This window comes from Clarias gariepinus, chromosome 14 (assembly GCF_024256425.1).
Source record: "Clarias gariepinus isolate MV-2021 ecotype Netherlands chromosome 14, CGAR_prim_01v2, whole genome shotgun sequence".
NCBI lineage: Eukaryota > Metazoa > Chordata > Actinopteri > Siluriformes > Clariidae > Clarias > Clarias gariepinus.
The window spans coordinates 7,978,574-8,266,931 of NC_071113.1; the positions used below are offsets into that span (position 1 = coordinate 7,978,574).

At 39.5% G+C, this 288,358-nt stretch overlaps 8 protein-coding genes across 19 annotated transcripts; 2 read left to right on the plus strand and 6 right to left on the minus strand.

Annotated features, from left to right (window-relative positions):
- The first annotated feature begins 8,852 nt into the window (after positions 1 to 8,852).
- On the plus strand, positions 8,853 to 91,303 carry plce1 (phospholipase C, epsilon 1). 6 transcript variants are annotated; one of them, XM_053511201.1, is made up of 34 exons: positions 8,853 to 9,054; positions 12,062 to 13,384; positions 48,502 to 48,712; positions 59,272 to 59,588; positions 61,913 to 62,058; positions 62,176 to 62,434; positions 64,330 to 64,505; positions 65,959 to 66,598; positions 66,764 to 66,934; positions 67,021 to 67,138; positions 69,171 to 69,354; positions 70,124 to 70,246; positions 70,389 to 70,525; positions 71,945 to 72,183; positions 72,298 to 72,359; positions 72,544 to 72,709; positions 73,950 to 74,057; positions 74,155 to 74,271; positions 74,371 to 74,529; positions 74,766 to 74,895; positions 75,121 to 75,162; positions 75,859 to 75,968; positions 76,084 to 76,201; positions 77,360 to 77,491; positions 78,088 to 78,381; positions 78,843 to 79,006; positions 82,093 to 82,354; positions 82,477 to 82,595; positions 83,200 to 83,328; positions 84,981 to 85,172; positions 85,926 to 86,087; positions 87,251 to 87,463; positions 87,629 to 87,847; positions 89,584 to 91,303. In XM_053511201.1, the coding sequence occupies exons 2-33, from the start codon at positions 12,308 to 12,310 to the stop codon at positions 87,788 to 87,790; spliced, it is 6,639 nt and encodes a 2,212-aa protein (XP_053367176.1). In that variant the 5' UTR covers positions 8,853 to 9,054; positions 12,062 to 12,307; the 3' UTR covers positions 87,791 to 87,847; positions 89,584 to 91,303. The 6 variants fall into 6 exon arrangements, with proteins under 6 accessions (XP_053367176.1, XP_053367177.1, XP_053367179.1 ...); XM_053511202.1 differs by having other exon boundaries at positions 12,071 to 13,384; XM_053511206.1 differs by lacking the exon at positions 8,853 to 9,054 and adding an exon at positions 16,057 to 16,302 and having other exon boundaries at positions 13,312 to 13,384; positions 89,584 to 91,301.
- Positions 91,304 to 91,732: 429 nt separating this feature from the next.
- noc3l (NOC3-like DNA replication regulator) lies at positions 91,733 to 103,629 on the minus strand. Its single transcript, XM_053510811.1, has 21 exons — positions 103,469 to 103,629; positions 102,443 to 102,653; positions 101,727 to 101,850; positions 101,045 to 101,202; positions 100,879 to 100,944; positions 100,647 to 100,780; positions 100,104 to 100,265; positions 99,258 to 99,351; positions 98,994 to 99,169; positions 98,690 to 98,818; positions 97,130 to 97,261; positions 96,970 to 97,050; positions 96,397 to 96,497; positions 96,231 to 96,303; positions 95,112 to 95,175; positions 94,959 to 95,030; positions 94,654 to 94,835; positions 94,359 to 94,487; positions 93,107 to 93,204; positions 92,054 to 92,135; positions 91,733 to 91,955 (listed from the first exon to the last, which is right to left on the minus strand). Exons 1-21 carry the CDS (start codon positions 103,475 to 103,477, stop codon positions 91,815 to 91,817), a joined length of 2,418 nt encoding a protein of 805 aa, XP_053366786.1. The 5' UTR covers positions 103,478 to 103,629; the 3' UTR covers positions 91,733 to 91,814.
- Positions 103,630 to 105,355: 1,726 nt separating this feature from the next.
- tbc1d12b (TBC1 domain family, member 12b) lies at positions 105,356 to 121,125 on the minus strand. Of its 2 annotated transcripts, XM_053511398.1 has the most exons (15): positions 120,699 to 121,125; positions 119,864 to 120,614; positions 116,528 to 116,642; positions 114,624 to 114,680; positions 112,132 to 112,253; positions 110,893 to 110,975; positions 110,212 to 110,329; positions 109,918 to 110,024; positions 109,310 to 109,390; positions 108,232 to 108,329; positions 108,055 to 108,126; positions 107,525 to 107,653; positions 107,299 to 107,408; positions 106,616 to 106,874; positions 105,356 to 105,678 (listed from the first exon to the last, which is right to left on the minus strand). In XM_053511398.1, the coding sequence occupies exons 2-15, from the start codon at positions 120,538 to 120,540 to the stop codon at positions 105,610 to 105,612; spliced, it is 2,097 nt and encodes a 698-aa protein (XP_053367373.1). In that variant the 5' UTR covers positions 120,541 to 120,614; positions 120,699 to 121,125; the 3' UTR covers positions 105,356 to 105,609. The 2 variants fall into 2 exon arrangements, with proteins under 2 accessions (XP_053367373.1, XP_053367374.1); XM_053511399.1 differs by lacking the exon at positions 114,624 to 114,680.
- Positions 121,126 to 124,347: 3,222 nt separating this feature from the next.
- On the minus strand, positions 124,348 to 152,880 carry LOC128541156 (poly [ADP-ribose] polymerase tankyrase-2-like). 3 transcript variants are annotated; one of them, XM_053511406.1, is made up of 27 exons: positions 152,422 to 152,880; positions 149,197 to 149,421; positions 147,285 to 147,380; positions 147,070 to 147,106; positions 146,876 to 146,951; positions 145,737 to 145,831; positions 145,569 to 145,635; positions 144,954 to 145,140; positions 144,204 to 144,325; positions 143,245 to 143,336; positions 142,594 to 142,672; positions 142,316 to 142,487; positions 141,345 to 141,421; positions 140,289 to 140,434; positions 140,020 to 140,185; positions 137,654 to 137,873; positions 137,168 to 137,277; positions 136,646 to 136,834; positions 134,264 to 134,507; positions 133,458 to 133,540; positions 132,326 to 132,446; positions 130,499 to 130,596; positions 130,165 to 130,239; positions 129,961 to 130,066; positions 128,404 to 128,590; positions 128,141 to 128,297; positions 124,348 to 127,986 (listed from the first exon to the last, which is right to left on the minus strand). In XM_053511406.1, the coding sequence occupies exons 1-27, from the start codon at positions 152,606 to 152,608 to the stop codon at positions 127,927 to 127,929; spliced, it is 3,474 nt and encodes a 1,157-aa protein (XP_053367381.1). In that variant the 5' UTR covers positions 152,609 to 152,880; the 3' UTR covers positions 124,348 to 127,926. The 3 variants fall into 3 exon arrangements, with proteins under 3 accessions (XP_053367381.1, XP_053367380.1, XP_053367382.1); XM_053511405.1 differs by having other exon boundaries at positions 141,345 to 141,424; XM_053511407.1 differs by lacking the exon at positions 136,646 to 136,834 and having other exon boundaries at positions 141,345 to 141,424; positions 152,422 to 152,879.
- A 2,482-nt stretch (positions 152,881 to 155,362) lies between these two features.
- Positions 155,363 to 167,747, minus strand: LOC128540767 (uncharacterized). 2 transcript variants are annotated; one of them, XM_053510746.1, is made up of 3 exons: positions 167,293 to 167,747; positions 156,656 to 156,877; positions 155,363 to 156,491 (listed from the first exon to the last, which is right to left on the minus strand). In XM_053510746.1, the coding sequence occupies exons 1-3, from the start codon at positions 167,732 to 167,734 to the stop codon at positions 156,157 to 156,159; spliced, it is 999 nt and encodes a 332-aa protein (XP_053366721.1). In that variant the 5' UTR covers positions 167,735 to 167,747; the 3' UTR covers positions 155,363 to 156,156. The 2 variants fall into 2 exon arrangements, 1 of the variants encoding a protein (XP_053366721.1); XR_008365592.1 differs by lacking the exons at positions 155,363 to 156,491; positions 156,656 to 156,877 and adding exons at positions 158,676 to 159,840; positions 160,135 to 160,302.
- Positions 167,748 to 170,616: 2,869 nt separating this feature from the next.
- abi3b (ABI family, member 3b) lies at positions 170,617 to 178,342 on the minus strand. Its single transcript, XM_053511871.1, is given in 6 exon segments — positions 170,617 to 172,462; positions 172,575 to 172,648; positions 172,732 to 172,926; positions 174,864 to 175,031; positions 178,059 to 178,247; positions 178,249 to 178,342. Coding segments are annotated over 6 exon segments (1,521 nt in total). The 5' UTR covers position 178,342; the 3' UTR covers positions 170,617 to 171,660.
- A 17,011-nt stretch (positions 178,343 to 195,353) lies between these two features.
- ace (angiotensin I converting enzyme (peptidyl-dipeptidase A) 1) lies at positions 195,354 to 215,170 on the plus strand. 2 transcript variants are annotated; one of them, XM_053511782.1, is made up of 25 exons: positions 195,354 to 195,740; positions 198,826 to 198,996; positions 199,110 to 199,197; positions 199,359 to 199,502; positions 199,600 to 199,791; positions 199,881 to 199,978; positions 200,160 to 200,332; positions 200,468 to 200,691; positions 200,793 to 200,937; positions 201,040 to 201,138; positions 201,856 to 201,978; positions 202,423 to 202,634; positions 204,709 to 204,848; positions 204,933 to 205,091; positions 206,514 to 206,601; positions 208,544 to 208,687; positions 208,882 to 209,073; positions 209,666 to 209,763; positions 210,004 to 210,173; positions 210,279 to 210,502; positions 210,658 to 210,802; positions 210,915 to 211,013; positions 212,127 to 212,249; positions 212,420 to 212,607; positions 214,706 to 215,170. In XM_053511782.1, the coding sequence occupies exons 1-25, from the start codon at positions 195,531 to 195,533 to the stop codon at positions 214,903 to 214,905; spliced, it is 3,849 nt and encodes a 1,282-aa protein (XP_053367757.1). In that variant the 5' UTR covers positions 195,354 to 195,530; the 3' UTR covers positions 214,906 to 215,170. The 2 variants fall into 2 exon arrangements, with proteins under 2 accessions (XP_053367757.1, XP_053367758.1); XM_053511783.1 differs by having other exon boundaries at positions 195,355 to 195,740; positions 214,709 to 215,170.
- Positions 215,171 to 216,491: 1,321 nt separating this feature from the next.
- On the minus strand, positions 216,492 to 265,510 carry itga3b (integrin, alpha 3b). 2 transcript variants are annotated; one of them, XR_008365604.1, is made up of 26 exons: positions 265,254 to 265,510; positions 238,070 to 238,197; positions 234,333 to 234,415; positions 232,888 to 233,137; positions 232,706 to 232,804; positions 232,401 to 232,605; positions 231,808 to 232,001; positions 231,017 to 231,105; positions 230,797 to 230,933; positions 230,615 to 230,695; positions 230,424 to 230,491; positions 230,205 to 230,338; positions 228,392 to 228,538; positions 227,869 to 227,966; positions 227,144 to 227,312; positions 226,981 to 227,049; positions 226,741 to 226,817; positions 226,525 to 226,602; positions 224,552 to 224,654; positions 223,283 to 223,459; positions 222,474 to 222,581; positions 222,009 to 222,122; positions 221,829 to 221,927; positions 220,567 to 220,692; positions 218,146 to 218,308; positions 217,520 to 217,639 (listed from the first exon to the last, which is right to left on the minus strand). XR_008365604.1 is itself a non-coding variant. In XM_053510819.1 (25 exons), the coding sequence occupies exons 1-25, from the start codon at positions 265,427 to 265,429 to the stop codon at positions 217,469 to 217,471; spliced, it is 3,180 nt and encodes a 1,059-aa protein (XP_053366794.1). In that variant the 5' UTR covers positions 265,430 to 265,510; the 3' UTR covers positions 216,492 to 217,468. The 2 variants fall into 2 exon arrangements, 1 of the variants encoding a protein (XP_053366794.1); XM_053510819.1 differs by lacking the exon at positions 218,146 to 218,308 and having other exon boundaries at positions 216,492 to 217,639.
- Positions 265,511 to 288,358: the final 22,848 nt, after the last annotated feature.

Sequence of the window (288,358 nt, forward strand, 5' to 3'; positions counted from 1 at the left end):
GGACCCTGTTTTCCCTCACAACAATGAAACGCTGATAAAGTTTCTCCAGGAAGGGTCTAGACATTTCATTAGAGTCCAGAATTGACCTGGAGTAAACTTCTCTTGAGAGACCTGAAAACCCAGCCTGAGACAGCTTGAGAGGTTTTGCAAAGAGGAAAGGGAGAAAATCCTCAAATCAGACATGCCCAGGTCATGGCACAGTAACCAAGACTGAAAGCGGCAACCTTTGCCAAGACAGCTTTAACAAACAACTGAAAAATGGTCAGAATATTTGCACTTGTGATCTTCCAGGATTTTTTTTTTTTTAAATAAACTTTAAAAAATGAAAAACTTGCTTTAGCTTTTTCTGTTATTTCATCTTTTGTAAATTGTTGTAAATTTACCATCAAGCAACACATGAACCATACAGGAACATTAATTTAAATGAGTTACAGTACGAGAACTTTACATTAGCAAATGCACTACCAGTCAAAAGTTTGGACACACCTTCTAATTTCTGTGTCTTTCCTGATTTTTTTACATTGTATAACGATTCTGAAGGCGTCCAAATTATGCAATAATCTCTGTTGAACTGTTGATATTGAGATGTGTCTGCTACCTATGTTCCAGAAAGCCTTCATAATGGCTCTATCTGAGGTGCTGGTGATTTCTGAGGCTGGTAACTCAAAATGAATTTCTCCTCTGCGGCAGAGGTACGTTTTGATCTCATCATGTGCTTGACAATAACTGTTCGTGCACAAACGATTCCAGAACACCTGACCTTCAAGTCTTAAAATAACAACTGCTGCTCTTGTTGTTGTTACTAAATTTCCCCAAACCGTATGTGTTATATCACAGTTTTGAAAAAAATTAGTAAAAATCCAGTATGGGAGAATGTATATTTGTCCTGTGCTTGGTGAGTTTCCCACGGGTACTCTGTTTTCCTGCCACAATCCAAAGACATGCAGGTTTAGCTAGTTGGTGTTTCCAAATTGCCTGTAGTACTGTATGTGTGTGCATGCTTGTGTACTCTGCCTGGGATAGACTCCAGCAACCCTATACAGAATAAACCATCTAGTGAATGAACAAATGTTTATGTACACTATATGAATATTACAAAATCCTACACTAATATAAAGATTTTTTAAGACTGTAAAACACAATTGCTCTTTTGAGAAACGGCTATTTGGCCTTGGCACCGCAGTAATACAGGCAATGTTTCTTTACAGTTCTTCACAGGACACCACAAACGTTCATTCATACATGGTTGAGGGTTAACTCACCTTAATCACTCCACCTTCTGGCATGTTTTAAGGAGAAGGGAGGAAATCTGAGAACTTGGAAGAAAACAAGGGAAAACATGCACAGAAACTCTCAAGTCATGCTGTCAGACAGCAATGCTACCGATCGTTCTTCCGACCATTAAAATGACAAAAGTGGTTCTTAAGGCATACTTGAGGACTACATTTACCGACACGTATACACCAAAAAAAAGGATGTCATAGGTAAAAATAAAAGGCTGATTTGACTAAAAATTTAGCAGCATTTGTGTGTAGTAATTTCAATTAACAGTGTAGACCTTTTTTTATTTGAAAGTACTAAAAAAAGTAGTAGTTGGTAGTTAGTAAAATTAAGGTGTTCTATTTAGGCTTCTGTAATATTTTAAGATGAAAAAGATGAGTAAAAAAATAACTTCAGATTTTAAAATCATGACTGTGCAACACAATATGTCAGCGTGCATGTTTTTAGCCTTTATCCACATTTCACATGTACATGCTGAATCCTCAGATGTGGAAATAATCTTTGTCTGGAAAAAATTAATTAATCATGTATGCTGATGTGTAAGGCTTTCTCCAGGAGTTTCCAGGCTTTCTCCAAGTCTGTTATCCTCGTAATATCAGGTTAATATTTTCTGCATTCATAAGGTAATGTTTCCTTACCACTTACACAATGTACTTTTTTTTAAATAAAGGAAAAATCTTACAAAAGGTATACATCTACAAACAAAAATGCTTGTTTTCTGTCTTTCTGCGGCTTTTGGCGAGGAGTCGCCCCAGTGAACCATCTGCACATACAAGCTTGGCACAGGTTGTATGCCGGATGCCCTTCCTGATACAGCCCTCCCATTTTATCCAGGCTTGGGACTGGCACTGCATCCAGTGGCTGGGGTTTGGGCACTGGGTGGGAATTAAACCTGGGCGAATCACCTACCACTGAGCCACCAATGCCCTCTGCAATCTAAAAGGTTGTAGTTAATATATTTTTTCATTTCACAATTATTCATTATGTTCCTATGAATTTGTTTAAAAACAAAAACAGAAATTCCCTAAATATTAGCTTATAATATGTTGTTACATCTTTTGAATAATTATTGCAAGTTTTAATACAATTTTCAGTTGGTTGTGGGGGAAAATCCATTTTTTTCCATTATAGAAATATTTTAATTATCTGGACTTAAGCAGGACTTATGGAAAAGAAAATGAAGCCTGTATTCCAGTGCTAAACTAAGGACAGCAATCCAGACTTGAAGAATACTAGGGTTCTGTGTAATACACTGTACTGTATGCTTTATGGCCCTTTAGATAGTTTAAAGAGCTGCAACTAAACATAATACCGGACTGAATGCTAGTGCTCAGGAGTGCTACAAACACCTAAAACCAATGATATCTGGATGGAGATTTTCAGGATTCTGTGACTGAATGTGAGAAGATTCAGAAGCTTGTGGTGTCCAATACTAAGTTAGAGGACAGAGCGACAGAGCTCTGTGAGGCATGCAAGAATTGTAACCTGAAAAGCAAGGTACTTCAGAAAAGCCTAGGAGTACTTCAGAGTAAAAAATGTACTATTTTAAATAATATGAGCAGCATATGAGATAATTGATTAAGGATAGGAAATATCCACACACTGTAGTTTGATGCTCATGAATATCTGCTTGGAGCCAAAGTGGTGAGAGCAATGATGGCTGGTTATGATATTAGATGGAAGGCTGAAATCACAGTTTACTTACACTAACTTGCAATAAAACTGTTTGGAGTAATATTTATGAAGAATTATGAAAGTTAAGTGATGGCATAATAAAAATGATGTGAGACCCCTATTACACACACACACACGCACATGCACATGCACAGAGAGAGAGAGATTTCCAGTTCTTGTTAAGCTGTAACCATTTTGTTAGGGTCAAAATATCTATAAATAATAATAAAAATATATATTCGTCTTTGTTTTTTATGTACTTTTATTAGAAATATGTGCTTAGGCAGTTCCTATACTTTTAGTTTTTCTCCCAAAGGCGTTTTTGATGATTGTTTGCATAACCATACTGCAAATAAAGAGGGTAACTCAGCATCTCATGATTTTGTCAATCATCACATCTTACCAACATTCTGGTTTAAATTGAGACAGAAAAACTCAGAAATCATAGAACTTAAATAACAACAGTAATGAACACTAACCAAGGAACAGCTGAGCCAAAATAACAAAACAGGAAGTGCTGTAAGATAACTCTGCACTCCAGAATGCTGGAAAACAGTCGAATCGATATACTAAGTTGTGCCAAGTGTGTAAGAAGGGGTGAACAACCTAGCGTTAAACAATTCCCTGTAACAGAAGCATGAACAGACTGATATGAGGACATTGCATATTTATGATTCATGGTGAGTTACTTTTAACCATACTGGCAACCATACAGTACTGTATTTGGTCTTTGCTAAATCATGAATGAACTGTGATTGACCACATTTTTGGAAAGCTGGGTTAAATTCCCCTTGCCACACCCAAGCCTGGTTACTTCCAGACATGTTGAATCAAGAATTCATTTGACTAGAACCTGTCTGACAAAGTGAAGCACACTTTACATCATGCTGCAATCTAAAGAAGTTCAAGAACAGATGAGAAAGAAAGAAATTGACATGTATCAGTCTGGAATGAGATACAAAGCCATTACTAAGGAAATGTCACAGTGAAATCCATTTTCCAGAAATGAAAAAACTTGGAACAGTGGTGAACCTCCCCAGTGGTTGGCCTACCAACAATTACTCCAAGAGCACAAAGACTCATCTAGGAGCTCATAAAAGAACAACAACGTAAAAACTGCAGGCATCACTTCCCTCAGTTAAGGTCAGTGTTCATGATTCAAAAATAAGAAAGAGACTCGGTGCAAAAATGGCATCCATGAGAGAGTTCCAAGGCAAGAGCCAATGTTTACCCCCCAAAAACATCTTGATTTATAAGACTTTTGGGTAAATGATCTGTGGACTCCTGAGATGAAAGCTGAACATTTTGGAAGGTGTGTGTCCAATAACCTAAAACTTACTAATACTGTACAGCTACTGATAAAAAGAACATCAAGGACTAAATTACACGACTAAATTAGGAAAAAAATCAGGAAAAAAACAACAAAATTGCGGTTTTGGAGTTGATTAGTCCGGACGTAAATCCATTTGAGATGCTGTGGCAGGACCTTAAACATGCCATTCATGCTCAAAAACACTCCAGTGTGTTAAAAACAATTAAAACAATTCTGCGTAGGCTAATATTCCTCCAAAGTGACACAATTTATTCACAGTTTTTGCAAACACTCGATTGGAGTTGTTCTGCCAAGGGTGGCCAAACCAGTTCCTAGGCTTAGGGGCAATTACTTTTTCACATAGTGCCAGGCATGTTTGGGCAGCTTTTTTCCCCTCAATAAATGAAATCATCAAATAAAAACTGTGTTTTTGTGTACTTGGGTTATCTTTGCGTTGTATTAAAATTAGTTTTATGATCTGAATCATTTCAGTGCATTTTTTCTAATTAAAAAGAAACAATATTTTTTTTCCTAGAAAATACTTTTTTTTCACAGCACTGTATATTTAGTTTGCTTTTTTTTTTAAAAAAAAACAGAATAGGCCCATTGTAAATGTAACATTAGGCACAGAAGCTTAAATCTGTTTTCCATCATGTGTGTGTTTAAGGAATGTAAGTAAGAGCTGGAGGCTCACAAACTCCTCCAGGTGGAGAATTTTGAGATAAAGAAGACGATGATACAAATAGAGGTAAACACTTCTTAGGAATGACTGATATTGTGAACTATCTCTCCGTCTCTGTCCATGGCTGTCTCTCTCTCTCTCTCTAATCTCTCTCTGTCTTTTTGTGTTTGTGAATGTGTGCATGCTTATTTTTGTGGACATCGTCAATTTTTCCACAAAACAAAACATTTTACAGTATACTTAAACGTGATCAGTCAGTTAAAAGCTTAAACATTTGCATTTGTTCTCTTGTCAGGTTTCCAGCAGCTGGTTCCCCTTCGAAGTCTGCCCTAATAGTTCAACTGGCTTGAGTGTCAGTCTGAAGAAGAGAATTAAAGCAATGGTGGTGGTGATAGTGAAACAGAACGGCCCTTTGAAGACACAGGAAGGGCTTCAGGCAGTGATGATCATGATGAAGGTGATCCTGGTGATGATGTGAAGGAGGTGTCCTTCTTGTCCTCAAGTGAAAGATGAAATTAAATCGATTGAGAAAGACATTGGGTCAAATGATGATGATGATGAGAAAGAGGAAAAAGAGGTGAAGGAGCCAGCTGGTTTTTGTCCTCAAGAGAAAACAAAATGGATTGAGGAAGAAGTTGGGTCAGAAGCAGAAGTTTCAGGGATGGCAACACATGGCAGCTATTCTTCAACAGCAGCAATCCCTATCACCTACTCCACTTCTCCATGAGGTCATTTCTTTACAGTGTACAATCCAGATCCAGAGCCTGTCCTGGGAACATTGGATCGGAAGAAGGAATACACCCATGGATAGGACAGCACGTGCTCACTCACACACACACACACACACGCACACACAAACCTAGGGTTAATTTAGAATAGACAATCCATATACTTGCATATTTTTTGAGGGTTGGATGCACCGGGAGATGAAAAGGAGAAAAGCCAGGCAGAACATGCTCCACACAGACAGCAACTTACTGTAAGCTTAGGATCAAGGTGTTCATCTACACCACATTGTATTATTAGCTTAACATTCATGCAACAATCATAAATTACTGGCAGCATACGGGCGAATCCTGTTCAAGAGTCAAATGGTATAGACAATTGTCCAAAGAAAAATGTACTAGTTGTTAAGATTTGTAGCTACAGCAAACCTGTCCATGGAAACAGTGCAGGAGTTACAACCTACAAAATCTAAAACACACACACACATCCCTCAAGCAACACTTGTTGCGCCATAAACTGATCCAAAGTTCAGCATGTTGCACAATCATTCTTTAATTACTCATAGAATTATATGTTCCTGAGCTGTTTTAAAAACAAATATAAAGTTTGACATTATATATATTTATATAAAAAATGTCAATGATAATTCTATAAGTAGCTTGACCATATGTAACTTTGGAACAAAAAGAGAGGAATTGTTCTACTAACCATTGTAAAATAAGCAAAAGACTGGTGAGAGATGAGGGCTGTATTTTAAATGATTAGTGTGCTCTTGTAACTTTGTTAGACCTTGACTGGAAATGGCATGGGGCAGAACAAAAAGAAACCGCTAAAGAAATGTGCTGGCACAATTGATCATTGGGCAACAGAATTGATGATCATAATAAAACCCTCTGATTTGTAATGTGTGTCACTGGGTGTGTCATAATGTATGAGTTTTTGTTTTGGAAAGATTTTATTATGAACTGGTGGCATTGAGGCCTGTAAGAAAGCATTGTGCAAGTACAATGTAGTTGTAATTGCCTATACATGTTGTTTTGTGTTCATACAGTATATTTAGTAAAATGTGAACTCCATTTGACTCTATATTGTATATATCCATCGATCTTTCTTTCCGTTTACCTCAAATGTTGCATATAGGTTTTGTTTTTTTATACTTTAAAAGCTAGCTATTATTGATGGAAGATTTTTAGTTATACTATATTCACATTTAAAAAAAAGAAGGCAGTGACAGCATGGTGGTGTAGTGCATAGTGTCACATCTCCAAGATCCCTGGTTCATTCGTAGGCCTGAGTTACTGCCTATAAGGCATTTACTTGTTGTCCCAGAGGGTTTCCTCTGTGTTCCCTGGTTTCATCCCACCGCACAAAAACATGTTGGTAGTTGGCTTGGTTAGACTCTAGGTGTGGTTGGTGTCTTGTGATGTACTGGTGTCCCATTCAGGGTGTATTACACCTCATGCCAAGTACTGCCTCAACCCATAAACAGCTTATTCAAGATGCATGACTTTACATTAAATTCACTGACAAGAAAAGGTACAGCTTATTATATAAAATATATTAAATACTAAATTATAAAAAATTCAACTCAACTCAACTTATTTATTCATAATAGTCAAAAAAAAGGCTACCATAGCATAAATCAATAGATTCACACTACTATCAAAAATTGTACTACAACTGTAAGTGGACCATTTTTTTATACTTTATTATAACATACTAAAAGGTACCCACAGCTCCGCCCACATGTTACCAGTTCCTATGAATGAAGTGTGCAGTCAACTCGCTTCCGCTCCTCCCTGTTTCAGCACATATATTATTACCTCACAGTAGAATGTATGAGGTGATGATGACACTGGTAAACTCAGTGACACTGCCTACTGTTACACAGTGAGGGACGTCTACTATACCGGCTACCTGCTACAATGGCCACCCAAAACACTGGCCACCAGTGGAAGGCCACACAGAATTTCTGTTTAAATGTGTAGATATTTATTGGAATTTTAGGAGTAGCATATTCTAATAGAATATTAGATAGCTCCATTAAAAAATGCTCACGGTACATAATTAACAAAATTAATGGAACAGTGCCCAAACTTGTGGGTCTTCGCATGTACAAAAAATGTAGCAAAAAATGATAGGTAGGATAATTTGACAGAACAATGGTTAGTACACTAGTACGGAGCCCCTCTGATAAAATTGGAGGAAAAAAAATTCTGTGGCCACGACTTACTAAGGCATGGGAACAAGATGCTATGTTGTGCCCACAATTAACTAAGGCATGGAAATTACATGCTTTGTCATGGCCATGACTTACTAAGGAGTGGGAATGAGATACTGTAGTATGTTGTGGCCACGACTTACTAACGCATGGGAACGAAATAGTATGTTGTAGCCATGACTTATTAAGATGGGAAAACAAGAGATGGTATGTGTGGAAACGAGAGATGGTACATTGTGGACATGACTTAAGAAAGCGTGGTAATGTGATCATTCATGTCCCGGATGTGAGCGAATGATTGTTGTTTTGGAGTTATGATGTGTTTCAATGAGTAAATAAAGGTAAGCATCCATCTATACTAACATTAGTCTACACTAACATCCGTAGTTTACGAAAGGCTAAATGCTATGAGGTTATTAAGTTGTGGCCACAACATAGTATCTCGTGGCAATGCATTATATATATATTTTTTCCCACACCTCATTGAGCAGTGGCCACAACGTAATATCTCATTCCCACATCTTAGTAAGTCATGGCCACAACATACTACCTCATTCCCACATATTAGTAAGCCACTGTGCTGCCCGTACAGTAGCTATGACAGTTGAATTATTTGGCCGGGGGGCGGGGAATGCTGACGTCAGAAGTAGGTATTTGAACGTTCTAATTGGCGCGAGACCTAAAAAAAATTGCGCGAGACGTGGGAGGTTAATTGACTTGTTAATAAATATTTTTTCCCCCGAAATACCTCAGATCAAATAGCAGAAAAATGTTTATTATTAAAAAAAAAAAAAAGCTGTAGACAGATATATATGTGAGGATGTCGGAAAGGTTTCTCTGTAAACGAGTGAATTGCGGGGGACAAATAAATAAATAAATAAATAAAAATGGCGCAGATAAGCGCGAGCCTGGAAGGTGGGCTTGACGGTGCGCGCGCGCGCTCGTGAAAGCCGAGCTGTGTGCCTGTTTCCCTGCATTCCTATGATGTGACACCTCAAAGCCTCTCAGTCTGCTTTCAGACTTTGCTCACAGTGCGGGCAGTGTGCTCTCTCCTCACTGTGCTCTCCGGTCATTTCAGCGCGCGTGTGTGCTTGAGATCACTTCGCGCAACTCTGTAGTCAAGGAGAGTCGAGCTTTAGGAGTTGAAAAGTTTTTGAGGTGAGTGCCGCGACATGCACGTGCATGCTGAACACTGGGCTGTTATGATAAATACGTGTTTGTTTGTATCATTTATAAAAACGCTTTAGATGAAAGAGACCTTGTGTTCGTTGCACGATAGTGCTGTTTTTGTTTGTTTGCACGCTTTTCCAGTGAGACTTAGAAACATCATTTGGCTTCCACTGGGTTTGTACGTTATGTTTGTGTTCTGTGTTGTTGCATCCTATTGAGTTTTTTTTTATTTTTATTTTTTTTAAAGATTATTCGTGCATACTGTTGCTCTGTTCAGATGAACGGACCGTGCAGATGTGATGCTCCATTAGATTTACCGCTCAGGGATTCCCAAAGCTCCCCAATCCATGCGAATTATTTACCTTTAAGTACACCACCATTACTAATAAATGCTAAAACGTTATTAATGCATGCCACGTTTCAGATGACATCTTTACTTTTGCATATTTATTACAATTTAAATACAAAAACTATGTTGACATTACTGCATAGCACCACTGAATATGTTTGGATGTAACCACCAATGAACCCCAAGGGGTCAGTGAACTGTAGGGTTATTAGACCCTGGCTTCATTTAAATCATTTACAGATGTCTGCATACTGCAGGTCTTAATTTTGCTGTCTAAGCTTTAAAAATATAAAATTTCTGTATAGAATCTGATATAGAAGATTGGACAGTAGACGAATTGCATGGTGCAAGTCTGCAGTGTATGGACCACTGGGAATGCATTTTTAAGCCATTTTCCTACGTTACACTTGGTGAAATCAGAGTTTCAGTGGTGCTTCTAGAATTCGGCTGCTGATCTGCTCCGTTCTTGGTTTTGGTGGCATCATGGAAAATTTGATCAAATGGAATTGGATTGGCTTGTCTCAGGCTGTATTGTTTGAGACCTTTAATGAACCTTTTGGATATGGGTCAAGCCGTTGTCGCTCGTGTTTAAAAAAAAAAATATATATATATATTTTTTTTAATGGAAGTAAAAAAAATTTAAATGCAGCAATGAAGTTGGCTTTCTTGACATGTTCGTAAGGAGTTTTCACCAAAACACAACCATGTCCATTTTCATTTGGATTTGACTTTTATGCAGAAGTGCTGAAAAATATTTTATATCCCTGTTACTCTGATAGTTTGGAGTTCAGCAGCTAAAAGAGTGAGCATGCAAACACACCTGTTGTCACCTGTCAATTCCTATTCAATAAAACAAGTGTGTTATTTATTTATTTATTTGCGCCAAGATTACTTTGTTCTCTTCTATTATTGTCATACTTATGCGTTTGTATGTGGGAAACTTGAACACGCCTACGCTCATGTGGCAAAACTGGTAGCTCAGAGTTATCAGGCCAACACATGACACACCCACAGCCATAAAGTCAGTTAGAGGATTGTCTCAAAGAAAATATGTTACAGATAAGTGTATGGACGAGGTAATCTCTACATACACAATTATGATTCAGATTTCAATCTGAAATTCATGTGTAGAATTTGTAATATATTATGATTGTCTGTAGTTACCTGCTTTAATTAATGTATGTTTTATTATCTAGACTCATATAATCATACAAGTTTCGATTGTTTTACTGTCAGTTGTTTGTCTTCAGTTGGTAGCGCAGATTTTTTCCGCCTGCATTTGATGTAAGCCCATTTAGTCATGGATGAAACTAGCTCTATTTCTTTAGCCTGTGTGGCCTCTTGCCTCCTGGCCTGCACCCAGTTGTGTGTTTTGTGGCTGTGTGAGCTAGTGGGTGTGCGTGATTGAGGAGGATTGGGAGGAGGGGGGGAAATTCCCGTAATTCCCCAAACTTCCATGCCCGATCACGCAGCTTCACACCCTCCCTCAGCGCCAGTCTGGAAACACTTGAAACAGGTTGTCGATGATGAGTGTAGGCATTTTTTTGAGAAAAGATTTGAATCCGGATTAATTCCTCATCCATTACAATTGGCTTCAAATGTTACGCTGTGAATTTCCTTGGAGAGTTTTCTTCATAGCAAGTCTGTTAACTTTGATCAGTTAGCAGAAAAAGCAGTCGCTAATTGAATGATCTGTTCCTGTTTGAGATCTGATATGTGAGCTTTTACATGTTAACAGTTTTATTGTGCTCCTAATCTCATTCGGGAATCAACCTCAGACGTCGCAGCTTACTTTTGTCTCCATGCCAGGTTTAGTGTGTCACGTGAATTTCTGTTAATTATGAATGTATCTTGCAAGACTGAAGGTGTGTCTTTGTTCTTCTCTGCCGGTAAACTTTAAGATGCTGGACAAAGCACAACCGGTATGTTTTACTTATTGCAATAGTCGCTCTTTCCTGAAAAAAACAAAACAAAAACAAAACATGAGGGCGAAATGTGTTTTCTGTTTTGCGTATTGTTCCAGCAAAGCTTAACCATAGAGACGTTTCAGTTAGACAGATTTTGATCTGTGTGGCTTGGCTGTATAGTAATTGTGGCATTTTCCATCTTGGTGTCAATGCATTTTCCTTCTGGACCCTCTTGGCCTCCCTGTCCTACCCTCACGATCTGAATTGGATGACTTTGACTCTGAACTTTGAAAGAAGGCTCCATGCTGCTATTAGCTCAGAGATTTATAGCCATGAGCATGCGTATGTGGGTGTGTGAACTATAGTGGTGGATCTTGACTGACCGAACAAACCCAAAATCAATAGAACTAATCCCCCTCCCTTCTTTTTGTAGTCAGTTTGGGCTGCCCCCAGCAAGGCCTCACATTCCAGAGGCCCACACATTTTTAAAGTGTGATTTTATTTTTCCTGATGCTCCCTCCAGGGCTGAGAATTTTCTTTGGCCAACTGTGATTTCCTCTGAGAAGGCTATTTCTCAAGTACACTGAGAATAAGATGAGAATCTTACCTGATCCAATATAAAATATGAATAAATTTTAGTGAGCGTCCAGCTCGTTTTATTGGGGGGTGGGGGGTACATTTAATTACATTTAATTTAATGGTATACTTACTTATTTGTTTTCTCCCATATCTCTCCTAGCTTTTGCAGGTCATGAGATCTTGAAAGAAGACCTCCCTTGAAAGAAGATCTTGGAGAGAAGACTGGGTCGAGCATTGTGCAACCTGGGAGTGCCGCTCCTTATTTTGGAACTCGGTTCTTCTTCCGCTTCCAGCTGAAGTGACCCTTTGGAATCAAAACAGGTTTTTAAAAAAAAAAAAAGTTTTTTTTTTTAAATTCTACTATCTGGCTTTGACAGCCAAAATCTGTGATTGTGGGTCTTGTGATATGAGGGTTTGTGTAGAGGAACAGGTGGGAATTGGACTTCCTTGCATCTCTGTTTCTCCGGAGAAGGCTCTGGGAGTCAGAATGGAGGCAAGGAACTCGTTGACGAAATACAGAAATCCGATGTTACCTTTGGGTTATGAGACTCATGAGAGGAGAAACTCCGAGCCGCTGATCCCTTGTTCAAGCTTACATCGTCTATGTCCAGCAGAGGACCGCCGTGACACTGAATCATCTAAACGGATAGGTGAACAGAACTGTGGTTCAAAAAGATCTTTGGACACCAGATCGAAGAGCTTGGAAAGCCTGGACTATGTACACAAAGACTGCTGTTGCAGCACGGCTTCATGCCGCCGGGTGGAGAGATTGTGTTGCAGCCAGCAGTGTAGCACATGTGGGCCAGTGGAAACAGACGGGTGCTGCCAAGAGGCCACTTTTCAAACTGGAGGCTGGGAAACAGGGTTTCCGAGGAGAACAGAGGGGTTTTCTTCTGCCGCAACGCAGCTTTCTGGAGACTCGCCAAGCCTGGGTGAAGAGAGGCTCGACACCAGGAGAATCAGCTTACCGACGCCGTTCGTGTTGCGCTTTCACTGCACGTGCGCCTATGGTGCAGGGCTTGAAGCAGGAACGCAGGACCGGGTGAGTTTAAATTCGGTCCGTTGCCACAGCGGTGTCTTCTCGAGTCTAGAGAGACTCAACAAGAGGTCTAAAGTCAGGTGCTTGAGGATGCCCTGCCAGGCTTCCGCAACATCAAAGCCTTCCTTGGCTCACCAAAACAGCAATGGCCAGGCTGCAGCTTCCGAAAGTGACGTCGCTCATAGGAAGGAGCGGTCCACCGTGCTGGTCCGTAGGTACCTGAAAAACAACCAGAAGGTCTTGAAGAAGGTGTGCACCGGCACCAGAGCGATCTTGAGGACCGGTCACATATCTGACCGAGCATGGGAGGCTGCTTTTAGAAAAAGATGTCGCCTGAGAAAGGCCTGTAACTTTATAGACACGGAATACAACAGAGTGCTCCAAGCCATCCAGCTGCAGGTCTCCAGAGCTCTTCTCTCATATTCAGGGGTCAGACTGAAACAGGTAAGATTGTTTTTTTTGCTCTGCGTGGTATAGCTTTATGCACGATAAATGCTTGCTTTGGATGTTATGAGATGCATAACTAGACTTCCCACACAGTTTTTTCCTAATTCCAAGTTTGAATTCATTATAAGCATGAAATCCACTTATGTACATATAGTAATCAATAAGTGGAGTGATTTGAGGTGCCAATGCTACAGGTTAATAAGGTAGGTCTTTCTTTTTGTACAAACGCAACATTATAGATCACAGTCAGTCACCAGCAGTTAAATGTCAGAATTTCATACATGTACTGTATGTCGGCTAGAAACGGAAACCTTCTGGTTTTGAACAGAGAATGAAGTGCTTTTGAGGAATGTGGTTTTAAAATAACAATGTGTTAATGTTTTATGTGTTTCCGCTGTAGTGAATTTGGTTTGCAAGGTCTATTAAGGAACTCAACCTGTATATTGTAATGATGCACAAATTGACTAATTAGTAAGGAAGACTTCCAGAGACTTTTGGCATTATGCATTTGTCTTGTGGGCCGAGCTGTCATAAATTTTTAAGGTTTTAAAAGATACGGTGTTCTCAAATGTAAAGAAAAACCCAAGAATTTTTTTACAGTAAGTGTTCCTATTTCTGCAGCTACAGTTTAAGAGATGACGTTATAGACACTTTTTATTCAACATTCTGGAAAAAAAAACAGTCATACTTCTGCAGTGTATGGTTATGGACATGCCGATGATTCTATACTAGAAAAAGTTGTTTCTACTTGTTGTGCCTTGCCTCAAGTTTTACCTTGGGTCCTAACATCTAATGTACAGGGATTACTAACTTGATTGACTCATCAGTTTGGAGTTGAGTCATTTCATGTACATTTGCAGTGGAACAAAGTCTGTTCAACACTATGAGAACATTGTTCCCATGGTATGTGTCAAGGCTTGTGTTGCATCCTGGATGGCTGTTTTCAATTGATTTTATTCCCTCAATAACTGCATTATGAAGTGTTTTAAACCACTGACTTCTTTTTTTTTTCCAACATACTGTCTCCATGGTTGGCAGAACTGAATAATATGAGGATCAGGCAGGGATTTTGTGGATCCAGTGCCAAAGGAAAAACAGTGTCTAGGTTGCTCCTTAATATGACAAAGGATTGATATGTTTGCAATTCTCTAAAAAGTTCCAAGGCCATTAATGCATGATTTACATTTTTAGGTGCATAAAAGGTTTTGCTGGATCATGAGGATTTATAATCAGGCCAGCAAATTTAGCAGTAGGTCAGAGTCATGAGCAGGGCCCGGGCTTTGACCTTGCATAATCTGCTGCTTGTTATGCTTAAGATCATTACAGGCAGTTTTACTGGTCAGGACATTGGAGCCCCTTGTTTAAGTTCCTGCTGTGGCACCGCACTAGTTAAACACATTAGATTTTTATTGCTCCTCTGTGGTACCAGACTTTGGCATATTTTACTACTAAGCTCATTTTTTTCCCTTGTAACAAGAACAATGAATAGGTTATCTAAATTGTGTTTTAGAAATTGAATGATCGTTCCCATATGTAACAGTAAGTTGGGTTAAAATCAAACACATGCTTTGTTTGCAAAAGTCCAGAAAGGCATGGGTTCATATCTTTTCTCATACATATTCCAAGAACATAACTATTTAAATTAATTGTTGATATTTTATTTATTGATTCATTTATTTGGTGTAAATATCACTGAGCTGATTTAAGGGTTTAAGCTTCTTGTTGCAGTAAGTGTTCGTAACTGTGCAAAACGCTCAGCCGGGGGAGACATGGGAGGTGGGGAGCAGCAAAAGAAAAAGAGAGCTGCTCTGTTCCACCAGGCCAATCCGAAGCCTCCAGAGACTTTGAGGTTCAATAGTGAAGGTGCACACAAGCCAGCATTCTTTCCATGTGAGTTAGGGTGGTTGTATTGAGCACAAGCTCTGGTGTTTCCACGCCAGAATAATTCACATAATTTAATGGGCTGCCGAATTATCCGGGCCGCTTTTTCCATAATGTGGGTCTTTGTGTGTTCTTTGTTGACACAATTCAGCCTCTTGCAAAAAAAAAAAAAAAAAGCAAGTCACCTTTCAACCGGAGAATAAATCTGAGCCGCAGTGTTGCTTATGTGGCCTGTTTTATGTTATGTGCTTTTTAATTATGAGCTTGTTTGCTTTTCCTGCTTAGAAAGAAGGATAAATATTGTTTCCCCTAACCCAACCTAGTTGTGGCGTTATCTTAGCTTTTATTAGGTGATTTAATTGGTGAGAGTACGTCAGGTCGGTCTCTCTCTCGCTCTCACACACACACTCTTCAGTTAGTGAACACCTGGCCTTTAATGAAATCCTACAGACCTCCTTCCAATTAACCTGAGAAACATCCTTTCATTTGACCATAAGTGTTTGCCAAGTCCACACCACGGTTTGCTCTCAGTAATTGACTTGGCCGTCAGCAGATGTTTGCCCACCCCTAACCTCCCTCCTCTCAGTCGCTGTGTTAACGGGAAGTCCTTTGAGAAGCGTATGCTAATTGTCCCTCTCGTAAACTATACATAAGTGAGGAAGTACAGAGTTCAGGCCTAGACCTCTTCTACCCTTGGATGTCCCTGCTGCATTTTTCAGTGGAGCACAGAGCAAGACTCTTGGGGATTTTATGTAATTTTTTTTTTTCTCTCTCTCTGGTCGTCTCAGCAGGGCTACATGAACTTGAACAAGTCAAGGCAACTCGCTGGCAGACCTTACACCTCACATTCATCGACTGGATTGTAGCTACTGTCTTGCGTCATTGTCAAGTGAAAAACTGACGAATGGAGACTGTTTGAGAAAATGAGTGCAGTGCAGTAGAGTGCAACAGTACAGGAAGATAAATACAGCCTGACGAAGCAGTGGTATGTGATTGCCTGATTAGTGAAGGCGGTGACACAGTTCTCCAAACAGGTAATGACTTATGACGGGCGTGATAAGAGTTTTTATCATCGTCAGCAGACGCTGGTGGTGATGTTAGCGGGAGAATTCGACGCTAGGCATGTTTTCAGTGCAGTGATAAACTAAGTTTAATAGTGGAAGGCCATGCACATCTTGCTCAAGCTATAATCCAGGTTTTGAGCTTCTCACTAATGGGCTTTCCAACAATCTTGAATATAAAACCATAAAAAATGTGTTAATATTTAAGAACGTTATTGCTGTATAGCTGTATATATTCTTTAAGTAAATGGAAACTACCGATCGATGTTAAGACTAAGCCTCTTTAGGATATTTACAGTACATGTCAAAACAAAGTCATGAGTTTTGTTCTCAGTTAAATTTGATAACCTTTTCCGCTAGTAAAAAAGAAATAATTAGAAATGTGTAATCGTATTTTCCTAAAATACATGACCTCCAACATGCCACATCGACACGTCTGTGCAGATGTCCAGGCAACGCCTCTCGATCTCCCCATGCACTAATACAGTAGAATAGGGGGGTGGGGCAGTTGATTTTTGGCTAGCTCTCGTGTCTTGTCATGAACGTGAACTCCTGGGATACTAAACAAACAGCATGTTTGTAGGTCTTTTTTTTTTTTTTTTTTTTTTTGCTTTCTAATTGTACTGTCCAGTTTGACCCGGAACAAAGAGGATGGGTTTAGGGAGGTTTGTTTTTCCCTAGCTACAGTCACCTCTGGTTTGCTCATTAGGAATAAATTTAAACCGTGTACACACACACACACAAAACCAGTCAAAAGTTTGGACATGCGTTCTAATTCTATGGTCTTTTTTGGTTTAAAAATAAATAAATAAATAAATAAATTCTAGAAATTGAACCCAAACTTGTGTCCAAACCCTTGACTGGTACTATATGTATATATACAACTCTGTTTTATACAGTAATCGTGTGTGTATATAAATAAAAATGTGTTGAATTTGCTTTGTAGCTACAGTCGTCTGCAAAATCACAACATACCGTATGTGTGTGTGCAGTATTTTTTTGGGGTTGGTGTATTGCAAAAATGCAGCAGGGTGGTCAGGGTCACGTTTTTTCCAGTTGCAAGTTGTGTGTTTCAATGCATTTGTGTAAATTGAAATGGAAACCTAGATGATGACTCAAAAAAACAAAAGAACACTTCAAAGCGCTTTCATTTTGAATTGGCCTCCACTGAATTGCAGTAGACTTGGAATTTTCATGATCTATTCTGTTCCTGTAACTTTTGGTCTGTCTGAACAATGCTAGATCTTCTTTGTAATTAAATGACTGTATTTTTTTTGTGTGTGTGTGTATTTATGTAATCTGTGACACGATATGCCCCTTTAACGTTCCTTACCGTACAAGCAGATTTAAATCCCACATTATGGTATAGTTTGAAATTCAGACTTGCCAGACATGGGCCACATCACATCCTGTACCTCGTACAGGAAGTGACGCTTTCTGATAAGACTGAGCTCACTCTCACTAGTGCACGCAACTGTCATTGCGACCTCGTGCCAAACACAATAAGGACAGGACGGGGGCACCACGGGGACTCCAATATCGGCAAGAGTGTATGCTTTGTCTCTCTTGATCTTATCTACTCTATAACCTTGTGCTTACATGCAGAGCCTACTACTGAGACCAACAATCTCACATACTGACTCTGTACACCTCTGTAACTGCTATTTCTTCTTTACTGACCCAATCTTGGTAGGGGAGTACCTGATGTCGATCACACAGGTGTTAGTCAGCTGAGTAGTAAAATCAGGCATGTTGTGGGCATGGAAACAAAAGTAAACTATACACGATAGGGGTAATCCAAGACCAAGTTTAGAAACTTGTGATATACTGTGTAATGATGCCAGTGATATGTAATGTAATTATATCATTATCACTAAAATGCGCAGGGTCTTCAAGTCAAACTAGGACTGAAATTTCTAATGAATGAAGGCGTGAACCCTATAGACATCTGCAGAGTAAATCACAGTACACTAATAAAACTCTTAGCTGCAGTAAAAAAAAAATATCAATAAAAAATTAAGGTGCAACTGTTTTAAAGAAGTAATTTCAATGAGTCCTGATCTCACTGCCATAAGTGCATTAGTGTGGCTGGGGATTAGATAGAGAATTAATGATAGTTTTTACTCTCTTAACTGTGTTCTGTTATTCTGTGAAATCAAAAGTGACTTGACCGACCCTCATATTTAGAAATGAATAGAAACTAGAAATATAAAGCTGTTTTAACTTTTTTTTTTTTTTTTGGAAAATGTTACTGTTCTTTCTTCTGAAGTTTCTTCCTCCTTACTTCCATCCTAGGGAGTTTTTCTTGATGCAGTCACCTTTGGCCTGCATAGTGATGTACAGTATACAGTATGTAAGAAATATGATTTCAAGGTAAAATGGAAACATGTATAAATGCTAAAATGATAATTTTTTTATGTCAACGTGTATAAATGCTATTGTTTTTTTTTTCTTCTTTTTTTTAAAATGTTATCATTTAAAATAAGAAATTTAATTTTAGCATTTATAACAGTTTCCATACTTCAATGCATCAACGTTCTCAAACTGCTGATGCTAGGTTAAGTTTGTTTTTCTTTTAGCTGCTCCCATTAAGAGCCACCACACAGGTTGATTACTCACTCACTCACACACAGGCAGAGGCACACATTCACACGCTCACTTACACACTACAGGCAATTTGGGATTGCCAGTTAGCCTAATCTGCGTGTCTTTGGCCTGTGGGAGGAAACTGCAGTACCCTGAGGAGACCCACTCTTTGCACACAGACCTGAGGCGGGAACTGAACCCAGACCCTAGAGGTGCGAGGCCACAGTGCCGTCTACTGCTGATGTCGGACTTGTACAATGAAACTCAATTCTTTTGAATAGTGTCAGGTTAAACGCACTTCTGGAAAGGGAAGAAATCCTGGATTATGCCTCTGATTGAGTGATAAGTTGATAAGAGTAATATGAAATAACAAAGCATAGGGAAATGGATCAAAAAGGTAGAAGACTACTTAAAAACAGGTGTGCTCCAGCACTTTGGGAAAAGCCTTCTGGAGCCAAACAACTGGTTTTTATTTAAGCATTTGAGCTGCTGTTAAGGTTTTTTTTTTCTTGCAGGCATTAACGAGTGTTTATTTGGTAGAACACTAATGGGAAGAGCAGACTCAGATGTCTCCTTAAAAGGCTGCTTTCAATAATCGGTAAATAGGAAGGCATTGTTTGTACAGACTTTCAGATGCCTTGTGTGGCCGAGGGCGCTCTGTATAACAGAGAACATGAATATAAGGATGATGAAATAAAAAAAAAAAAAAAAAAACTAGACAAGCAAGTTTATTAACCTGTACCTGTTATTATTTATCATGCACGAGGTGAGAAGCTAGGTAATCTCGGAGAGCCTCAGAGTAGTCGTCTTGCTCCACTTGAGGTGGTTTGGGCGCCTTACAAGGATGCATCCTGGTTGGGCTACTGTCAAGAGCCGGACTTAGACCCCAGGGGAAACCAAAGATCTGATTAGATCTTACATGTGGCTTGTGATTTTCTGGGGATCCAACCAAGGTAATCAACAAACAGCATAATGGTGCATGTCTGAGCACCTCCTTGTTAAGAAAGCCCTTAATAGGATTTAACATATCAGTTTATGATAACATGATTTAACATCAATATTTATGATAAACATCAGTTTAATCTGAAGTGACTTTTTGCATGCTAGAACAGCACAAAGTTTTCATAATGAACAGAGAATGGAAAACCGGATTGCCAAGGATCATGCAGTCGTGGTCATGGGAGTGTACCATCCTGCAGGTTTGTTGCTTTAAACCTAGTCTAGTACACCTGGATTCGATATTCAGACACTTCTCCAGATGTTGATTGCCTCGATCAGGTATGTTTGAGATCTGTTTTCTGTTTCACGACCATTAGGAGCAGGCTAAAACCTCTCCTTTCGTGACATGTGAAAAGCATTTTGGCACAGTGAAGCAGTTTTTGTGTAGCCTTAAGTGGATTATCTGCATCGTAATGGCATATATCTTCATCCCTCCTGTTCCGTACAGCTACCCGAGGCCTTAATAATTAGCCGATGGAGTGAATCAAGTATGTTAGTTTAAGGGGCAGAACAGAAGTATGCAGAGCGGGGGCTTCTTGCAATAGCTGTTTAAAATCAACAGCTCTTCAGACACTGTGTTGTCTTTAATGAGCATTGTTGTGCAGGGTGGTGAACGTCGAGGAATGTGCCTAGCCGGCTGCTTTTCACAAACTCTTTTTGGAAAGAATAACTTCTCAAACAGCCAAAGCAAAAGCAGGGAGTCTTTCGAACGCTACAGAGCTGTTTCCATAAACGTGATGCTACCATGTGGGATTATGGAATGTCCTGATTTGTTTATTGGCCTTGCAGTCATCTAAATGCGCTTCAGACCCTCTTTAATAGATTCTAGCCGCAGATTGCTAATAGACTGAGGTAGAAATGCATCGCAGTGAAGGAAACTATGTTTTTCTGCCTTTGATATTTCAATGTTTGAGCGTGGCATGTGAACATGATTATGTCTTGGATCCTGGGAAAGTGGAAAAGGTTCAGGTCAACATCCCTGCTGAACTCTCCTGAGGGATGGAGCATTCCCAGAAGTAATCTGTCTGGGACGTGAATTTGTGTGCGTGTTCATGTGTCATGGAAAGCAAACAGCTTCGAGGTTACAGAAGTTTACGCTGTATAGTGTCGCCAGGCTCAGTAAAAAATGAGCAGTTTGACTAATTTGGATGAACAGGTTGACATTTAGCACACATCAATAGACATATGTTTCTTAAAGATCTTCTCTTATGTGATACTTTTAGTGTTGCTGACCACCAGATGAACACAGCTGACTGTTGGGTTGATCTGGTGGAATTTTAAAGAGGGGGAAAAAAAAAGCAAGCAACAACAAAAATGAATATTCCTAATTTCTTTCACCAATGGAACATTGTTGCGTAATGTTTGAGGGGCATTCAAGGCAAACCAGGAAATTTCTTGTAAAAAGAACAAACACCCAAAACTGGTGAGACTCTTACCCACAGTGAAACATTTGAATGGTGCAAACGTTTTAAAGAAGGCTGTATGTTCGTGAATGATGATCCCGGCCGAGGAGGCCACTTCAGTCGTTCCCATGAACATTTAGTGAGTGGAATGCCTGATCCTTGAAAATTGACAGATAACTTATCACCAACTTGCGGAAGAGGGGAATTGTACACACAATCATTTACAAACATCACTTGCGTATTACTGGGAAGCCGGCTTGACAGACGTGAAACAGACAGTCCGGCGTACTGAGAAAACTTTCTACCTAGTGAAACACTGGGATAAGTGGATTAGTAAAGCAGGAGGTTGTATAGAGAATTAAAGGTAGCTTTTATAATTTTCTTACAAGTATGTTTTGTTATCCTGCACAATTACAGATTTAGCAAAAAAAATTTTACGTTTACGTTTCCTCACAAGAAAATGAATCATTACTCCAAAACTCATGGGTGTGGGCCTCCGCGCTCACCCTATCATCCGGAGATCGCTGGTTTGAACCCCGGGTGATGCTGTTTTCCTCTCACAGCCGGAGGCACAGAGAGAGCTGATTGGCCGAGCTCTCTCAGGGGGGAGGGATGAGAGGTACTTGCGCTCCCACATTAATCATGGCTCTACAGCCAATCAGGGGCGTCTGTGAGCTCGCGCACGCGGAAGGAGCGGCTAGCGCTTTCCTCAGAGTGTGTTACTCCGCCTCTAATGGTGCGTAAGCAAGCAGTTCGAGAAGATGCAGTCGGCTGACGTCACGCGGTTCGGAGGAAACACGGGATAATCTTCGCCCTCCCGACTGAGTGGTAGTAGTAGCCTTAATGTGGGAGCCCCCTAGCGACAGGGAGGAATTGGCTACGACTAATATTGGGGAGAAAATTGGAACCCAAATTTTTTTTGGAACAAAAAAACAAAACAAAAAAAGCTTGCGGGTGAATCACGATGAACCGCACTTACGGCCTCCGCGTGAAACCATATTTGGTGTTCCCAAATTGCCAGTAGTGTATAACTGGGTGTGAGTGTACCCCATTCAGGTTTAGATAGAAATTAGTAAATGGATGTTTGAACGTTGGCCAATGGTTACTACTGTAACTCTGATATTTCTGCCCATGTGTGTTGAAGCAGTAAAAAAAAAAAAAGGAAATTTTTTTATGTAGTAAATACATAAAGCTTAAATTTAAATTTTATATAAATACATAAAGCTTAAATTTTGCAACAGGAATGAGCATTATTATATATTAAATACATTAATATCTTTTAATGTTCTCTTGATGTTTGAACCATTGTTTGTTAAAGTGCAGTGCAGCTGATATTGAGTATAATGCAAATGCACTGTCTGTCCTCAAGTTTGTGGACAACTGACCATCAAACTCGTGTCTACTTCTACCTCTAACTGTTGCAGTTCAAAGTGCACTTTATTTCATAATTGTATAAAATGGCTTTGTCTGCTGTAGCAGTAAGATTAAACTTCACTGGAATGAAAGGGCCCAAATCTTACATCATGACGGTGCCTTTATGCACAGTTTGAGGTCCAGAAAGACATCACCTTTTTAATGAATTTGAGTGCTGACTGTGCAGCAGGCCTTCTGGCTTGACATCAGTGCCTCACTTTACTAATTCCCTTGTTGCTGAATGAGAACAAATCCCCATACAAAACCTTGTGCTAAGCATTCCAGATGAGTGGAGGTCATTATAACAGAGGGTGACCATGTGACCATGGGTATGTGTGTTAATGCCCATGGTCTTGGAATGGGTGTGACACTAGGGTATTTATATGTATGTATGTGTCTATAGTACCAGTCGAAAGTTTGGACACATTTTTTCCCTATTTTCCTTATTATTTAACATTGTACATTTAATACTGAAGCCATCCAAACTATAAAATAACATGGATATGTTTAGTAGTAAACAAAATTGTTAAACAACTCGAAATAGGTTTGTAGATTATCCAAACTAGAAACATTTAGCTTTGTTGACAGCTTGGCACACTATTCGCATCCTCTCATTTACCTCTGAATTTATAGATCTGCCTTTTCAATAGTTTATTTGTGATATTTCTTGCCTTCTTAATGTGTTTCAGATCATCAGTTGTCTTTTACGTAGTCATTAGCCCTATAAGTGCTACTAAAACTACTGTACAAATCTATATTATGGCAAGAAACACTCGGCTAAAGAAAAGACAGTCCATGATTACTTGAAGGACAGTTCATTCGAAAAATCTCAAGAACTTTAAATGTTTAAAGTTAACCCAAGTGTAGTCACCAAAACCAAAAAACCAACACTATGATAAAACTGACTCTCAGAAGGACCATCCTGTCCCATGAATGAAGGACTGAGGGCTACCTCTGCTACAGAGGATAGGTTTATTAGAATGAGCAGCCTAGAAGTATAGATTTATAGCACCTCAGATTAGAGTTCACATAAAAACTTCTTGGAGTTCAAGCAGCAGACATATTTCAACATCCACTGTTCAGAGGAGATCCACTGTGTGAGTCAGGCATTCATGGCTGAATTGTGGCAAAGAAACCATTACTTGGGGGGAAAAACAACAAGCAGACAAGACTTGCTCGGGCCAAGAAACACAAGAGATGAACATTAGATCAGTGGAAAATTGTGCTTTTGGTCTGATTAGTCCAAATTTTAGATTTTTGGTTCTAACTGTTGTCTTTGTTAGATGTAGAGGACATGTTAGATGACAATGGACAATAAACCCAAACACACTTTTTTTTTTTTTTTCTTCCTAATTTAGTTGTTTCCAATTCCGCTTGCATGCGCTTACAGACGCTCCTAATTGGCTGTAGAACCGTGATGTGGGATTAAGCCCTCTAAGAGAGCTCGGCCAATCAGCTCTTTCTAGGCCTCCAGCTGGGAGAGGTTACAGGATCACCCGGGAATCAAAGTCGCGATCTCCGGATGATGGGGCGGATACATTTACCACTGCCCCGCTCGGAGGCCCAACCACACTTCTAGGTTATGTAGGAGCTATTCGTCCAAAAAGGAGAGCTATGGAAGACCACATCAGATGACCTGGTCTCCACAATCACCCGATTTAAATTCAGTTAAGATGGTTTGAAAAAAAAAAGACAACATAATTCCACATTTTCGTCATAATTTTAGTTCTCAGTATTATTATGTAATGTTGAAAACAATAAAAATAAAGAAAAAAAACTTTGAAATAAAGAGTTTAAGGTTGTTGGTCCAGCCTTCAAACTCCCCAGATCTCAGTCTGACTGACTACAATCTATTATCACACACAAGAAGTAGGGCCCTTGATCAGGGGTTGGAGAGTGATTTGGAATCCAGCCTTGTGTTAGGAACTAGTTCAGCTTTTGGCCGTAAATAAAAGCACACGGACAGTTTAGATGCGTTTCGGAATGACTTGGAAGCAATTATTAAGGAGTCAAAGTGTTGTATAAGGTGACACAATGTTATTAGATGTGTTTTCTTGCTGAAAGTGCTTCTGTGACTAGTTTTTAGTCTGTTTTTCGGACGACAGCTGCTCTCTTTTTAGTATGGTGGACTGTAGTGACCTACTATCCCCCATGCTTAGATCAACAGTGAATGTAATTCAGTTATTAGAGCATCCGGCCCACGGCGTGATGCATATGGTTAGATACCCCAGTTGTGCTACTGTCCATTATAACTGACCAAGCAATCTGATTGTGCCTCTTGTTCAATCAGATTAATTGGTCGGAACTAAGTGTTGTCTAATCATTGTAATACAACTACTTGTTTGTCCTGCATATCCTTGACCATACAAGGAAGATATATGAACAGACATTAAAAAAGCCAACACAACAAGCGCTATGTCCTACCAGAATATGACAGCATTATATGTTACTTCTGATTCAATCATACGTTAATGAATATTTTGGCGTCTTAGATTATTTTCACCTGACTTGGAGTTAACATAATGGCGAGAACTGTATATGGCTTACATAATGGCTCTGAATGCTGCTCAGTTCTGCCCTCTTGTGATCACATGGGCAAATGCATTATCCTGTCCCACTTCAAAAAGCTTCTCAGGAATGTTTGGTATTCCAAATATGTGATCTGTCTACACAGTTGGACGTTTTCCAGATTCCTTTGGCTTGAAGGAGGTCAAGGATATCCGGTGTCTAGTGTTTCACAACAATGTCTTCTTCTGGTGCATCAAGAATAATGAATGATGCATGATCTTTTTAATGTTAAGAATCTGTGTCGCAGAATGACATGTAATAGATAGCCATGTTTAAATTCCATAAAAGATGACCATATTGTAAAGTATATGGCTTGGTTACTGTGGTGTCGGCACTATTATATTAATTTTGAGCTCAAATTCATGTTCTCCCCATGTGGGGTACCTTCAGGTTCTTGGGTTTACTCCCACTGTCCAAAAAACATGCAGCTCAGCTGAGTGGACTGGCTATGTCAGATTCCACCCTTGAATTTTCTCACCTTGTTCCCAAGGATAGGCTAGGGGTCTACAGTGACCCTAAAGCTTATATTAGTATTTATAATTAATATTTTAATTCATACGGTGTCTTTGTCAAATATGGGAGAAGCAGACAGCTGTACAACACAGACGAAAAGAACTCACAGAATGACCGAATGGTGTATGAGGAATAAGAGATTAATATTATGTACTGATGCAATGCAAAAAGCTTTCTAGTGTAAACCTTTTGTGTAGGAACCAAAATTATAAGATTGCCCTCTGTGAGAGGGAGAAATGCAATTCTTTTTCTGATTTTTAAAAAAAAAGGAAAAACAACTTGCAGGAAGCTGTCATTAAGCTGCTTTAGAACGGCATGATGCTCATCCTGGAAGCCTTTTCCTGCATGTAACAGGGTTAGTTACCATACTGCTGAATAGCATGATGTTTAATGATTGGCACATGTGCAGTATAATATGTCTATAATGTGATTTTAATGACCGTAGATGTTGATACTTGATACTCTTAAAAACAATACAGCCTTTGAAGATCTTATCTGTATCTGTACATCCTTTCTTGCTGTTTTGTGCTGTAATTTGAAGCCTTGATACATTATGTACTGTATGTGCTATATTCCATATGTTCATATACAGTAAATTGCACTTAGCTGAGCATAATAAAAGAAAGGTTGGTTTAAAAGAATGTAGTTGTGTGTGTTTGTGCAGTATGTAAGGTATACATGTATGTGTATAGATTTGACAATTCCAATGCAGTGTAAGGGTGGAGTACTATCTATTATAACCACATTATGTGATAAATGCTGTCGAGTTGACATTCTCAAAATACTAATGATACTTTTTCGATGAATAAGCGGCATGTGTTTTCGTTATATATGAACACTTTCAGTGCAACTTATGTTATCACTTCATATGAATGTGCTTGTAGCTCTTCTCCCAGCATCGTTATATTTGCTGATATATTTGTTGTGAGGAGTCCGTATAAGGTAGGCATCGTTATTAGGAATAGTTTATACTGTAGTGTGTGTGGGTGTGGGTAGGGGATCTGTTCTCTTTAAAATACAGTTAGCGCTGCTGTCATGAGGTTTCTTGTCTTGTACTACTTTGGAGATTTACATAGTCTTTCCTAGAACAAAAGTTAAAATGTCATTAGGGTACACGTGGATTTTAATGCCAATGGGCTCTTTTCTATGCTTGGTAAAAAGATTGTGATCAGAGGGAACAACTCACTTTAAAGTACTCTGTATTTGGCTTTCCTCCATTCGAGGTATTGAAGGTGCAAGGGACACTGTGCTGTCCCCTCCTCTCTTTTCCCCCCAAAAACAATACTTGCAATACTTCGGTGCATTTAAGTAAGCTTCAGGTCTTTTGTTGTCCCACTAGGGGACAGTGTGGTACAATATCGGTATCGGAGGGTCGAGGATTCTAAGCACAAGTACAGAGCAGGGGGGTGGGGGGAGTGCCCTTTGTGAACCATATATTCTCAGAGATAACCATTTTACTCGTCCGTATTACAGATTTATAATATTTGATTATATGATGGATATTTTCATGGAAGATTGAGGTTTGCAGGTTCCACACTGCATCGAATGAAGATTCCTAGTACATTTCCCTGACCTCTTCAGGACTGTTTTGTTGCTTTGCATTCTATTTTTTTTTCCTTCTTTCGCTATTGTCTTACTTTTGTTTTAAGTTATAAGAAGCATAGCAAGGGCATTTTTAACGTTTGTTCATCTTTCGTATTAATCCTGAGGCAATGGAGCCAACACCCATCTTAGGAACAGGTTAATGGAGAACCTGCAGGAAACATGGTTATTGAGAGAACATGCAGAGCTTCACACATACAGTAATTTAAACTAGTATTAAAGTAGTTGTTAGACATTACTGTGCTATGACCTATCTGATCTTGTGATTTTGCTTTTTAGCAAGTATGATTTCATGTGGGTTTCATGGTGGCGTGCTGGTTAGAAGTGTGGATTTACTCCCACAGGGTTGGGGTTTAATTCACACCTTGAGTGTGTGTGTGTGTGTGGAGTTTGTATGTTCTCCATGTGCTTGGTGGGTTTTCCCCGGGTACTCTGGTTTTCTCCCATAGTTTAAAGACATGCAGATTAGGGTTAACTGGCGTTCCCAAATTTCTTGGTGTGCGTGCGATGGATCGGCAACTTAGCCACGGTGTACCCCACCTCGTGGTCTAGGGTCTCCTGAGAGGGGCTCCAGGCCCCCCACAACCCTGTACACAGGATTAAGCGGTATCAACGATGATGAAAAACATGATGAAAAATGTTTTATGTAAAGTATTAGCGCATTCTAATAGCAAACACAAATATTTATTATGCCTTTGCCACTAGGAGGTGGTAGAGACAGTATTGTGTTGTATTATCTAACAGAATCTTGTTAGTGTGATATCTCAAGAGTGAAAGGTTTGTTAAATATAGTATAGTTATATTTCCACATCCCCGCATGCACGCACTCATACAATATACCAGGCCTTGGTCACTTTATTTATTTATTTTTTTGCCACAAAGTACTGCATCAGTGTGACATGACATTGGCGATCAGACTGTGGCACTGCTGAGGTGTTATTGAAGACCAGGTTGCTTTTATAACAGCCCGCAGCTAGTCTATATTTTTGGTTTGGGTGTTCTCTTCGTACTCGTGACAATAGCCTTTAAATTCTCTGTGGGTTTTGAGGGTCTAGTCAAGCCCAGTAATATCATTGTCAGCCAACCAGTTAGTGGTAGTTGGCACTGGCATTGTGGGCAGGTGCTAATTTATGCTGATGAAGGAAATTGGCATCTCCATAAAGCTTGACAGCAAACAGAAGCATGATGAAACACAGTGGAACAACACCAGCCAATGACGTGGCACATCAAATTATCATAGACTGTGTAAACTTCATGCTGGACTTCAAACAACTTGGATTCTGACCTTCACTTTCAAATGAAATGCAAAATCTCATTTTGACCACTGAGCAAGAATCCACTTTTTTTTTTTTTTTTCTTCTTTCCTTAACCCAGGTAAGACACTTCTGATGTTGTGTCTGAATCAGCAGTTGTTTGAAACTAGGAATTCGAATAGGTGTAGCCCATTTCCTGAAAACATCTGTGCATGGTGGCTCTTGATGCACTGACTCAGGCCTCATTGTTCTATTTGTGAAGCTCTCTCAAGTTCTTGAGCTGGTTTTGCTGGATGATCTTCTTTCGACTGCAGTCTGCTTGTATACTTTTTTTTTTTTTTTTTTACCACATTTTCCCTTTTAAGCAATTTTCTGTTTTTGAATATGCTTCAATACAGCACTGTGAACAGCCAGCCCATTTAGTGAAGGCGTTCTGTGGCTTAACCTCCTTGTGGAGGGTCTTGATGATCGTCATCTTCTTTTTCACAAATTTAACTTTACTTGTAATAAATCTAATATGTTTCACTTTGTTTTAAAGTGAGTTTCACTTTGAATGAAATATATATTTTTTAAATTTCATTACATTAAAGTTTTTGTGTATGTTTTCATATACAGAGATTTTTACATGGATAAAATTTCATTTTGTAACTACATTTTCTCTTGTGTTTTTAAGTTCTTAATGTATTTTGCACTTATAAAGTAGGCTACCGTAATTTGGGCTGGAAGCTGTTGTGTGATAGGGCAAACCTATATATTCTTGATTTAATCAGGACATTATACTTTGCAAAAAAAATATAATATTTTTTAATAACCCATGATTATTAGTGTTCTTGTTGTGAGGTTCCTTATGGCTTCCATGACAACAGGTAAAGATTGACATGGCTAATGATGAGGATCAAGCTGCACTCTTTGGCTGGTATTCTCAGTTGTCTAATCCCCTAATTAAGCTATAATAAAGGACGAATTAATGTCCACATAAGGCAATTAACCATGCAGTTCGTGCACATAAGAAGGATGGTTTATTTGTCTTGGATTTAAACATAGTCAGGCTTATTACCAAAGGTCTGGCTTCTGAAACCGAACACTCATGTTCAGAGTTTTTTTTTTTTTTTTTGGGCACTTCTTTAGGTTTAAGGAAAGTTCTTGTGGCCGAAATTGTTTGGCTATGTTTGAGTAAGTTTAAAGCTAGTCGTTGATAACATTAGATGGATGTGAAAATAAAAAGGCCACAGTGGGGCCAGACTTTAAGCTGGGCAAGACTGCATCTCTCTTGTATGATTGCCTCATAGCCAAATAAGGGGAGCCTGCCCAAAAGCTAGATTAAGAGCTCCCCTAAGTCCCTCCTCTGTTTTACTCCCCTGGTCTCTGCAATTGACATATCTTCACTTCTAGAGGAGGAACACTACGAAACTACACCACTGAACTTTATACTTCAGTTTTTTGCCTGTATATCGATATATCAATGGCCAACCATAGTAAGTATAGCAATAACTAAGTATAACATTAAGTATAGCTATTATTATTATTATTATTATTATTATTATTATTGTTTTTTGTTTTGTTTTGTGAGTTTGGAACGTTGTTGAGTCTCATTTTAAATTTCAGGCCTGATTAAAACTTAAGTTTTGTCCTGTTTGTTTGCATCAATCATAGTACTATTCCGGTGTACTGTACATCTCTATCTGATCAAGCCTGTCTGATACACGTTCAGTTTTCGAGTATAAAGGGCTGGGGAGTGGAGTGTGACGTCATAAGAGAGCAGTTCCTCCATCTATCTCCTGCACTTGCCCTCACACTTTCTCCTCTAATAGGTTCCAGGTTTGCTCCATCACTCTTGGCTCAACGTTCCACCCTCGGATTCCTCCGAACTAAACTTTGTATCTGTTTTTTTCCCCCCACTCTCTTGCAGCACTGTTTTTGTTTTGTTTTCCCATGGCCTTCTTGACTTTCCCAAGTGTGAGCATCATAAGCAAGATATGTGTGCTTTCCGAGTCTTCCTTTAGTTTTACTTTCCTTAGCCAGGCGGTGGAGTGTGTACATTCACTCTGTCGCTGTAGTGGGACGGCCCCATGTGAAATTCAACAGGAGATTAGGAACCTGTGTGTGTGTGTGTGTGTGCGCGCGTGCGTGGTTGTGTGTACAGTATGTGTGCTCTCAAAGCAGTACTGCAGCTCTCTCTAAGCATCAGCTCTGAACCTTTCCTTCTCTGCTGCAGCGGCTAATCACACATGTGACTGTTTTATGCAATTAAAGCCGACGGATCCTCGCCGGTGTTTGTTGAAAAGGTTGCGAGTTGGGATTTGCAGGCGATTCTGATGACAAAAGACCAAGCCTAGTTTTGTGAGTAAAGATTATTTCATTTTTTTTAGAAACAAGGGACACAAATGTAGCATGTGGACCCGTGCTTTTTTAACTTTTTTTTTCTTATTTTGTCTAAGAAAAGTGAAAATGTTAATGTTAATTCTGCTTCTTGGGAAAGCATTTTGCTTCTATGTTGTTATAGTAAGAAATGTATGTAAAAGTTTTTATTTTTTATGAAGTGCATGTCAGTGCCCAGGCTTTTTAAATACCTTTCAATTACACGATGTGTGTTAGAACTTGAACATAAGGGTGAGCATGAGTCTTTATCATGTTTTGTCTGACTGAGAAAGAAATAGGCCACTTTTAGCAATGATTGTTACATGTGCTGTTCACCCACCAGTTTAAAGTCCCCTAGTGACTTGCTTGAATTGTGGGAACAAGCACTTGCATTGTTGCCCGTCTTGTTGTTTGACTCTGCTCACAGTCACACAGCAGGAATTTTCTAGGTTTTTGCGTCTCCAGGTTGTTGGGAAGCATTCGCACGTATTATGAACAGTCGGTTTTATTGTGTGTTTGGTCCGTCAAGGACAGTACTGTAGGTGCCAGTCCCAAACATTTATCTTGCAGGGGTTAGCTCTGGTCCTTATGTCAGGTGCACTGGACAAGAAAGTAGGGCAGAAGGCTTCTTTCAGGTGGTTTGTTGCCAAATTGCTGTAAAACAAATCTATAATTAAAAATTTCTAAGATTAGATATTAGAACGTCTGCTTATGGACTGCATTTGTCATTTTGTTTTCAATACATTCAGTTATGTATTACAATTATTTGTTTTGTGGCTATTCTTGTATTGTGCCACTGACTCAAATCTATGTAACTTTTTTTTTTTATTAAAATTTTTTTACATTTTTGCAATTGGGAAAAAAAAACACAAACAGATTTAATATTCAATCATTATATTTAAAAAAAAAAAATTTGTGCTATTGAATCTGCTCTTTGGTGTCGTGATGATATCGTATCAGGCATCCCTCTTGATTCTCTTGAACTGTTTAAAATCGATCAAAATGCATTCTTCAGTTTGTCCCTCTGGCAGAAGTCTATAAGGTTCCTTGTTAAAACCCTGCAACAGTTTTTTTTTTTTTTTTTTTTTTTTTTTTACAGAAACATTTGGAACTCTTTTAAGAAGTGATAGTGTACTATGCCATTCTGTGTTTTTGTGATTTTATTCTTTGTGTAGTGTTTTACACTTGTTTAAACATTAGAGAAGGGAATCACCAGGGAACACCCAATACGAAATTATCCTGATGGTTAAGTGGTGTTTGAGTTTGATGATTCTATAGGTATTACAGAATCCTAAATACCCTGATTTTAAGCTACATTATTTTATTTTATTATTATATTATGTAGATTTTGTTACAGTTCTAAACAAGCGCAGGCCATAATTCGCTCCAATTACATAGGATGCTGTGCTGCCTGCCAGTGTGTGAATAGTTTAGAGTGCACCAGCTGTAGGATTATAGAGAACCTGCCACATTTTTTTTTTTTTTTTTTTTTTTAAACCACCTCAAATGCAAGCTTATAAAATAAATAAATAAATAAATAATTTAATAAGATTAGATTTTGTGGTCAGTTTGGCGATCCTTTAGATTGTCACACAAAAGAATCAAGATAGTTCACTGAATTCAATTTTTTTTCCCATATCTCTAGTAAACATGCTATATAAACTTGAGATTTGTATTTTGTCAAAATGATGTCAGAATGATGACTCGCTAGGAGACTATCCTTTCTGTGGTGCAGGGTTTCATTGCTACAATTGTGTTCATGTTAGCATATTTTATAAAATCTGCTGTGCTTTTTTTTATTATTATTATTATTTTTTTTTGGAAAAATGCACTCAAGTTTTTCTGTTAGCAAGATATTCATGTATACCACACCCACAACTTTTTTTAAGAGCTTTTCCCAAAACCTTTACATTCTTCCGTGTAATAAGGCCATCTTGATCAGCGGAGATATGGGACCATCAGGATGTTTTGAACAGAACAAACAGTGTGTGGCTGAGGCCAGTGCTGGCGTGCGTGCAAAGTGTTCAGTCAGTCCTGAAAAAGCCCAGGCGTTCAAACCACGACGAGACAGTCAGAATTGACCATGTAAAGGATTTGGATTAGAATATGACTTTGGATGGCCTTTCTGTTTTGAAAGCCCTGGTGTGTGATTAGGGATGCGCCTTCTGGTTCATTTACTGGACAGATGTTGAATTAACCGTTATGAGGAGAAAAAAAAGTGTCAGTAATACGGTGTAATCAAACATCGGATTTCCACTGCAATTAAATTTTCCTTCTGTTGGTGCCTGTAATATCGAGAAAAATAAACATTAATACTGAGTGCACAGCAAAAGCTTTACAGAATGTCAGCTTGATATTTCTACTGCAGCAGTGCAATCTGACACCCAAACTTTTAGGATTGTCTTACTGGATTATCCAACTCTGTAATCACTGTGACATTGCATATAATAACTTAAAAGGTCAGTGTTAAAATTTTCTCTATATATTCACTAAACCAGTGAATTAAAAACGGCGAATTCTCCACATTCAAAGGCAAATTTCTTACCAAGGTGTCCCTTTCACTGTGTCGCTTGCTCCCTAGTGAAATATTGTTTACCCCTGTTAGGAGCCACTGAATTCAAATCACAAAGATGCTGGAGATGCCGTCCCTGGCTGGGATGCAGATACTGCCAGGACAGAGAGTAGTGCAATTCTTTTTTTTTTTTTTTCTTTTTTTTCAGATTTTTTTTAATTAAGGATTTTCTCCTTAATTTAGTCGTGCCCTATTCCTTCCTGTTACTGGGGGGCTTCTACATTAAGGCTACTACTACCACTCAGTAGAGAGGGCCGAAGATTATCCCGTGTTTCCTCCGAACTTTGAAGCCCCCCTTCTTGAATAGCCTATGTTAGGCCTATAACTGACTGCTAAAAGAAGGTAACTCTGTATGTCTACAACAACAAATGTGCATTAAATAGTGCAAAAAATGTGGATTCGCTGCTGCTGTTGCCGTAGCCGCCGCCGTGTCTTTCTCGTACTCTGCATGTTGTTCGGGCTGTCTTGATTTTAAGTGATAAATTAAACTTAAAGTGTTGTACGTTTTTGCAGATGCACCCCCTCTGGACAATTCAGCAGAACAGTGTCTGCAAACGGCCATTTTTGCCTCTTTCTCTGACACTTTAAAGTGCTTCCACACTGCTGACATGTTAGCTGCGTAAAGCGCGCGCCTCTCACTCTGCGCGGGTTACTATTTAATCGCGTCATTAAAAACGTCATTGTTCGGCAAAATTTATTCGGCCTTTTTACTTATTTAACACCGAAAGTGCTTTTTTTTGGCTATTTTCGGCCGAATAATTTCGGTTGCCGAACATTCGGTGCATCCCTATAAGCAATTGTTACTGTAGCATCAGCAGGTTCATGTATGTAGAAGATGAAAGATAACGCTGAAAGCTGGAGATCAATAAGATGTAGTGGCTGTCTTCACGTAACTCGAAGGAGGCATGCGCACAGTGAGGTGTCCCTTTTCTGTGCTCGTGGTCACTTTTGCTGTCTCTGTGATTCAAATTCATTGGCTCCCAACAGCGGCAAACAATTTCCTGGTTCTTGGTGACAACGGCAGCGGCTTATCACAGCTTCTGGTTATACAACTCAAAAGCAAATTACATCACCTGAAGTGAGTGATGTAAGTGATGAAGTGTCCCACCTGCATGCTTCATTTAAAACTGAGTTTTTATTTGCTAATTTCCACCCATCAGAGAGTCATAAGGTTAGCATGTGCTTCCCTCCCGACATGTGAAGCCAGCCACCACATGTTTTAGAGCTGCTGTTAGTAACAGCGTAACACACTCTGAGCAAAGCACTTACCAGTGTTTCCATCATATATATGAGCTCATATCTGATTTTAGTGGCACTCTGGTTGACTGGGTAGAGAGTTACTGTACATCTAGAAGTCATGGCCAGTTCCATTCTCTTTGATGTCTGGCCATTGGTGCATGTTGTATCAATTGGGTTCAAACTGGATAAAGCAATTTTAAATTAATTCTCTTCAGTAACGGTATAATACAGTGTCGAGTAGTGCTAAGTCTGTTGTAATGTGTGAGTATGCATGTCAAAATGGGCCAAACTGAAGTCCAATATTACACCAAAATAGGTAAGCATGAGCACATCCCAAGGTTTTATTGGACATTACTGGACATGATCCCTCTCTTGTTCCATGAGATTCTTATCTGGGCAACTGCTGTTCTCTGTTTGAGAGGTATAAACCTTATTCTCTATATTGAAACCTACCCCACCTGCCTTTCTTTTTCTTTTTCATAAATTCTTACTGGGTTAAAACATTTTGAATAAATGTTATGATGAATACCAGTATTCAATAACTTGGGATTTGAATGTATACTCACTCCTAGTGTGTAGAACTCTGGACATTGACAATTCTAGTTATACAAACCTAAAATCATGTGTATAGAAAGGGAATCACTTTTAGATGTATTTTTGCGAGAATTTGTGAACATTTAAGCTTAAGCCAAATACATACTGCTAAATAAATTCTGTCTGACTTCATGTTGCACTACCTGATGACCCATGACAGCAGAAACTTTATGCACGGACATGGAAGGGGTTCATGACGTGTCCGTTTTTGAGTGGAACTGGGCATGTTCTCTAATCGACCGTCTAGTTTCTATTGAACAGTCTACAGCACAATGATGTCTTAAATCGACTGTAGCGAAAATAGGCTACACTAGGCTTCTATGCATATTCAGTGTTTCTGGTTTTTCTATAAGAATTTTTAGACCTCTTGACCAAACAGCAGTGACAGTCCTGTAGTTCTGTTGACTCACAACCGGTGTGTAAAGCTGATTAGTATTGTTTCCAGTGGCTTAATATTCATCCCCAATCACAATTGTTTCTCTTTTCTTTATATCATTTATTTGTTTTTGGCTCTACATTTACATTTATGGTATTCCAGAACATCTTGCATTCATCCCTCTTATTCATATGAGCAGCTGATGGTGAAGGGCCTTGCTTTAGGGCCCAGCAGCACTGTTTTAAACTCTTATCTTGACTACTGGAAAATAATAAAAGCAAGTAAACTGTTAACCAGCATTTTCTTTGGTCCCATTTCTCAGCCAATGGGTACCATTGATTCTTTCGAATATCTTCGATATGGCTTTAAGATGTAATATTTATTTTTACATTTTCAGTAAAACTTAAAAAAATTATTGCAGTGGCTTCTAGCATCATGTGCTATATACATAGATAATGCATTACATTATTAGTAAGAAAGCGAGCTATACGGTTGCCTATATGGTAGTCTTAAAGACCGAATGCTTCTAAAAGGGCCGTGTGCACAACCGTGTTCTATTATCCAGAGTGTGGACTGGGTATAGTAAGTGACCAAGCATAATAGCTAAAAAAAAATAACTGCAGACCTTGAATACTGAAAGTCCTTGAGCAGTGATTGCACAACAGCTCGCATTGATGTCACATTCAGCAAGATCCTTCCTGACTCTAGCAGAAAAACATCCTCAAAATCTGTGCTATGTTCTGCATCTCGGTGCTGTTCATGCACATTCTGTTCATCTGTTTTAAGTCAGGATGAAATAGAGGAAAAATGGGAGTGTTTTGGTATTTTATTCTTGCACACACCAAAGTACAATGCCTGGCCAATAAAAAAAAAACATTGCCATTTCTGTAGGGTCAAATTATTGGGCTGAATCAAGCAAACCAAACAATTAAAGAGATTTGCAATTACTGGAACTGGGTTAAGAATTTAATTGTTTTCAGGTTAGTTGAGACTAATAAGAGAAAAAAGGTTGAATTTTCTAGGAAGCATAAAGATTGGATATGATGCAATCGACCCTATTCCAGAGCGATGGGCGTGTACAATGAAGAAGGGAAGCGCATGAAGCGACCCGCCATACACATAGTGCCCACTGGAGGCAGTGTTGTGATCTGGGATTGCTTAAGTTGGTCAGGTCTGGACTCAACAACGTTATATGGCAATAAAATGAACTCAGCTGACGACCTGAATGTACTGAATGGCCATGTTATCACATTTATGGAGGTTTTCTTCCCTGATGGCACAGGCACATTCCAGGACTCAAATTGTGAAAGTTGTGGGTTGTTGTGGGAGCATGGGGAATCATTTTCACACATGAACTGGCCACCACATTGTGTGCTGTAACCAAAGCTAAAGGTGACTGAATGAAAATCTTTTTTTTTTTTTTGTGAAAGCATGGAAGCACAAGTAGGATCTTCTACATTATGTTCTTGGTTCAGGTGTCAACTTTGGAACCGTATTCTGTTTTCCTGAAAGATGTTACAAAAAGACTTTATTTATGCATTTGCCGTTTTTTAAATCTTTTCCATCTTTGATCTGCCCTTTATGCGATTTAGCGAGTAATTGCACAAGACTACTCATTAATTGTACCTCCAAAATATGATATGATCTAATGGAAAAATAGGCGAGGAATACGAGAAAAAATTTTGGACATCCTGTTATTTAGTTTTCATTTAGAAATATAAAAAAAAAAAAAAAAAAGAATGAATTCAACATGCATGGACCAGATGCGTTTTTTGTAGTTGGACTTGTCACTACATCATCCATGTTTGCATTTAATTGCTTCCACAGACTTCGCTATGAGCTTACGCTGTATAAGACGTTAGAGGCAATACCACTGTATAAGAAGTTAGAGACAAACATATCAGAGCACCTTCTGCATAGCTGCAGCTGTGGAGGTTGATCTGTGGCTAAAAATTGGCTCCTGATCATCGTCCGAATGCCAGTGCTTTGACGGGAATACCTAACGTTCTTGTTTTCACAGTCACTAAGAACATGTAGCTAATATTGTACTTAATATTTGAAACTTATTGAGTTTCAGTTCCTGGCACTCACCACTGTGTGATTTTTAAACTCCAAATACAAACTGGCCTTATGCCAGTCCCATGCCAGTAATGACTACAATTTATTCCTGGTAAATACTCTTGTGGAGCTCCGGAATGTTTAAAATGAACGAGTGACCCATTTAGACCGATAACCTCGCTGATGGCAAGCCTTATATTTTTTCAGTACGTTATGCATATCTAAGATGCGTGTCACAGCGTTAACATGCATGTATGACGTATAAAGTGAAAAAATGCAATATATGTACAAAATGGAAAGCAAAAGCCGTCATATCATTCTCTTTTGATGGTTAAACTAATACTTTTGATTGTGCAGAATAACAGAACATACTTATGATAGTTAAAAACTACCTTTATTTCTCTATATACTGTAATCTTCTGCTACCCTAAGGCACTTATGTCAGTGTTTTATTAGTGCTTAGATGGTAGAAATTATTTATCTCATTTAACTCATTATGCTGGAACCATGATCACCAATGTCTAAATAACAAACTACATGAAATAAATCCCGATATTGGAACAAAAAAAAAAAAAAAAAAAAAAAACGAACAAAACCATGATCGGACAGGGTGTTTCAAATTTGAAACGCTGGCCTCCCAGGAACTCCTTTAATGGCCCAAACATGTGGAAATGGCTTGGAGTGAGGTCAGGACTGTACATTGGATGTGATGATGACTCCTGTAATGTGCTGATGAATAATTATGTACAGTCCTGTCCACATGTTTTGTGTCAGTGTCCAGCTATCAAGCGTTCCCCAGGCTGAATGTTCTTGGGGAAATGACTGCAGTGGGCTCAGAATCACCTCGGCTGGGATCGGTCATTCACAGGAGCACAGCCTTCTTTAAAACATTTGCAACATTTCATACTTTTTACTGCAGTGAAGAGCCTCATCACTGTATTGTGCGCTTGTCTGCTGTAAAATGTCAGTCGGTTTTTACGCCTTCATTCATGGGAAATGTCCTTAGAATAATGCACTCAGGTGGGCGAGGTGACTCAGCTGTACTGTAATTGTTGATTTTGAAACTGAGAGCTCACAGCATGGAAACTTCTGTCCATCAACAGAGCTCTTCTTTCAGCTTAATGAACAGCTTTCCTTGGATGGAGGAAGCTGTCGCAGCAGTGGCGAGGTTTTTCCAGGCTGACCGTAACCCAGAAGTTAAACTGCCATGTTTAATTTCAACCTCAGAGTCCAGTTTCTGTCCAATTCTGCCAGTTCTTCTCTAGCTGAATGGAGTTGGATATTGACATGAATACTGGTGGCACTAAAGAGCGTCTCTTTCACACCGGGCAAGTTGCAACATTGGGTTTAGCTTTAAAGGAAGACATGAAACTACATGAGATTTGTCATAAATCGTTTAGAACGGATGGCTGGTGACGTCTAAACCTAAAAAAAATAAAAATTAACATTGTGGCATCATATATAATTTGGGCTTAAAGTACATTTACCTACCTATATTGTTTTTTTCCATCGCCTGGCTAGTTCTTTGTTTAGTCTGTACAACCTCTACTGTATAATGACTTCTTCATAAGGATGTTCAGACAGATGGATATTTTCCAGGCCTGACCGAGGGATTAATATCAGACTCTAGCAACCGTTTCAGCTCAGGAAACAATACAGAGCAGGACAAAACAGGACAAAAACTAGACAGATTTTATTTATTTATTTATCCATTTATTCATCTTAAAGACAATGTATCAATTATTAGAAAGGTCTTAAATATTAATACACCTCGTTAACTAGTTACCTGAAAATATCTATAAACAAATGTTAAGTCAATTATATACTGTATGAGAGGAGTTCAAGTCAAACTGGTCAAATTTCTCATGAATGAATGCATAAAGCCAATTGACATGTACAGAAAACTTTTTTTTACTAGAGCTAAGAATCTCATCATCGTACTGTGAAAGGTTTTAATGAGGCTGTACATCTATGCATGACGATCCCGGCCGAGATGTCTTGCAGGTCACTGCAGTCTTTTCGTGAATGTTCGGCGAGGACGCCTGATACCTGAAAATCAATGGATAACTTGTTGCCAATTTGCGGAAGAGGAGCATTTGTCTGTTCGAACTGTACACACAATCATTCACCAACATTACAGGAACTTGGCTGGGAGTTATTGCCACATCCCCCATATAGTCCTGACCTCGCTTCGTGCCATATCCACATGTTTGGGTCATTAAAGGAGTTTCGGGTGGCCAGTGTTTCAGTGAAGCAGGCACCGGTGTACTGAGAGAACTTTCTACCTTGATGTTATCCAAGCACAAGTGAAACGTGTGAAGTGCATGCAGGGCATTTTATAGAGGGGGAAAAATGGTAGTTGTTACTCTCTTTACTGTGTTTAGTTATTCTGCGTGATCAAAAGTCCCAGTTTGACTTTGCATTATAAAGCAATAGCTCTTGGAAAGTGGAGGTGAAGCAGGAAAAACTTTTGTGATTCACAAGGGACTCTTGGTAATATCAAGTAAAGAACAAAGGGTATGCATGTAAACAATTTTTTTATTTATTTTTTTTAAGAAGAAACTATAGTTATTTGTAGTTCCATTTTACTGCATTAGTTAACGTTAACAATCAGCATTAATACAAAAATAAAAAAAATGGTTTATTCATGTTAATACAACAAATGATGCAAATTACTGTAAGTGACCTTAGTGCGAAGTATTATCGCCATACTATATTCTAATACAGTGAACTCCAGATTTAGCTTATTGTGTAATGTAATGTAATACTACACCCAGACGCGCTTATGGCACTTCCGACCTCATCCCAACCTCGTCAGCCGAGCATGTTTTTGCCAGCTGCTAGCTGTTTGCATCATATGACACAAAGTACTGGAAGGATCCACATTGTTGCGCTTTATTAGCATTGGATTAGTGCACCAAGTCACGTCTCAGGAGCGATGTCGTTTACTGTAAACCAACAAATGAGGTAAAAGCAAGTGATGGGAGCCAGGTCTGCTTTTAGATGTGCGGCTCTGATCTTTCAAACGCTCCTCCGTAGTCGGTTAGGAGGAGGTGCTGATCTCATCTCTAAGAAGGGACTTTAATTAAAGTGCAAATTTCAACAAATTGATGTGCAACCCTTGCTTTTGATGTCCAGTCGGTCTGTTTAAATAAGGACGTGGCTGCTTAAAAAAATAATAATAAAAGCTAATTGATAAATGATTTTCTGGAAAAAAAGGATCTCTCTTTCTTTTCTATTTCTTCCAAAAAAAAATTTAAGTAATGCCTAATTAAACCTAAAAAAAAAAAAACCTTTTTTTTCACATCATATATTTTCTTGGACGTAAAGTACGTTTACCTACTTTATTTATTTATTTATTTATTTATGATTATTTTTTACATTTAAATCTTTTTTTGGCTAGTTCTTTAAGTCTGTACAGGGCCTGGTGGTTGGTAGGATAATGGGCATTCTCAAATCACCCGTAGTGTTTGTCGATTTTCAGTCTGTTCAAGGTGTACCCTTTCTCATGCCCAAAGTCTCCTGGAATAGGCTTCAGGCCTCCTGTGACCCTGTACAGGATAAGCGCTATAGAAAATGAATGGACATACAGAGCCCAGCCAAAAAGCAGTCACAACATGGATTTAACCAAGCAAATATTAGAATAAAATTTTTTGGGGGGGAATTTATCTAAGCCTTAGATCTTATAACTATGTTTAATAGTGGACTTCCGAGGATTTCCACACTTGTAATGCGACGAGAACTCAGAGTTGAGGAAGCATGACGTCTCCTTGTCGCACATGGATCCAGACCTTAACCCCAGTGAGAATCTTTGGGAAGTGCTGGAGAAGGCTGTTCGCTGGGGTCTGACTCTCCCATCATCAATAAAAGGTCTTGAAGAGAAATTAGGGTGACTCTGGACAGACATAATTGTCGTGCCACTGTTGTAATCAAAGCAACAGGAAATGGTGTGCAGCTTTTTTTTTTTTTTTTTTTTTGGCTGGGCCAAAATTTAAGATAAATATAGATAAGATAAGACTGTGTTCACATTGTCACTTTGCATTTTGATCCTTTTTAAATATTTAGGCATAATTAAACTTGTAGTAAAAGTAAATAATTTTTCTTCTATTTACAGCATTTGGGAGATGAACCTATTCAGAACAAATACTTTTAAGGTCCATTATTATAATTTTATTTAACATTATTATTTTAATCATGCCTGCCATAGTGTCAGAGTTATTAAAGATGATTTGATGAATGTGGTATGCATGCATAACGTATTGTGCGGCACCACATAAGCACATTTTTTTTTTTGTCCCACATGCTTCATATGATTAAAATAAAAGCTGTTCACTTTAGCAAGATTGTGCACACACCATGTTCTCTGAAACAAATTTTGCCAGTATGAGTAGATTATGTGTATTCAATATACGGTAGGTTGTTAAGGGTGCTAGTACAGTCATCTTGTGTCTTCAGTGCAACTTGAGCTTATGGCTTGAATTGAACATGATCTAGAAGAGACTTTGATCAAGTGTGCTGAGGGAGCTGATCTGTTTTTAGGTTTTAGATTGAATGAGTTGCAGTGGTCACTTATTCAACACTGACTCACTAAACAAGTAGATATTTACGTTGTCCATGTAGTAAGTGGATTGGGTTGCAGTTTTGGTGTTCTTCATGCTAGACTCAAGATGACTAGGTATTTGCTGCAAATTATTATGCGCCATTATGAACCTAAGATAACATAACATAGGATATACATGTATTCGTCCCACAGTGGAAAAATGTATATGTTACAGGAGCAAAGAAAAAACAATTCAGTAGTTACACTTTCTTTTAAATTGCACTAGGTAATATAATATTGCACAGTTTTGTGTTGGTGCACAAAAATGTAAGATATTGTAACTATATTGTGAGATATTGTAGCTATATTTAAGATATCGTCACTATTGTTACTATATTGTAAAATTTAAGATATTGTTAAAGCAGTATGTTGTATCAGCAGTATATAACAGTGTGCGTGTTACAGTGACTAGTTGACTGGGAGCAGCTTTGATTGTACAGTCTAATATCAGCAGAGAGAAAAGACCTTCGATATCGCTCCTTCAGGGACTTAGGATGTACAGTCTGTTACTGAAGGAGCTACTCAAAGATGAGGCTGTTATACAGGGTGTGAGAGTCATTCTCCAGCAATGATAATAGCTTAGCCATCATCCTCCTGTACAGTGTCCAGGGGAATCCCCAGAACTGAGCTGGCTGCCTTTATCAGCTTGTCCGGTCTCTTCCTGTCTGCAGTAAAGATGCTGCTGCACCAGAAAACCACTCCATAGAGGATGAGTGAGGCCACCACAGAGTCAAATAAAAAAAGTTTTCTCTGCACTCTTAAAGACCTTGTTCTACTCGGCCAATAGAGTCTGCTCTGTCCTTTTCTATAAAATCTTCACTAATGGTATACATACTGTAGTTTGATTTAAGTTAAAACAATTATGCATGTACTACGAGTATGTACAGTACGTGTATGCAATTCCTTTAACCCTGATGTATATTTGATACTCGCATACAAATGAACAAAATCCAATAGTCCATCTATCTATCTATAGCATATTATATTATAGTTTATCATAATGGATCATATTATGTTTGTATTTTTAATGTAGTCTTAAGGAAAACATCTGACATAAGCCTTAACTCAGTGAGAAACAGATGCAAATGATGACAGATGTTCAGGTCGGTGATTAGTACACTGGTGATGCTGAATGCTGAGTGGTTGAAACAAATGAGAGGGGAAATGAGGTCGCTGCTGCGGTAAAATTTTTTTTAAATTGTATCTTTAAGAACTTGTCACAGTAAAAAAAAAAATGGTCACATTTATTTCAGTCTACACTATATAATTAAATTTAATATGAAGAAATAAGGGGTGGCTTAAAACCTAGGTTTTGGGGTTTAAAATGTTGTATCAGTAGAAATTGCTGGTAAAAACAATTAGCCTTATTGTCCTTATTTGGTGATGCTGGAGCTCAACTTTCCCATCAGTAACGCATAGCCTTAGATGATCGAGGCACCACTGGCACACAAATAGCTAAAATAATTTTTAAAGGTGCTTAAATTGTAATAAAATCTGAAAGAAAACGTAATATCATAAGGGGATATTTATAAAATCGTAAAACACAATCCCAATGTTAATTAGCAACTACAGTAGGTATAGTGATCTCGTACTGGGTGGTGACTGGTGACTCTCATTGCTACTATATGTACAGTATTTTGGTCTCGCTCAGAATGTTGACCCATAAGCATGAATGCTAAAGGCAAAGACATTGCCATTAAAACGCAATGTATGTGCTGGCAAAGGATTTTAAATTGTTTGTTATTTACAGTATTTTGGACTAGACCAGCTTCTTGACCGATCCAAGCCTCGAGTCTAAATGTTGCCTTGAAATGTAATAAACCACACGCGTCCCTCCAGAACGTCCAGCTCCGTGCCGTATCCGTTCCTTCCTTTCATTATGACTTGTTCTAATGGGATGGGTTTCCTGTTCAGTTTGCTGCATACAGCTTGATATCTTCTTGTCAGATTTTAAAATGGTCCCCGGAGACCCTAAACACTCCATGTGCACGTTTGGCCACTGCATTCGTCTTGACTACTTGCTTATCATATGAAAGTCTGCTGGTTGGATCTACAAACGACTGCCTACATCTCCGCTCAGCTGCTAAACGCTAGGCCTCGTAGCCAGATGAGCTTCGGCCAAAATCCTGTAGAGACAGAGTAGAGCCAGACTAATAAACAGACACTAACATCACTAAACACTGTGTACAAATGTTGAGGCCAAGCATTGGGGAGAATCATGCAGAGAGGAACACAGAACAGGTACGGTGTGCCTAACTCACAATGGCTATAAAATGGTCGCAGCATTTCAAAGACGGCAGTTCGGTTCAGGAGTAGAAAAGGTGGTAATGACACGCCGTGCGATCAACTAAAGGCTTTGCCATGGCAATTAGAAAAGTGCTAATGCCAGGAGTAATAGATTTTGGTAAGGCTAATTCCATCTGGCTCACTGCAGGTCATTTTTCATTTTCATTTTTCATTCGATTTGTTGTCTAAACCCTTCTCCAATTAACTTTAATGCCAGTTTCTGTGCAAAACCTTAAGCCAAATAAATGCAGCAACAGAGGCTCTTGGAGATCGTTTTAGCACCATGCACACTTCACCATCAATCAAAGGTGCGGGTGGTAGCCTTTCACTGAAATAAATGCCCCGAGCTGTGAAAGGGTCAATGTTGGGTCCCTTTAGCTAACAGGTGTATAAAAGCTCCTGGGTTACTGGGAAGAGCATGGACTGTTTGGTTGTGGACATATTTCTAGGAGACAGACTACATAATCCAACTGAACGAAAATTAATATTTAATACTTAATATCATTCTTATAAATAATGTTAATATATTCTTTTAATCTTTCAGGTGCACTGTGGAAAATTTGCAGGCTCAATTACTATACGATTAAAATGCAGAATCTCTCCTTTGACGCATGAGTATTAATTAATTTATTTTATGAAAAACAAAACTTTAATGTTGCTGTTTGATTTTCTTTCTTTTTTTTTGTGGATATGGGAAATGTATCTGCTCTCTTTTGTTTCTTGTCTTTCAAACATGAAACCAAATAAGTGTCACTGCAAGTAAACAGATCATCACGAGGAGGACAATTAGAATAATATCAATCAGAGCAAAAGGCAAAACAAAAAGGTGTGCCAAAATCAACTGTTTGGTTTAATGTTAACATTATTAATCACCTCGATCACACTGGTGAGCTTAACTGTGTCAAACAACTTGACAGACCTTGGAAGACCACAGGGTAGATGACTAAAAAATGCTTTCAATCATAAAGAAATGTTGAACAAAAAAGGCATCAGGGCCAAAACAAGTAAGTGCTTGAAACAGCAGTTTCACAGGGTGGCCAAACTTCACTAGGACAGATGTCTAGCACCTACACCAGGGTAAATACTAAGCTCTTGCACTAGGGCAGACACAGTCCCAGTGCCATTTTAGATCACAAGCCCCCATGCCCACACCATGGTAGATCACAAGCCCCCGTGCCCACACCATGGCAGACCCCGCCAGGCCCTGTGCTATCACCAGGGGAGACGCCCATCCCCGCCCCCCTCCCCTCGCCCTGGGTAACAATTTTACAACCTTAAGTAAGAATCTTAACCATATCTGCTCCAGGGGCGTTGATCCTGTACTCTGACCCCAGCTCCCTAACCAGGATGTGCGGTGAAAAAACCCCAAAACAGTTTACTGTGCTGTGAGATAAAAGTGACAAATAATTTAATCTTAATCTTATTTACCAGCTTTCACAATGAATTGAACGAGTGATTAAATGTAGCCCGTTCCTTAAAAAAAAAATTGGTTTTCTTACTTAAAATCTAAGCACAGCATTTAAACAATGCAACCTTAAAAAACAAGAGGTTAACATTTAACTTCAAATTAAATTCAACAAAAAGAGAAATTTTTATACTTTTTAAACGAACTTGCTGAATAAGTCGCTCCTAGCACACGGGATGCCAGTGTGTGGATTATAAGGAAATGGTGACGTTTTACCTCCTCAGTGGTGTCCAAAGTCTTGACCACGTGTTGAGCAATTGTGAGCACATGGCTGCAGGCAGTTTCTAATATAATGAGTGAGTTTGAGACTAAAGCCCGGGACTATTCGGACGGGACTAGTTTTACAGGGGGCCGTAAGAGAAATTTACTTTGTGATTTTAATCCCGTCCGAATCTGCCATGTCTGTCTTTCTCTCACACGACCTCTGTAAAAATTCCAGAGCAAATTACCTACTGTTTTTCAGCAAACTTGGAGGTCCTGAACCCCGTCCGAAAGCAAATGTCTGTGATTGGCAATTTTTTTTCCCCCAAAACGCGTTTTCTTTTGTGTTTTGGTCAACATGAACTACCATACTATCTCTAGCGCGCCGGTATTCAAGTTTGCGCACCAATAATACGTGTGGATGTGGACATGTGATCTTATGCAACGCCCACATGTAAAGCACAGACACTCCTACCTCCGCAATAAACACGGAGATGTTAGTCCCGTCTGAATGCATACATAAAATGACAGACGTCGTCTGAAAAAAACTCAAACGTCGTTTGGAAAACTCATCCCGTCCGAATGGGGCTTAATTAAAATTTGGAGAAAAAAGCAGTTTGAAGGCTTTTTAGCAAGCACAATAACATTTGATAATGTTGCACCAGCTCATGGGTCAATGTGGTGAGAAATTAATAGGCACACAAAAGAATCGTGAATTATGTGATTCATAACTGAATCCCTTTTTCTTTTTTCTTCATTTTCTATATACATCATATTTACCGACTAGATATACGATGTGTGTATATGCACTTATTTTTCAGTCATCTGACAAACTGTCTGGTTTCCTAAGGTTTTATCAAAGGCACTGTTTTAGAAATGAGAAAACCGACCACCACGCTATTGACTTGCTAAGCACTATTAAGAATATTTCATCCCAGGTTGCTGTGGCAATAAGCTCCTTAATTCCAGCCGCCCTTGCATGACACACAGACAGAAACCATGCCTGGTCTGAAAGACCCGGCCAGGCTCTCAGCTGTACTTACACCTCAAAACTCTTGATAGTTGCATCACCATATTGACATGCTCTCTAAAGAGCTTTGTTTGTTCCCTTGATGTGCAGCTTCACCCTGATTAAAGGTGTTCATAGGCCAAGATTGCTTCCTGATTTATTGAAAGAAATCGTTGTAGAACAACTCCAAGTGGTGTATTGTCTCTGCTAATGATCATGCAAGATTAAGATGTGGACCTTTTCGATTTTGTTTGTTACTTTCATTTTATTTTGCAAGGAAAATTAATACAAATAAATGCTGCCTTTAAAAAAAAAAAAAAGGTTTTGCAAATATGAATTACCAATAATGGCAAAGGTAAAGGTGAAATGATTTCTTCAGAGATCTCAGCCATAGCAGAAGACTGAGCTTAACTGGAACTCTGTCAGTAATCAGGAATAGTTGTATCTTTTATCTGTTTATTTTAGATAAGGCATTCAGCAACCCTTTTAAAAAATGACCTATCAGTGTTTCTCCACAAAAAAAAAAGGGTGATATTGTTTTTACCTGGAAAGAAACCAGGCAAGGCATCATGTCTGGGATTTTGCACACACTTTACATCATTTAGCGTTTGCATTTACAAACACAAGCATGACTTCTTGTCATCTATAAGAACCTAAACGATGGTTAATCCAAACAGTGAAGAAGTGTTAAGCATGAGACATGGAACATATGGTTGTTTGGTTAAGTCAGAGTGCTGTGACAGTTCTTGGTGCCATTTCCTAACTTTCATATAGTGCTGTTATGTCTTGGGAATGTGCATATTCTGCCAAAAACTCTCTAGCTAGGCAGCTATCTCCAAAAACATACTCAGGGTAGTGATTTTTGTATCCACAACACCAAGACTGGTCAAATACCATGGTACATAACACGACTGATTATCATTACAAGCCTGATATTCACCTTAAAATATTCATTATTGACATTATCTGAAAGCTGCGGTGTAAGAGAATTAATTGCATCATGGAAAAAACAAATTCATACAACATCACTGGTGCTTTTACTTATCTATCTTCTTTCTTCTCTGTCCCTGAATCCAGCTCCAGCATGCTTGTCCTGCTCTGAACTCTGAGGTTCACCTCCTGCATCCCTCCAGGAAGTTGCTGGCTCAGGCGGTGGCATGGCTGCCAGCCCGTGTGCAGAACACTGAATACCGCGCCTGCTCCTGTCGGACTAGCTTAGCAGTCCACCTGAGTGGATCCCTGCTGGAGGCCACGGCTGCCATCCCCACCAGCACGCCCATTGTGAAAGGTATGGGGAGCTCAAACTTGGCTTGGTTAAGAGGATTGCTATACCTCCAAAGCATTTGCCCTGTTGTACTGAGATTACAAAAATCCCGACGATGCCCCAGCCATTTATGGTCGAGAGTCCAGCAGAGCGAAATTGGCCGTGCTCTCAGAGGGGAGATGTGGCATATCCTTAATCTCCTAGCAAACATAACACTAGATGCTTTTGATTGCAGCGTTGCTGTGATTGTTAGGGGAATAAGTGAATGCCACACCTCCCTTTCTGACACCACTTCCGATTTTGCTTCCTTGGACTCCTGACAATGGATTACCCAATCATGGGGGACTGTGAGCTCATGCATGCAGTGGACGACAGCACTTTTCAGCTAACACTTGTGGTTGGTAGCTGTCGAGGGATAGAGGAAATGTAACTGAAGAGTGGAAACTGACCATGACTACATTAGGGTAGAGGAAAAAGAATCCTTACTTTGATTCTTTTTTTTTATTGGTGATTTTAAAACAAGCTTTACGATTTAAGATAGTTGAATCCTGCATACTATGGATGGGACGGTCATAGATTAAAGTGGATAATAAACTGATTTTCAGTGCATTTCATGCGATTTTGATTATGAAAAATGCTCAAACATGGTTGTGTATGGTTGGTATTTGTTTTTAATTGATAGACTTGGGGGATCCGAACTGTCAAATAAGCATTGTACTGTGCAGGTAAACAGATGATTAATTGATGATTGAGTAAGGAATGATTATAGAGTCCCATCACTACTACACGCTAATATTCCATTGTTCCAACGTTCTTAGAACAACCCACAATCCGCCTGCCGTTTTTGGAGATTATCTGACCCAGTGTCTAGTCATCACGTTTGTCAGACCCTTGCCAGAGCCACTCAGATCTCATTTTGCCCATTTTTCTTGCGTATAACACCTCACCTTCAATAAGGCCCAATTTCCCCTTGTTTGCCTAATATATCTTGTCCTCTGACAAATGCCAAATTAATGTGATAATCAATGTAACTCGCCTCACCAGTCAGTGGGATTAATGCTATGGCTGGTGGGTGTACATTGACAGCATTAAATTTGGATGACTCATTATAACTGAAAACTTGAACAAATTAGTTTTACAGTAACATTAATAAAAGTTACAGTGACTTATCCAAAACTCACATTGGAATGACTAGATCAAAATCTGGTGTTTGGGGGAGGAACGGGCATGTCATAGTCTTCCTCTCTTCCTATTCATAATCCACACATCTTAGCATTTTGCTTTGACAAGAAAAGGAGCAGAACACAAGCTCTCCTATCGATTGTCTTGCTTTAATAAGAATCCGGCATGATGTAACCTTCAGGTGTCCCCTGGTGCCGTGTGCCCCATCAGCCTGGGCCCGGAGCGCTGTAAATCGATCCTTCGGGCGGCTTAACAGCCAGTCGTCTGGCGTACGGCCAAGTGACGTGGCGTCTCCAGTTCTGAGCTCGACCGGCTGAGTCACTCGCTCTGCTATCCCTGGCCTCCAAATGTTAATTACAGGAGCATTCTTTCACTTTCGAGCTGCGGGAAATGATTTCCCTTCAGAGCCAAAAACACAGCCTCTTTAATGGACATTGGCGCAGGGTTTTTTTTTTTTCATTTTTTTCTTTCTCCCTTGGCTTTTACAAAAGAGTCAGCCGTGACGGTGTGCTGCGAATTGCGTGTCTTCAAAAACATGTCTTGTTTTCGCTTGGTCTACATTTTTTGCCTCTGTCGTTATCTGTTGGATTTATTAAGCGAGATTTTTTGATTGTGTGCTGCTCGAAAAAAGCCAACATGCAGTAGTGGAGCAGCTAATGAAATTGAATCTTGTTTAAAGTGTTCTCTTACGAGTTTCTACTTAAAATCTGTATTAAAAAACAAAGCACTTTAAATCATTATTATTACTTAAAAAGTAAACCTCAAAGTTGCACACTCAAAGATTTCATTCAGTCACCGTTAGCTTTGATTACAGCGTACAATATGGTGACCAGTTCATGTGTGAAAATGATTATTCATGCTCCCAGAACCGATTAGAGTCCTGGAATATGGTCGTGCCATATGGAAGCAAAATAGTCTCATTAATAATTCACACAAAAGACACGATGCACACATGCATATCCCAATTCACGTGTGTGAAGCCCAATTCACGTGCATCAAAATATATTCACAAAAAAACAACTCGCATGCACAAGATAAATATATATATATATTCATAATGTACGTTTCAAAAATGCAAAACACAATTCAGAGATGAACAACTGCGTACAAAATTTTTAAATACATCACTCGAATAGCTCAGCTTTATACACCTTTTGCAAATGAAGTTTTACCTCCTAAAACAAAGACAGGATGCACGTCTTAGTTATTACTTTATTTCATAATGTTTCTTTAATGAACTTCGTCAAAAGTAACACAGTTAATCACTTTATCATACATCTTTATAAACACTTTACCCTTATTACATGTTTGTCAATCAAGACAGTCACAGTATTTATTTGGAGAATAGATGTTTCTATGGGTCACAGGGTTTTCTGTTATATCTGAATGCCACCAGATTTGCTTTTATTTCAATAACACCTCAAATGTGTATAACATAATGGATTAAATCTGCACGATTTCAAATTTGCTTTGGTGCCGTCACTGAGCCAGAGAGCGGTCGTCATTTATAGGTATTAAACAGCTTCGCCAACAGTCTCTTCAGTCACCATTATTCCTTGAATAATATGATTTCCTTAAAATAATTTAAATGATCAGAGGTACTGGGATAAAAGTTTGTATTTCTGGTATAAACACTAATGTCTACAATACAAACCAAAATAGAGTTTTGGAAAATTTAAAACATTTTAAGAGTAACTTTAGCTTCAATTAAGGGTTGTATCAGTTATATCAGGAGGTGGCGACAAGTGATTGCTAAAAATGTGCTTTATTCATTCATTCATTTAAAGAGATTAGTTAAAAATGTTGATTTATTCAGTAATGCAATAAGTAAAGCCTTGAGTTTTGTGGGAGAATTATGTTTACTGTAAAGAATCGACAATTATTGCTCTCAATTTATCCATTCATGCAGCTAAGAGTAAATGATCCCTGTAGCATGTAACATAGTTGCTACATAAAGTACAACATGCTCTATGTATTTATTACTGTAACTGTACGTTCAAGTAGGTAAAACTTTATTTCCGTTATAATTAACTCAGATTGCGCAAAAGCTGTACAAAGTTAAGCTCCCTGAGTGCTGCGCTCCCGGAGGGCTGTGATTGGTCGAATGGTGAGGTCGCATTTGATTGGCTTAAAAGCATGAATAACCCACATTGCTGCCAGCAAAGTCTCAAAAATACACACCAAGCAATCCAGTCTTTTGTGTAAATTAATAATGAGACTATTTTGCTTCCATAGTGCCATCAGGGAAGAAAAACTCCACTGATGTGATCATTCAGTACATTCAGATCATCAGCTGACTTCATTTCATTACCACGTAACGTTGCTAAGTCTAGACCTGAGCAACTAAAGCAACCCCAAATCAGAACACTGCCTCCAGAGGCTTGTCGGTGGGCACAATGCATGATGGGTACATACAGTACAGTAACTTCATGCACTTCCCTTCTTACCCTGACGCACCCACCACTCTTGAATAGGGTCAGTCTGGACTTATCAGACCATGTGACCTTTTTCCATCGGTTCAAAATCCAATCTTTGTGCTGTCTAGCAAATTCAATTCTTCATTCTGATTAGTATCAAGTGGCTTTGTTATGGACACACAGCTGTTTAGTCTCAATCCTGTGAGTTCTCGCCACATTGTGTGTACAGCAATGCTCTTGCTTTTATTATTAAACATAGACTCAGATTTTACTGTTATTTATTTATTTATTTTTTAACCGTGCTACTTTTTTTTCTCATGCAATAGGTTTTTAAAGGTATACTGATGGGTTCTTTACCCAGTTCCAATAGTTTCAAACCCCATTTTGTCAATGATCATTTCCTGGCTGCTCTTATTTCTGTTTGAACAGCTTGAATGTCTGTTGAACAGCTTGCGAATATAAAAAAAATGCCTTAATACCTTTAAGCGTTAACATGGATCTAGTTCAATTTAGCAGCATTTTCTTTTTTTATTATGCAGGTAAATATGGAAACTATGGAAAAGGAGGTAGAAATCTGAGAGAAAGTAACATCGTCATCCTCATCAAGAGAGTTAATTAACGGCCCTGGTATTGTCAGGGTTTGAGCTCTCAATCGCATGACAGTAATCCTGCCTATGGGGTTATTATTTCAGTTTATACTTCCTCATGATCTTGTCTGACGGATATAAACGGATGTAACATCAAGCTGCTCATTAGGAGACACTTTTGTGATCTTTCCCCAAAATTCATGCTTGCGTTTTTCCCTTCACTTGTCTGAACTGTTTTGTTCTGCTTCTGATGTGTGCGTGAGTGACCTGACGGTGCATCATGACGAGCGGAGATGGACAAGAATAGCAAAGGTCAGGTCAAGTGACAGGAATTTTGCCTTGTCTATTACTATGTTCTGAATGTGAGGCCTCTTTGCTGTTCCAAAATGGTGCGTCAGATATCAAAGACATCTGGCTCATCCATTAGCAAAATATTTTGTCCATCTGCCTATAGATTTTTTATTTTTATTTTTTTTTGTCCTGTCCTGTTCCATTTTCTCTTTTTTTTTAATTCATAGCTATATATTGTGTCAAACGTGTTTTTCTTTTCTTTTCCTTACAATGATTACAGATCAGGATAAATGCCTAATCTGTGTTATATCAGTTTAAACCTGGCTTTGGGCCAAAAACAAAAAGGACATTTTAGAGTACCAGCACTTGCATATGGTTTGCAGAGCCTCTGAAGCGGCTCTGGTGAATGTCTATCAAAAGTCCGAGCCTTATAAACACATGTATCAGAGTCCACCTGTTGTTTGGATGTCATTGCTGTCTGTATACAGATCGCTGTGTGTCCATCAGGGGGTGCATTGGATCCCGGCTTGTCTCTCTCTCTCTCTCTCTCTCTCTCTCTCTCTCTCTCTCTCTCTCTCTCTCGTTCGTTCTTGCTTGTCTTTCAGATTAAAGCAACAAAGTGCGTGCAAATGTGTGTGCGTGTAGAGAGAGATAGAGCCTAACAGGGAGGGGGGGGGAGATGGAGTGGTCGAGCGGGTGAGTGTGTACGTGTGTGTGTAAGAGCTGTGCTGTACGTCAGTTTGCTGGCAGTAAGGCGTTGGGCAGTTGTAGTTTTAAATGTGGTTAAGTGACTCTCGCCGGTGCAGCTTCAGAAAAGGAACCGGAGCCACAGGAGCCGTCACCATGAAGCACTCGCACTCGCACACCATGGACTACAGGCTGATGAGTAAGAGCACTCGGACTTTAAACTACTACTGGGTTTGGTAGCTCCTGCTCTTTATCTCTCTCGGGTTTGCGTAAAGACTAGCATGTTATTTATTTATTTATTTTAAAGCCTAATGGATAGGGGAAAAATATATTGTTTATTGTTTATGGATGGCTCATGGCAGTGATAGTTTATTGGCTTGTACAATACATGTACACTGTATCTGTGATGTGTGATATCTACAATATCACTGTGTGTATACATGCACTGTACGTCCCTGTAGTCCTGATTTATATTTTGCAATTTGAAATTAAGTTTTCCCTAACTGACAAGATAGATAGATTGTGTGTATTTTATTACATTTTAATGTTGCAGCAGCCTGTACAACAAGATTCGAGCAAACAAGGTGTAAAAGAATATTAAAGGTTAGGTTAAAATAAAAAATCACTATGAAAAAAGGCATAAGATTTCTTTACCGCCCTTATAATAACCCTAGAATAGTCCTTGTTTACAGCAGTCAAGATGGATTGAAGCTACTATATATAGCAGGAAATGAGAGGCACTCAATTTTTGGATTAATATTTGGAATTTTAACAACTTGATGTACAGTTTTCTCCTGATGTCCACCAGATGCGTTCACATCGTACAAACTGCATTTCCACCTGCCGGATGGCAGACCGCGATGCGAAACCGATCCGTAGAGGAGGTGCTCACAGCAAGATCAGCCAGAGCAGCTCCTCTACAGCTCATGATACGATCCCCATCCATGATGGAGCAGGTGCTCTGGCTGGTCATGCTGCGGGCTTTTATTTGTTTTCAATTTAGACAACTGCTATTCGTTCACGAAAAAAATATGCAAGGTGTAAATGGAAGGAAAAACAAAAGTCCGCCACCTGTGCAAGCAAAATGCCGTCAATGATGCTAGAGGCGAAAGAGTTCGGCCGTAGTCAAAGTTAGTAGATTTTTTTTTTTTAAAGACATAAACGCATTCCTTTTTGTATAAACTGGACAGCATTAAAAAACCGTGCTCATCAAGAGCGAAATAAATGATCCGTCCGATAATTACAGCAATGCTGCATGCCACTGAATTTACAATAAAAATGTGATCAAAGAACCAACCAAATGAATGCTCGTTATATTTCCTGGAGGAAATTCTGAAGATTGGCTGATTGATTTCTGCTATCGAATCTGGCAAAACACAGGGATGGACATTATTTCTCAGTTCACATTGGCAGCTGTTGATGGGAATGATTTGGGGGAAATTAATGAAGGGGGAAAACTCATTAGCGCTCTGAAGGCTTTGTACCCCTAAAGAATAATTGTTACGCTTGAAATATTTATGAATAATGAATAATAAATCATCTGGTTACATATCATTAATCCAGAGAAGCTCGTCCAAAACACTTGTGCCTCCTCTACATTTATTACTGAATCACATTCTGCATGCTTTATTAGATGCACTTACTGACCATCTTATAAGGTGAACATACCATAAGTTGTACCACACTAGTATAAGCAATTATCGATTGTGGTCTTTGTGTTGCAATGCACATTTTATCTGCATCCATCAGTGGAAAGGAACCACTAAATGATCTCCACTGACCCGATCAGATGCAAGTTCTCAGATTCTCACTGACTCTGACATGATAGAACCGTGGAAGAACAGCAGTGGATCTGTAGTGGGGGATCAGTACCAGGGGACAATGTAAAGGGAATCTGACAAATGACATACAATACAATCAGCCACCGATTATTGGCACGCTTGGTGCAGATGGGATAAAAAAAATAGTTGAGGTAGATAATAGATCCATCCATCCATCCATCCATCCATCCATCCATCCCACACCACATATCCTGTGTATGGTCAAAAACACCAGTCAGTCTACACTGCATGTTTTTGGACTATGGGAGAAAACCAGAACACCTGCAGGAAACCTTCTAAGCTTGTGGAGAACCAGGAAGCTCCATGCTCACAGACCAGAGGTGAGATTTAACCCTGACAAGGACAAGAGATAAGATTTAACCTTGACATTTAACTGGCCCAGGCCCCTGATCTACTGTATACTGTATACCTTTAATGAAAAGCTGCATGTCGAGCTGAAGAGGAGAATCCGCAAGAGAAGCCTCAAGGAGATAAACATGACTCTGGCTCTGAGATTCCTTACTCCATGTTATCTCAACAGAGGTTATATGAGAAGACTTTGTGCTGTTATTTTAACCAAGGGCAGTCATACTATGTACTAAATATAGCTATGACTATAATCGCTGCACGATATATTGCATTTATAAAAATATTCTTTAAAACCATTTTACTTCACTTGCATGATGTTTTTCGTTTTTTTTTTGGAGCCCTTTCTTAACCTAGTTCTAAAACGGGTGCCAATAATAATACTAGTTCTAATTCTACCTATCACAAGATAAACAGTTGTTGTTGTTTACCTAAAGGTGATTTCGTGTATACTAATACAGTATGTGACTGATATAGCAAGTGATTATAGCTCGAAAGCAGGTTTACATTATGATCGAAGAGGATTATTCGATCATGCTGTGTTATAGCCAACTAGCTGTTGCCTTTACCGCGGACATAAACGCGTGGACCATTGACAAATTCGAGGTTAAGAATGGGAAGCACTCGCTGCCAAGCGCAGAGATCTTCTTACAGCTTGCTGCAGGCACATCACGGAATGATTCGTGTTCAGCCGGCACATATTGCTTTTGAATCTGGCGTCAGTGTTTCCTAGGATACCTGACTGTCGAGACAAGACCCTCACGACCCCTATTGACTAGTTTCATCATGCATTTTACCTTTAGAAGTGTTAAAGCAATCAAGGCGTGAAATTTCCCCCCGCTTTCCACCAAGGACAATTTGGCTGCGTGTTAAATTAACGCTGAGGCAGTGTGTAGTACAACCTTTCGTATTGAGGCTTTAGAACAGAAGAACATACTGAACGCTGAGTAACAGGCTGTGCTTTATATTTCAGGAAAATTGCATTCATCAGTGCTGCTCGTACTCGAGGCTTATCGTAATCCCATCCTATTTTCCCCTGCATAAACGCTCTGGTTTAATAGCATTTGCTAATGAGTGTGCATGGCTTGCTATGACACATGTGTCTTTGATTGGGGACATAAAACATATTGCACTGGTTAGATTGGTTCTTTTTTTTTTTTTTTTTTTAAATACTGCAGCAGCGCAGCCTGATTCGGCTCATGGGTATTGAGCACTTTAAATTCGTTTTTCAAAAACAAAGTATTATTTATGCAATCAGGGTAAGTGCATTCATTGCTAATTTTGTTTGTTTTTAGTAGTACTTCCACAATGGGAGATTATAAAATGTACAAATCAAAGGGTCATGAATGGCGGAAAATAATAAGGATGTGACTGTAAAGATGTCGTAGAAAATGTCTTACAGGAGATATATTACAGGATTTCTTTTTTTGTGTGTGTGTGGGGGGGGGGGGGTGAGACAGATGTTTACAGGAGGCAAGTAAATGTCAGGATATGTTAAAAATAAATCATATTTATACACTATATAAACAAAAGCTTTTATCCAAACCTTTTATTTATTAAATTTGGGTGTTTCAATCAGGCCCCTTATCCCCAGTGAAGGGCAATCCTAATGCTTCAGCATAATAAGACATTTTGGAAAATGCTCTGCTTCCAACTTTGTGTAATAGATTTTTTTTAATCTTAAATAATTTATTCTACATAATTTCATCTATTAATATCTTAAGTCACATCCCTATTATTTTGCGACATTCATGACCCTTATATATAATTCCATATATAATTCCCAGGTGTATAATGCTGAAGTAAAGAAAGCTAATGCTTGCCATGATAGAAAGGTATTAGAATATTTGGACTCCACCTTGTTCCTTGCATCACCTTAAAGGATCTTCTGTGAACTTCCCGGTGCCAAATACCCCATCACACCTTCAGAGATATTGTGTAGTCTCGAATCAAGGGGTCAGAGTTGCTTTGATGGCACAAGGGGAAAGGTTTTAACGGTAATGGTTTTAATGTTATGTGACTGATGCTTAGTTGGAAATCCTCTCAAACAGTTTTAATTATTCCAAAATCAGGATTATCCAGCTCTCTCTCCGATGCTCCCGGACAGCACATGAATAAAGATAGTGAACTCTGCTTTATATAGCTTAATGAAGCACATTCAGTTCCAGACCATTTGGCTCACATCAAAAGGTGCCATGTGGAGATGGAGTGGAGCGCAGGGCAGCTGCACGTGATTGCTAACGAGGCCTCAAGCATGTGTTTAAGCGATGCTTCGCCAGTTACACGCTGGCCTTTGAGGACGCTCACCCTTGTAACACGCGTTGTACCTCGGAGAGGTTCAGTTCTGGACTAAAACGCCAAGATGCTGATTATTATCCGGTATGTCGTGGATCAAAGCGCATCACCGATCTGCATCTCACTTATTTTCACTTATGTTTTGCTTGTTTCCTCGCATCTGTACGTCTACTACAGGATGCACTAATCACGTGTGCGTCGCTGTGCTCGCTTTTCCTCCTGTTCCTGCAGTCTCCATGGCTCTGCGTACTACAGGAAGAACCCGCAGCGTAGACTATGACAGCTGATGCTGACCAGGCGTCTCATGCTGGGTGTTTATTTTAATTTTTTTTTCTGCTCCGTTTCGTCGCCCCTGGCTGACCATACCAACAAAACAACTCTCTGATCGTAATCTCAGTCTCGAAAGCAGGAAGGAGCGAAGAGATGTAAATATGTCCCTGCCTTAATGAGGGATGATTATGTGCAGAGACGTTACGAAAGCTCCATCAGTGTCGGGGATTTGTCGGAGCACATGAGTTTATCATGTGCTCCGACAAATGATAGGGTCCTTTTTTTTTGCTTTTAGTCATACCTAATCAAAAGTTTATGAAGTTAATTCAATTACATGATATCCGTGTAGAGTCCAGGGTATTATGAAATGTCCAATCGAGGTGACTGGAGTTTATAATCCCGATTTAAAACAAGGACCTTCATGGAGTTTCAAGTTACTAGGTACCTGAGTGCGATTCATACAAACGATGCTGCAAAAAGTGATGACTCAATGCCATCAGAGATAGAGACCAATAAAACCCCTTGTATTATTTAACCTGCTGGTCCATTTGCCTCAACTTATTTCTAATGGATGTTGAATATGTAATCTCTCTCTCCCCCTCTCTCTCCATCCCTAAGTGATGTACATCATCTCTTTCTTTCTTTATTCTTCTCTCCTCTCATGTCAGAACGCCAGCTGTGTGGATCCATGGCCAGCTCCGGCTCGCTCCCGTCTGGTGTGACGGGGATCAGTAAGGAGCTGGCCGAACTGCGGCAGCTCATCCAGTTCCCGGAGGAGATCGCCAGCATCCTGACGGAGCAGGAGCAGCAGCTTTACCGCCGTGTGCTCCCACTCGACTACCTGTGCTTCCTCACACGTGACCTGGCCAGCCCCGAATGTCACAAGAGCCACCCACATCTCAAGGCCTCATTATCAGCACCCGTCATGCCTACCCAGAGTTCCCAGAACAACGTTGTAGAGGACCTTGTAGCACGGTTCAATGAGGTAAGATCTCAAACTTTGCTGATGTTGGAGACAAATCAAACGTTTTCTTTGATTTGACGGTTGAGATTGTCTATCCTAGAAGACGGAATGTGTCGTAAACCCTGGCAGCAGACTGTGCTATTGTGAAATGAACGTGTCGGTGCCGGAAATAATTGATTAATTTCTCAGCGTGTGTGTATGTGTGTGTGCCCTGCGATGAATTGGCACCCTTACCAGGGTGTACCCTGCCTCGTGCCCTAAGCCTCCTGGGATAGGCTGTCCAGGTCCTCACGACCCTGAATACAGGATAACGCGGTATAAAAGATGAGTGAGTGAGTGAGAATACCGTATAAATATTACAGCTCAGAATATGAGCTTATATCCTGTGTCCTGATCCACACAGTAGCCAAGCCTGTCATGTATAGCCTTCTGTGAACAGGGGACACTTGCATCTTAACAAGTTTTGGTTACTGTTTGGACACCCAGATCAGCAAAGTAATTATTTATTATAAGATAATAAATAATTACTTTTGCTTTTGCAGGATTTTCATCCAATGGCAACAGCTACAAAGTGGATCCTTTCCCCATTAGTGTACGACTCTGCCTAGTCGTAACAGTTATCTATATAAGGGTTTGTTAATTAACTTGGTTTCAGGCATGTTTGGATTAAGGAAAATTGATTTGACTAATAGATATTGACTGTGGATATGAGACAGAGGTGCTTGCATGTCTTGATTTTAGGCAACTGTTTCTAGTTTCTTTACACCAAATAAATCTAAACATGCATTTATTACTGTTATAAATACTGGAATGTTTTAAAGGTACTTGCCAATTTAAATTTTTTATTTTTTTTGCTTTTCAACTGAATGTGCAAGAAGTGAGAGTGACGTCATGTTTAAGTAGGTCTGCATATCAGCTGGGGTTCATTATAATAAAACAAAACCAGAGGGAGAAAAAAAGTGTTTTCGATTACATACAAATGGTGCTAGACTTGGAGCAGCAAAACTCTGCAATCATTTAAGGGGACCTATAAGGCAAACCTCAAAGTTTAGTAATCTTTTGACATTCAGATGGGTTTCTGTGTGTTCAAACTAAAATAAATGAGTTAAAAGCATCCCCTGGTTTAGGTCCTTTTTTCATTTGTGTACTGGTCAGGCCTTAAACAGTCCGATTTGATCAACCCCCCCCTACCTCCCCCTGTTGTGACCTCATATAAGAATATCCCCTCCCTGCGGCTCGCTGCTCAGCTCTGCTGTTCTCAGAAGGGCCGAGGCTCTGGGGTAGCTCATTTACATAGAAACAGAAATGGTGCATTTGGAAGAGGAGTGAAATAACCAGAGAATGACCAAATAGCTCCTGTCAGTTGTATATTCTGCAGGATTGCTGTAGAATCTTTTAAGTATTGTAACTGGTACAGTAGAAGTGCAAGACTGACTGTCAGTGAAACACGTCCCAAGTCTCCCTGTAAGGCAATGGCACTACTGCAGGATCATGTAACAGGAACACATTGTGTCCTCGTGCCCCGATGTCCTGTCCAAACAGCCAGCTACGGTCGTTCTAGGTGGAATCTGAAGTATGTCAGGGAGGTTTCACTATTCTCTGGTGTAAACGGAAGAGCTGAGAGTTCAGGGTTGAGTAAAGATCAGAGGAATGCTGTTGATGAGATGCGAGTTCGGCCAGTCCCGGTCCTCCCGTGTTAAACATCCCCCATCAAACAGCACCGATGGAACTGTTTATGTAACCAGTGAGCTTTTTTAGCTAGAGCGCACCAAGGACATGATGTATTTTGGGCACCATCTTTCTTTCTTTACCTTTTTTTTTTGTCTGTCCAACAGAAGATTTTATTAGCTTAAGGAAAACCTAGAATGTCATAATTTATTAACGTTAAGTTTTTGAGCGGCAACATGGAGTTTCATAAGTATCTTTCTGGAAAACATCTGAATCATCTCTTTTTGATGGTGTTTTGCCCCTTCAGGCTTGAGGAATGTGAAACCAGATGAATGCACAGTAGACATGAGTTATGTTTAATGCTTACCTTCGCTCGTCCCAAAGACTACTCTGTATTTTTTTCCGAAGGAAAACTGAGTGCACACATTTGCATCAGCCTTTAGACAGTTTCTCCGTTTATTTTTAATCATCGCAAAATGAATGGCTCTAATTTCCACATTTGCTTCTTTAGTGGCACTTAATGGAGGGGCAAATATTTCTGCTTCAGTTTATTGTCATTAACTAGAATTAAAGGTAAAGGGTATGTTCGCACGTCAGAGATGAGATGTCAGGAAGCATTCTACTTCCCTTTTCGTTATGGCACTTTTAAGTAATTGTTTTTGTGCATGTGTTTGTAGGTGAGTTCCTGGGTGACCTGGCTTATCCTGACTGCTGGCTCAATGGAGGAGAAGCGTGAAGTCTTTTCATACCTCGTTCATGTTGCCAAATGCTGCTGGAATATGGGCAACTACAATGCAGTGATGGAGTTCTTGGCAGGTCTCAGGTATGACTTTGGCACATGTCCTTCTCTTTAAATTTTTCCGCTTGGTCCCTTCCCTATTGAGCCCGTGTCACCTGTTGTGTCCCGAAATATGAAGGTTTGCATTTTGTCCTCCTGTAGATCTCGCAAAGTTTTGAAAATGTGGCAGTTCATGGACCAAACAGACATCGAGACCATGCGAGGTTTAAAAGATGCCATGGCCCAGCACGAGACTTCATCAGAATACAAGAAGGTGGTGAATCGTGCCCGGAACATCCCCGGCTGTAAAGTAGTGCCATTCTGTGGACTGTTCCTCAAAGAGCTTAGCGAGGCTCTCGACGGAGCGGCGAGCTTGATTGGGCTGCGTCCCGCTTTCGATTCTCAGGAGGACGCGCTCGAGGTAAGGGCTTATCCCGGTAATGACCATTAGAAGGAATTTAATCTCTCTGCATGAAATTAATGTTCGAACAGGCTTTAATTATATATTATAAAACTGTTTCATGTTCTAATGGCTGGCTGCATTTGAGAGATGATTTCTACCCACCTTTATAAGAAGAAGAAGAAAAAAAAATAAAAGCCTTTGGAAAAAACGACATTGATTTAGTAAGAATTTTTTTTAAAGGGTTTTAAAAACCCTGTTAATGGGTGTCTAATTATTCTTCATTGTGCTTTGGCTGTGATTAGTGAGGGCTCAGGCAGAGACCGATAATGATAGGGTTTTAGGGTCATGTTTATTATTTTTTTAAGTGGTTTTATAGCCTATAGTTTTAATTAAATCTAATACATTACCATAAAGAAAGACAATGTGTAAGTGCAGACCCTATGTGTGCAGTCTATGATGTACAGAATAGTTTCTATTGTGACGTATTTTTGCCAGGATAAAGTCAGTTTTCAATGCAAAGGCTTAACAAAGAAAGATAAATCTGTCCTCCATTTCCTACAGGAACTTAATTTTATGTTTCTAGTTTCATGTTTTTAAAATGTATCGGGCGTTCAAGTCAAACCGGGACTTGGGATGACATTACTTGTGAATAAAGACATAATAAACCAGTTTGAATTTACAGGAGACTTTAAACACAGTACGATGATGAGCCTCTTGGCTGAATAAGAAAATATTTGAGTGGGGCTAGGTTTTAAAGAAGAATGAATGACGGTCCTGGTCGAGGAGCCCAGTGCAGTCGTTCCTGATTATTAAAAAATCGACTGATAATTTGCGGAAGAGATGCATCTGTCTGTGGGAATCATTCACTAACACCACTTGCACATTATAGGAACTTGGCTGAAGGTTTTTGCTGCATCCCCTGCAGTGTTGGGGGATCTTACGTTTTAAAGTAACTCCTTTGTGATCCCTCATGCAAGTTGTTTTAGTCAAGACCTTTTTAATTATTTTACCATCATCACTCTGGAAGTTTGGCCCTAATACCCCTATCTCACCTATGTAGTTTCGCGCGGTGCCCGTAAGTACGGTTCATCATGATTCACCACGAGTTTTGGCGCTGTGATTAGGTTTCCATCTTTCCGCGTGTCGGTTCTCGCATAATCAAACCGCATGGGTGAGATGGGGGTAGAACAGCAGGAAAGGGGCTAGTAGGACGACTTTCTCACACACGCACACATACACACTAATGGATTGGGAATGACTCATGATTTAGAATGATTGTCTGAATAACTGATTACCTTTTTAAAAATATAACTAAATAACTGACTACTTAAATGAAAATACTTAAATGAAAAAAGTAATCCAAGTACTTTGTAACGCGTTACACTCAACACTGATCCAATGTACAGTCCTGACCTCGCTCCAAACCATTTCCACATATTTGCGCATTTAGGAGTTCCTGGGAGGCCAGCGTTTCAGACTTAAAACAGGCAGTCTGGTCATGGCTTCAGCATGTTTAGAAAACTTTCTACCTTGATGGTATCCAAGCTGTAGTGAAACACGGAGATAAGTGCATTAGTTTAGCTGGGGATTATATAGAGACATAAAAGGAGTTTTTACTCTCATAACAGCGTTCTGTTATTCTGCATGGTCAAAAGTCCTGGTTTGACCTGAACGCCCCTCATAGTGGGATGGAAATTTTGTTCTCTGGAAATTCTTGTGTGTATGTGGAAGCCTGCCAAGATTTTATGCTTGACAAATGTGCAAAATATGTGTTAGTCCAAATATTTACTACATGGTCCTCTGCAGCATGCATCACTCGTGCTTGAGATACAAAAATCCAATCGATGTCAAAACATCAAACGATTTTGGTGCTGAAAATCATTTCTGCACTTTGTTCCCATCTACATTTCCAGTTTGTGTCAGACTACAACGGGCAGCAGCATTTCCTGCAGAGAGTTGGAGCTGATGGGCTGCACAACTCCGAGAAGGAGGCCACGGTCAGCAATATCCTGCAAACCATCCGCAGCTGCAACCGCAGCCTGGAGGCTGATGAGCCAGAGGACACCTTCAGAGACAGGAGCAAGAACCAGTGAGTGTGTCTGCTTTATTGCTGTCAATTTAAAAGCCGGTGGCTGTGCACACTAGACATAGGCACCTAATGTCTTCCCAGTAAACCGTGGCACCAAAAAAGGACTTTTGTTTAGATCCAAACTGTTCATTCACGCCATGTGATTTGTGCCTGCACTTAGTTGTTCCTGGATGCTTGGCATTTATCATGTTCAACTGTTTGCTGAGCCACAACTCTCATAGGAGACACGAGATTTGATTTATTCATGGGTAGATTTTCTTCAGCTGTGACTAATACAAAATGAGAATATTTCATAATTTATGCTGTCCAAAATAACAACTTAGAATTTTTTATTTTTTTTTACTCACTAAACAATATATTTCTCATGGAAGTTCTTATTTAGATAATGACTATTAGTAACGAATTGTTCTCACATTTTTCCAGCAGAGAAAGGGAGACCTAGTGCTTGTTCCCTGTTTGTCCTCAGGATTGGTTGCTCACGTGTCTTTGCGAGGAAAGAGTGCGCCCTGGTTATTAATGTGGTGTCAGAAAGGGCCTCTGGCTGGATTTTGTCATTCCTCGTGTTTGTTGCCTTGTTCCTGATGTTTTGAAAACTTCAGAGAGGGTCTTAATCTTCAGGTGTTGGTCTGAACTGATCTTTGTCTTGCTCTTCTGTAAACTCTGCTTGATGTCTCTTGGCGTTTGTCCTCCCTTGCAGGCAAAAATAATGTTTTTTTTTTCTGCAACAGGTTTAATCGTTTTTATCCAAGCTGAAATGAAAAGCAGTTTATTTTAAGGTGAAAGGTGAGGCGGCAAGGTCGTGTAGATGGTTTAGCGCCGTGGTCTCGCGCCTCCAGGGTCGGGGGTTTGAGTCCCACCCCAGGTCTCTGGGCGTGGAGTAAGCATATCCCACGCTTGTCACAGTTCAAAGACATGAATACTGGGCAAATTGGCATATGCGAATTACCCACGTTGTCTGCACGTGTGTATTATGGCCTGGGAAAGACTCCAGGCTTCCCGCGACTCTGTGAAAAGATAAGCGGTATAAAGAATAACTGAGGGTGAATAGTGAGCATGCTTTATTGCTAAGAATTGTGATCTATTGCTCATGTCGATTTTTATTTATTTTTTTTCACTCCTTGTTGCTCCATCATTCCCGTCTGTAAGGAGTTCCTCTGATTCAGGCCGTGTCCTGTAAGTCGTTGCGCTTGTGACTGTTTTAAAGATTTGCTGTGACATGATTCCGCTGTGATGTGTGCAAATGCATGTTACACTGCTAACCTTTGACTATTGCGCTGAACTGTTTGTTTTTAAGCTCTGAAGCAGACTAAATACTCTCTTTTTGTGCTTCCGTAAAAGTCTGTGGTTGCGTTTTCAACGGTTAATATATATGCAGTTAATAAAACCATCTAGTTAAGTATTTAGGGTGGCTCTGGTCTAAAATTGCATTTTATTTTTTATACCGTCTATCTAGATTTCTAGTTGGAGACCTTTCTGACTCAGAAGGGGATTTGACCGAGCAGCCTCGGGAATCGGATCTGCCGAGCCCGGAAGAACCTGAAGGAGCCTTCAGTCATGGCACAGAGGTGGTGCCCTGGTACGTCCTCTCTCTGTCAGCCGATATGCATCGCTTCCTGCTGCAGGGTGCCACCGTCATCCACTACGAGCAGGAGAGCCACCTCACAGCCCGCTGCCTCCTGCGCCTGCAGCCTGACAACTGCACCCTGACATGGATCAAACCACCGAGCAGCCGGAGCAGGGGCGTCGTACCCGATTCTCTCCTTCAGGGCCAGGCGGTTGCGTGTGGCCTCACCGAGGGAGTCCTGGACTTGGGTGCCGTCAAGGCTGTGTTTATGGGCCATCAGGGGATCGATCTCAATGTAGTGCGCGTGCAACACAAGCTGTGTGGTCTGACTGCTGAGGAGAACGGAGTCACGCTGCTCTACGGGCTGCACACCACCGACAACCGGCTGCTGCACTTTATTGCGCCGCGGCACACAGCCTCCGTGCTGTACGAGGGCCTGCGGGAGCTGATTAGTGCCATCAGGAAGATGAAGAGGTTCCCAGACCAGAGGTTGCAGTGGCTACGTCGGCAGTATGTCGGCCTCTTCCAGGTACGTTACTAACTGGAGCACTTGTTTCTAACAGGTAATAGAAGCCGCTAGTTTTGTAACTGGCTTTCATTGTGGAGCGGAATTGAAGTTGAGGTTACAGATGTTTATTTGCTATAATCCTGTTTATAATACCTTGTTAATCTCTTCCTCTGTTTCTTCTCCTAGGAGGACGGTAAATTCGAAGGGCCGACGCTAGCTCAGACCATAGAGCTGTTCGGAGGTCGGCGCTGGAACACGAGCTCAGGCAGTAGAAGTGCAGAGAAGACCACCGCTCAGAAAAACAGCCCACTGGGCATCAGCTCTAACGCTAAGAAAAAGAAGAAAGGTCTCGTGAGGGTAAGCTGTACCAGCCATCTTTTCCTTGTTTGTGTGACTGCTCAAGTACAACAGAGCAGCTCTGATCTTTTACTCGATGCATTCAGGGGGACAGCGGGGAAGGAACTGATGATGAGATGATCGCACGCAAGACAAAAAGCTGCAAGGAGGCTCTGAGCAGGAGGTCTTCTGATCCTTTAGACTGCGTGGAGCAGGAGGAGACTGGTGAGGAAAGCTGGCTCTAATCATGCATCTATTATTATTATTATTTTCAGGAAAAATGCATATAACCAATATATGAGTGATCTGTAATCCGGTTATATTAAAACTTCTGTCATATCAGCGCTTCTTTCCTTTTAAGGCTACTGTCTGTCCAGTCACTGCTGTGCAGGTGTAAATGTGTTATATCGGTTCATTTGTAACTGCGCTGCGAGCAGAAATGGATGCCTCAGTTGTGATGAAAGAAGATCAGCGTGCAGTGACTCATTTATTTTATTTATTTTTGTGTGGTCTGAGGTGTACCTGGTGCCGAAACAACTCACAGAAGAGCATAAACAGAACCGTTTGGATTTCTGCTAACTAAATTTGGACCAATCCGGATACTCTAAGAAAGTTTCTTAAAGAGAATCATTACTGGTGATGAGACACTGATTCATCACTACGAGCCTGAGAGTAAACGGCAGAGTATAGAACGGAAACATCCTCTATCGCTGACCGAGAAAAAGTTTAAAAGTCAACCATTAGCTGGAAAGTTGATGCTTACAGTTTCCTGGAATTCTCAAGGGCCAGCATTGAACGTTTTTTTTTTTTTTTTTTTTTTTTCCCGGATAATGTTCCAACAACAGTGCTCATTACAGTGAGACGCTTATTGAAGAGCTGAAGCCTAAACTTCGGATTAAACGCAGATGCCTGCAACCCGAGGGGCGTTGTGATCCTGCATGACAATTCACAGCCGCACACTTCTGTCGACACTCTCCCAAAACTTAATTTTGAGGTGTTAAAGCATCCTTCTTAAAGTCCTGATCTTGCTCCATCTGCCTTTTACCTGCTTGGTCCCCTGAAACCAGCCCTACGGGGACTGAAGAAGTGAAGACAGCGGTGCATTCGTGACTCGCAGCACAGCCTAAAACATTTTTAATAAGAGAATACGAAAATGGACCAAGTGCATTGAAAAGCAATGAGGTTATGTCGAGAAATTGTGTTTTTTTTTTTTTAATGTTAATTCAAATTAATTTTGCATGCAGAGTGCGGATAATTTTTGACCCATAGAAAATATTGCCAAGCGCTTCACTCGATTGTTGACATTAAACATAAGAATGGGAGAGAAAACATCATCTGAGGATCTTAGTATGGTTGTTTGGTACAAGATGGCCTGGTTTAAGTATTTCAAAAACACAACAGGCTTGAAATGCGGAGCTACACCGGGTACAAGCTCACTGAAACTGGATAAATAAATATTTGTAGATTTAAAAAAAAAAATAATAATAAAAAAATTATAATCATTATGTTAGTGTTAATTTGTCTCGGGGTCAAGTTTTTAAGGTGAAAATTCATATTGTGGTCTGAATTTTCTCATAAGAAATAAGAAGTAAATGCAGATAATCTGTTCAAGCCACCCAAAATATTATCAATATTACCAAAAAATGTGTGAAAAAAAACATGTAGGTTTTGAGCGCATACCGAAGGCAACGTTGGTATCGTGGGTTGACACTCTATACAGCTTTCGCCGACTGGAAAAAAAAATCGTAAACTATGCTTCGCTTGGCTATCCACTGACACAAGCGGGTATTGAACAGGTTCTGAATGCACGTAGCTGGGGTTTGTTCATTGTGTGCCAAAAATGCTCTGATTGTCGTGCAAATCCATTGCAAAATTTTCAATTCCAAAGGCGAAAATTTTTAAGAGAGGGCACTTACTGTATGCACTGTAATTCCATAAATAGTAGTTACTAGATACTGAAAACGACTTTAAGAAGTTGTTTTTCCCCCCCATGGTCACCACATGTATTCAAATGTATTAGATGTGTCCTTGCTGCTTCATATAGTTTGTATTATCGAGTGCAAGATTACATTTATATCACATATAAGTTTAGTCATGAAGTGTGCTGCAAAAACAAATCCTGTAAAATCTCCTGTAAAAGAAGAAGAAGGAGTGGGGGGTACTAGGAGGGGAGTTATGAAATATGTATCACTGTCCTCGCTGGTTAAAGTGTTTCCCACAAGAAAGTGATAATGTGCAATAATGTTGGTCTTGCCAGGGTCTCTAGATGACTCCAGCCAATTTGGAACCCCTGGATCCTCCATCTCATCTAACAACAAAACCCAGTCCCCTGGAACGTCCTCCTACTCCTCCCCCACGGGCTCGTCTTGTGTAAACAGCTCCACCCCCATCCGGCCGCACTCCTCCCCCGTCATCCCCTGCACCTCTAAAGGCCAACCAGGGTAAGACCGCTCTCGTACTGGAACACGCCGTAGCATCTGATGTGCGTGTGATGAAAGTGAGCTCGGCCGAGTGTGTCAAAGCCCTTAAAGCTGATTGTCTCAAAAAGATTTGTTTTGATCAAATATAAACCGAGTGAACTCTCATCAAACGCATTTCTGCAGCTTTTTCACTGCTTTAAGCAGGATCCAATGATTCATGTTCTGAAGCACTTGAAGTTTTAAATACACTATTCTAGCAATTATCTTTTATTGTGTTTTTTTTTTATTACTAATTACTTTGGTCATTATTTTTATACACTTCAATATTTTGTACAATTTCTTTTTTCAAAATTGTACTCGTCAGTAAATGTATCCATTATATAGTAATGCGATCATATTAAACACTTATTTATTGCCAACATATGGAAAAGTTTATTATAAAAAAGATTACAGCCACCAGCTCAAACGCATATGTGTGTTCAAACATTTTTTTTTCCAATCAGATGCTGTCTGAGGCTATTAAGATATTAAATAAACCCCTCTTTTAGAAACTATTGTAGCTATGGGGCAAACCTCCACACTGGAGTCTTTTTTTTTTTTTTTAGAACCCAAGTGTCAAAACCTGCAGTTCCTTAAATGACCACTAGGTTCCAAAAAGTGAGTCAATCCCTCTAGACCCCCATGTTAAAATTCCCAACTTTACAACAGAGATATACACGTGTACAGTTCGGTCCCAAAAAAAAAAAAGACACCTTAGCATTTCAGCTAAGCTAAAACTTTTTGTCCTCAGGGCCTGGAGCAGCAGAAGTTGGCATGGACGGGGAAAAGGCTGCTTCCGTGGTTTCCAGAACCTCATGATCTCGGACAGCATCATGACTTTTGTCGAGTTTGTGGAGCTCTTCAAGTCATTCAGGTGCTACGTCTTTCCTGTCATGCCCATGAATTGAAATGTGTGAGAACGTTGGTTGAGTGATCTCAGTTGTCTGATTTGTTACAGTAAATTTTAACTTAGTATGAAGATTTCCAAATTTGTCTGGTACATGTCTGTGATGCAGTATCCGTAGTCGGAAGGATATAAAGGAACTGTTCGATATGTATGCTGTGCCCTGCACCCGCTCGGGCCCGGACTCCGTGCCGCTCTACACCACTCTGAGAATAGACGACAAAATAACAGGGCTTCAGCCTGACCTAGGTTTGTACTGATCAACATAATCTTTTTTTTCTTTTCTTTTTTTGATTATTGATCCAGAGTACAAAGAAATGAAACAAGGAAAAAAACCCTTTTGTAATGAGGTTTGTTAGGGGTCAGTTCATTGCCTTTCTGTGTTCACAGCCTTTGCCATGACACTCTGAATTCACAGCCTTTGCCATGACACTGAAAATTGAGCTCAGATGCATCCTGTTCTCACTGATCATCCTTGAGATGTTTCCACAACTTGATTGGAATCCACCTGTGGTAAATTTAGTTGATTGGACTTAATTTCAAAAGGCACACTCGTGTTTATATAAGGTTCTACAGTTAACAGTGCATGTCGGAGCCCAGATGAGCCCAGTGGTCTCCGTCATTTGTAAATGGAAGAAGTTAGGAACCACTAGGACACTTACTAGAGTGGACTGCCCAGCCAAAGTGAGCGATCGGGGGAGAACCTTCCAGAACAACAACCATTTTGTAGCATCATACACAAAAAGACTTGAGGCTGTCACTGGTGCCAAAGGTGCTTCAACAAAAAAATCCTTCAGGTACCTTTTGGCAAACTCCAGACGGCCGTCATTTACCGAGGAGTGGCTTCCATCTGGCCTGATTGGTGGAGTGCTGCAGAGATGGTGGTTCTTCTGGAAGGTTCTCCTCTCCCCACAGAGAAACAGTGGAGCACTTTCAGAGTGACCACCCGGTTCTTGGTCACCTCCCTGACTAATTCCCTTCTCTCGCCCCCGCCCCCCGTCACTCAGTTTGGCTGGGCCGCTCACTCTAGGAAAAGCACTGGTGGTTCCAAACTTCTTCCATTTATGGATGATGGAGGCCACTGTGCTCATCGGGATCTTCAATGCTGCAGAAATCTTTCTGTACCCTTCCCCAGACCTGTGCCTCGATATAATCCTGTCTCTGAGGTCTACAGACAATTCCTTGGACTTCATGGCTTGGTTTGTGTTCTGACTTGCGCTGTTAACTGTGGGACCTTATATATACGGATGTGTGATTTTAAACACACTTAAACTCGCCCCCTCATACAGCGGATGGAGAAAATCTTTTAAAATAGCTGAATTTAACCTTTTGTAAACCAAACTACTAAATTGTACACTGTGTATGGTGTTGAGATTCAGATCTTCTGTAGTCTCATGTTTCTAAAACACAGGTTTCCAGCAGTGTTTGACATTAAGACAAATTATAGTAAGTGCCCCCCACTTGCGTATCCATCAGCAACGATTTATATCAATTTGTATTCTTTTAACAATTAAGCAGCTTTGCGGAAATCTCTCTACAAATCTTTTCAGATCTTTAATTCCTCTGCATGTTCAGATTGTTGTTCTGCTACATCCTTTAATCCAAGACATGTCAGTCTCTTTCCTCTATGTCAACTGACACTTACTAGAACATTGCTTGCTCCTGCAGACCTTCTGACCCGCAATGGCTCTGACCTCGGCCTGTTCATCCGCACTCGTCAGCAGATGTCAGAAAACCAGAAGCAGATTTCAGACGCCATTGCTGCTGCTAGCATCGTGACTAACGGCACAGGCGTTGAACACTCTTCTTTAGGTGTGCTCGGCCTTGCCATCCCACAGCTCAACGACTTCCTGGTCAACTGTCAGCGAGAGCATCTGATCTACGATGAGATCCTGACCATCATCCAAGTGAGTATTAGAACCATTTCACAAAGTTCGTACTACTTAAGAAATCACTGGGGAACATCAAACACCTAAACAGTGATGTCATTACAAGTGTAATTTCTTTCCATTTAATTGTAGAAATTCGAGCCATCCTCAAGTATGCGCCAGATGGGCTGGATGTCCTTTGAGGGCTTTGCCAGGTTTGTGCCTTTATCTCTGGTTTTTACTTAAAGATTTTGCACATTTGCTGATATTTACTTTCTTATACCAGATCTAAAATTAACTAAAGAATAAAACTTACAGAAACTAAACACCACCAAATCAGCCATATTGTACTGTTCTAGAAACCCAAGCAGAATAATAATGTGACCATTGTTTCATAAGGTTCCTCATGGACAAGGACAACTTTGCCTCCAGAAACGAAGAGTCTCAAGTGAACTCTGATGAGCTGCAGTACCCGCTTTCTTACTACTACATAGAATCCTCACACAACACATACCTCACCGGCCACCAGCTGAAAGGAGAGTCCTCAGTGGAGCTCTACAGTCAGGTCAGAGCTGCAGTTATAGAATGGCAGTTTATGGAAACATCTAGAGCATTTAATAAAAATATTACCAACACAACAATCAGGGACGTGAGTGAATGTTATGTTAGGATGATATACATTAAGCTCCTCACTGTTATGAAGAAATGTGAACTACAGTATACAGCTTAGTTGGTACAAATGGGCCCCAAAGTGTGCCAAAAAATATCCACCGCACCATTACATCACCATCATCACTGAACCGTTGATGAAGGCAGGATAGATCCATGCATTCATTTTGTCAACGCCAAATCTGAATGTTGCAGCGGAAATCGAGACTCATTAGACCAGGCAACTTTTTTTTACCCAACGTGAGCCCATGTGAACTGTAGCAATCAGTGGGGTCTTCTGCTGCTTTAGCCCATCTGCTTCAAGATTCTATGTTTTGGGCATACAGAGAGGCTCTTAAGCATGCCTCGGTTGTAACAAGATCTTATTTGAGTTACTGTTGCCTTTCTGTTAGCTCAAACCCATCTGGTCATTCTGCTTTAATCTCTGGCATCAACAAGGCATATTTGCCCAGAGAGAGCGAGAGAGAGCTGCCCTCATTGGATATTTTCTCTTCTTCAGATCATTCTCTGTTAACCCTGGAGATGGTTGTGTGTAAAAATCCCAGTAGATAGTTAAAGTGCTTTATTAATCCCAAAGGGAAATTGTAATGTTATGCCAGCCAGTTGACAAATTGTACAACAACATTCAAGACACAAGGTGAAGAAGAATATTTATAATTGTTATTTATAAGTGTAAAAAAAAAAAAAGAGAAAAAGTGTAACATTATAAATAAAACTATTATACAGTAATATACAAGTAATATACTTTTTATATTTACACTAACATGATGAATCTGGTACCAACCACCATGCTATGTTTAAAGTCACTTCTAATCCTTGGTTTGAACTTCAGAAGATTGTCCTGACAAAGACCAGATGCCCAAAAGCATTGAGTACCTGAAATGTTATTGGATGATTAAATATTTGCATTAACGAGCAGTTGAATAGGTGTACCTAATGAAGTGTACTGTATATACACACACATATAACTGTATAGATATAGAAAATGTATGCAGCTTTAAGAACAGTGTCTCTCTGTTCTTGCTATACGTGATTTTACCAAATGCACTTAAAATCTTTGGAGCTGAGCTTTTATAAAATAACATGCTATGCGGGTCCAGCACTTCGCAAACAAAACAGCTCCTTCTTCCTTGCAGGTGCTGTTGCAGGGATGCAGGAGTGTCGAGCTAGACTGCTGGGATGGCGACGATGGCATGCCGGTTATTTACCACGGGCACACTCTAACCACCAAAATCCCCTTCAAGGTCTGTTTTCAGGGTGAAAGGGCTAAATCTGGGAATACTCCATGTTCTCCTAGTTCTCAGTACCTTTTTGACGGTCTTCTCTTTTATTTCCTAAAAGGATGTGGTGGAAGCTATCAATCGGTCTGCCTTCGTGAACTCCGAGATGCCTGTGATCTTGTCCATCGAGAACCACTGCTCTCTGCTTCAGCAGCGCAAAATGGCCGAGATCTTCAAGGTACAAAGCTTAGTCCGTGAAACTAGATTATTTAACTGTCTTCACTCTAAAATAAACATTCTCTCATAACGACTTGATGTATTCGTTTTCGACTTGAAGGTGGTATTCGGAGACAAGCTGGTAACCAAGTTTCTCTTTGAGAGCGATTTCTCCGACGACCCACTGCTCCCGTCACCATGGCAGCTAAGGGGCAAGATTTTATTAAAGAACAAGAAACTTAAGGCACATCAAGCCCCTGTGGACATTCTAAAGCAAAAGGTGGATTGATATCTTCTTTATTCAAAGCGTGTTGGTAGTAACTGAGAATATAAGATGTATGGCACTCTGTGTAAACCTATTTATCACTATGGACTTTTACAATCCAAGCTCGTAATTTAATAAACAATAACTTATGGTTGACCTTGGAATATGGATTCGCCAAAACGGGTGGATGAGAGTAATACGGTTGAACAATGAATGAAAGAATTTTATTTTCTCCTCCTTTCATTTTTCAGGCTCTTCAACTAGCGCACATGCAAGTGCAAGCCAATAACTGCACAGTGGCCACCGCGTCTCTTGGCAACAACGAGGAGGATGAAGAGGAGGAAGACGAGTATGACTACGACTATGAGTCACTGTCTGATGGTAGGCTTGGTTTGCACCCTAATCAGCAGTGTAGGATTTGATAAGACCCTTCAGGTCTGTTTAGAATTTACTAACCCGTTCCTTTTTCCCGTCCTTTTCCATGTTCAGTTAAAAAGCTAAGTTCAGTTATACCCAAGCATGTGGATTTACTCATCTTAATCACCTTCCTTTCCTGCCTTCCTTTCTCTCCCTTGCCCTTTTCGTTTCATCTCTCCCCTCTTATAGCTGATGTCCTCAATGCTTCCACTGCCTCTTATAGCCAGGAAGGTAAAATGTGTGTGTACGTGTGTGTGTGTGTATGTGTGCATGTTCTGGAGCTTGACTTTTTGAACGCACTCCGTAACCCATAATCTGCTTTGCTGTGTGCGATGCCTTGCTTTGCGCAGGTGGAGGTTATGTGTAGGAACCGAATGGGTCTGTTGAAAAGAACCGCCTTGCCTGCGTGTTTGTTCTAATGGCTCGAGCAGTGTTGTGACTACGCTAAAACGGCTGGTGTGGTGTGTAAACATCAAGCCGCCCCTCCTCCCTTCTGCTCTTCTCCCATTCGCCTTCCCCTCTGTCCACACTCTTTTGAAAACGATGTGACCTCGCTAGCGGCACTGGCTCATCGGAGGCAAAAAAACAAAGCCATCTGGTTTCTCAGGCCCCGCCGTGCTCTCTTTCTGAAAACGAAACGAGGGACTCTTTCCTTTACATGTTGCCCATTCCCATCCGGGACACCCCAGGGACCCGATCAAGCATGCAATCGAATTACAATGAAATAACTTTTGAGTGAAGGTTTTTTTTTTTTTTTTTTTTTTTTTGAATGGTTTGCGTTATATCTGTCTCGCCGGCGTCATCATCGCTTTAAAAGCCTAATTTAAACGGGAGTCTGTGCTTTCGCTTTCTGGGTCTGTATACGCACCTGTGTAAGGGCTTACCACCACAAACATGCAACATTATCTCTTTCACCATCATGCACAGATAACATCCTGGATGACAAGCCAGAGGGGAAGTCTTCCACCGAAAAGCTTCAGTACGAATCCAACGACGAGATGCCAAAAAGAGTTAAGAAAGCAGGGAGTAAAGGAAAGGTAGACCCGATCTTCTTCTTCTTCTTTTTCTTCTTTATTTGCGAGTATGACTCAACATTTTCTTTAGCATGCTTGTGTGTAACGGATGACTTGTTTCTTTACTGCGCTTGCTCAGATGTTCGACATGGAGCTTGGGGAGGAGTTCTATCTGCCGCAGAACGAGAAAGAGAGCAGGCAGATTGCGCAGGAGCTCTCGGACCTCGTCATCTACTGCCAGGCAATCAAATTCCCAGGTATCTGCAGTGATGGAACCGTCGCGATATCAATGTAACAACATGCATTGTTGATGTTTAGTTCATGTGTGTAAATGATTCCTCATGCTCCCAGAACCACACTTTTTTACAATTTAAGTCCTGGAATATACCCGTGCCATCAGGGAAGAAAACCTTCATAGATGTGATAACCTGGTCATTCAGTACCTTCAGGTCATCAGCTGACTTTCATTTTATCACCACATACTGTAACATTGCTGACCCTGGACCTGACCATCTGAAGCAAACCCAGATCATAACACTCCCTCCAAAGGCTTGTACAGTGTGCATGATGGATCCATCACTTCATGCGCTTCCCTTCTTGCCCTGACTCACTCACCGCTCTGGAATAGGGTCAATCTGAGTTCATCAGACCATGTGACCTTTTTCAATGCTCCGATTTTTTTACTGTCTAGCAAATTCTCATTAGTAACAAGTGGTTTTCTTATGGACACACAGCTGTTTAGTCCTAATCCTGTGACTCCTCATCACATTGTGTGTGTGTGTGTGTGTGTGTGTGTGTGTGTGTGCGTATGGAAGTGCTCTTGCGTTTAAACTACTAAACGTAGCTTTGGTTTTTACTGTTTTTGTACCATAAATCTTCCAAACAAACATAATCTTCATTCATGATGAATTTTTTTTCCCACCAAGTGGATGGGTCAGCACTATCCTTCCAGGTTTCAGTAATTTCAAATCTCCTTACTTGTTTTCTTTGCTTAATGCAGCCCATAAATCTGACTCTTCTAAAACGATGACTTGTTTTGTTTTGTTTTTCTTTGGTCAGATGTAGCCTCGTATTTCAGACATGACCCCTTACACATATACTGTAGGTAACACTGATTTTAAGAATCTGCTACATGCCTGTGCAAATGCTGTGCAGTCTGTCCTCATGCTGTCCTTGCCCTAACTGTACAATGAGCATGTTAAGACAGTAGAGACTCCCATGGCAGTAAATTAGAATCAGGTGCTCGAGTTAAATGGAAATATCATCGGTCCCTTGAGCATAGGCTTAAACAAACAAGCAGCTCCAAACTAGTGGGAGCCTAAGGAGACCAATGCCCTCCAGTCTAAACTCTAATGCTCCTCTGTGCGTGTGTGTTTGTGTCTGTCTCTCTCTCTCTCTCTGTGTGTGGGAACTAGGCCTCTCCACCCTCTCCCCATCAGGCTCTAGCAGAGGAAAGGAGCGCAAAAGCAGAAAATCCATCTTTGGCAACGCCCCGGTCCGTGGGAGCCCTGGTGAGCCGGTGACACTGGTGCGCGGCTCGGGAAAAGGTACCGCTGCACTGTGCATGGCTCACACAGGAAAGAACACCCACTCAGGGCACCCCAGGGAAAATGCAGCTTAACTTTTCCACCCCTTGAAAAGTCCCCCAAAGCCCATACAGAAAGTCGCCTCTCACAGCATGCTTCCAGGAAGTGGCTCTGTGCGTAACTGCGCAGATAGGAATTTAGATGCACTTGATCCCAATTTGGACTTCAGCATTCAGATCGTTCATGTGCTCAAGAGACTAGAACTGCAGTAGCTATCCACTTGACCTGCGTAATGCCCGCTCAGCTATGTTAGCAACGGTGCCAAGGATGGCACCACCGATCTGATTTATGGCTTATAAAATATGTTGATGTTCTGCGGATGTTTATACAGTCGAAAGGGAACAATGTCCTTCAGCCCTCAAATGCTTATGGTTGTACATATAAAAACAAGAATATGATTTCAGGAAATCCTGAAAATATATATAGGATAGAAAATGTACAAGTTGACCATATGGAGGCTTCACCACATAGTTACCTGGCTTTGCCTGTCTCAGCTCTCCAGTTGATTCACTTTTGTCATCATCATAACCCCTTTTCCTCATCTCGTTTCCATGCAGCTGGTATGGAAGGCTCGAGGGCAAGCTGGGAAGAGCAGACGATGTCGGTGCCAGGTACAACGCCTTCACTGAGCGCCATCATCCGCACGCCCAAGTGTTACCACATCTCCTCGGTGAATGAGAACGCTGCCAAGCGTCTATGCCGCCGCTACTCCGCCAAACTGATTGGGCACACGGAGCGCCAACTGCTGCGCACCTACCCTGCTGCCACACGCATCGACTCTGCCAACCCCAACCCCCTCTGCTTCTGGCAGCATGGCATCCAACTCGTCGCCCTTAACTACCAGACCGACGGTGAGCGGCCCTCTTACAACAACTCTCGAAAATGATGATCTTTAAACTGGATTCGATTATACTACACTAATAGAAGTGAAGGTTTATTTTTAACTTTTGCAAGTAGAAGTCAGTCAGATGTTAAGCGGTAAGAATAACTATTATAAATAATAATGCATTCTTAAATAATGAGTCAGATGTTTGATTTACAAGTCAGTCTTGTAAAGTGATATTGACCGGATATAATTCGCAATAACTAGAGCAAACATGAAAAGTGTTCACCTTTTTATGAGGACTGTCAGAATTCCAAGAAACCACTCTCTTCCTGCCTCTGGTATGTGGAAAAGGGCAGATAGCTTTTCAGCCAGATAGAAGGTTCAGCTGTGCCTGTGATGTAGCTAGCAGGTCAGCTATCTGCAAATTGGCTGGAAATATATATATATATTTTTGTGTATTAAAACATTATAATTGTCCACATGCAGATCTGCCTCTGCAGCTAAACGCCGCCCTGTTTGAAATGAACGGTCACTGTGGATTTGTCCTAAAACCACCCGTGTTATGGGATCGAACCTGCCATCTGTACCAGCAGTTCAGCCCCCTGGAGCGAGACCTGGAACACATGAGCCCTACTTTTTACTCAGTTACGGTAAGAACATACACACACATTTGTCTTTCTTTCCTTGTAAGGATCTTGGACTAATGCCATTTCTATTTGTTCTTGTATTTTTAATATAGTTCTTTAGGCTTCCTGAAGGACCTTTTTGTCTCTCATTTTCAGTTCCTGTACCTGAGCAAAAAAGAAATAAATAAAATGAAACAGGTGTCGATGGTGACAGATGATCAGGCTGGTGATTAGTATACTGGTGATGCTAAGTGCTAAGTGGTTGGAACAGGCGAAAGGGGAAATGAGGTTGCTGCTGAGGTTGTTGCATAAACAACGGATTTTTAATCTTTTTTTTTTTATTTTAAATTTTATATCTTTTGGAACTCTGCAGCCTGTTGCAGTAAAACATTTGTCCCTGTTTCTTTAATTTTATGTACATCATTTAATTGAATTTAGCATGAAGAAATGAGAGGTGTGTCAAGACTTTTGCACAGTACTGTATAAGAGCACAAAGTGCAGACTTTTAGATTTAACGCTGTAGGAATTGAAACCATGTGGTCCTCCCTTTTTTATGAGTACCTGTACAGCTGGTGTTAAACTGTCTCAGGGCTAGGTTTCAGGATTCCCGCATTATTTTATTTATAAATTCAGCCGTGGCCAAAAGTTTTGAGAATGACACAAATTGAAATTTTCTATTGAATTTTTAAAGTCTGCTGCTTTAGTATTTTTAGATCTTTTTGTCAGATGTTACCATGATGCACTGAAATATCTACCATCAGTCCTGCGTCATATTTACCATCTGTACCATCTAGCATTTGTAGCGTTGCTTCTCAGCCGAGGGAGTGGACTCACTGACGATTTTGCCTAAGAATACGCCATGAATAAAGAATGGCACACAAACATCCTCCGAGAGCAACTTCTCCCAACCATCCAAGAACAGTTTGGTGACGAACAATGGCTCACGATAAATTTTGGGTCCATGTCCAGGAAACTCGCCAGACCTTAATCCTGGTGAGAACTTGTGGTCAGTCCTGAAGAGGCGGGTGGACGATCAAAAAGCCACAAATTCTGACAAACTCCGGCAAGAATTGACCGCCATCAGTCAGAATGTGGCTTAGAAGTTGATTGACAGCATGCCAGGGTGAATTGTAGAGGTCTTGAAAAAGAAGGGTCAACACTGCAGATATTGACTCTTTGCATAAACTTAATGTAATTGTCAATAAAAGCTTTTGACTCTAAAGCTTCTTGTTATACTTATAGTATATCATAGTAACAACTGACAAAAACTGACAAAAATCTAATGATCTAAAGATCTAATGACCCTGAAGCAGCAGACATAAAAAAAAAAAAAAATTGTGTCATTCTCAAAACTTTTGGCCACAGATAAAAAGTTCTGGAGTGTGGCATTTGCATTTGGAATCCGTTGCTGTTCAGTCTCAATAAGAAGTCCAAAAAGCTGCCACTGGCAATAAAGCAAGCCATCGTTAGGCTGCAAAATCAGAACAGGCCGATCACGAGACAGCACAAGGCTAAATCAACTGTGAGGTAAATTTTTAACACAATTCCGGTACTGTAGATGACGAGAATTCTTTCCCTAGTGAATCTTTACTTGGCTAAATCAAGAACACCCTCCTGGATGTAGCTGTCGAAGTCTGTAGAAGGCTTAGCACAAAATGTAAACCAATGGCAAGCCTCAAAAACAAAATGTTTGGCAAAAACATATATACAGTATATATATATATATTTATATATATATATATATATATATATATATATTTATTTATTTATTTTTTAAGTCAGTACAGTTAAGGAACAGCATTTTATGCGCAAATCAACTTGAAACACGATGTTGACGAGAAGTGTACGGAGATGGAAAGGAGCTGACAGTGAAGTGTTTTAGGGCTATATTATCTGCTCAGACACTTCACAATGCACATGGGCAATCATTATTCTTTCTTAAGGGACAGAGTGGAATATTTTGCAATGGTCAAGTCGGTCACTTTGCCTGACTTTTTCTGAGTGAGCTACGTTTACTTGCTGAAGGAAAAACACACCAAGAACAAACAGGAGCTGCAAGCGTCTGGAGTAAAGGCCAGGCTGAGCATCTGTTGATGTCTAGTCGTCCCAGAGTTCATGCGGTCGTTGAGATGTAGCAACTAAGTATTAGGACAGACAATTTAATGTATGGATTTTTAGTTTGTCTAAATAATCTTAGTGCCTTTTAAAAGTCATTATTTCAAAAGTCCAGGGACCACCAGTGTTAGATGTTTTGTAGATAAAGTCAGAGATGTCAGATTGAGGTGGTTTGGACATGTTGAGAGGAGAGATGGTGAATATATCGGTAGAAGGATGCTGAGGTTGGAACAGCCAGGCAGGAGGTCTGGAAGAAGGTCAAAGAGGAGATTTATGGATGCAGTGAGAGAGGACATGAAGTTAGTTGGTGTGAGATGGTTGGATGGAGATGATTCCCTGTGGCTTTTCATAAAAAAAAAATCTTTAAATAAAGAAAACAAGGGTTCCATGTTAAACAAACAAACCAATAAAAGAGACTAATGTGCATGGACAAATATGGTTCCACTTTAGTATTATCATAACTGGTAGATAGTGTTCCATGTAATGCTCACTCTGCTATCTGCTAATGATTTTTGTTGTCTAAAATCCTCGAGCCAGAATGTTTCTTTAGGGTTATGTATTAGCTTGGGTTTAAGGTGTTATGAATGGAAGTGTAACGAGCACGCAATAATATTTAAACACCAAGCGGCTTTGCTTGTAAATTTTACGCGGCCATAGTACTGGTTGAAATTTTGTCGTATTTATTCAAGGGTTGGTTTACCAATCACTTAAGCTAATGGCGCCTCTGCTTGATTGTCGTGGGCTTATTTGGTAGCGTGGACAGAATCCAGTGCACCATTCTTCTCAGCAATGGGGAACACCGATGGGATTTGCTATGCAGTGCTATATACAGTGCTTAGCTTATTGTGTAAACACGGCTGATGCATACGAGGTGCTGAGGTTAACTTTGGCTCATTCCTACTGTATGGCACATAAGGACATTATTTAAACGGGTCTTGATTAAATCCAGCCTTTCACAGTAGTGTGGTATAACTGCACTCTCGCTCTTTACCCAGGTGGTATCAGGGCAGAACGTGTGTCCGGGGAACAGCAACGGCAGCCCGTGCGTCGAAGTGGAGGTACTCGGGTTGCCAGCCGACGCTTGCCACTTCCGCACTAAACCCATCCACCGCAACACGCTCAACCCCATGTGGAGCGAGAGCTTCACCTTCCACGTGCACTTTGAGGACCTGACATTCCTACGTCTGGCTGTAGTGGAGAACAACAGCTCGCAGGTCACGGCGCAGAGGATCCTCCCGCTGAAGGCACTCAAACCCGGTCAGAAACGACACCAAAACTAGTACACAAACATCATTTCTTTTCATTGGGGTGCAGCTGGCAAGATTTGCATGATCAGGCATTAACAGTGATGTATCCGCTTCCATGGGTGCTTCCCTTAGGCTACAGACACCTGCAGCTGAGGAATCAGCACAATGAGGCGCTGGAGGTCTCCACCCTTTTCCTGTTCAGCCGTAGGATAGAAGAGAGTCCTGATGGTGGAGCAAAACCGGCCGCTGTGGTAAGAAAGGGTCACGAGAACCACACGTTTAAGTCCAGCCCACAATCTACTCATTCTTAGTTATTGTTTATATCTGGCATCATTTCCCTTCCACTAACTATTACTTTCCTGTCCGTGTCCTTGTATTACTTTTCCGGGTGCCGTTATTTGGCCATGTCTCTCACTGGTTTAAGTGGCAAATCATTTGGTTTTTAGGAGCAAAATTCCTAAAATGTTTTCTATTTAGTTTCTGTAAGACCTGTTTTAGCACGAACACACAGTCGTGGTGTCTCTAGTCCTGTGCAGCATGTCCAGGGAACAGGAAGGCATGCTTGGTAAAATATGTCAGGAATAGTCCCGATTGTTCGAACAGCTTAAAAATGCGCCCCGTCCCCAACACCCTTAGTATTCCAGGTCAGGGCCTGAATGTAAACAGGAAGTCATAAAGATCTGTATGGCGTGCGCTGCTCGAGCAGTCCTGCTTTCCTCCCAGCCCGTTATTGCTTTGGCTGAACCGGCTTCTATTTTAACCCGATACTGTATATGAAGTTAGCTGTATTATAATTTGAAATGATGCTCTGTGGTGTTGGATGACGGGTTGTTGCCATGGCTCTGCTTTCCTCAGTGGTTCAGCTCGGAGGAGAGACGAGCGGCGCAGCACCACAAAGTGACCGTGCACGGAGCTCCAGGACCTGAACCTTTTACTGTGATCAGTGTGAAAGAACACACCACTGCAAAGCAGCTACTTAATATGGTGAGACACACACACACACACACACACACACACACACACACACACACACACACACACACACACACACACACAGCGGATGAATGGATGCCCTGCATGCATCCATTCATCTTTTCTGCCCTTGTTTCTATCTATAGATGGATGACTGATGCAGGCTGAATGCAGGGATGATGGATGGATGCTTCAATAGGAGGATGTATAGATACAGAATATAAAGTTTTGTTAAATGTATAATAAGGCTTGATGGACAGATGGGAAAATTGATATGTATATACGGATAGAGAGAAATAAAGTAGGGAATGGATGAATAGATGCAGATAATATCATATATACAGACAAGGACAAAGTGTCTTAAGCTGTGTTAGTAAGATGAGGTGAAGAGATCAGCGCACTATTCTACATTAAATACATCAGTTAGAGTTTTGATAATAATCTAAAATCTTCCTTAGGTGACTGAATGCCATCAAATGCCATGTGAATCGCAGGTAGACTGTCGATTTGATTAGATTGTTTTGGTATTGAAAATATTGATTTAAACTGATGTGAAGTGTGGCGTAAAGACATTTAGACAAGATTATGATTTTCCATTGTTATTATTATTATTATACAGTAGGCGTCACAGTGGTGTAGCGGTTAGCACTGTAGCCTTGCACCTACAGAGTTTGGGTTTGATTCCCGCCTCAGGTCTGTGTACACGGAGTTAGCTTGTTCTCCCTGTGGTTTATGGGTTTCCTCCGAGTACTCCAGTTTCCTCCTGTAGTCCAAAGACATGCAGGTTCAAAGACAGGTCCTAACACAGTTGTGAAAATGGGAATAAAGACACTGGCCACCAGTGGCCTCCATGTTCCCTGATTGGAGGTTTCTAGATAGAACCTGGAGGGATTATTATCATTATTATCATTATTATTATTATTATTATTTATCTGCCAGACTTCTGCTCCACACTCCAGTCCAGTGATAAACCCATAAACAAAAAAGTAGAACAAGTGATAATCTCACAAAACACGAGTATTCACGTATCACGAGCGATTTTTTTTTTTTAATAAAGTTGTGCTATATTTGTACAGAGTTCATCAATCTTACACCGTTTAACATTTGCAGTTTTACGTAAATATTTTATTGTAAATCGAAAACTGACGCATCGATTCAAGTAACTGAATGACCCAACAAAAGATCGATTAAATGAGTCAGTAAATCGCACAGCTCTAGAAATCCACAGCTTATGAATTATATCGTCTTCATTCTCATTAACTTAAGTGGCTCGTATCCTTACTGTAAGTGCTCAAGCGGAGCCAAACTTTGCGATCCAAATAAATAAGTGCCCCCACTGCAAAAACAAAGCCACCTCGAATTTATCACTATATACTGTATAAACATGCATACGAAGGAATTAGCTGTAACGTTATTCATGTTTTATGAGCTGAACACTCGCATTCGAAGAAGAAGAAGAAGAACCACTGGTGTAGTGCTACAACATTGAGCAAAAGAAAGTAAGTGGGATTGGGAGCAGTGGTGAATGTGCTGTGAATGCCTGTAGGGTTACATTTCAGACTGCTTTCTGCTTACACCACTACATTGAGGCAGCGCTGACTATGATAGACGAGCGCACTTTCCCACACACTCTCAAACTCTCGCCCTCTTCTTGCCTCCACCAGCTGGTTCCAGATGCCTCTGCGGACTACTTCCTGATGGAAGAGAAGATACCGCTGTCGAAGGAAAAATGTGACGCCAAGAAAGTTCCTCAGCAGCGCCCTCTAGCGCCTGACGAGAAGGTTCTTAAAGTGCTTCACAGCTGGCAGCCTGAGGAGGGATACGTGGGCCGTTTATGCCTCAAAGCCAAGGAGGAGGTAAATGAAAGTCGTGTTCAAATAGTCGTTCTTTATTATCATAGTGTGCTCGAACAGATGGAAAAGTGAAATAGTCTTCGGAACCATTACCATAGGTTTTAGTGGAAGGACGACATAATTAACGACATAGTTGCTTGACTTAATATGGTACAGGGTACCATTTAGTGAATTTCTAACCTTGTTAAATTAAGTATCCAAAGTACTTGAAGTGTGTTACCTCAGTAGATTTTAAGCCATAGTAAAATAGTGTCTCTTATGCATGTGTGTGTGTGCTTCCATGATTGTAGACATGCTATTATTTTGTCACTGTCTACAACAGTCGTCATTTCTGAATTTCAGACACCTGCTACATGATGAAGCGTTTTATGGAAGAAAAGTCATTCATGCAATTAGGGATCATAGTCAGCAGGTGGCGATATTACCACATCAAACGCTTTGCACCTATGCAAATCTATGTATCTAAAGTATACGATTTTTTTGCCAGTCAATGTTCCCCCTGACCAGCTTGAAATGACATTGCGCTGCTTTTTTTTCACTATTCTGGAAATATTACATGTGCTTTTGACTTAGAAAAAAGAAAGAATTATTATTTTATGAAGGAAGCAGTGGTTTTTTAAAAAAAGAATTTTTTAGTATTTTTCTACTTGCCTGCAGTTTATTAGTGACCAGCACTTTCTTTGCTCCCCCTGCTGGCTAGTCTTTGAATTGCACCCTGTCGTGATGTGAGTGAAACTTGTGTGCTGTATTTGACAGAATTTGAATGAAAAGAACGCAGCAATGGAGCGAGTGGAGGAAGTACACAGCGGAGGAGAGGACGACGTGTTTTTCGTTCAGGTTCATGATGTTTCTCCAGAGCAGCCTCGCACGGTCATTAAAGCGCCGCGCTACAGCACAGCACAGGACATCATTCAGCAGGTCAGAGTAATGTGCAGCTTAATGATTTTTAAGAGTTATTCGGTATGGAGTACTAGCTTTTGTACAAGATTCAATTTAATTTGTATACTATTTTTATACAAAAATAAAAAATAAAAAATTAGTACGGGGGGAGAAATGGTATAATCCATAATTCATCCATAACTGTCTTTGACGAGCAAGCCTTATATATTTTGCTTTATTATTATAATTATGACAAATAGATCATTTTCCGACATAACCTTCTTTGCTTTTCAATACACTTTGTTTGTCTGTCAACACGCTTTCGTATTCCCTCATTAAAAATGTTTTAGCTCTGCGATCCATGAATGCGCCGCTGTCTTTAGTTCTTGATCAGAAGTGAATCTTCGTCCCTATAGTTCTGCTTTCAAGGGACCAAACAGGTAAAAGTTTTTAAGGGGGGACGATTTATCACCTCAAAATAAAGTTTTTGCAGAGTATTAATACTGAAGGCAGAATTGTGCCTCCTCATGCAAGCTCATGATGCCCTTAGATACCCTTAGTTTAATCTGAAGTTAAGGCCTCAGCTCTTTAATAAACATCTCACTGTAATGACTATTGTTGACTGTTGAACTTTTTTCCTGATAATATTCTAATACTGGCCCTTGAGGATCCCAGAAAAGTTTCCATCAGATGCTTGACTTTTGAACTTTTTCTCAGTTGACGATTGAGGATGTTTCCGTTCCATATTTGGCCGTTTACTCCCAGGCTCGAAGTGACAAATCCACGTCTCATCACCACTAATGATTCTTTAAAAAAAACTTTCACTTTCCTTAGACTATCAGTCCAAAATGTAGTTTGCAGATATCCCAACGCTTCTGTTTATGCTCTTATGTGAGTTATTTCGGCACCAGGTACACCCACAGACCACCATAAAAATGAGACACTGCATGCTGTTCTGTCACCGCAGTTACAAATGAACTGGTGTAACACGTTCACACCTGCACAGCAGAGACGGTCGCTTTAAACTGAAAGCTCTGACAAGGCAATGCGGCCCACAAAAGTTTTAATATAACCAGAGTGCAGATAATTTTTGACTCACCCTCATACTGTATATATTTTGCTATAATGAGGCAGGAAGGCTTACCCCTTACTCCTGAAAGCCCTAACCCCTTGCTTTCTGTCGTGTGCATCTTTGACAACAGGCCTTGAGCAAAGCCAAGTACTCGGTCAGCATCCTGAGCAACCCGAACCCCAGCGATTACGTTCTGATGGAGGAGATCGGCCGAGAAGCTCCTGGAAAGAAAGTGTCTTCGGCTAAACCCACTCAGCGTGTGCTGCCTGATCACGAGTGTGTGTTCCAGGCTCAGAGCAAATGGAAAGGCCCTGGCAAGTTCATCCTCAAACTCAAAGAGCAGGTATGAGACGTGAGAGGGACGTTTCTTCACCTTCAGTGTTTTGACACTTGTAATTATACAACCCAGGCTTTTTAAACAGTTTTACTCCAGTATGCCTAATGTTTTGGTTTATTGTATGCATGATGAAGACCCTTTGCTAATTTGTGAGTGTATATTTGTGTATAGATTGGACGTGAGGATAAGAGGAAGTGCGTGTCGTTTGCCAGCGAGCTTTGGAAACTGACGGGCCGCAGTCGGAGCGTGACGATGAACGGGCCCGGCTCGAGCGAGGCAGCACACAGTAAGGAGGAGCGCGGCGCTCCGCCTCCACCCGATGTCTTGGACTGAACGCACGCCTGCCGATGTGTGTGTGTTTGTGTGTGCAGTGCATGGAGTCCTGGCCAGGTAGGGGAGCTTTGGAGCAATGGACGCCTGGCACAAATCTAACAGCTTAAAGCAGAAATCATCCACTAAGTCTGGTTAGAAGTTGTTACTCTAGAAATGATGACACTTTTAGGATAAGTGTGTTAATTAATCTGTTTAAATGTGTGGGGGAAAAAGTCACCGTCTCAGAAGAATGTCCTGAAGAACCAGATTACCTATCTTTGGATTTTTTTTCTTCCCTGATGGCACAGGCGTATCCGGGGTCTGTATTTACTGAGTGTCTCAGAATCACTCCTAGGAATCGCACTAAAAGTTATTTTAGGACTAAAAACATTCTCAGATGAATCAAGCAATTCTACAACACGGACGTGCCGAAACATACAGTTCTTCAAAGGTCAGTCAATCCCCATAGATACCCATGTTAAATTGCCCAACTTTACAACAGAAATAAACAGTCTGGTAAAAATGAAACTGTGGCTAGATTTCCCGTAAGTGCTTACAGTACGGGGGTGAATTCTCATGTAACTCACCAGTTTAAATTATATTAAGCCATAAAATTAGACAGAAGTAGGGGCGTGGATGATTTTCGTGACTGCTGTCAAACCGCTAGGCTATCTGTCTCGTATACATCACTTTAGCTAACCAGCTACCCGGAGACATTGTAGTTTAACTTGACACAAGAAAAGGAGGAATAGGGTAGACTGCTTCTAGGAAAGCGTGTGAAGTAGACTAAACATTACAGTGGGTGCTGTAGCTTTGACAGTTGTTTTGGTGGAAATCGAAGTGTTGAATTCAGCACCAGTTGTGTGAAAGCTTTATGCACATGAACAAAACTTTATAGATGCGTGACTCGGCTATATAAAGTTCAAATCCTAAACAGACTGCTCCAATAACAACGGTTTCAAGTTGTTCGGGGAGAACATGCAAACAGACCTGAGGCAGAATTGAATCTGGACCCTGGAGGTGCAAGGCGACAGTGCACACCACCAAGCCACTACCACTGTGCTGCCAACAAGGCTGTGTAGGACGATCATAGTCTAATTGAAATTACTTTAAACAGAAAGCAAAACCGGAGAGACGAGGATAATGTTTTGTTCTTTGCTTGTGAAGTAGGTAGAATGTCAAGAAATAGTTACGGAAGAATTCTGCCCTACTTTTATCTCTCAAGATAAAAAAAGTGACGGGACGGCAATTTGTGGTGAAGATACGAGTGATTTCCTATTTTAAGAATATTGATAAATTGCTCTTAGTCTTACTCCTAAAAGTAGGACCAAAATTGCGACACTGAGAATTTTTGCCCACTTAAGAGCGATTTCCTACACTTGAGACACTTGGTAAAAACAGGGCCGGACTGTGAAAGAGCAGTTCGGGGAGCATGAGAAATCATTTTCACATATGACCACATGGCCACCACATTGTGTGCTGTGATTAAAGTTAAAGGCGGTCGAGCAAAATATTAGTGTGTGACTTAATTTATTAATTAATTTATTGGGCCAGGCAAATTTTTGTGTCTCAATCGAAAGCGAGATCTTTCAGCCTGCATCTTTAACTCACTTTGAGGGAGTGCTGTGTAATTAAAGATCTTGCAGTGATTGTGTGTGTAAAACCCTTTGGCATGTTCTTGACGAAATTTTTCATTTAACATGAAGTACGATACGGTGTGAAATTTTTGTGATCAAATGAGGTTTCTGCTTAGCAAGTCACAGTCCTCTGTCACAGTCCTCTTGTTCGTATGTGTGTGTGTCTCTCCCCCATAGGCTCTGTGTTGGCACTGGGACTGAAGGCCTGGGTGGCAGAGGGATGTCTGGGTTTTGCCCCTGTGACCCTGCCGGCCCCCTCCGCCTGGTCCTTCGCCCTGCTGTGGAACTGGAAGCTGCACAAATGAGCGCCGAGCCGCAGCGCTCTGACCTTTAATCAACACAATGACCTCTCACCCACTGAGTGAAGAGCATCATTATACAGGTAGCGGTACCCTGTTTGAGGTTACCTCCAGGCTGTAGAGCGTCAGGTGTATAGGAGTGACGGAGCAGATCACTGAGGGGGTGCGAGACACAGCCAGCAGCGGGGTCAACACTGGTTCTGGGATATGTGACGGTTCTTTAAGAGCTCACTTCCTTCCTTCTACATCTTTGCTTTTTCTTGGCCGATCGCCGAAACGCTTGACGTGAGGAAGTGCTTACAGGAGTGGCTCACTTGTTTATCTTTTAAGGGACTATCCTCAAGAAAAGTATGTTATTGTACTGATGTTATTTTGCACATTTTTCTTTTAAAAGAATTTAAGTATGGTTGGTTGCAGTCACCACATATTCTTATTTAATTAAAAGCATTTTGTATTTATTTTCTGTTTTTTTTTTTTTTAATGGACTTCCTGTAGTTCAACAGGCAGAAAAGTAGCACACTCTGGCAAAACACTAATGACACGATGGAAGCTTTTTGTTAAGTACATGTAGCTTGTAATTTATTTATTGATGAAGTAGCTGCTCCTGATTAAATTGGTGTAAAAAGTAAATGCACCCTTGTTTGGAAGGTACAATCTCCCTACATCTATTCATTTCGAACACGACCAGAAAGGCACTACAGCTTTCTACCATGTTCATTTTGTTTTTCTTTTTCTCCTTAACGATCATGTTAAGAAACCCTATACATTTAATTTTACAGCGCCTGTAAGTACACCTGTTTTACTGTCAGTTGTTTTATTATTGAGGCTCTTAGTGTAATTGCACGTAGGATCAGTTGGGAAAACTTGCGTAAGGCTTTCGACCGGCACGTCGTTTCTTGCTAATGTTTGTAAAACTTTTTGCATGTTGCACAAGCGTGTACTTTGCACTTAATTCCTGGTTTAAGTACGTTCTGAGGTCTACCTCTTAAAGTGTCTCACTTGTCCATCTGTGTCCTTAACCTGATTGCTTATTAGACGTAAAGAGGACCTGTTTTGCATGAAGGTTGGAAACCTTTGACTTTCTGCCAGTTCTTTTCTCCCTAATGTCTTTATCCTTATTATTTTTTATTTATTTAAAAGCAGAGCCCGGGTCGGCTGTGTTTTTCTTCTCTTGTACATTTCATGAACAGAACTCTTAAAGCCACGTGTCTAATTTATTAAGGAGGGTGTAATTATTGCCCAACTAGCCCGTACTGTACCACTGTATATTGTTTATACTTTTTGTAATTTTGAATTTAAAAGTATTCAGTAATGTGTTGGTATTTGGAGACACTAATGTATAATGTGTTTACTTTCTTTTTCTTCAAGTGCCCGTCTATGTGCTTCTCGTGTCTCTCTTATAATGCAGCTTTTTATTAGTGTTTACTTTCATTTCATCTGTGATCAAGTTTTTTTAATGTGATGCCTGTGTAATACACTTTATTGTTCAGCACTTTCTTTCTTTCTTTTCCTTCTTGTGACTATCTGACTGTTGTGGAGGAAAAAAACAGTTGTACAATAAATAAGAAAAGTTGATGTTATAAATCTTGTAAAAATGACTCTTTTCTTGTCTAACTTGCTCTTGCCTTAAACTTGTTTTAATTCAGGTTCTGCAAGTTGAATAACTATACCAATAGGTTTTAACTATATGATGTTCCTTTTAACCCAAACTCACTCACTCTCTATACTGATTATCCTGTACAGGGGTTGTAGAAGGCCTGAAAACTCGGGAAAACAAGGCACTCGTGCGCACAAACTATAAACAATTTAGAAACACCAATTATAGCCTATTCTGCATATCCTTGGGCTGTGGTAGAAAACCCAACAAGCACAGGGAGAACATGCTAATTCTACGCCCATGGACCCAAGAACCCCCGACCCTGGAGGCCCCAGTGTTAACCGCTACGCCACCAGGCCGCCTTTTTTTAACAACACTTTATATAAAAAGCTTCATCACGTACATTTACTACAAGGATGTGCTCTCATAATTGAAAAGCCACTTAAACAAATATGTTTGTTTTAATTAGAAATGCACAGATATAAAATATGGTATTACAGATGTATTTACAGTTACAACAGGTTCACTGGCTTTTGTGGAAAATGTGCAGCAAAGTCCAGTGTGTCTCGCTTTTGCTGGTCCTCCTGCAGAGCTGCATCAATCTGCGCTTTCAATCCGGAGTCCAGGAACGCCTCGCCGATCGTGAAATGTTCCTGATATACAGATGGAGAGAATGAACAACCTGCACTGGAAAAAATAAAAGAAACACAGTGAATGTGTGTGCAGTGCATTCTGAGCAGTGAGCGCTCACCTTCTTCCTGGATGGTCCTGCAACTGGCGGGTTAAAGGCCATGTCCTTCACGCTGTAATCCTCAAACAGCTGCACGGCGGCTCTGTCAGACAAATGGAACAGACGGTAAGTATGCCAGAGCAGTGACTATAGTGAACAGTGCAGAGCAACAAAAAACTGTTTTACACCTCCAATTCAAATCATTTTACCAAGTGAAAATGAACGTAACTTCTTTTTTGTGTAATGACAGAATACCACAGCTAAAAGACACTCTTTCAGCTACTACCAGAAGAAAACCTCAGGATACATCATATTACATGCGGCGTTGTTGAGGTTACCACTATACGTAGTCCCCAACGTACGAATCAGTTCAGTTCCGGGAGCATGTTTGTAAGTCGGATTTGTTCTCAAGTCCGACAAAGTGAGACTTGTACGCCTTTGACGTGAATATACAAAGTAAAGAACACCAATCCACTTGACTAAATCTCTGTCCCTTTTCCATACACTGCCATCATGTGACCAAAAACCATAACCACGCCTAAGGAAATTAATCTCAAACACAGAGTTGTCTCTGCACCTTTAAATCATTTTGTCTCAGAGCTGTTTTCCACTGTATAGGACTGTGGACCATCAGGACAGCTTTACAGGACAGACATTTTCTATCATTATGCTCCCGGACTGATTTATTGAAACCGCTGAGGTCGACTCATTTCTCCCGCCTCCCCCCACACATACAATATACTGTACTTTGGACATTTTATACATTCACTTACACACTGAAAATATTGTATATAATTGTAAATATTGGTCTCCAGTGCACTACAGTGCAGCATTTTTTGTACAATACAAATTAGCTACTTCGCATCTAAGAATGGTCGTAGATCTGCGGTCCAATCATATCTGTGGAAATTCGTAACTCGGGGACCTGTACATGCAAAACAAACCTTTATCCGTTAATATGTATTTAAATCTGTTCAACTCTTACTGCCAATTGATTGATTAATCATTAACAGCTCTAATATTTATTCATTCTTAAACTGAAGATCACTTTCACTTTGGATAAATGTGCTTTACCTTCTGCTCAGTTCTAAATTTAGTGCACCGGCGCCTTCACTCGGAGCTCCAACCAGCAGATGACTGGCGAATTTCTTTACCATAGGGTGGTAGTGTCTCTGCAACACACACAAAATATAGTTTTAAACAATCATCCAAATGTTTGCATAGACCTGACCGTCACACCCATACATCCTTATAAAACAGTCTTATAACTTCCATTCTTCTGGAAAAGCTCTCTGCTAGATTATGGAGAGGATTTGGGTTCGTCCGCAAACGACGGAGGATGACGGCGGCAAGGAAAAACTCCCTGAGATGGCAGTAGGAAGAAGCCTTGAAAGGAACTAGACTCAACAGGGAACCCATCCTCATCTGGGTGATAACGGATAACAGGGATTGATCTGCAGTCATGCTGTATAAATGAATGATAACACTGGGATAAGTGCATCAGTGTAGCAGGAGATTATATAGAAAAAAAAGGGAGTTTTTACATTTATAACTCACTCATCGTCTATACTGGGTGTATACAGGGTCATGGGGAGCCTGAAGCCTATCCCAGGAGGTGGGGTACACTCTGAACAGCGTGCCAATTAATCGCAGGATACACACATACACACACTGATTCACACACTACAGACAATTTGGGTCTTTTTTTTTTTTTTTTTACCTGCATGTCTTTGTAATGTGGGAGGAAACCGAAGTACCTGGAGAAATCCCATCAAGCACGGGGGGAGAACATGCAAACTCCATGCACACACAAGAAGGAATCAAATCCCGGACCCAGGAGGTACAAGGCTACAGTGCTAACCACTAAGCCACCTCATAACTGCGTTCTTTTACTCTGCGCAATCAAAAGTCTCACTTTGACTTGAACATCCCTGCTGTTAAGCCCACATTCCCAAAGTTTTTTATAAGAACTTATTCTAAATCTTGACTGGACTTTCAACATACAAAAGAGACAAAACATTACTAAACATTTTTTTTTTTATCAGCGACATTTTATATTTCTGTACAGCAACAAGCCATATTAACCCTGACAAACGTCATGACTTTCTTGGATCTTAAATTTATAAAAGCTTGCAGAGTTATTTATTCAACTTTTTTTAGGAGAGTAAATAATATCTTGGACAACCCGATTAGGTTTAAGCTTCAGCCAGTGTCTCAGTTTTTGAACTGATAATCAGTACAGGTCTTTAGGAAGTGCAGAGCTTCAGTTAGTTATCGAGGTCTTTGTGTACACACAAAACAACATGTGCAGAGACGCTGTACCTACCTTGAGTGCGTGCAGCTCCCACAGGCAGGTGTTCTGGGGGTTGCAGTATTCTGGCTCATCCAGCTCAGGCAGGTAGACGCCACTGCCCTGCATGTCGTTATCCAGCATGATGTCACACTTTGGGAACGTCTGCACAACAAACACGTACACGATGATCACTGCTAAAGAAAAGCTTTCTGACGTGACATTTTCGTTTAATATCCGTCTCTAATTCTAGCACTTATCATGTATTCCTGACATAAATGCTGATGTGTTATAGTAGATATAGTGGATATGATAAACACAATGTCCGTACGTGTATAAGTGCCCTGTTAGCCGCCAAGATGCCCACGCACGAGTCGGGCATCACGTGCAGAGCGAGAGTGCCGAGTCTCTTGAGGAAAGCCATGGCTCTGTGCAAGCTGACCTGCTTCCTGCGCTTACTCAGCATCACGTCCACACACTGTAGCACGATCCCCGTGTCCTCGTTTGACGAGCCTGCCAGAGACAAACCTCATCAGTGCTCCGAACACAAAAGCACACCGTCTGGTTATCTCACCCTCATCGAATATCCCTGAGTCAGACCTCCAAGGTGCGGCACTGATGAGAAGGCGAACTTACCTGCGTGCAGCGTGAGCAGGGTTTTATACAAGTGTGTGTAGAATTTCAGCGGATCGATATTGAGGACGTCACCTGACAGATACAGAGGAGGGGGGTCAGATGGAGATGGAAAAGTTTATCCAGTGATGGCTTAGATTGTGGAACTTCACTCACCTTGACCTGAGAGGATGTGGAACGCTGTGAGGATGCAGTGGAGACTCTCTCGGTGTGACAGATCCTACATGTATAAGACAACAAGCAATGTGAGACGAATTACATAAATAGTTTAAAATGTCAAATACTGCTTCTTGATCATTCAAAGACTGAAAATCCTGTGGCCAATATTGTGCACTACTGGATGTACAGGGGTGCCCTCTGGTGGTGTATAAGGTAGTAGCTATGTAAGCTACAGAACAGTATTGTGCAAAACATAATCAATAGGGATGCGCTGACAGAAATTCAGGCTTGAAACCAAAGTTTAAAATAATTATTTGAAAGACAGCCGATGCTTTCAGTTTTGTGTTATTACTTTCCCTTTAAATAACTGAACAGTTTTAAAGTCTTTAAATCCTTTGTCACTCTATCTTTAAATGAGCAGAAATTTAAACATTTAAAGTTATAAAAAGAGCCTTGATATAACTTTCTTTTACAAGACAGCATCTTTTTTTGTAAAAAACAGTTTTATTTAATTCTATTTTTACTTCTATTTATTCTTATTTTTCTTTAAATTTTAATACATTATTTATTATTGTTATTTTAATTCAGTAAATTAATCAAAGCAACTGTATAACCAAGACAAAGCAATTCTAAAAAAACTGGGATTAAAGTTCTTGAATCTTATAGTAGTTATTACTATATTGCACCACCTATTGGATCATTTCTAAAAAAAAAAAAAGCAGGTGGGTAGTGCTGCTCAAGTCAATTAACTAACATTGATCACAGCCATCTGCGAATGCCATCCTTTTTTTTTTTTTTTTGCCAATTGGCCAACAGGTTAAACATTGGTCAATACTAATTATTTACTGATTAATTTGTTTATAATACTGATTAATTATCATCTAATACATTTTAATCAGGTAAACTGTTAATGGCGAATAACTGACTATTCATTAACATCCGTGGTGTGTACAGATTAAACTGTATATTAAAAGCTGGAGTGTGTAGTTTAACCGAAAAAAAAGTGTAAGAAGCAGCAACACTATGTACAAAGGTGTTCACTTTACTTTTACTTCTTGTTCCAGGTTTATCCAGAAAAATAATAACTAATGCATCAGTGTAGGAGCACATACTTACACCGGACATAATAAGATCATGAAGAACCTTCAGCAGATCATCAAAGAACTCCAAGTTTATCAGATGAGCAAACCTTGACGGGAAACATGAGCCATTATTAGAGAAGCAATTTCATTTCTGATGATGAGATGTGGAAATATGATACTGAACGTCATCAGACTCTTACTTTGCTAAACCTTCTAAAACAGAGGGAAGTAAGATGGATTTCTGGGCTTTCTTTAGTATTCTGAAGTAGATCAGGAATACGATGTTAAGAGTCTCTGTGTGCTGGAGAAAAAAGAGAAGAGAAACAGCAGAGGTTAAAAACAAAAACCTAAAGACGAACACCTTAATGTGTAGTGCAACAATAATGACCTCATATATTATAACCAGAGGTGCGAAAGATCGCACAGTTCGGATCAGATCTCAGATTTTGTGTCACAGATTGTGTCACATTTTTGGACGTTTTAAGACTTTGCTGTCTATTTACTACTTGCAGAACCTTGTAGAACACTTGAAGCAGAAAATGTTTTGTATGGGATTTAAAGAAGACAACAATAAGGATGTTCAATGTTTATATAAAGTGTTAAAATAAAATATTTAATATTCTTTTGTTACACTAAACATATAAAGTGGATACTGACAATTTTTTTAAAATAAAAAAACAAACTAACAAAAAAAATATATATATCTAATATATGTATATCCATCACTAAAACCCTGTAAGTGTGTTCTTGTGCTCTATGAACCGCCTTCTTACCATCTTGAGTTTCTTGTCCTTGCTCTCAGCCGCTTCAGTCTCCATTAGCTCTTTTTGGAGTTTCTCCTCAGCTTTCTTCCACTGTAAAGGACACAAAATGTTCACAAACGCAACCAGAGAGCAACGTTAACTAAAATGAATGCAGCAGGTGTGTCCTGACCTTCCTCTTCATTCTGGACAGATTCTTCTGCTTCTCTTTGAAGTTCATGAACTTCTGTTTGGGGGCCAGGTCTTCTGTGTCCTTTTTTATGTCCACCTCTTTTATCCTTAGGCACAGCAGCGTGTTAAGGACCTGCCCACACATAATGTAAGAAAATTAAATATATTGCATAGATGGACAAAAAGTCATAATACGTTAAAGATGCCAAGTAATTTGGGTAAAACTCTCAAGAGCAGAGCTTCTATACCGAGACAAATTCCCTCCTAATGATGCATCTTGGAAAGAGATGTAAATTTCAATATATAACAAGGATTTATGAAAACTCTCCCCTTGTTTTTCCTTTAAAACTTTTACTCGTTCTCTATATGCTTTTAAGTTAGTGTCAATTTTGTCAGCTATTTTCAATTTTAGTCTTAAGGGTTAAATGGCCCAGTTAGTTTTTATCATATGTAGTCAATCTTATTCTAGTTTAAGATAATTTTAGTTAATTCTAATTTAAGTCGACTAAAAGTCTGGGCATTTTAGTCTAGTTTTAGTCAAAGGAGGCTTTAAGTATTTTAGTCTCGTTTTAGTCAGAAGAGGCCGTAAGTATTTTAGTCTAGTTTTAGTCAGAGGAGGCTTTAAGTATTTTAGTCTAGTTTTAGTCAGAGGAGGCTTTAAGTATTTTAGTCTAGTTTTGGTCAGAGGAGGCTTTAAGTATTTTAGTCTAGTTTTAGTCAGAGGAGGCTTTAAGTATTTTAGTCTAGTTCTAGTCAGAGAAATCCTTAAGTATTTTAGTCTAGTTTTAGTCAGAGAAGGCTTTAAGTATTTTTATTCTAGTATTACTCAGAGAAATCCTTAAGTATTTTAGTCTAGGTTAAAGTCAGAATAGCCTTTAAGTATTTTAGTCGAGTTTTAAGTCAGAAGAGCCTTTAAGTATTTTAGTCTATTTTTAGTAAAGAAAACTTAACATTTTAGCAACAAAATTATTATTAATTTAATCCTACAGTCATTGTGGTCTAGCCAAAAAAAAAAAGTTTTTTTCACAAAATAATTATCTTGCTGCATGTCCATATTTTTTTAACTACAAAACATTAAGATCAGTATGGACAATAATATTTTTTTATTACGAATTTACACACTTGGACTGTTGTAGCTTCTATGTGTCACAATTATTTGCTAGTGATTTTTATGGCATGCCTTGATGCGTTTCTTCAGGATTCAGGATGTGGAGTTAAAGATGACTTGAGTCTGTAACATCCCGTCACTGCACGCGCAAACTACTCCTGAAACGCTGCGCGCCATGATCCGGGCAACACTGCTGCTCATGCCATGATAAATTAACACCATCTCGCAGCGGATTTTGATGAAAATTATATGCTGACAAAAATAAACTATTTTTTTTTCTATTAGTTTTACATTTTCGTCTTGTATTTTTTCGTCAACAATACTGTCACTGTTTATTAATATCCGTGACGTCTCGTCATCGTCTTGCTTAGTCACAGGAAAAAAGGTGTTTGTTAACGAAATTAACACAACTTCAAATCCTATCTCCTGTGCAATACTGTGAATTTATCCCACCTCTGGTTTGACTTTGAAGTTCCTGCCTTTGACCATTCCTGAGATGACTCTGACTGTGGCTAGTGACGCTTGTCCCAGCTTGTCCTGCTTCAGCAGATTCCTGACTGCTTCACAGCACATTGCTGAGACCTGTAAACACACAAATCATATCTGTGTCAAGTTACAGTTCATCAAAACTGCCTTGACAAACCACATCGCTGAATTTATGATGTATATAATAGACTTAGGACTAACTATAATTAAAACAAACGTATTATAAACTTACCCTTTAGCTCTAGATTAGTGCATATAATCATTAACTTGCCTTCTTGGACGGTTCGTTCATGAGCCCCACCACGGCAACGATGATGTTGTTGTGAAAGTTGAAGTGCGGCAGAGCCACCAGCAGCTCACACAGACACCTGATGGCCACTTCAGCCAGGCCTTTATAAGAAGCCAGAGCCACGGATTGACTGCCCTTCAGCTTCTTTTGCTTCCAGTCTGCCATGTAGAAGGAACGACTTATCAAAACATTGTTCATCAATGCATACACACTCAGAGTGTCTCGAGTTATAAAAGTGTCTCTTACCTTTGACGGTCTGCTCGAGATTCTCCAAGTAAAACTTATACTGACTTACAAGCCCCTCCTCGAACTCCCTCAGCTGCTGCGTCTCCTTTTTTACCTAATATTGTAAGAATGGTGACATCTTCAGTAAAAAACAAACAATCACAGCCACTGCGTTCAATTCAATTAGATTTTTTTATGAAGCACTTTTAACAATGGTCACTTCATGGAATCACATAAAAGATTTTCGAAAATGAGTTTGGGTCACAGGTCACCATGCGCGAACACGTATATTGACACACTCATTTACATTTAAAAGTGGCAGAGTTTAGTTTGATTTCCGCTAGTTTGATTCCCGGGTGATGCTGTAGCCTCCCGCAACCAGGGGCCTAGAGAGAGCTGATTGGCCGAGCTCTCTCAGGGAGGTGAGATGGGAGGCACTTGGCGCTCTCAAATCAATCACGATTCTACAGCCAGTAATGAGCGTCTGTGAGCTCACACAAGCGGATAGCACCGTCCTCCAAATGTGAGATACGGTGCGTGAGCAAGCAGGCTGGCGTCACGTGGTGAAAAGTTTCGGCTAATTCCGAAATTCCTCTACCCAGTTTTTCAGGGACACAGGGATAGCCGCCAGATCTTGTGTGACCTTGACACTTGATTAATCATATTATTCTTGTTCTGCATCAAAACATAACATAAATACCATTTCCTCTATTTTTTATCCTTTATAGAGTAGTCTGCTTTGTTTGAAACATGTCTAGAAGTTCTCCACATGTAGAACAATGTTTTTTTTTTTTTACATTATTTATATTTATGTTGAACATGAAGAGGAGAACGTGGTGCATGTACTACAGACGTGTTGAATCGTACCTTGGTGTTTTTTTCTTCTTCAGTCAGAGGACGGATCCTGTAGGAGGGCACTATGTCCTTGAAGATCTCCATAAGTGAGACCATGACCAGCTTCCTGACTGTGACACCCACGCATGGGTCCGTCTCCACCATCATGCCACGCAGCTCCTTCAGCTTCTTGATCTGTTGTACAGAAAGGTGAAATGTGCTCTTTTTACAAACTAGAAGGAAAACCTGTACACTTGCTGACTGGGATCATGGTTGGTGTTAAAATGACCTGAAGCTCTTGTAATAATTGCTTGAAAAATGAGTACACTAAGTCCCCTACTTACAAACAAGTTTCGTTACAGGAGCATGTTCGTAAGTCAGATTCGTTCGTAAGTGGGACAATGTGAGTCTTATACGCCTTTGACACAAATATACAACATAAGGTATATCAATTCACTTGACTAAATCTGTCCCCTTTTCCAAAACTGCCACCCTGTGGCAATGCAAGTCAGGATTCTGACATTATTAATTAGTCTCATTTCACTTGGCGGTCCCGAGTATTTGTGTGCATCTTACGTTAGCATTTGGATCCGCTAGAATGACTGATCCCAAGATCGCAATGCGCTGTTTCCTCTCCACCAGCTTCTGCATACGAAGCTTCATCTGTTCTTCTGCAGTCAGTGACAGGAAGCTGTTAGCTTCTTCTGTTGCTGTAATAAAATAAAATGTCAAAACAAGTTTGAAACCTTCTTCAAGATGATATTTTTCAAAAATAAAAAGTTCACTAATATACATTCTAAACTCTCACCTTCGTCTGTCTCATCTTCATCGTTCTCTTCCCCCTGCTCGTCCTCCTCGTCAGCTTTCCGCACCACTAGGGACCAGGATTAAAAAAATGTTTAAAAAAACTTTAAAACAAAAAGCATCCGAAAGTGAATCAGAGATCCAGAGTAGTACGGACGAGCGGCTCACACCTGGCTTTTCCATGGTTTGAGGGATCAGGCCTCGCTTGTCTTTGATCGGCAGCAGGTGAATGACCTCCTTCTCGTCCTCTTGTTTTAACTTCCTGGGGATCTTCTCGTAATTTTCCAACGTCTGGTCCGACTTGCGCTTTTTGGCGTGAGCAGGAGCGCTGCGAAATCAATCACAGATTTGGTTCAACGGGGCAAACTGCTAGTACTAATCAGATACTAAACTCTAACCAAGTCAGGCTGCAAGGCATTCACAGAATTCTGTTCATCACAGAGGCAGACCTCTCGCTTTTGTCATAGAGTATGACATGTTGTGACCAAGACCTGCTCATTTGCAAGTCAACTGGACATTTACTAGGGATGGGAACCACCAGGAACCACCAGATACGATACCTTCACGATGCCTAGGTGCGGATTCAATTTGTATCGCGATTCTTTAGGTATTAGGATTTTATAAATATCCTGATTATAGCAAATTGTTTGCTCCTACCACACAGGATGTTGTACTGCTTGTAGTGTGTAAATAGTTTAAGACACCACCAGTAGGATTATAAAGGAACTGCAACATTTTAGGCACTCAATATTGTATCAGCTGGTCCCTAGTGATTCCCATCCACACCTGTCACGCTAACATAGCATAAGTCACACAACAAACATAATAATAATAATAAGCAGTTGATCGTACCAGGACGAAAGGTCTCTCGTGAGGAACGAGGCTTTCTGAGCCATCGCTTTGAACTCCTCCAGGTCCTCCTCCTCCATCATATCAGTGGGCAGCGACTCCAGGAACTCCTCCTCATCTTCCTCCTCTATATCACACAGTAAACACATTATGTCATCAATACGGAAAAACGTTTCAGTCTTAATTGAGACAAAAAACAGAAAGCTGTTTCTTCAAAATATCCTGATTATACTTGCAAATTTCATATATTTTAACTGACAATCAATCTATAATCGTCCATCGTTAACAATCATTAATAACCAGATGCACATTTTTTCTGTTTACTTTTGAACTGCAAATTTTTTTACGCGGTACGAACAGTGCCCTCTTGTGGTCTACAAGTTAATGGAAAGGTAAGCTGCTGAGAAACTATGCAAGAACAAACACTATTGAGTTTATACATTTTCCTCTTCTTTTTTTTAAAAAAAGGGTTAAAAGTAAAATCTTTTTCAGGCCAATACACGCTTAATTAATCTTTATAAGTGATTAAATCACAACCTAGTTGCTATGGTTACATAGGAATGTTTTGTTTATATACATTATATCGTTCATTAAACACGAACACCAAAACACTGAGTAAATACAGAACTAATCCGGATTCTGAACAGCTTACTGAAGGTGCACATGAAGGTGTTCTGAGGGTGTTCATGAGCTCAGAGAAGAAGGTTAAACTTTCCCACCTGGCTTCTTCTCGTAGCGCTCTAAAGGCAGCACAGTCCGCTGGGACGCGCCGCTCAGGGCCTGCCGAAGCTTCCTCTGCTCCTTGCGCTGCTTCTTGGCCGTGTTCTGCTGCTTGAACTGCCGGTTCTTCGACTTGTTCTCCAGCTTAACATTACTGGTCTTCAGCAGCTTGCGGAAGCTCGGCTTCTTCTTCTTCTGCTTTTTCATCGCCTGGTGTGCAGCAGAAGACATTCGGGTAAATAATAATGATAAAAAAAAAAAACGGAAGATGAAGATGTACATGTGACACAGATGTTTTCCGTTCATAAAAAAACAAAATCGACTTTTGTGCTCAATTTAGGAGTCGAGTTATTTTTACTTGTGGACAATAATGTTTGTGTAGACAGATTTGTTAGACCCGAGTGTAAAATATATATTCAGAATGATTAAGCTTTTATAACAGGCTGATTAAAGTGTCCTTCAAATGATGTGAGGTCAGGTCATTACAGGGAGAGAGAGACACACACATACACAGGACAGTCAGCACATTAGAAACATATTTCCGAAAACTCAAAAACACACACAAAAGTGTTTTATATCTACACACAATCAGGACAATTATTGGAGGAGTATACACACACACACACACACACACACACAGGACAGTCAGTACACTAAGAACACATTCTCCCTCTCTCTCTCTATCACACACACACACACACAGGACAGTTATTGAATACACACACACACACACACACACACACACACACAAAGTGTGTCACCACTGGACAGTCAGCATGCTAAAAACACATTTTCAAACACTCATACACACACACACACACACACACACACACACACAATACAGTGCATAATTCCTATCAGTCAAGACAATCATTGGGCAGTACACAGTTTATATTCACCCACAGTGTGTGTGAGTGTCTCCATGCTGTTAGACTACAGGTGTGAGTTTAATGTTAGCTCAATGCTAGGTGTGTTAGCATGGCTACAGTAAAAGTGTAAATTGTGTGAATGTTGTGGCTCCTCACCGCCACCATGTCTCCGTCTCACTGTCCCTCTGTCTCAGTGTTCCTCGGTCTTACTGTCTCTGCTGTAACTCGGTGTCTTTTACACTCACACACTCCGTGTTGTAGCACACAGCTCCTCTCACATGGGTCTCTCACACACAGGAACACACAGCCGGTGACGTAGGAACCGACACATTAGAATCACTTAGACCAAACGGCTCACTGGGAAAAAAAATCTTTCTGAATGCGGTTAAAAAAACGGACACATATCGGGGGCATCGTTTTCCGTTTATAAAGAACATTTCACAAAAACGTTTTTTTGTGATGAATGTACGAGTCGAGTTAAATTGACTTGCGCGAGAGTGTGAATTATCCACACGAATTAACTCGGCTCGTTTAAACGGATGGTTCAAAGGAATCGAATCCGTGCATTGACTCTGCAAACAGGAAGTAAAATACAGCGTCGCTCATCTCTGCCCTCTAGAGGAGTGGAGGGTACAGTGCAAAAGAAATTACAGTATAAAATATGGGTTTAAAAAAAAGTGAGTATTGTGAATGACTTAAGTTGTATTTTATTACTACCTAATAATAATTGTAAAATTCATTAATACATTTAAAAAAAAATACCCAGAGGCAGGCACGCAGTCTGTAATGGTAGTGAGAGAAGAAATAACCTAAACAGATTTATTAATAATTAATGAATTAATTAATGAATTAATATTGGTTCAGCAAATAAAAAACACCTTAACACTACCTTAATTTAAATTAATTTACATGTACATTAATTAAACATTTACATGTGATTACAAGTAAAGTTTTTTGTCATAATGGTATTAGACGTACAGTACTGTATTTTCATTGCTTTAATTTAAACGCTTAGATTATGTACTGAGATTAGCTTCAGTGTCAGCGAGAACACGCTGTGTGTGTGTGTGTGTGTGTGTGTGCGTATTTGCATGAGATGCAGGACAAACACACAGATCACATTTCCACTCTCTGGTTTATTTACATGTGCTCTACTTTTAGTGGTGTCCACTTCATCATATATTTACAATTCTGTTCGTCACGGAGTATGAAAACTGTACAATAGCAGGGAGTGAGTAGAAAAGAAAGGGTTAGAATTAAAACACAGCTGACGCTTGTTTTTAAAATCATAAATCCGAGACGCAGCGCACAACATTCAAAGCTTTAAACACCCTCCCGATCCCACCCGCCCCTCCCAGAGTGACGAAATGCACTGGGAATTCGAACCCACGACATAGCTGATACATTTGGTCGAATATTAAAACAGACAGAATATGCATATTAAGACAGGACAGTTTCAACTGGGCATACAGACGCCTTGATAACTTAGTGTCCTCTTTCTTCTTTTCTTTTTTTTTTATTTTGAGAAACAGAAATCGACACAGCTGAATCTCTGGAGGCTCGTGTGGATTAGGAAAGAATAAAAATAAAATAAAATAAAATAAAATAAAATAAAATAAGATTCGTCCCGTCACCAAACCAGACTTCTTGTGGGATAAAAATCATGCACAGCTGCTACTTCTTCTTCGCTGCTTTTTTCGAACCTTCATTGCACATCGTCAGCAGAGATCTCGGTCTGGACGAAAAATACTCATTTTAACACGTTTTACATCCTTGTGGTCCTGAAGCTCTGTTTAAAGCGTAGTGTTACAAATATCCTTCATGAACGTCACAGCTTTAAGTGCAACACGTGAACAGTCAGAGGAACAGCACACGACGCGTAAACAGTTAGTGGAATGCGGTTCGAGCTGGTCCTCGTGTCGGGATGCGTTTGTTTAACTTCTCTTAGGAACAGAGGAACACTTCGGAGCAAGACAAAGTGCTGCTGGTGGAATTTGTTTCGTCTTATTCAGGAGGAAGTGTGTGTATGTGTGTATGTGTGTGTGTGTGTGTGTGTGTGTGTGTGTGCCTTGTATTGAAACACATTTTCCAGAAACTTCCAGATGTGTTGCACGTTTATACCTATATCTAATCACTAAGCACGTCTGTAATACTGCGGATCATTTCTGAGAGATTCCGGTTCGACGCCAGTCTTCATGCTACGCCGTTTCGCTTTCGCTTCGTCGTCCTGGGCATGATTATGACTTTAGAAGAAAAGACAACGCGAAGACGTGAGACTGAGGTGGAGCTTGTAGGTGTCAGGAGCTTTTCAGGGTAGGGCTGCCGCTTTTGTCTGATTCTTTGTCCTTCATTAGTGCAGTGAAGACCTAAAGGGGGAAAAAAAAAAAAAGAGACAGGCGTTTAAGACATTGCGTTCTGTAATCAAACTGTGTTTTTTGTTTTTTTGCCCCAGGCAGTCTAGCTGCTGTAAAGTAAGAAGAGGCAATAACTTGTCTCTCTCATACAGGGTCATGAAAAAAAATTTTCCCCTATTTCCTGATTTTTATTTATTTTTTGCATATTTGTCAGACTTGAATGATTCAGATCATTAAATACATCTTAATATTATAAAAAGTAACCTTAGAAAATATAAATGCAGTTTGTTTTTTATGAGAAAAAGCTGTCCATGAAATTCTTCTTTTAAATAAATACATTAAGGTTTTGGTAGTGGCCTAATCATAATCAATTAATAGTCCAAACTTCAATTTGATTGAGATGTTGTGGCACAACCTTTAAACAGGACAAACCCTCCAGTGTGGCTGAATTAAAACAATTCTGCATAGAAAAGCGGGACAAAATTCCTCCACAGCGATGTGAAAGACTCGCTGCCAGTTATCACAAACTCGTGATTGCAGTTGTTGCCGCCAAAGGAGGCACCACCAGTTTGGGTGGGGGCAATTACTTTTTCACAGAGGGCCAGGCAGGTTTCGACATGTTCAAATCCCATCCTACTTCGTTTGTCAAATACACTGAGGTAAAAACAAATAAATTAACAGAAATCAACACACCTTATTTATTTTTTTAAGTGAAAAGGAATTCTGAACTCTTAACTCTCACTTGGAAATGAAACAGCCGTAACATACAGATTACGTAACACTTTGACGACAGAAGACTTGCTTGACTTTACCAAGCACTCTGAGTGATCTCTCTGCATGCAGATTCATCACAAAATACTGACGTCTCTGCAGTTACCCTGCATTCGAATGTGTGGTTTCACCCAGACGTGAACCGCCGCTCGTGTAAGCAGCTTTTTTAAAAACGAACCTGAGCCCACTTGCGGTTGCTGCTGGTCATGTGCGTGTTGTTGATGGCGCTGAAGAGACGCTCGGCGGAGACGTGCTCGGGCAGACGCGTGAGAAACTGCGCCATGTGGATGAAGTCCAGGTGCACGAGCACGTCCTCGTACAGGCGCAGAATCCCGAGCGCAGTCCGGAATAGGAACTCTTCCCCGTCTCGGCAGAACACGTCCCACACGCGGCACGCCACGTCCAACGGGAGGGACTTGCTGTAGAGGGTGAAAATCCTGCACACAAACATAAATCATTGTACGTCGATCAGTACAGGCACAAAAGTCACAGCAATGAAGACTTCTGTGCCTTTTTATATACAGAACCCCACACATACTAAACACTATACACTGCATTCACAGCTGAAAAATGCCGTCTAAACCTCTAATTCCAGAGGTGCCGTCTAAAAGGCGTCTCATTCCAGAAGTGCCGTCTAAAAGGCGTCTTATTTCAGAAGTGCCATCTAAAAGGCATCCAGGAGATTTGACGCACGACAGTCACGCACGTGTATCAAGACCTCGCTTGTTTAACAGGTCAAAATTTCTTTAATAATTATGCTTATCTTGCAAAACACTCAGAGTTACTCACAATCCAAAGGTTTTACTGTAGCTTATAAAGACATGTTCCTAGTGATCTAGAAAACCCTCCCGAATCGCTCACCAGTCTATCAGGTAGAGGTCCGGTGTGAGGTTGGAGTTTTGGAAGTGAATGAACAACCTTGGCAGATTTTCCTCAAAGAACACCTCGAACGCCGCGAAGTACTTCAGCATCTGCAGGTAACAAACGCAGCGCAGTGAATTAAACATAATGATATCTGAACCAAAAATTATTAAATAAACAAAGTAATAAATAAAAAAAAAAGTGTTAAGGGGTCTGTAGTCTGTACCAGCTCGTGGTCGACTCTGAAGAAAGCCATCTGACACGGTTTGTTCAGGAGGTTGGCGAAGGCGATGAAGGCGTCTGCCTCTTCCAGGTTCAGGATTAACACCGCGGCGATGAAGGACATGCCCTGCACCTGAAACACACACGTGGTGATGGTAAGCATTCAGTAAAAGAGACACCTACACAAATGTCAATCATGACTGATTCACATGCTGAGCTGACATGTTTACCGCCCTGCTCTTTAGCTGTATTACTGATTGACAACCCCTAAAGGCGTACGCCAACACTAAAGCAACGAGCTCTTACACACAGCTTGGCAGGCTGGTAATTAGGCTTGCTTGGATAGTTGTCACCGTTTCATCTTGTGGTCGACTGATTATACAGTGGCACTTTAAAACAGCTGCAGACAAGGGGCTTGCCTTCATGTTCCCTGAGGTCATGCTGCATCAGTTTTAGAAATTAACTAAATATAATCCTAATCCTAATGCATATCCTGTTAGATAAAATAAAATAAAATAAATAAATCACACTCACGTATCCTACATCAGGCCGGTAGCAGGTGTACGCCCCAAGCACGCTGTGCAGGAGATCATGGTACGGTCCTCCCTGACAGAACGACAGAAGAAGAATAAAAAACAAATAATAAAAAATACAAATCTTATTTATGAGCTCTAATCGAATCTCAGCAAGGTGAATGTTTACCGAACGCACCTTCTGAAAGATGAACAGAGAGGGAAAGGTGCGGGAAATGTCAAGCTTGATCAGATCCAGGCTGGATTCTCGATCGGCCAGTGATGCCCCGCTGTCCGCTGTGGACGACATGAGAAAGTGAAATCACGATTGTACTGTCTTCATGAGCCATGCTTCACACACTAAAGTGACGGAAAATTGTTTATCGGGTTTTAGCCATACACTGAAGGGAAGGGAGTGAACTCAATGCAGGGAGGTCAAGTGGAGAAGAAAAATAAATGCTCAGCAATATAAAGTAAAATAATCAGCGAAGAATAAATAACATCTGGCTTATACTCCTTCCTGCCTGAGATACTGCTGAAACAACAATAAAAAGATGAGAAGGAAAGAACGCACTGATCACGTTCGGCCAGCTCTGACCTTTTTTCTTTTTTTCCCTTATGGAGGAACACTCGAGTATAAATCAAAGGGACAAAGTCAAGGGTACGAGACTGCATGCTTATTTTTTTTTTTTTTTATGAGGGGAATAAATTACTGACAAACTAAAAAAAAGCAAGGACAGAAAAGATGCTAAGATTAATTTTAAAGATTGTTTTGTTAAAAAAAATTATATTAATGCTTGTATTTAACAATATGTTTTAAGTGTTCTTTATGTTCTTATAATTATAGTACACTTATAGTACACTTCCAGCTGTTTTAGACCTAGACACATCTGGTTCACTCCACACAGAATTGTTTTTTAGAAACAAGTTTATATCTGATGAACAAATCAAAGTTTAAATCCTCTATCAAACATAACTATGTACAAGTGATTTCATGTAACTGCGACTGTGGGCGAACCTGAAAACTCCAAACACACAAGTCTATATTCCAGATGTTAAAAGAGCAAACTACAGGAAGAGCTCGTGTCCCGGGGGACCGGGGCTCAGAGTTTAACAGGAGCCAGAAGACAGCTGTGCGGAAAAGCTAAGGGGGAAATGAGCTGGCCTGGCCTGGTGTGTGAGAGGAAGTTTCTGCTGAAAGAAACTGGCTGAACGAAAGCACGGAAACAGAATGGTTCTGATGTCTGCGTGTCCACGCGGCGTGGGTGAAGACGTACCCTCTGCCTCGATATCGCTGCCCATCTCTTTGAAGCTCCTCCAACGCTCCTTAGCCCGGGAGAGAAAGATCTCGTACAGCTCTGCCGAAAAAAAGGGGACAGAAAGACGGTTGAAGAAGGAGACGTGCGGAGAAATTAATAGAAAAGTTCTAGCTGATGTTTTTTGTTTTTGGTAAAAGGTGATGCAAGAATGAACATGTTACGACCTCTGCGCTAGTTTAAATGCAATGTTTGTTAGTGGTGGCTCTAACACAAACATTAGTATCTTGTATTATTGTAGCTGTTTATTGACATAAAAGTACAAATCAGCAAATTAGGGCCATTTCCCATAAACTTCCAAATGAAGCCCCGCCCCCCCCTTAACACAGGATGCTTAGGCTAGGGTGCCTGTTTACTCTTTCTGAATGGACAGCCATCATGTGTGACAAGGCAGGAAGTTCCTCTCCGGATACAGCACTTATATTTACTTAAGAAAAAGATTTGAGCTGGACGGATGATGGTGAGGGTAGACTACCGCTGCTGCTTTGTTGTAGGAAACAACCTACATAACTGCTTTTATGGGGAAAAAAAAAATCACTCAGTATAAAGTCACTTATAATATAAAATACCCGACGTGATGTTGAGTTCATTGCCAATCGCTAGGCTCCACACTTTGCCACGGACGTTAGGAGGAAGTCCCTGCCACCACAGATCTTTAACCCGACGTGTGCCGCGCCTAAACGTGACAAAAGAAATCGAAGGTTGAGGTAAAAAATAAAAAATAAATCAACCTGTCTGTATGAACTGTGTGCATGAAAGACATCACAACCATAACTGTAATTCATTTAAAACTGTTGCCCTTCTGCCCCGTATTGGGTTCAGAAAGCCCCAGGCTATATGGATGGAGGAAGACTTGGACTCACATGCTGTCCCAGTTTGGTAGGACCTCGGTGTTCCACACCACCATGGCATTAACGATGCTGTCCTCCTGCTTGAAGCGCTCCTTCATCTGCTGCTTCTTCTTCTGGGCCTCCTTCATCTCTGCGTGCACACACACACAAAACTTAATTAACACATTTTTAAAAAACTGCTGTGTGTTCTGCATTTTTTAAGCGTGGAAAAAAAAGACTCTGAATTGAAAGAGGATCTACTAGGGGTGTTCAAGGCAAACCGGGACTTGATGAATAAAGGCGTGAAAATGATTGACATTTACAGAAAGTTGTAAGCACAGTACGGTGATGAGACTCTTAAAACATTTAAAAGGTGCAAACATCTTAACGAAGGCCGTAGTCGTTTCTGTAAACAATCAGAGACTGGAACACCTGATTGTTGAAAATCGATGGATAACTTGTCGCCAACTTGTCGTTTGGGAGTTATAGCCACATCCCCCTAACAAAGCCTGATTCGCTCCATGCCATTTCCACATATTTGGCCTATTAACGAAGTTCCTGGGAGGCCGGCGTTTCAGACATGAAGCAAGAAGCATAAATTAGGATAAATAAAGGGAATTTTTTAATAACTAATCATAAATTTGTTCTGTTATTCCGTCCAACCAAAAGTCCGGGTTTGACTTGAACGCCCCTTATACTTGGACTTGGTTTCACCTCGTCTCTTGGCCTCTGCCACCATTTCGTCGTATTCCTGCCGGTGGCGCTGAGCTTCCTCTTCGGATTTAGCTGGAAGGTTACTGAGAAGGAAATGAGAGAAGTTTAGAAAGAAATGCGGAAAAAAAAGAGAAAACAGGAACATCTACATGGGTAATGAAAGTCATTCACAGTTACGAGTTGGCATGCAAAGGGTTACAGTACAAGCAAGTAACTTGAACACCGCAACCATACTGAATCCTTAAAATTGATTTATATACTGTATATGGAAAAATCCTCTTGTTTTGGTGATTTTAGCTCCATCCAAAGTGCTGTTTATTTTTACCTCGACATTCCCAACCCACCGTTACCCATATTCCAAAATGGCAACACAAGTACCAATAGTCACTATCTGCCCCTCCGGGTTTGTCTGCAGTTCCTCCTGCATCACAAATTCCCTCTCGTCTTTCAGCCGTCATTCATTTTTAATGCGTGCCTGAAGGAAATGGAGCAGTCTGAAAGATGTTCCACGTGGTGAAACGAGAGCCGTCGTACACAGGCCCATTTCTGGCTTTTTGTTTGAGACAAAGCTCCTCGCTGGACTACAGGCAACACCGAACACTGTACGCTACGCCACACCCTGATCTGCAGGGAGAGGAGATGAGGACACTGCACGCTAGAAGCCTGAGACTGCCAAGAGCTTGTCTGGATGCCCAAGATTGTGGAGTGCTGTATCCTGATATGACACTGAGGTCAAAGAGGCTCTAATGCTAACTGATACTGAGTGCACTTTACTGTATGTGATGGGAAATTGTGATTCAGAGCCAGGAATACCAGAACAGGGTTGTTTTTTTTTTTAAATGAATACTCTTGGGAGGTGTCGTCATGTTTTGCTAAACAAATCCAGCCTGGTGCTGAGAGCCGGGATGAATGCAATGTAGGTACAGATGAAAGAACCAAATGTGTAAAGAGTAATATACGCAGCCCAGGGCTCGGGAGGAACTGGACCGGCAGCCGGGTGTGATGGTTTAATTTTAGTGAGGAAAAGGAATCATGAGATAATGGTACAAGGTCACAGCAAACATGCTTTATGCTTAATGCTAACGTTGAGAGGACTTTTTTTGGACACTGTGGGCTTCTTGGAGATGCTACAAAACCTTTTATATATGTTAAAATGCATAATAAACATTCTTTAGACAACATTAAAAAAACTAAGCAATGTGTTTATCCATCCATGTGTCCATTAACCCCACTACTCACGCTGGCCGGTCTTCTAATATGAGTGCTGTAGTGGACAGCGGTTCAAACTCCAGGTTCTTACGTCGTCCGTGAGTGGGCTGCAATGGACTATGGGCTTCTTTACCAGCCTTGGCCTCGTATTCCTGTGAATTAAAATGAAAAAAAAAAAAAAATGAGGATCAACTCCCTCAGCGCTAGACGACGAGCAAGCCGAATGTACGTCACAGGATTTTACAGACTGGGAAGCTGCTTTAGAAACAGTGTATGGATTGTGAAATGACGATGAGGCAGCAAGAGAACAGATGACTGAGATTACGATCACAAGGTCCACTGAGGCCTTTAGGGCGTTGCGTGTGATCTTTAGAATGAGGAGAAAATTAAAGGATGCTGTAAATGCAGTAAGGAGGACCTCATGAAAGCCAGAAAACAAAAAAGGCACAGTTCTCTATTGACTGTGTTTCGAGACGACAGTGCAAGAAAAAAAAAAGAGAGAGAAAAAAAAAAAACAGCACTCAACTTTAATGGATAAAACTGTATATATATATTTTTTTGTTTTGTTTTTTTTTCTCCCATGAGGGGGTTTTAGCCCCCAAGACATGTTCATAGTCACAAACCAACTTCTAAGAGGGTGAGAAAGAATGAACGATTAATAATGGTAATAATGGTGGAAATGCATGCATATGTAGCTTCATTCATCTTTATACATAGACAATGTGATTATAGCCATAACACCACCGCCAGGTGAACTGAACAACATTGATTATCAATTATGGAGTACCAGTAAAAAAGTGACAGGATGATGGGCACCCAAGGCTTATTTTTACACCTGTGGGGAACGAAGGCTACCCTGCCTGATTTGATCCCGCAGAAAAGCCAATGTAACACTGAAGAAAGTTAAAGCTGGCTGTGATAAAAAGGTGTCAGGAAAGCCTGCTGTGAATAGATTGAAGGTTGTTGGTCCAGCCTCCAAACTCCACCGATCTCAATCTGACCAAGCAGCCATGGGGATGCAAACGAATCACATCCATAACTTAAGGATCTGCTGCGAACATCCCGGTGCCAGATACCCCAGTACAGCTTCAGAGTTTCTGTGGAGTCAGAGCTATTTTGGTGGAACCTAAAACCTATGTGGGTTTAAATGTTATGGCTAATTTGTGTGTGTGCATAAAACATAGTGCCATGAAAAAGTACATTCCTGAATTTTTTATTTTATTTATTTATTTTTTACACATTGGTCACACTTCAGTGGTTGAGATCATTAAACAAATGTTAATCTTACACAAAGATAACCAGAGTAAGTACAAAATGCTGTTTTTTAAATAATGCTTTTCTTTATTACAGGAAAAAAAGCTGTCCAAACCTGCCTGGCTTTATTTGAAAAAAATAATTGCTCCTAATAACTGGTTGTGCCCTGAGCAACCTCAGTGGCAACAACTGCAATCACGCAATAGTTTATTAGTTATTAGCAATATACGTAGATAGTTATTTGCAATATCTGGTAATGAGTCTTTCAGATCACTGTTGAGGAATTTTGGTCTGATATATCTGGCGCAAAACTATCAAGGATTTCATAAGAACATTATACAAACATGGTGGTGGTAGTGTGATAGTCCAGGTAGTCTGATGGTCTGTGATGGCCACTTCAGGACCTTGAGACGACTTGTCATAATTGATGGAACCATGAATTCTGCGCTCTACTTGAAAATCCTGAAGGAGAATAGGTGGCGATCAGTTTGTGACTTTGAGCTAAAGCGCACTTGGGGTTATGCAGCAGGAGAATGGTCCAAAATACACCAGCAAGTTTAGCTCTGAATGGTTTAAAAAAAAAAAAAAAAAAAAAAAAAAGAGGAGTGGTCTAGTCAACGTCTGGACTTAAATCTAATTGAGATTACCTAAAACAGGCTTGAAAAACTTGTGGCTGAATTAAAACAATTCCGCAAAGAAGAGTGAGCCAAAATTCCTTCACCGGGACGTGAAAGACTCATTGGCACAACCAGTTATTGGGTTCAGGGGAAATTAATTTTTCATGCCGGTTTAGACAGCCTAAATAAATCAAATACTTCGAAAACTGAATTTTGTATTTACTTACGTTAAAATTTGCTCAATGATCTTAACCAATTAAGTGTGACCAAAATGAAAAGAAAAATAAATTAAATATATATATATTTTTAAATCAAGGGGCAAATACTTTTCCCACAGCATTGTGTGTAATTATACATGAGTACAGCAAATCTCAACATTAACCTTCAGATGAACATGAACTTGAAAGTGAATGCACACATGACAGAAAAGCAGAAGACGGACATACTGACTCACTGAGGCTGATTAATAAATGCATCAGCATTTCTAACCCTAAAACATCTGCAAGCCAGCAAAACAAGTTCTGGGCAAATGTCCAGAAAAGCAGGCGCAAGCACAGGACATATCGATGGCTCAGACGGACGATGATCCATGCAGAAATGACGACACGCAATAACAACGGATATTTAAAAGATGAAAAAAAAAATCCATACCCCTGTGCTTAATAGATTGGGAGTTGAAACAGACGTGAGACTGCCTGGGTTACTCTCCTGAAGAAAGAAAGAAAGAGAAGAGAAGAGACTGCACTCAGGAAAAAAGAAGAAGAAACTAACTCAAATAGCTTTTCATTTATTGTTAGCAACTACCGTGCTTCTGACTCTTGATTGCATCACGTAAAGACAAAGTTTCTGTGAGCTTTTTCAACATTTTATCTCTAAATGTTAAATCATATGACAAGAAAACTTTTCCTGAGCACTTATGGGTATACACATGCATTATTTAGCCATAACAGGCCTCTGAGTAGTGAAGCTGCCTGAAACAAGGAGGCTGGGATGATTTCAGAGGACTGGATGACATTTGGCTCACCTCTGTGCTAACTGAGTCATAATTTTACACACACACACACACACACACACACACACACACACACACACACACACACAGACACACACACAGACACACACACACACACACGCTTTATAATGTTTAAGGAAGCCTGAAATAGATACACATATATAAATACAGAAAAAAAAGAAAGAGCGCATCATTTCCAGCTTCAACTTTAACCCAGGTTGCTTAAATATTGCTCTAAGGTTTAATCTGGCGATATGATAATCTCAGATCATCATTGTGAGGGAAAAATGTAATCTTTTTCTTTTGCACCATTCTCTCACCCGCCAAATCTGCTCCCTTGGTTCCCGGTTCCTGTGGTATCATTTTGACTCAATGTGCTTTTTAAGGCATTCCTTTGTAGCTTAAATGTTTTCCAGTACACGCAATCGACAATCAACACTGCACTAATACACTATTTATTTTTTGAAGGTTATTAAACCCTGTTTTTTTTTTTTTCCATCATCCATGCAGGAACAAAGGTGAAACGCTTTGGTACATTTGTAAACTTGTTAAACAGTGAAAAAGGTGAAGGTTAATACCGGTAGAGGTCGTAGATAGAGTCTTAAGTGTAAAGGCTGAGATAGCTGCCTACTTGATATGTACTTGTCCTGCCTAAGTAAACACTAAAACAGAATCGAAAAGTAAAGCAAGAAATCACGTGCACTCTGTGACGAGGAGAAATAAACACAAGTGTGCGTACACACACGCATTCAGTCAGCTGGTAGTCTGGATTTTAACTGCAGAAACAGATGGCCCCGAGTTCATCGTCATTCTTAACACATTCAAATATTTTATGTCCGAACCCTATTGTGGTCCTTTAAAAGAAAAGTGAAGCCTGCACAGGGTTTTTGAGCTGCTGCTAAAACCCTTTGAAATGCTTTGTTTGTGAAAATCATCAGGTTTCATTCCTGGCTCCCTTCCCTGTACAGTAAACACTTTGGCATGGAAATAATACTAAAATAAGCACTGGTTCAAGTAGTAAATGACCTACCACTTTCCTTTAATCACAGGCCACCTAGTAAAATATGAAAAGAACAGAAAAATAATCTGGTGTTCCTCAGGGCTGCGTTCTAGGCCCAATGTCTTTTCTTCCTCTTCATGCAATATCTTAAATAGCTTGAATATCTAAAAATGCAATTTTTTATAAACATGTTTTTATCTTCCACTGCAACATTAATGATAGCATGTCAAGTGAAAAACACCAAATTAATACATTTAAAAAGAGGCATTAGATCCTGGATCTTCTGCTTATTTCTTCTACATACTTAACTTCGAGAATACAGGCAGCCTTGTACAGTTGTAATCTCTCTGATTAAGCAGTCACCCTTGACTCACAAACCTTTAATGTTGTGTTTAACCATCTGGAAACTTTTAATGATTGCAAACTTTGCACCAGGTATCATTTTAAAGTATTTACTATAAAGGATCAGTAGTTGCTGTAGTAGTAGTAGCACCATGTTCACTTTTTTTTTTTTTTAAAGATATCTGTGATTTGATGATAGACCTGTTGGATGGTTTTAGAGTCTTTGGGAGGGCTCTCTCTCGGCGGGACCTTCCCGAACAGCTTCCAGCCGGGAGCGCTTGCAGACGACTCCTTCTGCTTTCTGGAGAACAGGCTCCTGAAAAACACACAAGCAAAAACACACAGTGTGTGAAAAAAAAAAAAAAAAACTGTGAACATTCATACAAAGAAACAAAAATAATAAAAATGCAGTCTGGTGTACTCTTATCAAATTGCCTTTGAATAAAAAAAAAAAAAAAAAAAAAACAGGGCTTAACCCAAACCAAAGTCTGAAGGAGAACTGAGAGGTAGGCCATGTAAATGAATCTCTAGGCAAAACACATAGTGCATGACGTTTCCTGGTAATGTTCCACTTTGTACAGGCTTGCTTTTTTTGCAGAAGTGCAAGTGTTAAAACAGAGAGTAGATCTGTAACCTAGTTTTTTTTTTTTTTTTTTTTGCATGCACCATTATATTTTTTAAGGCACTGCTAAACCCAAGACTAATGGAAACTGCTTTAAGCCGTCTCCACCTCCTGCCTCCTTCCCTTATGCCGTTCTTTTCTTTGCTTTAATGACATATTTAATGACAATGAGCCCAACTATGCCACTCTGCATATTTAAAAATAGGCCACTGGCTCAGACGAGGAAATGCTCGATATCTGATCCACAAAAGAACCCGTGATTAAAGCCGAGACAGAACTAACACTCATATTCTGTATCAGATTAATAGATCAGTGAATTTCATCTTGAACTCTTGTGAGCTTTTTACCTCGCTGTGCTCTGCAATTCAGCCAAATTGTTTACACTCGGCCTCAAGGTCCACTTCGAGAGCTTTGGTTATTTTTTTCTTTTTTTTCCACAACACCTACGCCCTGTATTTACACACTTAGTCATCACTCGACGACTACAAACGCTAAGGGGTCCGAATTTCAATCTCATGGTGCAACAAGGCAATTGCTCGACAGACTCAATAGGCAAAAAAAAAAAAAAAAAAAAAAAGGGGGAAAATGTTGGGGTGGGGGGGGGGGGGGGGGGGGGGAATGTTGTACTGGCTCCTGATATATAGTTCAGTGCATTAGTCACTTTCATACATATGATGCATATAAACCGAAAAACATCCTGGGGTGGACAAATCATAAATTTGTTATACAACTCCTGTGTGGTTCAATGTTTTGCCCAGAAGCCTAACTGAGTAGGATAAAAAAGCAATGACTAGCGATGGGGACGATAATTTGTTGCCGGCTTGCATGAAGGGAAAAAAAAAAAAAAAAAGGACAAGCAAATGACTGCAAATCTCCTGGGATTTCCATACGTGACCATTTAAAAAAAAATTACAGTAAACAGTAAGAAAACTAAAAATATCCAGCAAACAGCAGTAGAATAAAGTGAATAGCCACACTGGTTCAGACTACTTTAATACTCTAAAAAATCACTTTATACAACCGTCGTGAGCAGAAAAGCATCCCAGAATGGGATGAGAATCCGAGACTACAGTGGATATGACAGATTTTTGATCACTGAAAAAACATCACCTGCCAAAAACATTAATTGAATCTGGCTCAAGAGACTGAGGGCGTTTTCCCATTAGGCACGATTGATTTGTACCATGGCCAGGAACGACCGCTCCCCTCCCCCGCTGGCCAGCGTTCAAATTATTTTTGCTTTCCATTCTTGTGTGCACTTGCGTATTGACACAATTGATGCAATACAGTAATACAGCAGAAGACAGTACGTACGAAAACGAGGAAGCTAACCTTCATGCTATGCCTAATATTACTGATATTTCAGAAAAAATAGCACAACTAGCTTCCCTTTCTTATTACATCCATGTCCGAGCATGCTGTATCGTTCTCTAGACCACCTTTTAAAGCGGACTCAATGTTCCCGAGCATGAAACGATTGTGTTCTCACTGATCAGAATGATTGACTTTGCGTTCAAGTGTTCACACACACACATCGAGACCTTAATTATACTGAAAGGCCTACGATTCTGCAAGCTGATGTGCAATGGGAGAGTTGGAGGAAGTGTTCGAGCTGCTGTTTAAAACGGTAATTTCTTCAATCAAGAAACATGATGACCTGATGATGTTTGGGATTTCTAACAATCTGAACTATGAGTTAAAGGATCCATGCATTAAATGCAATTCAACCACATCAGGGAGTATGGATATCCCATTTCAACTAAAGAATGGGAAACTGATACTCATTCCACCCCACAAGTTGAAACCATGTGAGTCGATGATTCACCTGGGACATCACGATATTATCACGATACCCAGGTGCTGATTCGATTTGTGCTGCGAATCCGCAAGTGTCCATGATTAATTATAGAGGAATAGCAACATTTTACCACCTTAAAAGCAAATAATATTAATTAATAATTATATGTATATATATATATATATAAAAAAAAAACATTTTGGGGTCATAGTGGCGATACGTGGACTGACACATAAAAGACACTGATACATCCCTGAACTGAGTTTCTCCCCCGCATCTTGCAGCTCAAGGAGAAAAAAAAATTACTAATGTTCAATACTCTGCCCATGTCAAGAATTTCACTCTGGAATTCAGCACTCACAGCCAGGACCTGACTGACTTACATTGAGGCCATTGTTGAATTTGTCTTAAACCCATTTGTTTGCTCTGAGACATACCTGCACTTGACTCTCGCACACTCGTGAGCAATGAGACATTTCCTTCTGTACACACGACGTGAAGAAATATCCCTCACCTGGCAGACAGACTGCCAGACCAGCAGTCTACAGGAGACTTTCAGGAAATATCTCACAAATATCTTCCTAGGTTTCATCTCATGTGTATGAAATGAGCAGCTGACTAAATGTTTATGCGTGTTAAGAGTTTATGTATACAAGGCTGCAGTAGCAGTGGTAGTATAGCTTATATACACACACAGATTTTATATGTAATATAGAGACTGTGAAAGTGATGTGGTTTCCAGATAATACAAGTTAAGACAATAATGGAAAATAAATACTTGTAACGAGAGAGAGAAATACCTGACTTAAGGAAGCGATTTAGACAGTCTGTTACATGTGATAATGATTAACATCTGTCTAGGTTTAAATGACTTTTCACATGACCAGACAGCTCTGATTGCAGCACCTGATGAGAACATGTTGGCCTGTCAGCAGTGTGTGTGGGTGTGTGTGTGTTTGTGGAATATACATGATTAATGGTATGCACTCCGGCCTTGGGTTACTGATTAGTTTTTCATCTACTACGCACACAATCTCAGCAGGCTAATGAAATGAAACATTTAAAACCCTTCCTCTAACACAAGCTCCAGAAGCAAGCACCTGGCCGATCCTCCTACCTGCCGAAGATCTCCGAGATGCCGTGTTTCTTCTGTCTCAGGGCCGGCTCGGCGACATCAGCCACGTTATCCGGGGCGCTCTGACGCCGGCTGATTTCGTACGTGTTCCTCGAGCCCAGGCTCACGTCCACAAACGACGGGTCCGTGCAGGACTCGCTGTCCTCGGGGCTCGAGAGAGTCCGGGAGGAGCACGGCTCGGCTTCCGATAAGCAGTCGTTGGAGGATTCCCGAGTCCTATCCACAGCCTCTGAGCTGGATGATGAGGATGATGCTGACCTATGACCTGACCTTGAAACCTTGGGCACTTCTTGTTCTTCTTCACCATCATAATCATCATCTTGTGGGCTCACGTGACCTGACTGAGGTCTGAGGGCAGATGAGAGCGAACTGGTAGACGGTTCACCATCAGCCTCTGAGGGCAGTTCCCCGTTCTCCAGGACGTCGGTGCACGAGCAGTTTTGGGACGCGTCGCACGGGCAGCTCACGTGACCGTTGGGGAGCTTGATCGCGTCGCGCGCACCGTCCTGATCGCTCTCGTGTCGCGTCGCGCGGCTGTCGCTTCCGCTGCCGTGCCGGAAGTTGTCCTCCTGTGGGTCCGGTCCGTCCATTTCTCCTCGTTTTTCCGTAACATGAGCGGCGGAGGGTGTTGGTCTGCCTTCCTCGGCTGACGCGACCATCAGCTCCGTCTGTGACTCGGCGCGTCCGTTAACGACCGCATGACCGGGAGCGTTTCCAACGGCGGCTGCGCGAGCTGTAACGAAATCAATCATATTCGTATTCCCATCGTACACACACACACACACACTAATTTTAACAATGCGTTCAGAACACATACCCGGTCCCTGTGCCGCTGATGTCCCACTGATCTCTGAGACGCCTCGGCTTTTATCCACTTTTACCCACGAACGCCTAGCTTTACCCGCAGATTCCGTCTACATCTAAGCAGGTCTGCCACAGCTCCATTCTTCTCGGCTCGGTTCCTGGTCCCGTTCCCAGCCTTCACTCGGCTCCATAACAACAGTGCCGAGCTGGCCGCAGCGCTAGCACACTTAGCACTTCCTCCTCACATACCATGGCGGAAAACCTCCCCCTCTCCTGAAACGCGACCCGTGTGCTATATCTGAAAGTAAACTAGTACCGTTTTAAACGGCACCACTCCAAAAACCAAGACTTTCGAGATTAAAAGCGAGAGTTCTGCTCACTAGCTCTCTCTATGCCCCGACCCTGAATTAAAGCCATCTTGGAAATGCCAGTGACGTCACCACATGGTTGACTAGAGGATGGAAACGGGTCACGCGGCGCCCCCTGGTGTTTAGTGATTTTATTACTTTCACATCCTCATGCACGGATTTGCACAGCAGATCTGTCTCTCTCTCCCTCTCCCTCTCTCTCTCTGTATATTTACTGTATATAATACAGACGGGGCACTAATGGCTCAGTGGTAGGTTTCGTGCCTGCCATGTGAAAGACATGCCTCCTTGGTCAAGGGTTTGATTACCGCCATTGGGTTTAAATGCATGTTCTTCCCGTGTTTGGTGGGTTTCCTCCTACAGTCAACAGACATGCAGATTAGGTTAATTGGCGTTCCCAAAATGACCGCACGGTGAGAATAAGTGCTCCTGGTTTGCGATGGATTGGCACCTTGTCCTGCCTAATGTCCAAAGTCTTCTTCTGACTCTGTACAGGATAAGCATTATAGAAGTTGAATGAAAGAGCATTTTATATATATCTGTTGGTTGCAACACCCCATATACCCAGCCTGGCGTAAAATCAGTGGTAAGTTGTTGTGCAGATTGATGGCGGCCATTCAACAGATGTAGCTGAAAGACCAACAATATATATATATATATATATATATATATATATACAGTCGTGGCCAAAAGTTTTGACAAAGTTTGCTGCTAAACTGCTTTTTGATCTTTGTTTCAGTTGTTTCTGTGATGTACTGAAATATAATTACAAGCACTTCATACGTTTCAAAGGCTTTTATCGACAGTTACATGACATTTATGCAAAGCGTCAGTATTTGCAATGTTGGCCCTTCTTTTTCAGGACCTCTGCAATTCGACTGGGCATGCTCTTAACTTCTGGGCCAAATCCTGACTGATAGCAACCCATTCTTTCATAATCACTTCTTGGAGTTTGTCAGAATTAGGGTTTTTTTGTTCGTCCATCCGCCTCTTGAGGATTGACCACAAGTTCTCAATGGGATTAAGATCTGGGATGTTTTTAGGCCATGAATCCAAAATTTCAACGTTTTGGTCCCCGAGCCACTCAGTTATCACTTTTGCCTTATGGCACGGTGCTCCATCGTGCTGGAAAATGCATTGTTCTTCACCAAACTGTTGTTGGATTCTTGGAAGAAGCTGCTGTTGGAGGGTGTTTTGGTACCATTCTTCATTCATGGCTGTGTTTTTGGGCAAAATTGTGAGTGAGCCCACAATTGAGCACATCTGCGTGCAGATGTGCTCACACCATTCCTAAACAAGCTCTGCACTGGTGGCACTTCGATCCCGCAGCTGAATCCTCTTTAGGAGACGATCCTGGCGCTTGCTGGACTTTCTTGGACGCCCTGGAACCTTTTTAACAAGAATTGAACCTCTTTCCTTAAAGTTCTTGATGATCCTATAAATTGTTGATTTAGGTGCAATCTTAGTGGCCACAATATCCTTGCCTGTAAAGCCATTTTTATGCAACGCAACAATGGCTGCACGCATTTTCTTGCAAGTCACCATGGTTAACAATGGAATGGCATCACCCTCCTTTTAACATGTCAAGTCTGCCATTTAAACCCAATCAGCCTGACATAATGATCTCCAGCCTTGTGCTTGTCAACATTCTCACCTGAGTTAACAAGACGACTACTGAAATTATCTCAGCAGGTCCTTTAATGACAGCAATAAAATGGACCTTGCAGTGGAAAGGTTTTTTTGGGATTAAGTTAATTTTCATGGCAAAGAAGGACTATGCAATTCATCTAATCACTCTTCATAACATTCTGGAGTATATGCAAATTGCTATTATAAAAACTTAGGCAGCAACTTTTCCAATTTTCAATATTTATGTAATTCTCAAAACTTTTGGCCACGACTGTATACAGTATTTTATATATATATATATATACATGAAATTAAAACATCTGCTGTGTAAATCGATGTGTGACGAGGGGGATGTGAAAGTGGCATAAGATGTGGTCCAACACAAATGCAGATTATTTTAAGTGTTTTTTTTTTTTTTATTGGATTGTTTTCACTCAAAGAGGCTCGTGTAAACCTTTTAGTTTTTTTATTTTTATTTAAGTGGACAGCTCTTGAAAGCACAGGAAGATGCACTAATCCCCCAGTCCTGCTGTCCTGCTATTAATTCATTTAGTAAACGAGTAGGCTCATTTATGTGAATTTTTTGAGAGTCCACTCACACACTTGGCTATTAGCGTGACTCTTGTAGTGTAATTAATCTGTACAACTGTTCCATCCCATGGCACCGTGGTGTAGTGGCCTTTAGAGTCAAGGTCCGATTCCCGCCTTGGGTCTGTGTGTGTGGAGTATGCATGTTGGTGGGTTTCCCGCTGGGCTAATTGGCTGTATTGTGTGTGTAAGTGTGTGTGTGGGCCCTGCAATGAATTAGCACCCTGTCCAGGGTGTATCCTTCCTTGTGACCAAAGTCTCCTAGGTTCCAGGAAAGCAGAAAGCAATAATAATAGTAATAAATAATGGATTGAGAAAGTAAAGTCAAAGAAGAATCATTATTGGTACAAAAGGAAGTTTTAGACCTTCGACAGAAACAAGTTATCAGCTTGCCAGAAGTGTTTTCTAGATTATACACCATGCACTCAGGCATTAACATTAACTCAACCTTTATATAAAAGTTAACACAATGTCAGATTGTTAAGCATCCTTATGTCACCAAAGTCAGACCTCAGTGCTGTAATAGAGACATCTAGAAAAACTAAATATTATATTATATAAAATTAAAACTAAATATTATACAGACACCACAGAGTTGTAAACATATTTTAGGTTTAAGATAATCATTGCAGAAAACCACTACACGATGTCAACTTGCTTATTTCTAAATAAATAAATGAATCATATTCCTAAATATATACAGTCATGTTGATTCAAATCCTCAGGGCTCCAAAGGTTAATTTAATTAACCTGAGATTAAAAAAGAAGACGTGGATTATAAAGTGTTAAAGGTGTTAGTGGTTGAATTTGTGATCATTCTGTCACAAATGCTTTAATGAGGTTAAATTGTGATTCCAGGTGAGGATGTCTAGGGCGTATCCGGTTTTCTGGTTCATCCTAGTGGTGTCCTACTGGCATGTTTTTGGTGTGGATTTAAGGAAATCTGAGAACCTTGAGGAAACCCACCTGGCTGTAACACCAACAATACCCACGGTGCGATGCAACTTTGGGAATACCTTTCTCACCCCTAAACGTCTTGTGAATTGTGTGCATTAAATAACTTTTCTGAAACAAACATCTCTTTCGTTTTGCATTTATTGTCCCTGTAATGGAACACTGAAGACGCACAAAGCAAAGCATCTCAAACATGACATTACAAAAGAATTCCATGCATAACAAACAAGTCGCAGAGAGTCAGAGACATGACGTAACAACGACGTTCGCTGGAGTCTTGTGTAACTCGGTTCTGCTGTTCAGACCGGCTGTTAGGAAAAGTCTCAGTGAAAACTGTCTGCATTACCAATGTTGTTTTCAACACAGCCTTCTTCTTATGAATGAACAGCTGCACGAGGGCTTGTTTGTTGCCTCGTGCCCAGGTTAAGTGCTAAATGTTTGTATTAATTAGTAATAAAACAATACATCATCTGTCATATTATTGGAGAGGTTTGCCATGTTTAAAAGGTAAACGTCAATTAATACTGGAGATGAACTGATTGCATTTTTCATGGACAACCGATGTCTGACCCGATGATACAGATTTTTGGTTGGTGCTAAACTATAATTGATAACATATACAAAAAATGTGTAACTTTTCTTTAGTAAAAAACAATTACAAATAAAATCCGACTAAACATGAGAATTCTACAAAGTCTGTCAGTGGGATCCTCTGAGACAAATGACGCCGATAAGGGGGCGGGAATAAAGCGAATAGGCCCATGATTGGCTGGTGCCGCTCTGAGTGATGTGAGAGGGTGCGATCTGTTCCCTAGACTCTCAGGTAGAGATGGCTGTAGCAGGTTTCGAGCTCGCCATCTCCGGATAATAGATTGAATGCCCGATCACTGGACGACCAATTTGGGGGATCTCCTAATTTTTTTTTTTTTACATTTTACAATTTATTGAAAGCTGCTTATGAATGTAAAACATGAAAAAGTGGTCTCACAGGCTCTTATAATGAAATGTCAGGGTTGCTTACGGGACACCCGATCGGAAAACAAGTGTACGCGCATTTTAGCAACTTGTTTCATTTTCATTTATTTCATCTTTGGTGTCTCTGTAAAATTAAACCGGTGCAGTTTTATTCATTTAAGCCATCTGCTTTCTTATCGTCTTTTAGTATTTTGCTTATATGATCTAAAGATGTATTTGATTGTTTGTTAAGGATTTAAACTTGCCCTAATTAAAGCTTCAATTAAATATGATGTAATCGAAAACTGGCAAAATCCTAGCTATGAAGTTAAAATTGGTCCAGTTTCATTAAAGCAGATAAATTTACAATGAATCATCATTAAAAAATATATATTATTAAAGTTTTCCTGGCATTTTACTTTCTTAAATCAGATTTTGTAGAACTTGCTAAAGTTGCGAATTGGCTCACTACTGCAATACATGCACCGATTAAGGTGTGGTCATCGTTATTAGATTTTATTTAAATTTTTTTGTTGGAAGATAGGGTCCATGCAAGTGAAAGCTGACTAATAATTAGCTTAAATCATGTGTGCGCTTGTCGCTACACAACATTGCAGAGTTAAGCGCCTTTTCTTGAGGATGCATTAAAGCGATACAGAAATGCAGAAAACTCGCTGCTGTTTAAAAAGTTACGAGATTGTCCTTTACAAATATCCATCTTGTGTACGCGTAGGATACCTTGAAAAGAACACAGCACCACTGAAATGGAATAAAACTGACAGCAAGAAGAATTGATTTAATGCCTTAATTGTGTAACAATATTTAGTAATGTTTCTAGTGTAAGCTGTGGTGTGAAAGCTACAGTGTGTAAGATTTATTATTTTTTTAGAAAAAAATAATATAAAAAAAATAACTGACTGAGGGGACAATAAATTTTAGTATAACATGATGTTCCTGAGCTGAGTCACCCTGATAATCCTGTAATCACACGTCGGATCGGAATCGGCTAGAAATTTGTACACATGACTGTGAAAAAGGAAAAAAGTCATCACGGCCAACTTTAGGCACAAGAAAATCCCTACATAGTCACACCCTAGAGAAAGAGAGAGACTAGCCTGTAACTACTAGCCAGTAGTTGAGTACTATAGACAGAGGGCAATTCTAGGGTCTCTTGGGGCCCTAGGCAAAAAATTTGTAGTTGAGTTGAGACAATTATTTCAATCAGCGTTCATCATGGATTATCTTATAACAATTAACAAGTTTGTCAGCCCCCTACTGGCCTGGGGCATCAAGTAGTTCCCTGCTGTGCCTGTTGACCAGCGGCAGCTCCGTCAGACCTACAAGAGGCGTTTCTTTATACAGGTAGTCCCTGACTTACGAACGAGTTCTGTTCCTGAAGCAGGTTTGTAAGTCTTGTACTCCTTTGACACGTATATATACACAACGTAAAACATACCAATCAATTTTGTTTTTTCCCCCACTGTTTCCTTTCCATTTTGAGCTGTTTTCCACTGTATTGGACTTTTCCACGATCAGGACAGCTTTACAGGACAACCATTTTCCATCATCGTGCTCCTGGACTGAATCTCCCAAGGGGCCCAAAAATTTTTAAAATCCCCTTCCCAACTGCGTTTGCCACTTAGTTAGTTACCCAGTAACCCAGATTAAGGATATATCCAATGACGGAAACTTCAAAGAACTTTTTGTAAGGATAAGAGCGTCTGCCAAATGCCTAAATGTAATGCAAATGTAAACTACTTCCAGAATTGAACCGGTAGTAGAACCACAGTCAGTTTGCATCTGCAGAAATTTGTAACTCGGATGATCGTAAGTCGGGGATACCTGTATTTCAAACTTGGCTATATCATAAGAGAGTCAACTGTGCGCTCTCTGTTAACCATTCGCTGATCATCTAATGAAGGATTTGAGCTAGCAAGCTTACAAGATGTTTTTGGAAAGCTACAGAACAAAATAATAAACCTTTTTTTCTTTTGGTCAGGTTTGGTCATCTAGCCTACTAGAGTCCGGTGACTCTAAATTTACCCTGTAGTCATGCAATCCTGTAAACTTCAGCGGACTATATATTCTCGGGAAACACCCAGCCACACATAACTGAGCGTCCTTGCTGTTACTGTTATTTAGTCGTATAACTTGTCTGAGACCTCATAAACTGACATTCCCAGTCAGGAGATGCCCAAATTACAGAATGTTCTTTCACAAGTAGCTTCACAATGTATTTATTACCCCTTGACCCCATTCCCAAGAGAGGGCGAAATTCCAAAATCTTACATCCTGTAGCTTTACCTGGATTACCAGCAAACCATGAGTACCTCTGGAACTGGCATACGTGTTATACATTACATCGTCCAAGCATAGAATCTTTTAAATACAAATATCAATATCAATAAATCAACATGCTGGTACAAAAAAAAACTATGTACAAATTGTTTTAGAGTTGTGTAAAATAAATAAATAAGTCACATTTGTAATGCATTAGGCTTCTTGAAAGTTGTACATTTACAGTGTTATAGACTGACCGATTGAGATCTTGCTGTGGAGGAGGACAGATGTCAGTGCACAGGATGAGTAAAAACACTTAACTCTGTACGATGAGAAGTGCAAAGGAAGGAAAGTAAAAAAGATGGAACGGAACATACATTTCTATACAGCGTATTACTGAGGATGTGCATGCAGTGTGCAAAAAAACCCTCCAAAAAAACAAAACAGTCCTTTCTGAAGAGTCAAGTGTTAATCCAGAGTCCCGTCCGGTTGTATAATCTGATAGGTGATCAAATATTCAGGATAAGCCTACAAAGAAACAATTTAGTAAGTAAACGAGCGAGTGAGCATTTTTTGCACTATTTCGTTTTAAAGGACAAAAAAAAACAACAACACAGGACTGGGATTTAGACTGCAGTCTCAAGGGTAGAGAACTTTACAAAACAGCGGACTACTATGGTACCTGCTCTCCTCTGTAGATGACGTACTCGGCGAGGGCGAGGCCGTTAACGCTGGGTCTGCCCGACACCGAGTGGTGTCCCGGTGGAGAGTGGGCCATCTTCATGGCGCTGAACTGGAGGAAGGACTTCCCAAGAGTTACACGACAAAACAGCAGCTGCCTGGAGCCAGAGAGAGAGAGAGAGAGAGAGAGAGAGAGATGACGCACTCTTAAGAAAAAACATCTACAGCTCCTGTATGCATGTGTCTCTTTACCAGAAACCTCACCTCTGACACACATAACATGACCTGTCCTTGTGAAGTGGACATCCGGTGCCTCCTCCTATACCATACACGTACTGGTTGCTCTTAGAGGAGTTCTCGGCGAAGTAGATCCCGGCCCCGAACATGCCTCCGATGTAGGCGTGTCTCTCGTCAAAGCCTTTGTGGATGATGGCGTTTACGAATGGAGAACCTGCGTAATCAGGTTAAAAAAAAAGATTAAAAAAATATATATATATTGTACACATTATCATTATTATATTTTTTTTACCAAGTTCCTGAGAACCCTGGAAAAGTAAAAGCTAGTAAGTGAGACGCTTTTTAAAAAGCTGGTCATCTTGAACAAGAGCACTAAGCTCCGTTATATCCTACTGTTTATGAGACAAACAGATGCTTGTAATTGTCCCTGATCCATCTAATTGACAGGAACGTGAGGAAAGCCATTATGTTCATCTGGACAAAACCTGACCGCTGAAGGCTGTTGCATCATCATCTGTATTTTATCTCGCTTTAAAGCCTGATTCACCCTAGACATGATGTTCTGCTCATCTGAGAGAAGCCAGGTGAAATAAACGTGTTGACAGAATTTAGTCCTCCATGACACAACTAGAGACGCACTGTGTCTGTCTGCTTCCAATAACAAACCCTAGATCAGTTCAAAGTGAAAGTAAATGTGAAGAATAGTTTGAAATGCTTATATGCTTAAAAAACAAGATTATCCTTATATATATATATATATATATATATATATATATATATATATATATATATATAGTGGATCAAAAAGCATCCCAAGATGTGTGCAACTCTGGTAAACAACTACAAGAAACGTCTTTCCACTGTGCTTTTCAGCAAGGGTTTCTCTACCAAGTACTACGTCATGTTTTGCTTGGGGATCAAATAGTTATTTCCCTCATTGAAATGCAACTTAATTCATAACATTTGTATCATGTGCTTTTTCTGGATTTCAATCCTTTACCATAATGGAACCAAACCAAAATATAGACCCTGTGATTTATTTCAGCTGCAGCATTAACAGACGCACTTTAAGGGACCTCTGAGACACACGTATGATAATACCATGATATGGGACCTTTAATTAACACAAATGCACAAAGTAAAAATAATATTTTGTCAATTTGGATGTTGATCCATGACGCACAAACTGTTCTCAAAAGTAAAACTAAAAAAATGAAAAAAGGGGGTTTCAAAAGTCAATAATTAATCACCAGTTTCTTGCTTTAAATGCTCATCAACTTAGCGTTGAGATTCATAGGGCCTTCTTTCTTATCCTTTTTGCATTACTGCTCCAGTGAATAAACCAGTTTTGCATGTTTGTTTTTAGACTTTGCTCTTCCTGCACACACTTTTGATGATTATTAATCATACTGAAAGTGAATCAAGATAAATTTCGAAATAACTATGACGGGAATACCCCTACTCATTAAAATACTTTCAATATAACACCTAATCAATAAATATGATTTAATCTAAAAAAAACAGCTGATAGTGTACAGGGGAATAATGGATTTGTTGGCGGACACCCTGCTTGAAAACGCTCACCGTGGAAGAGCATGCGCTCGTTGGAGTGATTGTGGTTCTCCTCAGACACCTCCTTCCTGCGATGTGTGTATCTCTCCCACAGCTTCTTATTGCACACCTTCTGAATCTGTATACAGCGCAGGAAAAGTTACAAGCCTGACTCAAAACTTCCAAAGGTTAGAGTTAAGGTTTGGCAGGAAATAAACAATAAGGATTGAGTTTTACCTTAACAATGTTGTATCTATTGAAAACTCCCCCGGCGTGACCGCCATCTCTGTGCTCTCGAATTGTGCTTTGCATCTGTTTAAAGATGACACGTAGAAAATGTTGCATGAAGTGGACATTCGGTAATGTAATGACCGAGACAGGTTATACACGTGTAAGTGCAGACTCAGTCAGAACTATAACCCTAGTAAGAATGACTTCATCCTTTAAAGTCTTTAATATTGACTTTTTTTCTCCTTGTGTAAAACTAATCTAATCCGAATAGGGCTGTAGTTTAACATATGAAACTAAAGCTAATCATGTAGCGTTTGAGACGAGTTCTCAGACAAGTTACCTCCTCTTCAACTGACTGAAATTCCTTGTCGTCCGAGGCCAAATCGATCAGTATGGTTCCACTGTTGGCCGTGTTCAGAGTTAAATAAGGATTCAGACCTAAAAACGAGCAGACAAAGAGTTCATTTAACCCGCGTTTGTTAATATGACGCGGATACGCACAATAGCTGCTCTACTGAAAAGTTGTACACAATCTCTTACAAATTGTTGCCAAAAGAATTCATTGAAAGTTTCATATTCATTGTGCTTTTACCACAAGCCTGGTTAGAAAATTCCTAGCATAAAACTGGACAATCTAGAGTTAAACTATCGTCATTCATCATTAAGGGTGATTACAAACCTCACGGTTCGAGTCGTATCACAGTTTTTTGTTAATAGATAATGTGTTTGTATATACATACATAGAGAACATGAGGAACCATGTTGTTAAATAAAAAAACAATCGCAATATTTTAAAATATAAGTGGCGTTCAAGTCGAACAGGGACTTTATTTTCTTCAGATGAAATTTCTGGTTAAGATGTAAAACCGATTCTCATTTACAGAGGAATTCTTATTTACACAATATGATGATGAGACTCTAGGCTGCAGTAAAACATTTGAATTGTGTGCGAACGTTTTAATAAAGCCCACACATCCGTAAATGACCATCCCGACCGAGGTTGGCGATCACTCAAGTAAACATAAATCGACAGCTAACTTGTCGACAACTTGCAAAAGAGATGCAAGTTGTGAATTGTGCACACAATCGTTTGTGAACGCCACAGCGCGTTTCAGACCCGAAGCATTTAGTCCGGTCACAACTCTGGCATACGGAAAACTTTCTACCTTGATGGTGTTCAAACACTAGTGTAACCCTGGGATAAGTGCATTAGTGTAGCAGGGGATTATATAGAGAAATAAAGGGGGTTTTTACTCTGATAACTGTGCTCTGTTACACTGCATAATCAAAAGTCCTTGGTTTGAAAAACCACTAAAAAAAAAATAAAGAAATAAATCTATACTCTGTGGAATGAGGCATAATAATTCTCTTTCTTTCCTTTCCAGTTTATTTCATGATGTGACTACAGACTATGTTTTTCATTCAAATTTGGGAAACTTTTTTTATTATCTCAGTAATAAACATTAGGCTAATTTTAGTGAAACAAAGTATGTACATATATAACTTTTCTACAATATAAAGTCTAGTACAAATATTATTTGTACTTTTTTTCAGAGTGAGTGATTTTTTCAGCACTACATAGGGATTTTTTATTTTAGATTATTTGGCAACCCATGTCTGCACAATGCAAAAAATATAACAGCATCCTCGATTTACTGTTTTCCACTAAAATATTTTTACTTTTTTATTTCTTACATAAAAACATACTAATTATTTAAACTAATATAAAATAACATATGCAATACAATTACACTAGAATGGTGGGTAGTTCAGGCTTTTTGCTTTATTTATTCCAGTATCTTTGTATCTAGGTTACTTCTATCTGTGATCATGACCACAAACAAACTGCAATATAATTAAAATCATTTTACTACGCTTAAGACGTGATGATGTAACAGTGGAGAAAACCTGAACTTCCTTTAATGGGAAACCTGCCACAAAACATATCCACACCAACTCCACATTTATCATTTTGACATTTTTGTTTATTCCAATTTGTATATTGTTTGAGGATCCTTACTTTAATCTTATCGTATTATAACCATAAAATGAAAATATTTTACATTTTCAAAATTTTTGCTTAGCCGAACGCAGTGTTTAAGTCTGAGATTAGGATCTGGTTGAACCACACGATGTAGAATTCCTCGGGAGGAGAAGCTGCACTTACTCTGAGGCCCGGTAATGAACCTCTCCACTCCCTTGATGATTTTGTGTCTGTGGCCATAAGCGGTGATGCCGATCTCCTTTAACTCTTTGTGCCCCATTTCCACCAGCACATCCAGAGTGATCTTAAAACAGAAAGAGGTGAGAGGAAAATGTCCAGGAATGTCCGATTTAAGCTGACCGGAAGCCTACAGTAACTCAAACACACACTCTTTACAACTGTGGTAAGCAGAAAAGCATCTTAGAATGTACTGAGGTGGATAGGAGACAGAACAGGTTCTACTACCGTCAGCAACACACGAACCAGAGCCTTTAGCTATATGGTTATCAGTGTTGGGTGTAACGCATTAGAGTGCATGGATTACTATTTTTGATGTAAGAAGTAATCTAACGCGTTAGGTCCGCCATTAAAGTACTCAGTTATTTAGTTACTTTTTCAAAAATGTAATCCATTATTCCGACAATTTATGCAATCCGTGAGCCAGTCATTCATAATCCATTAATGTGTGTGTGTGTGTGTGAGAGAAAGTCGTCCTAAAAGGCCCGCCCCTGATAACCCGCCCCCCTCTCTGTTATTCCTGCTGTTATATCTATCTCACCTATGCGGTTTGACTATGCGAGGACCGACGCGTGTAAAGATGGAAACGAAAAACACAGCAACAAAACTCGCGGTGAATCATGATGAACCGTACTTACAGCCACCGCGCGAAACCGCGTAGGTGAGATAGGGGTATTAGTAGTTAACAGATTATGGGCCAAACTTCGCTGAGTGATAATGGTAGAATAATTATAAAGGTCTTGACTAATACAACATGCATGAGGAATCACAAAGAAGTTTTCATTTTCTGCAATGGAAAAGTAGTCTAACTAGTTACTTTTATCAGAAAGTAACGCTGTAATGTAACTGATTACTTTTTAATGATAGTAATTTTGTAATTAGTTACTTTAAAAAGTAACGTCCCCCAACACTGATGGTTATACAGGCTGGTTATCCAAACTGGTTTCTGGATCTAATTACCTATGAGGTTTATTCCCAGGCTTTGGTTATGGGTTTGAAACAAAGTAGCCCTTTGTATGGTTTTATGTATGTAGCAAAAAAAAAAAAAGGGGGTGAGGATTGGAAAAGTTTGGCGCACCTGTTCCCGGTCGAAGATCCCCAGAAGATGTTCCAGTCCAAGTTTGTGAAGAAACTGGCTGATGGTGAGTTCCATGGCTGTGCCTTTCCAGAGAGAGAGAGAGAGAAGTCTTAAAACATATTCACTTCAGTTTTCTGACTTTCTATACTTGGCTTACTTTTGCTTATAAACAAATCATCTAAAAAGTAGGGAAAATGTGATTTTATGCTTTCAAATGAAACTCGGAGCTCAAGGTGAGAGAGAGAGAGAGAGAGAGAGAGAGAGAGAGAGCAATGTTGCTCGGCAACAGACTAGTTACAAAATTAGGCTGGCTAAGACAAGAATAAATTCTCATTTAATATTACTCATTTCTCTTAACTGAGATAAGGCCTTAGAGTACTACGGTAATGCATTAGTAATATAAATGTATATATCATATTAAATGTATATTATAAGCCACCCTCCGGTTATATCAAGACTTCTTTTTGCCGCACTGACTCAGCAGCGCTTTCTGTTCAAGGCTACTGTCTCCCCAGTCACTGCTGTACAGATGTCAGCGTTTTACATTAGGTTTTTTGTAACTCCGGTGCGAGCAGAAATGGACGCCTCATACGAGAGCAGCGCGCAGCGATTCGTTTTTGGTGATCTGAGGGTGTACCTAGTGCTGAGACAACTCACAGAAGAGCCTAAACGGAAGCGTTTGGGTATCTGCAAACTAAATTTGGACCGATACTCTAATAAAGGTGAGAGTTTCTTAAAAAAGATCATTACTGGGGACGAGACATGGATTCATGGAGTATGGAACGAAAACATCCACACACACTCACCCTCCTCGGCTTTTTCCACTCCCACCGCCCCCTCGGCCCCCGACTGCCCCGGCAGCTCGGGCAAGTGGCCATCCTGTGACTCCGGGTCTAAGGCGGAGGGCTGGGTGCCAGAACCAGAACCAGACGAGAGGTCAGAGGTTGCGGCACTGCCGACGCCCGACACGCTTATGACCTGAGGCTTGTAGCGAGCCGGCAGTGCAGACGGAGGCATGGCTGCGGTCAGCAAGGCACGGACATCATCGGCCTGGAACGAGAAACGTCACGTGCTAAATCTTAAACACTCGACCTATAATCAGTTAGGTTTAAGAAAACCTTGGCTGTTCTTCTGAAGGAGGGAGTGTCAACAAGAGGGGGTGGTCATGTGACTACAGTCAGGCATTTTTAGCACCTCAGTTCCTCTCGGATCAAACCGACCCAAACAATTTAAAACAGATTTGTAGTCCTTTTTTTTTTCTCTCGTGTCTTTAGTTTGCTTCTAGTTTTGCCCTGGCTCGAGGACGCTATTTTTACATACGCGTAAGAGAAGCGTAAAACTATTAGTTCAGCATTCTGCGAATTGCGCGTCACGCGTCAAGTGTTAGATAAATCATTAATTTTATTTCCGACCAGAGGGCTAGTAAAAATAAAAGCCCTGGACGGCTCATCATTTCTAAACACATAATTTTACCTTCAAAAGTTAAAAACATGTTTTTAGCTGTTCTGACCATAAAATGTGTAAAAAACAAAAAGAATCTGTTTTTCCAAAGAGCAGTTTTGAAGCTCAATTGTGAGAGCACTAGCCATCTAACATTACCTTGCATTCGATTGAACTCTGTCGTCCGTACCCTACTTCATTTCTTGTGTTAAGTTAAAATATAATGATTACGTAACTGGTTAGCTAAAGTGATGAATAGCAGAGACATCTAGCGGACCGATATTAGGATCGCTCAACTTACTCAAACTGGTCATGTCCCTAATTATGCGAAAACGTATAAAAGCTGAAATGATTACATCGTTCCGCATGGTATTGTTGCATGTCTATGGATCGTTTTTGACCTGAACAGAACTTACGTTTCCAAACAAATACACAACCAGGTCTGACATCCACTTTTTTTTACATGCAGATGAGCAAAAATAAAACAGTTTGTTGCATCACAGATGGTGAAATCACAAATAACATTCAGGCACAACGGACACACCGAACACTGAGCGCACTGCAGAGTGAGCGTGCATCTTGATGTCTGGTGATATTATTTACGTCCCTTACGCATTCATCCATCCATCGTGACACGATGCGAGATGATGTGAGCATAGACCTCAATGAGACATGCAACTATGACCGTTGACTTATTTAGACATCAAAATGTAAGACTGCAACAAAATCATGTCACCAAAAAAAATCCATCTATCGCCATGTTTAGTAATCCATAGACGATATTCATCAATCGATTTAAATTTTTCTGATTAGAGGTTCCAGCTGAACTGTTTACATGGACGATGATCTGATAAGATGTGCTTTTATTCTGCTGAAAACATAACAGAAACTTTGAGGTTAGATCAGGCTTCCTGTCTTTCCTGATAAATCCCGCCTTCTGCGTTATGATTGGTTACAAAAATCCAGTCTTAAATCTGATTGGTTAGATGCTTCATGACATGTGAAATGCGAGCCAAGCCCCTTTTTTAGCCTGAGACGCAATGTATGAAAATGAAGACTGATAAGAATTTTAAATGTATTTTTAAGTGACGAATTTATAATACAGTACGTGCTGTGAAACAACCTGTTATGATTCATGTTATAGCAACTATCCACTCTTTTTGGAGTCTTACGACACTCCTCCCTGGGCTGAAAACAGTTCTCTTATCGGTATTATGTAATCAGAAAGCATGGAAAATAAACCCTGGTGGTGGACAGTCTTGTAAACGTGGTACGTTTCTCTTTATGTCTCTGCTTATTCTGCTTTACAATATCCTCAGCTAACTAAGGGTTTTCGAGTTTGAATCCCAAATAGCATAAAATAGAGTGTGAAGACTCCCTCGTTCCACACACCAAGTAGTGCCCTTAATTAGGACTTAAAAAGGGATTTGGGATTCAGAAGAGCAGTTTCGATCAAGACACACAAACACATCCACAAATTTCCTAATGCTTGTTTTTTTTTAAATTATAATCAGAAATAGAATAACCCTGAGAATAATCTGCGCAGAACTAGTTTAGTTTCTTCCTCACAAGTTTGCTTTTTCCTCTTTTTCTTCATTATGCTTCATTGCACTTTTAAGCAGTATGCTCATGAGCACACTTTGAGGCAGCACATCACAGGATGACAGATGGATGAAGAGGTCAGTATGAAGAACCCCTTCCTCGGGGTGATAATGCAAAGCAGGCAGAGGGAGGGACTAATGGGATACCGTCACGAGGTCCAGCGGCGACTGGCCCTCCTGGTTGCGTAGCGCAGGATCGGCACCGTGCGCGAGCAGAAGCGCGCACAGCTGCGTCCTCCCTTTCTGAGCAGCCTCATGCAGCGGCGTGAACGCCCACTTATCGGTAGCGTTGACGCATGCGTCGTACTTGATGAGCAAAGCAGCCACGTCCACGTGCTGTGAAACACCAAACACACGGCTTGCTCCAGATGAGGTTGTGTGTTGATTTGGTAAACCCCACCCTCGACACATCACACACCTTAACCCTCGTTTGAAAAGGCTCACATTATTCAGTCCGATATGAGGCTTTGAAACCTAAATCACTCATCAAGTGCAAATGAAAAAAAAATGGCTGATTAAAGAATTACGAATATAAATAAGCATTGTGTGATCATCTACAAGTCTACAATAATAAATTTGTATACAGAGCCTTTCAAAAGCCTGAGCATCTCTTAGTCTGTTTGTGATTATAAGAAAAGGCAGCAGTCTGAAAGCGTGTCTGAGACTCACCCCATAGGAAGCAGCATTATGTAAAGGAATGAGACCTCCTTTGTCCTGCGAGTTCACCTCTGCGCCATGCTGCAACAAGTACTCCGCCACCTCCAGGTTGTTATAACCAGCTGTCGAGACACAAAAACCAAAAGTCAAAGCGTTAAAGTCCATTTAGCTGGATTGTAAAAGCAGACTATAGAGAACCTGGTTCTGCTAAACTGGCTGATAGCTGCTGATAAGTGAACGCACTCATATGTTGTCAATGCAGTATAACCTACAGTCTACTGTATATACTATGAAATCAGTAAAATAACGACTTATTCAGACTTATAAACTACCTTTATCTCTCTCTATATAATCCGCTGCTACACTAATACACAATACACAATACACTACGTCCTTGGTTGCCTTGGAATCGAAAATTCAGGCTAAGACTAAGCATTCCCATTCTGCTTTATATTAGACACGCCTAATATCTATTCGTTAACTGTAACACGTGCTAACCTGCCAGATGGAGGGGTGTAGAGTGGCGCCCCTGTGTGTCCCTGCAGTTGACATTCCCTGCGCTGCAGAGTTTTTTCACGCGGGTCAGGCAGCCTTTCTTAGCTGCGTCCAGCAGTGCCGCGTCTCCCCTCAGCAGGTCCTGGATGTCGGTGTCGCCCTCTTTCACCAGGTCCAGAGGTGTGTTCCCGTCACGATTCTTCTTGGTAGGATCGGCGCCGTGCTGGGGATACAGACAGAGAAAAAAGTAATATAATGAATAGCATTAACGTCTAGGCTCTGGTCATCTTTAATTAACCAATTACATTTATGATAAAAAGTTTAGTAACGCCCCAAAAACTCCATATATGGCAAAGGCTACCAAGAGCTGAGAACAACAAAATGATGAGTAAATGGTAGAAACAGTATAAGTAATATATATAAAGGAGGGAGTGCTGTTGTGAAGAATATAATGTAAAAGCTGCATTCCAGAACCTACAACTGCGACACAGCGGTGATGATATCCAGCACAACAGCATGATCTCCAGTGCAATATTGCTTTTATACAGCAGGTCCACAAACACAGACTATGATTTGTTGGTTTACTTGTTATGAACTTGTTATTTAAAACTGGTGGAACTAACTAACCGTGACTGATGGAGTCGGCTACCGACAGTTAGCGACTAACAGTTAGCGTAATTACCTGGGGTGAAATTAGCTCATGGGACGTGAACCATTTCCGACCTAACTGTATTTTCACAAACCTGTCAATGTTTCAGAAATACTCTCCTTCATATCAGACATAATGAAATGCGGCACATTTTGTTTAATTACAAAAATCTGAATAAAAACCAAACCATAAATACATCTTTGTAGCGGTAAGTAACTATATTAAATCATTTTATAACTAAACTCAGCAAAAAAAGAAACGTCCCTTTTTCAGGACTGCGTATTTCAACAATAATGTTGTAAAAATCCAAATAACTTTACAGATCTTCATTGTAAAGGGTTTAAACAATGTTTTCCATGCATGTTCAATTAACCATAATCAATTAATTAACATGCACCTGTGGAATGGTCGTCCTTAACAGCTTACATAAAGTAGGCATTTAAGGTCACAGTTCTAAAAACGCAGGACACTAAAGAGACTTGTCTACCGACTTGTGAAAAACACCCAAAGAAAGATGCCCAGGGTCCCTGCTCATCTGCGTGAACGTGCATTAGGCATGCTGCAGGGAGGCATGAGGACTGCTGATGTGGCTAGGGCAATAAATCGCCATGTCCGCACTGTGAGATGCCTAAGACAGCGCTACAGGGAGACAGGAAGGACAGCTGATCATCCTCGCAGTGAAAAACCACGTGTAACAACACCTGCACAGTGTTGTGCAACAGTGCTCAGACTGTCTGCTATAGGCTGAGAGAGGCTGGACTGAGGGCTTGTAGGCCTGTTGTAAGGCAGGTCCTTAGCAGACATCACCAGTAACAACGCCGCCTATGGGCACAAACCCACCTTCGCTGGACCAGACAGGAGTGGCAAAAAGTGCTCTTCACTGATGAGTCACGGTTTTGTCTCACCAGGGGTGATGGACGGATTCGTGTTTATCGTCGAAGGAATGAGCGTTACACCGAGGCCTGTACCCTGGAGCGGGATCGATTTGGAGGTGGGGGGTCCGTCATGGTTTGGGGCGGTATATCACATCACAATCGGACTGAGCTTGTTGTCATTGCAGGCAATTTCAATGCCTTGTGGTACAGGGAAGACATCTTCCCCCCTTATGTGGTACCCTTTATACATGCTCATCCGGACATGATCCTCCAGCAGGACAATGTCACCAGCCATACTGCTCGTTCTGTGCGTGAGTTTCTGCATGACAGCAATGACAGTGTTTTGCCATGGCCAGCGAAGAGCCCGGATCTCAATCCCATTGAGCACGTCTGGGACCTGTTGGATCGCAGGGTGAGGGCTAGGGCCATTCCCCCCTGAAATGTCCAGGAACTTGCAGGTGCCTTGGTGGAAGAGTGGGGTAACATCTCACAGCAAGAACTGACAAATCTGGTCCAGTCCATGAGGAGGAGATGCACTGCAGTACTTCAAGCAGCTGGTGGCCACACCAGATACTGACTGGTACTTTTGATTTTAAGCCTCCTTTTATTTAGGGACACATTGTAAAACATTTTTAGTTTATGTCTTATGGTGTTGACTCTTTTAGTGTTCATACAAATATTTACACATTAAGTTTACTGAAAGTAAAAACAGTTGAAAGTCAGAGGACGTTTCTTTTTTTTGTTGTTTTGCTGTTTTTAACTATATTAAGCTTCCTTTTTTTTTTGATAAACTTGCATGTGCCAATTTGAATTATACAGTATAAAATGGCAGGAAGAGGTTTCACCTGAAGCAGCAGCTTGCAGATCTCGTACTTGCCCTTTGCGGCAGCTTCATGCAATGGCGTGAACTTCCACAGGTCGGCCACGTTAATCACAGCACCGTGTATCACCAGCAGCTCCGCCACCTCGTAGTGTCCATATGAGCATGCGTTGTGTAGCGGAACCAGACCTCTAAAGCAAAGTTTAAACCAAAAATGTACCACTTGTAAATCAGGGTGTTCTTACATATGATAAACAATACATGTAACAAGAATGACGGGAAACAAGTTTGCACCCTTTATCTTTAGCGTGCACGTCAGCACCGTGCTGCAGCAGGTACTCCACTACGGCCACACGGTTGTACCCGGCAGCAAAGTGAAGCGGTGTGGACTGACGTCCCTCTGCGTCCCTGCAGTTAACGTTCTGTAGTGTACACAACTTCTGTAACAGCACACAATCATAATAAAAGACATTATGTTCTGCTTCAAAGCCAAAAAACGCTTTCCCACATTGAATTTTTCTCACATTGAATCTTAAATCTAGAAGAGACATATAGACCCAGCAGGGGAGACGATTACCCACAATTCCGCAGTGCAAGAGAGAAAAAACGTTGGCTCACTTGTGATCACGTAACGATCTCGGCAGCAAGGCAATACATGGTACTTGATACATGATACTTGGTACTCGTAAACCAAGACTTGCTCGTTTTCCAAGTCAAAATTTATTAAAAAAAAAAAAAATCTTTGTTCCGTCTTGCGGAACACTCGTAAAGTAGAAGATTTACTAATACAAGAGTTTTATTTTTATTTTTTTTTATTGCCACTTTATTAAAGAAAGTTTAAGGAGTCCATGTCAAAACTAAACAGGGAATTTTGCATATGTTTGGGTACAATGATCCAAAAAGCCTAACCCACCTACAAACTGCTACAATCTGCCTTCTGAACCGCTATGATGTATTTTTACTTAGAAGACTGGGGGCTCCAAGCTGGAATCTAGGGATTCGAGCCCAGCCGTCTGTGGTTGCCACAACCCCCCCACACCTGCATCTGGCGTAAAACCTGTGCCAAGTTGTGTGTGGATCAGGTGGCTCGCTGTGGTGACCCCTAGGTGGGAGGAGCTAAAAAAGTTTTTAATGATATATTTTTACCTGAGGACATAATTAACAAAGAATATACTAGGGAAGGCAGCTCCAAGTATATCTGCCCGTGCTTTTTAAAAATCTGTCCTAGAGAATTGCGCCATCTGCGATTGATTGACTTATTATTTTATCATATATAATTAAAACATATATACACCTCACAAATGATTTTTCCATTTATAATGCAGGACCCAAGATGATGACACATTTTACCTTTACAGTCTCCAGATCTCCTGACTTGGACGCCTCCAGCAGCTGCCTCTCTGTGTCCAAATTCCCTCCCAGCACTCCTTCTAGTGGAAAAAAAACAAGCTGCTCATAAAAACAGCAATATCGCCACTTCACTGTTGTTTTAATAGGCTGTCCATTTTACTGTATGGCTTAGTGATTTTCATTTGATTCAACAGCACTAGCTCCAAGATAGCAGTTAGCTTAGAGAGATGTAAAACAGGTGTGGATGAGAACTTCGACAAAAATCGACTACACAAGCCAGGTGTCCACAATATTACGTCCATTAATTATATATGAACTGTAGAATATAGCAACTATACCTTTCTCCAAACGTCTTTTTCTGAACACACATTCAGTTGGAGTCTATTCCAACAAAAAAGTTTGCCACCTTGTGGCCTTATTTGGTTATAGCGAGTAGCCACATGCCCAAACTTATGACTGTCACAGTATAATGGACTGTATTGGATTAAAAATAAATAAATAAATAAATAAAAATGAATTGGCTTGTCGTGTAGGCATGGCGGCCCGTCAGTCTGTACAATTACACTTGTAGTACTAAAGAAGAAGCAATACTCCTGCAAAAAATGAGGATTGGCAGAAAATGCATACATTATTTCCTTTCTGCAAAAGCTGTGGAATAGTTTTTTCTAAGGACCAATTTAATCTTGAGATCTGAGTGCACAATTGCTGTTCTGTAAATGCAATAATGGACGTAAATTGTTCATAAAACTAGAGCACACTTTTAAAAAAAGAAAGAGAAAGAAAAGAAAGTAAGAAAAAACGAAAGAAAGGGGAAAATGAGAAATATTGAGAAAGAGAATAGGATGGAGGAAGTAAGAACGAAATTTCACACTTAGAAACTGCATGGCAGGTTTTGTTTCCTGGAGGTCCTTTTCATACATTTTTCTGCTTAGCACTTCAGTTAATAAAAAGCTGCTAGTCAGCTCGCTCACCCTGGAGTACGTCCTGGATGGAGTCGTTGGAGAGCTGGGAGGGTGTGAAGCCCTGCAGTGAAGTGATGAGCGGGTCCGAGCCAGCGCTCATTAGCAGCCTACAGCTCTGCAGATGTCCGCACTGAGCGGCCCTGTGCAGCGGCGTCTGCCCCTGACTGTCCAGTGCGTTGACCTAAACATACCGGAACGCATCCTTTGAGCTCAGGTTTGTCGCTTTTTTCATTTTTTTAAAAGTACAAACAGCACATTGTGTGCGGAGAGCTGATAAATGTGCTTACTTTGGCTTCGTGTTTGATTAACAGGTCGATGATGTCATTGTGGGACATCTCAGCAGCGAGATGCAGTGGCGTCAGGAGGCTGGAAATGAAGGAGAGAAAAAAAAAAAAAGTGTTAACGTGGCAGATGTGTATTTTAGGATGCAATAAAAAAAGCACATTAGCCAATAGAAAAGTCTGTTATCTCTTTTCTAATTAGATACTTTTTTGTTATGGTTTGTACTGTACAGAGCCGTGAAAAAGTATTTGCCCCTTTTTGCATAGTTATCTCAATTAAATGATTCAATTCATCAAACTATTTTATTCATATATCATTTTTTTTTTAATATTACACAAAGATCAAAATAACCCATAAAAATCTGATTAATCACAGATCAATATTTAGCAACGGAGAGCAATTAACTTTCTTTAATAGGGCCAAATTGGTTTGGACGGCTTTTTTCACTTAATAAATAAAATCATTATTTAAAAACTGCTTAAAAAAAAGCTACACTCTAATATCAGGGTGTGAAAGGAATAATTATAATTATAACAGCAAAACATCATCTCTCGAACAAAACAGCTGGTTATTCTGCTAAAAATATCCTTTGGTGGTAATGAGCGCGGATAACACACAGTAAGCCTGCGAGCAGTAACACAAGGTGTGAGACTCACTCTTTTGTCTTGTCGTTTATATTAGCCCCCCTTCTCAGCAGAATTTCACACACTTGCTTCCTCTTAGGGTAAAGTGACGCAGACGCGCAGTGCTGCAAAGAAAAAAATTTTAAAAAGAGAAGAAAAATCAAAGAATTTTCACTGGTGCCGGGAAACAAACATATCTTAATATGGACACTGTTTTAAAGAATTTATTAGCAAATAATTCACACATATGATGCTGCGCTGCCTACCAATGTGTGAAGAGTTTAGAGCACCACCTGTAGGACTATAGGGGAACTGCAACATGTTTTGATGCCTTCAGCATTGTTGTGTAGAAAAAAAAACATTAATCAGTAAAGACCAAGAGTTAGAAAGTGTTTCCAAACTTTTGACTGGGATTTTAACTAAATCGATTTTTCCCCCCATATCTATCAGAATCTGGGCGAACAAGGTCACTGGGACGGTCAGGCATATCGAGTTTGGCAGATGAGGCCATTTTCCAAATTCTGCATCAGCACAGTGAAGCACAGTGGTGGTAGGATCATGTTGAGCATTACTCTTGGCCTTTTTTGCTGTTTTTCTGACCAAATCCCTCTCTTCACCTGGTCAGAATAGCCACGTCTGGTTGACCTGGACCCCACTGAGCACCTTTGAGACAAACTGGACTGTCGGTCCTCCACTCTTAACATCAATGCCTCTCTTGCGACTAAATAATCACAATTCCCTACAGCCACGCTGTAAAAGCTTGTGAAAAGCCTTCCTAAATACAACTGGGTCATTATAAAAATGAAACAGGGATTAAATCTGGAAAGAGATGTTTAACAAGAATATATGGGTGTCATGATCAAGTGTCCACAAACTTTTTGACCATATTTTACATTTAAGATAGGATAGTAATGTTCAGCTATAAAAGAAAAAAGAAAAAAAATAGACAGGTACTGTATGTTATGGGCACCCATGAAAGATTTTTTCCGTACCAGAGCCGTCTCGTGGGTTTGGGGATGTTTGAAGTTGATGATGTCCAGCGAGATGTGTTTTTTAAGGCGGAAGAGATCGGCCTCGCGCGCTGCCTGAAGTAACGCATAACCCCTGAACTCATCTAGAGGGAACAACAGCACAGACAGAGGGACTTTACATTCAAAGCAACAGTTTTTTTTCTTAAATCATAATATCTAATAAGCCAATATAATGTATTCATTCCTTAATCATCATATCTTCTATATGGACAAAACGTTTTGGTATTGGTGCTAAAAAATGTCTCACCTAGTGGTAGTGTCGGTTATTTTTTAAAATTCAAATATTTCAACAATCTTAACTGTCATTCAGATGAAACTTGGCCAGTTTAAAGACGTAATGTTCTAAAATGCAAAATTATTAAGATATGCGATTTGACAGATGGATTTGACATGGTTACGGACACTACAGATTTTTTGCTTTTTAAGCTTTTGCCAAAAAACTATTTAATAAAGGAGATCAAATTTTAATTTGATACTGCGATTTTATAATTATTTTCTAATATCATAATCATATCACTCTGATCGTCCAATAATCAAACAATCCGATTGTGCTTTTGCCAAATAACCCCATCAGATGAAGAACTAACGATGATTAATTACTCCAGCTGACACAGAACGACATCATGAGCAATCCTGCTACAAAAACTGACAGACAAATTACTGTCATGATAGGCAGTGATGGTGTTCTCTAGCACAAAGTTTAGCTCTTACAGGCCAGGCGGTCCTTCAGTAGTGCTGTGGGCGCCAGGTCGATGGCGCTCTTGTTGTGGCAGTTGAAAAAGGTGGGGTCGGCGCCGTGACTCAGCAGGAGGGAGCACACCTCCATGCGGTTCTTGGACGCGGCCTCGTGCAGCGGCGTGAACTGCCACAGGTCCGTCGCGTTCACGCAGGCACCATGCTGTAGGAGGAGCACGAGAGAGAAGATAGGAACACACACGATTATCACAACACTAGGTTAGAAACAGATGCATGACAACCTTCTCAAAGTGATTTATCTTCAGTAATTTATCAGAGTAATGCAGAAATGCAGTTTTTGGTTCTTTAAGTGAAAGTTTTGCCCAGATTTAAGGGATATTAATTGTTTAATAAAGTAATGTGATACGTGATAGGGATACAGTTAAAAATCACCTGCCTCTGGGTATAAACACAATATTAAATAACTGTTTCAGGATATGAACCTGATTAGACATGTTGGTGCATCAATAATTGGACCATATTAAAGCGGGGACGAGATAAAATAAGTTTTAATATTACACTCAAGACTTATGGACTTGCAACAATTTCTTATATATGTGACCTATAAGTGGTAAGTGAAAGCAGCATTACCTTTAGGAGCAGTTCAGTCACCTCATAATGGCCGTATGAGCAGGCGTTATGGAGAGGCACCAGATCACTGGAAGAACACAAAGGGCAAATAAAACACTGGTTTTGTTCATGTGCACTTTTTACTGCATTTGAAGAGACGCTCTAGGTGTGAGAGACACGCTGCTGTACCCTTTGTCTTTGGCGTGGACGTCAGCGCCATGCTGCAGCAACAGCTGCACCGTCTTCACCCGATTGTAGCCTGCGGCCAGATGCAGGGGCGTCGACTGTTTAAATAAAACAGTCATAATTATTATTATTTAAATAAACAGAAAAAGCCAAGTGTTATATTCTTTTGTTCTTAATGATAATATACGAGGGTGAGTCCGCACTCTGACTGTAGAATTTGTTTTAATTAACCTTCACAAAAGACACATACGTAATTTTTCCACATCATCTTCTTGCCTTTCAATACACTTTGTCCATCTTTGTCCAACACACTTTTGTGTTCCCTCATTAAAAAATGTTTTAGGCTGAGCTGCGAGCCACGAATGCGCTACTATTTTCACTTTCATCACAAGTGCATCTTCTTCCTCGTAGTTCTGCTTTCAGGGGACCAGGCATGTGAAAGTCTGAGGGAGTGAGATCAGGCCTGTAGGGACAATGCTTCATCACCTCAAAACTAAGTTTGTGCAGAAGTGTGCGGATGTACATCGTCATGCACGATCACGGCGCCCTTGGATTGCAGTCCTCAGTGTTTAATTTGAAGTTTTGGCTTCAGTTCTTTAATTAGTGTCTCACTGTAATGAGCACTGTTGATTGTTGAGAATCCCTGCCCTGCTCTTCTATTGTGCAAATCACAAGTGGTGGGCCGACGGGATCATTTCTGACTTGCTTTCGTATTTGTATTGAAAAACATGGAATATTATGGTACATTTTGATAATTATAATTGACACACCAGTTAGCTCTGGTGCACTAATTTGACATATCAGTGACTGTATGTTTGTTAAACAGCAGCATGGTTTTGTAACACATTTGTTATAATTATAAGATCCCTGTGGATCAGGCAATAATGCATAGAACAAATGCATTAATATAAACCTGGGTTTTAAGTTGCAGTCTGCATTACGCTCTACATGCAAATGTCTAAATCTGATCCTTTATGACATCATACCTACTTTGCGTACAATTAGGAAAATCTCGATTCAAATGTTGCCTATCGTCGTGTTGCTGCGTAGAGCAATTGTACAGGAAATGTTCCGCTGACTGTCACTTTGTGTCTATCGCAACGAGAAAATCCTTTTTCGATAAGCACACGAGTTCGAAATACCTTTCTTCCATCACTGGCGTGACAGTTCACATTCAAAGGAGTGAGCAGGCTCATCAGCTTCTCCTCGTTTCCACTCCTGCAAAAAAAAAAAAAAAAAAAAACACAAACCCCAGGTGAAGTACATTACCATCAGAACAGACAGTAATTCGAGATTATTGATCGTGTAGGAAGCTTTCGAGCGGAGGCCAGCGTACCTTGCACTCTCGAGAAGTTCATCCTTCCTGTACTCGCCTGTGAGAGGAAATGGCCAGGGCTTAGTTTCAGAATGACTAGTCCTATGATTTGTCTAAGCAATTACATCAGGAACACGGGCTTTTCGCCAACAGGACGATGTAAAATTAGCACATCACTGCATCATACACAAAGCATGCCAAGATGCGATTGTGTGTAAAAGTGATGATCATCTCACCGGTCAGGACAGCCTTAGCGGAGGCCTCGGCTAGGTCCAGGGCCGTCCTCCCATCTGTGTTTCGGATGCTCGGCAGAGCTCCATGCTGCAGCAGAACTGTTTTAATAACAACGAGGATGTTAGAAACACTGCCACAGACCATGAGCAAGCAGGAAACAATGGGCAACAATTATTCCAGTACGAGTTTACCGTTAAAAAAATGCTATAAAATAATAATACTAACATAATTAATAATAATAATAAAAATAAAAAAAAATAATAATAATATCAGGGATGGGAATCACTAATGACCACCTGATATGATTTCACCGCGATACCTAGTTGCCAATTCCATATGTCTCGCAATTATATATTATTAGAATTTTATAAATCTCCTGATTTTTTTTATATATACAGTATACATACAGTCTTATGCAGAAGTTTAGGCACCTCTTGATAACAGATTTTGGTGATTTTCTTTAATGAAAAGATAAGTCTCTTAAGGTTTTCCATAGTGGATTTCGAGGTATGTTTAGGATCATTGTCCTGTTGTAGAAGTCATCCTCTCTTCAGTTTCGGCTTTTTTACAGATGGTATGATGTCTGCTTCCAGATTTTGCTGGTATTTAGTGGAATCCATTCTTCCCTCAACCCATGCAATGTTTCCTGTGCCATTAGCTGCAACACAACCCCAAAGCATGATAGATCCACCCCCGTGCTTAATAGTTGGCAAGCTGTTCTTTTCATTAAAATCTGCTCTTTTTTTCTCCAAACAAGCCTTTGCTGATTGTGGCCAAAGAGTTCTATTTTAACTTCATCAGTCAACAGCACTTGTTTCCAAAACGCATCAGGCTTCTGTAGATGTTCTGTTGCAAACTTCTGACGTTGGATTTTATGATGGGGTAAGGGTTTCTTCTGCTGACTCTTCCATGAAGGTCTTGTGGAACGGTGCACCACCACTCTTAAGTCTGCTAAATCCTGCAGGTTTTTTGCAGTCAAATGGGGATTTTGATTTGTCTTTTTGACTAGCATATGAGCAGTTCTCTCTGAGAGTTTTTTTTGGTCTTCCAGATCTCATGACCTTTACAGTTCCCCTGCAAGCTGACAACGCTTTGCTATTTTCTTGTACCCTTCTCCTGCACTGTGGGCACCAATAACTTTCACTTTCAGAGTCTTACACAGCTGCTTAGAGGAACCCATGGTTGTTGATGTCCGCAAGTGTGTGCAAAGGTTTGAAGAGTCAAAGTATTTGTAAAGCTTTGAAATTGGCATTTAATAATGACAGCTGTTGCCATGCATTAGATCTAATGAGCTGATTAAGGTCTGAAACTCTAAGGGTGCCCAAACTTTTGCACAGTGGCATAATAATATTTGTATTTTTTTTATTTTTGTTCAATTTATGGTATAAGAAGTAACTATGCATCAATGTTTGCTGAAAATATTGCGCATTTTTTCCATTTCCAAGAGAAACTGTGTTAACGTCTTTTAAATAAAAAAAAACACAAAAATCTGTTATTTATCAAGGGGTGCCTAAACTTTTGCACAAGACTGTGTGTATATATATATATATATATATATATATATATCGTACAATTCTAAGCAAACTTAGCAAATAGTTAAATAACAAAAACGTAAAAAATTAATGTGAATAGTTTACAGCACCATCTATAGTATATTAAAGGAAGTGCAACATTTTACCACCACATCGACATCTCTAATAATAACGCATTAGAATGAAATAATAACAATAACAATAATAATAGTTCACAGTCAGCACTATCTTGGGTCAGAACTGACAGGGAAACGGAACTGTCAGCCTCCCTTGTCTCCTTTTTATTTATTGTGAATTATTTATACTATTCCTTTGTTGCATAATCAGGTCTTAAACATAATGCACAAATGGAATCAATCATGACTCCAGAATCAGATTTTACCGATGCAGACGTCGATCTTGCCCTTGATAGCTGCCTCGTGGAGAGGCGTGTAGTTCCAGTTGTCTCTGGAGTTCGGGTCTGCTCCGTGCTCCAGCAGCAGGTTGACCACCTCGGCGTGGCCGAACGAGCAGGCGTTGTGGAGCGAGATGAGGCCGCCGTCATCCCGCGCGTGAACGTTAGCGCCGTGTTGCAGCAGGTAGCTCACCACATCTCTACGGCCAAATCCTAACATCACACGGGAGCGGCACATCAGGTACAGCATACACACGTTTACGGAGCGCAAATTAGCTCCAGCCATTATAACAGGTCATTTATAAACATGTCTCATTAACTTAGACAAAATATGAAGCACTGACAATATGGAGACTGCAATTAAATTCCACGCAAATGAAGCCGCGGGCACATCTAGTATATAAAAGAGTCAGGCTGTAGACGGACAGTAAGTGTAATTAACTTCTGATTGTGACACCCGTGACATGGAGTGATAAATAAAGTTAAAAGTCTCAGTGCTGTTATGCACTATTATAACCACTTGTGCAACACCCCACGTCCAATCAGAATACTCAATCGAAACTAACTTTGGTATACTACTGGTATAGTACTGTATATAATATGGTGTTCACACAAGATTTAAATCAAATAAAGTCCTTTTCACAAAATGTTAAGTTGACGTACGAGTGTACAGTCACGCACCGCAGAACATCCGTTTGGACACTGTCCGACCAACCAAGCTTGTGCAGAATACACTTCAACTGAATATTGTAAAAAGAATATATATATTTATTATATTTTTAAGTGGACCAATGTAAACATTTTGTGCAAAGCACAGCACAAAAGTGTGTGCATCTGAAACGGGTCTTTTTTTCCATTGTTTTGAGTTTTTTAGAAGTCTGCTGAAAAACACAGACTAAGCGAAAATTCTGCCTGTCTCCCAAATCTTTCTCTCTCACACCTTTAGTGGCTGTCACACTGAGCCATGTTCCCACTACGTTCCTCAAAACATGTGGGTTTTAGCAGGTAGGGTTTGGCTCTGTCCTCTGTGCTGCTTTTCATACCAACCTACTTTCACCCAGGCTGTAAATGATGTTTGTAGAACAACAACTATGACACAGAGTAATACATCCAGTTAAACGCCCTGTTCCGTCCATCATCACTGCCAGTGGAATCAGACTGCTCGGTTGGAATAAACGGCTGTATAATGTAATTATGGTTGATTTAAAGTAAACAATAAGATATGCAAATGTTAAATGGAAATACTAGACTAATTTATTTAAGGAAATTTATTATCTTTGGATTTGGGAGCAGGGATCATCATGTCAATCAATCCCCTGTGGATAAGAATGAGCTCATTAGTGATTCTGACCAATCAGAATCAAGAATTAAACAGCACTTTGGTATAAAGACACCTCCTGTTACACTGAACCTCCAGTCTCACATAGTATGATGCAGATCAATCCCTGCTATTCGTATCATCCAAATGAGGATGGGTTCCCTGTTGAGTCTGGTTCCTCTCAAGGCTTCTTCCTATTACCATCTCAGGGAGTTTTTCCTTGCCACTGTCGCCCACGGCTTGCTCACCAGGGACTATCTTATCATTTTGATTCATACTAGGGCTGCAACAACTAATCGATAAAATCGAAATTATCGATAATGAAATTTGTTGTCAACGAATGCCGTTATCGATTAGTCGGGCTGCTCACGTCACTGAGGAGCGCGACCACAAGATGCACAAATACACACAGATACACAGCCGCTCGCGCAATGGATGTTACAGAAGCGTCTGCAGGAAAAAGCGCGCGCCCCGAGTCCTCCAAGGTTTGATAGCAATTTACAATAAACGCCTCTAAGAAGACGGTAACCTGCACGCTATGCAAGACCGAGCTTTCATGGCATGTCATGCACGAACACTTAAAAAGAAAACATGTTGGTGTTACGGATGGCGAAACGTCAGCAGGGTCGGTAAAAACTGTATCTCTTCATCGTGTAAAAGTTGTATAGTTTAAGTGCTTTTGTTTAAACTGTTTGCTAACTTCGGGACAGTTGCACTAGATCTGTTCACGGGCTACTCACTAGCATCACATTGCGCAATCACCTCATGAGAAATAGTGATTAGTTAAATGGCGCTATTTTAGATTATCTTAAATTACACGGTGCGAATAACAGTAGAATATTACATTTAGTGATTGTTGTGGTTTTCAGCGAATGCAAATAACAGTACATTTGTGACTATTAGCTTTTTGCATTTCTACAGTTTTTTTTTATAGTCCACTACAAAGTTAACTTGTAATTTACTGTGGTTTTACTTATGCATACATCATTTTATTATACAAAATTACATTATTTTAGCTGTTTATATCTTATTAACTTAATATATCAGTGTATTTAAAAAATAAATAAATAAATATATATATATATATATATATATATATATATATATATATATATATACTGTATGTATTATATACTACATTTCATTTAAGGTTGAAAATGTCAAAATTAAAGATTATTAAACTCTATATGTGACTTTTGCATTTTTAAAAGTTTTTTTTTTTATACATAAATAATACCCTGATTTATGTTTTTTTAAAATAGTTATAAGCAAAATATCAAATTAAAGAAATGGTTAGGTTTTATCCGATTAATCGAAAACATAATCGCCCAACTAATCGATTATCAAAAATAATCGTTAGTTGCAGCCCTAATTCATACACACTCACATCTCATACAAACTTTAATAATTCTTTTGATTGTGTAAAGCTGCTCTGCGACAATGACAATTGTTAAAAGCGCTATACAAATAAAATGTAATAAAGTAGAGTAAATCTCGCTTACATAATCACACAACCGAAAACACAGATAGATAAACAAATAGATAGATAGATAGATAGATAGATAGATAGATAGATAGATAGATAGATAAATAGATAGATAGCCACATATATAAACAGATATATATAAACAGATGGACAGAGAGACAGATAAACAAATACATAGATAGATAGATAGCCACATATATAAACAGATATATATAAACAGATGGACAGAGAGACAGATAAACAAATACATAGATAGATAGATAGCCACATATATAAACACAGATAGATAAACAGATATATAAATAATGTATGGCTTTATCGCTGTATAAAGATGTACCAAAGCGCACGCGACCACACACACACACACATTTTTTGTATGCTATTAAATCTGTATATTTTCTGTACTGACCGGCGGCGAAGTGCAGCGGGGTGGACTTGCGGCCCGCGGTGTCTCTGCTGTTGACGGTCTCGGCTGTGAGCAGCTTCTTGACCCGCTCCAGCTCTCCGCTCCGGCAGGCCTCGAACAGCTCCCTGCCCGCCACAGGCTCCAGCACCGCCGGAGACCCGGAGCGAGCCGCGCAGCGCCGCAGCGACATCCGCTACGTGACTCAGCACGAGAAACAAACCCCCGGATCCTCCGCACGTGAAGCTACCTCCGCTTCAGCTCGCTCATTACGGAGCTACACGCTAAAGCTAACGTCCATCCCGTGGTTACGCAATGCACTGTCTCACCTCACTCCGGTGGAAAGAAATAAAAACACAGCGGCGCGGCGCTGCTACAGCACTACTACTAAACACACACAAACACACACACACACACACACACCTGAGAGGTTATTACTGAGACTTAATGACTGACTGAGGAGATTTAACACCAACCTACCCTGCTGCCCCTCTCATCATCCAGTCTTCCTGTTTTTTCTTTTTCTCGCTCTCTCTCTCTCTCTCACACACACACACACGTGATCTGAAGCTGGAGCCACCTACCTACTCACACTGTACCTCACCTAGCATAAACACACACTCCAACAATACTGTATTATATACTAGCGTTAGTACCTGTCGTTGACGGTTAAAGAGATTAAAGAGTAGAAAGAGTTAAAGGATTAAAGCTAAAAAAAAAAAAAAAGAATCTGGTTAGCTTTAATGTTATCAGTTACATTATTATTATCATTTCAGGTTAAAGCCTGTGTACATGTCTGTCTGCAACAAAGATGATCCTCTTAATTTTTCTTTCAACTGTCATTTCGTTTGGTGTGACAACTGGAATAGTCTGGATTGGTAGAAATAAAATATTGGGAAATTTTTACAAAATGTACAATATTTTAAATCTACTGTTGTTTTATCATATTATAATCAATGTGAAAGGGGGGATGTAGGAAAGTCTGGTTTACAGCTTGTTTTACGCTAAGTTGTAGTTCTTTCATCGTCAGCCAATACACTCCCTGTTCGCGTAAAGATTAAGTTTTGTCTTAAAACGACTCCAGTGTGTTAAAATTTACTTATACCACTTCAGCTGTGTTATTTTAACAGTAAAACTATGGACTAATCCCAGTAAAATCCCAAATTGCTTACACACCCATTCACACTCCAGGGTGTGAATGGGTGTGTAAGTATGTGTATGTGTGTGTGTACACTGCGATGGATTGGCACCCTGTCCAGGGTGTACCCCGCTTCATGCCCTAAGTCTCCTGGGATAGGCCCCAGATCCCCGCGACTATGAATGCAGGAGTGATGCAGGAGTTCGTCTCCATTAAGCAAGTAGCTTATTAATAGCTTATTTTAAAGTAAATTATCAAATTGGCCACAGAACTGTTCATAACATCGCTTTTACTCAACATTTTGATTTTACTTATGGTGAAGGTTAAACTTCAGACAAATACCCAAGAACTGCCGAAGTTTTATTAAATTCTGGCCAGCTTGTTTTGCGTGATGCCTTGACAAAATGGACAGACATACAGACAAACAGAAAAATACAAAAAGAAAATTTTCTAAGACTTCCAATACATGAAAAGTAAAGATATAATTAAAATTAAGTATAAAGTATATACATGTAATATATGCATATACTACATGTTTATTTAAGTACAACCCCAGTAAAAAAAGGATATTAGGGAAATTGTCAATAGAAATAAATATGAGTCATCTGTAAAGTCTCTTCACCATGTACTATATTGAAAAACTCTACAACAACTCATTATTTGAGTTTTACATAAATTGAATTGTTTGTTAAATATGGACTCATTTCAAATCTGGTAGCTGCAACATTCTCCGAAAAAGTTGGGATGACGAGGAGTTTCAGAGAAAGGCACAGTCCTTCTAGAGCAAGAATGGGGTAAGCTGACGGATTTGCCAACAGAAGCACCAGCAAATTATCCAGTACTTTCAGGATAACGGCCCAATACCACTTCTGAATACGTCAACATTTTAAATAGTTTTTGGAAACAACAGCTGTCATGTTCTATTTGTGAAAGAGAAAAAAGACCATACAAACTGTTAACAGCATCAGTCATGGTATCGGGGTGTGCCAATGCCAAAGCTCATGACATGGGTAAACTGCATATCTGTGAATGCACCATTAATGCAGAAAACAATATTAATTTCCATGCTGCCATCAAAAAAAAAGCTGTTTTACAGCCACAGCTTACTGTTCTTTTTTTCAGCTGAACAACGTCAAACCTTATTCTGCTCATTCTGGATTACACATACATGGCTGCTTAGCACAGAGAACGGGGGCAAGACTGGCCTGGTGCGATCGGCCTTTCTGATGACCGGCACTGCATCCAGTGACTGGGGTTTAGACACTGGGTGGGAATAAAATCGGGCCTTCCGCATGGCAGGCAAGAAACCTACCACCACCTGGTGTCCCAGAGCCTATCTACGTCCCTAGGGACCAAAGCCCAGCCCACCAGGCTAAATTCTACAGAAAAGTCATCGCTGGCCACGACAGAAAGTTATCCACACCCTGCCACTTACAGGGTGTGGAATTTATGGTTGTTGACCCAGCGCCCAAATTCCACAGATGCCAATCCAATCAAGCATCCACAGGAATGCGCGGGACACACAATCTCAATCCACGGTGGCCTCCTGGTGCCAGACACCACCAAAAATAAACAATGTGGTTTTAATGTTATGGCCGATCAGTGTATATTCCTTTAATTTAACTTCTTGTCAGGGCATCATGCGTGGTGCACACACTCATTTACAAGCTCATTCAATAGGCAAATATTGTTTTTTGAAAGTTGGGAGGAAACCAATGATAACCTGAGGTTTTGATCAAAGAACTATGACGCAGTACAAATCACTAACTGTAACTAAACTTATTAAATAAAAATTTTATTGTGTAAACCCTCATATAGCTTTATTTTACACATCATCTTGTATTCACAGTGTGTCAATCACTTCTACTCCATCCACCGAAGATATTTACATCACACTAAGTACAACAGTGACCCTGACATAGCAGTGGAATCATAGTGTGTGATACTTGAATGAGTATTTTGAGCACAGTAATGTCGTGTTCGGGTTTTACCGACTACATTATAACACACTTGTCTACAGTCGATCCTTTGGAGTGCATGGTGGCCATCTCGTCATCTTTCATCAGAGGTTTAAAATCTGTGGACTTTTTTAGTTGGCAGATGTGCCTCCCATATCAGTGAGACTTATAATCCAACAGTGAAATAATACACATAGTTAAAAGTAAACAGAATTACACTTGTGTATTTCATTTGTGTAAATGTACTGTGTATATTAACCGATGTCTGAAGGTCTAAAAAGTGCTCATAATACCCTGAACATTGAACATTTAATCACTTTTACCTCAGATAATAACATTTATAAAACATTATTATATACATGAGGGGTTTCGCCGCAAAATGAGATAAAGTCATTCTGCAGTTTTGACTGAAATGACTTCCCATGCACATACTTATAGATCTGTCTTAGTATCTTTCTCTCACTGGAAGTTCAGATAATCCCAAGTCTCATCCTTTTTTTTCAAAACACATCTGGTGGGAGGAGCCAGATCGAGCACATCGTCGAAGCTCCTAGCTTTTCATTCTGTGTAGTATGAAATAGGCCGCTTCCATTTTTTTTTCACATCATCTGATTGCTGCTGTTTTTTTTTTTTTTCATCGTTAATTTAACACACATCAGCAGGATGCCCGAATCCCAGGTTGAAATCAGACTTGAATACTGAGTAATACAGGCTGTATGAAATCTGGCAGTGGTGCTGCTCTTTAAAAAGCGAATACATTTTTGCAACGGTCAAATCACTCGGCAAATATTTACATCCCGGGCTGTCCTTCCGACCGTAGTGAGAGGCCTGACACTGAAACTGTGAGATGTGTTGGCGGATGCTGTCGCGCTTGGCTTTGTTCTGCTCGACGTTTCTGGGTCCTCCGCGGAGCTCTGGTCTAGGCGCGCAATGTGCTGCGAAGTACTGACAAACCCTTGCCACTCTGTCTTTAGAGATACCTGTCAAATGGAATAAAAATCATTATGAAAAAGGGATTTTATCTTAGTCTTCAAAATTCTGATATTTGCCAAAATTAGTGTTCGCTCACTTTTAATCGTAAGAACAACAAATACATGAAAAGCTGAAAAAAAAGATAATAAAGAATTTTTTTTTTTGTTTTTACCCAAAACGCTGATGAAAGTTGCTTTGCAGACAGGAACCCTTTCCATGGAGCCTTTACGTAATAGAAAGTACGTAATGGAGAGGTTCCTTGGCCTTTTCGCCGCGTTAGGACTGACACGTATTCTTTTTGGAAGAGAGAGATTCACCAGCCTAAGAATGCCTTCGTCTTGTTTTTCTTTGTTTGCCGTCTCGTAGAAAAGGCTGAAATTCTGCAACAGATCGTCTGTGTGGAGGAAAAAAAAGAACAAGTCTTTTCATTGTTGAGAAAATGTTACTAAAAATGACACGAAATACAACGTGCATTGCACAAGACTTTTACAAATACTGCACATTAAGGTTGTTTAAATTTAAATATCTGGAATTGACAAAATAATATTCGTTGTATCTGAACTAAACAGCCAATCAAATCCACTGTTTGTTTTCAAAAGCACCGCCCCCAAAATTCATAGACATTGCCAAGGTAGCGACACTCACAACTACAATTACTGTCTGACGTTTATAGAAACTGCCAGTGTGTATACACACGCCCGCTGCTGATTGGCTGGAATAATGCTGTGTGGCATGGTTCAGGGTTTCAGGGTTCATGAACTTTTTAATAAACAAATTTCTATAACTTTTGCATGCCTTTTCCAAGACTTTAGATTGTGTTACGTGATCATCACTGTGTAAAGCTCTTATGATCTTGCGGTCAATCCTTCGGACTCGGATGTATCCTTCATTGCTTTTCATTTCAGAGATATTTATACATGATATTATCCATTGTTTACTTTAAATGCTACAGTAAAATTAGTTTATCTTCATTGTGAACACTCATGCATGTGAGTTTGGAATGGGAAATGTCCTTTTTATTTTAGAATTACAATAAATCTAAATGTTGGAGACTTCCTAATAGTAATTCTTTAAAAATGTTTGTCAATTTAAAGTTTATTTATTTATTATTTTTATTAATATCATTATATAATCATACTTAATAAAATTTTCCCATTTTTTATATAAAGGATTATAACAGTTCAGTTTTTATACTCAGATATTGTATATTGATGTGTGATTGTTTTATAACTTATTTTTTTGTGTGAAGTTGCTATGTTTCTGTTCTGTTGTAACAGTTACTTCAAGCTACAGCTATAGCTTGACAACGCCATTTAATAGATCTACTGCTCTTGTCCGATTATACAAGCCCTATTCCACCATTATACTGTAGGTGGCGATATACCTCCTTTCAGCTCCTTAAAATTGCATTTGCAGTTGACCTGTGAAGTCACCAATCAAAAGTCGACAATCAAGTTAGTAAGTAGCACACCAGTAGCATGTTGAGAGGTGAAAACATGAATAACATTACAGCCTTGTACATTTTGTACATGCTATACGCTTTATTTTTTGTACAAACGAGATCCCTTGTGTTTACGGTGTTATCCGAAGGCAGACGATACCGTGGTTTGGTTAGTGGTTTCTTCAGCTGTTAAACATTGTGTTCGACTTCCAGGTTAAAGCTCGGGTTGGGAACGGTACAGGATGCGCAGAGTGTGTAGGCTGATTTCTGTGTCTGAGTTATAAATACAAGAGTAGCCCGACTCCCACCCGCATTATCCAAGAGTGCTAGTCTGACTTTGAGAAGTGTGATTTAGTACTATTTCAGTCGTACATTTATTTTAAAAGTCTGGTTTGTACTCTGACTTTGTGAACTTAGTGACTAAACGCATGAGATTACCAGATACACCCAAGTCCACAATGTGGATGGAATATCCAGAGATCTAATGTAACAGATTACACAGAACCATCAGGATTGGAGGCGTTAGTTATCTGATGTGGTGAAGGTGTACAGAGGCCTGCCAAAGAAGAAATTCCTCCAGAGTGCATCTTAGTATTTTTACATGCTGTGGTGTCAGTTTCTGGAGCATTTTCATATGCTATATATTTATTCAATCTTTACAAACTTCATGGATAGATTATTTGTAACGAATGCTTAGTAACCAGAAAATTGCTTAAAAAAGTGCAATAAACAAGGAAATATAATGAAAATCGTCATTTTTCCCCCTTTAAAAGTTTTGTTCTAAATATAGAGAAGACACAGATGGCAACTTTACACATATCAATGTAAAAACACTTGCAGAACATACTTTAAAACAAAATAAAATTTATTTCGTCCATTAGTCTGTTTTGTTGTCCATTAGGTCGTCCATTAGTTTTTAAGATATAGACATTTTTATAAACAGGGTGTTAGGCACGTTCGCCAATGAACAAACAAACACAAAACAAACCAACTGCAAAATGAAATGCTGAAATTAAAATATGTCAAAATATTATTAATTAAAGGTTAAATTAAGAGGAAGACACAACACATGGACAAAGGTAACCCTAGCTGTGAAAGTACGTGTGACAGTTCCGGTCCACTATGACGCACAGGGTCACTTGCCGCGCCTCACACTTAAATGGAGAGCACTTCCCGCACTGCCAGGGTGTTTTTGATTTTGATTTTTATGCACCAACAAGAAAGTGCTAAAATCTACAGTATAGCCAGTAATATCAGACAACACACAAAGCTTAATTCCCCACTTTGTAGGCTTATTCCTGATATCCCGCTCAACAACACAAAGGATTTTGTCTGGGTGGTACACAGCATTGCAGGCTACAAGCAAACAGTCATACAGAGGAAGTATCCTGTGCAGCGTGTTGTGCCTTTTTCCTGTCGTTGGCGGCATCTTCCTCAAGGTCACTCAAGTGCATATTCCATGTGATGTTGAGGAAGCAGTCTCCGAACATGTTCTTTTGAGGGTAGGAAACGTGGAAGATGGAATTGCCACGGCGGTGATCTCTGAGCTTTGGCAGCTTTACGCGCATGCAGAGTGAGAGGCCAAGGTATTAGTATAGCTCTTCCTGTGTGACTTCAGTCCACTTTCTCCCCGAAGCAATATTTCTTGCTGCGTTTTTATCAGTGTTGCACAACGTTTCGATTGCGGAATCATCAGAATACATTTTAAAAAGGCCAGAGGGCGTGTTTTTTTTGGCTAAAGTTGATAGAGGTGATTGGAGACCTGCCTTTCCGTTGGGCAGGAAATGGTGGTGGTGGTGGGGGGTTGCGGGAATGAGGCAAACTGTCTGGATCCTTGTCTGTTTCCCACCCGCCAAAGTGACTTAATGTGCATGGAGGCTCTGAGTGTCTCCAATGTCCCGCAAACATCTTCAACACTACAACAAAGAACATAAGTAAAACATTAAGTAAGTTCTTTTTTTTCCCCGAACAAAAAAGTGATTAAAAAAAGACTAAAAAGATCATCATGCACTCAGGTTAATTTCATGATTGCAGATAAAGTAAAGATGTGAGGTTTACCATTAAACTACAGTAGTGTGAGACTAGGGGAAGCAATACTAGAACGGAAAATGAAAAAGTTGGTACAAAAACATACTCATTTATTAACAAATAGATTTCACGTTTCATTATCTATCTCAAAAACAAACCATATTTCACAAACATATACTTACACGTCCCGGCCAAGATCTAATCCCTTTAAGAAAATCTGCTTCGTCCCCAATAGAGGCTGAATCTGGAGCAGACGAGTAGCTGGAGAAATCGTCCTACTCCATCTCAGCGAATGCTACCTTGCCGCCAATCCTCAGCTGTGCACTTTTTATTCGTAAGCGTCCATGCGTCTGTTCGTCACCGTTTAGGTGAGGATGGTTTTGTTTTATTTATGCATGCAGAAGTGTTAGTGTGGGTGTGTGAGAGAGAAAGACATGAACATATCAATGAGCATACCAAAGACAGCAAAGACTGAAAAGCAACAGAGTAGTAGCCAACGTAACACCAGAGAAAGCATGTGAATCGTTCTCGAGGACACGTTTTAAAGCATTTCTATATCAACTTTCGGGATTGTTTTCTGAAAACATGTGACCCCAAAGTCTGTTTTATTTTGATCAGTGAGAACACAAAACCGTGTTCAAACCGTTCCAGAGTCGTGTGACATTGACATTCATCCACTAAATAAAATATTAACAATATTAAGTGTAACGCAAAAGTTAACCTCCTTGTTGTCATCTTCTCGTGTTTAATGCTGGCTCACAAACCAAGTAGCTGCATACTGCCACCTGCTGTATCGGAGGGTGTCATTACGCAAGCGTACTGGAGTACAATGCACAAAATATAAATAAATAATGTGAACGCTGGGAAAGTGGGAAAAGGGAAACAATCGTGAAAACACCCAGAGCAGGGGGTCACGTGGCTCTGGCGAGGATGGCTGGTTGATTGTTTGGCTCCGACAACCCGCACACAAAAAAAGTTATAATACTCCTGTAAAGTTAATTAACTCCGATCTAAATTAATAATTTGAGTATGTCCAAACATCCTACCCCAAAACAGTGTGACATTTTTACTAGAGCTCGTAAAGCAGGCGTGGAAAAACAGAAAGTTCAAGCCGTTCCTGACCCAGCTGTCATGGCGGATACGTCAGAAGTGTTAGCTGAATTGAAATCACTGAGAACGGAGCTTGGAACTAAATTGGACGGTATTGAAAAACGATTAACTGAAGTATCATCGTCGGTCAAGACATTAGAGAACAACCTGACAGAAATTGGGAAAGCGGTAACGGCCAACGAAAAAAGAATCGACGACGCGGAAGACCGCATTGTGGCGGCAGAAAGCCGACTGGATACAACCGACTCTTTCATCAGCTCGGCTTCTAAACGCCTGAATCTCCTGGAGGCAAAGGTGGAAGATTTAGAAAACCGCAGCAGGAGAAAGAATCTCCGACTGTTCGGTCTTCGCGAGGGCGCAGAAGGCTCAAAACCGCTTATGGACTTTATCAAAGACATGCTGCCTCAATGGTTGGGCATGACACTTGACACACCATTCTCTCTGGAGCGGGTTCATAGGACTCTAGCTTCAGCCAAACCCAATCAACACAGGGCCGTTCTCATCCGCTTCCTTAAATTTCAAGAAAAGGAGCTGGTATTTCGCTCAACAAGACGCAAAGAAATCATCTACGATGGAAACAGGCTGTACTTCTCCGAGGATTTCTCAGTCGATACAATGCGACAACGCCGGGAATTTAACAACGTCAGAAAACTGTTTGCTGATAAAGGGATGTATCGTGGATTTCTTATCCAGCCCTGCAAACTGCGAATTCTTCACGACAAAAAGATTTATCTGTTCTCATCTCCTAAAGAAGCTGAGGAGTTTTATCGCGGGGTTGGCTAGGGTATCCATGTGAGTAATCGTAACGTTATATGGATCGGATTAAAATGAATAAGTTAGTTGGGGTATAAATGTCTTGTTAAGACTGACAAAGACTGTTAGAAAAATATGTAAATTATAATTTGGTTTTGTGAGGAAATATATTTGTTTAATAAGTATTATGTTCTTTGAATGTCCTAGCATTGTTAGTCTTTGAGATGACAATTTTTATTTATTTTTTATTTTTATTTTCTGTAAACTTGTGTGCTGGGAAGTTGAGCGCTATCACACTGGTTATTATATGTCCAGAGTTAGTTCGGTTATGGACCTGCCCTGTCGTTTGGGGACAGGGCTCGTGCCAAAAGGGATGGGGGGAGGATGGGTGTGGGGAACTAGTTTGCAGTTCTCACAGTTTGAACAAATTTAGCACATTGTATTTAATCTTTTATTTGCGAGTATACAAATAGATGGTCAGGGTAACCTATGTACTACTGTTAAATGGAAAATATCTGTAAAGTGATAACATGGAATGTCAGAGGGTTGGGTCACCCCATTAAGCGCAAACGAGTGCTCACTTTCCTTAAAAAAGAAAAAGTTAATATTGCCTTCTTGCAGGAAACCCACCTGTCTGAAATAGAACATCAAAAACTTAAGAGAGATTGGGTGGGCCAAGTATTTTTTTCAAGTTATACAACTCAAAAAAGAGGAACAGTTATACTTATACATAAAAATTTTCCTTTTTTATTTAGAGAACAACAGAGCGACACAGAGGGAAGATTTATATTAATTAAAGGCACTTTATATGATCAAGAAATTACTCTGATGAATGTCTATGCTCCCAATATAGATACCCCCAAATTTATGAGCAATATTGTTTCTTTATTCAATCAATACTGTACTTCTTTAGGGCTTTTGGCAGGGGACTTTAATTGTTGCTTGGATGCAAATTTGGATAGGTCTATATTCTCAATGTGTAACCATAACTCTTCTAAAGCCCTTAAATTAGCCTCCAGTGAAGTAGGCTTAGTTGATATATGGAGAGAATTAAATTCTGGGACTAGAGATTATACATTTTACTCAACAAGACATAATACATATTCCCGCATAGATATGTTTCTTTTTCCTCAAGAATATATTTTCTTGGTAAATGCATGTACTATTGGATCAATACTTATATCAGATCATGCACCAGTTTATCTTAATCTCTCCATAGGTCAAGGCTCACCTCAACATAAACACTGGAGGTTTAATTCATCATTACTTAATAATAATGATGCACGTAACAATATTAAAGAATGGTCCAAATATTATATGACTGACAATGCGGCCTCGGACGTTTCACCAGCTGTTATGTGGGATGCTGCAAAGGCAGTTATCAGAGGGAACCTAATATCCTATACTTCTGCCAGAAAAAGGGCAACAAAGCAGCGCATGATGGGGCTAATGTCAGAACTCTCCAAACTTGAACATCTCCATAAACAGCGTCCTTCAGAAGATAATCTTAAAAAATTACAGGATATTAGAAACCAATTAAATATTATACAGACTGAACAAACTAAGAAATTGCTGTCTTTTACGAAGCAGAAGTATTTTGAATTTGGGAATAAACCTAGTAGATTATTAGCTTATCAGTTGAAGAAGGAACGTGCGGAACATACAATTAAAGCAATTCGTAACTCTAAGGGTCAGTTGACATATGATACAAAATTGATTAATCAAGCATTCGCTGAATTTTATAATGAGCTCTATAATTCTGAGAATCCCTCTGATTCAAATATACAAACATTTTTGGACTCCATAACTTTACCATCATTGGGGGAGGAGGGGAGGGCATATTTGGATGCATTGCCTACTTCATTAGAAGTACAAGAAGCTATCAGATCCTTGGCGTCAGGGAAAACCCCTGGATTAGACGGATTCCCTTCTGAATTTTATAAAGCATTTTGGCCTCAAATCGAACCACTTTTTATGCCAATGGTAAATGACTTCTTTGAGAAGGGGAATCTCCCTGTAACAATGAAGACTGCTATTATAACTCTAATTCATAAAAAGGATAAAGATGCAACAGAATGCATGTCATATCGCCCAATTTCGTTACTTCCAGTTGATCTTAAAATTATTTCTAAGCTTCTTGCCAGTAGGCTGGAAAAAATTCTCCCCGGTTTAATTCACCCAGATCAGACGGGTTTTGTTAAAGCTAGATATGGCTCAGATAATATTCGTAGGCTCTTGAATATAATCAATCATTCGAAACTGAATAACTTACAAACATTAATAGTATCCCTTGACGCCGAAAAGGCATTTGATAGAATAGAATGGAAATTTTTATTTGCGGCACTAAAAAAATTCGATATGAGTGATAAATTTATATCGCTGATCCAAAGCTTATATAGTAATCCCTTAGCAAAAATCTGTACTAATAACTTTATGTCTCAAGAAATAGTATTAAGAAGAGGCTGTCGACAAGGCTGTCCTCTTTCCCCGTTACTATTTAATCTAGCAATTGTACCACTCGCTGAAATTATACGGTGTAGGGACGATGTCTCAGGGGTCTATATTACAAATACTGTTCATAAGATATCTCTGTATGCAGATTATATTTTATTATATTTAACTAATCCTGACCAATCTATCCCTTCAACACTTAGTATTATTAATGAATTTGGCAAGATATCAGGCTACAAAATTAATTTGGCTAAGTCTAATGCCTGTTTATTATCCTCCCCAATTACTGAAAATTTTCACAATATGTCCCCCTTCATTTGGAATCAGACGGGTTTTAAATATCTGGGAGTGGTGATATCTCCTAATCTTGAGGATCTGTTTAGCCATAATTATCTTCCGTTAAATAAAAAAATAAAGGATGATTTAGAATATTGGTCTTTATTGCCTTTATCTCTTCTGGGTAGAATCAATGTGATTAAAATGAATGTACTGCCACGTTATAATTACTTATTTCAGTCTCTAACATGCTATTTAAATAAATCATTTTTCAAAACCTTAAATAAGCAAATTAGCACTTTTATTTGGAATAACCATCCACCAAGGATTGCTCTTAAAACTTTATGCAAATCAAAAGAAAATGGAGGTTTAGGGCTTCCAGATTTTCAACTATATTATTGGGCAGCACAAACAAAAAATATTATAAGTTGGGTACACCCTCGAGAAAATGCACGTTGGACTGATATTGAGAAACAAGCCATTTATCCAGTATCATTACCATCACTACCTTATATTAATAATATAAAACAGGTAAATAACTGCGTAAAGACATTTGTGATTTATAATATACTGAAAACCTGGCAGGATATTAAGAGATTTTGCAGATGGCATACAAAAATTTCTATCTTGTCGCCTTTGTCCTATAATCCACATTTACCACCCTCTATAGGGAGGACATTATTTATTAACTGGAAGGATCAAGGCATTACCTCCTTTAAGCAAGTCCTTAAAGAGGGCACACTTAAATCTTTTTCTGAACTAAAAAGTGAATTTGATATTGACAATAAAGATTTTTACAAGTACTTACAACTCAGACACCTGATAAATGATTTACTTGCAAAGGGTCATATCACACTGAATTTATCTAAATTAGAAAAAATTTTAGAGAATACTGTAGGGTTGAAGGGAAAGATATCTGAAATATATGTAGTTCTAAGAGATCAAACGGATCAATCTTTAACCTCATTAAAAAATGTATGGCAAAAAGATCTTGGTTGTAATTTTGATGATGATCAGTGGGATGTTGTACGCAGAAGTGTCTTTTTCTCATTTTCTAGTAACAAAATAATTGAACAAAACTATAAATTTATACAAAGAATATACTTGACGCCGGTTCGCCTCAGTAAGATATATCCTGGTGCATCGTCTTTATGCAATAGATGTAAGAAACATAAGGGCACCATTATGCATATTTTTTGGCATTGTGAAAAACTGAGAGAGTTTTGGGATACAGTACATGAGTTTTCAGTGATGGTTCTGGGAAAGAAGTATCACAAGGCTCCTTTAATATATCTTTTTGGGGTGGACTTGAATGAAGTATCAAATCCTTTATTTATCAAAAGGGTAGGTCTGATTTCTTATGTATCTAAGAAATGTATTCTGTTAAACTGGAAACAGGAACACCCTCCAACTTTTGAATTATTTAAAAACGTCATAAATGACACACTGCATTTGGAATATTTAACATACAGTTTAAAAAACAAAACATACATCTTCTTAGAGACCTGGAATATTTTTTTTGGATCCTTTATAAACCCTTTGACTTGTACCTAGATATACTTGTACCCATTGTTATCACGATGACCATTCATGGGCTGCTATTTGATTTTTGTTTTAATTTAGCAGTATAATTTGGATCTGATGATGTATATGTTTTTATATTTGTATACTCTGATGCTATTTAATGCTGAATATTTCTTTTGTCAATTGTGCTGATTGTTACATTGTAAAACGATAAATAAAAAAAAAAATAAAAAAAAAAACACCCAGAGCAGACTTGGGCACGGAATGATTGTGTTCTTCCTGATCAAAATGGACCAGACTTTAGGGTCAAGTGTACTCCGAAACCATACCGTGAAGCGGAACACAGGCTCCAACTCATAACTCTATCGCCGCCCATTTTGAATATAGCTCAGCATGGTTTCCGCTAGGAACACTAAACTGGAATGTGGTCGATTTTGATACAGAAGCAACAACTGACTTTAGGTAGTTTTCACTGGGGAGTCTCATAAGTCAGTGTGCCAAAAGACATTATCCTGTGTACAACAGGAGCCGTGTAACTGGTGCTATTCTGACCATTCATCATGGACAACAAGTTAAAACGAAGAGCGAACATAAAATTCTGCATGAAACGGGGAAAATCTACCATAGAGACGTTTGACATGATTTGGCGAAGTTGGATGACGTTTATTGCGATGCTGCAATGGGTCAGTCAAGGTGTCTTGTGTGGCAGACACAGTGGTTTCAAGAGCGTAAGAACGTCCCTGAAGAGAAGAATCTTGAACATGCTCAACCGCCAGAAATGTCAGAAGTATTCGTAAACTTGTGCATGATAATCGTCAGAGAGCAATCCACAACACTGCCGCTGTTGTCGGTGTGTCATACAGAACAGTCAGGCAATCCTCAAGTGTGATTTGAACACGTGCAATAAAGAACATCACCTCGAACACTGCCAAGAACTCCATCAGCGTGCCGTCTACGTCTTGCCCTTCGTGTCGAGGATCATTCCTCAGGCGTATGGGTATACAACCCTTTTTTACGACCCGGGTTTTAAGGCGTCTGATGGAGGAGGTACGGCGAAACTTTTTGACACCACCAAGCAAGCCATCACACCACTCACACCACCACGGGTACACTGCAGCATGCACGGATTTCTCTTCATGTAGTCAAAAACATTACATTTAAAGCTTGCCTATAGTCCCCCCCCCCCCCCCCCCCAATCCGAGGATCATGCGCATGCGCGTGTTTACCTTTTGACAGACTGGAAGCTCTGCAGAACTTCTCTCCTACGTGGTTACACGCTATAATCGGCTCTTTCCCACTGCCGTCGTGTCGTTTTTGTTTCATCACTTCTCGTTCTTTCGTAGGAACCGATCGTTTTCGCTTCCTTGCACTCACTAACGGCTCAATATGTTCCAACAGTCTGACAGACGCGTTTAGTTTTAAGTTGCCTCGCGAAGCGTTTAGTTCATCCTCCTCCTCCTCTTCTTCTTCTGCACCATCTTTCAGGTTTATCAGCGGCGCAGCGAGTTCATCATATTCCTCGTCTTTTAAGTTGACTGACAGCGCATTTATTTCATCATTAAAATGTTCTTCCTTTAACTGTATTGCTTGCGCATTTAGTTCGCATTCTTCTTCCTCTTCTTTTAAGTTTATTCGCGGCGCGTTCAGTCCGTGCACGGCGGCCGCCATTTTGCCCAGCGCGTGGGCGGGCTTTGTTGATCACATGACCGAAAGACGCCTTGCGTTTGGATCACGTTCTTCTTCTTGATGTTTTTCTGGGTTCAGTAACCATAACAGTAATAGTGCGTTAACGCCAACGCCTGGACTGGAGTATGCATCAGGAGTATAATTAAACTTGTGCAGTTCAGACCCTTTTACAAAAAAAAAGGCAAGATATCACTCACTCGATATACCGGTTATACCACGTGTACAGACTTTTTCATACACACATTCACACACTTCAGGCAATTTGGGAACGCTAATTACCCTAATCTGCATGTTTTTAGACTGTGGGAGAAAACCGGAGAACCCGGAGAACATTCAACATGAAGCAACAAGCTTCATACGCACAGGCCGAGGTGGGTGGGAATCGAACCTGGACACTGGCAAAGTGCTGCCCCGAAGACAAAGTTGGTTATAACGCGTTACTGTGTGTTACTATAATCTAATTAATTTTCCTGAAAACGCAGTAATGTAACGCATTACATTTTAAATGCATGTAATTCAATTATATTTACCAATGCCAATAACATTACTTTATTAGTGTTACAAATGTCGTGTTTAAAAATGAATCAAAATGGTTTAAAAATCACGTTTTGCGCGGCAGCATCAGTTAAAGAGCAGAAAAAATGGGGAAGGGTTAAAGGAGGGAGGAAGGGGAAAATATTCCTCTAAGGGTTTTGTCCCTCTCTCAGCATCATATTAATTCATTCAGTCATTCATTAATTTTCTACATCGCTTCTCATTTACAGCAGGGGTCCTAAACTCCAGTCCTGAAGGGCTAGTGTCCCACACAGTTCGTGATTCTTCTTCTCACACAGCTGATTCAACTAATCTGTTAAATACTAGGTTCAGTGGGTGTGTGGGTGAATTACAAACTGTGCTGGTCACTGGCCCTTCAGGACTGGAGTTGAAGACCCCTGCTCTATAGGGTTATGGGGGGCTGAAGGATATCTCAGGAGACTTTGGGCACAAGGCGTGGAGTACAACCTGGACATTGTGCCAATTCATTGCAGGGCCACACACATACTATGGGCAATTTGGGTTTAGCAATTAACCTAATCTGCATGTCTTTGGACCGTAGGAGAAAATCTGAGTACCTGGATGAAAACTCCATGCACACAGGCCAGCAGTGTTGGGGGATGTTACTTTTTAAAGTAACTAATTACATCACAAAATTACTGTCTTTAAAAAGTAATCAGTTACATCACAGCATTACTTTCTGATAAAAGTAACTGGTTGGAGTACCTTTCCATTGCAGAAAATGAAAACTTCTTTGTGATTCCTCATGCATGTTGTTTTAGTCAAGACCTTTATAAATATTCTACCATCATCACTCCTAATACCCCTGTTTCACCTACACGGTTTCGCGCGGTGGCCGTACTGTAAGTACGGTTCATTATGATTCACCGCGAGTGATTGGTGCTGTGATTAAGTTTCCATCTCTCCGCGTGTAGGCCCTCGCATAGTCAAACCTCATAGGTAAGATAGGGGTCTAACAGCAGGAATAACAGAGGGGGGCGGGTTATTGGGGGCAAGGCTTGTAGCACGAGTTTCACACACACACACACACACACATGGGGATTGGAAATGACTGCTGTCTGTATAATGGATTACATTTTTAAAAAAGTAACTTAATAACTAAGTACTTAAATGGCGGGCCTAACGCGTTAGATTACTTGTTACTTCAAAAAAGTAATCTGAGTTACACTCACCAGTGCGGACCAGTGACAGACCTGAGACACGAATCAAACCCATGGCCCTGGAGGTGCGGGGCCACAGTGCTAACCACTATGCTGAACTGTATTTTTGCATTTTAAACAATGTACTGTTTACGCCCACACTGTAGCCTGAATATCATCATCTCTTCTCTCCTACTTTTCTTCTTGTCAATCTAATCTTCCTTAGAATGACCATCTTTCTGACTCTTTCTTGTTCCCACTGTTCCCATTTTTTTTAATCATGACCTTCAGTTCTGTTTTACTAAAGCATCCTGTAGATTCAGATTCCTGCTCACAGTTTTTCTTTGACTTAAGTTTATGTTCTGGTATATAGAAGATCATTTCTATCTTAAAGTTTGAACTCATTGAGCACCATTTAAATCTAAACACTGTAATAATGATTTTCTACATGGGTCCAAAGCGTTTCTTAACTCTGTACTGTTCCATTGGGTCCAATAACATTAAGACTAATGTCTGGAAGTATCCATTAGTGTTTGGTTGGTACCAGAACACTTTGACTTGCACCTTCTCATTCTCGCAGTCATTTGCTATCGCACTTAACATGTACAGGGTTGAGGGAGGCCTATTCCATGGTACATGGAAAACTGCCTTTATTTAATCCCATTCCTTTCATTTAATCTCACTTACTTATCGTCTATACCGGTATACAGGCTTGGAGCCTTTTCCAGGAGACTTGTAGATCATGCGGCAGGTAACACCCTGGACACGTGCCAATTCATCGCATGGCATCAAACATACACATACACTCACACACTCTGGGTAGTTTGGGAATGCCAATTAGCAAGGAATTACCCAGAGACAACATTACAATGGCGGCTGGAAGTGACCAGCATATATTTGGCAGCAAGTGAACCTCTTTTTCCTGAAGTTGATGTTTTGGAAACAGAAAATATGAGTAAGCATAAGGGTTTGAGTGACTTTGACAAGTTCCAAACTGTGATGGCTAGAGGACTGGGTCAGAGCAACTCCAAAACTGCAGGTCTTGTGGGATGTTCCAGGTCTGCAGTGGTCAGGACATACTTCATGTCCACATGAATTAGCCATGAGACAGTCATGGTATAGTTTATCCTACATACACACATAACACTTAACAGTTTGATATACCTCTTTATTAGTCAACCATTTAAAATATAAATCTCTGTTATATAATACAACACTTCAGAAATGTCAATATTAGTAAAGCTCAACAAAAAAATCCCAGATATTTTTACCACGAGAAGTGGAATATATTTTAACAATCATGTTCCTACAAATATCTTTATTGTAAGAATTTACAAAAGCTAACTTATTTTGGCTGAGAATTGACTGGTTAGTGGTTTAACATTTTCTTATGGCTTAATTTTTAAGAAATCTAAAAGAATCAGTGCAACAATAACTGCAGCTATTACTGAGGTTGTTACTTATTTCTTATATAGTATGTTAATAAACTCTACTTACAAAAGTATATGAATATCTAAGCATCACATCCATATTTGGTTCTTCCAAAACTGTAGCCTCAAATTCCAAAGCACACAGTTGTATAGAATCTCTCATTACGATGCCCATTCAGGAGAACCAAGAGGCCCAAAGCTATTGCAGCATGATGGTGCCCCTGTGTCCAGTGTGAGCTCCAGTATGACATGGTATGCCAAGGTTGGATTGGAAGAACCTACACCCTGACCTCAACATCATGGACTCCTTTAGGTTGAGCTACAGTGCCAACACTTTCAATATTAGTAACGCTTGTTACTGAGTAGACTTCACAGCCATGCTCCAAAAGCCTTTCCCGAGGAAGGAAAAAGGTACAGGCTGTGACCGAAGCACCGAAGGGGGGCTAAATGTGAAGTAGAATGATCAAAAAGCACATATGTCTGCAATGGTCATGTGTTCATATACAGTACTTTTGTCTTTACAGTATAGTTTTTAATCAATCAGCATTTCTAATGTTGCAGTGCTTCTTCAGCAGATGCTATAGTTTGTTCCTTTGACCACAACCCTGTTATTTTAGCAGCTATTGCAAGTTAATGTACAATTAAGCCTGGTATTTTAACGTGACACATAACAATATAATGTTATATTAATATTTAGCAACTCTTAAGTGGTTTGTATACAGATATTGTCTGGAGAATATGGTAGAAGCTTTGATATAAGTGGTGAAGGCGTATGTTCTACTGTTTAAAATGGTGGTGGTGGTGGAGGAGGAGGTGGTAGAGCATTACTCTGTCCAGGAAAAGGAGGTGGTGGGGGAGGAGGTGGTGGTGGAGCATTACTCTGTCCAGGAAAAGGAGGTGGTGGAGGAGGTGGTGGTGGTGGAGCATTACTCTGTCCAGGAAAAGAAGGTGGTGGAGGAGGAGGTGGTGGTGGAGCATTACTCTGTCCAGGAAAAGGAGGTTGTGGTGGAGGTGGTGGTGGTGGAGCGTTACTCTGTCCAGGAAAAGGAGGTGGTGGAGGAGGTGGTGGAGCATTACCCTGTCCAGGAAAAGGAGGCGGAGGAGGTGGAGAAGCACTCCCCTCACCAGGGGTAAAGCGAGGTGGAGGAGGTGGCAAATAACCCTTTCCTGTAGTAGGAGAAGGAAATGGAGAAGGTGGTGAAGCCATGGAGACATAGTGTGGAGGCGTGGGTGGTGGAGGTGGCAAATAACCTCCCAAAGAAGGATATGGCATTGAATTTACAGGAGGTGGAGGTGGAGGAATCATGAACTCGGTTTCGGGAGGTGGAGGTGGTGGTGGTGGTAAACCTAAGTCTGTAAAAGCTGAAGATGGTGTAGGTTCAGTTATTGGAGTATTTTGTGGGAAAAGTGGTGGTGGAGGGGGAACAGTATCACTAGAAGCTGGAAGAGGTGGCGGTGGTGGAGTATCTTCACAGAAACTCAGGGGCTGTGACATAGCGGAGACTGGTGTGGCTGAAGGAGTTGTGGTTTTCATACCAACCCATTTGGGAACTGAAGGTGGTGGAACGGCAATACCAAGGCCAGGTCTATAAAAAGAAAACAGCAAGACAAGAGATACATCAAACCTTTCACATTACAGCACATTCTCAAATAACAGTAAAATTGGTACATAAGTTAATTGGTAAATCATTAACTTACCCGAAATGATGGCCTCCTTCTTGTGAGATTGGTTGTTGGATAGGTGTCTGAGCTTCAGGCTGTTTCCTTGGTGCCTAAGGATTAAAACATGATATTAAGTATGCATTGTTTATCATCTAAAACATGACATGCACACAATTACTCTACAGACACCTACGGGTTTGGTATTGTCCCAGACTCCATGTCCAACTGAGTCTAGACTAGCGTAGGATATTGGGACACGCTCATATTCAGCCTTGGGTTCTCCAGATCTTGCTGGAGGAACAATCTTCGGAACACATGGGATTTTGCAAGGAGCAGTCAGAACACCGATCTCCTGCCGCGCTACTTTCTCCTTGTACATGTCCACCGTCTGAGAAATAATATTAACAACAGGTTTTGCATTTAGGAAAATACACTATATGGCCAACAGCAAAATAACAAAATAACCTCATAATTTTTTTTTAAATAACCCATTCCACTTTTTTGTTATGATAACCAATTTATGTTATGTTCATTTAGCCACAAAAGCATTAGTGAGGTCGGGCACTGATGTTGGACCAGCAGGTCTGGGATGCAGCCAGTGTTCTAGTTCTTCCACGCCACCCATGTTTTGATGGAGATTGATTTGTGGTTGGGCCTTTTAACTTCAGTAAACGGTTATAGTGATGCTATTTAATGCTGGGTAATGTTTATTTCAGTTTGAGGAAAAAACACATCAATCAAGCAGAACCATGACCATGTGGCAGTCGTGCTATGAAATAGTCATGCAGCAAGAGATCAAGACCTTCAGTTACTTTTTACATCAAACTAAGAGAAGATAAAGCAGTTCCCTTTCGAAAGCTATACTCAATGCTTCGTGAATATGCTATGGGAACGTTTCCTCGTGACCGGTTGTGAAGCACGTGTGTGTCAAACACGCCAAATATTTTGGCTTATATAACATATATATGGTTTATATATATAACTCTCTATTGAAGTTCCTTGCGCTCGGCTCGCGGTTTTAAAAACAAAACCGCATTTTTCGCGTGCATATCTGGCGGAAGCGCACGAGACGGAATTTTCCTTTTTTCTCTCTCTTGCCAGATCATGAGCTTTTACCGTCCACTTCTCAAGCGCGCTTCGGCGCTTCCTGTGAGTGAGCGGAAGAAACTTTCTTTTCTTGGAAACTATCACTTCAGAGTGCTCATCTAATGATGAGCGAGCATATCAGTTGTTATTAGAGGTGGTAACACGCACGGTCGAACGTGTACACCTCGATTCGCCCCAGCACCTTTAGGAGGCCGTGGATCAATCTCCGCTATCACTGGTGTTTCAGAGATCAGAGGTCTCCAGTGAAATGTTAGGTGTTCGGTTCAGGATGCCGAACATCTAACACACCCATCTAGCCGAAGTGTAAAAATTTGTGCACCTTTTAGAGAGGCCGAGGTTAGATTTATTTTATTCCTAGTCAATTTTAGCTGTAATTTTAGCTATTATGATTTTGGCATATCATTTAAAAAATACAATCATTATGAGAGAATAATAGTTTGTTACGTCTTTATGATAAGCAAAACTACACATATGCTGGGCTGCACGATTTGTTCAAAAAATCTTATTGCCCTTATTTTGACACATACAGTATAGTAATTGCGATCGCAAACTAATAAAGAGATTTTTTTGTCAATATTCATTTATCAACTCAAATTTATTTAAAACAATTTTAAAAAATCCTTAAATTATTGACAAATACTACATAAATTCACAACTTTAAGTCTATTAATTGTCACAGTCTTTTGCAATAAGACCTTTGCACAGGTCTATATTGTGATTTTATACAGTAAGATGCTGCTGTAATCCTGTTGTTACCATCCTGGCATCCATAACATAACACCTTAATTAATATTTTAACTGTAGTTCTATGAGTTATTCATAGTAGCTAATGAATAAATGTTTTAACTATCCGTCCATCCATCTAGGATGTACAATTTACAGATTTACAAACATGGTGGGACCTCCGGTGAACATTCACAAGCTCATTCACATACTAAGGGAACAATTTGGGAACACTAATCAGCCTAATCCGCAAGTCTCTGAACTAAAGGAGGGAACTGGAGAACCCGAAGGAAACCCATCAAGCACGGGGAGAACATGCAGACAGGAATCGACCATTAGTTTAATTGGTATAACAGAGGTTTCTTTAAAGAAAACAACAAAGGAAAATGACTGCATATAATAATAATAATAATAATAATAATAATAATAATAATAAAAAGCACCAGGATTCCGGGATGTAATCTCCTTTAACGCACCTTCTGTATTAAAGCTTACCATGCTTAGATTGTTGACTGATGATTCCACATGCTTAAGCTGGACGGCCTGCGCATCCAGCAGTTTTAAGACACTTGCTGCCAGCGTGTTGATTTGGTAAGCGACGCTGGCCAGGGCCTGAGCGGTGAGAGCTTTAGATTCTTCCACGACTTTGGCTGTGTCTCCTGCCTAAAGTTTAGAAATGAAACAAACACAGATTTTAAAGTGGAAATGAAAACCTCATTCTAGTAAAATTGTACGCAATATTATAATAAAAATATTTATATTTTTATTATATTAATAATAAAAGTCAGCAGCTTAGCAGTTAATTTTTGATTCTGGTGACATCACTAAATTTTGTATATCATCAATCAGTTATATATACAATATAATAAGTACATAAATTATATATAATGTAACCGAATAATAAATAAAAACATTTGCAATGTTTTTGCTCTGAGAGCAGTAATAGCTTCCAAAGGACTTCCTGAAAAGCTTTTCCGCAAGAAGAGGTGGAAGGTAACTTTGTACATTTAGTTTCCTACTGTACTTAAGTACTTCAATTAAGTTGCAATTAACTTGATCAGTTTTATTAGAGGATAGTTTTTACTTTGGCTTCACTATATCCTGTGGCAAATATCTGTACTTTTTACTTCACTACCTTTCTGCACGGCATTGTGCTACATAGCCACGGGGGTGTGAAGTGGAAATTGACACCTTCTGATATCTTTTATTATATATAAGTAATTGTGAAGATGAGTGCTTTTTATTTTAATCAAGTAGAAATGTAATAACTTGATAATAATGGCTCAGTGGTAAAAGTGCTCGCCCTATCATCCGGAGATCACAAGTTCGATTGCTGTAACCTCTCGCAGCCGGAGGTCTAGAAAGAGCTGATTGGCCAAGCTCTCTCAGAGGGGACGGATGGGAGGTACTTAGTGCTCCCACATTAATCACGGCTCTTCAGGCGAGCAGGGGCGTCTGTGAGCTCATGCAAGCGGAAGGAGCGAAAAGCGTTGTCCTCCGAGTGTGTTACTCCGCCCCAAACGGAAAAGATGCGGACGGCTGGCGTCACGTGGGTCGGAGGAAACACGTGATAGTCATCGTCCCTCCCGACTTGTAAAAGTATACTTGTAATGCTGAATGCTGAGTGGATAAAGCAGATGAGAGGAGAAATGAGGTTGCATAAACAACCAATTTTTTAATTGTGTCTTTACATTTGCAGCCTGTCAAAAGATACAACTTTTGATCTGTCAGATGAAAAAATTGTTCTCCTTTCTGAACAATGGGGGCTGAAGCCTATCCCAGGAGACTTAGAGTACGAGGCGGGATGCCAATCCATCGCAGGACAAATACACTTGTACAGGCAATTTGGGAACGCCAGTTACCCTAATCTGCATGTCTTTGGACTGTGGGAGAAAACCAGAGAACCAGGAGGAAACCCACCAAGCATGGGAGAACATGCAAAATTAATGCACACATACCCGAGGCAGGAATCGAATTTAAGCCTCGGAGGTGCAAGGCGACAGTGCTAAGCCACTGCTAAAACCAGTGGCGGCTGGTGAAAATTTTTCCTGGTGGGGCTGATGTGACAAAATATTTCTTTGCTTAGTCCAATAATCTCCTCCTCAAAATCACCAGTTTCACAGATAAAGTAAATGAACAAATTTCCATTGTATAATACGCCATGCATGCTTAAGGGAGTATCAAATACAATAATCAACATCAAAGGGTATGATCAGCTGGATCACCTTTCAAGCAAAGTTGCATCTCAAAGTGGTTTACACAAAGAAAAACAGTTTTAAAAATGCAATTTAACACAACAGTCTAAAACGGGTATATTAATAAAGATCTCACCGAATTTGGTGGAAACTGCTCTTCGCTCGTTAAGTTCGCCATCATTACTCTGATTGACCGCGCCTCTCTCTGATTGGCCGCGCCTCAAAAGAAAAAAAAAACTTAAATCTCGCGGTATTTTCTGCGGCTTGGGGCAGAATTTCCAGCGCCCCAAGACCATAAAATTCTGAGAACCTGATTGGCCGCATATTTATTAATTTACCCTAGCAACAGCTACATGACTGGCTATTTGGCTGCACTCAGGGGCGCTTTTTCTCAGCGCCCCATGACAGAAACGATACAAGTCTGTCTGTGGAAATTTACTGGTGAATGAATGTCACTAGGTGGGAAATGTTGTATATGTTATTCATATCGCATGTAGGCACATACTGGTGGGTAAACCGAATTTAAAAACTTAATTAAAATTAAAAATGTAAAAATATATTTTACATTTTTAGCCCCTCTTATCAGGGAGGGCGGTGCCCCAGCGCCCCCTATGGGCCGGCCGCCACTGGCTAAAACCACTAAATGGTTTTACGGCCACCTCTAATGCTGGCCATAAAACCATTTAAACGAAGTAATAAAATACAATTTACTTACATTTAGTTAAATTAGATTAATATGAAGAAATAAGGCTGACTCAAGACCTTTGCACATTATATATTTACTGTATGTACATCTTTTTTTGTGGCGGCAAAATCACGCAACACAGATTTATTTGATTGGGGGTAAATAGAAAGCATGCAAGATCAAGCACAAGCTTGTCATGTAACTGAGAACTGTCTCAACATTAACTAGCCTGACCGTAATGCTCATCTGAGTTATTATCGCGTAGCTGCAAGAGGAGCTCTGAAGACATAGAAATGGTGCAACTAAAGAACGGGAAAACTTAAGAGATTGCAGATCGAAAATGAGACAACAAGGCATGCACAAACATGCAGTGTAAAGCAGAGTATGCAGAGGAAGATGAACAGTAGGAGCTCTGGAGGGCAGAGCCCAGGGCAGGCCTCCTACACATCCCAGCTCTGTTTGGGTGTGTACAGATTTCCATTTTTGGGAAAATGTTAAGAGGAGAAAGCATGTCTGCAGGCAAATATTTTTAACATTTAAAGAACCTTTTATTTTATAACCCTTTCCCTTTATTTCCCAGGTACAAACATGGTTAACACAGATCTACAAAATCAACATTCACACCGTTTTCTCAAAACTAAATTCTTGGAAGCTAGCTATTCATAAATTCAAGATATTCGAAATTCAAGGAGGCTGCATACTTTCTTCTGACGTCCCTGACATTTCTTCTTTCTCCTGACACTTGTAATAACTACAGAATTAAAAGAGACAAATGAACACACCTCCAAGTCTAACTTATTGTGTACTTACGCTTGAGTACTTGTTTTCGCAGTAGTCGGCCACCTTGTAGAAATTGCTGTGGTTGTCCAGCAGAGCTTTCCTGGCTGCCGGGGCCTCTTCCAAAGTCTTCACGATTTCATCTGCGTTATTGTACTTCATTCTTAATCCTGTGTGTCGTAGAAAGCTGAGGAAGTGCTTGTTTTGGAGATACAGGTAGCTTCAAGGAAGACGCAGGTAAAAGGGAGACGAGTAGGCTTATATTCGGGGCAGAAAGCAGGGCGGCGTGTATGGACATGTTGGCAGGAAATTGCATCCACACACACAGGAGAAGGCTGCTTACAGGAAGATGAAGTAAAGAATTGCACACCATTACAAACTGTTACATTTAAGTGAGACAGCAGAACAAGAAAGAACTACATGTACTGTTTTTATTTTGAATTAAATCTGATACCAAAAGGTAGTGGTCCCTTTTAAGTAAGGTGTAAGTAGAACTGGGGTGTACTTCTGTCATGTGGCCACAAGAGGGAAGCCACGAGCCACAGTTATTTTACTTCATTGATTTTTTTTTTTCAATTTTTTTTTTGTGTGTGTGTACTGTATATATGTGTGCTGCGAAGGATTGACACCCCATTCAAGGTGTAACCCACCTCATGCCCTAAGTCTCCTGTCCCCGCCCCCACTGCCCCCGCCCTGTATACAGGATAAAGCGTTATAGATGATGTGTGAGTGAGTGAGTGAGTGATTCTTATGTATCATGTCCCAGTAAGATATGGTCCAGTTATATAGATCCAGTTAGCTGGCTTTGGGGTGTAGATGAAAGAAAAATCCCTAATATTGTCATTCTGATCAGGTTTGCAGTGGATCCAGATTTAATTGTGAGAAAGCTGGAATACAGCATGGATATATACCCTGATTTATCACTGAACACCATGCATGCACTCATCTACACACCTGGGGCAACTTAGCATAGCCAGTCCACCTACTAGCATGTATTTGGGAGGTGTGAGGAAACTGGAAAACCCCTAGCAAAACCTTGTGTATGGGAAGCATATGCATTAAAAACTCAGCACGGACAGTAACCCAAGCTCAGGATAGGACTGGTGACCCTGGAAACAGTGAGCCAGCAAAACTACTTGCTGTATACAGTACTGTAAGTGGCACAAAGGCTTAGAGATTAGCACTGTCACATTCCATCCCGAGGTATGGAGGTTCAAATCTCACCTCTAGTCTGTATGCTGAGCCCTCATGTTGTTGCTGGGTTGGTTTCACCTGAGTTCTAAGAATGTATGTGTGTTCTTATTCCCTGTGACAGGTTGCCACCCCATCCAATGTGTACCCTACCTTAATTATAATGTTAAATATAAATATCCATCTCAGATTTGTCTATATTTACAAACTCTAACATTAGGCACAAAAAGGTTTTCTGATTATTAAATGTGCTGATGCTGATCTCAAATCAGTGTTCTCTAAATTCCATAAAGGTGCAGTAGATGCTGCTAATCCCACTACTGCGTGTAAGGACAGCTTCGATGGCATCATCAATCTGCATCCATTAGTTTGGGGGCGAGCTTTTGATTAGTGCTAAATGTGGGAGTGGGTTTGTGGGTCTTGTATGTTTTGGCTGTTGAGATTAAATATTATCATACATAGTTACACCACTGTTTTTGTTAATCTGATTTAGCTGTGTACAGGATATAATTTGCTGCTATTTTATTCCTGGACGTTCAAAAAAATATTTTATGATTTTTTTTAGGTTCAAGCTGAGATGGTTTATAGATCTACTTGTTTATGAATGATTGAGGTTCGATAATGATGAGTTAATTATTAATTTTAATAAGTGTTTTTTTTTTTTAAAAGGGCCGTTAATTCCCTACCAGAACTAACTTTATCTTCTAAAGCTTTTAATGATAATGGCTTGCGGGTAATTTGCCCTTGGTGCATGGGGCTGATGGGGAAATTTTTATCATTGCAAAAAATTTATTGTAATTAGACACGTGTAGTAGTCGACTAGTGGGTGTGTCATAAAGTGGCACACATGGGCAAGCCCTTTGAATGTTTATTGCACTTGTTGAACAGAAATATAAAGTTATGTTAGAAAGATTTTGAACATCAGCGTTATTAATATGAACATATTTCTGACAGTTAATGTGCAGGTTAGCTTGTTGGATTAATATATATATATTAATCCAACAAGCTAACCTGCACATTAACTGTCAGAAATATGTTTATATTAATAACGCTGATGTTCAAAATCTTTCTAACATAACTTTATATATATATATATATATATTTATATATATATATATATCTCATACATTCTTATTTACATTCTTATTTATCTTTTTTTTTTTTTTTAAGTAGGAACATAAACTGATTGACACCGATACACACACACACACACACACACACACACACATATATAAAGACATATGTATCGGTGTCAATGAGTTTATGTACCTATTTAAAGAACTAAAAAAAAAAAAAAGATAAATAAGAATGTGAGTTAACCAGAAAGAACAACCACAAATTTCATTGCCATAAATCTTTATTGCCTTTTTCTTCTTAGATATAATTATATTCAGCTTAGTTTTATTAATTCTTCCACTGTCGGCTGCTGACAAAGAGCGTTGTGTCTCATCTTGGACGGGCAGCCGTGTGATGTTATTTTGACCCACGCTGAGTCTAGACTCTTTGTGATCTGAAGCTTGAAATAGCCGACATAAATGAGAAAACAGATAAACCCACCCAGTGCAATAAAGTTTTTTAATATATTGACATATATATTTTGATGCAGCAGCATTTAATAACTGCAGGAGAATAGCAAACCAAAGAAAACATTGTGATGTAAAATTGTTCAAACACTTAGTCTGGTACAATCTCTGGATTTGCTTTAAATGTCACATATTTTAGTATTTTTTAACAATTTTATCTATTTTTACTATTAGATTAACACAGGTCACAAGGGGTCCCCAAGCGTGTCTGTTAATGCTCTAGGTAAAGCTTCGCTAATTCAACTCTTTTTCCAAACTAGCAATTTCAGTGTCTATGTAAATGAGTTCCTCCTGAGCCACGCCCCTCCAGAAAACAACATGGCTGAGCCCCAAGCCTGGAGAAGATCACGTCTCGTATGAGGTCACAGAAGGGGTGAATTCTAATTCTTGTATAAGCAGTGTCCCGAAAAACAAACAAACATGGTACACGGACATGGATACCCATGTCAATGTCTAGAAATGAATGGATTTAGCATAAAATCAAATTAAAATCAAATGTGAATAAATTTTGCATAATAGTCCTCCTTTAATAAAATCAAATATGGTAACTCTGATTTTGGATAGAAAAGCTCAAGCCCAGTCTATCAACTTTAATCTACTGTAAATGAATGAAATCTTATCTTTCTTTACACAATCCTGTGGCGTGCTCTGATATCCCAAGGCCACAAGGCAGACAGACCTGCTGAGTCTTGCTAAACAGGCTATTTAATGTAATAAATACTGTTTAATAAATAATACTCCAAAGTGTTTTAAGATAGTGTCAGGTTTCAAGAAGAATAATTACTGCTTGATTTGTCCACCACACTTTTAAACAACTAACCGGCTAGACCTTCGAACCTTTAGAGATTGACAAATATACACGCACTTGTGAAATCTTGTTTATGATCAGCATAGAGAGCATATTTAAGCTTTTGGCTAGGTGCCCTGAGTCACGTACATCCCATACATCAAAAGAAGCAGTAATTAACATAGGGAGACCCGGAGACAGACGATAGGAAATTCATTAACATTTTCCGCTTAAACAAAAGAGTTCCAGTGGACACAAGCTATTTGGATGGATATTTGTCCGAACTCACGCTATACAGGAAGTGTATGGAATCAGGTTTCAGTTATCCATGGAAGGAATCAGGAAGCGCAACGAGGGAGTTGTTTTATGGACATAGAGACATGGGAATGTTCACATCCTATTACAAGATTTTTCAAAAGGGAAAATTAAATGGAAATTATAGCTAAAGAATCGGTAAAAACAACAACAACAACAACAACAACAAAATCATATTTAAATTATGTCCAAATTTCGGGGATTGAGGTCTGATCAAATGTCTTCATATTTTATGCTCTGTCCCAAGAGGTCAGCCTGGATGCTCTACTTGCCTCTCCTTACACTCTATATACTCATTTAAACCCTAATTTATAAACAGATAGGTAAATTCCAAGGTATATAGTACCATTGAATTTATGACGTGTATATACAGTCTGAGTACTGTCGTACCTATTTCCTGACATACCACACTATGATAAATGGTTCTATCATGTACTCCAATTTGGTACCATGAAATGCATACCAGGATCCTGTCAAAAACACATTATAAATTTTTATGTAAGATAGTGGTAATGCTTTTACAGTAACATCTGCAATGACATTTTATCTGCCATAGTTGGCATACCATGGTAAAATACCAACTGGCACTGTTTTTTACCTGTATTATATCATAATAAAAGTATGTATTAACATGTGTAGTGTGGTACATTGTGTACAAACATGCCATATTAGATATTTGCCTAACTTTTGTAGCCACTGCGGGACTCCAAATGTACCATGATATTTACCAAAGAACTTGGATACACACTATAGTGCTACCACAGTACCTTTTAAAGTGCCACAGTACCTACAGCATGCTGGTATTCTATAAAGTCGTATGGTGCCTACAATGGGAATGTCAGAGAAATACTTTGGTTTATTATGGTATGTTCTATAATGTAAAATAGTAAACTGTAGTACACACAGTATCATAGTAAAATGTCTTAAGGACTGTGTATTTCACATAAACACCAGTCATCATTTCCCTTTTCTTCGGCAAATATGTAACACCAGGTTGGCTGAGTAGTTTTTACACACCATCCAGGCACCATTAGAGATTCTGGGCACTTAAAAATTTTATATCTTGACCCCCAAACCTTCCACAAAGCCAAGCCTTTTATAATTGCCTAAGCACGTTTAAGGGGTCACTGGAATCATTCTTACTGTTATTCACCAGCTGATGAAACCCCTGCTCACCATACACTTTCCAAGCTCTGCTAATATGCATACTCAGGTCTAACAATTTCCCGACTAGCAGGGCTAAGCCTGGCTAATACTAAGAGTGTTTGACTTGCTATAATGCCTGCTGTCTGCTGTTGAGCTTACAGCATGTTAGTCAAACTTCTAAGTCTTAACACTGGTGCCTCTGCTCAATATGCCACATTGTCAAGCTGACCAGCAAGTGTTGCTATACACCGGCAATACACCACTCTGAGGTTTGACCGGTTTCCCTTGGCTAACTTTTCGGGGTTCTCAATTCAAGGCAATTTCATTTCAACCTGATTTCAAAGCAAGTACTGCAGTACTTGTAGGGTTTTAAATGCAATCCCTACCATCCTAGTGATGTATCATCCATCCTAGGAAAGTTAACTAGATGTCCCCTGGCTAGAGGCACAGATATCGACATGCTGCACCTGGCTGTCCGATTCTAATAGGCTTTTAATTACAGTTTGATAAACAGAGGTCAAAAAAGGTATCCAAGTCTTTTCACAATGTATAGTCAGACATGTGCCCTTCAACAGAATCCTCCTTGGAACTCATAACTTGATTTATTATTGCTGTGGCTGCATCTGGGAGATATTAACATGCTGACAGTGAACCAACAGTTGAATCGCAATGTTCTACTCCAGCTTCAGCACCATCTGGAAACAAATTTCAACAACACATGGCACTGTACTCTTCTGTTTACAAATGAGTTCATTGTGCCAGAGTGTAAAGATTTCATGGAGAGCATTAGGCTTTGGATGCTGTGCTATACTACGCATGGGCTCTGTTGTGTGCCTTTGCTAAACATGATGAATTACAAGCAGATTGACTTAAAACTTCTATCACAAAACCTTTTCCCCAGATGTTTGCTAAAACATACAGTAGACCATGGGGTAGCTCTTGCCAATTTGGTTTAATGTAAATCAACCCAGATGGGCCTGCCCTGTGTGCCAGGGTTACTCTGCCCAGAGCACCTGAAAAGAAGGACAGATTTCAAGAAACTACTTAAGCTACTTAAATTTGCTACACCACAACTCGTCAGTTCAGCTCCTGCACAAGTTCTGCCTTCTCCAAGCCCTCATTAGACTTCATCATAGGTTCAGGGCTTAGTCAATATCAGACACCCATTATGTTTGCTCAAGAATTACATTTTTTCTAAAAAATGTAATCCCATACTTCAGAACAAAGGTTCTACTCAGCCTATCTCATTCTTCAGAATTGTCACTTCCATCCAATTCTGCATTTGCTCAGTGTTCAGCATGCTGCTTTGTAGGATTTGCTTATGAATGGTGTGCGTCACATTATTTGGATCACATCTGAGGGTTCATAGACCTGTCACAAGCTTTCTGAAGATACAGTAGGGGCTCCATTTGCTATGATCTCCAAGGAGCCTGATTGGATCTCATCCTTGTGTTAGAGTCCCATATGAGCCCATAAAGAATGGAGAATTTTTAGAAACTGATTTTTTTTTGCCAAAGTCGTATAACCTACTTATTGATGATCTTGCCAATTTCAATGTGGGTGAATTAGCTAAGCCTTCTATTTTTACACCCAGTACAAAGGCCTACTATTTGGACCGAATGGTCGGAAAGTGATCATCAGACCAACTATGCATCTATCACAAACAAAGGCTTGTATGGGTGCAGAATTTCATTTCAACCTGATTCCACCTGTTTAATGAGTTGATTTTGGCTTTCAATGGACTAGCAGGTGTGGCTTCTACTTGGATAGAATGAAAACCTGCATACTCACAGGCCCGTCTAGAGAATATTGGACATGACTGCCTATCCAAGCAGAGTCTGCCCACTGGTTGATGGACATGATGACTGTGGTCTACAAGCAGGTCGGCCTCCACCCCTATCATTACTTGCTACTTTACATCTTCTTCACATGGGCATAACTTTAGGCCCTAGGTAATCTGTCCTGTTGCTGCTCCTCCATTTTCTACAAGTAGACATTCTTCCAATGTGAGTGGAGGTCCAGGGTGTACCCAGCATTGCCCACCATTCCTCCTGCAACCCTGTAAAGGATAAGTGGTATCATGAATGAGTGAGTGACTGGAAGTAACCCTCCACTCACATACTTTCACTTACTATGATGTAATCTGCATGTCTTTGGACCGTAGGAGGAAAACCAAAGGACCAGGAGGAAACCCACCAAGAGCACAAGACGAACTAAATCCACACAGACCTGAGGTGAGAGTTGAACCCTCTGCGTGTGAGGCCATACACATCTGTGCCTCCAGTGGAAGTGACTTTTTTTAAAATGATTTTTCTTCCTCTTTTTAAATATAGTGCATGTAGTTATTTTCCATGTTACAGAACTTGGCAAAAAAAAAATCTAATAAAAACTTATTTTATGTGTTTTTATGGCACTTTATGGTCTGGTAATTTTTTTTTTTTTACAAATGATTTATCTTCATGTTTAAAATGACCTGTGGGTAATATGTAACTGAGCAACATTTTCTCACTTCATGCCAGAGCACTAAGGAACCTCCCATCGATAGCCCATATGTTCGCTCCTTTTTAGATTACTTCATATTTTGGGAGTTCCCACAGTGTGCACAATGGACCTGGGACTGTTCCAGTAACTCGTTTGGTGCAACTAAATACTGAGTCTGCAACTCATGATGCCTGGAGGCAAACCTAGCCAAGCTGTTCTGCTGAGCTGCAATCCCGTGTCTCCTTTACTACACCTGACCTGTAAAGAAAAGAATAGGCTGTCATAACTTGGAACAGATTTTTCAACTCCCTCGTCCATGCCACTGTTCCTAATGGGGTCTATCCGCTCCCGAAAAGTAAACATAATTAGCAATCCAGTCCCTTTTTCCATGCTCTACAGCAGACATTTTCTTTTCCAAAAAAAACACAAATCAGCAAGACAAGGGTCATGACTGTTAAAGCAAACATTTACTGTAATAGATAAGTATATACAGGATGAATCAGTGTGCTAATTGACCAATTGTACTAAGAGGAAATGAATTAATGTTTTAAAATAGTTAATTATGTTATGTAATATTTAATACAATAACTGTCCCCTCCTTTGAGTCTTTTGGTCCGAATCGTTCGTTCTTTTGTCACATGACTCCCATAGACACAATGCAGAGCAGTACACAGGAAACAGAATTGAGCGATTCTTCTCACTGAGTATTCTAGTCCTAATCGATCGTTCTTTTGTCATGTGACTCCCAGTGCAGTACAATAGATTCAAAAGGAACGAACAACTTGGACCAGAAGATATGAGAGGTGAGCTACTCATTCTGTTTATTATAATATGTCCTTAGCTGCAGTGTAATATTTTAATTACTGGAACTATAGCCAAAATTTGTGTCTGTAGATGTGTTGGGGGTCTGTTTATGAAAATGTAACATTTTATTTTATTTCTGAACAAAGGAATAAAAAAAAAGACTGAGTCACTAAAATTATTCAAGGTTCCCATCACTAATACACTTCCTGGCCAAAAAAAAAAACTTTGCAGACACTTAGATTTTACCATTTGCTCTGGAATAGGCTAAAAATAGACTAAGGAGAAAATGAAATTAATTATATACAATATGGTATAAATATAAAATTATAAAGAATTTAGTTATACAAAAAGTGAAACCAGAGCGATGATATTAGATAAAGATAAAGTGACTGTGTAAAAGTGACTATGTACTGAATTTGTCAGTCATTAGTGGGGTTGAGTGTTTATTGCCCTTATAGCCTGGCTGAAAAAGCTACTGTTCAGTCTTTCAGTTCGTGCCCTGAGTGACAGGAGTCTCTTACCAGATGGCAGCCACTGAAACAGATTATGATTAGGGTGGTGAATGTCTTTAATAATGTGTTTTCCCCTGGACCTGCACCGCCTGGTCTAAATGTTAACCACATGACCTTTTCCCGTTGTTCCAAAGTCCAATCTCCCTAGCAAACTGATGATGAGTCTCACTAACAAGTGGTTTTCTTACAGCCACACAGTTGTTTTGTCTTATTCTTCTGAGCTCTCGTCACATTGTGTGTGTATAAAAAAGATGGTATATTCACTATTAAACACAGCTATGGTTCTCACTGATGTTTTTTTTTCCATGCAACTTCATCAAGCATTTACTTTGATCTCAGTTTATGATTTATTTTTATCTGACCACAAATTTAAAATTTCCTTAGTTGTTTTCTTTGCTTTCCTTCAAAACAACCAAAAAAAAGCTTGTAATTTTTTTCCACGATAGTGTGTAGACTACTTCACCTTTTCTTGATCTCACAGTGATGCTGTTTTCATTCAAAAAATTTGTTGGCACTCTTAATTAATAGCACTCGATAACATAAAAAAATCTAAGCAAATAATTAAATATGTGCAAAATACATCTGCATGATTCAGCTAAATGAAGAGCTACATATTTGTACCCAGTACTATTACTGTATTACCCAATGTTGGTCAAAAGGGATGAGTGGAACACACTATCAGCCCTGACCCCTGTTTCTGCTTGTACCTTTTCTCGTCCTCCTGTATCTGCACTAACAGATATATTTAAAGTGCATCTTTAAAATGTCATTCTGAGCTACATGAAGGATGCTAGCCAGAAGAAATATTAAATCACCTCACTACTATGGGCACTGAATAGGTCAGCGCTGTGTTGTTGTTCCTAATGAGTTGAAAATAACAGGAAATGTTATCTTTTTCTAGCTAGGAAAACAAAGGAAACGTCCAGGAAACCTGCAGTTTTGCACATGTAAACACGTAAAGGTCTATAATGTTCTCTTTAATGCAACAGACTGATTAAATCAGCAGGACTTTATAGGCTGTGTCTTCAGGCGCTGAATCTTTAGCTCTGGAGTCACGTTGCTCGCAAATGCACACAGTTCTCCCTGCGTGGGTATATTGATCAATAAACGATTTAATCTCAGCTTAAGGTAATTGGCCGCCGAGGCTCACGCCATGAAGCAGATAACAGCGGTTCTTTGATAATCTTTCTGGGATGAAATCCAAACATCACATACTTACACAGTATATTGTCGGTCACAACCATTTTTTTAGATAATCGTTCAGGCTTCAAACGCAAACATTGTGTTTTTCTTTGGTATCAACATGTTGGCCGTCCTAAAATAGTTGAAAGCACGAGGGGTGTTTAAGTCACAGTTATTAAAGTAAAAACTCCCTTTAATTCTCTATATAACCCCCGGCTACACTGGTGCACTTATCCCAGCGTTTCACTAGCGCTTGGATATAATTGAGATAAAATGTTTTCTCATTACACCAGAGCCTCCTGCTCTGATCAGACTGCCTGCTTTATGTCTGAAACCCTGGCCTCCCAGGAACTCCTTTAATGGAACAAGCAAGTGGAAATGGCTTGGAGCTAAGTTAAAACTGTGGCAAAAACTCCCAACCGGTATGTGCAAATGGTGTTTGTGAATAATATGTGTGTAATTGTATTTCGACAGCCAGATGCATCCGTTCTGCAAGTTGGAGACAAGTTATCTGTTGATTTTTAAATATCAGATGTTGCACTTGCTAAACTTTCACATGATTGCCTGCAGTGAGCTTTAAGCACCTCAGCCAGGATTGTCATTCACAAATATACCATAATAGAGTCTTATCACAAGTTTTCTGTAAATGTCAATCGGTTTTACGCCTTCATTCAGTAGAATGAAGTTCTCACCACAAGCCTCGGTTTGATTTGAACACGCCTTGTACATTGAAATGAGTTTCCTTTTGCTGCTGTTGTTCCTTACAATGCATGGCAACAATAGCAAGTTGTATCATTTTTAACAAAAGCATGCTACTATTATCATATTCTTCATTATTATGTAGTGGAACCTCTGTATCTCTGTTCACCATCAGTAGATCAAATATAAATAAACTGAGGTTTAAATTAGATTGCTGGGCTATTGTTTGCTTTAGATGTGTTTACCTACCCTAACTAATCAGGTGCTGTCATAATAAAAAAAAATCCCTTCATGGGTTTGTGGGCAAAAATCACGGTGAGAATGAAACGTGGAACAATAGAAGAACAATAGAAGAACAATATAAACTATATATATATATATATATATATATATAGTTTATCTTTAAATCTTATATACATTTCATAAGAGATGATAGCCCTGAGCGATAAGGTACGAAGAATGAGCACGAATGACTTCCAATGACCTCACAGTGATCCTTTATCAATGCTGATATACTGTAGGCACACACTTATTCGTTTATTTACTAAAAACCTCTTGTAAAATAAATTAATTAATCATCAGCATTTTTTCAGATACCGTGTTGACAGTTCGATGAACTTGTAAAGGTAAGATATATGGCATTATCAGCCCGCTATCGGCTACTAATCATGTACAGCAGTACATTAGCTACAAGCAAAACGTGATAACAGACGCACGTGTTCACAAAGAGTCATTTACTTGGTCAGCATTATTGTGTGTTATTTTATGATCTCTGTTATGTGGAGGGTTTATTAAAACCTTGTCAGCAGTTTTATTGGTTAATCGTTTTATGGTGTAGCTTGTTTTTCACATCTGGAGTAGTGTGAAACCTTTGTGTTCTTTTTAAATTAAGGCACAAATTTAAAACAATATAACACCATGAAGTCAAATAATCATTTTTTACAAATTTGCTGGGCAGAAAAGTGTCGTGACAAATCACTCCTTAAAGGCAGATGAGCCACAACCACTTAAGACACCGGTCCAGTCAACCACAAAGAGGAATCTGAGGATATACTGTAATAGGCATAGGTTTACTGAAACTGGACACAAGATAAGATGAAAATCCTATAGTTCGGGATAGGGCCCGAATCTGGCATTAATCTATTGACCCAACCTGCCTTGTGTCACCAGGTCAGGCTAGTGGTGGTGGTGTAATAGTGCAGGGTATGTTTTTTTGGCCGTATAATAAAGCAATGCAGGAAACTAAATAAAAAAAGTGAGATAACATTACAAAATACAAAATACACGAAATTCCTCCCTCTGCTGTGGCTCCCTGTGGCTTACGACGAACAATAAGTATTATTTTTTATTTATTTGATTTTAATTTGTTATTTTTTTAAATGTAAATTCTAAATTTGAAGATTATGGTGATCTTGTAACATAAAATGACATTTTTTGTCGCTCAAAATATGTGCCACAACCACCAACGTGTGCCACCCACCTGTACGCAATTTAATGAGCTTTTCAAGCCTCAGTTTTATTCAGGTTGACAGCTGACTACACGCTCCAGTACATGTGATAAAATGACGGCACACAGAAGCAGACGGTAGTTTTGGTTTGCTGCAGGTGGATATTAATTCAAGTCTGACTTTTAGTTTAAGTTTGAGTTTTATTTCATAAATACAAGTAGGACTAAAATAGACATTAAAATTAAATTATTAAAATATTTTTGTTGCATGCAGAAATAAAATTTTGTTTCCACTGTCGCAGTTCATTGATTTCATAAATGCAACAATGTTTTTTTATTTTTTATACAGAGAATAAAGGTAAAAAAAACAGCTGAATGTCTAAAAGTAAATTTTGCATAATAGGTTCCCCATAAATTCCAGATGTTTAGTGTACATTTTTTTTAAAAACATTTTATCATTGGGAACACATCAAGGGGCGGTGTAGTGGTTAGCACTGTCGCCTTGCACCTGGGTGTATGTCTGTGTGTGAATGACTATAAATCCTGAATAGTTAATGCCACTTGTCAGTCCCCATGAATTAAAGCTTGTATTAAATCTGAAAGGATTGTTTGAACTCACTCTTGATTACACACACTCGTGGCATTCTCTCTTCAGATTCACAAGGTAGTCATCTGGAATGGTTTTCAATTCACAGGCATGTATTATAAAGAGTTAATTTGTAAAATTTCTTGCATTCTTAATGTGCTGTAGACCATCAGTTGTCATGTGCAGAGGTAGGGTGTGTACAGAGTCAGTAGCCCTATTAGTGCTACTACAACTACTGGCAAGTAACATTCAGTTCAGTAGAAAGAAAAGACAATTTTCTTATTACTGATTTCTTATTACTTAGGATAAGAAATGAGAGCCAATCTTATCTGAAAAATCTCGAAAACTTTAAATGTCTCTCTAAGTGCAGTCGCCAAAACCATCCAATGGCTCTCATGAGGATTATCCCAGGAAAAAAAGACCAAGTGCTACCTCTGCTTTATAGGTTTATTAGAATGACCAGCTTTAGCACGTGCAGATTTACAGCACCTCAAATTAGAGCTCATGGAAATGATTCTCGGAGTTCAAGCATCATACATATTTCAACATCTACTGTTCTGAATTGCCATGATCGAATTGCAGCAACAACAACAACAAAAAAAAACATTAACAACAAGCAGAAAAGACTTTTTTTGGGCCAAGAAACACAAGAAACAGACTTTATTTTTGGAGATTTTTGGTTCTAACCATTATGCCTTTTTTAGACGTAAAGATAGCAAACAGACAGTTCCGCAATCCGTGGTTCCCACTGTGAAGCATGGTGGGGGTGCTTTTCCTGGGACACTGCTGGTGACTTAGTCGAAATTGGGAGCACACTTAACCAGCTTGGCTATCACAACATTTTGCAGCAACATGCCATCCTATCTGGTTTGCCCTTAGTGGGACCATCATTTGTTTAACCAGAAACTGTGAAGGTAAAGCAGCCAATAAGTCCTCAGTACCTCTGGGAACACCTTCAAGATTGCTGGTGACTACATCACGAGGTTGACTCAGACAACACCAAAGCTGTCATCAAAGCCAAAAGGTGGTTAAACTGAAAATTGGAAAATATAAGCCAATATAAATATAAATATTTAACACATTTCTGTTGACTACATAATTCCAGTGTCGTTAGTATTAATATGCAATGTTGAAAACAATGAAAACTAAGAAAAAACATTAAATACAAACTTGTGACTGATACTGTATACTAAATAAAAAGTTACCACTTCAATTTAACTATGCAAAAAGATAAGAGCCTTATATCGGGTCATTAATGCGGTGATTAATGTGGATCCGCTGCAACAAGTTATTTAAGCCTAACTGATAAAGTGAGTAGCTTCACATTTCCTAAAAAAAAAAAAAACATGTCAAAAGATACTGTATCTTAGTCCGATCCACAAGGGCCAAATTATTATCCAGCATCAAGCAAAGAAAACAACTAAGGAGATTGCTGAAATTGGGTTAAGAACTAAATAACGCTTTATTAAAAGAAGGAAGGGCAGTGATGAACCATTATCTTCGAGAAAAAAATGTGGTGAGAAAAACATCCTGAATGAGTCTGATGACATGTTTAATAGTGAAAGTAAGAGCATTTCCACACACAATGTAAAGAGAATTCAAGATAATGAGACTTAACAGCTGTGTAGCCTTAAGAAAACACATCAGTAAGGCTTTTTGAGGGAAAAAGGATTACATTAGCTAGGGAGTATTAAGACAAGACTATTACAGGCATTGGAAAAAGGTCATGCCATGCCCTGAGTTGAGATTTATTCAATTCCAGAGTGATGTGAGCATCAGGGCAGGAAGAGAGGCGGATGAGGTGATGCACCCATCATGCCTAGTGCCTAGTGGAAGAAGCCAGAGTTCTTCTAGTAACTTTATAAAACTTGCTCCTCTCTATTTTCATGCAAAACCCAGGAGGCTTTGTTAGTTCTTTTTTTGCTTCCAAACTGTTATGTAATATGTAATAGAAAATATTCTTAACAGTCATGCAAATATTATTTTGTCATATTATATATATATATATATCATGGATTGGTAGCTTGCATACATTCTAAGATGTATCTAAGAACATACAAAATTCTAAGACGGGTTGTCTTTGTGATGCAAACCAAAAATTCAACATCACATGTAGATTTGTTTACACATTAGCACCCCTCCCTTTTAATAAAATACATGTTTTGTGTAAAAACATAAGGTGGGACCTTAAGAGAGCGATGCATAAACGAATGTTCAAAAACCTCAATGAACTGAAGCAATGTTGTAAAGAACTTTGGGCCAAAATTCTTCCATTATGATGTTGAAGGCTGATAAAGTATTTAATGAAAAATAATACTTCAAGTTATTGCTGCTAAAGGTACATGTACAAGCTATTGAATCCTGGGGTACTTAGTTTTGCCCATATGTTTTTTTTTGTTTATAAATAAATAATGGTAAGGTGAAAAAAGTTTTATGTTGATATTTATTTGAGGTTGTGTTACCAAACTTGCTTAATGTTTTTATTATATTGCACAAAAAAAATCTAATAACTAAATAGAATTAAAAAAAGAGGGGGTATTAACTTTTGAACACATCATATATACAGTACAGTGGCAAGTAAAAGTATGTGAACCTTTTGGAATTTCATGATTTTCTGCATTAATTTCTCATAAAATGTGACTTGATCTTTATCCAAGTCAAGAGTTTTGACAACTCATTCAACCATTCAAGAAAGGTAGTGGAAAAAGTAAGTGGACTAATAGTAGGAATAATAACTTTTTTATTACAAAAATTAAATGAAGCACTCATTAAACGAACTACCTTTTTTTAATTACGTGAAGATAATCAAATGAGTATGTAATTGCTTTTTTTTCTGAATGGTGTATAATCTGCCTGTCTGTCTTTCCTGGCATAGACACAAGACTTTGCAATGCATATTCCCGAACCGGAATTCCTCCTGCAGATCATGTTGTTAATTATGATTTTAGTCTGTTTGACAGAATGTAAAGGCTTACGCTTGCCCCATGGAGTGCAGCTCTTTTAGCTCAGTAAATGAACTTGGACTTGGCTTTGACACTGCCCTTCTGTGTCCAAAGAAAACCTGCAGGGATAACATCATTTTCTTGGTGATTGAGACAGATTTCTCACGGATGTAGTCAACTGGTCGTAATTATGGAAATTCCCTATACACAGCATATGGACTGAGCTCCAAAACCTCCCACATCAAGATGGCTCTGGTTGTGAGTCGTGTACAGGGATCAGGGGTTTGGTTTTGGCACACCTGCCATGATTGTGTAACACTATTTTTCCTTCGCTAACACGACTGGGCGCTGGGAAGAAATTGCCTTCAGACTACTGGTGTTGCAAGAATCGAAATTTCTGTTATTACAATGCAAATTTGAACCAATACAATGAAGCGCGTTTCCATTGTCGTGGTTCATTCTCTGCTGTAATTGATTTTGCTCTTTTGACCAAAGCTCACGCCGGTCTGTTGCTGAGAGACAGACAGATATCTGTAAGTGACAGCCAGAAAATATCGTGTTTCATATGGCTTTGCAAATACAGATTGAAAAAGCCTTGCTGTGAACTAATTCAGACTATCGATCTTTAAAAAAAAAAAAAAAAAGATCTCAAAATCAAAATTTTTGCGTCCTGATCAGTGGAGAGATTAATTCACAACAAATGATCCTCAGCATGGCAGAAAGACTTGACCACGTTTAGTCTACGTCATATAATTCTACAAGGGACTAAGAGACAATAATGTCATTGTTTTTAAAAACGACTTTCGAGCAACATTACATACACTACCTCTGGGTGAGGGCAAGGATTATACAGTAAATGTGTCACGAGGAAGACCTTTGGATTGTTACAGCCTGTTTTAGTTCACTGAAACCTTCACCATGAATAATTTAGTTACTCTTTCTCACCTATTTCTTGCCAACAAGTGTGCAAAAAAAAAGGCACTTTGTGTTTGTAAGAGATAGATCACTGGAGTCCTAATGCGTGTAGAAAGCTGTTTAAATCTCTCTCTCTCTGTCCAAATGCCATTAAGGGAGAAAATTGCCCCTGGAAATCGCACTGCGCCCTCCTAGCTCTCATCCTTATCGCTTTCACATTGCTTTTTTTTTCCCCCATAAAAAAAACAACAACCCCCTCATCCATACTCTCCCCTCTTCCACTTTAAGCTGCGAGAGAATGAGGCGTTTGACAGCTCCTGAGTGCTGTGATTGAAGAGTGAGAGCACAGAATGCACAGCTCATCTTCTGCCTGTGACACCATTATCAGCAAGAGCAGCTGCAGCGCTGAGGGCTTTTAGGCTCAGAAGCTTTGCAAGCTCCCATTATCGCTTTCTAACCAATACGGACAGAAAGGGGCAGACAGGTAGGCAGGGAGGGAGAGAGAGAGAGAGAGAGAGAGAGAGAGAGAGCTTTGATAGTAGGAAGGTGGGCATTTGGGAGAGATGGAGAAAAAGACAAAAGGGAGAACAAGGAGGGGGCGTGAAAGGAGGGATTGAACCCTTTTCGCATCAGTTTGTGTGGGGAGGACTGTGGGTTGGGTTTAACGGCACTTAAAAGCAGCCGGTTGCAAGCATTCCAAGCCTGAATAACGGACAGATAGGCAGGGGGAAGGGGGGAAGAGGAAGACATAGAGATATAGGAAGAGTGAGAGAGAGAGACAGAAAAAGGAGAACCACTGGAAAGGACCATCCAGAGGTGTTGGCACCTAGACACACTTCTGCATCAGGTTTATTCTTAGCTTGCACTCGTACTTGGAGTTTCCTGTCACTTTTTTTCCACTCCACCGAACCCACGATGCACTGGGCAGTGTTGCTGCTGTCCCTAGTCGGAGTCGGGGTGGCCCTGAGACCTGAGTGGAAGCCTGGGACGTACCTGGCCACAGAGGCTGGGGCACTTCTGTTTGTGAATGATTACAACTCGACTGCTGAGGAAGTGTTCTCCTACAGCACAGAGGCAAGCTGGGAGTATAAAACCAACCTGACAAACGAGAATTCCCAGCAAGAGGTATGAGTCATGATGCATGTCAGATGCTCTGTCATTGTGGTTGCTGTTATAATCTTTAAGTGGTATGTCACATGTGTCTGGGGTTAAAAAGCTGCCCAGGTCCTTAAAGCTTATATTATGCGATACAGACTGCTGATGACTGCTGCTTTGTGAAACTCTTCCCACCTCTATAGCCATAGCCCTCCACATGGTACGGTTCCAGTCTGTTTTCGCAAAAACCGTCCTGATGTAATTGCTGGCCATAAAATGACGCACGTCTATGGTTCCTTGTGTTATTTTTATCATAACACTTTCAAAGGGCCTACGATTAACTTCACCAGAACCTGGAAATTTAGTGCGAGCTAAATGTCAGCTGCAGATTGTCATGTATTTATTTTAGTAAACAAAATGATCATGAGATTTTGCAATAATGTAATCAGTGTACAGTACGATGGAATAAAAAGTTGACTATTGCGTAATTGTAAAGCATTCGCACTGAGATATCACCTACACGATATATGAAACTGAACGTGAAAGGCTGGACATGATCTATTGGGATTTATAGAGCGCAGCAAAAATCATCAGGACGCTGATGCTGAGGCAGAGGCTTAGCATTCCTACTCTACTAAAAAAGCACACACACACATACACACACTCTCCCACCAGGCATCTCTTCGCAAAATCTCTCACTTTCCACACAGCTGTCCCAACACTGCTTAACACTGTCAGCTGGGCACGCGGGCAGCAGCCCAACCTCGTTACACCCAACAGGTGTGACCGCGCTCTGACCTCAGACCGTCATCCTAGACCTCGACAGGACACTCCCGAAAGCTGAAATTTCAAGAGCCAAACCGACGAGAGGCATGCGGTGCACTGAGCCTAACCTGGGGCTCGCCTGGTGTGATGTGTATTGTTCTGGACAGATCAAATGAGGTGATCAAAGCGCCTCTGTCCTGGGCGCAGGTGTGGGACTGAATCTGTACTAAACAAATACAGGCATGAAAAAGGAACAAACCCCAGTTCCTACATACCGCAACAGCTTGTAGTGTTACATATTTGTAGTCACAACATCTGATCAGTGGACAAATCATAAATACATTAACTAACCATGAAACATAACATAATAAGAACTGCACAGGACTTTATTATACCCAATTTTGCCATTCGTTTAACGTACCTTTGTATTCCTGATCATCCATCCGATTTGCACACAACTTGGCACAGGTTTTACACCAGATACCCTCCCTGACACGACCCTCCCATTCTATCTATGGGTTTGGACATTGGGTGGGAATTAAACCCAGTCCTTTTACTTGGCACTACCACCAAGCCACCAATACATGCCATATAAATAAATCCACCTAGTCCTGTCACAGGGGCCCTGGAGCCTATGCTTAGGGCACAAAGAGGGCACTCTGGATGGGGTGCCAACCAACTGCAAGGCACAAGCACACAAACACGCACTCAATCATACACCCCAATCAGCCTACAATACAATGTCTTTGGACCTGTAGGCGGAAAAAGGTGTCTTTTTTTTTTTTTTACTGTATTTAAATGTATTGTGCTACTAAGTAGAACATTTCTTATTACTTGCATCCAGCAGGAGCGGATCAGATACAGTAGAAACTGCCTACGAATGCCTGTGAATGTACACGGACAACTAAAATAATTCTGGTTAGGCTGACTATGATTTCATCCGTGTAAGTGAGAAAGGTTAAACCAGTGGCTTAGTTCAAAGAGCAGTGCCTGCTGGTCTCAATCAGGATGATTTTTAATTAGGCTTTTAAACACTTTAAAGTGTTGATGCTGTGAAACGGAGTGCAAATGGCACAAGCTGAATATCACATAACGGACCAACAGGTATCGGGTAGGAGTACAAAACGGACGAACTACTGCATTGGTCTAACATTGAGTTCATTTCTGGCAAAAGGAGTAAAAAAGTAAATGACGTATATCTCTATAATGCTAAAAATAAAGTATACAACATGGATTAAACTTTATTAGCGAAAAGGGTTGAACTGATTTCTTTTCCTTAACTTGTTGTTTTGAGAATCTGCTCTCAGTTTTTTTTTTTTTTTTATGCATAGGTCAAGGTCATTGAAGGGATAGAATAAGATAATCTGCACATGCTTATCATTCTCAAACGTTTAGGTCAAAGCAAATACATGGTGTTAACCTCTGACAGTCCAACTGAAGAACATGGGCGTGAATGTGGAAATATGATCTCCAGAACAAGATAACGTGAGGCCAAAGTAAATGTTTATGGACTGTCATTGTCTTGTCTTGTCTTGTCAATTACGACGGCATAAGACTGACTTATGAAAGCTTCCTTCTCTGCTAAAATAACAAAGGAAAGAGCTGTGGGGTCTCCGGGTCACAAAGTTTGAATGCATGCAATCAAGTGCTGAACTCATTGACTCATCGTTTGTACTGCTTTATCCTGTAAATAGGGTCACGGGGGGCCTGGAGCCTATCCCCGGAGACTTAGTGCTTGATGAGAGGTACACCCTGGACAGGATGTTAATCCATCATAGGTCACACACACTCACATGCTCATTCACGTAAGCGAGTGAATTGCCCATAGTGAATTGCACTATAGACAATTTGAGGACGCCAATTAACCTAATCTGTATGTCTTTGACCTGAGTACCCGGAGGAAACCCACCAAGCACGGGAAGAAAATGCAAACTCCATGCACACAGACCCCAGACAGGAATTGAACCCTGACTCTGGAAGTGCAAGGCGACAGTGGTGAGCACTAAGCCACCGTGCTGCCAAGTCCACGTCCATTATCTTGGCTCTAATTCATTTTGAATTTATTTCTATTTAGCTCATGTGATATGAGAGATGTCAGACTGTTTACCTCGTTCAGTGTAAGAATGTTAATATTGTGTCTGGTTTGCTTTGTTATTGTAAACTACACTAAGGAATTGAATTCAGTTCCTAATTTACGCAGATGTGTAGCGAATCTTGATCATTGGGATCAATTGGGCGAATTCAAATCAAGCACAAGCACAGGATTTAAAAATGGGCTCACAACACACCAGAAAGCTAAACAGACAGCTATTATAGTAATCATAGTCATTTTGCTCAATGTTTTAAACAGATCACTGCAAATCTGGAGAAGCAAGGTTTCACAGAAGCATGGGGAAAGCTGGCGAAGCAATTATTTAATGATGCACTCATGGACACTTTTACTGATCCAAACCTCAAGAGCCTTATCAAAAAGATCAATGTCCTGGGACCCGCCAACCTCCCGGAAACAGAACGAGAGAAGGTTAGTCTGTATGCCATGTATATTCACCAAACTGGAGATACACAGTACATTGATCTAAATAACATAATATATCAGTCTAGCAGTTTGTGAACACTATGCATTCTTTTCTTTAGTACAATGTCATTCAGAGTCAGATGGACAACATATATTCCACCTCAAAGGTGTGTCCCAAACCAACAGAATGTTGGTCTTTAGAGCCTGGTAAGTCAATGTTTGTTTTCTTTAGGCAATCACATTTCATCCATTTCATATTGGTTATCTGGGATTATCCCTTTGGGATCCTTTAGCTTGAGTATGGGGATCTTTCTAAAGCTTGGAAGTATTTCAGCTTTCACTCATACATTCTTTATGTATACTTCCAGAGTTGACAAAGATCTTGGCCACATCCCGGAGCTACAAGCAACTGCTGTATGCCTGGGAAGGTTGGCACAACACCTCTGGAGGACCACTCAAACCCCTTTACCCTCAATTTGTTGAACTCAGCAACAAAGCTTCCATTATGGATGGTAAGCATGTTATGTTACAGTATATACAGAAAGAGCATGAAGTATAAAAGAATGTTAGAAGAACCAGGATGAGACGAGATGTTTGTGTCCTCCTCAGGTTTTGAAGACACCGGTGCTTATTGGCGTTCCTGGTACGAGTCTCCAACTTTCGAGCGGGACCTCGAAGGCCTGTTCATGCAGCTGCAGCCCCTCTACCTAAACCTGCATGCATTTGTCCGTCGCAAGCTGTATGACTTCTACGGCCCCAAGTATATCAATCTCAAAGGCCCCATTCCTGCTCATCTGCTTGGTCAGTCCCTACAATGCACTACAGCTTGCTCCATACAGAAAGTGTTGTTGTTGTTTTTTTAATAATTATTATAATTTTTTTTTTTATAGGTAACATGTGGGCACAAAGCTGGAACAACATATATGACTTGATGATCCCTTTTCCTAATAAGCCTAATGTGGACGTGACTAACACTATGGTTGCTAAAGTAAGTTAATAGTCTAATCTAATCTTCCAGGGGACACAAATCCTTTATCCAGGAGATCAAACGATTTGTTGGATCAACTAGATAGATTAAATTAGAATTTTGACTGATCTTTTGGTATACCCAATTAAGATTACTGGAGAACAAATAAAAGATGTTGAGAAAATGAATCTAATTTTTACAGGGATACAATGCCACCCATATGTTTCGGGTAGCTGAAGAATTCTTCACCTCTCTTGGGCTGAAAGAGATGCCTGCCCGGTTTTGGGAAAAGTCTATGCTCGAGAAGCCCACTGATAATCGAGAGGTGGTCTGTCATGCCTCTGCGTGGGACTTTTATAACCGGGAAGACTTTAGGTGACCAATGAGAAGATTTATGCACTGAAATTCACATAAATAAAAAAAACCAAATAATGTATTCTCACAGGAGCTACAAATGTTTGAGTAAGCAATTCTAGGATAATAATGTGGTGCTACCCTTATCCATGACAGGATTAAACAGTGTACCACAGTGACTATGGAGCAGCTCTTTACAGTGCACCATGAGATGGGTCATGTAGAGTATTACCTGCAATACAAAGACCAGCCAGTCAGCTTCAGGAGAGGAGCCAACCCTGGCTTTCATGAGGCCATTGGAGATGTGCTGTCTCTTTCAGTATCGACACCCAAACACCTGAATACTATTGGCCTGCTTGACACACTAACCGATGACATTGGTAAGTATAAGGACTTAATACTGGATAAATAATCCATGAAACTTAGTCAATCTTTTGTCTAAAAGGGTTGATGTAACCAGTGTCTGCTTTGGTGTTATCAGAAACCGATACAAATTACCTGTTAAAGATGGCATTGGAGAAGATTGCCTTCCTTCCTTTTGGATACCTGATTGATCAGTGGCGCTGGGGAGTGTTCAGTGGACGGACACCACCTGAACGCTACAATTCAGAGTGGTGGTACCTCAGGTGTGTTGTAGTGGTTGCACAAAAGAGCCACTTTATGATATACTGTAGTGTAGCAGCTATTGATAAAAATTCGATGATAAATCTTATTTTTGTACTTGGCAGAACAAAATACCAAGGTATCTGTCCACCGGTGAGACGAACAGAGGAGAATTTTGATCCTGGGGCAAAATATCATATTCCAGGAAACACTCCATATATCAGGTGAGATGATAAACTACTGTGGTGATGCTGGTTTCATCATGGAGTTCAAAACCAGATCTTTGTCCTCCACATCGTCTTTTAGCTAGTTAGCCTACTAGGATCTTAGTCTAGCCTTGCATGAATGGCAGAGTAATGTCCCATAAGAATCTATTTATTCTATTTATTATTCCTATTTATTTAATTACCTCACTACTATCAGCCTCAAATCTACGTTCAGCACCAAGGGAAGTGAGTAAACTCAAAACTCAAGACCTCCCTCCCGTCACTGCTCCACATGAACCAATGCAGGAAGCCCTGACCAGCTTCCCTAACAACCAGGCACATGCAAAATAACAGCTTATATTACTACAGTACATTTTCAGTATGAGGGTTCCTGTAACCTTGGTGCTCTAAATGGTGTTATTAGTATGTAGGCACTCAGGGTACTTACCGCATAGTGCATAATAGTGGTTTCAATGTGTATTGATTTGCTTTCTAAATAAATCACAGGGTTCATAAGGTAAAAACCTCCAACAGGCAGCTCTCAAGAGCAATTTTTTTCCTGCCTGAGAGGGTGAAATTCCTAAATTTGAAATTCTGAATAACGTCTGACTGCCGTGCAATGTAAAACCAAACCTTTTTGGTCAAATGCATCTCAAACCAGAGCCAATCTGTTCATCAGTGCTGTTACAGGATAGTCAGCCAACTCACAATACACTTTTACTTGGTGCATTTTAGGTACTTTGTGAGCTACATCCTGCAGTTCCAGTTTCACAAGAAGCTTTGCCAGGAAGCTGGACACACCGGACCACTGCATAAGTGTGACATCTACCGATCCACCAAGGCCGGGGCTGTTTTAGAGTACGTACCAATCGAGAATGCCTGATACTGTAAATACGCAATAGGTACAAAAGTACCTGGCCAAACCTGTGAAAGGCAATCTTAATGCTTCAGCATTTTCAACATACCAACATCAATGTCTGACCTCATAAATGCTGTACAGAATGGATGGGCACGATTTTCCACAGAAACACTCTAAAATTTTGTGGACAGCCTTATGGAAGCTGTTATAGCTGCAAAAGGGAGTCCAACTCCATATTGAAGTACTGTATATGTATTTGAATACAATGGCAGGTTTGGCCAAATACTTTTGTCCATATAGTGTATCTCAAGAAAGACCATACAATAAAAGATTTTTTAGTTGGAGGACAAAAGGCAACAAGCAATACAAAATGTCTTGAATTGAAAACGTTCTGTGAGAATATGTTGTTTGAGCTCACAGTTTTCTTCTGCTTTGCTTAAAAGAAAAATCATGAAGTTTGGTTCATCAAGGACTTGGATGGACGTGCTGCAGGAGACTTTGGGAACAAACAAAATGGACGCCAGTGCCCTAATGGAATACTTTCAGCCCATCACCACCTGGTTAGAGAACCAGAACAAGCAGTCGGGTGAAATACTCGGCTGGCCTGACTTTGATTGGATGCCTCCTGTTCCACAAGGTTACCCAGAAGACATTGGTAAGATCTTGGCACAACTATTAGGTCTATCATTATGCTTCAGCATATCATATCCTCAATATACACATAATTATCTACATTCAGAAATTAGGTAAGTTTATAAACGTTTAGATAATTCACTTTTTTTTATTTCTTATTCCTTTCCTTCCGTAACTTTCTTTATTATTTTATTTAAATATTTACCCCCAACTAAGTTTTCCAATATGCGCAAAAACATCTCAAATTACCATAAAATGATAAGAAATTAGAAAATATACTGTAGATACATTCCTCCTCTTCCTCATTGGCAACATTATCATATTTTTCCTCATCACCTCCGATTTTCTCCATCCATAAACTTATTTTCAACCTCTTCCAATTTGGATTTAAAACTACAAATCTGGCAACCCCGGTGTGATTCACAGGTGTGTCTGATGTCATTCAGGTACACATAGTGGCTTGACTTGTTTGTAAATCCTGCTTCCTCCTCCAAACCCGGTCGTCTCATACTTGCAGCTATGGATTTCACAATCGTCATGCTGATGTCTTTGACCTGGATTGAATCAGCCAGGATTGGCTTACTTAATGCAGCAGAGAGTGTGTTATTTTTATGTTTTCTTTTTTTATATACATTGTAGTAGCCTATGGTAGCGTATAAACTCACAAACACGGTGTGTTTGGGAAAGGCCTATATTATAGAGAAAGCTGCTTTAACAGATGACGTAGTGTGTTATTCTATACTATATAAATAGTATTTAATGATACATAGCCTACTTTTTATGCAGTCTATATACCTGCATACTTTTGGCACGATGGCTTAGTGGTTAGCACTAAGACCGATTCTCAGGTTTTCCTTGTGATTTCCTCCGGGTTCTCTGGTTTTCTTCCACAGTCTAAGAAAACTTTTTTTGTTCCATAAGGTTTACATCTGTTTATTATTGTAACTTAGATAAGTGAATTCTTTGTGCAAGAAGTCAGTAATTACATCATCAAACTAAAAGAAACAGCAGAATAGCTTTCTGAGATAAGACGCGTCTTTCAGTTGGGCATCTGGGTACTTTTTATCCTCTGGCATGTGGGGCATGAAAACTTTGCCCAGACAGAAAAACAACTAGTATGAGATGTATAACTTAATAGAAACAAAAGACTCTAATAAGATATAGGAGACTATGTAGAAAGTTCAACAATAGTATATAGTGACGTACTGTATATTTTTATGTTGTAAGCGTCCTGGTTTCCTGGGCTTCTAATCAATTCAAGGTGCTATAGTCTATTTTACGAAAAAAAAAAAAAAAACATGATAAAAGAAGTGTGTTAAACTGAGGCCGTAGCAAAAGTGTGTAAAGTTGCAGGGGAAAACTGTTTGCAAAACTGATTATGCATTTGGGTACGCTTTCTGTCAGTCACATACAGTAGACATAGCTTTAGTCTATAAGCCAATGTAGATCCTGGAAGTTAGCTTCATAAACATGGGTGGGAAGGATTCTTTGCAGTTGGCAGTAGATATTTAAATGCTTCCCACCCATGTGGGCCAAAATGTGGTACTGGTTCTAAAAAGGGTCATCTAGGTTAAAAAGTGAGGAAACATCATTTTTCATAATATTTAATGCTTCTTATCTCCTGATCCATGCTTGTTTTTTTTAGCAGATAAAAAACAACAACACAATTGCTAAGTACAATGCAATGCCCTTTTATGTAGTGTCCGTAACTTTTTAAAATTAAATCTTTCAATCATCTTAATTGTTATTCAGATGAAACTTTACTGCCAATTCACTGTAGATTTTACATAAAAAGACATAAACCTGAAAAAGTGTATTATTTTATAATGCAAAATTATGATGTTGCAATATGAATGTTAATGTGGTTACGGACACTACAGATTTTTAATTTTTTTGGCTTTTTATGCTTTTCCCAAAAACTGAAAGGCTTTAATTTAAGCAACAATTTTTACAGCTCATATGATTCTAGAAGCTTACACCAATGTTACTATGAATACTCATAAAGAAAGATGAATAATTTGCATTTTTAAATATTACTGTTTGAAGCGAGAAAAATGACTAGAATGTAATTTAGGATCACATTATACCATTCCCAGCTGAGAAAATAACCGATGAGGCACAGGCGAAAGACTTCCTGACTGATTACAACGCCACAGCAGAGGAGGTCTGGAACACTTACACTGAGGCGTCGTGGGCTTACAACACTGACATCAATGAAGCAAACAAGCAGACTATGGTGAGGCTTGAGTTTCCTTTTGGAATACAATGCATTAGAATCAAGATCATATTTTTACACACAGATATTTTTTATTCTAAACAGCTGCAGAAAAACCTTGACATGGCCAAACACACAAAGGACTACGGATTAAAGGCACGCAAGTATGACACTACTGATTTCCAGGATGCTTCAGTGAAAAGGATCCTAAAAAAACTGAGTGATCTGGAGAGAGCTGCACTCCCGGATGCAGAACTGATAGAGGTACAGAATATATTCGTACAAACATCCTAAAGCCTTGGAATGAACTTATAACACGAATGCACTCTGTAAAAGTCTTGAGACACCCGTTATTCCTTTATATTGGGCTTGCAAACAGCCAGATGTTCTTGTATTTCTTTAATGTGGACTTAAGAACTTTTTAACATCACATAAGCTGTGAAAGACATTTCTGGTCCTGACAATATTGTGAATTATAGTGACAGCATTATAATTCACTGTTCATCAGTTTTAACAGTCTAGCCTTTAAAGCAGGGAGAACAGATAATGATGACTCAAGTACGATTCATGTACATGAAATGAATCAAGCTATTAAAACGCTGTTAAATAACAAAGCAAGTGACTTGGCTCATATTTCTCCTGAAACATATTAAACATGCCAGCCTGAGGATTGATACCTGTTTTATTGGGTTCATTACAGTATTACCAGACTCAATGTTGCCTTTTTTATTAGTACAAGTCAATAAAGATAAAGCTGGCAAACTTTGCAGCTTACATAACTACAAGCTCATAGTGGCAGCCAGCATAGTATCTAAAGACCTGGAAAATATCCTGCTTCAGACATTAACTGAGTTCATTAACTCCACTGATAACATTACAGTATGATTACTGATAGGTGAAGTCAACAGCATTGATTATCTTGTTGCAAAGGCAGCTGCAAGTCGGTGGGATGTATTAGGCAGCACTTGAACATTTTGCCCCAGAAGTTATGTTGGAACCTGGAAAAATGGGTAAACGTAAGGACTTGAGTGATAAGAGCCGAGTTGCGATGGCTCAACACCTGGGTTTAGAGCAAGACTAAAACTGTTCGGTATGTTCCTGGTCTGCAGTGGTCAGAACATACCAAAGATTAACAGTTTTCTTGTATTTCAGTGATGCGTTTAAAGCTTTGACTTACTTTAATCACAAAATGCTGTTTTGTAAAATGGTTGAAATGGGAGTCCCTGAGCACTAGTTTGCTAACCACATAATGCTGGTAAAATGGGGCAAGGGTGTGTCATCCCTGTTTTGGTATAATGGAACTAGGCCAGGTGGTATTTTGTCCCCTGTCCAAGAAGTTAAAAGCCTGTAACAATGAATGCACGATTGGTAATGCATGATACTGTAGGGCAGTGGTGGCTAAGTGTGTTAAGGCTCTGAGTTACTGATCGGAAGGCTGGTGGTTCAAGCCTTAGCTCCCCCAGGTTGTTGCTGTTTGGCCCTTGAGCAAGACCCTTTACCCCGTCTGCTCCAGGGGTGCAGTAAAAATGGCTGAGTCTGACCTTTGTGCTGAGTCTGAGGTAGGAGTGAAAGGTGCATCATGAGGAATGATGAAAATGGACATGGGTGTTTGGGGGTCAGAAAGAGGGCAGGGTTTCTTTCTGTGTGATCTCATCCATTCTCCTCTCTCTTTCTTTTTTTTAACAGTACAATGACTTGTTGGCCTCTATGGAGACCACATACAGTGTAGCAAAAGTCTGTGAAAAAGACGGGTCCTGTCTTCCTCTCGATCCAGGTAAGTTAATTTGCATCTATTCAATTCAATTCAATTTTATTTGTATAGCGCTTTTAACAATTGTCATCGTCGCAAAGTAGCTTTACACAATTAAAAGAATTATTTAAGTTTGTACGGAATGTGCATGAATCAAAATGGTTAGATAGTCCCTGGTGAGCAAGCTGATGGCGACAGTGGCAAGGAAAAACTCCCTGAGATGGTAATGGGAAGAAACCTTGAGAGGAACCAGACTCAACAGGGAACCCATCCTCATTTGGGTGAAACACAGAGCAGGAATTGATCTGCATTCATACTGTGTGTTAGGTGGCACCAAGTTCAGCTATAACAGTTGATGTTAATTGATGTTAGTATGGATTCCAGGTAGTTATTGGAGGCTCAGGTAGACCCATAGAAAATTTCAGCCCTGAACTAGAGAAACAGCTGTCAACATCAGTCGAGGCCATCATGGTAGAGTGATCCCTAGACGCCAGACGGGATGTGACGAAATTTCCAACCAGAAGCAGGAGTTAAATTTCTCTACATCTTTCTTAAATGCAAACACTGGGCCTCATTTTTCAAGATGGATATGAACTAATTTATTTAGTATTCATGAGAATGATGTAAATTATGGAAAATGTTTGTATCCTGTTTGTGTCCTGAGTATGTGTGTAAATTTCCCCATAAAAAGTTTAATGTAAATCTTGACTTTATCCTATTCAGATTGTCCAGTCGGTATCAATTACTTTTATTCATTGTTATACCGTCAAGCTGCATATTCTTGTTACATTTGCAGCATTTCTTTGATGCTCTTATTCTAGAAGCGCTTTAGAGTCCTGATCAAAAACTAGTTCACATGATCAGGCAGCATCGAGAAAAAACAAATTAAAGCGAGTCAAAACAAACACTGAATCAGGACAAATAAAACTATAATCAACAAAAGTTGATGGAAGATTTAACATCGCATGCTGTGTTTATGTGGGAAAGGATACTTAAAGAACACTGTAATTGTATTTTGGAGGATAAAAGCTGGTCTATAAATCAGTACATTGTTTTTAAAGCTGTGTAACAGTTCCAGTACATCTGCCACAAAATTTTAAACAACTTTAAAATAGTGCTTTTTCCGTGTGATCTTCTCACCTGGATATAGTGTAGATTTATTTGGTGTCTTTTTTTCATCTTTTCTGAATGTGGCTTTAGATTTTGACCTTTTTATCTGCTGGTACTTTGCTGCAAAGGACGTTCAGGTCAAACCAGGACCTTTTATTGTGCAGAACAACAGAACACAGTTATGAGAGAAAAAAATATATATATTTCTCTATATAATCCCCTTCAGTTTCCTATAAAACCCTCTTCCTCTAATAGCCTTCACTAGTGCTTGGATACCATCCCAGTAAGAAAGCTTTCTCAGTATGCTGGACTGCATGTTTCATCTAAAACCCTGGCCTCCCAGGAACTCCTTTAATGGCTCAAACATTTGGAAATGGCTTGGAGCGAGATCAGGACTGTACGTTGGATGTGCCCAGCCAAGGTTCTGTAATGTTGAAGTGGTGTTTGTGAAAGGTTGTATGCACAGTTCCTACAGATAGATGCGTCTCCTCCACAAGTTGGCTACAATTTATTTGTTGATTTTTTTAAGAACAAGGCGTTTCACTTTTTGAATTTTAATGGGATCAACTACAACGCAGGCCAAGATTGTCATTTACAAATAAACAGGCTTCTTTAAAACATCTGCACCATGCAAATGTTTCATCACTGCTCAAGTCTGAACACCCCACAGAAATGTTTTGTATATCCTTTGTTTTTGCCTTCATTTGTAGTTTAACCAAACAAAATATATTGTAAAAATCTTTAAACTGGTGCAAATTCAACTTCACTCAGTTCAATTCAGCCTTATGTCATTATTCAAACTGGGCTGTGGTATGTCAGTCTGACAGCTGATTTATTTAAATTTTTTTCCCCCCAGACCTAAACAAGATCATGGCTGAGTCCAGGGACTACGACAGGCTGCTGTTTGCCTGGCAGGGCTGGCGAAATGTTTCAGGAAGAGAACTGCGCCAAACCTACAAGAGATATGTGGAGCTTGCCAACTTAGCTGCCAGGAGTAACGGTAAATGCCTCGACATGAAGGCTGCCTTTGTGAGAAAGAGGCCCAGAGTAAAGCTCGATGCTATGGGTAGTAAATGTGAAATCAGAAATGTGGCCCAATCACTGTTAATGCGAAATGTTCATTTTATGGGAAATTAAAGCTTCCTAGGAATTGTGGTCAGCTAGTACATGAGTAGTGCATTCTTCCCTCAACAGGTCACACTGACAATGGTGCTTTCTGGCGCTCCTTGTACGAAACACCCACATTCGAGCAGGATCTGGAGGGGTTATGGAAAGAACTGCAACCGCTCTATCTCAACCTTCATACGTACGTCCGAAGAGCGCTCTACAAAAAATATGGAAAGGAACGCATTAACCTTAATGGGCCCATCCCTGCACATTTACTAGGTAAGAGAAAAACTTAAACTATTGGTTCAGATACCTATCACAACATCAGTGACACCCGAGAGCTCTGAGAACGGCTGTACGATCCATGTGAATTGATTTGCAAGTCTTGGGATATAATTGAAAAACATGGCTTATGAGTTCGAATAATAAATGCAATAAATGCTGTCTGAATCGAATCTCATAAAAAGCCCTAGTTTTAGCCGAGCCCTGTGATCTTGTTTTGAAGAAAGACACATATTTTGAGTCGAAGCTGAGCCTTAATATGCATTCCATATTTTCTATGAATGCACATTAATATTCAGCTGCTGTTTGCAGCAAAAGAGACGGCGGGATTTAATGTGCTTTCAGAACCGTCAAGCGTGACAGTGAGAGTGAGTGAGTGTGTGTATGTGTGTGAGAGAGAAAATGCACAGCTATGTGCATGTGCGAGTTTGTGTGCATGCACTCACACATGCAGAGCTTCTACACGGATGAGTGACGCTGGAATTCAAAACCCAGCAGCGCACCTCGGCTCTCTCGCGCCACAGACAGGCGCTGACCGATGAACCCAATCCAACAACTTCTCTCTCTGTTTGCCTTGTGTGCTTCCCAGGAAACATGTGGGCACAGACCTGGTCAGGAATCATGGACTTGGTGAACCCGTACCCTGGTGCCACTCAAGTGGATGTCACACAATCCATGATAGACAAGGTACTCAAGCTTTTTCTCGACTGCTCAAGCAACATTTATATTACTCAAATATGAGATTTGAACTGTAAAGGTGAAACAAAAAAATTATTTTACAGTAGATCCCAGCATAGGCCCTCACAGACCTAAAGTGGTTACTAAAAAATGAATAAATGTACAGATATTTTGCTAAGGAATGGTGGTCTATTGGAGAACACATTAATCAAAAGAAGGTTAAATCTTTGAGACCTTGGATTTTCTCAGAAATGGGATGCTGTGCGAATGTTCGAGGAGTCCGACAACTTCTTCAAGTCATTGGGCCTGGAACCAATGCCTCCGGAATTCTGGAGCAAGTCGATGCTGACGAAGCCTGCAGACCGTGAAGTGGTGTGTCATGCCTCAGCCTGGGATTTCTACAACCGCAAAGATTTCAGGTACGCACCTGGGAATTAACATTTTGCAGTTGGTGAAGCATTAGTCCAAAATTTCTTTAATGAAATGTGTTGATTTTCCATGGAGCTTCTTATCTGATTTTCCAGGATTAAGCAATGTACAGTGGTGACCATGGACGATCTGATCACGGTGCATCACGAAATGGGTCATGTGCAATATTTCCTCCAGTATAAGGACCAGCCCATCTCGTTCCGTGATGGCGCCAACCCGGGATTCCATGAAGCCATTGGAGATGTTCTGGCGTTGTCAGTGTCCACACCCAAGCACCTTAACACCATCGGTCTGCTCGATAAGGTCGAGGACAACCATGGTAAGTCTTAAAGGCTTTTCATGATCTTTTGAGAACATTACATCAAATAGGGCTGAAGTTTGACGTGGCAAAGAAGTTGCATGTATGTAATGTTGTAGTGTAAAATGCACTCTTGTGCAGAGTTGAAATCATGTCTGGTGTTAATCTATGCACAGAGAGCACTATAAACTTCCTGATGAGCATCGCCCTGGATAAAATCGCCTTCCTGCCATTTGGTTACCTGATGGACCAGTGGAGGTGGAAGGTGTTCGATGGCAGGATATCGAGTGATGAGTACAACAAGGAGTGGTGGAATCTCAGGTGAGGAAAGAAGAAATAGTATCAGGAACATGGTGTACCATAGCTTAAGGAATACACAGGATGATAATTGCATCATTGTGTTATGTACTATAAATTTAATCTCGTCTCTTAGGCTGAAGTACCAGGGCTTGTGCCCACCTGTAACCCGCACAGAGGATGACTTTGACCCAGGTGCCAAGTTCCACATCCCGGCCAACGTGCCCTACATCAGGTACATAATCAGAGCAGTTTCATGATTAACCATAGTCATCTGTTTACTACTTAGTAGTGTTTGTGCCATATGTCCTTTGATTGTACAGTGATATGGCCAGACAATTTATGACACATAATATATCTTATCTTCGTCTCTGGTTTTAGCACATAATATGGTCACGTAAACTTCAAAAGCAACAGCTTGTTTATAACCAGTTAGATAAGTAAGGATATAAAACATGGGTTGTGATGGGAAAATAATCAACAACGGTGGTGACGGCAGCAATGATGAATATAACAAATGTTCATTAATTAAATAACACCACATTTGTTTTAATTTAACCCATTTGTAGAAGCCTTACCAGCCTCATTAGGCCTCAATGGCCTGCTTCATTCCTGAAACTGAGTTGATCGCAAGTTGGCGATGAAGTTATCTGTCGATTTTGAAGGATTTGGGATTCCACTTAATAATCGTTCGCGGGGACGACTGCAGTGGCCAGATTCAGATTGCATTCAGATGGCTAACTGCAGCCGAGTCTCATCACTGTACGGTGATTGAAGTCGTAAATATCAATCGTTTTACGTCTTCATTCACTGGAGCTTTCATCACAAGTCCTGATTTGACTTGGACAGCCCGCGTATAAAAAACATCGCAGAGCGTTCATACAAGACTATTAATATCTCTGAATAAGTTGTTACTATAGTAACCAAAAAATATTAGGATTGTTGCTTTAGTTGAATTTCCACACGTCACTGTTGGGGCTCTCTTCCATCAAGGTGACAACTACTATCATGACTGGATCTTTTCAAACTGCTGCTCATGTAACCACCGTTTTCACCGTTACATGAACACACAGACGCCCATGATTGTCTAGTGTCACCATGATTGATGTGACCGCCACTCTGCTCTCTAGACTCTTGGCCACTAGTGGCTGCAGCATGACCTGGAAATCTAACTTATGATGCCCAGATGATATGCTGCACCACTTGGGAGCCTCTATTAACTAAAATTTAAACTGCTGTTATAGAAAGGAATCAATGTCTTCTGACCAATCTGTTTTAAGTTTAGAATATTTGTAAACCATATATGCACAAATTGTTCTGAGAAACCCATTTTGTTTTTCTCTGTCAGGTACTTTGTCAGCTTTGTGATCCAGTTCCAGTTCCATGAAGCTCTGTGTGCAGCTGCGGGTCACACTGGACCTCTCCACACCTGCGACATCTATAAGTCTACAGAGGCAGGAAAACGCCTCGGGTCAGACACACAATAATTATTACTTGCTAGTTATAATAGTAGACACAGTGCTGGACTCTCACAAACATGTGGGGCAGAACAAGCAATATACAGCTGTTGTAATTGTAATTTTACAATGTGTGTTTACCGAACAGAATTTTAACCACTTATTTTATATTCTTTGTTTTTAGCGATGCGATGAAGCTGGGCTTCAGTAAGCCCTGGCCCGAGGCGATGACCATGATCACCGGCCAGCCCAAAATGTCTGCACAGGCTTTGATGAAGTACTTCCAGCCCCTCACCACCTGGCTAGAGCAGGAGAACAAGAAAAACGGTGATATCCTCGGCTGGCCCGACTACAGCTGGACACCAACCACGAGTACGTGTGAAAGATGAATTTGCTAAATTCTGCTGCATGCGCTGGTCAAAATCAATTTTTTGGGGAAAAAATTATGCTGAAATGAAACATCAAAAATTCTAATGTACAGTAATTGCATTTACATTTCAATCGCATTTAAGCTTTTTTAAACAATCATTTATTTAACAGAGATTATGGTCATGATTTGGTTTGAAATAAAATTGTTAAAAATGGTTGTTGTTCTTGTTTGAAAAAAAAAAAGATTTTATTGGATGAAATGTATTTATTTTAAATATATATATATATATATATATATATATATATGTTGTTACCCAAACACACCTGATATTAACACAATGTCACAATATCATTCGCATAAGTATTACATATAAGGGGTATACTAAAAAGTAGTGCAAAAAAGGGGAAAACTTTGGCATTAACTGCATTTTCCTTGTATTTGTGGTTCAAATTGCACATGTTAATAGACGTACTCTTCCTCTGTACCAGGGGTACTGAATTAAAATTTAAGAAGGTCCGAACAATAAAATTTTCCAATTCCAAAGTCCAATTTTCTCACGTTTGTGTTAGAATTCAGATATTTATATATGCGGTCATTGTAGGTCTATAAAAATAAGTTTAAAAAAACATTTGTCAACTTTAGTAACTACGTTAAGCATGCAAACAATTTAAACTTTCATGACTTTTTATATTTCCTTGTATTTGTAAGGAATACAAACAGTGTTGCTCTGTCATTCTGGGCTCTCAGTTTGGGTATTTTACAAACCCTGACTCGGACTGCTGCAGATACACTTCAATATGGGGTTGGTCCCCTAATAACAGCCTCCACTCATCTTGGAAGGCAGTCCACAAGATTTTGGAGTGTTCCTGTGGGAATTCATTCTTAGGACTGGCTCTCCGTTCCATTTCACCCAAAGGTGCTCAATGTGTTGTAGGGCTCTGTGCGGGCCAGTCAAGTTCTTCCACACTGAACTCATCAAACCATGTCTTTATAGTCCTTGCTTTGTCCAATGGAGCACAATTATGTTGGAATAGAAAAGGGCTTTTGCCAAACTGTTGCTATAAAGTTGGAAGCATAACATTGTCCAAAATGTCTTGGTACGCTAAAAAATTAATACAAAAAGATTGCCCTTCACTGGGAATAAGGGGCCTGATTGAAACACCTGAATTCAATAATTAACAACTTTGGCCAAATACTTTGGTCCATGTAAGATATGTTTGCTCTAATGATTGATGATTTCTCTCATAGTGGTGCTTCACGTCGACACATTTTCAAAAGATATGAGACAAACTTGATTCAAACATACCTCAAGGAAGAATAAACATATATCGATCAGTCCATTTATCTTTACAGGTTCAGTTTTCATAGTGTACGTTCCTTTTCTTGGAGTAACCCATGTTGTGTTGCAGTTTTGTCTGTTTCTTTCGCACACTCTCTACAAGGTGAACCATTCCGCTGATAGGCACACCCACCTCAAGAAACAAAAGATGACTTATACGTATATTGATTATTCTCAGTCATTAAAAACGCATCAGGGTCCAGATAGAACTGACACTTGATCCAGATCCGGATGGTGGTCCGCCATTAGGTGATGCCTGGTATATACAAAGGAACATTTGTGCCATCGTTGAACCAACTCTCGAATTCTATTTGAAAACCTGTTTCTCCCAGTTTGACGGTCTCCCACTGGACTACAGAACATTTATAGACATAACACCACTGAAAAGAGCAATGTCCACGGATAGATGAGGACATTTAAAGATTGAAAAACCAGCATTAGAGACAAACCAAGAAGTGGGAGATCATCAACCTTGAGAAAGGATTTTTAAGGATGAGTGAGTTCAATGATGGCACAAAAACTATGTCGTGTAATACCTTTGTATAGAGAAAGAGTTGCTCTACCAACATGTGCTATTTATTAACTGACTGTTGTCAGTGAACACTTCATTACTTTTAGTGCAAACCACCTACTGTACAGTATGTGTGGCAAAATTCAAGTGGTTGTAAAATCAAAAGATGCAGCTGGAATAAGTTGGACATGTCTTGAGCATTAAACTGCTCTGTTTACTCTGTGCCTCACCTGTGTCCTGTGTCCTGTAGCAGCTGCAGTTGTGGAGGAGACCGTTCCTACTGTGGATTTCTTAGGCTTGAATGTGGATGAAGCTGCAGCTGTAGCTGGACAGTGGGTTCTGCTTGTGTTCGGCATCGCCCTTCTGGTCTCCACTTCTTTCCTGGCCTACAAATACCAGAAATCCAGGCGCCTAAACAAGAAGTCCGTCTCCCAAATGGAGCTCAAATAGGAATACACATGTAGGCTAAAGGTCCTGTATTTGATTTCCCTACAAAAAAAAACCCTTGTTTATTTATTAATAATTTCTTTCGGGTCAATTTAGTTTGACTATGCAAAAAGAAAAACGAAGAAGTCCAAGTGTTGTAATTTATTTGTACAAAAATATATTAAATGTTGGGTGGGTTTTCAATGATTTGTTTGTAAAGGCCAAATTGTGTATGCATTTTTAGATTAATTTTATTGGTAAATACATTTATAATAAATACATATTCCAATTTTTGTTTTTGTCTCATCTCTGTGGTCAAAGTGATGGAAGCTGGGGTCAGACCGCCAGGATACAGCACCTCTAGAGTAGAAAGGGTTAGGGGCCTTGCTTGAAGGGCTCAACACTGGCAGCTTGGTGTTGGTGGGACCCCCGATCTTCCAATCAGTAACTCAGTAACCCACAGTCTTTAACTGTTTGTGCCACCACTGCCCCTAGAAGCACTGTATCTTGGGTGGGGTTCCGTCCCCAAGCAAGGCATGTTATACAGTAGATCCTGGATCTACCACCATTACAGTACATTAAAAAGTCTGTGGAGCTTAGTATTTAAAGAAGTAAAATACAAAAAAGGTTAAAATGTAGCAAGTCATCATTATTAATGTATAACTCAGCTTGCAAATACACTGCCTGGCCAAAAAAAAAAAAAAAAAAAGGCTTACCCTCTAAGATTTCATTTTAATGACTTTGATCATGACTCACAAGGTTGTGCCGAGTTCATGTGTGTAAATGATTCTTCACGTCCCCAGAAACACTTTCACAATTTGAATCATGAAATATGCCTGTGCCCTCAGGGAGGAAAAACTTAAAACTTAATAGTGTGATAACCTGGTCATTCAGTACATTCAGGTTGTCAGCTGACTTTATTTTATTGCCACATAACGTTGTTGAGCCTAGACCTGAGCAACTGAAGCAACAGATCATAACACTGTCTCCAGAGACTTGTACAGTGGGCGCTATGCATGATGGGTGCATCGCTTCATGACCTTCCCTTCCTACCCTAATGCACCGGAATAGGGTTGATCAGAACTCATCAGACCACATGACTGACTCTTTATGCTTCCTAGCAAATTTAAACTTTTTTTTTTTTTTTGCAGTCTCACTAACAATTGGTTTTCTTATGGCCACACAGCTGTTTAATCACAAACCTGACAGCGTGAAAATGCCTCTACTTTCATTACTTAACATTCTGTAGCTCTGCTTGATACTGTTGAATGTTTAAGAGATCGGATAATTTTTTTTTTTTTGACCACATTTCTTCAGCAAAGCTGACAGTCCAGCACTATCCTTCCAGGATTTAATAGTATGTTAAAGGCTATTGTATGACTAATTTCAAAACTCCTTAGTTTTTTTCCTGCTTGATGCAGGCTATTCATTTGGTCCTTTTGAAATGACGGCTTGTTTCGGCCGGGAGGTGTGAAGTGTCAAGTTAAAAGAAAATAAAAATCCAATTAAACCTATTTTACACGGCTATTTTCTTTTCCACTAAATAAAAAAATATATATATATTAACATATACAGTAGTAAAGACATTATCAGTCAAATGCACTGGAAAAGCAATAACAAGGCAATAACAAATATATTTATGTACAAAACATTTTAATATCTGGCACTTATAAAAAGAAAAACCACAAGTACTCTCTGCCCCTTATACGAATTACTGAATCATCATTTCTGGATATAATATTAAACGTGGGCCGGATTTGGACCTAGTGTAATGATTTACTCAACTTTCTTCTATTTGCTACAGCACTAATGACAGTGTCACAAATTAGCTGATGGAGGTTTTTTCATGGAACGACAAAAAAGAAAAACAAGTTTGAACTGGAATTAAACTCTCGCTGTGCACTACGAGCTAACAGAGACACAAAAAAGCAACGTTCTAGAGTCTTTTCCAGTGTATTGACTCGTATTAGTCATATACTGTATGTACATACATGTATAAAAATAAATATAGTTTCAGTGATGTGTTATACTCGTCCCTGTGCTATAATTCACTGTGCCTCCTTACCAGGCAGTGTCATTGTGTCTTTGATGTCTTTTGGGCCAAAAAGAAAAAGGAGATACTTGCTACGAAACTGGCACTCTGTACAATAATTCATAATTCATAGTTAAATCTCAGACTGCGGAAATGTCTCTCACAGTGTCAGTCCGAGGGTGAGCATCATCCGTGATACAGTACATAAAAAAAACAAACTAATATCAATAATAATAATAATAATACACAAAAGCTATTTTTGGGGAAATGTTCTTCAATTGGTTCAATAAAAAAAAATCAATAAAAATGTTAAAGGTACATGTGCCCAAGAGAATGCAGAACACTTGTTGATCTGTGACACAATATCGCACCAGACAACTACAACAACAAGAAGAACAACATTATTCCCAAAGGTCCTCAGTTCTTTATGTAGTTCATCAGTGTTGACCCCAAAAAAAAGCCAAAACCCCAGAGTCTGTTCCATTTAGTCCCTTTAGGGTAACTTTCAGCCATGGCATTCCTTTAAACCAGCAGCCGAGCGGACGCTTTCCAAGTTCAGTAGTAATATTCTTGCACTTCTGTCCAGTTGGTGACCCAGAGTTTTTTGTTGAGCTCGTGCTCGGGCTGGAAAGCCCTGCTCAACTTGTACCTCTCCTCCCTGCGTATTTTCACTCCATGGTACTTAGGCATCACCTTGTAGTAGACAGCTCTTTTAAAGAACCCACACTGCGTAACAGAAACAGAGAGTGAGAAGAGAAAAAGGAAACAAATTATTACAAAATTATTCACGTGGGATTAAATACGCGTCTCACTGCCAGGACCTGGAGCGAACGAGAATTAAATAGCTTTTTGAAGAGAAAATCTGGCAGGAAAGCTCATTCAGAGAGAGGCTGTGTGTTATTTTTCATGCTTCATTTGTATGGAATTGGGAATCTTTGTGCACAAAAAAAAAAAAAAAAGATTAATTAGCTGAAAAAGGTACCGGTTACAAAACAAGCACCTGTTTGAGCAATCAAAATGAGACTGTGAGAAAGATAACCCTTGTAGTGTTAACCTCAGCAGGCAAATCATTTAGCTGTGGAAAAGGAAAGAGAAAGTCCTCTGATCCAAGAAAAGCAAGCACCAGTCTGTTCAGAGTGCTTAAATGCAAGGCAGTGAGTCAGAAGAGGAAATAGTGCAAAATAGGAAAAGAGCGGGAATAAGTGGAAATGATTCCACGGTGGCTGCATTACCGAGGCGCACCAACATGGGACACCATGGGGCCGACGGAGGCCCCGTACGGTCTCAGTAGTCCTCGGTCAGCTTCTCAGTCTCAGATGGCTGGATCTTCATCTCCGCTTTTTGGGCCTTGGCTTCATACATCTCCCTTCGACTGGCACGTTTAAAGAAACCACACTGCAGGAAAGGTGGGACGATGGATCGGAATTTGATTAATAGACGACTTTGATTTTTATCAGGCGCATTAATGGTGCAGGAGTGCTGTTCCACAATGTGGATCTAAGAAAACTGGTAACACTGACATTTTCATGGGATTTGAACCCAAAACAAACAAACAAACTGGAAAAGAACAATATATAGAGTTCATAATGTGGTACAGTATGTTTAAAGATACATGCATTCCTCTGCTAATTAGTCCAAGTCATGCAAATTGCCAGAGAAATGTTTTATTAATGCGGAACATCGATCAAACGCCTTCACCTTACTGAACGATCACGGAATTGGATCCATTCATTGAAGTCTAACACTGTTTGTATTCATAACCATCCGACCATCTGAAAGCACTTTTGTAATCATAGTTTTTGTGGTCAGACTCAACCTTCCCTTATTTCTCTATATAATCCCCGGCTACACTAATGCACTTATCCCAGCATGTCACTAGTGCTTGGATACTTTCAAGATAGAAAGTTTTCTCAGTTCACCAGAGCTATGTTTAGAGTGCCTGCTTCAGATCTGAAACACTAGCCCCCCAGGAACTCCTTTAATGGTCCTTTCTTTAAATGATTTGATCATGGCTCCAGCGTTCAAGGAATTTAGCTGCGATTATATAGAAAAATAAAGGTGTTTTTACTTTCATAAATGTAAATACACAAAATATCTATCATGAGTGCTATACACCAAAAAGGAAATTTTTGTTTGTTAAACTGTTATTGTGACATTGGGAAACATTGGTATAAGGTTGATTTTGAAAAATGAATGAGTTCAGGTGGCTTAGTGGTTAACGCTGTCACCATGCACCTCCAGGGTCTGGGTTCGAATCCTGCCTCGAGTCTATGTGCATAAAGTCTGCATGTTCTCCCCGTGCTTAGTGAGTTTCCTCCCACAATCCAAAGACAGATTAAGCTAATTGAAAATCCCTAATTACCCATAGTGTGTAAATGAGCACAAATAAGTATGCGTGTGTGCCATGCGATGGATTGGCACTCCGTCCAGGGTGTACCCCGCCCCATGCCCTAGGTCTCCTGGGACCTGTATACAGAATAAAGCGGTGTAGACGATGAATGAGTGAGTGAGTATGAATTACTTTGATGAAATGATGTTGACTAATGTACATGATGAGATAAATGAACAAATGCCTCTAACACAATTTTGTAACGTAACTGTTTTGATTTTAAAATAATATTGATAGCAAATCGACAGCTAAAGTGTGGTTCAAACGCTGGTTACTGTGGTGAGAGCGCTTCGTGCATAACCCTCGGGACCATTAGAGAACATGTTGTTGATGCCAGTAAATGTGCAGACATAACAACAAGCAGCACAAAACAATACTGGACAACAGCAATTTACTGTAATATTAAACTGGAAAGCAGCCAAAAGGGGGGAAAAACAACTGCTAACGATCTGTTTTGTTAAAGTGGATGTGATGATGTGCAAACGCCATATTATAGTAGAATAATAGGGAAGGAACATTACAACACTAGGAGATGCGTAACATGAGATCTCTGTTGTCTCCGTCCCAGTTTAAAATTCTTAATCCTGTTAGAAACTTAAGGGAGCATAGATGTGGTCAGATGTTAATAGGCATAAATGCAACAAATAAAGGTTACAATTCCGTTGTTTTGAGGTTGTGCATGGGTCAATTCAATGTTATCTCAAGGTCATTTTATCAAAGTCTACTTTCAAAAACAATGTTGTCCTGACATTGTACAGAATCCCAACAGTTTGTTCCAACGGTCTTCCAATGTTGAGGTTCCTGCTGGATAAGAAGCTCCTCAATTTTTCTTTTGTTTACTAGCGTAAAAATAAACCTTTCTTTTTTCCCCTATTGGCTCACAAGCCTTTTAAATTTGCAGGCCTAAGCTTACGGAACGTAGATAAAGTCAGCCTGAAGCGAAAGTAACTGTTACCAGATGCAAATGCACATCTGTCACATCTTTCCCCTTCAGTGAATTGGCGTTTCCACTTTAATAACCTTATTAGTGTTTGAGTTTGAACACTGCTCTATTTGGAAAAGCAATGTGCGGCAAGAGGTCAAAATTTGCGAATACTTCATAACATGTTAATGTTAGATGTAGATTTCGGCACTTTGTTTTTCTTTTTTCCATCTGAATTCTAAAGTGAGATGGTTAGAAACATGGAGCACGCTACCATGAATACGTTACAGAGAAGAACAGATACAGTGATCTAAATAGCAGTGTAAGACGTGATGTGTGTACCTTCCACAGGATGAGGCTGATGATGCCTAATAAGAGGATTCCTGCTACGCCTGCAATGATGTATATCCATAATGGAACATTATATGGGGTTTCTTCTCCTGGAATGGGATCAATGTTCACCGTAAACTGTAGAGAAGAGGAAAAGATATGATGAGCCCAGTTTGTTAACAATCCAAATCCCAGCATTCTCATTGAATATGGATATTATGCTACTTTTCTCCTATACATAGACATGAATCAATATATTTCACTAACTAGAGAACAATTGATATCAATATTTTATTTAATATAATTTAATTTAGTACAAATTGCCTTGTTAAAAAAGTCACCCCTTCAGAAAGGTCAGTAGAAAGTAAGAACATTAACAGGATTGCGACTAAAACAGACGTGTAACCATAAGAAAACTTGTTGGTGAGACTTATGAAAAAATGAAAAAGCAAAATGGTCATGTGGTCTAAAAAATTCAGATTGACCCTATTTCAAAGTGATGGGTACGTCGCTTCCTGCGTTTCCCTTCTTACCCTGATGCAACCATCACTGGGGAACAGGGTCAATCTGAACTCATCAGACCACATGACCTGCTCCAAAGTCCAAGAGAACCCATGAACCATCATGCGTAGTGGCCTCTGTACAAGCCTCTGGAGGTAGTGTTATGATCTGGTGTTGCTTCAGTAGGTCAGGTCTAGGACTTAGCAACGTTACAGTATGTGGCAATAAAATGAAGTTAGCTGATGACCTGAAGGTACTGAAGGTTATAACAATCAATGCATTTTTTCTTTTCCCTGATGGCACAGGTACAGTATATTCCAAGACTCAAATTATGAAAGAGTGATTCTGAAAGCAGGAGCAATCATTTTTAAACATGAATATGCTTCTTTTTTGTTTTTGTTTTTGTTCAGGTAGTGTATTTATGCCTAGTTGGACTGTAGAAGATGGAGTGTATTTATGCAAAGGCAAAAAAACTCACTCACTCATATACCGCTTTATCCTGTATTCAGGGTCGCGGGGACCTGGAGCCTATCCCAAGAGACTTAGGGCACGAGGCAGGGTGCCAATCCATTTTAGGGCACACACACACATACACCTGGGCAATTTGGGAACGTCAATTAGCCTAACCTGCATATCTTTAGACTGTGGGAGGAAACCGGAGAACCCAGAGGAAACCCACCAAGCACGGGGAGAACATGTATTGATTGCTTCAATAGAACAATCTCCGTGTACTTAGTGATAATGATATGAATAAGTAAGTGATTCTCCCTGACCTCTCGAGTTTCAGCTTTCATCTTGATGGTGGGTTTGTCTGTCTCCAGTCTCAGCATGGCGTTCCCTTTCACAGTCACCCGAAAGGCATTGGCGAAATCCTGAAAAAAGCAAGAATGTTAGTGAAACACAGAGGGATGACAGCTCTATGTTAAGTGAAAACCTTCCGTCTGAACATTCACCTCCAGCATGGTGCTGTTCCACACACGAGCTCTGATGGTGAGAGAGGCTGAAGTAGACATGTTCCTCAGGGGGCACGAGAAGGTCACGCAGCGAGCCGTCTGCATCGCACAGTCCTTTTATTCATAAAGGATACAGATGAAGCTGTTAGTGGTCCAGTGATGGTGATGAGTGATCTTCTGTACCAGTGGTTTATAGTGTACTGAACAAGTCCATTCTCAACCGATCAAATCGACTTTATGTGCTGAAGGTAACAGAAATGTGCCTGAATAATGTAGATGCTTTCACTTACACTCCTAAATAAAATGTTAAACTTTTTTGCAAATCAATTGTATTTCTAGAAATTCGAACAGATATACTCAATGGCATGTGAGGGCAAATTGAGTAATTATAGAATGATCTAATTTCAATGAAAACTTTGATGGCTTAATACAGTAGCTGAACATGGATGCGGCTGTGTGTTGTACCATCAGGTAGGTCTCTTTGCGTGGAGTGAGAAGGGTTACAGCTGCTTCAGTGAGGGGCAGGCTGTTGTCCAAGTGTCGCTTAGGCCGTTTCGGACTCTTTTTTGCCAGCTGATGATAAAAAACATTTAGTTTAAGAAAATGCATCTTTTTGTTTTAATCAGTTCAAAAAAACAAAAAGAAAATCAAAATGCTTTTGTGCATGGCCACCAAAACCTAAAAAAGATTTAGATAGATTTTTAGCATAATAGGTGCGTTCAGGTCAAACCAGGACTAATACGAGCATGCTTCAGGTCTGAAATGCTGACCCACCAGGAACCCCTTTAATGGCCCAATCATGTGGAAATGGCTTGGAGTGAGGTCAGGACTGTATGTGGGATGTGGCAGCTGAGTCCCGGTAATGTGCAAGTGTTGTTTGTGAATGAATGTATGTACAGTACAGTTCCCACAGACAGATGCGTCTTGTCCGCAAGTTGAAGACATATGAGTTATATGCCAATTTTTAAGGATCAGACGTTCCACCCGCTGAAAGGATTATCATTCACGGACATACAGGTATGGCCTTTTTAAAAAAATGTTTGCACGGTTCAAAGGTTTTACTGCGGCTAACAGTCTCATCACCGTACTGTGTTTGAAGTAATCTGTAAATGTCAATCATTTTTTACGGCTTCATTTTTTATTAAAAATTTCATTGCAATTCCCAGTTTGACTTGAACACTGCTTGTATTATTTTATTAACAAGCACGAGTGCTCATCTGATGATGTGTATTTGCGATTTAGTAAAATGTTAAAAGAGTGCCGTCCATACTCACTGTTAAGTTCAGATGATTTACAATTTGTCCGGGAGGAACGCAGTGCGACTCAGACGTCCCACCGGTTAAGATCTCTGTCAGATACAGCAGCCATTTACCGTTTGTCACTTCAAACGGCCATTGGAAATCCATCACCAGAGTTCCTAACATTCCTAATGGTTCTCCCACCACGTTCACCTGAAAGAAACAATAGAAAATTTGTTGTATTTAATGCACCTGAGACAACATAACAGATTATACCCAGGTTGCTAAAAAAGTTATAACGAGTAAAAAAAAAAATATATATATATATAATTCATCGCAGGGCACACACACATACACTATGGCCAATTTGAGGACACCAATGAACCTAACCTACACGTCCAAGGGGAGAACATGCAAACTCTATGCACACAGAGACGGGAATCGAACCCGGACCCTGGAGGTGCAAGGCGACAGTGCTGGACCACTACACTATGCCCAGTTCCCTAGTTGTTTTCTTCGCTGGATGTAGGCCAATAATTTAACCCCTTTTTACACCACTAAAATACATCAGTTATGGGAAAAAAGTGTTGCCAGCTAAGATATATTTAATGAGAAATAATTAAATTAAAGGGTTTTGCATTGTTTAGGACATTCTCGTTTTTATTTACAAGATATGTCATACATAAAACACATAAATCACTTTTTTAGGTAACTCATCAAATCAACATGATTTGCAGCAGCTTATGTGATCTTATCTTTTATATACTTCCTATTGTCCTGGCTTACAGGTATCAGTGTAAAACTACTAATGGGAAATTCAAACATCATTATTGTCAAAATTGACACTACTGAAAACTGTATACTTGGACATAACTTTGGCCAATACAACAGTTTGTCTTTAATTTCTACAGTATGACATTTGATATTGCCTCATTGCATGTATGTATGTATGTATGTATGTATGTACTGTATGTAATGTATGATCCCCAAACTCTTGACTATTTTGCGAAAAAGTACTTTTTGTTGTTTTTACAGTTTTATTCACTTAAAAATAAAGTCCTTAAATCACTGGCCTCAAAACATTGTAAATGAATTGACAAAACATGAACATTACGTAAGGAATGAAACCCTCTTGGATGTGCTCTGACAGAAAAATAATCCCTGAGAGAGTGGTGTAATAACTACTGACCTACTGTCAAAACGACAGATATTAAAAAAAAATCACCACCATCTCATCAATCAGATATGAGAATTCAACAGCATTGTGGTACGATAACTATGTCAAGTTAATTAGAAAATACTGACCTGGAAGACGTACTCCACTAGACTGCCGATGTCACTTGTGCTGTTCATGCCGGACTCGCCCACCACTTCACCACTAAAGTAAGTGTTCACCACTGAGTTCTCTCTGCAGGGTAGAGGAGTGCGGATTTATTCCCCCGTATAAAATCCCACTACCTAATTCTGTTGCTTACGATTGATCAAATCTATCAAACGATGCTTTGAGGAATAAAACATTTGGTTTCAAATATTGAAGCATGTCAGGTGAAAAAGAAACCACAGGAAGATAAAAATGAAAGTGATCTAACTAGTGAGCTAGCCGACATGTTATAAAGCGAGTATGGCTCCTCCGGGCTCTAATTCCTCAAGGAGAACAAATATAAGCAAAAAATTGTGCAATACTGTGCAATATCACACACTTCCTACATCGTCCATACTACTTTATCCTGTTTAGCAGGATTCAGCAGCACAGCTACACAAAATGGACATTTGGCAACAAATTGGCATTTGAGTCGCAATCTATTAACTTTGTTATGGATTGTTTTTGGTTTTATGATTTTATTATAGAGGCAGAACAAAAACATTTCTGGTTTTCAAACATCAGTATTTCATCGCAAAAAATTAAAAGTTACAGAAAAATATTTGTATGCCAGAAAAGAGAGTATTATATAAGCGACCACTTTTTAGATAAATAAAAAAAAAAAGAAGGGTTTTGCATGCAAAAAAGAAGCAGGTACAACAAAGTCCTCAAAGGAACTGAGTGTTTCCGTATAGAACTGACTTAATTAATTACAGTTTACTGGGTTATTGGCTTTTCTAAGCTTTTTATTTTGATTTATTTTTTTTTTAAATGCATTCCACTGCAGCATTTATTTGCATGTCCCTAAGGCTTTGCGCTGTACTATGGCAACTCACAAAACTGAAAAATACAATTTTCTTCTTTCATTGAAAAAATAAAATAAAATGAAGCTTACAAAGCATGCACAGGATTTTATTATCAGTAAAATCCAAACCAATTTACAAAACATTACCAAAGTGAAGGCCATCATCAAGCACAGGAGCCAGTGACATTACCAGGACTGAGGCATCCCACCCAAACTGATAAACAGGCAACTTATTAGTGTGGCCAGCAGGAGACCTACAGCAACATTAAAGGAGCTGTGGGAATATCTGGCATGTGCTAGTCACACCCTTTATGAGGTCTGGGCTCTGAGGTAGGGGGCTAAATGGAAGCTTAGAGATAAATGCTTTTATAAAGACATGAAGAGGGCTGTACACAGGGAACCTCCCCGCAATCTGACCGATCTGGAACATTTTTTTCTATTTCTTTTCCCTAAAAATTTATTACCTTTGCTTGGATACACAGCATAAACCTACAATTAGATGTGCAGATTTTTTTTATATCACCTGTGAGATGCATGCTGCCCCTACATGAAACTAATGCATATGTTTATATGTATATATTTATATAATTATATATCTAATTATAGCTTTTTTTTTATTACAAAATTCAGTTATTTAAACTAACCAGGTTTGTCTCAATATGTTGAAAGGTCTGCTTTTTAACACACTTGTGACTCATATGCATGCCCAAAATATTCTGTATTAATTTGCAATACTTCTTGCCCCATTGCTTTTATCAAAACTGTATCATTTTGCTGTAAAAGTGTTCATACTGTATGTTTCTTAATTTCTCATTTATGTCTACCTAATTATTGATTGTAGGTTGTGGATCTTTACTGTGCTTTATAACACGAGCTTGGAGTCTTTAATATGTAAAACACAATAAGGATTAAAACTAAACTAAAGGATAAAAAATAAAGCAGGTTGACATATTTATAAATAAAATTAATTGAATACAAAACATTATCATCATTAACGGTATTTCATAACTGAGTCATTTTTGTTATATTGTGCACCTGTGTGTAGGGAATACATTTCAAAGACATACTGTATCAAGGCGTAAAAATCTTAGAAATGTGTAATTATGTACATACATAGAGAAAGAGGTGAGGATTGTGTTCTCCACATTCAGGGTGACTGGGACAGGAAAGAGATCGGTCTGTTCACTAAGACTGAACACACACACACACACAAAGATACAGAAACACACATCAGAAAGTTTCAGAATTATCATATGAGTGTGTGCTGCTGGAAGAATCTTTTGATATTCTAAAAACCACATGCTGAATCAAAGAGATCAGGACACTCACGTAGACAGCTGCAGCTGCAGCACGATCTGATCTGTGTACAGTGTAATATAAGTCTCGAATATAATTTGAAAGGAAATCTGCAAAGGAAAAAACGAGGGCAGAAAAAGAAAGCATAAATAAAAAATTAAAAGAAATGATTAAAAATGTCTACATGTGACAAGAGTTATGTATATACTGTATATATATATTTTTTTTCCTTTTTATATATATATATTATATTTATTTACAGGATTGTGTTACCTTTCTGTTGCCCTTAAATGGATTTCCAAGATCACACAGTACAGTCTTGTTAGCATTACACTCGATTTCCTGTTATTAAAAAAAAAACATAAGTTAGAGAGACCTTCTGGATATTGTAGCAATGCTTTTAAAAGCTGTAAAGAGCGCCACCGTGTGGCCTAACCTTGGAACGAAAGCCAGAGTAGGTGAGTGTAGGGGGAACGGTGATGTTGAGCATGGCCTGATGTGCGTCCTCGGCTGGCTTGTTGTTCCCAGGCACGTTGCTCACCTCCACTAACAGCACCAGCTTCTTCACACTGCTGTTATATTCCATCGTCTGTCTATCATCCACGCTGAAATGAAAGCAAAGTTAAATGAGACAAAAAACAAGACAGACATTATGACTGAGTTATGGATCAGTTAACAGTCGATATCGTAAATATAATAATCTTCCCGTTATATGGAAATTTTATGGTTGTGTCATATTACACATTATGAAGGGAGCAGGAGCTAAAATTACACTTATAGCTTTAGACTAAAGGAGACCAAAGGCCAGCCTGCCTACACCATTACCATAGAAAAGTCAAAGCTGCATAACTTGCTAAAAAATAGTCAATGTTGGAACACCCAGTGCACCACGCACAGGGCCCAGCAGACAAGGTCCCGAGTTCTTCGATCCAGCCTCTAAACTCCCCAGGTTCTAATCCAACTGGAACGCACTGAACTAATAAGCCTGATCTACAGGAACCATCCCACAACTCCAAAACTGGGCATAATGTTTTGCCTTGTAGACACAATATTAGCACAATATTTTAGTAAAATAGACACAAAATAAAAGTTAATTGGACACTAAGCATAATAAAAAAAAAAAAGCAATGTGAGGCATAATGTTTAAGAGTGTTATCACACCTGGGGAACACACTTTGCTGCTCACTGGCAAACTGAGCCTTCACCTGCAGATTGCTGCTGCATTTGTTATCGGAGCCACACTCCTTCTGGAAGTTAATCTAAAAAAAAAAATGCAAGGAATAATTAATAATAACCAACATGTTGCAGAACTATATTTGTACAATTCAAATTAAACTTTTGTGTATACACTATAAGGCAAACGGTTTGGAGAACACCTGATCATCACGCCCACATGTGGTTCTTTTACACAAAATCGCCTTTGGATGCTGTAGAGTCACTAAAACTTAGAGTTCCAGCTCCAGAATCGCAATGTACACATGCACAAAGTGAGCGCAGTGAAGACATGGTTTAACAAGGTTGGGGCGGAAGAACTCAAACAGTCAATGTTCTAAAATCTGTTATTATAACTGCAAAAGAAGAACCAAATCTGGCATGTTCATACAGTAAAAACACAGGTGTTATGTTTCACATTCCCGTAGTCCTTTAATCAGCTATTGCCTGTGTAAAATGATTGTATCCGTACCTCGGTTTTCTCCGTCAGCTGTTGTTGGCCACTGAGCATGGGGAATGCATCGAGGTCCTGTAGCGTCTGCTGGGGCTCCACCTCAGCGTCGCTCAGAGAAACATTCAGGAGGAACACAATCGGCTCCAGTTTATTTGATACCTGCTCCTGTTGTGGAGGAAACACCGTTACTTTAGAGAGGTGAACACGGCACTAAAACCGTGCACCAATCTTAGACTATCACAATTGGTTCAGTTTTGTTGAATATGGCATTCAGCATCTAACAATTCTCCATTTTAAGTTAAAAATGTAACTGAAACTTCCATACAAACAGTTTTACTGCAAAATTAGATCAACATTATTTTTCGGACTTCCACTCATTTTGGCAATCGAGGTTATTTAAAACTTTTTTGTCAAAAATCGCTATATATTATTCTTTTAGATGCTTTGAACTCTCATTAGTCCTGACGTGATGCATGATGCACTTTAACGGAAAACATATATGAAAGAGAATTAAACACAGGGGTAAGGCTTCAACACCAGGCTGTTGTGTTTGCTGTATCTGGTTATGGCTTTATGTTGTCTTCTTAATTTAGAACTTCTGAACTCTTTTTCGACTGGAATTATTGCCTTATTTTTGTTAGAAATTCTTATTTTAAATATGTTCTATAATAATAATTATGATTATTGAACCCATTGATGTATATGTTGATTCAAAACCTGTACTATCATAAGGTTCTGTTATCTTCATGCATCTTTCTAACTGAAAAACATTTTCTGTCCAAAACCTTGACACTTTTTTCCTTGTTCTTAATTGCTACCATTATTTGCTACAATAACATAATCAAAGCATACATTTTAGATTTTTTCATTAAAACTCATCAACATATTATTGATTCTAAATCGCATACTTACATTGCCATAAACCAGGACTGCCGGCTTATTTATCATTGTGACAAAATTGTGGCAGGTGAATTTTGCGAAATGATTGAGAAATTTGTACTTAAGTAATTAAAACAATTTTGAAATAATATTTTAGGATTTATGGTAATAACAAACCATAACAGCCTTGACTCAAATTAACCACCTTACCACTTTGCAATACGTCTTGCTTTTACTGCAATTTTACTATTGGACATACAGTATCTCATTTTGCTGCCAAACTGTACATATTTTAAAAAAATGTAAGTAATATCTCCTTGTTTCTCTCTATTTTTATTAAAGAATCAGTATATATATATATATATATATATATATATATATATATATATATATATATATATATATATATTTATATTTATATATATGTGTGTGTGTGTGTTTTAACAAAACACTCTCCGTATATTTAATCCAAAATTGAAAACTCTTTCCTTTGCTCAAGAGACCTTACCAATGTCATTAAAAATGTAAAAGCACAATCACATTATATTCACAGTCTAATTTAATTATAAATTAGGCCAAGATCAAGATACAATATGTGACCAGATTGGAATGAAAAGCAGCGACATATCCAACAAATTGCATAATCATGCTTTTTATGTACACAGTCTGCATTAAGACAGTGAATATTAAATTTAGCATGAAGGCCAATGGAATCTTGGCTGTGTGATGTTTAGTTTTTGACCAACGTCTAGCTTCAGTTCTTTACCATCCATGTTCTTTTTATGTTCTTTTCTAATGTCCATGTACTTTTCATTTGCGTAAGGTTGTTAAATCTCAATGTGATTTTTTAGTTTTGATGAGAATGCACAGTAAACTGTGTATGATGAAAGGTAATAGCAGTAAATGTGTGGATTCGTGAGAATGCTAATTAACAGCCTTAACTGCTGCTTACATTTACTCGAAGCTTTAGCTCCTGGCAGGTTGGAGATGAGAAGGACAACAGGCCTGTGTATGTGCTTTTGCCATTGATGAACTGCACTCTTGGGCTTCGCCGGTTGCGGTCTGCCTCTACAGTGTACTTAACAGCTGGGAAGAGAAAAGAGGGCTTATGGGCTTATCATTCATAAGAAGAGTCATATCTAAATGTTTATCTGATTCCTCTTTTACTTACTAATGTCCTTTTTAAAGTTACGGTTTCCATTGCTCATCGTATAAGTGAAACACATCTTCGCTGTTATACTACAAAACACAATATAAACTTTTGTTCATTTCAGTGCTTTCAGATGAAAGGGTCTAAAATAGATTCGATTAGAACATCCTCGCAAAAAAAAATCCCAAAAACATGTACGGAAGCGTCCTTACCAAGGGTCCATGCACTGGTTGGGATCCACAATCTTTGGCTCTACTGTGAAGTTTTTGGATAAATGGATAACTGGACGCGCCCTGACATGGAATCAAATTCAAATAAAACAGAATTTGAGGAACACTCATTTCTATTAAGGTGACAGTATGTGTCTTTAGGTCGTAGGCATTTTATAACTAACCTCAACAGTGCTATACGGTCATCGAGAGAGCCGACTAGGATGTCAGGATATTTGTTGCCGTCCATGTCCATGCCTCCGCTGAGGGAATAGCCGAACGTCTGGAATCCACCAGATCCCAAAGACTTCCCTTCAATAACCTATCAATAATAAAGAAGAAATTAGTTATTCCATGTAATGCATTAATGCAATTCTGTAAAGCAAGACACAGCTTCAACTTTACCTGACTGGGAACAGTCGTTATTCCCTCCTTGCTCCCTGTCCATATATAGACTTTTCCTGAATCATGGAACGGTGCGCCAACTGCAAAATCTGACAGAGCAAATCAAGAAAGAGGACGTTTGAGAAATTGGACACATTTATGGTAAGCTTGTGTTCCTCTAGGTGGCAGCAAATCTCTAAGTTTTGTTCAGCTACATTAAACTTAAAGTGCAAGAATTCTTGTTTTCAAAGAACTACCTGGAGCTTCTGACAAGATGAAACATTATTGCTTAAATATAAATGCTATTCCATCCATCCATCCATCCATCTACCTTGGAACCTCTGTAGTCCAACTATGAACCATGAAGGCCAATGGTTACCAATGTATTCAATCCCAACAATGGTAGGAGCTTCAGTCAACATTCACACAACATTAAGCCATTTGGGAATGCCAATTGGCTTAATCTGTCTGTCTTTGGACTGTGGGAGGAAACCCAGACCCTGGAGGTGCAAGCGCTAACCACTACATCACTGGCCTACCATTAATACTATTATAGACTATAATACTATTTTGTGTGGCCAAAAGTTCGTGCACACCTGACCACCACATCCATATGTGCTTCCACTCGTCTGGGAGGGGTTTCCAGTAAATTGTGGAATGTGGCTGTAAGATTTGTGAACAGGTTCGGAGCTTTAAGCTCCAATTAAGGGAAATTGTCATTCCACAGCGTCAAAAGAGAGTTTTGGTGGGAAAAGTCAGGTGTCCACATACTTTTGACCATTGCAACCGCGTCGTGCTGAAATACACTGTACCTTGGAATCCATCCTGATTTATATCTCCTATAGCTGCCACAGCGAATCCGAACGCAGAACCCTTTTCACCGTTCAGGATGATGCTGGACTTGTTCTGGAAAGATCCGTTTTCGTTCATGAAAATGTACACCGCTCCGCCGTGCTCTTTGTAGCGGTCGAAATAGAACGGCGCTCCCACTATCAGGTCATTCCAACTGAGGTGAGCAAGAGGGTCATTGGTTAGCTTTCGTTTCTCAGAGAGGGGATGAAGAAACAGAAATCAGGAACATGATGTATATTCAATTACAGTTGAGATCTCAAATGGTTTTGGAGGTGATTTACATCGTGTAGTATACCAAAAACAACCAGACTTTCTATAAGTATGGACTTTTAGCATAAAAGGTTTAAAACTGAGGTGCTATTGTGTACTCGTTGCCCATATTTGGGTAAAAAAACTGACATCATACAGTGTTTTCCAAACGACTAAAAAAAAACAGCCAGATCAATCAATAAAAATGTAATATAACTGTTTTATAACTGAATTTTTCTGATTGGAACCATTTTATTTGTGCTTGACAGGTGCCTGGTTGTAAGAATGGAACTAAGTGACCTACTCGTCATTGTTGAGATCCGCCACTGCTATACTGCTCCCAAAGTAAGAGCCCACTTGCTCTCCTGGGATCACAATCACAGGCTCGAGCTTTAACGACCTTTTCACAGCCAGCGTCACTGAACCCCTGGAGTCATCTCTTGGCGCCCCTGTAACCACCGTGTACTCTTTTCTGCTCAACAACTTCATTTCTTCTGTTACAGAATAGCCTAAAAAAAGAAAGCAAAATATATTTACATAATTCGAATAATGAAAATGTGTATAATTTGTCTGGGTACTTCTTATAGTTTGGAGCAAATTTGGACGTACCCATGTAGCTGTTGCGCTTGTTCAAAAATTCAAAGCCTTTTTCACTGTAATCCCAGGAGTTCCCTGGGCTGGTGTCTCTCCAGGTAACATGCACATTGCCTGGTGAAAGAAAGACAAGCTTGATCAGGTTTCTTGCAGGAGTGTTTCCCAGTTGTGCAGCTGGAGGTATCTGTGCTGCTCACCCTGCCATTCGAAGCTCCCCGTGCAGCCGATGTAGACATCGCTGTCCGTCATGCCTGCAGAAATGCCCATGCTGCACATGCCTTCCATGTCCATGTCTGTGTTGGGGTTGCACACTTCATACGAGTGGTCCTGCCACAAGTCCTCGCGGTCAAAGCTCAGGTCGTTACCCCGGACGAAGCATTTGCCCACCATCCGCCGCTGTTCCTCTCCTCCGCCCTGCACTATCTTCACATAGCGGTGGCCACATGCCTGTGAGAAGAAACTGTACTTCAGATGCTCGACCAACATGTGGATATGAAAATAAAAATACTACAGTTGTAAGAAGATATATATAACATGCTAATCTCGCTCAGTCACTCACTCATCGTTTATACTGTTTTAAACTCTGTACAGGGTCATGAGGGGCCTGGAGCCTATCCCAGGAGACTTAGGGCATGAGGTGGGGTTCGCCCCAGACAAGTTGCCAAATCATCGCAGGGTACACACACACACTATGCCTAATTAGGAATTAAGATCGCCAATAATCTGAATGTCTTTGGGCTGTGGGAGGAAACAGATCAAGCACGGGGAGAACATGAAAACTCCACGAACACAGACCCTGAGGTGGGAATTGATTCCAGATCCTGGAGATGTGAAGCAACAGTGCTAACCATTAAGCCACTGTTCCACCACATATAAAACGCTATGTTAAAATGAACACATTAATAACTGTGCAGGACTTGTATCTGTCATTCCCAAGACGAATCGATGCTGTATTGGCCTTAAAAGGAGCCTCTACATCCATACTAATAAATTATTGTGATCTAAAACCAGCCGTTTTAGTTTTATTGTGGTCCTGGCACAAGTCCTAGCGGTCAACCCCTGTAAGTTATAATTGTGTAATGTAAGTTTTTGTGTATTAAATGAAAAAGACTGTATAAGCAAACCATCAATAATATATATTTTCTCTTTTTGTTTTTTTTTTACCGGGACTTTAAAAATAATTTTTATAAATAAAATAAATTGTAATTAAATACATCAAAGAGAAATTTTTAAAAATGTCTAACTGAGGTCATTTTGTTAAACATATCAGAAACTTTGCTTAATTTGAACTTATATTCAGCGATCATCAGTTGTAATGATGATGATATGATAGTATGATCACATTGCTGCCAAGTTCGAAACTTGACATGCGTCATTAAGGATTTTTGTGGTGAAGGTAAATTGTAAAGACACACCTTCGCTCACCTGAAAAGAACATTCTGTAACGCAAGGACGTACAGTAGGTAGGGCACCATGTGAACTTAGTTGCCCGCTCAGAGAAGTGTCATACAGTTATTTTTAGCCCCCATAGAACAGACAGAACTACCAAATAAGGTGTGACTGCTTGCATTGTTTTATGTGTCTTAGATACTTCAAAGTTTACAATAGTTGCCTCTAACGACACAGAGAGTTTCTGTCTTACCAATACTCGTCCACCAGGATGCTCTCGTTGACTGGCTACGGTCACTCCAAGCCACATGCCTTCTATCATCTCGGATGAATCCGCTAGACAAGAGAAAAAGCTAATCAGTAAGCAGAGATTAAAGGAATAAAGGTCTATGTACAGTCCTTACTTCTCCACGTGGATGATGAAAGATTAGCAAAACAGGAGTCATGTGACTTCTTTATTAATATAATGATAATAATACTAATAATGATTCATATTTAGTTTATTAGCTACTTTTCAAATCCTTATATCGCAGCACTGCTGAATTTTTTATTCTGATCGATTAGAAGGTATTGAATTCTGTAAGAATAGCTCTAATAGCCGTATACTGTCTGCATGTTAAATTACATGTTTTTATTAATGTGCTTGATTTAATACTGTATGTTGCCATGGTAACCAAGGTGCAGGCAGAAGTGCTAACCACCTAAGCCACCTTGCCGACCCATATAAGACGTATGCAGCGTATAACAAACAGCTTCCCATGCACAGGGTGTGCATCTCATGTTTTCTCATGAGTATCCCACATTAGTTACATAGTTATAAGCATATAACATAGTGTTGGAGCAAAATCCATTTATAGGGCTTATCTGTTCTTTACAGACCATGTGGCTTGTTACCAAGCATCAGCTTTTGCTTGAAAACCAGGTAACGGATGTGTCATGCTTTGCTTAAAATGTGGACTTACTTACTTAAATGTGGAAGTAACATAGCAGTTTTCAAACTATCTTGTGAGTCAGGGAAACCTTATGTATCAGGGAAACCTTATATGTCAAGGCTAAATTATTTGCCGGAATAAGTTAAAGCCGTGTGTGTAGTCTGTTTTGACAGTTTAATGATTATTTATCTTACTTTCACACCTGACACTTGTACTGTATTAGGCTGTTCATTTTCACTTGACACTTATTTCTAAAGCCTGCTGAAATTATATCAGTCATGCAGAGGACATGCAAATAGTTTTCAGTCTGAGTCGATCAACAAAGATAATAATGAAGGTCAGCGCCCGAGTTCAGAGGAAGCCAAAGTGTTTATTTGAAAAACAAAAGGTCGGCTCTACGCTTTGTCTCTAGTCAGAAGAAAATGTACGTTCGAGTAGATAATTGCCCTGCCTAACTGGGCTCGATACATTTTTCATTTAACATAAACAGCTGCCAAAGGCATGGGCAGGGCATGTGCGCAGGTATGTTCGGATTTCTGCACTTGGCAAGGACTACAAAGCGGTGTCATGAATTGTTTGAAATTGAAACAGCTACCATTCATTACAAAATAAGAGTTTGATTTTCCTGTTTGTGTGCAAATGTGAAAGTGACGTTTCTAAGTGCTTAATTAAAGAGCGGTGTAGAAATATGCACCTAATACAATTCGATTCTGTTTACAAACACACTGGTCGGGAACCAAGGAAAGCTCACCTCTGTCTTTTGAACATAATAATACTGTATATATGTGTGGGTGTGTGTACATGGTGTGACAGGTTTTAGAAATTAGTGACGCGTTTACCAGGAAACCACGGGATATAAGAAATTCTGATGATTAAAACTTACTGGATGCCAATAGCTGGCTATCATTAAACAACCTGCCGTAAGAAATACATAGTACATATAACACCAGATACATTACAGTTACATGTAACAGGTTACAAACTGTTAAGGTTTAGATCTGTTCAGAATTTAGATCCACTCCTTCGGGGGCTAAAAACAAAGACACTTTACAAATACTGTATATGATTTGCTAATGATTTCAAAAACATCAAAGGAGAACTTCAAAAACTCTACAAAAATGATGTCACATATTTACAAAACAAATATGAGAATCAAACGATTACACTTAATGTATATACTTTATATATATACTTTATATATATATACTTTATACTGTATATATATATATACTATATATATATATATATATATATATATATATATATATACATTAAGATATTATTTTAAATAGTAGAGTAGTGGTATTTTTTATATTGTATTGATTTTATATTGCATTATATATAATTTTCTATTCTTGACTATACATATAATAAAACTGTAAAGTTGGCGTGTCTGTACTGTACATCGAAGATCAGGGGCTGACTGGGACCAAAAAGTGGCCCTGGACTTCCTGGCCCACAGCAGCCCACATCATAATACATTGGCTCATTGATGTAGAGATTAATTTTTAATTGAAGTATCACTGAAAATATATTGGGTCACATTAGAAAAACAAAGAAACAAAGGAAAGAACATCAAGACAAACAACATACTGTTAAAACTATAAAGACAATATTTTAAAAAAATGGCGATAAAACTGAACAGGTAAGCTGAAATACAGTCAGTGGCAGCATTAACTCACGCTAGTAAACTAGTTACTTATTTTAATTATTATGGTAGTCAATATTAATTCGAAATAATGCTGAGAAACGTTATTTTTAATTAATATTGACTACCATAATAATTACTAGCACGAGTTAATGCTGCTACTGATTTTATTCGCCAGCGGCCCATGTCTGTCTGTCTGTCTGTCTGAATGTGCAGGCATCACGTAAAAACTTATGAACGAATTTTAATGGGGTTTTTACAAGTGATTTGTTACATTAGCAAATTGTTTTTTCAATTGGCCCATGGGAAGAGAAGATATGCTACTTGGAAATTTAAATAGAAAACACCCTTACATCATAAAAAAATCCCCAAAAAATCAACCTTTAAATCAGTTCATCTCAGCATCCAACAGATGGCGCTGTATATTTTCGATACACGCTTATGAGTGTGCAGCTGAAATCTACTTGGTGAACGTGACCTTACATCTTCATTCCACACACTTCATGGTAACAAATAAAAATTTTAGTTCATTCCAAATTTCAACAGATTCATTCAAATTCAACACATTTTTAAAAACTCGCTTGTAAGTGTGCAATTAAGTTCCACGCGAACATAATGAAATAACTAACTAGTTTGGCATTCGGCAGTGTGGTAGCTTACTGTTAGACAGTTAGCACCTTGCACTTCCAGAGGTCCATTTACCAGGAAGTTCGATTCCCACCTGGGGGTCTGTGTGCATAAAGTTTGCATGTTCTCTCTGTGCTTGGTGGATTTCCTCTGGGTACTCAGGTTTCCTCCCACTGTCCAAAGACATGCATTGGCGTTCCCAAACTGCCCGTAGTGTATTAATACTCGACCCTAGAGGTGCACGGTCACAGCACTAACCGGTATGCCACCATGCCGGCTTTAATTATGATTAAACAGTAGATACAGATAAATTTGTAGAACATCACAGATCCCCCTAAAATATATGCCTAAAAACCCTGGATGCAAAAACAAACATTTTCAAAGGGCATACTTAGGCATGTGACTAGGGCTTATCTTAATTGTTAAGAAAGAAACATGGATGAGAGAAAGAATAAAAAAAAAAAATACAAAAAAAAATATATATATTAACTTATTAAAGTTTAAGATTATTAAAGATTTTTATTTTATTATTTATGTATTTAGGACAAACTATTTACTTTACAACCTATGGATAAATTTGTATGGATAAATACTTTCAGTTTTGTGCATAATGCACCCCGGGATTGGTGCATTTTAAAACTAAACTACTAAACTACTTTATATCTTGACAGTCCCTAAAAACATTTTATCATCAACATCTTTAATAAAATGCATAAATGTAACATTTTGACCTGAGCAGATGCATAATAATACAGCATATACAGTTGGTGCAAACTTGCGTACTTGAGGTGATGAAGTCGACTCGGGTGCAGTCCGCTGGGTCTGTGGTGATGGGGCATGAGTAGATGGCTCCGGTCTCATTTACCTTGAGCTTTGATAAGGCTTTATCTTTGGGTGCACCTGCCAGGAGTCTGCACATAAACAAGTACACAAATGGTTTTCATGTTGTATAATGTCATACACAGCATGGGCGAAATTAACATTCTTCAGGACGCAGGTTATGATTTACATTTAATTTGGATGTATGGATTTAGCGTGATGCAATAAAAAAAAAAACTCAAATTAATACAACAATGTGCAAATTTTGATCTGTAGATTAATTTAATGTTTGTTGCTTTGTGACGAAAGCAATTTAAAAATTAAAGCTGAACTTCCAGATTAAAGGTGTGCAATTAAATATTTAGAAATTGTAAACAAGATCAGGTACATGTATGTCTGTGTAATAAGTCACACTCTTTCTTTGGTTCACTTTCATAATCATATCCGGGTAAAAGAGTCAAACACACGACAATTTACCCTGATATGAAATGTTACATTCATTCTTAACTACCTGACCATGTTAAACACAAGTACAACAGCTAATTTACTGCCCTAAGAAAATGTAATTATTAAGATTTTGGAGGATCTGGAGACCTTTATGGTTATATATGGAAAAAGGATGTTAAATAATCTTCTCCAGCTTTTTTATTTTTATTTACTTTAATTAGTTAAAACCTAACCTTTCAAAAATCACTTCAACATCTGCGCTGAAAAAAACAATAGATTAGACCTACAAGTATAGATACTGTAAGTATAAGTATAGGCCTCGTCCAAATGGTTGAGATGTCCCGTCATGGTAAAAGTATCAATATCTTTACAAATACCACAAATGAAATAAAATTGATTTTTTTCTTTTTAAAGTCATATACAATGCTAACTTTTTGTTTAAATAATTTCTAGGCAATTAAAAAGGGATACTTATGTGAAGATATTGACATCTAGTGAAAGATGGCTTAATTGGGTTATCCCTGTTAATAAGGCATAGTGACTCCCGAAAGCTTAAGCAGACGGGAAATGGTTAAGACCCTGTATTTGATCAGAAGGTTGTGAGTTTAAATTTCTTTAGAGTTTTGAGTCCTTAACCCTTAACTCCTTGTACAACATTGCTTTGAATAACAGCAACTACCCACCACTCTAAGTGCAACATGTGCCGTGCCATTTCGTGGATGTGATTACCTTGGAAAAACCCATTTAAAAAAAAGGAATCAAATAAAGTTGTGGTAGGTTTTTTTTGTCCAACACATAAAAAACCCAATTTATATTTTTAAAACCATAAATCTTGGCCACAACTTTGGAAGATTCCAAATCCAATAATGTTTATTCGCCTGCCACCATGCATGCCATCTACCATGCTGCTCTAACTTGAAATTTCTGTTCAATTCAAATTCGCTATATTTTTAGATAGAAATTCAATTGAAATTGATTTGAATTCAAATTTCTGATTTCTAATTTTTGCAACTCAACAGATCCACAGCCGCAATGCAAACCTTACAACACTCATAATCTTTAGCTGTGAAGGAAGACCGAAGACACTAAAGAACGCTTGTCATCAGAGGAATGGGAGGGGGTGGACACCAGAGAGAGCAAAGACAAGTTCAGGCCTGAGTGAGGAGGAGGAGGGACAGCTGATGGAGTGTTTCTGGGGTTTTTCAAACCTTGCACTCGAAGACAAAACAAACGCACACGAGTCACTGTCGCCTTGTGCTCGAGCCACTGCCGACTGCTAAAATATACTTATACTGTAGGGAATGGTGTGGTATAAAGTATAGTATAACTAGACATAATTATATACTTGAAATCCAAGCAAAAATCCTTTTACAATCAGAAACTGGAGTCAAGAATACAACAAGTCCTGTCCGAACCTGATGTGTCATTCCCATACGTTCCCTGACACTGCCCATTTGCTGCACTGACCGCAAAGTATTTGCCCTCAGTCCGTGGAATTTCTTCACCGTAGTGATGTCATGAGAGAGTCGCTGTGTTTTCTGTGTACCTCGGGGCCATGCAATCTTTCACCAGGTGTCAAAGCTGTGGGTAAAGCAAAGAGCAGCGAGCAGCTCGGAGGAGTCGGGACTTGCAAAGTTGTAAAAGTGCTCTCCAAGTCTGAGTGATAAACCGCCCTTGCCAAAGAGCCTGAGATTTAGTCAGAGATAAAGTTGCGTGTTTACACACACACACACACACACACACACACACACACAAAAGAACAATCATATGGTTTTAAAAGACGTTGAGTTTGGGAAGAAAAGCAAACTCAGGTGGCTCAAAAGTCGTCATCCACAGGCATTTTCCCTCATGTGAAATTTGATATTTTCCTTTTCATTTCAGACCCACTACGAAACCCGCTTTGAAACTAACAATAGAAGATTAAAGATAAAACCAGACCTAACACCTTTTCCCTTTGGGGTCACCTCAAGTCAGTAATGTGATCAGAACTGAAGGAGGAAGGTGGAAATCATCTCTGCATTTCACAACATCAGTCCTGATACATTAAGAGACGTTCAACATATCAGCTGAAACACAAGTGGTGCAAAGTCGGAGTCTGTCAATTAGCTGTGCAATTTGCTATAATTTATACTTGTAAATATATTTACGCCTATAGATCCAGACTTTTTTGGCCATTCTGTATGGTTGAAGCCAAATAGTCAATCCTTATAGTCAATAGTCAATAGTGCCATCCCTCATTTCTTTAGATTAAATCAAAAGAAATGAAATAATTTTTTATGTTTTATGGTAACAGACTAGAAAGCTCGTAAAGATACAACTTGAAAAATTGCTTGTTTATGCAAGAACCTCAGCAGCAGCCTCATTTCCCCTCTCATCTGTTCCAACCACTCAGCATTCAGCATCACCAGTATATTAATCACCGGCCTGATCATCTCATCATCATCTGCACCTGTTTCTCACTGGTTCATGCCTAAAATTATATATTATTTATGCTTGAATGATTCATAGTGGCACGGTGGTGTAGTGGTTAGCATTGTCGCCTTGCACCTCCAGGGTCCGGGTTCGATTCTCATCTGTGTATGTGGAGTTTGCATGTTCTCCCTGTACTTGGTGGGTTTCCTTCCACAGTCCAAAGACCTGCAGGTTAGGCTGTATGTGTGTGTGCCCTGAGATGGACTGCCACCCTTTCCAAGGAGTACCCTGCCTTGTGCCATCAGTCTCCTGGGATAGGTTCCAGGCTCCCTGTGACCCTGAATACAGAATAAAGCGGTATAGATGATGAGTGAATGATTCATAGGTCACTGCATGGCTTAACAATCAGAAAAATATTTCTCTGGAACTGCACTGAAAATGAGAGACAAGAAACCTAGAGAAAGAACTGATGACCAAGACTCCATTGAAAGTACAAAGTCTGGCTTTTTTTTTCTTTTAACTTAAGTTATTCTTATTTGCTAATAACTTTTGCCTATCACCTATCATGGCATGTTTTTTGTCTTGGCAGAGAAACAATAAAAAAAGTGTCATACAGCTCTTCTGATAAGTGGAAAAGTCATGCTGGTCTGTGCTGCATTACGCACACTTCTAGGAGCTTAAATCCAATATTTAAAAAAGATAAGCCTGACCTCATTCACTTGACTATGTGACCGACAACATACTTTTTCGCAATGTTCCACAGGTGAGAGCCATGCTTACCATTAGTCACTAATGCTCAGCCTTGAATTAAACCCAAAGTGCTCTCCCACTCTCAAATACCAGATGTGGGATGAGCTCAGCTCGCCTGGTTCACTCTGGCACAATTCCCCTGATGCAAATGTTTACGTTCACCTGCTGTGTGAAAAGATGGGACTGGAAAAGTAAGCTGGAAGAGCTCCAGAAGTGGGCCATTTAGCAGGAAGCTACAGGAAGGACTGAACAAGTACAGAGAAAACTCAGGAAGAATAAAATGGATCAATATGTCTAAATGTTGGCCACGATGCAAAGTGGATCTATAAAGCACCATCAAAGGTCTCAGGCTTGTTTTGAGAAAGCACCATTTCTGAGGTGGTGGGAGTTATTTTACTTTCCAAGCCTTATCTCTGGAAAAAAAACTTCATGGCATGCAGTATGAAGAAATGAAAATGTACCATGGTGGCTTAATGGTTAGCACCGTCGCCTTGGGTTTGATTCCCGCCTCTGTGCGCATGGAGTTTGCATGTTCTCCCCGTGCTCTTGTCATTCCAGAAGGGTCAAATTATCCAGCTGGGTTAAGAACCATTCAAAACATTATGAAAACCTGTAAGAGTAGAACTTAGAGGATTGGGACTAAACAGCTGTGTGGCCATAATAAACCCCCTTGTTAGTCAGACTAATCAAAAAAAAAAAAAACTTTAATTTGCTGGGGAGCGTAAAGATTGGACTTTAGAGCAGTAGGAAAAGGTCAGACTGACCCTATTCCAGAGTAAGAGGCGTGTCAGGGTAAGAAGGGAAGTGCATGAAGCGATGCACCCATCATGCATAATGCCCACTGCAAAAGCCTCTAAAGACAGTGTTATGATTTTCAGTTGGTCAGGTCTAGGCTTAGCAACGTTGTGTGGCAATAAAATAAAGTCAGATGACGACCTGAATGTACTGAATGACCAGATTATCACATCAGTAGTCTTTTTTGAAGGCATATTCAAGGACTTATATTACAGTTATATTTTGGCATTTCGCAGAGTCTCTTATTCAGAGACACTTACGAAAGTGCTTTGAAGTTCCCTTCATTGAATAACCCAAATATCTAGGAAACAGACCAGTCTTTAGTCATCTCTTAAAGATCGCAAGTGACTCAGCTGTCCGGACATCTGCAGGAAATTCATTCCCCCACCTGGGTGCCAGGACAGAAACAGTCTAGATGCTTCCTCGAACCCTAGGAAATGGTGAGAATTGTAAAAGAGTGGTTCTGGAAGCATGAGGGAACATTTTCACACATGAACACATAGTCACTGTGTTGCAAATACTGTATAGTTAAAGGTGATTGAATTAAATCTTAGCACTGACACTGGAGCTCCAAAGAGCCAGAATTTGTAGTATTTTATATAGTTTTGAAGTTCTCCAGGCTTCCTGAAGAGCTTGTATTTCATTCAGCATAAAATAAAACTTATGGCATGAACCAGAGAGAAACAGGTGCAGGTGTTGACCGATGATCAGGACGGTGATTAGTACTGTATACTGCTGATGCTGAATGCTGAGTGGTTGGAACAGACAAAAGGCGAAATGAGGTTGCTGCTGAGGTTGTTACCTAAACAAGCATTTTTTAAAGTAGTTTTGCTGCCTGTCACAGTAAAACCTTTTTTAATTTGATCTACGTGATTTATATTAATATGAAAAAATAGGCTGTCTCAAGCTGTCTGACCTTTGCTCAGTAGGGTTGCTACAGTAGGGTTGCTTCGATCCAATACTCTGGATCGGTATCTACGCTGATCTAAGCTTTTTGAATGGATCGGATATTCGAATAGCAAAAAATATTAGTTTAAGAAAACTATAATAATTCGAACACAATTATTGATTTTAAAACATTGCCTTTAAAAAAAAATACATAAAAAATATGTTGCGCTGCTTACGCAGTCACACGTGAGTGTGACAGGCGAGTTTAGCGGGAATCTTTTACATGTGAAGTAGGTTACCTCAGCACATTAATCGTGTCCCTGATATGGAAATATTTTACTCTCGACACAGCACTGCAAATTGTAATATTTGCACGCAAGTTTCCAGAGGTGGAAGTAGTGTTTCGAATCACAATACCACAAATTAAATCAAGCATCTTCAGAAGCGTCACACAAAAGAACACGAGGAGTTCGCGCAAATCAAACGGGAAAAGGATGAGTCAAAGCAGCTGATCTGAGCTCAGATGCGTTTCAGAGGCAAGAGAAAGGTTCACATCAGAACCCTTAAGCTGTAAAAATAACAGAAAAGGTACTTAAATTCATTGTTCTAGATGACCAGCCTCTCTCTGTTGTTCGAAAACACTGGTTTCCGTCGCCTCATGGAGCATCTGGAACCGCGATATAGTTTGCCATCTCGAACATACTGTACGTTTCTGAGAGCGCTTTGCCTAAGCTGTATTCTAGAGTTTCCTCACACATTGCAGACCAATTAAAAGACGTTCGGTCCTTCAGCTTCACCAGAGATATTTGGAGCTCCGAGGTGTGCCCTATGTCCCTTCTAAGTTTAACGGCACATCGGTTGAATGAAAATTATGATTTGCAGAGCGGTGTGCTACACGTAAAGGAAATGAGAGGGTCACACACCAGCAGGGCGATTTCAGATTTAATTAAAGAAACGCTTGATGGGTGGAAAATTCCTATATCCAAAGTACACGTGATTTTGCGGGTCTATGACAACAATATGAAGAAAGCGATGGAAGTCCCTAGTTTGGTTTGTGTAGCAGAAAATGTAATGTAAGGTGATCTGTATAATAAGCACTGTGTTGCTACCATTCTGATTCAAGATTCATTTGATTTAGAATATAACTTTTTGGATTCTCATCAGAAAATAATTTTGTTTAATAATTGCAGTAAATATGTGCTCGTTATTGTAAAGATTGTGGTTGAACTAGTAACTGTTGAAATTACTGTTAATTTCGCCACTTTTCTTTATAAAGTTGTCTGCCGTACTGTAGATTGCATATCATGTATCTCTTTTCTTCCTCTTTTTTATCCAACAATATGGTCAGATTTGCTATTTCTTTACAAATACATTTTAATGACCAAGTGAATTGTATACATTCCTCAGTTTTGAAGGTAAAATACCCCCACTGAGATCCGACTGGTATCGGTATCGGCCAATATTCAGAATCGTTGCATCTTTAATATATGATTAGCTCGTATACAAATCCGTGTGACTAAGATGTTACTATGCACTAATATCAGCTCTGCTGTTGTGGAAAATCAATCATGTACTGACCAATCAGATCAAAGAATTAGAATAAGTATAAAAAAACAGTTATTTTCTTGTAATACAGTTAAAGTGTATCAGCAGGAAACATATTGGACTTCGGCCTTATTGGACACAGCATGCTTTGTAGAAACAGAAGCCAAAACCATCGGTGAAGCCAAAACTGTGTAATGCTGTAATGCTGTGAGGAATTGAGGCCAGGGTTCTGATCTGCCAATCCGAAAGCAGTGGGTTTACTAAGCTGAATGTCAGGAAATAATAGAACAAGATAGAAGTTTGGCAATACTGCTTCTGTTTTTTAAAAGAACAGCAGCTACAAATGGAAGAAAATTGCATATGGAAGTGTGGGTTTGTATATTTATGTATATGGCGAAGTTGCATGCACGTCTTTAAACCAAATTTTTGATGGTAAAATTTGATTATAGTGTATAGAAGGTAATATTTTTTGGTGGTTGAAACTGATTATCTGCAGTCTTACACAGGTGATAAACTGCATATCACACCATGGTCATGCCAGCTGGCTAGAAACGGTGTTGTATATACTAGGGATGTGCACGAGTACTCGATTAATCGATTACTCGAACCCATCAAGCATGAAAATGACGATCGATTGGCTCTAAAAATGCATTTGTTAAAATTCAACTACTTTCATTCTTTCTGATTGGTTATGCTGGTACTTGGTGTTTATAAGCAGATGGTGCCGATGCCACTACCAGCAGTCAGACGAGCATAAGAGATTTCACCATCAGACAGAAATGCGACAAAGGCAGGGCAGAGAAGATGACGCGGACTTCGCTAACCACCGAATCGTATATGGCGCTAACCTGTCATTACATTAATGAATGGAAAATTTACAGCGCAGTATTAGAGACGCAAGGTTTCGAGGAAAGACACACAACTGTGAACATTGGCAACTACCTGAAAGATGCAACAGGAAAGTAGCTGTTAAGCTCTGAAAAAGTAATGGCATGTGTGCACGACAAGGCTGCTAACATGGTTCTGGCAAATCAAAGTCTTTGGAAATCAGTGCCCTGTTTAAAAAAAGCGCTTCGGCTTCACCTCATGCTGTTATTTCTTTTAAATGTTTACTGTATACTGGGACGCAAACGCCCCGCCCCTTGCTTAAACTCCACCCCCGATTAATCGAGTACTCGTTTCTGAAACCTGTGGATTACTCGAAATGAAATATGAACAAAAATGCACATCCTAAGATATACACAGTGTGAAGTTCAGATATAATAAAATCCCAGGGACCCATTAGGTAAAATAAAAAAAGGAATTTGCGACACATTCCCACCAGAAATAAAGTTCTGCTTATCTTCCAAGGCTGTTGTGTTGACTTAAAACCACAATAGTTTAGTTTTAGGCTGATGCAATGTAACTGTATTACCTCCTCAGTTACCATCATGGAACTAAAAAAGAAACTGAAAACAGACACATCAACAAACAATAACCTCAACTTTTGGACAAAGTGATGAAAATAATAATTTTTTAGATACATCTTAATTGACCACCACTGACTAAAACTCACTTACTCACTCACTCATCGCCTATACCGCTTAATATTCAGGGTCCCAGGGGGTCTGGAGCCTATCCCAGGAGAATTAGGGCACGAGGCGACCCAGGACAGGGTGCCAATCTATTGGAGGGCACACACACACTCATTCACACACTACAGGCAACTTGGGAACGCCAATTAGCCTAATCTGCATGTCTTTGGACTGTGGGAGGAAACAGGAGTGCCTGGAGGAAACTTACTAAGCATGGGGAGAACATGCAAACATGCAAACAGCGTTCAGGTCATTCATTCGTACACAGATAACACTTGAATGCCGATGCAAATGTCTTTAGAAATTTCAATACTTCAATTTCCCCCGAGTGGCGCAGTGGTAAAGTGCTCGCCCTATCATCCGGGGATCGCTGATTCGTTCCCCGGGTGACACTGCGGCCTCTCGCAGCCTAGGGCATAGAGAGAGCTGATTGGCCGAGCTCTCTCAGTGGGATGGGAGTCACTTAGTGCTCTCACATTAATCACGGCTCTATGGCCAATCAGGGGTGTCTGTGAGCTCACGCAAGCGAAAGGAGCAGATAGCGCTGTCCTCTGAGTGTGTTACGCCGCCCCCAACGGTGCGTGAGCAAGCATTTTGAAAAGATGCGATTGGTGACGTCACATGGTTTGGGGGACACACGTTACAGTCTACAGGCCCCCCAAATAAGTGGTAGTGGTAGCCTTAATGTGGGAGCGCCCCCTGGTTACGAGGAGGACACGACTAAATTACGGAGAAAATCAGAGGAAGATCCAAGGAAAAAATAAAATGAAATAATTAAATGTTTTCTATATTTTTTTATATTTCTAATTTGTAAAAGAAAAATCTCTTATGTCATATGTTATATTCTTATTGTAAACTTTACTTTTCTATTTTTTTTTTGTTTTAGATCATCAGCGGTCGTATAGGCTTTTTAGTATAACTAATACCAATTAAAATCCAGCTTGGATGGATTCTCAAATCAGGATGTGTTTATTAATATGTGACACCCACTGTGTTAGAAAAAAAAAAATCTATTTAAAAGTATGTGCATCCCTCAGCCCCATGGTTTAGATGATGACTGTGCTATGAATCTGTTGTAAATTGTGAATAGTGAGCGGATATTAAGTAGTAGTGTAACATGTCAAAAGTAAGAGTTTCTATAGTAGATCAAAATGACTGACATCTATGCTGAAACACTAACTCTTTCTTTATTTGCTGGTGTGAACTGTAAATGTAATCGCATCCTCTCCCAAAGGAACGTGACTCGATTTGTGTAATCCATTCAGGAAGACACATAAGACTCAACAGCGCAACAGTCCTTGTAAGACAACATACATACGTGCCAATACTATTTCCCAGTCTCATGTCTTGGGGGGAAAAAAACAAAACTGTCCTTATTGGCTGGTGCACTTGGCAGAGTGACTGAGTTTATAGCTTCCCACGCTTACACCATGTTACTATGCTACAAATAAACACTCACAGGGCCTTTGTAAACCACTATATAAATGACGTTTAAAAAATTCCAGACCTGTTCAGTCCTTGGGGACCTTCCTGACCTTCATTCGAATGATATTTTTCTTCCCTTAAAACTTCCAAACCAGTAGTTAAGTACCGTAAAGTTAAGCTCGCACATTACATGCATTAGGTTTGTTAGAATAAAGTGCAGACTAGATCCTTAACCCATTTCCTACAGCGTTCTAATGATGTAGATATATGTGTTAGAAGCTTGGACACAACACGAGGGACCGGGCTGGACTTTCTCAAACATCATCTCTATACTGGTCTAAACATGCTGTGTGTTTTTCCTCATCAGACTTGTCATGTACTAGCTTTTCTATGAATCCCAGAGCCTTAAATGTGCTTTCATTTAACAAAAAAAATACATATCTGGCATTCTCAAGAAACCTTGCTTAAAGCTAACCTTACAGAAATGTAAACCCATCTGCATGGACTTTTTGATCCATCAGTTTCTTGCACTGATACAGTATGGTTTATTTCTCATACCTGGTATAAACATCCAACCATGAATACAAGTAGACAGTCGGAATGCTTTAAACCTGGCATTTTAAAAACATCTCCTATGTCCACAGTTATACGTCTCAGCAAAGCCAGATGAGAAAAAACAGCTCAATAAAGATGAGAAACGTGTAAAGGACTTTAGACAATAAATGCTTATTTACTTCCTTCAGCTTAATCTTGACAAGACAGAAGTACTGGTACTAGGCCCACATGCGGCTAGAAGTAAGCTCTCTGATCACACAGTAACTTCAGATTTCCTCATGTGCAACAGTAAAAGACCTTGGTGTCATCATAGATTCCAGTCTTTCATTTGATGCCCATGGAGATAATATTACTAGAAGAGCCTTTTTTCATTTCAGAGATATTGACAAGATAAGGAATATATTGGCACTACCTAAATGCAGAAAAACGAATTCACCCCTAAGTTCACTCTACAAGGAATCCATCTCCATTCGGGTAAAATCAAATTCAAAAAGTGAAACTCATATATTATATAGATTCATTACACAGGTACGGATATATTTCAAGTGTTCATTTCTTTTCATTTTGATGATTATGAAACTCAAAATTCAGTATCTCAAAAAAATGTTATATTGTGAAAAAGCTGAATATTGGAGACTCATGATGTCACACTTTAATCAGCTAATAAACTCAAAACACCTGCAAAGGTATCCTGAGCTTTTAAATGGTCTGTTCACAGAGTACTGTATCCAAGCACATTAATGGAAAGTTGAATAGAAGGAAAAAAATGTGGTAGGAAAAGGAGTACAAGCAACAGAGATAACCTTGGAAAAATTATAATACTAGGCTCATTCAAGAATTTGGGGGAGATTCACAAGGAGTGGACTGCAGCTGGAGTCAGTGCTTCAAGAGCCACCATGCACAGACATGTCCAGGACATGGGCTACAACTGTCACATTCCTTGTTTTAAGCCACCCTTGAAACAGAGCGTCTTGCCTGGGCTAAGGACAAAAAGGACCAGACTGTTTCTCAGTGGGCCAAAGTCCTCTTTTCAGATAAAGGTCAATTTTGCATTGATTTGGAAATCAAGGTCCCTGTGTCTGGAGGAAGAGAGGAGAGTCACAGAATCCAAGTTGCTTAAAGTCCAGTGTAAAGTTTGCAGTCAGTGGTGGTTTGGGGAGCCATGTCCACTGTGCACGTTGCCCATGTTGGTCCACTGTGTTTTATTATGTCCAAGGTCAGTGCAGCAGTCTACCAGGAGGTTTTGGAGCACTTCCTGCTTCCCTCTGCTGACCAGCTTTACGGAGATGCTGATTTCATTTTCCAACAGGACTTGGCACCTGCCCACACTGCCAAAAGTACTAATACCTGATTTAAGGACCATCGTATACCTGTGATTGATTAGCCAGTAAACTCACCCAACCTAAACCCCATAGAGAATCTATAGAGTATTGGAAAGAGGAAGATGCGAGACACCAAAACAAACAATGCAGAAGAGCTGAAAGCGTCTATCAAAGCAACCTGGGCTTCCAAAACACCTTAGCAGTGATACAGACTGATCGCTTTCATGCCGCATTGGTGCAGTAATTCATGCAAAGGGAGCCTCGACCAAGTATTGAGAGCCGTACAATTTCATACTGTATTTTTCAGTAGTCCAACATTTCTTTGTTACAAATCTTTTTTTTAATTGGTCTTCCTATTCTCTGAGATACTGAATTTTGGGTTTTCATTAGCTGTAAGCCTTAATCATCAAAATTAAAAGAAATAAAAACTTGAAATATATCAGTCTGTGTGTATTGAATCTATATACAGTAATATATGGGTTTCACTCTTTGAATAGAATTACGGATTTTTTTTTATGTTTTATGATAATATTCTAATTTATTGAGATATAATATCACATATATATACACATACACACACACACACACACATATATATATATATATATATATATATATATATATATATATATATATATATATTAGTGCTGTCAATCGATAAAAAAAATTAACTAATTAATCGCACAATTTTTTGCAATTAATCGCGATTAATCACAATTAAAAGACTGAAACTTTTTGGATATGTAAATGTAAATAATTAATGTAAACTCAAGACAATAAAACTATTTAAATTCAAATATGATTGTTTATTGGAATTTTTGTTTAACTTCTCATTTTTTTCTCATGTAAACAACATACCTGCAATAAACCATCAATATTCTCCAAATTAACTGTTGGCTTGAAAGCCATATTTATTACAGAAATAAAAACACAGGTATGTGCCATTTGTGTCATTTAAATTTAAAAACAATCAATGCAATTTACATTGGCGAGGCCCTGTAGAGATTGTTTCGGTGGGGTGTTTTGCTTTTAAGTGATATGTCAAAGACGAATTACTTCTGTGGTATTTAAATTCGGCTTTGCAAAATGTACAGATTACTTTTGTAAAAATTGCAACCGCGTTAATTGCGTTAAATTTTTTTAATGCGTTAAATATTTCAAATTAATCGCATGCGTTAACGCACTAATTTTGACAGCACTAATATATATATATATATACAGTATATATATTATAAAAAAAATCCGTATATATATATATATATATATATATATATAAGAGAGACAAATAAACAGAGACTGAAAAAGATGGTGTAAAGATGTCCAGTGTAATTTCTTGCAAAGAAACTGTAACGTCACGTTGAATTAACTCGATTTTTTTGCCCATTTTTCACTTCTATGATTCACAATACTAATCTTTGCACTGAACTACTCAGTCTGTTCTGCCCCCTTCTTGAAATCGATCAGGACAAAGGAGAAGTCAACGTGCTTATGCTACCGTGAGATTCAGAAGATTAGGCGTCTGCAACTTGTGTGAGAATCTCACATCCAGTACCCCAAACATCTCACACAAACGAGCAACATGTCTATACACATATCTCACTTTGTTCAAGACGGACCTCTACATGGCTCCTATCAGAGGGCCCGATCTTAATGTTCAGATCGAAGTCTAAACATTAACACGGTGATAACGAAAGCATGACGCAGTTGTCTAGAGTAGATAGATAGAGTGAGGTTAGGAGAGTGTTACTCAGTGAGAACCCAGATCAAGGAGCGATGTAGAGCATACTAGACCCAGACCGTTTAGGGCAGAGGACGTCAGGGCCGAGAGCTGAGAGATTAAGTCTGTGTAGCTATGGTGAAAAGCTATGGTGAAAAGGTTCTCCAGTGTAAGCATGCTAATACTTCTTCAAAAATAAAATCAGCTAGCATATTGGATTTTCTATTAGAATCAGAGAGCAAAGTCCTCAATCTAATCAGCAGTTAGTAAATGGGACAATTACATACAAGCACCACTTTGTAGCAATGTGATTATAGCGTATACGTCTATATCAGGTCCCTGTAAGGATACATCAATATGACAGGAGTTATTTTGAGGTCCAACAGGACAGAGTCTGGACTACATGGTGCATTATGCAGAATATAAAGTAAATGTTTTTTTTTTTTTTTGTAGAAGTAGTAGGATCCAGGCTTTTTCATCTTTTATTATAGAAAGAAAACTGCAGACAATTTTATTGCTGAAGAAAAACCTATGAAACTTACTGCCTGTCACTATGCTAGCACTGGAGACTCCTTCCGTAAGGTTGAACGATATACATTTTAATAATAACATATCATGTTTTCATAATATTTTATTATAAGGTATTGAATGAAAGCAGCACTGTGGCTGAGTGGTAATCACTGTCGCCTCGCACCTCCAGGGTTGGGGGTCGATTCCCTCCTTGGGGTCTGCGTGCATAGAGCATGTTCTCCTCGGGCTTGCGGGTTTCTTCCAGGTACTACAGCCCAAAGACATGAAGATTAAGGCTAAATTGCCCATAATTTGTGAATGACAATTGGCTGTCGAGCTGGCTACCCAATCCCTTCCATCTAGGAACCTCTTTAGTCCAACAAGAGACCGTATAGCCCAACAGTGACCATTGTATTTATTCCTATTGGTATCTCCGATCAACATTTACACATTACGGGCAATTTGTAAATGACAATTAGCCTAATCTGCAGGTCTTTGGAGTGTGGGAGGAACCTGGAGAACCCGGAGGAAACCCACCAAGCACAGGGAGAACTTGAAAACTCCATCCACACGGACCAGAGGTGGGATTCGAACCCGGGACCTGGAAGTGCAAGGCAACAACGCTAACCACTGAGCGACCGTGCCGCCGATAATAATATTACTGAGAAAATGTTTTTTGGGCAGTGCACTTCCAGCATAGAGCATCTGTGCAACATAGACAACATTATGCAAATGAGGAATAAAGAAATGGCCATTATTGAAATGCAAAATAAATGAATGGCCATTATTTAAATGAGAAACAAATAAGAGGACATTATTTAAATGAGGCGTCTAAGTAAGGATAATAAAGCAATGTAAAAAGAAATCGCCTTTTTGGAATTGCATTTGCATTTTAATTTTGTCTGCATTTTAATTTGAATTTAGCAACTGTACTTAAAATAATAACTTAAAAAATAAAATATACCTGTATTTGAATTATATCCTTAATTATATGGACACACACATACACACACTCACACACACGTATGTCCCCACTTATTATGCACATGAATACTAAGGCTGAGTCAGAACAATTAAATACTTCGTACAGGAAGTTTCCCACAATCACAATCTAACACTTTATCATAAAATAATACACTCTTTTTACAAAAACATGAAAAAAGAACCTACAATGTGTTGTGCTGTTTTGGAAAAAATATATATTTTTTTATTTGGAAAAATTTATTCATTATTAGTCCCAGATTTTGTGGACAGCCAACATTAAAAGTCCTTGTTAGTTGTTGCTATAGAAACCATAAGAACATTAATATTAATATGTCTGGGAATTAATTAATTATTTAAAATAATTCTACAATTCATTCCCTTTAAGCATACTTAAGCATACTGTGATAAACACACTTATCTATATAATTATTGTAAATAACATTGTTTATTCACAGCTGTTACATTACATTTCTATGTACGTCGAACAAAACAGTGGAAAAAGAAAGGTGTCTTGGTCTAGATTGATCTCCTATACATCAGTATGCTTTACGATTAAACTAAAGACATAGTCTAATGTGTATATTTCAAAAATATATTTCTAATTTGAATATTTCACATGTTGAGTAAGGTCAGTAAAGCTCGATTGAGATTAAGCATTACTGATTTTACATCCTACTGAAGTCTCCATTGTGTATTTAAACCATTACAATATTACACATCACTGTCATCATAGCAGTACCCAACAATAACTTTCAATACAATTCAATTTATTTTTCATCACATATTATTCACCACAGTTGTCTGTCTGCGTTAGATAAATATCCTTATGTCCATCGCTTTACACAAACAGATAAATTTTTCAAACATGACTAAATAAAACCTGGCTATTTTCGACATCCATGTACATGTGTGTGTCCCGTGTGTGCACAAAGAAAATCTATCATTGGCTTTTTCTCCAGACAAACTAGCTTCCTCACGTGGCACCAGCAGCCATTAGTGAGAAAGCAGCAGAGAAAAACATGCATCATTTAATCAACAGCCCTAAAAACGAAGAGCTACAGTGAGCAAACCTTGCACTGAAGGCACCAGCTAAATGCCACACCTTAATTCTGTCATTCCATCCACTTCGGTGAAATATTTATTTTTGACCATGAAAAAAAATCCACACAAACAGATAATATGCACGCAATATATACCAAGAAATTAGACATGCAACTGTACAAGAAAAATATAGCCCATGAATATTTAAACTTCTGCAAAATTATTATTCAAGGGACCAAAAGTAACCTAGCTAAGCTTTTCCATCAGCAGATTTGTGCTATGTCCTCATTAATTCACTTAGAATAAGCAGATAAACGGTCTAGAGTTTATATTTCGAGTTTAGCATTATATTGGAATTTGTTACTGTTCACTCTCAATGTGAAATCCAGGGATCTGTCACTGACAGTAAAGTCATTAGGCTAAAAAATCAAAAGGGATCCATAAGTGAGATAGCAAAAACATTAGATGTGTTCAAATCAACTTAAAAAAAAGCAAGAAAACCATTAAAACCGTCTGATATACTGTGGGAGTCCAAAAAATTCTACCTTTGCCAATATACAATTATTTATGCACCTGACGCTGTATGGTGGCACAGTGGCTTAGTGGTTAGAACTTTCGCCTTGCACCTCCAGGGTCCGGCTTCGATTCCCGCCTTGGGGTCTGTGTGCATGGAGTTTGCATGTTCTCCCTGTGTTTGGTGGGTTTCCTCCCACAGTCCAAAGACATGCAGATTAGGCTAGGTGTTCCCGAATTGCCCGTAGTGTGTGAATGAGCTTGTGTAAGTGTGTGTGCCATGAGTCGGATTGGCATCCTGTTCAGTGTGTACTCTGGCTCCTGCCCTAAGTCTTCAGGGATAGGCATAGACCCCCCGCGACCCTGAGTACAGGATAATAAGGTATAGACGAGAAGTGAGTGAACTGGTTTTAGTGATGCTGGTGGAGGAAAACGTTTCCTGACTCTCTCCTCACAGGTCACAGATGCGCCTGCGAGACGCGCACCAACAATTTGTCCTCTTTTGAACTCTGATATGTCACCCATAATGTTGTGTGCATTGCAATCTTTGAACCAAAACTCTTCTATTCTGCTAATTAAGTATTCACACTCTGCTCTTACTGGTCAAATTTAGCTGGTCAAATTCAGCCATGAGACCCCCAACACCAAACTGGCCAGTGTTTCAGTTTCATTGTCCAACCCCTGTAGTTTTACATATTTATGTGGGAATAAAAATGCAAAGCTGATTTGTCATACTTACAAAAAACATATTCTTGAATAAGCATTCATATTTGCTTTGATAAACCTTTAAGTAAAATTACAGTCACATGGTTCATCACTATTTGCTATCTTCTTGATAGCTTCTTTGGTACTGATTTTCTATGTACCTAAGGAAAGTCTGAACAGTTAAAAATCCTTGGCTCTAATCCCCTAATCTTTACAAGAGTGTGAAATCAGGGACGCATGTTGAGAAAGGCCAGACATGGTCACTCTGGCCCCCTACTCTTCCCCTCTGCGAGTTATAAATGGCTGAATTTACAGCCCGTTCCGTGTTTATCCAAGTAATCCTGCAGTGTCCCCATGGTAACAGACCTGCAACAGGTGGGATGTCTTTGGCCCTATTTAAACTTTATCATTTCATGTGTTCTGTGTATCAGGATAATTCCCGGACAGGGCTTACACAGAATGAGATGTAAATGCTTCCGGGATACATTTGCGTCAGTGTGGCTAGCAGTGGGCGGCCATGGTCGAATGCGGGCTGTGACTGAAAAGAAGAACTGCGAAGAATTCTGCGAGCAAGGCCAAAAAACTGACTTTTCATGTTTATTAGGAAGTTAAGTTTAATATTTTGTGCCGTCACTCACATAAGCAACTAAAAAGCAGATTCCCCAATCCTCATTGACATAAATCTGCTTGAACCATTTTAGGAGGACAGAGATGCCTTTGCGACATGTTATACAAGCATAAATATAAAGGGATTGGTGTCTCAGGTGACTAAGGCTCTAGGTCAAGGATGTCAGGAGCCACTGCATGCAGGGCCAGTCTCAAGCCTCATTAGAAAAATGGGAGGGATGTGTCAGGAAGCAAGACTCAAAACAGTACATACTTTTGTCTTATTCTCAGACTAGTACAAAACAAGGATCAACAGAGAAGCTTGCTGTGTAAATGTGAGCTGATTTGAAGTGCTCGCCCTGTCATCCAGAGATCGCGAGTTTGGTTCCCGGGTGATGCTGTAACCTCTCACAGAGAGCTGATTGGCTGAGCTCTCTCAGAGGGGAGGGATCGGAGGTACTTAGTGCTCCTACATTAATCACGGGTCTACAGCCAATCAGGGGCGTCTGTGAGCTCACGCAAGCGGAAGAAGCTGCTAGCGCTTTCCTCCGAGTGTGTTACACGGGAGCGAGCAGTTCGAAAAATGAAAAAAAAAAAGAAATGTTTCCGAATGACCACAAAAATGTGGACTTGAACTGCAAATACAAAATGACATTAATAAACACAAAAAAGTGACAAACTATTCAAATACTACTTTCGAATCAGTTTTCTGTCATACGATCTGACCTTATTTTACACTACGCCATGTTGACAAAACATTATTGTTTACAGAGAGAGCACACTCCTGGGTCATCTCATTCTTATCCTTCTGTACATGCTGAAAAACAGCTCTTCTGTCTCATGCTGGCTTTGCTAATGTGGCATGAGATTGAGAGAGAACACCAGATGTATCCTACAGGACGAGTCCCAAGACGCTCACATCACGTCACGCCTGGGGCTCCTTTATCTGCTGGGATAATCTGCCAGAAATGAGCAGAAAAGTGTTATTCCCTGTTGAGTGCAATGAAGAAGTAGTGATAATATTCCTGGCGGGTATCTCTGCATGGACAAAATATCTCAGGGCTCAGTTTAGGTCGATGTGTAAAACGTCCTCCAAACCCCAACAGTGAATTTAATTACGATTCCAGACACTGCCTTTCATCGGATGATTTTTCTAAAGTAGATGTTGCATCAAAGAATTATGTACAGTACTAACGTTTATTCTATAATTGAAGCCCTGATTTACAGCAGTGTTATAAAAATTTACTAAAAAGTGACTTCTACTGAAAACTAAGAAAACATTCATGCTTGCGAAGCGTTTCAAATGCAAAAATTACATTTAAAAAGATTTATTATTTTTACAAAATCACCAGAATTATTACAAAAATCTATAGCCTCGATTTGGCACCCTGTCATCCATAATCTCTTGTAGTAGTACATGCCTAAAACGATCGTTTTGGTTAATATAGCCCAACACTCTGTCAATCCATTTACTCTGAAAGCACACTATTATCCTCAGAGACATGTCGAATTTTAGCTTAACCTTGCATTATGGAAGTGAAACGATAACTGCGAAAAAAAATGGACATTAACACTTAAAACCTGAGCAGCACGGATCTATACCGGAAATGCAACATTGGTCGATGACCGATTTAACAAAAAAACAACTCCTTATATGGAAATCCTGCCAGTGTGTGTCGATGGAGGAGATTTCATTCATCACGCTGTGTGTTTAGGTGTTCAGATATGTCATGTAAAACCAATGTTATCAATACTTTTAAAATGTGTCAGATTATATGGGCATGATGTCGCGAAAATGTAGGATGCCAAAAAATGAGAAAACGAGACAACCCTAAAAAATGTGATTATGTGTCTATTGTCTTTCTTTGCCTATGTGACCCTGTTTTTTTTCAGTCATATTTGTTCAGTTAGGTAAAATGAAATCAGGGGGTGGCGTTCTATATTGCATGACCCTGACCCCTATATCAGCATTTATTGTTCTTCTTCTTCTTATTATTATTATTATTATTATTATGTATTATTTACATAGCAATACATATATATATTCCAATGTGTATGACCATGGTAGGACCTCCGATCAACATTCACACACTATGGCCAATGTAAAAATCGAAAATGAACCTAAACTACATGTTTTTGGACTGTAGGAGGAAGCAAAGGACCCAGAGGAAACCCACCAAGCACAGGGAGAACATGCATACAGGAAACCGAACCTGGGACCTAGAAGTGCAAGTGTTAACTACTAAGTCACTATGTTGGTCTTTCGGCTGCTCCCGGCAAGGAGTCACTATATGACACTATAATGGCACGGTGGCTTACAGTATGTATATATTTTTTAAGCCTGGTTTTTAGGATTGTAAGGGTCTTATTTTTAAGAATGTTTCTGTATATGTGACCAAGTCTTCTGCATTCATTGCACTGATTGGTGTTATTTTCTTATGAATCACAGCTTATAAAAAATCTTATTATGGCATATCCTATAATTTACTATGATAATCTATAGGAGATGACATAATATACCATAGTATTACCATTGTGGGCACCATAGGATTTTATAAAGTACCAGGGTGAGTACTGTGGCACTTCAGTGAATACTGTGGTAGTATTATGGTGAGTCAATGCCATGGTAACGCAATTTAACTCAATTCAACTTTACTTGTACTGTGTTTTTTCTTGACTCTGGCAAGAAAAAACTCCCTGAGAGTGCAACTGGAAGAAACCTTGAGAGAAACCAGACTCAACCAACCCAAATTTGGGTGTGATCACGTTAGTCCACTTTCGTTGATGGAGACTTGGGTACAAAACCGTTCAAGGGAATTTCAATACTGTATCATTTAGCGACTGTAGTCACTTTATCGGTACCACAAGTTCAGCAGGTAACCAATATGGTATGTTTGTACATATTGTATCAGACTAGAGACATATTGTATCAGTTACTTCATACTACTATTGAGTACCATGCAATGCACCAAGTTATTGCAGGTACTGTAAAATGGCACAGTAGAGTTTATTATACAAGTACACGTACAACATTGACAGTGTTACATGGTTACATGGTAGAATCAGATAGAATCAGGTTCTTTCATTGTGGCAAATACTGTACGTACCACATTACTGTCAAAAACACCATGGTACTACATACCAGGTACCATCAGACTACTATGGTACCTACAGCTTAATCCCTGATTGCCATATCAACCACACGTGATCTATATTTGTGTGCGTTCTTGCTTACACACTAAAATTGTAAATGTATCCGTGTAGCAACTAATTACTTGGCTATAGTTTGCAGATTGTTAAAATTGGCTGTTGTTATAAATCCTGTTACACTTACTGCAGCATCGTTTCTCTAAGTGCTAAGATTGGAAAGCGAATGAGCAGCTAGTGATTCATGAGTACCAGATAAAAGCATCGCTCTGAATTACTTATTCATTAGACATGAGTGAATAAATAGCCCAACATGTTCTGTAAAGATCTCTAGTGCTGATGGCTGAAAGTGAGATAACAGTCTTCTTACGTCACACAATCCTGTCTGAGAGACTTCTCGATTTTTTTCAGCGTAACCAATACATGTCACATGCACAAGTTTTTTTTTATAGGAATCACTAAAGTTTGTTTATACAAAGTGATCATGTAGACTATCCCTCAGGTCATCTCTAGATGGTCTTTGAAGACACTTCATTGCCAAATTGTCAATAATTTAGGGATAGAATGCTGATTAACTTCATTGTAGACTTTGTGTTTATTGGTGACGCTTAAACCTACCGGGTGCGTACTGCCACCTGCTGTACTGGAGAGTATAAATCCGCGAAAATGGAGTTACTAATATGAAAACTTGCCAATGGGGAAGAGGTAGGGATGAAGCAATTGTACATGTCTACAGGATGTATGCAATGATACCTAGTGTGAAAGCACCCTAAACTCAAGACTTTAGGTTGTCTTCAAGGAGACTTTAGTATGGGGACTATAGGAAATTAGTCCTGAAGATATCAACGATGTTAACATTCGTAGTAAATTAATGGGTCCTGAAGATGTCCCTAAGAAGTCTCTAGTTTTTGACGATGTCCTGATGTCCTACAGAATGGTGTCTCCTGGGTATTCTCGAGAACTTTTACGTTTAACGCACCTGAGTATACTGCTTATACGTGTATGACGCATACTGTACATCCAAATCTAACCCAACTCAACACCCTTTGAAGTATTTGAATGATCACTTCAACCTTTATATCATTGGTATTGTTTACATTTTCTTGTTAACAAAACAAAACAACCCTACAAGCTGTAGCTTTAAATAAATAGATAAGATACTTCCTATATCAAAGGAAATTCCAGAATTTCTAGAAAACTATACATTTTCTATAAAAGTATAACTTTTAACGCTGTAAATTATAATGCTATAATCGTTTCAGACTATCACGATGTACCATCACACCTCTATTAGACATCACACGCTGCCTGTGAGGGTTTCTGTCTGCAGGTTAAACAAGCCACATCACGACTTTCAAAGGTACCATCATGTAACACAGCAGCTGCTTCAGAAAGCCTTCACATGAATCACACACACTAACTACAGAATGAAACATGAGCATGTTGGCAGGTTGCCACATCATGGAGATTTAAACAATTATTTATTCACCTTTTTAAAATAAAAAAAAACTGCAGTATCTAGATAATCATTTATTCTATAAATATAAAAACATCCAATTAATCAAAGAGTTCTTAAAAGCCATTAATTGTCCCGATCTTGTTTTAAAGATCGCCAGAAAAGTGTGGGAGGTCGGAAAAAATAAATCAGGGAGCTGAAAAATTAAAAACAGAAAAAGGAGATAATAATCATTTATAAAATAGGGGAATGTTTTTGCTGAGGGAGTTGAAAGGAGAGGAATGCAAACTGACTAATGGGTCTAAAGTCTAATTAAAGCTGCCAAAAAAGTACTTCTTTGCATTGCTAGGTTTTTAATCAGACACTTTCATTCATTTTTTATTCACCTTCTACACTGCTTATCCCGTAGACCTGGAGCCTATCCCAGGAGACTTTTGGCACGAGGCAGGGTACACTCCGGAGAGGGTGCCAATCGATTGCCGGGCGCACACACGGACACGCTCATTCACACATTACGGGCAATTTGGGAACACCAATTAGCCTAATCTGCATGTCTTTGGACTGTGGGAGGAAACCCACCAAGCAGAGAGAGGACTTGACGCACACAGACCCAAGGCGGAAATCGAACCCTCGACTCTGGAGGTGCGTTATGCAACCGTGCCAAAATTTTAATGCTTGAGTGTGGTTATTTCACTGAGGAAGAAGGAAGCAGAATGGAAAAAAAGAGACAAGAGAGATCGTTACTGAGATGTTCCCTGCTTGCACTTATCATAGTACTTGATATAGTTATGCCGGTAAAGATGGTAAGCTGATTTGAGCTGAGTAATAGAGGTAGAGAGAGAGCGAGAGAGAATAAACGAGAGAAAACAGAGTTGCCTGTCTCAAATAGAAATGCTGAGTAATTCAGCTCATGGCCTTGAGCCACAAGAGCACAGCATGCAAACAGCTTAGCAACGGCATTCAGCCGTTAAATTAAATGTTCAGTGTGGGGAAATCAGATCTGTAGATCTTCTCCTAGTCACCAGCAAATTGCCACAGTTCATAAACTCGCTTTTCAAAGCAAGGATGACGATGCAGGACTGATGCAGGTGTGTGTGAGTCTGTGTGTGTGAGTGTGTGTGTGTGTGTGTGTGTGTGTGTGTGGAGACCAAAAAGACTACTAATCCTTCAGGATGTTTGTGGGGTAGCAGGTTCCCAAGCTCACTCTCCCCAGGCCAGCCTCAACCTGCAGTCTGACAAGAATGAAACATTCTTCACATTCCTCAGGGTTGGGGGACCTGAACAGCCAATGAGCGGCCGGAGAGCAGCTTTCCACAAGTAGAGAATAAGCTATACAAAGAAGCTGCAGACCCTCCACCTTGAGATAAACGTGATGGAGGAGGTCTGGAAAGGTGGAATGGAGGAGAAATTGGAAAGTGTCTTTAAAGAGAAGGTCATCGCCTGATTTTAAACCACATATAGTATTAAGATAGAGTCGGATGGGGCAGTGGTGGCTCAGACAGCTATGGCTCTAGGTTGTTCATCTGAGGATCTGAGCATCGGGGTTTGAGCCTGCTGTTGCTTGGTTGCCACACCCCATACTACCCATAAGGGCATCCAGCATAAAAATCTGTGCCAAGTTGAGTGCGGATCGGTCGTCCGCTGTCGCAACCCCTTGACGGGAACAGATGAAAGAAAGTTTACATAAAGATAGGGTTGGGTTGTATACAATATTCTTTTAAAGTTCACCAAATTTCGTGATGTTACCGGTAGGTCTGTGAAAATCGCACCCCTACAACCTCCATGTGACTTTAGACTATCCTGAAAAAACACAAGTCTGTCTGAGCTGTTTTTTTTAGCATCCATGCTAAAGTTTTTTCTCCCTAACTGAGTGCATAGAGATGCCTAACGCCTATGACACACCTAGGCCTCTAAGTGAACAGAAAACATTACACAGCAGATTTTTTTACGACAGTAATTAAAGGGATACCGATGCTATTTTTGTTAAATACCCCAGGATACGGGATTAACGTACTGTATAACCGCCCAACCCTTATATAAAGCATAAACTTGCAATACCGGTGATTGTTTGAGGCTGAACGTTCACAAAACCCCATATTTACATAAGGATTGGTTCAGGTGTGTGCATAAAATTCACTTAATACAAAAAAAGTATTGTAGAAGCAAAGAATACAACATTTATTCGATTTATACAGTATGCTTTGACATCAATTACAGTCTCATGGCAACTAACACAGACTGCAAATATTATCTGAAACTTCCTTTCGCATTTTTTTGGAACAATAACTGCATGATAATCACATGGTTTGTACACCATAATATACATAATTGCATATTTTCTACACTTTTTTAATCGTAATTGTTCCACATCAACCAAAGATGTTTTGCCTACTTTTTAAAGTTCAGCCTGTCTCTTAATTACACCGGATTCCTGACAAAACCGATGCTGCATGCATGCCAGGACTAGGTTCGGGCCAACCCCTTGCATTTCTAAAAATTGCCGCTACTACGGCGCAATCTGCTGAGTAAATGCAAGCCTTTAGCTTTGAGGTCTCACACTGGAGACAATGGGTTATTTTTTAAACCGTCGACCTTTGACAAATCCCCCTGTTAACACTTACACGCGCCAACTCGAGGCGGCACATTCCAGTGTCACAGGATAAACAGCAGAAAGAGCCGGTATCTGTGAAGCGTCCTCGACTGACGAAGAGGGTCTGCGATGTAGCAAGATAAACGATGTTGTCCTTCTTCCATGCTGCTCTACATCTACAATCAGGACTAGCTTGTCCTCTTGTCTATGAAATCCATCATGGAATGAATAGCTGTCACTGATCCGATAAACTCAAAGTCTTCGCCTGTGATTGTAAACCTCCTCCAGTCTACAGGAAATACCTTACGACTTATTCTGGACATGGGAGGTTGACAATATTATCTGTTAATCTGTCAGACATGGGGCGCATATACTGAATTTATTGCCGTGTAAAGCACCTCCAGGCCCTTTTTCATGGGCAGACTATTAAAATAATGCACCCGGCTGCCATTTCGTCCAGGCATCACTTGCAAATGCTCCTGTTAAACTGAGCACTGTGTCTTTTTGGTGGCGGGTCTTGCTTGCTCTCTCAAAGGCCCAGAAGAGATGGACCATCGATGTGGTCATGTGACCCCCTCTCATGTTACACAGCTTACCTAATATCACTTAAGCAGCAGAGCATGGATGAAGCATCGATCCCGAAGTTCGCTTAGACCACCAGGGTTTATTCAGATTAAGACAATTTAGACTTACCTTGTGCACTAACAGTGGTGTTATGGAGATTTAATGCCATGCTGGCAAACAAAAATACATGGTTAAAGTTCTTCGAAGTGCCCTGAAATGCTCTATGCTCTATGATGATGGCTTCATCTCAGTGGAACAGGAAATCCCGAATAAGGATAGAGTTCGGAAAGATGAGGAGGGTTTGGGGAACTCCCAATTATACCACAACACAAGGCGGATTATGGCTTTGAATAAGCTTCAACAGATTCTGTCTGGCCTTTGCCACACATTCGCAGCCTTTGTGTACACTGTGGAAAATAATACTATTAAAGCATCAAGGTAAATTTACAGTATGTGTTACTCATCTGACGGCTTTCCTACAGGGATGTGTGGAGGCAGTTTATTAAAAAAATTCAAATGAAATTTCTCACTGGTCACCTCACAGCTCCAGGGATTCGGTTAAATTTTAAACTCTGCTTATTGTTTGTGTGAATGACAGTGTGTGCATTGGTCTCCCATTCAGGGTGTATTCCTGCCTCGCACCTAACATTTCTAGGATTGGCTCGGAGACCCTGATCAGGATAAAGCGGTTCCTGAACATGAATGAATGAATGGATTTTTTTTGTTGTTACTGTTGTTGTTGTTACATGGTAGTTGCTCTTGTTTGCACATTTGCACATGCACTTTACGCTGTCCTTTTTTTCTCTTTTTTGTATGGATTTAAGATTTATTTTTTTATTTTATTTACGGTGTTAATTTGTTTTAGGTTTTCCTCTTGGCTAGTTTTGTTAATTTCTGTTTGTTAACTTATGTTGTATGTATGTCCTGGAGAAACGTTGTGTGTACTGACCTGTACAGTGTATAACTAAAATGGCAAAAATCTACCTGACTTGACTTGATTTTTTTATGCTGTGTATTATATTGCATACTAAATGATTTTCAGATTTTTCAGTAAAAGATCTAAAGCAACAGTTAATTCATCTATACAAACCCTAAAGTCCTAAAGTTGCACATTTATCACACACGTAGATCTCTTCTTATCTACTTTCAGCAAACAGTTAAGGCAGTTTTTGTTTTATATTTTCCCCCCCTTTTCTTTTTTTGCTTAAAATCTCAGCATGGGTGCATGAGGCCCATGCTTGAACTCCTTTTTTTTTTTTTTTACTCTTTCTCACCATAAAAAAACAAAACAAAAAACAAGACAACAGTGACTCTCCACACAACACATAAGACTACAGTTTCCATAATAAACAGCAGAGATGGGAGAGGTAAACAGAAATAGAAAGAGGTTACTGTATTGTTTGGTGTCCAGCAGGTGCTGGATCAGGTTTCACAGCAGAAATGTGACACACAGTATCTATTCCCACATACTTACTTTACTACTAACTTTGCAGAATGAATTAATATGATTGATATCTATTAAAGTCTATCTCGCCCACCTACAGACCCCTGCTTACAGTACTGCCAGCACGGACTCGGGAGAGGGACAGAAGAGACACTTACAGGTACTTCCTGGGCTTCTGCGTCAGCCGGTGCTGCGCTACAGAGAACCCGAACAAGCTGCCTTTGGTTCTTCCTTCCTTTATGACGGGGAAGCGGAGGTCCAGGTTAAATCCACAGCAGGTCTGCGCGGTGAGGATCACACACAGGCAGAAGTGCAGCGGGGAGCCGGGAGCCATGTTTAAGTCTCCTTCTGTCCTCCCTCAGTCTCACTCTGAACAAGACCTGAGTTTCACTTCACACACACACACACACACACACACTCTTTAGGAACAGTGCGCTCTCAAGCTTGGAGGCGCGCGCGCACACGCACTCTCTCTCTCTCTCTCACACACACACACACACAGACTAGGCGCTCTCTAGGTGTTTGCTCTTAGTCGCTCTCTCTCACACACTCTCTCTCTCTCCCTCTTTCTCACACACACACACACTCTCTCTCACACACTCTCTCTCTCTCCACCTTTTTGTCCCTCTGCACACAGAAATTGTTGCCCGTAGGCAGTGTGTGTGTGTGTGTGTGTGTGTGTGTGGAGGGACTGCACCTGAAAGTGCTATCTATCTATCTATCTATCTATCTATCTATCTATCTATCTATCTATCTATCTATCTATCTATCTATCTATCCTTTTCTCTCTATCTTTTTCTTTCTCTCTTTCTGTCTGCATGTCTGTCAAATTGTCTTTCTTTATATCTCCCTGTCTATATCTTATATTTATCTATCACTTAGAAATTGTTGCTCTTAAGTACTGTGTGTGTGTGTAAAAATATAAAAATATGTTATCTATCTGTTTGCCTATGTAACTGTCTATCTGCCTGTCTATCTATCTATCTATCTATCTATCTATCTATCTATCTATCTATCTATCTATACTATACTATACTACACTCTACTATATGGTTAATATTGGACACATGACCATCACATCCTAAATATATATATATATATATATATTCCAAATCTGTTCTCCTCTAATTTTATAAGATAAGATAAGATACGACTAGAATATAGGTGCAAGTAACAATGATTGGGCCCAAGCACCTGTGCCATTGCTGCCCAGAAACACAATGGGGACAGTTGGCACATGCATTTAAAGGGGACATGCCAATTCCCTTATGACATGAATTTAGAATTGGGGGAATTTTATGTTAAGACCTCCAAAAAGTCTGGGATGCTGGAAAAAAGCATTACACTATGATGTCGCTCAATGTCATGTCACTCAATGTGATGTCACTCAGGAAGTTATTAGTCATTTCAGCATAGGTAAACAGCCCTAAATGACTGACTTCCTGTTGAGTAGACAGCCATGACAAGGACAACAAAATCTTGTCGGGACGCTTAGGTGTCCTAACGACAGCAGATTACAACCTGTGTGATGATTAACATTACTTTCGAGCATATAAGATGTGACAAGATACGATAATTCTTGCGGCTGAGACTTCACCAAGAGCAAAGAGAGATAAAAAAAAACATACATGCAATAAAAAGAAGTAATAAATAAAGTTAAAAAAAAAATACACAAACTAGACATACTGTGAGATAGACAAAAGTAGAATGCAACAACCAACAAAAGTAGACTGCAACAACCAATAGCAATAACCTTATTAATAAGCTGTAACCGCTTTTTTAAATAACCTCCACTCCTCTGAAAAGGTTTGCTGCTACTGTAGACTTTGGAGTGTGACTGTGCAGATTTGTGATTGTTTAACCATAAGAACCATAAGGAGATCATGTTTGGTGTCAGGTTAGAAAGCGTAAGGGCACAATCAACCAGGTCCCAGGTCATTCCAAAGGTAGTTCGGTAGGGTTGAGGTCAACTTTGTGGTGAGAGTTTGTGAAAGACCCACATAAGAAAGTGATGGTCAGGTGTAATTTGTGTGTGTTTGGGGGTAGGCCAGGTCTTCTCTACTGCAATGACTTTGAAGTTTCTGCTTTATACATATTGTTTCTCTTTTATACATAAAAGAGTGTGGTTGGCACTGTGGTCCTGAGCCTCCTTGGGTCTGTGTGCATGAAGTTTGCATGCTCTCCCTCTGCTTGATGCGTTTTCTTGGCTTTACTTCAGTTTCCTCCCATAGTTCAAAGACTTGCAGACTAGGCTAATTGGCGTTTCCAAATTGCCCATTGTGTGTGAGCGTTGACCAGAGGTCCTACTACAGTTGTGAAAATGGGAGTGAATATGATGGTCACCGCTATTTAGACTACAGAGGTTACCAGATGAATGGATGAATTGATTAAATGCATGTAATGTCACAGATTTGAGTGATGATGAACCATCATCAATTCCACTTCAGAACAATTAGGCATGCACTAGCATAAGGGTTCTGGAATGTGGGAAAGCCTTCTTTGTGTCTTAGTTCTTTTTCTTTTTTCTTAGTGTCTGTATCTTTTTCTTTTGGTCTCTCACACTCCATCCCACAAATACGCCTGTCGCTGCATGTTTTAACATCTTGCCTAAGTCTGTAGTTTTCCCCACTCCTCTTCTGTTACTTTTTAAAAAGGAATGTAAATTAAATCTCAGTCCATCTCATCACATTGATCACACATGCATGATGAGGACTCTTCCAAAACTCTGAGAGGAGTTTCAATGATTCAGACGAAAATGGACTTCAGGCAGTGTGCAGAATTAGATCAGACCTGACTACACACCAGGCCTGTTTCTAATACACATCTGTTCATGTTGCTTTTGAGAAAACTGCCTTCTGACTCCTGTCAGGGCTGGCTGATTGGGACGAGTGCTGCCCTCACACAGGAGTCTTGATAAGAGTTCCTCCTTATAGTGAGGTCATGAAGAACTGACCTTGGATTGTTTTTATAGCAGTAATCTGCTTACTGAAAAGAGAGGGGAGGAAGAGGCATGAATTGCCTAGAGTTTCCTAACGCTCATAATGCTGCCTCTGGACAAAAGTTTTTCGCCCTTGTGTATGTGTGTCATATTGTTTTGAAAGCTAAACTCCCAGACAAAAACTTCAAATAATGACTAATAAAAAAGAAGAATGGAGAAATAATAGAAACCTGGCTCATAACATTGGATAGTAGGTGTCTTTGTGTGACCAAGAACAAATCCGTGTCAGCGTCATTTCCAGTGTGCATTCTCAGACTCTTAACCTTTTGCATGCTCTCAGTCTCTCTGAACTGAAAAGAGCAAACCTACTGTAGCATCCCATTTCTAAACAACCCTAAACTACCAAACATGATATGAAGACAAGTCATGCATGAAGACAATATTATGGAAAGGAGAAATCCTATGAGAACACTTGTTAGTTATAACATAGTCTTCTTATAACTATGTCCTATGAATCTCATCAATTCATCAGTTCAAGCAAAAAATATTATTTGTAAATAGAGGTTAACCGCAGCTCCGTCCGGTATATACAGATATGTCATTTTTATATATTTTATATACTGCATAGTATATGTGTATAAAGATTTTATTATTAAACAAAAAAAACAGAAGCACATTTATTGATGCAGACATATTGAATTTGAAAATATTTTAAATATGATTAATAGTGCAATCATTTAAAGACTGTGTATAAAAAAATATTTATCTAACCGTGGCTCTATGAGTTGAGGCATGACAGGACGGTTTCCTTTGGAGAAACGGTTTCCCTTTGCTGCATACAAATAGTAAGTAGTAATTTCATGACTGTGACCCCATGTGGGTAGTCTATAAAACATCCCCGCTATGTCATGCCTGACTTCTAGCCATTCTTGTCAGCCCACTTGACACATGCAGTACTGTGCAAAAGTCTTGACACCCCCCCATTTCTTCATATTTTGCTTCCAAAGAGCCAGACATTTTTGACAAAGGGCCAGTATTTTTAATGAAGACTTGAAGAATAGCTCTCCAGGCTTCCTAAGGGACTTGGCAAGATTTTTGACTCTCATTTTTAATCTAGTTCTAGTTCCTGATTGAAGGTTTTAATTGGTGACCTATGAATCATTAAAGTATAAAAGAAAATTCATGCATGAACCAGTGCGGGTGCAGATAATGAGAGTATACTGGTGATGCTGAATGCTGAGAACAGATGAGAGGGGAAATGAGGCTGCTGCTGAGGTTGTTACATGAACAACCAATTTTTAATTGTATCTTTGGGAACGTTGCAACCTGTCACAGTAACATATTTCTTCCTATTTTTTTTATTTAATCTGCATTATTTAATTTAATACAAAAAAAAATGAGGCTTTAAATATTTGCACAGTACTATAGGTTTTGCTGGTTGTCCACTCAAGGCTCCATGCATAGCCTCTCCATCTAACTTTTTTCTGTGAGCTCATGTATTCGGAAGAGATTAGACAACACAACGATTAGGGTTTATTACTCTGCATGAATACATGCAGTTTCCAAAATAGGAAGGAAGTCACCCGTCACCCTCTCTTATTCTGAGCTGTCACATGATACAAGGAAGCTACAGTAGGTATGTGGGTGAAATGGCATTTTGGCAAAGGGCAAGCTGCTTGACTTATACATTCTCACCTAATAAAGATATGGAGAGAAGGGGGAAAAGAGAGAGAGATGCCTTAAATAAATATATACTAGACAGCAGGACTCAGACATGCCATGCACCAAACATCTCCTACATGAACAGCAGGCTAATTGAGATTCATGATTATACTGTTGATCTGAATAAATTTCTGCATTTAACACAATTAGTAGTGGAACTGCATGGGCGTATAACTGTGTCTTGCATGCTAACTATATAATCAAGTTTCACTTCCACTGAAAATCATAACCACGCAGCTCTGTTAAAAAAAATCTTCACAGATGTGCATTTAAGTAAAAATTAACTTTATTGAATCTGAAGCTTTTATTTTTCTGTACAGTTAACTCATCACTTTTTTCTTTGCACCCACCACCAACAATAATATTTTTGCCAGATTTTGTTAAATAAATATCACAGAAATAAAAAAATTAGGAAGGATAAACCATATAGAAATAACGAATGGTCAGTCTAAATGCAGAACTTGAGCATGTCCTTTCATATACTGTACTGTATGTGTAGCGCATTCTATAAAGTGCATGTACATGTGATTTATAATTTGGTCTTTTAATGAGCAGTAAGGTCGCCTGCTAGTGGAAAATATCTATATCATATTGTAAAGGTGTCCGTGTATTAAATTCAAGCCCTGAGTATAATGCCCACTAACAGCACTATAACAAAAGCATACGCTTGATAAATGGAGGCTTCAGACCTTTTGTAAACTAACACTGGTCTCACTGTGCTGAGGGATAAAAGCTGCTAACATCGTCGCTTACACTTCGGAGAGCCTCGGCACAAACGTCACAATTTACACTTGTCTTTACACTCAGGTCTTTATCTCTATGCTATGTCGATTTTTAATTTTTTGAATACTAAGCACTGTTGTTTGAACATGGTATGAAAAGAACCAAGGTTATTCCAGTGGAGTAGATAAAACTTGTAAAACAATAAGTATGTCAAGTATGAAAAGTGGTCAAGGAACTCCAAGAATGGATCAATTTTCAGTTGGGATTTGATCAATGGCCTAAATACTAAGGTGATGTAATAAGTGTTGTAACCTTAGCTTAAGGGTGCATCCATTCCGAGTCAGCTCAGTCATTTTAGCTGACTTGAGTAAAGAGAAAAGATGGATAAGGGTTCACTTGTCTAAACTTTAAGCTTTCTGCATTGCTTAACTGGATTAACTTCTGAACTCTTCGGCCTCTGTTTATTCCTTCAGGCCACTGAGGGTCCAGTCTAAAATACACTTGATCCTTTCAGGTGATATAAACAAGCAGAGCAGTATTAAATCATCCAAGTGAAGAATACTTAAACTACACACAATCAGATACACAGTCACCAGATACCACCTCTGACCGACTCAGCAGAACAAAAGACGGCTACTTGGGGGAAAAAATCCACATGTATGTCTGATAACCAGTTCAACAACATCATGAAAGAGACCAAGATTGAGAAATCTACTGCGCTGTCCAATATACTGAACAGGAGTGTACAGTTTAAAGCACGTCCACCATTTCACTCACCTAGGGTGCTCGTGTTCGAGGACCTGCCGTTGTCATGGAGATCACAGTTGCTATGTGATTTCCAGGAGAGGGAGGACATTGAGATCTTTTAAAGCCGTGCCAAATTTCCCAGCTTTGATTTTGACCTTTCTTTTTTTTTTCAGTGAACTTTGTGGCAAAGTAATTTTTTTGCAGACTGATGTGTGATGAAGGTGGCAGGTGTTTTGTATATTTTTTTAGTGAAACATTATGTACAAGGGAAGTTCAGATCAAACTTTGACTTTTGATTGCGACACAGTAACAGAAAAAAGTTATGTTTTAACATTTCTTTCAAACATTTGAACCATCCACATGTTTTAGACTCATCACCATACTGGGCTTGAAGTCTTCTGTAAATGTCAATCGGTGTTAACACCTTCATTCATGAGGAGTTTTGTCACAAGTTCTGGTGTAACTCGGATGCCCCTCATACTATGTAACAAAAAGTTGGACCAAAAGTTGAAGAGATATCCTTATACCTGAACATCAAATGCACTGATTTAGGTTAATATGTAACTGTATCTTAATCTGTTTATTGCTTCAAGTATTTATGTCTGCAACTGCAGTGGATTTAAACCCAAAGTGAGAACGATCTAAACATGGTAGTGTTTTTGGATTGCAATCTTGTATTGAATGTAATTTTGTTACATCCTGTGGATCCCAGTCTTGACACACACCTCCAGTCACAACTACACACCAGACAAAACATTCTGGCAGGCGTGTTTTTTTATCAATGCTTGTTTTTCCTATTTAAACTTTTTCATTCATCCGTGTACACTGCTCTTGTCAACGGCGTCATCTCCGTAAACATGTGTAGTGCAGTGGGAGATAATCAACTGTGACAAAGGGGATTTTTATATTGGATTAAAAAAGTTGGGTTAAACAATGATGAAAAGAAATCTCTTCTGATGGTGACTTTGTTGAATAGTACCATACATTCATATAGCAAAAGAGTTATTCTATCAACATGTGCAACTTGAATGATCCATGTTTGTTAATAAAAATATCATGCCCACTTTGGCCTCCAAAACCTCCACTGTTGGGAAATTGAAGCTCACATGTGGTCTGTGTGCATGGAGTTAGAATGTTCTCCTTGTGATTGGTTTGGGCATGCCTTCTGGAACTCTTTTGAAATCATCCCAAAAATAGTCAGTTAAGGTTGATTGGCATTTTCAAATTGCCTGTAGTATGCGATTGGGTGTGTGTTTGCATGTGTGCTTGTGCCCTGAGGTTTACCCCATGCCCTTACACAGGATAAGCAGTCTATGCAATGGATGGATGGATAGACAGTAATAAATAATAGTATTTATTAATAATATTTAAAATAGCACTTCTACTACTACTATTACTACCACTACTACTACTGAAAATAATAATACAGTGGAGCCTTGGATTGCGAGTAACGTGGTTTGCGAGTATTCCTCAAGACGTGCAAAGATTTTTAATAAAATCTTGGTTTACGAGTACCGAGTATCATGTATCACGCATTCGCTTTTTGTTTTGACGTAGAGTGTCACATGATATGTGTATGTATGTGATATCTGTATGCGTGTGTGTACAGCGCGCGTGTAAAGCAAAAGCAAGTCTCATTAGAGTGGTTAAAAATCCATTTTCTCTCTCTGCTCAAGACTCAGCCTGCTCATTGTGTGTGTGTGTGCACGCGTCATTGGACACCGTGCCACACACACACACACACACACACACACACACACACACACACACACACACACACACCACACTCACACACACACACACACACACACACAGACCCCTCCTACTTTCGCCTTCATAGACTCACAGACACACAAACACATACACTCTTTCTCTCTGCTTTACACAGAAAATGCTCTGTCACGATTCTTTTCAAAGATAAAGTGCATGTTAATGTGTTTTATTTATACTTAATATTTTGTGTTAAGTTTTGTGTTTTTAGATTTTTTTGGGGGCTGTGGAACGAATAACATGAGTTTCCATTATTTCTTATGGAAAATTTGATTTGGTATATGAGTGTTTTGGAATACAAGCCCACTTCCAGGACGAATTATGCTCATAATCCAAGGGTCCACTTTAACAAAATGCCAAGAGAATCAAAAGCTTTCATAAAACAATATGATATCTTTAAATATTCAATAATTTTGCTTTGTTTAACGCCTCTCTTCATCACTGTATAATGTCATGTTGTTATATAGTTACTGCCTCAAGAATTATTCTCACTCATCATCTGTACCGCTTTATTCTGTTTACAGAAAGTCTATCCCAGGAGACTTAGGGCATGAGGTGAACCCTGGACGGGGTACCACTTCATCGCAGGACACACACATGCACACACACAAGCTCATTCACACACTTCAGGCAATTTAGAAACGCCAATTAGCCCAATCTGCATGTCTTTGGACTTTGGGAGGAAACTGGAGTACCTGGAGGAAACCAAGCACAGGGAGAACATGCAAACTCCATGCAAAAAACACAGACCTTGAGAAAGGCAGGCATTGAACCCGGATCCTGGAGGTGCAAGGCAACAGTGCTAACCACTAAGCCACCTCATTATTATTCTAACAAAAATTCTATGATTGACAGTGTACACAGTATTTGTCATATTTATATTAATCAACAAGTAGGTTAAGGAAGCTTTCTTTAAAGACAGTAATAAAAAAATATTACACTGTGTAATTCATGCTCCTCCAGACATTTTTAATATCAGGTCTAAAGTAGTTTAATTGTAATTGTCTAATTGTCTTATTATAGTTTACGGCAGTGAAAACACCTTCTTTGTAACACAGAGTATGTGCTGCATATGTCTGACATCCCAGCAATCTGACAATAGTGTGCTGTTATTTGATACTCTTTCTAAGTCCTACATTGCACAGTTTCACTGTGGTTCCCATGCTTCTTTACTCCCAAACAAAACCTCTTTCTACAGCATATCGCTGTAACCGGCTCCTGTATAATATGTTTGGAATGTGAGATATGGAAAACTGACTCCCTTCCAAGCTACAAAAAAGCCCATCAGTATTTAGTAATTATAATCATGCTACTTTTCCAGGCCCTTCCTAGGTACACCTCAATGTCAATCACCAGGCCATCAGAGGAAGCAAGGTCAAATATCTTCAAGCCAGTAGGTTTCAGTTTTTCAGGAACAAACTGCCTTATGTGAAAACAGCCTGCGATGGGTATGATCTGCTCACCTGTTGAGAGTCTGGATGGTCTGCAGAAGTGAAAGCACCCTTGTATTACCCTGTCTTCTTTGTTTCCCATGTCTCATCTACATTTACTATTACAAATTTATTTCTGAACCTGAAATATCCTTCTCTTGTCATTATTTTTACTTTTTATAGGCACTTTTTTTTTGGGCTCAGAACATTTGAAATTCAGTGATAGCCGAGACATACCATGTGGACTGATTTACCAAAAAAGACTCTTATCTTTTGTAGCATGGTATTTAGAGACACTGCTCTTATCTGCAGCTCTTTGTGAAGTGTGAATTATTTTAAGTCTTCCATGATGTTGATGTCAAAGTACTGGGAGAGGTATGGAACTGGATTACAGAATTACTATGACAATCCAGAGGTGAAGGGAGCACAGCTGTAAAGCTGTAAAGAAGGTGTGATTCATTTATCCATCTATTCATTCATTCATTCATTTATTCATTCATACATTCATTCATTTATTCATTTAAGCAAAACAAAAATCTTATTTTAAATTATTCGGCGACTAGAAAGCATCAATGCTTTTCTGTTCCTTGTCTGTCTCATTTGATGCTGATTCTGTCTCTTCTTCTTTTGTGATCTCCACAAGGGCGTAGATTTGCTCTGGACATTGGTGGGGACCTAGGACTCCACCGCCCCATTCCCTGCCCCACCCAACAACCCCCCCACCCCAAATCCGTCCTGGAATGCATGTTTTTTTAATATGCTGCAAAATCACTTTACATTAATACAAGCAATGATTCAATTGATATTAATCCACTCGAAATGCAATTTATTAAGTTAAATTAAGGAATAGTGTAATTTTAAAGGAATGTTCAATAACTGACAAAAAATAGTATAATAAAGACTATTCTTTATTAAGCCAAGTGCAAATGAAACATCTCAAACATCAGTATATATAAAAGTAGATCACATCTAAACATGAACTACTGATAGGTACCACACAACAGCTCAATGCCTATTGCTCCTATATGAAGGAGCCAAAAACATGCTTTCGCCTCTTGTTAACAGAAATAAACTTCTGGCATATTTGTTTGACATCAATATTGTCCAATTCAATATTGTCCAACTGACTGTTCTGGTGGACATGGCATACAGCAGCATTGTTTAATCAAGCATTGTTGATCTGAGCCAGGTTTTTAGTCTCCTGAGAGTACTGAAACTCCTTTCAGCTTCAGCTGATGACACCGGGATAACTAAAAGCAGCCTGACAAAGGTTTCAATTTGATCAAATAGACCCCTCGCCTCCACTGGCATTCCTCTCATGATAAAAGCCACTTCTGTACTAGATTTGAAACTGTATTTGGACTTGAACATGGCTAGCTGAACTTTTAGAGTCTCCCTGTTAAGTTCTGGATACTGATCAACAATATCATCCACCTCTCCTGTCAGAAGAATGTCTTAGACTTAGTGTCTGAGTCTTAGTGTGCAAATCTCGAATCAAATCAGTAATGTTTGCCAAGTCAGTGAATGCATTTTAAAAACTATTTGTATGAAGTGGATTGTCTATTAGTGAACCGTCAACAAAATTCTAGCCATGGCAATATTAGTATGTAGCACATAAATTTTTTCCACAAGACTGATTTCTGACAAATAGTCGTCATTAGATTAGGAGAACTGAAAGGGATCATATTTATACTTTAACATTTAGCTGTTTAATCTGCTGTTAGTGTTAAATCCGTATTCACAGACTATAGCCTGTCGTGCTATAATGAATGTGCGTCAAAGCCACTAGAATTAACGTTAACTGTTGTCATTACTTTGATGGATTCACTAGCGAACCTGAAGTGACTTACACTTTTCTTTAAAAAAACACATCCCCTCCGTCCACCCTAAACCTACGCCCCTGGATCTCCACTACTCTTTTTGTCTTCTATAAAATATGAAGCTAGTATTGGCAGCAATATTGGACAGAATGGAAGAGAATGGAAGTGCCCATGTCTCATTCTAACACATGATATAATTTGAATTGAGCCCAGGATATCTTCTTAACAATAGACAATAATATAGTAGGTATTTCCGGGCAAACTGGCATGAAAATTAAAAGATGCATATACATACAAATATATATATAGGTTTGATTCATGCATCGGGTCTGTGTGCGTGGAATTATTCCCATGTTTGGTGGGTTTTTGCCAGGTACTCCAGTTTCCTCCCACAGTCCAAAAACATGCAGATTAGTCTAACTGGCGTTTCCAAATTACACATAGTGTTTGGATGAGCGTGTGAGTGTTGACCGAAGGTTCTACCACCATAGTACAAAAGAGAATAATAACAATAGTCACCACTCCATGGTATATATATAGTGCAGTGGTAAGACCTATGGTAAGACCTAGACCATGGTAAGACCTATGGTTCAGCGTGTTACAGTAAAGCTCTGTGAATGTCTGTGATTTAAGCCCCAGATCTGCCGGGTTGATGGCCTCTCTGACAGAAAGAGTGATATTTTGCCATAGTGATACGATAGTAGGTGCAATTTAACAGCTGATTTTGGTGAATAATGATGCTATTACAACTCAGGGGAGATGGCCGTGTCTTAGGGTAGACTCAGTACAATGTCATCAGCTCATGGGAATGATCGTTTTAGCCACATTTTGTTTTTATATTTTCTGTACATGACATCAGTTGGCTGGTTAGGAAGGCTACAGGTGCCTGTTAGTCCTGATTTTTTTCATATCTAAGATTAGGAAAAGTGGCAACTGTGTGTTCAGTCACACACACACACACACACACACACACACACACACACACACACACACACACACACACGATGGAGAAAATGCTGAGAATTAGTTTTTTTTCTGCTGAAGAACAGAGAGAAAGCTTAAAAGATAGAGATAGATGAATAGATAGATAGATAGATAGATAGATAGATAGATAGATAGATAGATAGATAGATAGATAGATAGATAGATAGATAGATAGATGGACGGACAGACGGATGGATGGATGGATAGATACTGACTGTGTTCATTAAATTATTGATTGTTTGTGTTTCTTTCCCCATCATAGATTCAAACCTCTATACCCAGGCCTCCTGACTGTCGAGAGAACCCCATCATTCGAAGAAACTACAGTACTATTCAGTAATTATCACAGTACATTAACTGCCTTTACTTTCTCAGAATTAAGATGACAAAGAAAATGTCATCTTAATTGTCAGAAAATGACAAGGAACAGTTTCTTTAAGTTGAAAAACTCAAGGAAGATTGTCAATGACCTGTAAAAAGAGAAGGTAAAAGAGAAGAAAGAAAAAGGAGATCCTTTGGAGAGTCAGGATACTTCTGGACAGAAGACTGTAGCCTCCTGAAAACAGGAAAAGACTTTATCGATGAGAAAATGACCCCTTTTACAGGCTGCTGTCTCATCTGCGTCGGTGATGGTAGTCAGGAGAAGTCTTGAGTTGGTTATCACAAAATGTTATCACAACAAGCCAATGCTGATGGCTTCTATTGCACATGGGAAAGATCCTGAAGGTGCAGGTGAGAAGACCTGCAGTCACTAGGGAGCAACATGGGTGGTGTGGACCCCTATTAGAGCATGCTGAGCTTCAATCCCATGGCAAGCAGAACCCAGAAGTGGACCATGCATGTGTTTGCTCATTTCTTTAATGTTGCCATCGACGAATTCCTGGACCCAGTGCAAGTCAGCCATCTTAGTTTTCAATTGATCAGCTAAATCACTGAACAGTTCCTGGATTTTAAACTGCATCTGGCAAATGAGCTGCTGAACTACCTAGAACCTGAGGGTAGACAACATGAGGAAAGCGAAGAAGAACACCAGCCACCAATCAAAAAGAGGATTCCACAACCAGAAGCTTTGTTAAGAAAATATTGGGCCATTCACATACATATACACTATACTTCCAAAAGTATTCACTCCACCATCCAAATCATTGAATTCAGGTGTTCTAATCAGTGTCACACCGTGATAGGATGCCACCTGTCCTGTAAGTCCAGTCATGAAATATCCTCCCTACTAAATAGTCCACAGTCATAAAGTGGTAAGCCACATAAAATCACAGACCAGTGTCAGCGGATGCTGACGCATAGTGCACAGAGGTCGGCAACTTTCTGTCAATAGCTACAAACCTCCAAACTTCATGCGGCCTTCAGATTAACTCAAGAACTGTGTGTAGAGAGCTTCATGGAATTGGTTTTCATGGAAGAGCAGCTGCATTCAATCATTACATCATCAAGTGCAATGCAAAGCATTAGATGCAGTGGGGTAAAGACGCCGCTACTGGACACTGATGCAGTGGAGATGTGTTCTCTGGAGTGACGAATCATGCTTCTCTGTCTGGCAAACCGATGGACAAGTCTGAGTTTGACAGTTATCAGGAGAACGATACTTGTCTGACTGTATTGTGCAAAGTGTAAAGTTTGGTGTAGGGGGTATTGGTCTCTCAGTTCCAGTGAAAGGAACACTGGGAACAGTTTGGGGATGGCCTCTTCCTATCCCCCATGACTGCGCACCAGTGCAATTCTTCCACAAGTTTTGTGTGGAAGAATTTGACTGGCCTGCCTGTCCAGACCTCAACCTGATAGAACACCTTTGGGATAAATTAGACTTTAGAATGACTGCGAGCCAGGCCTTCTTGTCCAAAACCAGTACCCGACCTCACAAATGCACTTCTGGAAGAATGGTCAAATATTCCCATAAATACACTACAAAGTTTAGGCCTGAGATATATCTTGTAAAACAAAAGAAGTGAACCCAAATCTCGCCTTTGAGGAACTCCCAGTCCTGCATTATTGAAAAAAACCAAAAACAAATAATAATAATAATAATAATAATAATAAAAATATAGTTTATATACAAAATATAGATTTATATTTATATGTAACTAAGGAAGTTGTTAGCCACTTTTTTTCCGATCAATTTAACAAATTGCCATGGCTGGAACATTTAAGATATCAAAAATCCCTTTGCAACATTGCATCCTCAATGTCTTGAGATTATAGTCGCCCAGTATAATTATATATATCAGATATAAATCCCTTACGAGGAGTATATCAAAATCCATTGAGCATTTTTTGTAAACAACCCAAAATAACTGATTTTGTGTTGAGTAGAGCCCATAACAATGAAGGTTGTTCAGCTCAATGAGATCTAAATGTGTACCAGATTTTTATATGTACAGAATATGTGAAAGTGTGTTTGAGCTATGCAGTAAAATCTCATATGAAGGCCCTGTGCCACGCCCAGGGCCCAGCTGCTCAGGTGTCCTTATGGCAACCTGTGTGCTGATTTTCATGACATTTTGAGGATGTTAAGACCTCCAAAAAGTCCTGCATTATTGAGAACTATTAATAATCCTCAGAAGAAGAATAAAACCCTGGGGTCAGGTTAAATGTTTAGCTGGACACTGGTGATATCTCAACTGTTTTTTTGGATCACATATTTTGCGTAACACTGTCACACTGTAACCTTTGAAGCATTTAAAACTAATGATCAACTGGGTCATCATTGCCCTGGCTGTCTAAAGAAAGAATTTGAATCCTGAAATGTAGACAGGAAACAGGTTTATTTCGATTAGGTTTAAAAATTGACATATTTAAAATTTGCACATAATGACTAATGGCTCAGACATTAGCACTGCTGTCTTACACCACAGACGAAAAAGTGTGAACCTCATCTCCAGTCTTGGTTTGTGTGTGTGTGTGTGGTTGATTTTCCTCTAAGTACTTCCATTTCCTCCTATAGTGCAAAGACATGCAATCTATTTGCTTGTAGTGTATTATTGCTTTTGTCCAATGAGTTTGACTTATGAGTTGTGCATGGCTCATAGTCTCCTAAATGCACTATGTTGCATCTTAAGTAAAGGTGTTACAAAATAAATGAAACAATGGTGAAAGTACTATGATTGAATTACATTGTACATAACATACTAGATGGATATGTTGTTTTTTACTTTCCATCACTATTACGACTGAATATGTTTCGAGTGGATTAAACAGAAAGAGCAAATAAAAAGAGAGGAAGAGCGATGGGAGAGAATTCAGCAGTAGAGTAGACCTTTGTCTCTGCACACAAGAGGAACAACACTCCACAGACTTGCACATTTTCCACACAGCTGAACGCTTCTTTTAGATCATTAAATGCTCATTCATTAGTGCACTGGGACACAGATTCAGCACAAAAGCAAAGACAAGACGGCCTGCATGGGGTTTCATTCCTTTTTTTTTTTATGCTCCACAATTAACAAACAGGAAACACAGGTCTCTAAAACAAGCTCCAGGAAACAACTTGGTTACACTATAAATTAATGATGTTTGAATTTGTCTATCTTATTTTGAGGTTTTAAAGATCGTAGATCAAAGTAAGGAACAAAGAACATCAAATGAAGTTCATGGGAAGGTTTGTTTTTTTATATATACCAATTGTTAAAACGTATAAATAACTAATTATAATAAATAATTATAAGTAAAATATAGTATACGGTAATGCATACATTATATGGCCATTTTTTACCAAACTGCCACAAAGTATGAAGCACTTATTTGGATAGGATGTTCTTGTATGCTGTAGAGACTCACCGAAACTAAAGGGTCCAAATTTGTACTCTTTATATAATTACAATACCCAAAGTGAGATCCATATAGGCATGGTTTGCCAATTCTGGAGCAAATTCAAATTCAAATTTTATTTGTCACATACACAGTCATACACAGTACGATATGCAGTGAAATGCTTAGACCTTAAAATAAAAGACTATGAATAAGAAATAAATGAAAAATAAAATAAAATATGAAATTAAAGTTAACAAAACAAAAATACACAATATAGAAAATATATGGAGAAATATAGAACAAAAAGAAAACAGCTGTACAAAGTAGGTATAGGAGCAGATGAACTCAAGCTTCCTGGACCAAAACCCTGAGCTCAACCCTACTGAGCACCTTTGGGATGAACAGAAAAGCTGTCTGTACACCAGGACCACCTTGAGTGACATCAGTGGCTGTCCTCACTAATGCCTTTGTGGCTGAATGACCCTCACAATAACACTCGAAAATCTAGTGCAACACCTTCTCAGAAACTGGAGGCTAAGACAACTACAAATGAGGGACGACTTCTGAAATAAAATGCACATGTGGTTGTTCTTGGCTATCAATCTAGAAACTTCTAATTTCTAATATAGCCTTTTATTCAGTTTATTTTATTTTGTAAGATTATAATCTCTATTTTACTGTTTAACTATCTGTATAGTTACTATTTTTATGTAGGTTTTTAAAGCCTTATTGGTACCAACATCTTAAATTATTTATGCTTTACCATGTACTGTATATTAGTTTATTAGTGTTTTGTAGCTCAGTCATCAATTTGATCTTAATTTTCATGATTGTATGTGACTTCTTCGTGATCACGAGAGCTCATTTGGTCTTCATTTTGTTTTAAAATGAAGCCAAAGCAAACAAAGACTGCCTATGGCGTGGCTTCCTTGGCAACCCAACCACATGCAGTTTCCAGAGTAATGGAGAGAGAAGGTTTCTAAAATAGTACAGTGGAAACACTGATTTGCTCAGCGTAGGAACGCAGCCAAAAGGGCCACAATATTCTCACCACGGGTCATGTTTTAAAAGCTTCTGTTCATCATCCGTTGCTGACATGTCAAAATGATACATGTATGCCTATTTAAAGGGAGTTGTGGTTGTGATATTGGAGAGCATTCACTCTTTCATCTGTTGAAAAATCGTGGTTAGTTCTGTTTCAGGTACTTGTTGCTCTCACCAAATGTTGAAGATTGATTACCGTTAATGAACTGAAGTGGTCTAGCTCAGGATACAGGAGTTCAGCTACGGTGTTACCTCACAAACGTTTGGCCACTGGGAACTGATTACTGCTGCGTGAGGGACCAGTTAATAAGCACAGCCTGAACACAAAGGCAGGAGTGAGTAAAAAGAAGTGAACCCAAATCCCGCCTTTGAGGAACTCCCATCCTGGCTGTGTCCATCCGCCCTGTTTACGATCTACGCTTCAGAATAAGTGGCTTTCTTTCACTAAATTAATGCATTCCTAGGAACCACAGCCTTGTTGCCTAGAGAGCACATCTGATTTCGCTGGGTTTCTCTGTCTGGTGGCAGTTGGCAGGTCTCTTAGTCTGGCATTCCCACTTAGACTACGAGGGAATAAATCAGATAGACAGACAGGTCATGCTTCCCTCAATTATAATGCAGAATGAGACATATCAGACACTATTCATAGTGGACACTATTCAAATTGGGCAGTTAAAACAGTGCATTGGTTTACAATTGAAGAAAAAAAGGTCAATGTATGGACTTATTAATTTAGGGGGATGTGTAAATGGCAATAATTTTTATATCATGTCATCTGAAAAATACATCTGACTATTTTGCCTATGTAGTTTGAATTGACATACAATATGTTTAGTAAACTGCCAAAATATAGTATTGGTGATAAAAAAAGTGCCTCATCTATAGGTGAAAAAGTGAATTTTTAAATAGGATCATATAGCACCATTTTTCATAATACTTAATGTTTCTTATCTCCTGATTTATGCCTCGCTTTTTGTAAATATGCATGCACATTTATCAGTTCAAAAGAAACACATGACTTTATGTAGTGTCCGTAACTCTTTTCAATTAAATTTTTTTTAATGATCTTGATTGTTTTTCAGATGAAACTTGGCCATTTTAGAGTTCACATAAAAAAACATAAGACCTGAAAAAGTGTAAAAAAAAAAAAAAGGCCCTTTTTGGGGGCTCATATAAATTATTCCCTCCAAAACGGTTGAAGATAGTAACACACACATTTCTGTATTATATTTAGAACATTACAAAAGTAAAATCAGCACCAATACTGTGGCCGATAGCATTAAAATGTGTCCTTTCATGTGAATTACTTCAATAGTAGATTGAATTAACTGTAGTTCAATCAGTACACACTACCCAGGGTAAGTGGAAAGTGGAAAGTACTTATTGGTTAAGTCTATGAACTATAAATCCTAATGTGAGCATTTCCATTTTGGTAATGAAAAAAAAAAAGATATTTATATATACTGTTGTGGTGATGCATTAAAGCCGACATTCTCCACAAAAGTGGGAAGTTGTATAAAATATATTTCTCTGTTTTGTCCAATAATTATTATGAACCAAGTGTACACCTGCTGTAACCTGAGAGAGCCACAACTAAACTAATAAGACACACTAATGTGTGTGTGTGTGTGTGTGTGTGTGTGAGAGAGAGAGAGAGAGAGAGAGAGGGAGAGAGAGCATCCAGCTCAGAGGTTTGTCCATAACATCTGGCAACAGCTGGCTGTCATTTACTAACTAAATCCTTTAACAGCTGAGGCCTGTCAGGAGCGCATTAAGTAGGATTGACCCAAGGCTTGTCCTCTCTCACCAGTTCAAGCACACTGTACACAGCCTTCCCAGAGACACACACCAGGCATCTAATGGATGCCAGACAGTCTGGTACTCTTTGTTATTAAACACAGTAAAAAAAACATAGCAAATAAAAAATCGCACACATTTTCCAATGACCTGTCCATTACCATTACATTCCCATTTAATACAAGTAAAGATCTTTTTAACATGTAATTACTGTATACATTTTTTTTTATTGTAGTTTAATTTCCTAATGAAAACCAGTGCGTGAAAAAGCATACATGGATAAGTTAGTCAGGCATATTGCGAACCTTAAAATTCTGAAGGTTGTGACCAGAAAACTGTATTACAGATATGCTGTGGTCCATAGGTGGAGAATCCGAGGCTGAAACTATAGGTCCGTTTATGTATAATTTTAATTCAAATAGGCTTTCAGAGCCTTCCTACAGTTGGAAATACACTTTGGATAACATGTACGACCATTTGAATGTTATATACTGCTATCCAGCAATACAGAACTGGTTGCCAATGACAAAAACACAACAAAGCCCCCAAACCTCTGTCAAATTCTATCCCTTGACTCAACTGGGCTTATCACAGTAACTTTTGGCTCAAAGCAAATCACTATCCAGCCAAAACCCATTTGGAAACCCCATTACACCCATATGTACTTTTTGAACATCTTGTTCCAGATGTTTTTTTTATCCCACTTTGCTGTCCCCCACTCATCTGGGTAGGCTTTCCATTTTGAGATTTTGAAGCATGACTGTGGGGATTTGGGTTTATTCAGCCACTAGAGTATTAGTAAAGGTCAGGAACTGATGTTGTGTGAGGTGTAATCGTTTTTCCAGTTTATCTCAAAGGTGTTCAGTGAGTTTGAGGTCAGGGCAAGGTATTTCACGCTAACCTGAGCAAGCAATGTCTTTGTGGAGCTTACATTGTGTACTTTTGAGCATTGTCTCATGCTGGAACACGTTTGGGCCTCTTAGTCACAGTGAAGAGGAATCTTAATGCTATACCATAAAAAAGACCTTCTATACAATTTTCAGCTTCCAACTTTGTGGCAAAACAGTTCGGGGAAGAACCACAAACGGATGTGATGGTCACGTGTCCTATGCCCTATTAGTTACAGTCTGAGAAGTGCCTCATTGCCTCCAAGAGATTTGTTAGACATGAATAATTTGGAGGATGAATGAACAATCAGTAAAAATGACTTTCAGTACATCCTCAACCAGACTCTACATACTGGTTTATTTATCATGGGCTACAAGCTACAGCCTTCCTTTTATTCAGCTTTGAACCCAAGTCTTGAGTCATACTTTTACATGTTTTCTATTAAAAGATGTGATTGTGAATAATTTTCTTCGAATGAAGGCGTAGCAAAATTGGCAACAGCCTCGTCTGTGGCGAAGCAATTCCATTTTATTTCAATAAACAACAGTGAACCATGTGCTTTCACAACTTCACAAAAGCTAAAAGTTTGGTTGGGTTGTGTTATAGTGGAATAAGTACTACAAAAAAAAATATGAGGGCCATTCAAGTCAAACTGGGACTTTTGATTGTGAAGAATAACAGTAACCGTTACGAGAGTAAGATCTCTCTTTATTTTTCTCGCTATATATAATCCCCTGTTGCACTAATGCACTTATTACAGTGTTTCACTAGAGCTTGGATACCATCAATGTAGAAAGTTTTTTGATCAGACTGCCTGCTTTGTGTCTGAAATGCTGGCCTCCCAGGATCTCCTTTAATACAATATACGGTATAGATATGGCTTTGAGTGAAATCTTCACATGGATTGTACAGGCATGTTGAATGTTCATGGGAACCACTGAGTCTAATAAAGTCTACCTGAGCCTCCAATAACTACCTGGACTCCATAATAACATCAATTAACATCAACTGTTATAGCTGAACTTGGTGCCACCCAACACGCAGTATAAATGCAGATCAATTCCTGCTCTTTGTTTCACCCAGATGAGGATGGGTTCCCTGTTGAGTCTGGTTCCTCTCAAGGTTTCTTCCTATTACCATCTCAGGGAGTTTTTCCTTACCACTGTCGCCCTCGGCTTGCTCACCAGGGACTATCTGACCATTTTAATTCATACACATTCAAATTCCATACAAACTTAAATAATGAACTTTTGATTGTGTAAAGCTGCTTTGCGACAATGACAATTGTTAAAAGCGCTATACAAATAAAATTGAATTGAATTGAATTCTTTAAAACCTTTGCACCATTCAAACGTTTTACCGTGACTGAGAGTCTCATCATTGTAATGTGCTTTAAGTCCAAGTTTCACTTGAACACCCCTCATATTAAGTACGCAAAAGTAAAAAATTATTGGGGTGTGTGTGTGTGTGTGTCTAGTGCAGAGTTAATTATGAACCATTATTCGGCTGTGGGAGCTCACATGTGGTTTGTCTGATAAAAAGCTACATGTGTTCATGGACATTCCTTTGACTCGGAATTATTGATGTACTTTATTGGGGCCAAGACTCACACACACACACACACACACACACACACACACACAGAATTGATCCCTGGACTGAGATAATGACTTCTACGAGGTCGGATTTATAAGGACATGGCCCCTGTCCTCATAAACGGAAATGTCCCCCTAATGCTGGTGCGTATTCAGGTCAAAAGTCCTCTTAAACCACAAAAACCAAAACACACACACACACACACTCACTGCTTTGTGTATCAAACTGTCCATGTGCTGTCTATTTTAGTCTGTTTAATGAGTGTTGAAAGTGTGACTATTTAGTTAGTGTGTATGAGGGTCATGGCTTTTGTGTGGTGTTACCTGTTGGTTGTAATGTAAATTTTATAGAGGGCCACACAATAGGCTTTTGTTTGGAGTGGCAGCACCTGACAAACACAGCTGGTCATTTTATAGACAAGGTAAGGCAGATTTTGGTGAAAGTGATGATGTATGGTTAATAGATGTTCAACCCAGGTTCTAATAAGAGGTATGATATCAGAAGTAGTAATGTGAGACCCTCCTGCTTTCACCATTTTAATCCTCTTGATCATTTTTGCTTCTTAAGACCATGTCTACTCAGGACCCCCTGGAATCAATCTCGACTTGATCCCTTTACACTCACTCAGTCACATCGTCTATCCCGCTTTATCCTGTATACAGGGGGGCCTAGAGCCCATCCCAGAAAACTTATGACCACTGCAGGGCACACACATATACGTGTGGCAACTTGGGAATGCCAGTTAGCCTAATCTGCATATCTTTGGACTGTGGAATGAAGTTGGAGTAGCCGGAGGACAGAGAGAACATGCAATCTCCATGCACACAGACCCTGAGGCATTTGGGTGCAGTTGGGAAGTGGGAGAAAACCGGAGCGCCCTGAAGAAACCAAATGGACACCTGCACCATCTGCAAGTGTAAACCTGCAAAAGCAGCCAATTCTTTTTCCTGCATGTTTTTGTAAGGTAGCACTGAAGACTAAGTGACATAAAATTCTGATAATTCTGAAATACTGATACACAGGGTAATAAAATATAGAATATATAATCACACATAAAAATTAATGAGAGAAATTAGGTTAATTGCAGTGCAGCCATTGATTTGCAATTTGATATGTGACAAAGTGACAGTGCATAAAGTAATAATTGTTCAAATACCTAAGTAATTGTGCAAAGAACAGCATGAAAGTGACAATGAAATGTGTTCTGTTTGTAATGTACAATTTTTTGTACAAATTGTATACAAAATTCCTTGCATACAAGATAAGCAATGGACATGACAAAATTTTGACAACAATGTCCTTTTAACACTTAATTATTATTTCACTGTTATAAATAAAATGCATGTTTTGCAATATACACCGAATATAAAACCATTTCTAAAAATTCTAATATAATAATCAAAGCCATTACTTTACTGATCAGACCAGAGCACGTAAATAAAACAAATACTATATATGAAAGTTGTGATGAGTTGCCTTCAGGCTTTTACATAAATGCTGCAACATACAGTACAGTGCATCCGGAAAGTATTCACAGCGCATCACTTTTTCCACATTTTGTTATGTCACAGCCTAATTCTAAAATAGATTAAATTTATTTTTGTCCTCAGAATTTTACAGAACACACCATATAATGTCAACATGAAAAAGGTTTACTTTAAATTTTAGTAAAATTATAAAAAAAAAAAAATTAAGAAAGCACATGCACATAAGTATTCACAGTCTTTGCCATGAAGCTCAAAATTTAGCTCAGGTGCATCCTTTTCCCCCTGATCATCCTTGAGATGTTTCTGCAGCTTAATTGGAGTGGTAAATTCAGTTGATTGGACATGATTTGGAAAGGCACACACCTGTCTATATAAGGTCATGTCAGAGCACAAACCAAGCATGAAGTCAAAGGATTAGTCTGTAGACCTCCGAGACACGATTGTCTCGAGGCACAAATCTGGGGAAGGTTACAGAAAAATTTCTGTTGCTTTGAAGGTCCCAATGAGCACAGTGGCCTCCATCATCCGTGAGTGGAAGAAGTTCAAAACCACCAG

Excerpts from the sequence above, each read along its gene's own strand:
- plce1 (XM_053511201.1), top strand. The coding sequence starts at position 12,308 with ATGAGGGTTTGTGTAGAGGAACAGGTGGGAATTGGACTTCCTTGCATC. Across the intron at positions 64,506-65,958 it reads AGAGACAGGAGCAAGAACCA|ATTTCTAGTTGGAGACCTTT; the intron begins GTGAGTGTGTCT and ends CCGTCTATCTAG. Across the intron at positions 72,360-72,543 it reads TCCTTTGAGGGCTTTGCCAG|GTTCCTCATGGACAAGGACA; the intron begins GTTTGTGCCTTT and ends TTGTTTCATAAG.
- noc3l (XM_053510811.1), bottom strand. Across the intron at positions 100,945-101,044 it reads TCAAACCATGGAAAAGCCAG|TGGTGCGGAAAGCTGACGAG; the intron begins GTGTGAGCCGCT and ends CCTGGTCCCTAG. Across the intron at positions 99,352-100,103 it reads AAGAAGAAAAAAACACCAAG|GTAAAAAAGGAGACGCAGCA; the intron begins GTACGATTCAAC and ends TTACAATATTAG.
- tbc1d12b (XM_053511398.1), bottom strand. The coding sequence starts at position 120,540 with ATGGTCGCGTCAGCCGAGGAAGGCAGACCAACACCCTCCGCCGCTCAT. Across the intron at positions 112,254-114,623 it reads CCAATCTATTAAGCACAGGG|GAATACGAGGCCAAGGCTGG; the intron begins GTATGGATTTTT and ends TTTAATTCACAG. Across the intron at positions 105,679-106,615 it reads GCAACCGCAAGTGGGCTCAG|GTCTTCACTGCACTAATGAA; the intron begins GTTCGTTTTTAA and ends TTCCCCCTTTAG.
- LOC128541156 (XM_053511405.1), bottom strand. The coding sequence starts at position 152,608 with ATGTCGCTGCGGCGCTGCGCGGCTCGCTCCGGGTCTCCGGCGGTGCTG. Across the intron at positions 143,337-144,203 it reads AAACCCACGAGACGGCTCTG|CACTGCGCGTCTGCGTCACT; the intron begins GTACGGAAAAAA and ends TTTTCTTTGCAG. Across the intron at positions 137,278-137,653 it reads TACACCCCTCCATCTGGCAG|CTGGTTATAACAACCTGGAG; the intron begins GTTAGCACGTGT and ends GTGTCTCGACAG.
- LOC128540767 (XM_053510746.1), bottom strand. The coding sequence starts at position 167,734 with ATGGCGGCCGCCGTGCACGGACTGAACGCGCCGCGAATAAACTTAAAA. Across the intron at positions 156,878-167,292 it reads AGCTTCCAGTCTGTCAAAAG|ACGATCTGTTGCAGAATTTC; the intron begins GTAAACACGCGC and ends TCCTCCACACAG. Across the intron at positions 156,492-156,655 it reads AACTTTCATCAGCGTTTTGG|GTATCTCTAAAGACAGAGTG; the intron begins GTAAAAACAAAA and ends TCCATTTGACAG.
- ace (XM_053511782.1), top strand. The coding sequence starts at position 195,531 with ATGCACTGGGCAGTGTTGCTGCTGTCCCTAGTCGGAGTCGGGGTGGCC. Across the intron at positions 200,692-200,792 it reads CACACTAACCGATGACATTG|AAACCGATACAAATTACCTG; the intron begins GTAAGTATAAGG and ends TGGTGTTATCAG. Across the intron at positions 200,938-201,039 it reads TCAGAGTGGTGGTACCTCAG|AACAAAATACCAAGGTATCT; the intron begins GTGTGTTGTAGT and ends TGTACTTGGCAG.
- itga3b (XM_053510819.1), bottom strand. The coding sequence starts at position 265,429 with ATGGCTCCCGGCTCCCCGCTGCACTTCTGCCTGTGTGTGATCCTCACC. Across the intron at positions 231,106-231,807 it reads AAATCAGGATGGATTCCAAG|ATTTTGCAGTTGGCGCACCG; the intron begins GTACAGTGTATT and ends TTGCTCTGTCAG. Across the intron at positions 226,818-226,980 it reads CATTTAAGGGCAACAGAAAG|ATTTCCTTTCAAATTATATT; the intron begins GTAACACAATCC and ends TTTCCTTTGCAG.